Here is a 288,358-nt window from a genome sequence, read left to right as displayed (position 1 = left end):
TTCTAGAACAGATGTATTGGTCACATAATCTGACCAGTGGATGTTTAGGATTGTGCGGAGGCAGCGTTGATGGAAGTGTTCTAGGAGTCGCAGGTGGTGGCGGTAGATGACCCATGATTCAGATCCATATAAGAGAGTAGACAGCACAATGGCTCTGTAAACACTGATCTTGGTGCTTTTCTTCAAGTGTTTACTTCGCCAAACTCTTTTATGAAGCTTTCCAAAAGCACTATATGCCTTTGCTAACCTGTTGTCTGTCTCCCTGTCAATCTTACCGTCCGAGGAGATGAGGCTACCTAGGTAATTAAACTGCTGGACTGATTTGAGCTCTTATTGGCCAATGGTGATGTGGGGATGATGGAAGACTTCCTGAGTTGCAGGTTGATAGAGAACTTCTGTTTTCTTTAAACTGAATTCCAGCCCAAAGAGCTCAGCAGCATCTGCAAAGCAGGATGTTAAACACTGCAGGGCTGCTTCTGTGTGGGCAACAAGGGCGGCGTCATCAGCATAAAGCAGCTCCCGGACAAGATGGTTTAAGGCCTTAGTGTGGGCCTTCAGTCACCTTAGATTGAATAGACTTCCATCAGTACGGTATCAAATGTAGATACCATCCTGATCATTGAGGTCTGTAGTGGCCCTTTGGAGCATCACGCTGAAAAAGACTGTGAATAAGGTTGATGAGAGAACGCAGCCTTATTTCACACCATATGTTATTAGAAAGGGGTCAGAAAGTGCATTGCCATATCTGACTTAGCCATGTTGATCCTCATGGAGTGAGATGATCATTTTAAGGAACTTGGGGGGACAACCTAAACGTTCCAAAATCTGCCATAGACCTTTTCTGCTCACAGTATCAAAAGCCTTGGTGAGGTCGACAAAGGTTACATAGAGACCTTTATTCTGTTCCCTACACTTCTCTTGCAGTTGTCTGAGAACAAATACCACGTCTGTGGTACTTCTGTTGGCTCTGAAACCACATTGGCTTTCAGGTAGAATTCCTCTGCTATAGCAGGTATTAGTCTGTTCAAGAGTATTTTTACCAGGATTTTGCCAGCAATGGAGAACAAAGTAATACCGTGGTAATTTGAACAGTCTGATTTAATTTCTTTCTTCTTATATAGGGTGATGATGACTGCATCGCGAAGGTCTGATGGTAGTTTGCCTAGTTCCCAACAGCGTAGTAAGAACTTGTGAAATTTAGCACGGAGTGCAAGGCCCCCATGTTTCCAGACTTCGGGTGGAATTCCATCAACCCCAACTGCCTTGCCAATTTTCACCTGCTGTATGGCCTTGAGGGTTTCTCCTAAAGTGGGGGCAGTATCCAATTCATACTTCACTGTTTGTTGTGTGATGGACTGAATGGCTGTGTCTTGGACTACAAGGTTGGTACTGAAAAGGGTCTGAAAGTGTTCAGACCATCGATTCAGATATCAGTAAATCAGTGGAAACTTTTGGCTTTGGAGGACTTTATATAAAAATGGGCTAAACCAAGTGAAAACCAGCTCTAGTGTCAAATATTTATCAGCCTAATACTGTGAAAGTGACAACACTGCCAAAATAAAGAGCAGGACCTTAGCACTAGGTATCAAGGTATGCTGTGGGTTTTAGACTTAACCTCAGCTGGAGCTGGTTTATATAACATAGAGTTAAATAGCTTGATATAGAAATAATAATGATTTTTTAATCTTTTTAGGTAGCTTTTTACTGTGGGAAAAATTAGTTTTCAACATAAATGAAGACTGTTCAAGCTTACACAGTTTTTTAAGGTGAATTTTCATGTTAATCTGTTGCCAAGTCAATGCAAATTCTTGGTAAATTCAGCTCTTAGAAGCACTTCTGTCTGTCCCATGAACAGCTGTTGACTAAGTTAATTTTCCACACTTACTTTAAGAGTGTTCTTAATTGTATGTCTGATTTTAACATATACTCTTACTGTGTGGTTAATATATAGATTCTTTAAAAAGTCGCCTTACAACTGTGTTATCTTCTTTGTGTCTACATTTTCTTGCAGAGATCTGTAGACCTTTTACTCCCTTCAGCTGAATCAACTATTGATCCCTGCTTTGGAGCTTATGCTGTCCAAGAAGGGCTTGTAATTTAACCATAATGGGCAAAAGAGAATGAAAGAAGGGGTATGTTTCTCATTTTCTATATATTAGGGGCTGGATGGAAGCACAAATTGTACGAATATTGCTCGTATCTGTAGATTTTTACATATGGTACTATTCAAATTCTATTCAGGATGAAGACTGTTCCAAATTTTATTGATTTTCTAAATGAGTTCTCCTCTCTCTACATGGTATTGAAATCTCCATAAGAACCAGACCAAGCTTTTCTTCTTTCCCAGATCTAGCTCACTTCAGGAGAGATAATCAGTAATACTTTCTTCCAGAAGGAAAATGTGTTCATACCACCATGATGGATTTCAATTTTTTTCACTTCAAGGTTCTGTTCTCCTTTGAGAGAAGTGTGATTTTTCCTGATTTGCTACTAGCAAGCAGTAAGCCTCTTAATTTAATTTGCAATTTAAACAACATTTATCTCTTTCGGGCCTATATGTGGAGACTTATTGTCATATATAGACCACCAAGCAGAACTTACTATTTGGAAAAACAGTTTGCAGAAGAAATCCCTTACCTGTGAAACGGTCTGTTTCCAAGCTACGAAGGTGTAAAATAAGATAGAGAGAACTATCTTTATTTGGGAGAAGTCTGGTATGTGCTGAGCAGGCAATAAACAGAGCATCAGCACACCACCATATATGCTAAGAGGTACCTATGTCCTGCCTGCTCTGCACAGACCTTGTCCTCCTGTGTCAGAAAAAATGCAAAAATGGAGTAGGGTCAGAGAAGGATGTCTGAAAGTGTAGAAGAGTTTCTGTATGAGGAACAGCTTATGTAGACGAGGACTTGTCAAGCTGAAAAAGAGATGACTGAGGGGCTGTAGCTGAAGTGTGTAAAACTGTGAGAAGAAGAGATTAGAAGTAATCTTTTCATCATTTCTAGTACAGGGTCAAATGAAACTAGCAGTTAACAGGTTAAGATTATACAAAAGCAGGCATTTTATATATCGAGTAGTCAAACTAAAAACTACTCACCAAAATTTATTATAGACAGTCCACTAGTGACTGAATCACATATGGTAGGTGAGATATACACCAAGTGGTATAGATGTTAATCCCAACTTGTTAAATTCTAGGTAGAGTGATACTGTTCCTGTGGAGATATATGCCTGCACCTGGAAATCAGCACATATTTACATAATTGTCTGATGCTGGGAACTTGGCTTCCCTAGTTTCTGCACATATGCTTATCTGGCTCTCATAGTGCTATTCAGTTCCTCAGATCTCTGGATGACAAAATTTTAAATAAACTCATTAAAAAATCTTTAAATAGAGGTGGTTTTTGTTGGCTTTTTTGTTTTTGTTTTTGTTTTTGTTTTTTTTTCATTCTACCTTTACTAATTGTCTTTGATAAAAATATTGCTTAAAATGAAACCTTTTCATAAAATGATTGTTTAATCTTATATATAACCAAGTATGTACTAATGTTACAGGTCCAATTTTTAATCACAGTATTTCTTTTAATACTTTCTTTCATCTTCTGCCACTGCTTTATCCAACATATGCCTATGAGTCACTCCTTCTGCATGGATGTAAGAGAATCTCTCTTGCTGATTGACATGAGATCTTCGTTCCTTGCTGGTAAGACGAACTCCTCCCTGAAAGGCAGTATGGATGAAGGTGAAACTCACATTTTTCTTGGTTTTAGTTTTGTTTTGGTTTTGTTTACCCCCCCTTCTTCCCCTACCCCCCCCCGCTCCGAATTCTCTCTCCTTTACAATTAAGATTTTCCTTAAGACCTTCCATTTGAATAAAGAGGATTTGCATATGCAGTTGTAGATCAAAACCACCAGAACAGATTTTATGTTTTGTTGCATTCATGTATATTGGCAGTAGTAAATTGACTAAATAAAACAGTTGTAACTTTTTGCGAATAGCACAAAACCACCTTTTACCACTGGCTCTCAATTTTAGGTATTTTAACAAAGTACCATCTAATCATAGTAAACAATACATTCTGTTAACCTTTCCACATTTGAAGTAGCTTTGTCAGTATATTGAAACCATACTCTGAAGTTGTAGGTAGAGTTGTAAATTATTTTTTGTCTGTCAAACTATTGCAGTGACAAGACAATTACTATGTTCTCTGTGGTGGAAGTTGCTTCCAGAAATTTCAAGTTGTTTGATGACTTACTTGGTTTTCCATGAGCAGCTTTTATTTCTTATGAAAATGAGAGAAGATGGAGAAATTTCTTTTCAAACGAGATCTCCATCAAACCAAAAATTACTTAAAAATCCTTTGTGAATGATGCTTTCTGATGAGCTCTATCAGAGCTTCACAGGAACAGCAGATGAAAATTGATGTGCTAGGATTTATGAAACTGTGACAACTATGAAAGCATTACATCTAGCATGAAGATACAAATGCAATGCTGTCATTAGCATCTGGAGTATTAAATCAATGCTACATGTCTCCTTTTAGTACTTGTCACTGGTATAAATTTGGGAGAGATTACTCAGAGAGACCTGTGGTGAACTAGCTGAGAATTTTCCCTTCCTCCTACTTTGGAATCTCTTTCTTCCCATTGAAATTTTGATTTTCTTGATATCTGCCATACAGAAGGTAGAGCACTTTCTTAGGGTATTCCTCTTGCCACCTGAAGTTGTAGTTGCCATATTGTATGTACACAAAAGTATTTTACTGGACTTTTCTGAAGCATAATTATAACACAAAGTAGGGCTTGGCTCAAAATGTGCTGCATCTAATTTTTACATTTTCTGCACTATTTAACACAGTTAATTGGTGATGTCAATAGATCTAGTGGAGAGTAATGTTAATGCTTTGGACTGCAGCATTGTAAGCTTGTTTTTATGTTTTAGGGTATTTTCCAACTTGTAATGGTATATCGCAAAGAAAAATAGTACAATAAAAATAGATAGTTATTGTAGCCAGCATCAACAAGTAAGTTTCCAATTTTTATGGATGTGTCTATTTAATTTTATCCTAGCCAAATTAATTGCTCCTTCATTCTCCAGATTCTGAGAAGTATAAAGAAATACATGAGAATGAGCTCATTGCGATAATGTACATTACCAGTAGAGATGGCCTAATGTGAGAAAAGTCTGAGCATGTGAAGAAAACATAGGCCAAGTCCAAGACTGAAAGCTTGGATGAGAAAACATTTTCATTAGAAATACAAATATAGTCTCACAGTCTATTAGCTATTTCTCCATTGAAAAATCTGATCCGTATGTAATTTTAGTGAGAACAGCACATCTTCAGCTGCTGTAAATTTGTTGGTAAATTCGATTATTAAATCCAGATGAGGATTTAGTCATGTAACCTGTTCTCTTCAGATGCTCAGAAATTAAATGTCTGTAATAATCATTACGTCTTGCATTTCAGAACTTGGGTGCATTTAGTGCTCAAGAAAGCAGAGTCAAAAGCAGCCCTGGCTGATATTTAGGGCTAGTACAGGTTTTTTGTCATGCAATCTTTACCTTTGTGCCTCTCCAACTCTGACTTTTATTGACCTATTAGTTCAAAATAAATGCTAGGAAATTAAAAGAAGGGTTTGAATGGTGGCAATAGCTAAAGACGATGATACAACTGCATATTCTTTTAGAATATCTTTGGTTTAAAGGTAAGATAAATGGTCTCTTTGTTTCCAGCTAGATATAAAATGCTTGCTGGTCAAAGCAGCTCATAAGCTGATCTCTTCACCAGTGAATGTCTTTTAGCCATTGCTGGATATTATACCCTTCACCTGACTAGGTCAATCCACTTGCTCTGAAGTGGCTCCTGGGATATTCAGGTTTCCTTAGTGAAAATCAGTTATTCTGAATTTTAAACAAGGTCTTAGCAAATAAATATCTGTTTCCAAAAAGAGCATACCAAAATGGTAGTCAGTGAAACAATAGGTACTATTTACAGTAGTCAGACTAATATACTAACCCGGGAAAAACCTTATACTGTAAGTAACTGATAATATCAGTTAAAGTAAATGTATCACTTTTACTTCAATGTTTTTATCCTATTACAACAGACAAATGACAGCATGAGATCATGAACTGTTAAAATTATGACTCTAAAAGTCCAGAATCTGTTTACATAGCTGTAATTGTGAATTCAGTGTGAAAGTAATGCAGAAACGTTAAACAATGTAATATGATTTGTCAACATCCCCGTGAATCCAGACAGGTAGCCCCACTGATGACCATGAGAATACATGAGATTTATTTTCCTTGTCAAGGAGTTAGTCTAAAGTACTGGGGCAAGTTTTTATGTCTACAACATCCCTGTTTCTAGACATAAGCTTTTTGCAATAGAAAATATTTGAATACTGCTCCCAGCTGCTCCGGAAAGCCAAGAGGGTTAATGTACTTTTTTGACTACTACTAATACAAATTTAATATCTATTCTGATTAAGTATGTCTATAGGAATTTTGAATATCGCCATCCCATGAGATTGTCAAGAAGCTGAATAATGAAATGGCTGCAAGAGCATCTCCTTGTAGTCCGAATTAAACACCACACAGCACAGAAGAGGTCTTATGCAGGTGAAAGTTAATTCCAAACAATGTAAGTCACCTGCCTAGAAATGAGGGTGATGATATGAAGTGTAAATCTAATTTTAGTTTTCTATGGTTGCAACTCAGAAATACTGGTAACCTTCTAAGCAAGCTATAGAGTTTCTTAATTCTGAATTATCAAAACAACAACTGTTTGATGTCCCACTGAATTCTAATCCACTGAGATTTTTCCTTACTACCTGAAACTGGTTTTTCCTAAATTTTTGGGTATCATATGCACCCCCTACAGAAAAAAAAATAAGTAAAAATAAAAAAAAAATTAGATCTGTCTGTATTAGGAAACATCAGAAAACACAGATGCCTCTCTAAAAAAGACACACTAAAAGGGAAAGGAAGTAAAATTTCCTTCCGCCAGTCAGACAGAACTAACACTGCTTCTGTGGGATTGGGAATGTCATTTCCCATTCCCTTGTTCATGGAGAGGCCAGAAATAGTGGTCTCATCCCTCCCCACTCCCCAGAAAAATTACTTATTTCTCATCTTACCAGATTTGACTCTACAGGATAGGCCTGCATGTTTCCTACTGTCATGGGTTGTACCAAGGGGATTTTCTTTAGATCCTAATGTCTATGGGTAGTCACCCGACTCTTACTCCAGTGGAGACCCAGCACATTACTAAGCTTTAAGACTCCAGCAGCCCTGCTTAATTCTGTGGTCCCAAAGAGTGATTTAGATTTGCTCTAAGGCTAAATCAAAATCATATAATGGAAACTTAGGTAAGCAACCATCATTATTGCAAGGAACAACAATTTTTTTTCCTAAAATGAGCCAACTTTCCAGTAACACTACAGAAAGAGAACAAAAACCTTAAGAAAACAAGGCTCATACACTTTTTTTTAAAGTCATATCACAACAGAATGCAGCCACCCTTCCTTTTTAACTTTTATTTCTTCTCTCAGATCTTTCCCCAAGCTGTCATTTGAGGGATCAGCTACTTCATCAGCAGTAACAACTTGATCACCAAATTGAACTCTTCGACCACTTCTGTCTGACCCATGTCAAAGATTCCATTTCAGGTGTGCCAACACAATTGTCTAAATCCATGCTGTCAACACAGAAACCAACTGGGTATTGCCTTTTGGTTTTGTTTTAAACAGGAGGGAAGAGCATTTTTAACTATCTTTCTGATAGTAAAATTTAAGCGTAAGTCATTTTGTTGATACTTTTGAGAGAAATGTGTGTTGGCTTGATATAAAAATGAGATTCTCATTTTTATTGAGTGCTTCCTAGTAATACAAAATCAAATGCTGTTTTTATTTTCAGTTGAACCAGGGTTTTACCTCAAGTACAAATCACTGGCACAGAACATTAGGAATTATTTGGAAAATTTGTTTAGATCTGAAACTTCCTGATGAGTATCAGAAGACTGGAGATGGGAAAATGAAATTAAGAAAAAGAGAAAGTGCTATTAGAATTTCAAATATTGGCTATCTCATGAAAATCAAGCTAATGAGATAACTTCGTCCACTTTCTAACAGGCCTTTCATATACTAGAACAAAACTAGATACAGACCAGCAGTTTAATGGAGAGCTGAGTTGCTACAGGATTTTCAGTACAATCTTGAAACTGCTCTGAGCCTCTGAGAGCCAGGGGGTCATTCCCTCAGATTAAGTGACAGTAATAAATGCAAGTCTGGCTTTCAACCTGTCTCAAATAACAAGCAAAATCAAGAAATAGGTCACCTCAAATGCTTTCCAGAACTAAACTGGGGAGATATGCTGTAAATCTACTGCAAATGCAGAAAATGGTAGTTTTATTACTAATGACAGTTTATAAAATGGAATAGTATTGTTATAATAGTACAATATAATAGTTTATGGTTGAAAGATTGCAAACAATATCTTTTCCCCTCATTTTTTACAGTATCACCTAATTTCATTAGAAGCAGATCTATAAGGTTATTTTTATTTGTTGATAACTGCAAAATCAGCTTTTTTTTCCTTAACAACTTAGCCTTTTTGAACTTAATAACTAGAACAAAATATTGTCGAATGAATTTTAAGTATGTGCCTGCAGTTCAATTCACATTCAGATATTTTTTTGCTGTGAGAAGTTTCATTTACTCATTCAGATAGTTACAGAAATTTGGATTTTTAAGAATACCTGAAGAATGTAAATATATAATTTCATAGGATATCTCAAAACCAGTCGATTGTTTAAATGTAGGAGTAAAAAAAGCAGGGCTACAACTCCTTCAAAAACTGTGACGTGGTGTCCCATCAGAACTACTTTGATGAAAGTATTCTGGTTTTAATAATAAGTTCAAGAAAGCTCTGCTGCTCATAGGAAACAATTTTATGCAGAAAACTGAAAATCTTACGATGTTTTCAACCAGTTTGGGTTAGCTCTGTAGATGCTAAAGATTAACAAATGTTTGAATGCCATGGGTTCTGGGTTCTTAAGTATCTGTAATTTTCTGTGTTATAAGGAACAGGGAAAGCAATATCTGATGATTTTGCTTGACTTTCATATCATTCTCCATAACATTTCATAATATACTATTACACAGACATTTTATATAAAATATTCTAAAATATTTTAAGGTAAGAGAGTTTATATAGTGCAGATAACTTAGAGAAAATAACTTAAGATCCTGAACTCAATATTTATTTCTTAACAGGAATATATGGCTTCCACAGTCTGGCAATCAGTGACATGCAGATGGAGAAGAGGCTCTCAAGCTGAGTAAGCAAAATGTAAATTTTTCTGCAGCTCTACCAGTGGTTTTTCACAATCATTTGAAAGGTATGTTCAAAGACTACTATGAATTAAAAGGAGGAAAACATTGTGAGACAAAAAAGTAGATAAGTGGCTTAATTAAAAATTTGTTGCATAAAAAGACCAAATCAGTTTGAAGGACTTACCACTACTAAAAATAATACATAATGAGCTGTTACACATCAAAGGGAAACTGAAGCTACATAAGAAGATAGCATGTTCTTTCTTATCTCCATTATTGTAACCTTACATGTTTCAGATGACATTGGATAGTGTAAAAGTTAATAAATTATTGAATATTATTTTATTTCTTTTCCGATATTTTTATGTTTCTGTTTTAACTGATAAACTGTTATGTCCAGTCCAAATTTTCCAGCTGGGTTTGCAGTAGAGATCTGGGTCACATGTGGCTGGTGATGGCCGTGGGCAAACTGAGTGGCACCCACCTGAGCATGACATACCCTTTGTCTCCCATGACAGCCAATGGTAGCCGAAACAAATTAAATAATCTTTATAAATAAAAAAAAATAATGTAAGGAGGAAGAAAGGAGACAGAATGGCAGCTTTTGGTTTTGCCTTGGACCATGGATGATCTTAGCAAAAAACATTGACCCATGTACTAAGATATAATATAAACATGTGTTTTTGAAATCAATTCTTGTGGAGAGTATTTTAATTTCAATTTTAAGATGGGTTAACATTCAAAAAATACCATTAGTAAAAGGAAACTTTTCCCGTTCTGTGAGTTAGTGCTTTGATACAGGTGAGAGAAAATCGCTTATAATTTTGGACTAAGTTGGGGATACTCTTGAAATCTACCTTTATTATACAGCAAAACTTGAGAAAATATTTCAGCTTGACCAGTTCTCCGTGAAAATGACTGTGTAAATCTACACTTCTGGTTAAGGAGGAGAGTGTTATAAATGAGTTCTGACAATGTGACTTGAACATTGAAACGTCCAGACATGAGTCTGTACATGCTGTTTAATCCCTGAGTTTACAGCATTAGTCTTGGCTGGTAATAAAACAGTTGTCTAATATCCTTCTTGACTGATCAAGGCTTTGTGGTAAATTATGCAGAAATGAGGTTATGCACAAGAACTTCTCGGAATCGTCATGAATCAAATACACTGAAACGAGTTGGGAAGTAGGTAACATGAAGTTTTTTACTATCACCTTTTATTCTGGCTATATTTAATTCAGAATCTCTACATGTCTTGAACAGGCTTAATAAAAGATACTGATCTTTGTGATCATTTGAGAGGAGCAATTTTATTTTTGTTGTGGATAGGCAACCTAATTGAACCAGTGGAAAATAAATGGAAGGAGTGACATTTACCAAGGAAATGTATAAGCAGATTAAAAAATTATTTTAATTTTTTAGATGAAATAAATGTAATTCTAGAAGCCAAATGAGCTGTTTGCCATAGCTGGATGAGGTATCACTGTCAAATTAAAAAGTATAGCTTTTATAAAACTGTTGCTAACAAAGCTCTAAAAAGTTTAAACTGATGTTTGTTTTTTCTGACTATACATTTACCTTCTTTACATTGAATTTTTCTAGTGTTAGGAGACATTGAAATGTATTTTTTTTATTATCTTGGTACTTTCTGGTTTGTATTCACAGACACGGGTTATGCTGTTACATGTCGGGAGTTGTCATCATGAGCTGTACATATCACAGTTGACAGAAACTCTCTGAAGCCCATTAATCCACTTTGATAACCACTGCTGTTCCAGTTACTCCTATTATATCAAATTCAAAACTGTTCACATGAGAAAATTAAGCAGGTTTTAATCATCCCATGGAAAATACTTGGTGGTTCTGACAGAATTACTTCTGTACAATAAAGGATTTGGGGTGATGATTTCAGTGTGCCAGAGACTTCCAGTAAAGTCTGAGGAAAAGAGGCCACCGAAGTCATTAAACTCTGAATTAGAGCCTTTGAATTTGATTCATCCCTTATCCCAAGGGTAAAATAACAGTACTCCAAAATAAATAAGTGGAAATCATCCTTTAAAATAGAATACAGGGTCAGGACAAATTGTCTTTGGTTCTCCTGTAATGATTATATCAAGTTTGCTCAGAGCTTTATTCAAGAATAAAGATTAAAAAACAAAAATTCTGCCTTGCTTGTCCTAAGATACAAGCAAATGTCTGTAGTGATTGTGACCTTCTCCATGCCACCTTTTGGCTTAATTTGTCTAAAATTTATTGGTCTTATGACAGAACTTTTGTATCTATGCAAACAAAGGAGACAGGGGCACCAAAAATGCTGATATATGGAACTGCCTTACATTTTCATATTTCTGTTGCCATCCAGAAAAATATTACTGTGTGCTCAAGAAAATAAATGAGTCTTTAAGGCTGAAGAAAATCAAGAAAAAAAAAAATCTTACCATTCATCTGCTTATTAGTCACCTTCTCTCTTCTGCTGTCACACACAATGGATAACTCAAATTTGCAAACTGCAGTAAGTGAAACATTTTGGGAGCAGATCCAGCCTGGATGGTGAATGGCAGCAGGTTCTTTTGCCCTCTCTTTCAGAACAGGCAGTGGCCGGTCGGCCTTTTCCCATGCTCAGTTGCAACAGGCTCTCCTCCATTCCAGCCTCCTCCTGAGGTGCTGCAGAGGAAGGATATTTCTTCAGACTTCGCTTACCCAGCACCTTCCTTCAGCCTCAAGTGGATGAGAAAGCCCCTATGTCCACATCAACTCAGCACAAGCATTTCCAGGGGATTTATTTGATTGCAGAGCTGAGACATAAGGTAGAAGGGCAAATACCTTGGACTGGGAAGATTGGTATCATATGCCAGAGATGCAGAAAATCAGACCAGACAGGAGGGGTTGTGGGCAGTGGAGGCAGTATCTCAAGGGCTGGGGCATGGGCTTGAAAAGGAATGCAGATCTGGCGCTGTGCAGACTGAGGGGGCACTTTGTGCCTTGAAGAGCAAACTGTGAGCCTGGCAGTTAGTTGCATATGTTGGGTGTGCTTGTAGGTTGGCTATGGAGAGATGGTAGCTTAACTGGCAAATTTCATTTACAGTGCCTTTGTATACAAAAAACAGCTTGAGCCAATTCTTGCAACTCAGCCCTTCTCATGGATTTTCCCTGCTCTTGCCTGCACAGCTCAAGGCCTGACAGAAGTTACTGCCATACTGCTAGTAGCCTCAAGTAGAAACATTTAATTTATATGGACATCTTAAACAATAGAAGGCTTTTAAATTTAATAATTAAATGCAGCTGCATTGACCATGCCAGGAACGAATGCCTGCAGCTTGCAATCAACCTGGATTCTTAGTATATGAACAGTCCTAACTATGGAAACAGTGATTTCTGTAACAAAAGGTCATAAAAGTTGTGACTTCCTATTTGTACAGACATTACCATAATTAACACAAGAAGTTACTTATGTTCAGAGAATATTTAAAAATATATATTTGAATTATTTCTCCTAGAAATCCCCATGAAAAGAATCGATCTTAAATGCTTTAAGCTATCCATCTCGGAGCAGTCAGTCTTCACTATTTTGCAGAGGTCTTGTGCTTCTCACTGGCCAGTAATTGTCTGGTGTTTGTGTATTTAACCATACTAACCTTAATTTGAATATTAAGATGGAAGAGAAAGGGGTCCATGTGTTTGACATTTCTAAGTCTCTCATATCCTTTCTCCACTGCAATGATGGAGTTCTCACCCAATAGAACTCTCTTGGCTGGTTCTAGATTAAACACTCTAGAAGGGAAAATAAAAACCTAAATGCTTGCATTTTGGCAAATTTGATTTATTCTGTCCATGTCAATTTTTATGTGAAATATGTGTGTCCCGATACAACATTTCTGTGGTGGATGTACATGATTTCAGTATTCTTATATATACACATGTGCTATATATTACATATATCTATATATTTATGTAAAGTTCTGTATCACTATTGATAAACTCTATTTGACATGAAAATGGTTGCACGATTCTGTTCTGTTGTCTGTAGAGCTTTTTGATGACAAGAGCACCAATCATCTTGCTGTCTGCAAGTTTTCCATGTGATTTTGATACCACTTTTGACTTCTTGTTCTCTAGATAGTTTGTGCTAACCAATAATTGTTGAGTAACAGATTCCATAGAGATGAAAGATTCGTGTTCACCTATTTATTAATTTGAGATGGATTCTGGTTTTCCATTAACAACATAACTGATTACTTTCCTTTAGTCACCTGGACATGATGGAAGTCATCTAATTGCCACTGTTTTCAAACTCTGCTACAGAAATGCCTTTGATGGTCTGAGGTAGATCACTAGTAATTCAACCATAGTTTAATAGCAAGTTAGTAGGCAGCTAGATACCATTAATACAACTTTAGCGCTGAGCTTCACAATACTCTTTAGAGCTCTTTTTTACACAGAAATATGTCACTTTAAGTCACACATCCTTCTAAGAGTTTTTATCTCTGTTTCTCTAATTTGCTAAATTAATTTCTTTAGTAAAGTTCTACATGTTAAATCTGAAAATGCAAACCCTCAAGCTGGCTTAAGGTTGCAAAGCAAGTCTTAGATTTTCTTATGCTTTAGTGGACACATTTAAAGATGAGAGTACATTAGGAGACCAGAATTTCAGAAGCTGAGTTCGAGTCCATAACTTTGAAATGAGTTTTATAAATAAGTATCTCAGCTTTAATATTCAAAAAGAACATTTCCATGGTTTGTAAAAAACTATGAAAGTGTGACCCGTGTGCTATTCAGAGTTTCAAAACAGTGGAAAACAAATTTAAAAGATTTCAAGTTGTTGGGGGCTTTTATCTATTGAAGTTTGGTGTCTTGATTAGTTATATTTGAATGTCTGCTTTGGCTGGTAGTACTAGAGCATGGCTGAGGCAACATGTCCTTTTGAGGCACGTGTTGGCTTTGGTGTAGTAGAATTCTTACCTAGTTTTGTTTCAGTGTGTGTGGTTTTTAGATGGCTGCAGATGCCTTAGAAAACATGACCTCTATAATTTACAAAGTAAAAAATAAATGAGGTTTTTTTAGGTGTGAATGGTACTTTAAAGATTGTTTTCCAACAATTTAAAATTGAGTTTGTTGGTCAGAGGGTGTCAGAAGTTGAGAAAATTATGTTATTCTATCTAATATATCAACATTTTTCCTTCAATTACAATGTAATTATAGGGCACTGAGAGGTCAGAAAACATGCATGATATGAAAAGCAGTTATTTTGGCTGATAATGCACTAACTTGACAGGGCAATTTTTTCCTGCTTCTTCATTACAATGACTCATCTTCCTTGGTGATGAAAAAAAATGCAACTTTCTATTTTAGTGTTACTGAAGATGATTCTACTCTAACAGGAGTGTCAGGAGTAAATAGCTTTGCCCTTTGGAAAATACATCACTGGCAAAGAATTCCAAGCGAAGGTGTTGATAAATATGTCGCTATTTGGCCTTCTTTCCAACACCTGTCCAGAGATTAAGTAGAATGTAGTTTGTGTTCTGTCACTTACACTACAGATGACTTTGGCCTTCAAGTGTAACTCAATACCTTAAAATACACAGTAGATAAACACTAAATACCAGGCCATCAACAATTTTATTCCTAAATGGATTATGAGATGACAGGATGCCAATATGATAATCAAGCCATCACTAAAGGTAGTTATTTTATATCCAAAGTAAAAACTGGATGTAATTAAAGGTGTGATTTTCTCTCCTGTCATGTCTAGTAATTTTCTTTTATTTCAGTTGAGTAATAGTGCTTCTCACACCTCATCTCCTAGGTAGCTATTAGAAGTTTGCCACTTTCAATTGCCAGATGTTCCTGTCAACAGCCTGACCCTTCAAAAAATTGAAACCGAAAGCTGTCTCTTGTGATTTCTTCATTTTCCTGTACAGTAGAAATGAGAGAAAGTGATGAGTGGTTTATGGGTCAGAACATCTGAAGGCTATCAATTTACAGCTACCACTTTCATTTGAAATTTGCAGCCTGTCATGGAGTTCTTTGGTATGCCTTAATAATTTCCCCCAAACTATGCTTAGATACATCTAAATTCTGCTCCAGCTCAGACTGTAGGAAGTGCTCATGTTTTAATGCATAAACTCAGCCCAGGACCCTTTGCTAGTTGCCAGAGCAGTTTATACTGTCAGAAAAGGGAGGTAAGTGCGGTTACAGAGAGTGCTCCAACCAGCAGCCCAACTTACTGATCCTATTACGAGTGGTTTTGTACCACCAATCTTTGCATTAAAAACTGTTATCAGTCTGAAATAGGCTACCCATGGAAATGGTGGAATCATGATCCCTCGAAGTGTTCAAAAGGTGCTTGGATGTGGCTCTTGGTGATATGGTTTAGATGTGAAAACAGTGGTGCTGGGTTAACAGCTGGACTCGATGATCTTAGAGGTCTTTCCAACCTGAATTCCATGATTCTGAGTTGTGTAAAAGTGACTGAGGTTAAAATCTAGCCCAATCTTCTCTTCATCTGAGTGTTAATAAGGTCAAGAAAAAAAACGATCAGTGGTAACCTGAATGTTTATTTATGTTAGCTAGAGGCTCTCTCTCTCCCTCTCCCTCTTTTTCTCCCCACAATCTACTTTCCTTTCATAGGTAACTGCCACATATATATCTGTGTGTGTATATATGTGTATATATATATGTATATAGGTATATATATTTGTGTGCATATATAAATGGCTATTTCCATATTTGTAGTGGATGGTGCCCCTGCCAATGGCGGGGGGTTGGAACTAGATGGTCTTTAAGGTCCTTCCAACCCAAGCCATTCTATGATTCTATGATTCTGCTTATGAACAGTGTGTCTAGGTCCTTTGAAATCAGCAGAAAACCTGTCTTTAACTATGATATATGTTTGGTCAGATTTCACATGCAATGCTCTCATTTTAGATATCCTGATTCGACATCATTTTCTAGGGTTGTGTGCATCATTGTATTGCTTTCCAGAGGGATTTTTGTGATAATGTTATGAGATTTGCAATCCTATTTCTTGTCTAACGCTGAATAAATTAGCAGATTCAGTTCATTAGACACTCTACTGGTTCAGTTCTGCTTTCTCCATACTCCAGAATGTAGCTCTCAGATATGTTAACACTTCACCTTAATTGGGGGCAGTTGCTTCACTGTAAATTGCAGTTGATGGAACTGTAGCAGCAGAATATGTGCTCTCAGGTATTTTAAAATATAGCTGTAAAAGAATAATTTTATTTGCTTGGAAGCATAAAATTAGTCTGAAAAATTGCCTGGAAAAGAGGAATTTTAAAGGATTACTTTATTTTTGACATCAATACTAGATTTTGGAGTTCAGTTTTAAGAAGTCAGCTTAACTCATGGAGTAGCATAGACCAGGACTGGACATTGCCCAGAAACTTGGCTAACCTCCATAACTGTCAGAGATCTTGTGTTGTTTTTAGAAGAAGTTAGAAGAAAACAGATATTGCCTGCTTTTAGTTACGTGGCTTCATTCTTTTCCATATAGCTTGATGCACATATGCAGACATTTTGATTTCAGAAGATTTTAGTGATAGAAAAAGCACTGCCATTTAAATATATTACAAACCTTTAGACATAATATTAAACTGTGTTTGCATTTTATAGGCTAGAATAGATACACTGGCCACCAGAACAAACCCTCTGTGTAATAAGGATCTTAATATAGAAATAATAATCAAAAGGTAGATGTGGTTCTCAAAATAGCAAAATACCTACAATTTTTTTATTCTTATTTTCTGGTACAGCAACAAAGAATAATGAAAATTCTTTTAAATCAGCATGTGACTTACAAAAATCAACTTCAAAAGATAGTGAAGATCTTCCAGGTAATGTCTTTTAATAGCCTCAGGACTCAGCATGTGATTTTGTATCATGAGAATTTTAAAATTAAGTACAAGGTAAAGAGATATTTTGCATTGTAATTTTACTGCAAAGTGCAGGCGCATGCCCAATAAGCACAAAGTGACACAAAATTCTTCACTTTTTGGAAGAACAAACTAATCTTAGGAAGTATGTTTTTGTGTTAAAAATACTCTTGCTTTTTCTTGAAATGAAAATGAAAAAAAAGGGTAGTAAGTCTAATGCTGAAATGCTTGTGAGGGATGGAGTCCAAGACATTCCAGATCCATCACCACTTCTCTGTACCCACACTTAGATTTTATACTGGTGAAATCTCCATAGCGGCTGTAGCTTCCTTTTTGTGACATTCCTGTAGTTAGATATATAACAGTTATTGACACATAGACAAGCACCAAGTGTCTTTTCTGTCCTTGAATTAGAGGTCTGGAAGCGGTGACAAATATTGAAACACCAACTATTGATAACAGGTATGCGTATGTGATACAGAGATAAAGGGATGTTTTATATCCTGGCTCTTCATGTTGGGCTGATGATTATGATTATTTGCATGCTCAAAGTCTTGGATGTTTCTCAGACTGACAGCTTGAGTGTTTAAGGAATGAACTAAACATTTGTCATCTCATTGCAGGAGTTTCTGAATTTGTGTGAGAGCACCTACATTCCTCCCATAAAATGAGCAAACAATAAACTCTTGATTTTTGTAGCAATGTGCAAAGGGTGACTTCAGCTGGTGTTCAAATAGAGCAGTGGTGAAATGCAGAGAAGTAACTCCTCATGGAACATAGTGGGCATAAGAAAGGTTTAGGGCTTTTAGAAGGCAATGGATATTCTGTTGTGTGCAGGATTTTATTTTCTTTCCTCACTGCAGTATTTATTTTGTATCTGATTATTGCCTTCAGGGCACCTAAAATATTGCATGCAAATAAGAGTATGTGGCATTTTTGAATGAATATATATAGACATAAAAATTGCTCAAGACTGCAAAATTGGACATTTTGCTTGCCTCAGAAAGGGATCTCCATGAAATCTCATAAACCATGAAAAGCAGACAGTCTGCTTTCGTGGCATCCACAGTCCTTTTCCCTAGATTAAGGCACTTCTTTTGAGTACGTAAATCTTCAGTACTTAACTGGCTTCAGATCTGCTAAATTCTTACCATCAACTAACATATTGCTTTTCTTTCTGTACTGATTACTGCCAGATCGACAATTTTTTTTTTTTTTTTGTCTCCTGGAGATGAACTGTTTTGGCTAATTTCTGCAATGATTTTAATTTTTTTTCGGCACCCGCAAACTCATGACTCTCAATCTTACCTTTTCTTACGATATATGTTCTACAGTTGAATAAGGCATTAGTATAGATTTAACTGATGATTACATTATTGTTTCCTTTCTAATTTCAAGTGCAACATTATTGGTCTTGGGATTTTTATTCAAAATATTCAAAATATGTGATTGCAATTTTCAATGAAGTCTTTTAACATCTCCAGTTCAGGTTATCATCTTCTCTTAGGATGACTGTGTACAGATAAAACACAGATGAATATAACTGATCATGTGATTTAGCACAGAGTATTTATATGTTGCCATTACTGCTTTTGTAGCCATTTGATTTTAATCCTGCTGCCTAATCCTCACTTTATCTGGCTTTTTATTATTACTATTTGATGTTTTCCATGCATAACCACTTAAGGAAAAATGTTCTTAAAAAGAAAACCAAGTACTCTCCACAAGCGTAAGAATTGCTACATCTTTGTAAAAAAACGAAAATGCAAGAAATACCTTTTTTTACCCACATTCTCATTTGCAAAGGAACATGGATGTGCCATGTACTACCATTGTTTATTACCAACTAGTTTCAACCTACACAATATACTAGACACAAATTAGACAGCTGGGGAAAAGGAATTAAAATAGATGTTTTCCTACCCTCTGTGTTCAGCTGCTGTTGAGGCTAATACAGTTGGTAGTGCTTCTAGTGGCCATTTTTGTCCATGAAGTAATATGATTTTTGCCATTTGTGCTTTCTCTGAGGTTTACACCCATATTTTTAGCATCTCCATGCCAGTATGAGCTCACCCAGCCTGCAGCATGTCCTGCTCCCAAGGGGCAGGAGGGCAGCTTGTGTCTCACCCTCCTCTCTCCTGCATGCCCTGCACCCCCTCTGCCACCATACAAACCATTGCATCAGCAAGGGTTGAACATTCAACAGTACATGATAAGGAGGTGCCAGGATGAGTGATGGAGGACAGTTATGATCATTACACAAATGTAAAGCTCTTTTCCCCATGTCCCTCCCACTCCTGTACTTTCCATACTCCTCTTAAGTACCAGTTACAGAATAGAGTCCTTTTATAGGTGGTTTAACGCTACTGAAAATAATAGAAGATATAATTCCTGCACAGCAAACATGATGCTGTGTTCCAGACTCACAGTACTTCACAGTGAAACTTCCATTGCCTAATGATATTGTGTCCCTATTTCTGGCACTACAAGTCACTGCCTATCAGATTTTGAAATCTATGGGGATCTCTGTGGTTATGAAACCAGCTCCTACAACAGTACAGATTTCTCCTAACACAATGCTTTGCACTAAGGCAATATTGAAGAGTAGTTTTCACACCTGAAAAGAAGGGAGGGATATAAATTGCCTCTGGCAAACAGGGATTAGTCAACACATTTTAAAGGAGAGGGTTGCAGCGTGACGTAAAAAAACCCCCTGCATGGGTCTGTCATAGGAACTGTCACCCACACTGTCAGCTACAGTTATTTTCAGGGTTATACAAGTGTTGATCCTGCAAATACATCATGAGCAGTAAAGGTGTCAACAGCTTCTTGTGCTTGGTTCTAGATATCACATGGACTAGTGCTGGCTATTTCCTCACTTGTTCAAGTACTGTTGTTTGCTTATATCTATATGCTCAGCAAGACATAAGAGAAGTCTGATCCCAAAAAGGAATGGATCATGACTATCTACTTCAGAAATATTCCTGTAGTAAATTCAGCTCTCCTTCCTTCTTACCAAAGAGTGCTGGAATTCTCTTTGTCATGCTTTAGCTGTTCAGAGATGTTAAGCAGTGAGACTGTCTGTATAATCCAAAATACAACAAAGTGATTCAATGGTTCTTGAGATTGCTGTAACTGGTGTAACTTGTCACATCCTTAAAGATCTTATCACAATTTTTTTGCCATTGCTCTCCTTAGTTTTCCAGTTATCTGGAATCATCCGAATGTCTAAAGGCTCAGTCAGGATTAAGTTTGTAATGTGTTGTACATTCTGTACAGGCACGGAATAATCTGTGTATCTGACTGTTTACATGATCCTAATGCCTCTTGCTGAATTCCTGACCTGGAACACTTTCTTTCTAAAACTAAATATAAAATCCTAAATTTTATGTAAATAAATTAAAAATCCTAGGTCTTCTAATGCCAAACTTCTAAATTTCAAGATTTTGAAATTGTGAGATTGCATTGTGTATCTTCTTTAAAATACCTGGTGACCATTTTATTTGTATGTTTGTATGTTCTCCCTTACTTAATTGTTTCCAGAAGAAAAGTTTTAGGGATTTTTTGTTGGTGGTGGTGCTTTTTTTTTTTAACATTTCAGATCATGTAAGACCTTATTTTTATGTTCTCAACACAGCAACTGTTGAAATAAGATCAAAGGCTTATCTGTAGGATATGTGGAATGTCTTCCTTTTCTAATAGGCCAAGGAGAGCTATTCAGAGAAATGGAAGTACAGAGAAGGGGCTGCCATGGTGTCATGTTTACTGCAGAGGGATCTATAGGTCTCGAATCCTCTTGGGTGTTTGGTGAGGGTGGAGGATAAAACCATCTTAAAGTGAGCTTTGTGGTGGCTGTCATCTCAAATTAAAATGGAGAGGTGGTATCTTTAAACTGTAAAGTATTAGAAAAGGTCATGTTCCGCTGAGATACTGTGGAGTAGGACAGGCAGCAGCTGATGGTGAACACCATGATCAAATAATATTGTCACTACTTGTAAATGAAGCAGGACATTTCCTACAGGTAGCAAATTTCAATTTGAAATTCTATTCTCTTACCCGTCTTTATGTGAATTGATACTAGAGGACCTGATTTTTCAATTTTCAGAGTATATCCCATGCAAGAGAAGGTGCAGATGGACACTGCTGGAATCCCAGAGGAGTCAAGAAAGTTCTTTATACAGATCAGCTGAGGTTCAGAATGCTATTTGACAAGCAGCATCATTCCTTTCAATGGGATGCTTAAGAGTGACATAGTTGAAAATGCAGTATCAAATATTTTTATTTCTTTAGAGCCAACTAATAGTCTAAAATATTGGATCTTCTACTGACATCATTCTACCGTGCTATTGAAAAATGGCAAACTAAACTACCAGCAAGCTCATTTATTTGCATTTTTTCCCAAAACAAACCAGCATCATTTATTTATTTGTAACTTCGTTATATTATTTTTTGTTTTTCTTACATATACAGCTATGATTTATTACCTTTCTTATTAAAAGCAAAGAAACTTTTCCTTGATAATATTTAATTCTCCATTTATCAATAAAACATAAATATATTCTTGACATTTTTATTTTATTTTTAGTGGGATATAGTTTATTGCTTTTAAAAGTTATTCTTCTTGATATTTCTCATTCTTCTTCATCAACAGGGTTTCACTGTGAATTTCAGTGTTTTGTTGTCTATAGTTTGTAATGTGTTTGATTTTACACATTTGTTATCTGTTTAATTTATTTTTTTTCCTTCTCAAATGTTTTATGGGCACTTTACCAATGTTGATCCTGTATTTGTGTTGGCTTAGAAATTCTATGTAACTTAAAATCCCATTGGTAGATCCCTGGGAGGAGACTGCCTTGGGCTTTCACATCCAAGAAATGTAATCCATACTGCCTTTCTGCAGGTTTACTATCTCAGTGATGTATGGCAACTGACAGAACTTCTTTGAAGAGTCTCTGAGAAATTTCTTGGGTTTAGATATATGACATAATTATATTTTTGATTCACTTGTATGTCAGCACTTTTTCTTTTCATTCTACCTTCAGTAGCTCGGATGTCTTACCTGTAACTGTCATCTGTTGCTTAATTTGGAATCAGTCCATAAGTGTCCAGGGTCACTTGAAGGTCCACACTCAGCCTGGATTTTCCAAAAGTGCAAGTGAGCAAGGTGCACTGTTCAGAGAAGCTGTCTAAAGCTGTGAATCTTTTATTTTCCCAGAATCCAGAAGTCTTGTAAAATGTAGGATTGTCTGGATGTTTCTTTTACTTGATGCATTATAGTTAAACAATAGAAAAGGAGTTGCTAATGACTCTTACATTCCTGGCCCACCTTGAGACATTTTCATTGAGTGGCCTGATATGCAAACCTTCTTTATCAAGCATTTGAAATATGGATTTCTTGCATGGTCATTGTTACATCCAGTATACCATAGTGCCTCACAAGTGTATGCATATGGGTAAAATGCCTAAAACCTACTGCCAGTCCAAAGCTTTGGATTTTAAAATATTTTCTATACTTAATCTTCAGAAGTCTATGAGAAAAGCAGACAACCATTGCCTCTGAAAACTAGACATTTAACTTCATATTTGTATCACTGACCTTTAGCAGACATTAAATCTTTAATTTTGGTAGAAAAAATTATGTTAATGGGATGTTGAGTAGTTCAGTGCTATTTTTTTTATGACTATTGACTGCTAGTTTCTCTGTTCACTCTGGGATCTATTCTCTTACTTTTTCTTGCAGAATAAGAGTTAAAATTGTTGGGATCACAATAAAAGCTCTATAAAAACCAAAGTCATCAGTGTATTTCTAGTTTAGGCTTTCCTAAAACATGAACAACATTCACTGTACTCTCTCACCTCATTCTTCCTGCTATTTCCCATTAACTGAAAAAAAAAAAGTAGTTCTCTCTTTTCTCTTACTGTAAATAATTTTCACAAAAATATGTACTTGGTATACAAACCATGCAGAGGGGATCTGTCTCCCTAGCTTTGAAGGTATTTTAGACTGTGTTGCAGCCCAAGAGCAGTTCTTGGGACTTACATCTTTAATAGTGAATAGAGTGATGCCAAATACCGCTCTCAGATACTGAAAGTCCATCATCCATACCCCTACATTCCTGGAGTGGTCTCCAGAACAATCACAGCCATGACCAACAAGTTCCAGGCATAATTTAGGACCCGACACAGGCCAGGAACTATTCTCAGTGGGCAGTTTGGATACAGCCAACCATGTTTTGAAGCGAAACAGAATTTAGTATGGGCAAGGGTTATTCCATGCCAAGTATTGAGATATACTAGAGGCTGTTTCTAATGAAAACCAGGCTTTTTCCTGAGATGTACTTTTTATTACTATTTCAGAGATATTCATATTTTGCAAATGCTCCTTCATGTTCTCTGATATCTAATCTAAGATCTGTGCTCTGTTATGATGATATAATTGCCTCAAAGTCAACAAATAAAGAGCAAATATTCTTACATGCATACCAGTTAACTGTAAGTGAGGTGTTACAGCAGTCAGAGGGCCCAAAATGTGTCTCATGCTTAGAGAAACATTGAAGAAATGAGGAGAAAGACAGGAGGTATCCGCCTTTCTGTAGATATAAAGGAGCCCAGTAAAGCTGAGGTAATTAATAGCTGCACTTCAACCTGTTGCAGTTTTATTTGTGATGCAGAATTGCTTTATTCTTTGTGAAATGGAGGATATCGATAATCATGGGATACTACATGAGAACAATATTTTTACTATGACCTTTTAAATGGACACAACCCTAAGTCAATACACATTGTGCTTTGAAAAATGTTGCTGGTGAACTTTATGACTTTCTGAGAAACAAGCATTATCTGGATGATACTTCGGCTGGGTGGCTGATTCGCTAGCAAAATCCTACTGATGATGTTACTGTATTGTCAATATTTTGAGGTTAGAACAACTTTAATGAATCTTTTGAACAACAAAGTTACTATTTTGCACTTAAAATCTTGTATTCCATGTTCAACTTCTGTGTAGTAACACATGACACTTATATTGAACCAGTTTTAACTGCAAAATTATTTACAGCACCTTCATGAACCTACAGGATTCTCCTGGATCACAGCTGACAAAATATTTTACGACTGTGAAAGCTTAGACTGTAAAATGTTAAGGACGTGATCTTACATTGTCTGGCATTACCTATAGTGATCATTGTTCACGTCTAAGGTAACGTCTTTGGAATAGCACCAATGTAAATAATCACTTAATACAAAACAGGATATGATCATATTTACTTGAGAAACATCTATAAAAATTAGGAGCAGCATCTTTTCAGAGACATTTATGGTAGAGAAAGAGACATTTATGTTGCATGAGCGTCCTGGTTTAGGAATGGTACTCCCCAATTTAGTACTCCCACTAAAAATGAAACCATAAGCCGCTCCCCTTCCTCCTCCAGGGGGAGACATAAAAGGCAGAGATCACAGGACAATGGGACTTGAGTCAACTGGCACCCTCACTCCAAATCCATAATGGCTCTCGGGAAAGCAGAGAATCTGCAAGTGGCGTAGCCCTTCCTGATCTGTGACATTACTGTTATTTCTGTTCCATGAACAATAAATATACGATATCTGATTACTTTTCTTGATTTCTTTTTTATCTTTATCTCATACTCAAATCAGTGGTGACTAAGTAAAGAATTAAATATTTCATGGAAAATAAAGGCAAAGGTAAGACATTGCTCATGATATGGCACCAAGGCATCACCAGAACAAGACATTAAGTTTATAGTACTGGCTAGGATTCATACCAAAGTTGAAATTTTTCTTAATGTTATTTTCCACTCATCATATTATAACAGTGTTTTATGTACTACCATCACCCACTGTCTCTCTTACTCTCATCAGTAGAACTGTAGCTGACACCAGATCAGGCACAGGGGTCACTGCTGTTGCCTGTCACAATGCAAGACTCCTGTGGTCAGTAACCAGAAATAACATTTATAACAAAGGCCATTTCTGCTGCAATAATCATGTTCTTGCCAACAGTTCTCATCCGAGAAAGACATAAAAAATATTATCATTTGAAAACAGGTCATATTTCACCTTACTAGCAAAGGAAATCTTCCTGATAAAGAGAAACAAGTGACGTGGCAGATTGCCAGGGATTTATCCTTAAGGTAATGAGGAAATTGAATTCTTAACAGACACTTACAAATTAGTTATAAATGGGTAAGCTGGGAGGTGAACAGTTGTAACTCTTTACCACACGCTTCCTGTAAGTCTGCAGAGCTAAGTACCATAGAACTGTTCCAAAGCTGATTGCTGAATTACTGACCAGGAAAGGGAGAAATAAAAAACTAAATGATGCTGATGTATAGGTGCCTACAGTGCCAAGATGACATGTACCAACACAAGTGATGGAAAGCCATTAGCCAAACACAAAACACAACCCCCAAAAAACAACTAAAAAATCCAGCCCAAGCAGAAAATAATAAACAAAAAGCCTTATTGTTTTGAAATTTTAAGTGTGGCTCATCAGGAGAATCTGAAAATCTGGAATTCTGCAAAAAGCGGAATCAGTGTTGGAGTTAAGTTTCAAGATATATGGTGAGAAGCTTTTTTACAGACTGATAAAGCAATGGTTTGTTCTTCTGTCCACCAATAGTGGGATGAAATAATTTTGAGAGACTCACAACAATGAAAACATTCACCTCATCTTCTTGACCACAATTTACCCAGCAGCAGATTTTGTTTAACAGGTCTGACAAAGTATGACTCAAATGGATTAGCAATTGTTATACAAAACATAAGATATTTACACAAAACTTTTTAATCTCAACCATAGTTGTCTGTCCCTTTATCAAAGACTACATGCTTTGTGTTTCAAATTAGAAGAGTTTTGCTAACATGGGCAATGTGTCAGAGTGTCTGTGTTCAACAGCAGAGGACACGATGCTGATATTTCATTGTGCTTAACAGAAAGGATTCCTGATTCTGGATCTATGAGGTAGTGCACTGAGCATTGCTGTCTACTGCTAGTAGACTACCTTTTGCTACAGTTCCATTTTTCCTTGCAGGACGGACTTGAATCTAATTTAATCTTTATTTCTTAACTTTACAGAAATGCACCTTCTCAGATGTTCTGGCTTCACATTGCTGCTAGATGTGAAGGAAGGAAAAGGAATATATCTTCTATCCCCCAGCAAGTATTTGTCTTTGCTTCTACTGCTGTGGGAAGTACAAGCAAAGTAGTCTGCGGCATTTTCTGACCGTGCAATGCAAACACTAACTCAAAGTCAATGAAAGATCATTACTACATTATTTCTTGAGAGCTTTTTTTAGGTATAGCTTTGTAATAAGCTCACATGTGTACACCTGGAAGTAAAATTAGTTTTACATGCTAGTTATTTCTGTTCTATTTCTATATTTCATTATTTCTAACACTCATATTTTAATGACAAGAGACCAATTTTAGGCAAATGACCTAAATATATCCTTAAATATTTATTTAATGCAATGAAACAACAGACTTTTTTAGATTCCAGCTACACTGCAAAGGAATCAGAAAGTTTTAAATGGTCACTTTATTGAAAACACCCTTAGAAAGAGAAATCCAATGAGTTTTGACTGTTGAAAGCTAAATTATTTAGAAATTTTAGTTTGAAACAAGGTAGTATTCAGAACACAGAGTTAATTTCACTCTTTTAAGGCTTGAAAGTACTTGAGTATCTAATAAAAAGTTTCTGTGAAATAGGCCAGGTTATAGGTTTTGTGATAGCACAAAATTCTGAAAAAATTACCTAATTTAAAAATTATAAATCAAAGTGGTATTCAGCAGTGTTTGTATATTATGTAGCATTTTCTAAGTTTTAATTTCTTGTCACTAAATTATTTGACACTTGTCTGAATCCAACATAAAAAGGAATACTTAATCCAAATGAAGGTACTATAGCAAATATTAGTAATTTTATTGCATTACAAACATAAAATGAAAGCAACTTGTCTTTCCTAGTTTTCCAGATTTCCTGTTGTGCCTTCTTATTTTATCCTCAGTGGGAATGGCAAGGTCTTTGCTAACGTATCGTGCAGCCCCATTTATTTTGATTCCTTCTCTAGTAATTTTTCCCAATATAGCCTAGTCTGCACCTTCATTCTTTCTCTTATGCCATATCAACTTTCTTCTTTTGAATTTTAAAAGGACGCAGTACATAACCTTGCATGTGGAAACACATTGAGATGTCCTAGCTCTATTTGTACTTAACATCAAGATTCTGTACACTTAATGCAATAATGGCCCAGTATGGATTCAAGGTTGTTCCCAAGTTCTTCAGTGGTCTGAATCTTTCCCATGTCAGAAATATTATTTTCTAATTGTGATTGACAAGAGATTATTTTACATCCTAATAAATAGTATCTTGTGTTCAAGTATATATATTTTTTCCTTCTACTCTTGACCAACCAAAACATCTAGGATCCCAGTAATTCTGCTACTTAAAAGAGCTTGGTGCATAGAAATATGCACAGGGGAGTAAGAGTTGCTCTCTTACATGAAGCAGAAGGGATGTAGGTGTAAACGATAATGGTGAGAATTTTTAAATAGGAAAGAGGTGGTTTGCAAAAGAGCCAAATACAATAAATGTTGAGGCACAAATGTCAAGGTAAAAAATTTATGTAATGGAAAAAGGTATTTCGAAGATATTATTGTTGAAGACCTTGTGGGAAAGACATACTTAGATAGTTTTGTCCTTCAAACTTTTCAGAGGAAATCCTGACAAATATTTCAAATGAAAGTTTTAAGATAGTCTGCAGCTATTCCCCAAAGTCTTATATAAGCCTTACTAGGTTAGGTAAAGAATTAAGACTTATTCAACTGTTGCCAGTTATCATCTGTATAATAGATTCAGTGTGTGAACCAAGTTCATATCTCATCTTATCAATAGCTGAAGTTAACTCCAAGCTGTTCGGCCTTTCCAGTGTCTAAAACACACAATCATTTAATAACTCCTACAACAGCTCTCCGTTAATGCATAACCATTTTCTCCTTAATAACAGAGATTACTGAAAAAGATGCCATTAAAGACAAAGAAAATTTTTGAGGCATGTCAACTTTCAATTGTATGGAAAGAAGAAGAGAATTGATACAGTAGTTGGAATTTTTTCCATGGTAGATCCAATGATGTCTTGAAAAAACTATGTTGATATATATTTGTTATTTATAAATCATTTAATATTGTGTTATTCACTTAATATCATAATAATACCCTTAGGAGGAAATTCATAACTTCAGTTGCTGAAGTTGTTTAGTATAGATGGTAATAGAAAAGAACAAAGCTTTAAAATAATAAATATATGTAAAAAAAGGGAAGAGATTGACAGTAAAAGATATTTTATATATTTTTTTTTCCTATCCTCATGATGTGTCATCTGGCTAGTGCTTGCTATTTTGGAAGGAATTTTCTTCTACTGTATGACAGTACACATCCATTTATTTTTAGATTTTTATCCAAACTAATTTCAGGACTTTACGTAAAGGAAAATGCACTGGTAATAACACTTCTATCACTAAATCTTTTGCTATGTGTTTTTCTGAGTTTTATTTGTTTTAATTAATTAGAGTTTTTTTGTAACGCTCTCCTTTATGCAAATCTCAGTATTCTGTCCTCTCTTAAACTTCAGACCTGTTGTGCACAGCACTAAATATGTATTCTGGTCAGCATGCATTTCAGATGAGCGCAATATGATGAAGTTCAGTTCCCTAAAAAAGTGGTAAAACTCCTACTCAGTTAAGAAGTGAACCTTATGCAATATGTATTTTTTCTACACGAAACTGCATCAGTAAGTTGAGGACGTGTGTCATGGATGCCTGTCCTTAAAAGTTGAAGGTGCTCAAGAAGAATGTATTTGGTGGTCAAGAACCTGGGTTGCTCCCATTTAAATCAAGTAGTTCCTTCATAACAGAATCCACATAAGAGTACCTTAGCTGTGTATAACACAGATCAGTGACAAGATGTTATGACTTTGCATTTTAGTCTACAGTAGTTTCTGAAAACCAGATTCATTCATTTCCAGCTGAGATCCAAGTGATCAAGGCTCAGTCCCAGGATGTGTCACAAACTACATCTGTGATATCAAGTGGTTCAGTCTTTCTGTGTCTCAGTTCTCAACCTATACATGTCATCAGTAAAGATATTTCCATCTATTTTCTGTCCTGCCTGTTAACTCTGAAAGTTGGTGCTTTGGGGGAGTTTTTTGGGTTTTTTTACTTGTTTGTTTGGTTGGTTTGGGTTTTTTTAATCTATTCCTCATTTTACTTAGGAATATTGTAAAGAATAATGTAGGATTGTTGTAGACTGATGCCTCTATATATTGCTTACTCCATAATGCTAACATAAATGCAAATATTTTGTTAGGTTTCCTTTGTCATGCTATCTTCCTAAGGTTTAAAAGTTAGTTTATCACTCAAACCAGTTGTGGTTCAAAGATCCTCACCCTAAAGGCCCACTGGCTAGCAGGAAGATAACTGTAGCCCAGAGGAAAAAAAGAAGAACAAAGAAGCTCGGGAAGCTCTTAGCCTGTATCTTTAAGAAACCCCAGGATAGTATACATTTTTTTCTCAAAAAAGGTCACAATTAATTTTTATTCTTCAGTTAAAAACTGCCACACATATATAAAAATATGCATTCCCATTTCTCAAAACTCCCACATACAGTGATTGTCACATAAGAACAATGGAATTCTGCATAGCACTGTATGCACTAGTCTCCCAGGTTCTATTAGCATAAAATTTCTGGAATTAAGCATATATTAAAGCACACCGGTTGACATTTGTGCAGCTGAATTGAATTCTGTACAAGCATTCAGAAAGTCTGCAAGCCAAGTCCTGTTGATTTAAACATCTCACAACTTTGAAAATTTCAGACATAATTCGTAGAACCTAAGTGGTAAAGAATGAAAGATGAGAGAGAAAGAAACTAACTGCTTTATGATAGAAACACTGGATGCTTAACAAAGTGTCTCCTAATCATCAACTTCAGATGTAGACAATTCAGCCCAGAGGATCAATGATTTTCATACAGAACTTTTTGTCTGCCAATGGCTAGAATTCCCCAGGTGTGCTTAAATTTGGAAATAAGGATCTAGTAATTGTTCATGCTTTGAATAAAGACAATACTTGGTAATAAAATCTTTATAAACATCACTTAATCACTCATAAAATAGGCCAATGACCTAATGCTATAATTTACATTTTAAATTTAAAAATTTGACCAGAAGGTGGTTTTCTATTTAACATATGTTTAGCTTGGGTGGGCAGATGGGGTCCAGTCTTGTTAAACCAAAAATACTATACCTTTGGGTTTACTCAATAGGAAGAAAAGCAGAGCAGAGTATTAAAGTACTGATTGATGAAAGCATTTGACATGAGCTCATGCAATATGACTACTGCTTCTACCGTGGGACTGCGCCCCTCTGCAAAGGGGGGTGTAAAGGCATTATATGAGTGAAGTTATAAGTTGAGCATAAAAATGATGCATTGGTTTTGCGTTGGCTGCCTGCACATGGCTATAAGTAGTACCCACGAGTTACATGTTGCATTTAGTGAATGGATGTAGCAAGGTGATGTTGGAGAGAAATTTCCTTCTCAGCGGTTCAGACACTCTCCAAAGGTGCTTCTTTTGCTTCCCTTCCTCTCCCATTGTCTAACAAGAGGTTCTTGCCTCTAACTTTTGTCACATCCTGTACCAAAAGTCAGAATACAAGGTCACATGGACTAAAATTCCACTTCTGAATTAAAAAAAGACTGAAATCACTTGCAATAATACTTTTCTTTTAGTTTAGGTTGAACTGTTTAAAGCCAGTTTCTTATGGCTCATAAGCCAAATTCCTATTTCATTTCTATTGTTGAGAGGTTAGAGAGGAAAAAATATGAATGACAAGAGTTGGTATTCTGTCAGCAAAACGCAAAAATCACCTTCTTTTCAGAAAGATTCTGTTATTACAATTAGGTGGAAGAGAAGGTAGCCAACTTGTAAGTTTTTTACCAAAGCTTCCTTTCAGCTTTCATTTAAACCCTTACACAACAGATCAAAGCTAAAACTCCCCGTCTCTGGTTGTCGTTGTTGCTGCTGTTTATCATTATTATTATTGTTATTGTTATTATTAATATTGTTGCTGTTGATGTTATTATTATGGGGGGGGGGGGGGAAGTGAATAATAAGGGACAGAGTTGTTTTCCTGGAAGTCAGATCACCTGAAATACTGACTGTAGGCAGAGTCAAGTTCAAGAGCCCTTCATGTTTCCAGTGTTTTGATTCTGAAAGGATGGACATATAATCTGCAGTTAAATAGGGAATTTCCCCGATATCAAGAGATATGTGTATTAGAGAATATGCAAGACCTGTTTAAGAACTTAAATTTCCCATGTATAGGGAGCTTTTACTATCAAACTGAAGTGTTTTAGCAGGGAAGACATACACAATATGGATAGACATGCAATATTTCCTTTGGGAGAACATCTCAAAACATTTCATTCTAGAAAAATTGGAACTGAATTTTTGAAAAACATCTCACTGGAGCTTCATAAACTCTCAAGCTGCAGGGCTCTAACAGAATAAGGCAGCTTTGGGTATCTTCCCAACTTCAGTCTGCAAAGCTGTGGCAAAAGCAGAAGATTTTCAGGCCTTCCTTCATAATCCAGTGAAATTGCTATATTCCTTTTCCAATACGCATTTTCTCACACAGAGGTCTTCAACTGGAAATCTAAGAATTTAGAGGTAGTCAAGTACACTGCAGTCATCTTCTTCACAGCCAGAAAGACATCATCCCAGATTTTAATGTTCTCAAAATAGATACAACTTTACAAATAAATTCTCTTACTTCCACGTCTTTGTCTTCCTCTCTTGTTTTCTGTATATCAGAAAAGTGCTGACATAAATCAACTCATTGTGTATTTTAAAGGAAAATTATCCACTATCAACTTAGCAACAGTAAGAAAAAAATTATCTTTTATAACCTGTCATACTCTAGCAGTTACGACTGCAATTTTATGTGAGTTCACAGTCTGAAGCAGCAGAAGTTTATTATGAAGTATGCTCAACTCCGAAATTTTTTTTTAAATACTTAATGTTAAATTCACTTACTCCTTTGCATGACAGTAGCATCTGGAGAGTTTTTGTCTTTTTTAAGTAGCTAGGATGACTAGTTTTCCACTTCTGGAAAATGTTACTTTCAGGGAGGTAAAGGATTTACAATTAAGGAAAGAAAAAAGCCAAAAATTACAGTACTATGAGCATGACATCTCTGTCTGAGAGTCCTAATTGCCAGACACAGAAATACTGGCTCCCAGACCACATCAAAACAAATGAGAAAATATCATTAAATATAAGCTTGGAACCATCATTTTCCTGTATAATGTTGTATATTTTCACCAATCTGACAACGTGAGGATTTCGTGGAGTGTAAACAGAACTTGCTAGAGTAGGAACAAGTGGTCTCAAATTCAATAGAAAAATAAGAATTCAACAGTCTTACTAAATCTGTATAAATTTAACAAATGTTGAGGGAAAGAAGAAATAATGAATAGGAAAATGCAATAAAAAATCTGTCTGCTGAATGTTTAGTGTCTGGCCCTGGACTCAGACCCACTAGGACATGCCCTCTGCAGGCTGGGGCATGCAGTGGTAAGGTCCTTATCTGATCTCTGGAATGTTTCTGGATTTTATTCAACCATTTTTTAATACCAAATTTGTAAAAAATCCAGGAAATCTCAAGCCATCCATTTCTGAACAATATATGTTTTCATTAAACATAAAGTTGCTAGCCCTGGGCAAATGGGAATAGAAATGTCCAAATGAAAACCAATGCTCTGTGCTGAAGCAAACTGGGATACTGCAAACCTGGCAGTTTCAGTGCTGCTGTACAAAAACCCAAAGTAGCTATTCAGGAAATGAAAACAAACTAAACAAGTAAATAGAAGCAAATGCTTTAGAGCATTTAGAGCAAGTTGCTTTAGAGACACAGGACTTAAAAAATAATAATAAAATGATAAGAGAAACGTTGTTGTGCAAATTTCTCCACTGTCCTGAAAGAGGTCCACCTGCTGCTACAGACATCCTTTGCCAGAGCAATGTAGAAGTCTTTATAGAAATAAAATCCTATAATAAACTTCTCCTTCCTCAAAGTGTGTGTGTGTGGGGTTTCGCTCTCTTAGGACTTGGTTCTGTTACTCAGGTTTTTATCCATGCGAAACAGCCACACAAGACACAGGAGCTAAGAAAATCTCACCTACCTTAAGGAGAGGATGGAGGTCACCTCAGTACATACAACTCAGACATGACAGATATATCTCTCAGATATGAGAGGTATCTATCTATGAGACATGGTTTGAAGCTGGCTCCCTGCCAAGTCTCTGAACCTTACCACAAAAAGTCCGTCCCCACCTTTCCCAAACCTCAGGGAGAAAAGGGAAAAAACAACCAAGAAAACCAAAACGAGAGAGACACAGCTAAAGCAATATATAAAAATATATTTACACTTATATTATAGTTATATACAATTGAAATATATATATATAATTTCACAAGGAAAAAGGAAAGGGAAGGGGGAAGGGAAAAAAGGAACAAAACCAAAATAATATATATATATATTCTGATCAGTAGCCCAAGATCTAGCAACTAAAAGAATTAGCAAAGAATATCTTACTACTCTCCTTGGGACAATGGAGAGTCATGCTGGAACGATCGCTGGCAACCTCCGCCTCCCAAGGTCGACAAGGCCTTACCAGGCCTCGCTCCCCAACACGGCAGACTCAACAGCAGGGAACCTGCACCTCCAAGCCGCCGGAAGGAAAGAGAGGGCGAAGGCCTCTCCTCCTTTCTTCTTATAGTCTGGTTTACGTAAAAATCGTAGGGAATACTGGGTAAATCTGGACCCTTCCTTGGTTACAAACTGGTCACCAAGGAAGGCCTAGACCAAACTACCACAACCAATATGTAGGTAACTGTGTATCTGCTATGTGATTCAGAATTACGGTCTGTGGACATCAGTCAGTGAGAGATACTCATCTGATCAGCCAGGGTTTTCTGATTCTCAGCGCCTTGACTTGCCCAAGACTCTTCTGGCTTGATCCTCATTGATCTGTAGCAATCATCTGTCTCTTGTGGAAATGCTTACATGTAAACATCCGAAGATAGCATCCCTCATTACTGTACAGAAACTACTCTTCTTTTCAGATGCCACTGGATTTCTTTATTCTAGTCTTTTGTGCAAACTTCAAAGGCTTGTGGGTAGCCCTGTAGCTGTGAGTTCCTCAGTGATGGGCTGCTTTCAACTTTACACTTGCCAAGATAAAACAAGGCCAGTGGTGTCAGATTTGAAGGCAAAAGGATCTGACTGCTCAATGGTACAATTCTTCTATTGTACGTATAGTTAAAGGGCCCCACTGCTGTCATGTTGTAGACAGTGGATTAGCTAATGAGGCTGTCCATGATAGCAAAGAGCTCATTCTCAACATACAACTAGTTTTATGGCCTAAGCACAATACATGCTCACATTAATTCCATCAGGTTTTCCCAGAATACAGCTAGCCACAATTTACAAATGTAATCTCTAATTTTATTATTTGATAATAAAATCTGGTAAAACACTTCACCTCCTTTTCCTGGACAATGGCTTTCAGAAGCAGAAAATGCTGTGAAAAATTCAAATTAAAGGTTGGAAATTAATTATAAACATGAGATCAGGACTGAACTGGGTAATCTGAATCGCTTGCTTACAGACCAGTTAATAATCTTCACACACTTTTCATTGAAAACAACCATCTCGTGGCTTCACAGGTTGGTTCAGTAATTCTGCTGTCATGAGTACAATTATTAAATAAACACAAGAGAATAAAGGAGAGAGTAAGGGAATGAATTTGCCAGCTGGAAGCCTTAACAAAATGATATTTGATGACCTCAGGAACCACTCAGTACAATTGAACCCTGTCTATACTTGGCAATATGTTCACAATAAATGTAATTGACTGCTCCTCTCTGAACTTTGGGACTGTATGGAACTGATCTGTCTATGAAGATTAGATGTTCAGTAATGTCTTCGCTTATGTGAGGTCTTTATTACCCTGCGGCTAGTGCATAGGCTACAGTATACTTTAGAAATTATTTACATATTTTGTTATCAAGATTTTCTCTGGTATGGCTATTATGGTGACATTCTCTTTCTTTACCCTCCCTCTTTTTTCTCCTTGTTCTTCTATGTGACTTTTTTTGCACATACTTTTCTTAGTGCATAGTTCTTTCATGCTTTTTTAAATCCTTGTGGGTTTTTTAAAAATTTGTATATTCTGAGGTAAATTGGATGCACTTTGATATCAGCAACTTTACAAAATACAGTACACACCCTCTAGAAGAAAGTTCTTTTTCAAGTTTTCTTTGGATTAAAGCATTTTCAAAGCAGAAATTATGTGACAGACAAGAGGAACAAGAAAATAAATCTTTCTGCATGTAATCCCCTTCCAACTACTGCAAAATATGCACAAAATATTCCCTAAAACAGTACTGAAAATCAAGCCAACAAAGTCAGGTTTCCTTCAGGTGCTGGCAAGCAGACCAAACTGACAACAATGGCTATGCATGCACAAACAAAATAGTCATTGGTCTAGTGAAAAGTGTCTCTGTCCGTGGCAGGAGGGATAAAACTAGTTGGTCTTTAAGGTCCCTTCCAAGCCAAACCACTTTATTATTCTATTATATACTTACGTACGTATACAAACTCAGGGTATTTCAGAAAAAGAGATAGTCTACATCTATTATCATCATGTATTACAAATATATGTGAAAATCCATCAAGGTTTTAATGTAGGCTTTCAATTGGAGTTCTAATAAACTTTACATTTATATGCAATCTTAATTTATAGTGTAACTCTGAGTTGCCTCCATACCCAGGAACTTCCTCCGTCCCATAAGAAGTGAGACAAATCTTATTATATTTCACTTTGATACAAAACCCACTTCTTTTGTTTCAACTTCCCAAATAGGAAAATTAATATTAATATAGGAATTTTCTATACAAGGAATAAGTCCAGGAAGGGACTGAGGTGTGCCTCTCATGAAGCAAAATGGCATAGAAACCACAGTCTAACTTAGGCCTGAGTTCATCTTACCAGCTGTATGACCTGAGTGTCCCAAATAGGCATCACACAGATCCACATGATTTTATTTAACTGGTGAGAAGATGGAGGTCACCTCTAGAGACCAATTTAGATGGTGTGTGGGCTGCAAGTGCAAATCAACATGGTTTGTGACTGAGGGGACTGAGGAAGTGAACTGCTCCTGCATTTGTACCAGCTGCAACTTTCCCAGGGCTGATGCTTTCCAGTTTCAGTAAATTGCATTGCTGTAACCAAAATGGAACATGGTGAAGAAATGAGTTATCATTGTTGGCTCTGAGTCAGAGAAGACCGGATGCTATCCTGAAGCCAGTGGGACACAGTAGTGAACATTTCTTGCAAACTGAAAATATAAGAACATTATCAGTCATAAATCATCTACATTAGCACTTTGTCAGCTAAATATCTACAAAGTAGGTCACACAAACCCAAAGAAAATCCAGAATCATCAATTATCTAGCTAGTATCCCACTGATTTGTTTCTAAAACTTGTCCCCAAGAGTTTACTGAATTTGAGGTGTTTATATTAATCTCTTTTTTTTTTCAATTTAATAAAAGATTTTCCCAGAACTTTTGACTTCCATCTTCGTCATGGCAAAATAGTTCCCCAAAGTTATTTTCAACTTCATCTGAATATAAAGTACTAATACTAGGATGAGTTAGGATCTTCATTTCAGAGCTAGAGGTATCAAAAGAATATGTTCATTTTTTTAGAACTTTTCTATTCTCTGATGCCTTACTATTAATAAAGATGTAGCATTCAGTCTCCTTTCATCTACCTAAAGGGAGGAGGTGAATCACATAGGGCACCTAGCCTTCAACTGCTGTTCCAGAAAAATACAGTTCCCCTGTAGGGCCTGTCACCTGTGACACCTTGTTCAGCTACCTTAGGATGTCTCAAAGGACACCAGAAGCCTTTGTTTGGGCAACTGCGTTGAGTCCTTCATGATACAGTCCTTCCTGTCCTTCAGGGAGAGAAGTAGGACATGTTTGTTCTAGGAATCTTCTTGACTGATCTCAAAATAACTCCTGATAATTAACCTTTTTACCAGAGGTTTCATTTTTCTATGGTGATGTGTCTTGTAAGATCAAACAGCCTTTGAGAAACACAGCCTTGATGAGGGTTCATTTTCTACAGCGCATAACAGCAGGCCGAAAATGGATTGTTTTTATGAGAGGATTAATAAAGACTGTAACAAAGTAGTAGAGAGAACACAGTCAGGTGCAAGAAATATGACACTAATGGTGTGGATGATTATGATTAGATTTATTGCTAATATAATATCTAAATATTGTCAGTGCAGCATATAATATAAACAGGTCTAAAGGATTATAATATAAGCAGGTTTGGCTAGAAATGTCCAAGTTAACAGTCTTTGGTCTTGCAGAATGAACAATTACAAAGTAACAAAGCATCTATATAGATAATTTGGGATATTATCTCTGTAAGTACGAGACCTTAGTGCTTTTACTCACTTGTCCAAAAGTGAGTGTTCCCCATCTTCAGGCTGGATGTACCCTGTAGATGTCCCTGCTGCGGGGTGATCAACCTGGAAACTGCTGGCAACCTCAGGAGACCAGTTTGCACAGTTTGCCCAGTCTCCAGCAGAATTTTATACCCCTTTTCAGACCTATGTGTACCAAAGTCAACCCAGTCATCACAGCTCCCACAACTTGCAATGCATCAATTATGCAAGCATCCACAGAGTTCTTCCCGCAATTAATTCCCACCTGAACTTCTCATCTTAGGACAAATCATGTTGCCCCTTAGAGATAATAAAAAGGGAGGGGGGGGGGAGCAGGATGCACCCAAAGACTTGATTATCTTTCCTTGCTGTCACAATGACCTGATTTCCAAGGCACTGAGGACTAGGACAGTCTTTGGGTGACATTTTTTTAGAATTTGTCTTAAACTTACCAACATATGACTTGTTTAAAAATGACCAACCATGAGTTGCACATTTTCCCATGGAATCCGCCTGCAGTTTTATATACCACAGGTATTGAAGCATCTTGGTATTGGGACTGACTCCAGTTGTTTTCATATCTTTTAGAAGAATGTGAACTCTTCAAAGCAGATCCCAGATGTAAGCTGTCCTTTCAGGTTAGTGTGACTCCAGTGATGTCAATAGAGCTGCCCCAACTTCTGCATCACGCTGACTCAGTTCTCCCAAATGAGGCTTTTGGTAATTGTCTCTATATTCCAGGTTATTTCCAGCTACCACATTACATTGTTTCTAAATATTAGTTTTTATTTTAGGGCTTTTAAAAGGAATATATTTTTATAAATCTTAAGAAACCCTTCAAAACTGTAAAGATTTCCAGAATGCTTAGACTTGTTGCCTAGTCAGTGTCAGTCCTTTGTTTGTCCTGAATTTGACATGGCTGGTGTCTTGCTGGTTCTCTCTTTACTCCATTACAGCCTTTTGCTAGAAAGAAATCAGTACATGAAAAATCTGGAGATGATACTATAATATAGTAGTAAGGATTATTATATAATTTAGTTAAAAATATATGTGAGTTTTTCTAGTGACACTTTAAATTATTCTTGTTATATTCTGTCTGCATTTTTGGTAAAGCTACAAATAGGTTCTTCCAAATCTGTGTTGTAACTTTGTCAATCTGTACTTGAGTGTCCAAAAATTATTTGACTCTTTTGTCAGTTGAACATTTTGGTCCTAATGATGAGGGTATTCTCAAGACACTTCGACTCTCCCAGCTGATGTCAGCCAACAGGCACAGAGGTCAGCCAGAAAGCTGTTTGAAGATACACACAGAAATAAAGCAAAAATGGGGGAAAATTAAACACAGAGAACATCATGGGCCATATGCCTTCCAATTAAAGGAAGATTCCACCTGTGGAAAAAAAAAAGGCTTTAAGTATAAAAATAATTATGCTATCTCTTTTGAGACCACTTTTATAGCAACAAATGCAAAAAAGAGCTGTTGTGACATTGGATTAAAACGCTTTTTTTCACCAAAGTAGTGGTCACCTCAAACAGTTCAAGGAATTATCCTACCTTACGCAGTAGCTCTGAGACAAGAAAGAGATTGTTTTGAACACTTTTATTTACACCACCTTGCCTACAACTCTCACAGCTTCAGTGCTGAGAGAGATTTAAAGGAAATGAAAACCAAAAGAGGCCTTCTTCAGTATGTTGGTTATTGTCTTGCCAAATCAGCCATCTGCGTACAGAGCCAGTCTTTGTGTCACTTGTGGCCTTTCCTTGGCTTCTGCTCAGAGAGCTTAGGAACTGTTTGTTGTTTAATAGAGCCCTCAGAGATTATTCTTGGAGAGAGTTATTTCTGTAAACCAGAATACACTGACTGGAAATTCTTTTCCAAAGCCATGAAAAAGGACCAATTGGATGCACTCTACCCCTACTAAGTTTTCACTGGGAAACAGTAAACTGAACTTGAGGTCCACACCCACAAAATTTTTGTTTCCTATTCATCAGTTTATTACACTCAGGGACACTATCTGATGTATATGCAAAGACTTGTCAAGCAAATCGATGTCGTCACAATACAAAGGTTATTCACTGTCTTGCAGAGTTAGGTCAACGTTAGGGAGCAAATTTCTGTGTCAAAAATAGTAGCTCTGGCAACTTAACAAGAATTTGTGTTTCAGACACTGCATGGACATACATATAAACATGACTATCTACACTTGCTATATATTTGTCTGGAAGTTAAACATTAGAAATTTTTCCTTTTTGTCTATGAAAGGTAGAGGTATGTTGTATAGAATGGAGAAAATAACTGTTTGAGCTAAAAATAAACATGTTTGATGATTTATCTTCGGGAGGAAATTTTTGAATACTTGTAACTTTCAAAATGCAAATTCTTAAAAATTCATGACTGAAATGCATTCCCAAACATCAATTGAAGTTTCCTGAATTTTCTGCTTCTTTGACTGACTTTATTCTCACAGAATTAACTTCAAATCAAGAAATCATTTCCATCTTTGAAATTTAATATTTATAATAAGAAACTTTGTGCTGAATAAAAAATTAAATGCCAGCATTGTTAATCTGCATCCACTGAATCAACAGAAGAGATTTTGGCTTTAGGTCTTGCTCTCAAAAAATAAACACAGGTAAATTATTCCTATTACTTTCATATTTATATTTATATCATTAATTTCATTTATGAAATCTTATTAATGCTTGACACTTTAGTGAGGTGACAGCTAAAGAGAGAGCTGTATCTCCACATCTACAACAGGACATGTCTGCAGAGCTGGCCCTAAGCAAATCAGGTGGGGAATTGCGTAGGTACATTAATTACTCAGTTATATTCACATCCAAGTGTCTGCAGTGCTACTCCACTATCACAGACACAGTGTCCAAAATGGAGATTTTCAAAACCCTGGTCAATTGTTTCTCCTTGTGAAAATGCCAGTAGAAAGCCTATGAGTAAAACACTGCAGTCCCGAGCCTTACTCTTTGTGGAGTCATCCCTTTAAACTGTCATAAGGTGTCCTAAAGTTATGCTAAATTGTCATAGAGAGTCCAAGGTGAGTGATGAAGCAGATAACCCAAAGAGTAAAATGATCAGAGTTGTTGTAAGGAATCAGACTGCTGAATGATGGTAAGTTTTTGTGTCCTTTATCTTTTTGTTTTGCAAGACACTGGGATACAAATGGAATGAAACATGACTTAGAAGAAGCATTGACAACAGAATTGAAACTTCTAAAATTAGTTAAAATTGTGAATCAAAGTATACTTCAGTAGATTAGATTTGTCTGAACTCACATAATAGGAAATGTTTTGTTATTTAGATATAATTTAGGGGTTTTGGGTAATTTTAGCAGACATTAAATCCTCACTGGTAAAAATCAATATTAAGTATTTTTTTAGTGACATTCAAAAACATATTGATGAAATACATGGTCCATAGATCTTTAATTGAATAATTTCCATAAAGTGAATTTAAGCAATCAAATTTCAAAAGTAAATCCTCTACGTATGCCTAAATGAGGTTGGATTTTCACATCTTATTTTCATTCTCAGATACTCCTCTGATCACTCTCAAATATCTCCAAAACACACTTTTGTCACAACCTTATCTTTTCAATGTAAATCCAAGATATACTGCAGTATCTGGCAGGACTTTTTAAGAGTGTTTGATTTTTAATTTAATTCATAATGCTTTATAATTCTGCATTTTTTGCTGATCCATTCTATTTCTAAAATATGCTGCATGAAATATTTATTATTTGACCCAGCCTGAATTTGTCTTGAGTCCTGGAAAATGTTCAGCTGAAGCTACCAGAACACCACAGAACACACTGGAAAAAGAAAACTTTCTTCCCCATAAATGTCAGTAAAGGCATTTCAGAATAACAAAACAAACATGATATAAGTATTCTGGGGTCTTATTTGTTCATATTGCTAAAAAGATTCCTCAGTTGCTCTATTTGTGAAAATATACTAAAACCACTGGGAAAATAGGCATAAATGCCTTCAGAAGCCATGGAACAGATGGAGTGATGCTGGATCAAAGGGATACAAACACTTTCCCTCAATTTCTCACCAGTTGAGACTCTTTCATCTTGCAGCAGACTTACATCTTTTGGGCAGGGTATTGACTTCTTGTCCTTACTATTTGGGGACACACAGGATGGGTCCTAGTCCATTTTTACGAATGTAGACATAACTGCAAAATCCAGGATTTAACATCCTGGTGGTGTGGATCGAATCTGGAAGCAATTGGAAAACTAAGCAGTGTGAAGGAGTGAGGAACCTGAGTGCCCAAGGACATTGCAGCTGAAAGTCTAACAAATCTTCTTCAGGAGGCAAAGAAACATGAGCTGGTGAAATTACAGCTTCTGAGAAGTAAAGGAAGCTGGAGCAGTTAGAGTGAGGTACTCTTTTGTTCCTTCCTCTCTTTTTTCTCCCTGAGTCTTGTGGACTATTTGGTGAAGACAGAGGGTATGAAAGTTGAAGGGGAATCTATTTGAGCTAAAGGTTATTTGACCAACAACCCCTTTCCATGCTCAAGCCTGAATGACTAAGAAACCTAAAATGGCAACTGCAACTTGAAATGTGCTATCAAAAGCCATCCCTGAGCCTCCATCATTGACATCTATCATGCGGTCTACAGGGAGAAACCCTAACAATAACACAGTAGTCCTGTTGGTGGCAAATGCTGAATAAACACAACCCTCTGCCAAGATAATCATTCCCAGTTTTCCTACTACATGGAACCCACCTCCTTTCAGCACCAGCAGTTCTTGTTGCCTCACTGGCACAAGCAAGCTCCTTGTGCCATCTCAAGCTCATTTTCCCATGGGTCTCTTAGGTGGGACTCCCAGGAGAATTAAAACAAACACCTTGTTCACATAGATCTCAGCAGAAACCCTGAATTAGACCATACTTCTGTGGCTTCAGTGCAACATTAATATATTCTAATGATTTATCATGTACTTGCTTTTTCATTTCACATAAATAAAGAAGAACATTTGGGAAGCACACTCGCTCAATGTTAATATAAATCCAGATGTCTGTTTTGCCAGCCTACTGCCTTATACTAGATGCTTGAATATTCTAATTTTCCATCCAGTGGTGAGTTATTTAAGAGAACAACATGTGTGTGCATGAGAGTGTATGCAGCACTGCAGTTACTACAGCATCAGGTTCAAAATACACACAGATGAATAATTTCAAGTCTCAAGAATAAAAAAATAAGCAGCCATGGGCATTGGTATTTCATGGAACTGTGGACATATCAACTTATAATGTGCAAACAGGTGGTCATACATGAATATGCTACTGTTATTTATCTTTAACCCCCTGCATGGGGATTTACTTTCACATTTCATCAAGCACTGCTGCACTGAAATAAAGTGTAAATGAAGTGTAGTCTTTGCAAGCCTTGCCTTTTCTACCAGTCATCTCCAGGCCTTGGGGCAACTCCTGTAACTGCATAAGTTTCATCAGAGTGGTATAAACCTACATTAGACCATTCCAAGTAAGAGTTAGTTTACTCTAAGTCTCCTGTGCCAATGTTAACTTGTACATTTTGTGAGTAAATTGTTACTAATTTTTCATGCAACGGTCCAGTTCTGATGAATTTTTCTTGGACACATTAATGCTTTTTGTGGTTCAAATGACAATTTTCCTGTTGAGTAGGAATGAAAACTATTTACCATGCACTTTCTGAATGATTCATTCTCATGAATGAGGAGTTGCTCTCAAGGGTGCTGCACAGTAGCCACCAAGACCAGTGCCAGTAAGTACAAACATCTCTACTGACTTGGAGGTACCAACTATGGCAACTTAACTTTACATGACAGTTGTATAAGGTGACTGTTCTGACATACTGTTCTTGACACAAACATGTGACCTTCACTCAGAATGTGTTAAGGAAAAGCTGAGTACTGCAGTCCAATGTTCCTCCATTCCCCATTTGGAATTGATGCCAAAGCAACTTGATCTTGGTCTCAGAGAAAGTATTTATTCAGCAGTGCACCATATGAGGAAAGTTATGCAATATCTTATATCTTAAGATACATTGTCAACACACTGCCAAATTCTGATCTTAGATATGTGTGAAAAAACTCATATTCCATCAAGTGAATTAGTCAAAACTAATTGGTAGAAAAGACAGTAGGTTTTAGCACATCAGTGTCAAATAGATTTGCACATATATATCTGAAGAGAGGAATGAATTTGCAAATACAGTGGAAAATTGAAGATTTCCCACTGATTTTTCTGGGCTTACTTCACACTATATAGTAATGTCAGGGTCAAATGACATATACTTAGCAAAGACTGTGTAATGGAGAATACATCCACTGTTCTAGCAAGCATTTTTCAAAGGTAGTTAACAATTTTTTGCTTTTGTCACATAAAAGTTTTTCCTGAAAGAATTTTGCCAAAGTGCTACCTAACTCCAAAGCTATATCCACTCCAATCAAACCAGTACTCACTTAATCCAATTGTTATGTTGGGTTTAGGTCAGTGCTAGTCAGTGCAGATAACGCCTTAAAAAAGCTACTTACATGGGTAAAAGGAGTAGGATTTTTCTCTTTTCTTTAGAGATGGAATTGGAACTTTGATTTTAAAAAGCAAGTAGCTTTCAGTAAAATTTTTATTAAAATTATTCCAGAATCGATCTGAAATAACTTACAAGAAGAGATTATAAATTTTATTTTTAATAGAATGAAAAATGTTGTTACAGACTTTATTTTCTGGCTTTACAAACTTGTATTTAAATTTCGGTTTAAGAGCATTTGAAAAAGTCTGCTCTTTGACTGGATCTGCAATTCTTTTAGTGCTTATGCAAGAGTGGGAGAGAGCCATATTAGAGAAGCTTAGAGTTTACTTTGTTATCTAGTCAGCTCATTGTTCAACAGTAGCCAGAAAAGCAAATCAGGTGTTGGAACGGAACAGAAAAGAAAACAAAACAGGAATGATAAACCTTCTGCCACTATGAGGCTCTTATATCTTGAATTCTGACTGCATTTTTGTTGCCTCCATTAAAAAGAGAATACAATAGCAGCTGAAAGAGGAAGAGGAGGTCAAAAAGAGGAGGACAAGAAGAGTGATTAAAGGTTTGGAGCAATTTCTATACAAGAAATAAGAAGGAATCTCTAATAAGCAAGAGATAAAGGAAGTAATATACAGTTCATTAAAATTATAGATGGTGTAGAACAGCGAATGATTGTTCTCTGTCTTTCCGGCACCAGATGGTGTAAAAATATCTTTAGCTAGGAGCTTTGGAAATATTAAAAATTCAAATGGTTTAAAATACGCATTTTGAAAACTTATTAGGAGAAGTCTACAGTCATTAAATAAAAGATGTTGCCTCTGAACAAAGTTCCTGATCAATATTCATTGAAATCATCCCTACATTCTAGACCTACTTTTATCCCTTTCCTTAGACTTTAATTGCTGCATAGGGGTTCTTCTACAGAAAAAGAGAATACAGGACAGAGTTTGATTTTGCTGCAAATATCAGTTGTCTAGAGGAGGGAGAAGGGCTGCAGTCTTCATGAGAAATGGCACAAAGTGCTAGACTACCATTGCAGTGTCAGTTTAGTTTAAAATGAAAAGTTAAAAGCACAAAAGAAAGACAAGAATAAAACAACACAGAAGGCTTGATAAAACAGACATAGAAATCTTTATTTAAAAGATGGTTTCTTAAAGGATAAAACTTTATCATATTACTCCTCATTTTTCAGTCTCTGCAACAGGACTAAACAGTACATATGGGATTATTGCATGTTTTACTCATAATTCACCAAGCAATAATGCTGTGTCCCAAGTTTGCAATGCTTGCTGATCTCAGAAAAGATTACTTCTTGTAGAATTCGTCTGTGCAATGTTTTGGTCAGTGTGGCTGGATACTCCCTTCTGTGCTGAGAGAACACAAACCACAAGCAAGGTACCACCCACAGCTGCTTATAGCAAACCTCATGGGTTGCAGGTCTTTGACTGTGCCCTCAGTGCACTGAACAGGACAGCTGCCATCACTTGAGTGGAAATTCATGTGGGATTTAAATTGCTGTGGACTTTCAGCTTTTAGTTTCCTTTTCCCATCTGAGGTTCTAAGTCCTGTCCCTTGCTAGCATGATTTTCAAAGGACTGGAGGCTGCTTCAGCTCCAGCAGGACTGTGTGAAATAGTGCTGTGCCTCCTCTGGGGCAATATATGTGAGCAATGCACGTGCTTGAAACAGAATGGCTGCCAACCTGTCAGGTTTGACCCCTTCTAATATCAGATTGTGCACACACCTCAACAAATAACTTTGAAAAATATTAGTTGAGATACATTTGCAAACACAGTCACACAGTTTTTCCAGCTATAGAGATTCAAAGTGCTATACATGATTACAGCATGATTTTTGAGACAATTAAGAACAACTCATATTTATTTTTATATTATTCCTTAAGTTTTCGAACACAGTTGAATCAATCCTTTCATATTCTAATGTAACAGTACTTGTGTCAATGTGATATCTATTTGATAAAATTGTTCTCTCCATTTTGATGAAAAAACAGTGGTTAGTGAACTTTTCTCATCCTTTCATTGGTTATAAACTCAGTATAAATTTAGCCTTTTGACTCCAATTAGAGCTTTGAGAGTTCTTGGGAACAGATGACATATTTACAGCTCAATATGTTTGTCTCATCCATCTGTTCTCTGCTGGCAGGTTGTAAATTAAGACACATACTGCCTTGTGTATATCTTTGTATGTGCAGAAAAGAACCGTGTGGGTACAGGTTCCTCTAATTGGTATTTAGGTTCTTCCATTGTGTGAAAGCTATACAATAATAAAACATGGATGGCTTTTTGATCTTTTCAAAACACACTTATTTCTGTCTCGCTGAGGGTCACCTCAGCAGTATAGAATCACAGTAAAAAGACAACAAGTACTTCAGACTGAAGCAATGTCAGACATAAACTGCCAGACTCAGAAAACTGGCAGATTCCAACCAGTTGTAAAAATGGGAGAAAGTAAAAGACCTGATTAGACATGAAATACATTTAGTGACAGTGATATCTTCATGAAATAATTTAGAGGGAAAATAAATTTTTAAGCTTGTAAAGATAATTCCAATCCCAAACTAAATCCCTATAGGAATAGCCATCAAGCCAAAAAATATATCTTTTTCAGCAAAACAAAATTTGTTTCAGTGTAATGTATGTCACTTTGAACTGCTGTAGTTTATGTGAACTTTCTGCTGGAATCAATTTTCTTTGAGAATTCTCCATTTATCAAGTTTCTTTTACAAACTATAATTACATGGCTGATAGTGTGGACAGTCTGAAGTTTAAAAGCAAACCTGAGGGAATAGCAAAGGTGTAGAATGATTGTGCTGTAAATGCAGTTCTAACTGCAAAAGGCTGAGAAGGCTAAAATAGCCATGCAGGTTTTATGGAAATAAAAAGAAAGTCAAAGAATGCATTAACCACCACAGGAAAGATTATTAAGGAGTCAAGGGATGATATTGTTGACAAGGCACCAAGCCAAACAATATTTGTCCATAACTGATAAGGAAAGAGAGGTTAGAAATTGGAGAAGCTTAAGCAACTATTTTTATGATTTTACTTAGTACAAACAAGATCTCCAAGGACTGGGCCATGGTTAGCATAACCCCATTATTAAAAAAGCGTTCTAGGGATTTACCTAGAAATTGTATATCAATTCATTTAGTCTCATATGGGACAAAAGTGTTTCATGAGATCAAATAAAGATACCCTTGGAAGAATCGACAGCCTGAGAACAGCCACATGCTCTCAGGAAGTGGAGATCATGCTTGAGCTGGTTGGAATTCCTGAAGGATATTATTACTGCAGAGGTGCGGGTTGATTTGCTAGAGTAGCAAACAAAAACCACAGAGTTTGCACTGTGGTTATTCAGATATTTTGATCATATAAACATGCTAGAACTTTAAACTGATAAGGATTAATATTCTTTGCTTCAAGGACAAGTGAATCTGATTAATGAAATTAAAGTTTTTTCTCGAAGTCTTTTGGATGAATGTTTTTTAAACCATTATCAGACTTAAACTTTGCATTTAGGATTCCTTGGACATTGTAGGATTGGACACAATGAAAAAAAATACTTCTGAATACTCCTAGTTCTGCATTATTAAGACCAAGAGAAACACAAAAGAAATAGGAAGCAAAAAGAACTTGAAAACATTTTAGAGTTTCTCTAAGCTGTATTTTGTCAACTGAGAGAACAAGCAGAGCATTTTGTGTCTCTAGTCCACTGCAGTAAATGGACTATTTGGTTTACTTAGTTAGTGAACATGAGCAATGCTTAGTAGAGGCTTAGCAATTCTTTGTAATGCTCTTGTGTAGGTATGTTTAAGGCTAGAATCACTTTGAGATTAATAATTTTGGGTTTGGTTTTGGTTTAGTGCACCAAATTACAGCTGACCTACTGGGATCAACTGGTTTCTTTTTGATTGCCAGTGGTGAAAAGTATTCAGGAAAGATTTAGGCAAGGACACAGAGGATACCAAAGTTTCTATTCCAAGAAGAATTTCTTCAAAACCTGTAAACTTTGCAGCTTGGATGACTGTTGAGGTTTCATGACCACAGTAAAATTCTCAGATTGCGTGGATTAGACAGAAGAGTCAGTTAGCAAAATGAACAGCCGTCAAATGAAAGCTTTCCAACAGGTCTTAAGGAAAGAGCTTTAACAATCAAATCAGATCATGGATAAATTATTTTGAGTAACATAGGATTACAATAAGCTAAAGTAATAGCTAAATTCTCAAAATAAATATATCCCAAGTTATTCTACAAAGTTCGAGACCCTTTATGTATTGACAATACTAGAGATTGTTACTCTAGGAGTGACAAACACATGTAATGGGAAGACTTTAAGCTGTACATCCTAAAATTTTCAGGTTTGAAATGAAAAAAACATAAAAAGAAAATCTACAAATAATGATTGCCTTCAATATTTATTTTAAACTCCTGCAGTGAAGCCTCTACTCATAACAGAAAATTAAGGTTGCTGTTCTCCCTTGAAGAACATGGGAAAACAGGTCACAAAATTTCCCTTGCCTTTACATAAAAAAATAAAATTTGTGTTATAGCATGAAACAAAAGAGAAGACTGAAGATTATTCTCTTTCTTTGACTGCTATCAAGACATCATCAGGAAAATCAATCCTTTTTCTGTCTCCCAGACTTTTGGGCTTCTTTGAATGAATTGTCTCCCAAACATCTCTGTTAAATCACTATTAGTCTTACTAGGGAAAACAAGTGACTGTGAGAGACAAGGAACATTTTTACTCTCTTTTTTGAAGGTGTAGACTGGGTTTGGTGTGTGCCAGCAGTGCCAAATGGGAGCAGCACTATCCCTAAGGTCTTTGTGAAGGTTTCAGATGAGTGCTGCAGCTGCTGTGGAAGTTGTCATAATCATCAGCCTTAGTCTTAGTCATTGTGAAATCTCACTGAAGCTCACTCTCCCTGAAGAGAACACAAAATCTAGGGGTAAACTCCTATGTTCAATAGCTATTTTGCTAAGTTTCAGAGTTGAAATTGTGACTGCTAATGATTCTTATTTCCAATTGAGTTGCTGAAATGTTCCCCAGATTTTCGATTTAGCATAGACTTGTTTTTTTGGCCTTGGATATGTTGAAATAGCTAAGCTTGTTAGAAGTAGATGTTAGTCCAGATGGAATTGAAAACAGATTTCTGAGGCAAGGAGTCTAAAGTAACAAATTATTGACACATTTCATTACTTCTACTGCAGTCTAAAATATTGGACAAATCACTAATATAAATTCACAGTTTAGACAGCTTTTGGAACAGAGAGGCCATGAATTCTTTATGGTCAAACATGATATCTAATCACTCAAATAACACTGCTTTACTTAAAACTGCAGATGTCATTTTTGGATTAGATTTTATATTAGGGTTTTTGCGATGAGCACAATTTGGATTATTTCTTTTGTTATGTGAATTATCCTTTGTTACAATCTGACATCTATTGCTGTGGGGTGGGAATCTACAGAAAACTTGGCTTCATTCATACTGCTCTAATGGCTTAATTGTCATTTAGAGTAGAAAATGTCAATGTCGACAGATCAAAGCCTTCTCAAAACTAAAATGAATTCCTTGGATACTCCAGAGGTTTGTATCCACATTGGATCATATTATCTACAAGTCTTGCAGTAATCATTTTATGCCTGTCTATAAACACAGAGCAGATGCAGATTTCCCCTTTTCTTAATGTCCTTGCTTATCCAGCACCTTGAGAAGCTGGCTTAGCTGCGCAGTCCATTTACATAACTTTCGGTGCCCAGCAGATTTCATGCTGTTTTATTAACCCATTCAAGAGCTGAGCTTATATTTGACCAAAAATGGTGAGAAATTCAGTGTACTGTCAAGACAGCACAGAGCCCCAGATTTTTTTTTTAATGGGTCTCCTTTTTTCGTTGAATAAAGGTGCAGATTTTCAGGAGGCTATAGTGAACGTTGTGCTTTCCTAATTATGAAAAAATTAATTTCCATGTGGACTGCTTGATTGAAGATGTGTTTGGAATCAAGCCACAGGCAAAACCAAAAGGAGATATACAGCAAGAAAGACTTTTTGCACCACCTGGAAGTGGAAGAGAATACCTGCTACTTCTCATAGTTTGCCATGTCATTTTGAGAGCTTCAGGATGAAGAGTAGGAAGTTGGCTTCCAGTTTATGGCTTGCATAAATTTTGATTGCTTTCAAGTCATGTGTTATTTTTGGAGGCACTTGAGGAAAACAGTGTTTTTTCTTTGGATGTTGCTGAAAAAAGATATGTAATCAAAAAATACTCAGTTTTGCCATTAAACTATGTACAAGACACTGGGTCACAGTAAGGAATACTTCCTTTTCTCAGCTTGTCTTTCGGTTTATCACTTCTTCCTTGAGGCAATTGCATTTCTAGAAGAGCTGGACTAGTTGCTATGCTTGTAGTGCAGAGCAACTAAATAGGAGTACACTTTTAGACACTTAATCATGTTCTTATATTACCTAAAATATAGATGGAAGGGGCAGGAATTACAAATTTTCCCACAATTTTATTTTTAGAAAACTAATAATTATTGTTCCTTATTTATATTTAATTGTTGACTTCCTTCATGAAATTTAGGGGTGGAAAGCAGAATTCTTTCACCATCATACCAAAATATGAGGACCTTACATTGGAAACCCTTCATTCTGAAGTTTTCAGTGAAACCACAAATATTTCTAAAAGGAAATCCCCCTCCCCTGAATATTTTTTTTTTAATAGCAAATCTGCAAAAAACCATGTTTTGTAAAATATATCAGCATATTTTTGATATTTTGTTATAGTGGAAAGATTTTTTAGTTATTTTTTTAAGTAGGTCAGTTAATGACATCATTCATCTTTTTAGAGTTAGAAACTTTACAAAAAAAAAATCTAGAATAAGTGTCATCAATCCTTTATAAGCTGATATGTTTCATGATATCATAGAAATTTCATATAAAATTGGCCAAGTCCTGTAAAGTATGAAAATATAACTTTCATCAAAATAAGTATTTTGTAGAAAGGTAATCAGTGTAGATTATTAACATTCTAGAGGTTAGCGTCAAGCAAACTGAGCAACAATAGAACTACCATAGCAAAGAATAAAGGATATGAAGGAATATTTTTCAAAACTTGGTACAAAGCTCCACATGAACATAAAAAATACCTGTGTATTCTGTAGACATACTATTCTTTTCACTGAAATTATTTGCAATACCAGTTACTAGAGACGGAAAAAATAGCATACAAGTTTCAACTACAGGGTATGAATCAATTTTACTTTATGTTCTACTTTATGTATATTCACTGAGTATTGCCAAACCAATAAACAATCAGTTCACAAAAGCTGGATTCTTGTTTCTTCTGTAAGTAATGTGCTGCCCAGAAAAAAATAGGAAAATGACACAACGAAAGGGAATTCTGCTTATATGAGTTCTGACACTCAAGAATTAAAGAAAGCTAATTGCTCTTGCTTCATTTTATCCAGTTTGAGTGGAAATAATTTTCAAAGAGTCATGAATAAAAAATAAGGTTATTCAGCTAAGGTTATTCAGCAGTTAAGAAATAATTTGAGTTAGAATTATTTTGCATTATCTCCTGAGACACAGTTTGTATATTCTGTCACATGTATTTTCTATACACAGAGACATGCATGGGAAATACGTTTGCATGTAAGAGACTGCTGCCTGAATATGGTATTACTTATTGTAGGCCACCCACAACACTGCTGCGTTGAAGTAACTCTTCACTACCAGCAATGATTCAGTTAACCTTTGATTAAACACAGGAATTTAAACTATGAAAAGGTCTGAAACCTGACACAGTCCTTTGACACCTCGATGTCTGTCATTAAAGATAATCCTGCATTAGGTACTGATTTCTGAAAATAGAATTAAACTACTTTGGTTTTCAATCTTAGCCCTTCCATATTACAAATGTAACCCTGCTGTGTTAGGAGACTTCCTGAAATTACTGTTTCTCCTTTCAAGTCCATATGTTTGAGAAGGAGCTTTGCGGGGAGCTCAGGGGACAACAAACACAAACTGGGCAGCTTCATCACTGGCAAATGAAGTGACTGTCTGGGTTGTAGTAATGAGTAGACAACAAAGCCATCCAGGACTTCAGAGTCTGATCATGCCCCCTTTTTCCTTCACTTTTTCTGCTTCATTCAGAATGAGACATTGAGTCAGAAAGACAGACGACATGTTGGTTGTTGGTTTTGTTCTCTTTTTTATTCTTTCTTTGTCTGATCATCATCAATGCCATGCCACTATTTTTAACTTCATCTCTGTGGAGGTTGTGTTCCATCTTTTACCACTGTTTCTAGTCAGTGGATGGAAGCCCTGGGATGATTTGAGAGGCCTGCACCCTCAGATATACTCTTACTCCTTTTCATTGCTGCATTTTTTTCTCCTCTTCCACACGTCTGTTTATCCAAGTTACTAAGAAAACTTCAGTGGGAATCTCTCAGTATTTCCTCAGCCTGCTGTTCTTTTACTCTGTGCAACATTAGATGCTGGCAAGAAGTGACAGGTTCTCATTTTGCAGTGGTTGTCTCTCACCTGGATATACAAAGTAAAATAAAGGAGTCTAAAATAAAATTAAAAAGAAGCAAAACTTAGTAGTAGATTTCCATTGCAAAATAATGTGTGGTGATCCAAAGTTCTTAGCCTGTGAAATATGAGAAAGTCTTGAATTTATACTGTTCTTGAGAAAATGCCCATCAGTTTTTCGGGTAGGTCATGTATTCCAGCCGAGCTGGACTATGCAGGCTGCTGGCTGAGAATAGCCCAGGCACTGACTGTTCTGCAGAGACACCTTTTGGACCCCTAATCACCAGCAATGCTGTTGGTGAGTGGGACATCACCCCACAAAGGGCCTGATCTTGGAAGTATGTCAATAGTCCAACCTGAGCAAAGCAAACCCCAGCCAACAACAGAAGACTTCTCTTGAAGCTGAGCAAGAACAGTCTCCAAACTCCTCAGGTGCCTTCCTCAGCCCTCTCCCAGGTGCCCCTGGATGCTGGAGTGCCCACCAGTCTTTCCAAGCCCCTAGGAAACAATTACATAACTTTTAGAGAGAGAACTTTTTCTTTTTCTCCAGCAGAAGCTTTTCAATGTACCTTGTCAACCTGTACTCTCTTGGTAGTGCACATAGGATGTTCCTAGCCCCTAGCTACTCACAGCAAACTGAAAAAGGGAAATAAGAGGATTTGTGTTGTTTTCTTTTAGCTACATGATACATGAAGCCTGAAAAGGATGACTTGGTCCTTGACAAGTTTTCAAGTGGCACCTACTTAACTTCCCCAGTAATACAGTCGCAGTTTCCTAAAATTAAAGCCTGTCTTGCATCTCTCTCTCTAGCCAAATTTCTGGTTCGTCCTCACAGGTATCATATGAAGGAATAATAAAAAATTTTCAAAATTATTTGTTGCAACATGGCTGCTGAAAATTTCAGTATGAATGGAGCCATTTTAGGAACATTCCCATATTAATGTTTTAAAGCATTTCCACATGCACTTTCTAGAAGGAAAAAAAAAAAAGAAAAAGGAAAAAGAAAGACAACCTAAGGAAACTTCAGTTTAAACGTGATCAGTGCAAACAAGGAAAATCAGCAAGAATTGAAAAGATTACCTCAGGGATGTGGCTTTTATGGAAGAAGGAAGGCGAAATCTTGCACTTTTCAGGGAAGCTCATTTTACAGTACCAAAGAGGGCATTTCACTTTGGCAGGGTTCTGCTGCCTGTGTATTAGAGCTGCTTTTTGTGCAACCATTGTTTCTGATAACAATGTGCAGAGCATTGATGGAAGAGAAATACTTTGGGATGCATAGAGTAACCTGGTATTTCCTGGTGGAATACCAAGTTGATCCCTTCCATGACACTAATCTCATAACTCACTCACTGAGCACTAAAGATTTCTCTTACAAATTAGATATGTTTGATAATCCATTCAGTGTTTTGACATGCTTGGTATGTTGCTGCTCATGTTCCTTCCTGGATAACAGTTTAATATGATGATTTGCGGTGCCAGCAGGAGTCAGACAGGTGCAAGCATGAATGGAGTTTCTCTATGTTGTCATTGATGAGGTAGGAATCTCATGGACTCCAAAATCCTCATTTTCCCTGCCTTGCTATGTTGTATGAAAGCCTCATTGAGTGTTGTTTCTGGAAAAGTGATTACAGAAAGAAATAAAACCAACTAACCTTCCCTGACTTCACTTTTGTTTTTATTTACATTATGTTCCGGATTAAAGGTCACAAATTCAGGATCCATTTTGATAGATTCTGAACCTGCCCTAGAGTTCTAGGAGAAAAAGCATCAAGAGACACATTGTTAAAACCTGAAGAAAAAGTATGAACGGAGGACAATTCAGTCCCAATTGAAGCAGTTTGACTGTCCATGCAATCACAAGTGCTAGTAGTTTGAAAAGCTTTACACTGACTTTATTATCTAGCTTCCCTTGCCTTTAGTAGGAGTAGGACGTTCATCTTCTCTTATTCACTAGGTGTGACATGCTCTGAAAGTGCTGGTTCCTGGATATGCTCTTAAAAGGGTAGACAACTGGAAAATATCCCATTTAAGAAATCTCTGGCAGTAAATACAAAGCTGGGTTCTCCACAACTGGTTGGCGCCAAGGTTTTTTATAAGTCAGTAAACTGATGTGTAGAATCATATCTGCAAAACTTTTCATTGTCTAACTCGTAAGTGGAAATGTCTATCTAGACAAAAGCATGTGAAATAATAATGCTGATTTGGCCCTTTCAGGTATGTAATAGTGATCCCAAGAAGGCTTGTTTGTGTTAGCATGGGATGTGGTGTCTGAGCTCCTTCATGGCCAGAGTTTTGTCTGACCCAAAGAAGGTGGGAGGAAGGACAAGGGACCCATTTTCATCATGGGCCTCGCAGTTTCCAGGTCATGTGCAGGGCAGATGAGAACTGAATCAGAGGCCCAGGGAACAGCTGCCATGAAAAATGACTTTTCAGCCATTAAACTGACATCAAAATGCTACTTTTTCTCAGGACATCTATTCTGCAAGCCTACCTTTCTTAACAGCCAAGGCTCTGAGACTGAAATCTTCACTGCTTGTATAATACAGCACCAGCTCCTCCATGATGTACCACAGGCACCATGCAAACCTGCCTGTGGAGACAGCCCCACCTGGGAAATCACGAAAAGGTTGTTTGTCCATCGTACTTGTGTCTGGTGGGTAACCAAATTGCCTCTGGTTTTGTTTCATCTGCATTCATTTTCATTTGTTCAGAACTGCTAAGTTGGCTGCTTTTGAAACTCAAAGTGAACAAAAGGGCACAAACAACTGGGTTTCTCCAGTTTTTTAAATATTGATTTATTTCTGGTTTCTGTAAGAAATGACATGGAATCCTGCTAATATCTAAGGTTATCTGTGACCTTGTGACCTGTAAATCATAACCTCAGTGTAACTCTGGTTCGAACACTGGAAAGTGAAAGGTCAGAGAAACAAGATAGCTTATGTATGGCAACAGGATTAGCAGTTTGGGCTGCTCTGAAGATATTAATTTGGACCGTCCTATGGTAAATATCACTCAGATGCATTTACAGGGAAAAAAAAAGAATTCTTGAACTCTTGAAAAGACACAGTATTTTTTGGATTGCTGAATATGATTCCAGAGTAAATAAAGGCACCAAAATGAGTAGATTAGTTGGGGAGTTAAAAATATAAAATTATAAGGATGTATTTTCATTTCTCAATGAATAAATCATGAGTAAAAAACCCTATTGCAATGTGATTCTTGGACCATTAGATAAAACCTGCGAGAGAGGAATTAAAGACAGTCAGGATAACGCATTATGCATCAGTTGGTTAAAGTTAGATTCAAAGAAGAAATTGAATTTTTGCATTTACAACTGGTGAGCATTTGCCTTGAAAAGTCTTTTACGTGTTCTTTCTTTCAAAAATAGTTCAGTTCCCATCTAGAACTACAGCTTTCTTTTCTTTGCTTCTTCCTTAGGCCTCCTGATGTCTGTACTCCATATACATATCTGTGGTGTAGTCAAAATGTAGTAAATACAAAATGAATTTTTAGAGTGGTTTTGTGTGGTTCCCCTTTCTCCATCACCTGTGGTTTTGTTAGCAACTTTCAACTCTGTAAATATAATTATTTTCCCTAGGAGAGGTCTAAACTGCTATAAAACCAATGTATTTTTAATCCATTTTGGACAAACTGAAGTCAGTGAGAGTTTGGTACTTTTAAAACTGAAAGTGTGTACCTAAATACAGATTTCGTTTTGACCATCTATGCTGGACATCCTGACCATTTTTATCAGTCTCTTCAATTTCCTTTTCTTAGATCTGTCCTTACGTGTTTAGTTGATTCTGGCGACGAGTTCAGCTTTGGAAAAGCTTCCCTTTGAACCACAGGTGGCAGCAGACAGCAGAAACGTGGGGAATAAGGGCTTCTCTGCACCTCCGAGTGAGCTGTCAGGATAGCTTGCTTTGCTCTAGGATAAACATTCTTTATTGTTTTCTCCACACATCCAGAGGCTACTTAAATTGTATGTTTTATATATTATACCTATTTGCAATGAAAATATAAACATTTTTGATTTTTTTTCTCTCTGAGTACTGACATGTGTAACATCTCAACCTGAACAGATTAGGCACCTTAAAAATCTCTTCAATTTCTGGCATTATCTATTGATTCGCATTTAATCTATTTTAGATTAGATCAAACTGAGGCAGTTTTTCTAATCTAGTCTCTAGGCTGTGGGGTAGCTCACAGTGGCTGGAAAGGAGATTCAGGAGTTGCTGGTGTCAAGTGAATTTGCACAAGCCACACAACTCAAAAGAAGCAGCGAGAGAGATATTGGCCCCTGCTTAAATCTCTGTTCATAAACCTGTAGTCACATTTACAGATGTAAATTCTCTGTCTCTGCATTTTACACTGTTATGAGTAAAATTGCTCTTGCTTATAAACTTATTTTTGCAAAACAAAGTCCGATATATTTGTTATTTTTTCCCAAAGCCTTGAAAACTCCAAACGAGTGCCAAAGATTTTGTAACATGCTAAAAGAAAGGGACATTAGACACAACTCCACCTACATGTTTAGACAACTCTCTGTCTGCTCCTGTAGCAAAATTAGCATTGAATTCTTAATCTAATAGACAGAATAAATTAGTGGAAAAGCCTTTGGCTAATGTGGCTGTAATTCTCAAAAAATATTGACATGTATTTATATCATCTTTGTCTTGTGACCAGGCAGTCTAAAAAGTTCAGCCCCTTCGCTCCAGAGCGTGCACTAGAGGTAGGTGAGCAGAGACATCACCTCATGAGAAAGTGCTAGGCCATGCTTCTCTCCCTCTTGGGACAGGGAGCTATTCCAGAAGAAATAAGTAGGAGGGGAATATGGGGGCTTGATGACACCTCCAGTACTTGGTACAGATAGCCCTGATGTGACTTGTAGCTAGAAAGATTTTGGCAGCTGCTGGTCAGGACACAGGGATGGGTCAGAATTTGTGAGACTCAGGACCTGCACTGATATTACTCCAAGGAGTTCCAGATTTCCTGAATGGACTGAATGAAACCCCTCAAAAAGGACAGTGTTAGTGCCTGGCAGTGTGATACTCCACGTGAAAGCAGAGCAGAAAGTGGCGACAAGAACCACTGCATTAGTTCAGGAGAACTTTGTCTGGGGGTTTTACAGAACAAACAGTGCTATGTGAAGCAATCAAAAAGAGATTAAATAATCATCTCTGGTGGATGAAAGATGAAATCCAAACCAGAGGTGTTTAAATCAAAGAAAGAAAGGAAAAAAGAAAAAAAAAGAAAGAAAAAAAGAAAAAAAAAAGAAAAAAAAAAGAAAAAATGAAAAAAAAGGAAAGAAAAATTTGCTTAGAAAGAAGAGTAAAACATATATTCAGGAGTTAGTCAGAAGAAAACAAACCAGTGATTCAACAATGCAGCTAAATGAGTTCAAGTCTGAGATGCATAATTTCCTTTCAGGCAGACAATGATTCTAAATATAAGCGTGAGAGGGCTGCAAAAGGATGGGGATGCAAATCTTTTAGTGGAAGAGTAAACATTATCCAATGCTGATTTATCTATTGATGGATTTGTGTCTCATGCTAAAAGCACGAACTGTTTCTCAAGCTGCATGCTACCAAAAATTCCTCTAAGAAGGGACTTCTTTTAAAGTATTGCTTTATTTTACCAGATGTCAATGTACCTCTTTTACATTGTAAATAATAATTAAAAGCAGAAAGTAAAAGTGCAATGCTAATTATTTTAGGCTTTGGAAAATTAATTGGATACTAATTATCCTCTAATAAATATGTTAACAGATTCCTCTGCCAAATTATTCTTCATTTTACTTCTTTTCCAATGCTTTCATCTTTGTCATTTCTCCATATTCTTTTTGTCAGACTGACTGTCTTCTTTTGCCCACTTTGCCTTCAGCTTCCTTATCTAATTCCTTTGCATTCTTAGCTGTCTTATTCTATAACACCCATTGCCTCGCTCTTCCTCAACCCATTTCAGTGTAACAAGAATCTCCATTTTTTTCTTTGCTTTCCTTTCAGTTTTTTTCCCCTCTGTTTCCTCCTGTGCTGGAGAAGCTGCCTATGAGTTACTCTTCTGGGGTCTTTTTAGGGTTGACCTGGCAAAGCACCATTTCCTGTTTAAGTTGAAAGAAGGTCCTCTGTGTGCTTATGGGACTGTTTTTCTGTCCGTGGTCTTGCAGAGCAAATGGCAAGCAGTGTTTCTTCCCAGTGGTTTGGTGGGGGACTGACTTTGCTCTTCCCAGAGGTGATGCTGTTGTTGTGAACAAAAATATCTGCAGACCTTCTGTTAAATGTGGTGCTTGCCTCCCGTGACTACTTCCAGGCAGCAGAAGGCAAACGCTGCCAGCAGTCTAAAAGGAGGAACAGGGGCACTATTAAAGTGGGAGAAAGGTGAGAAGCATAATGAGAGAAAGGAAATTTATGATAACACTTCAGGATTCAAGATTCTCTCTACCAAAATACAGAACTGGTGTCTAGGCCTTCATGTACTTTAATATATCATTTGGGGGTCATATTTACAGTATATAACCATTCTTTAGTGTTCTTTAATTGAACTCCCTGGTTCAGAAAACTACACAGACCATTTATACGGAGAATAAGGTCTGATAAAATAGAAGTTTTAGCTAGTGGAAGAATTAAGGCTCTAATTTCACAAGATTTTGGGTGGGTTTAGGTTCTTTTCATCATCAGTACTTAAAGTTCACGCAACAGAATGCAGAATTTTCTAGAGGAACTTTTCTATTTTTACAGGACTTGTCCCACAGTTAACTTGGTATAACCATAAGCATGTCTTTCCAAAGATCCATATTAAATTTCTCCCCGTGTAAAAATTTTAAAAGCACAGAGAAAAACAAACCCCTCAAAGTGTACAAAAGCAAATAATACCCAGAGATTTCTGCTCATATGAGCAAGAGCCAGGAAGAGCGGCTTTGGACACTCCTAGAGGAGAAGGGAGTTCCCACACTGTGCAACAGTTGTGGCACAGTAAATATGAAACTGCTATGTCTCCCAGGTAATCCCCTCCTTTCAACTCCTCCCTGTCTGTCTTTCCCCTCTCCACATTACAGTTCCATATCCCTGTCTTCTCTCCTTTCTGCTCTCGCTCCTTGGCATTTGCATTTTTAATTAATTTCATTGTTGGTGCTTTTTGGATTTTTTTTTTTTTTGCTTGACCTGAGATTACAGGTCCTTTAGAAAAAATTTAGGAGAGGTCATTTTGATTGACTGTGTCAAGTTTTCTTCAGACATATGGATTTGTGTATGTATTTGTATCTTTGTGCACACCAGAGGTCAGAGTCAGGCAACAGCAGCAGCAGCAGCTGTATTCAGGGATTACAAGTTGTCCAGCTCCTGTAAAAGCTGGTAGGTAGGAATGCCTTTTGGCACAACTGTAGCACAGAATGGTTGCAAACTGTGCTTGATCCTACCTAGAGAGGTAGGATCAAGCAACCTCTTGTTGTGGTTGCTGTTTCAGTTTTTTTCTCCACAAAGGAGAAGTGGATACTGCGCCAATCCCAAACAAGGTTATTTGAGGCATGGTCAGAGCTGTGGTTTGAGCTGCAGGTCTGCAGAGAAGAAAGTTGTTATTATAGTTGGAAGAGTTTTTTAAAGAATGGTGTCTTGTGAACCTGTTTTACAGATGACTATAAATGTAGATGACTTACCTACTTAATAGACCAGTACTGGATGTTAGGGCATTTAGAAAAATGTACATTTAAATTACATCTCCAGCCTCAGAAGAGAATAAAAATTAAGGATCTATATCCTATGGAAAACATATCTATTGCTTTGTAAAAATTTTGTGTGTTCTTGTTTTATGAATCAGGAACAAATTATCTGTGAAGGGTAAATATTAAAGTTACTATTTTCACTTAGTATCTTTCAAAGCAAGCAAGATTTTAATATAATGTATATATACAACTTTGTAATACAAATCAGCTCCAGAAAGACCATTTTAATGAATTGCAGCTCTTCAAATCATGCAGTACATATACATTCAACTTAAGGAGCAAAATGTGCTTTTATGTATGTAGATCCTTACAACTTCAGTGTTGATTTGAAAAGCCACGTTGCTCTGAATGAACAAGTCTAATTAAGCAAAAATTCCTGAGAAAATGAGAGTAAATTAGTTACTAAGAGATATTAAAACTGATCACTATAGTGTTAAAAGGTATACAAACGGAGCAAGAGGCATTTCTCAGTAAGGGATCACAGGTGATTTGTCGCTGCCATGCAACATGATTGAACGGATGATAGAAGAACACTTTATAAGGAAAGGAAAACCCCACACTTCAGTTTGTATCTTTGCCTGTGGAAAATCTTTTATTTTAAATTTGAAAGAGAGTTATATGATTTGAAGTGAAATAAAAAATATAGTCGCATGATTTTATCAAGGAAATTGAACAAAAAATTCTGAAATATGTATTGGAAAGGTTAGAAATAATAATCACTGGATAAACTCGAATTAGAGTTCCTCCTTTTCTAAACTTTATCTAAATTTATTAATATTTCTTACAAAGAGTGATGGTGGCTTTTAAAGTGTTACCAACCTGTAACTGGTTGTACTTGAAGCCAAGCAAATCACAGACTCCACATATTTTAAAATGTTTTATTATAAAGGATAGGAAACAAAATCCACATTTTTTTCAAATCCAGATAAATAAACAGTAAATATCATGCTTTTAATTTTAAATGTGTTTTGTCTTTCACAATAGGATCTGCAAAAATGGCATTTTTAACTTGGAGACCTGCAAAAATATATCTTCTGAGAATATGGTGGAAGACAGACCACATATTTTGCATATAAATGAAGACCACTAAAAAAAATCTACTGAAAACTGGAACAAAACAGCTCTGTGAGAAAGTGCTAAGTGAAGAGTAGTTTGGTAACTTATTCAGCAGAAAACTTCAAATTAACTCTTAGTCAAGATTATTTCAAATATATATATAAATATATACAACTACACAAGAAAACATCCCACTTGAAACCAAACATCAAATTGTAAAAAAACCAGAGAACCCTGGGGGGCTTTGTGATCTTTAAGAAGGGATGTTTAAAAAAAATCCAAGTTCTTTTTTCTCTATTCCATAGAAATAAACTACTAAAGGAAAAAAAAAAAAGGTGAAAAAATAAGCAAAAAAAAAAAAAGCACAGTTACTCTGCTATTATCATCTTTTAAAAAAGAATCAGATCTTTGTTGTGCCTGATTTTGGAAACAGTGTATTGAATGAAACAAAGTAACAAACTGATAAGCAAATACCTCACCACATGCAGATTTTGCATGTCACGTTGGTCCCAATTTCGTTGATGAGAATATTAATTTTGATTTCAATGGGAATGGGGTAAACTTTTTCATTTCATATCTAGTAGAAGTTAAATGACTGCAAGCTGCTTTCCCATATGGACTTTATTCCTGTAACTAAATCACAAAGGACTGTAAATAGAGTTGTCTTTATACCCTTACATAGGTGACCCAGCTACTTTGTTGCTTGTTGTTAAAAGAATTTTGTCTTTTCCAATCCCACACTTCTGCAGCATTTTAATAGAACAAAATTACTTGTTAGCAACCTGTAACCAGTAACCTGAAATTCTTTTAATATTTATATCTGTTTGAGGGTTTTCACCCTTTGCATAGGGTCAAGGCTGCCTGTACAAATTAAATGACTGATACAGGAAATATAAACATGCTATTTACAAGTTCACAATTCTTTATTTTTTATACAGTTCTGATGAGTATTTTTTATATTTGTAGCCTAAGCACTGTATAGAACTGACATGCTTCTGATATTCACCAAAAATGTAATAAGAAAGTAAAGTAATTAAGGATAAAATGCTCACATGCAAGGATATGGTAAAATGAATCCATTGCCTTAAGCTATGCATTTATGCATTTTTTATATACCCTAACAATTTGCCTTCCTATGTACTTTTGATGGAAAAATTCCATGCAAAATCTCATATTTTCTTTAAGATAATATTTCACATTCTTTAAACCTTCCATTAATTATTCTACATGACATTCAGACTGCTTTTAATGAAAGAAAGGAAAAGCCTCAAAACACAGCTACTTTTGTTATCACACTATAAATCCTAGCTCAGGGATCATGCCAATTATCTGATTTACCTCTACAGAGCAACTGAAGAATTTATGCTTATTATCCTTACCATTATTCATAAGTTTGACTCAGTTTATTTATGAGAAACATGTCCTTAAAGAATTTAATGAAAAACAATATTCACACAAACAATTTGACTCTAGGATTAACTATTCAAATTCAGTTCATTTAAGAAAAGCAATATTCGGAGTGGTCACCTTGAGTGCTTACAATGAGTTTTAATAAAGGTGTCTCTCTAATCCTTTTTCGTGGGTATAATGTTGGCATTTCAGTGCTGAATAACATTTTACTCAATAGACCATGGCTGATATGCTTCAGTTCTTCAAATTCTGATGCTGTTGTTGATTTAATAAAAAAAAATACATCCACTGAAAAGCACCAAGTTTAGCCAAATCCAGTTCTTTGGAAAACTATTTCAGCCATCTTCTTCTAAACCAACCCTTCCCCAGTCATCAAAACATGGGGTCACTCCTGGGGAGTATTTGTAGGTTATGGAGTAATAACAAAGTGACTTTGCATCATCCTTACATGTTGCTTTCAAGAAGCCCTTCAACTTTTACCTTCCAATTGTGAAGTGTTGCTGCTGAGGGCAGTGCCCTCCTGGCTTGTTCTGGGACCCGCTGTTTAATGTCTTTAGAAGTCCAAGGGCCGAATCATCATGGTGGTGGAGCGCAAGGAGTAGCTGGGGCCTTTGAAGTAATGCCACTTGATGCCATTGAGCTTCCCGTGGTTTTGTCCAGCTGTGTAGAACATCCCATTGAGATTGGAGGGTCCACAGGCATCAAACCACCACCCTGAAATCATTAACAAAAATTAAACTGCAACTGCACCAAGTATTTTTGTTTTATAGGTTTAGCTGATTATCAAATTCTGGTAAATAACTCATAAATAGTCCTGGTGTGGTGAGTGTACTATTTTCATATTTTCCTTTTTTGCTCTTTTGTGCTATTCTGCAGTGCTGTAGAACACACACTTGTATTTACAGAATTGCAAAAGTAATTACATCCCAACTCATTCTAGTTTTATTTGCACTATGTGAAGCCAAAGCAAGAACATCAAAGACAAATAAACTGCTTTGCATATTTAGACAGTATTGCAGTTTTCATTTAAATCTCAGAAAAAGACTATAATTCAAAATTATTTTGCATAATTTCACATTGTTAGGTTATTTTGAATACAAGCATGATTTGATTTTATTTACCAGTCCTTTTCTGTTGCTTTAACTGTGATTGTTCAACTGCTCAGTTGTTTTTGCTCCCAGGTTAGATCTTTTTAGTAACTGGATTGTGAGAATGGTGGTGCTTCCCTGTCATAGTAACTACAATGTTGTAGTAATAGATAATCAGTATTTAAAATTGTGTACAAAGTGAGAGGTAGATACTTTCTTTAAGACTGTGATAAATTTATAAACAAGACAGCAAAAGAATGGAAGGACTGAGTGAAGAAGATAATTACAACACTGTAGGATGCTGACAATCAGAATAACAGTGCGCAGGGGTAGATGATATATCTGATTATTTGAGTGTGCGTGCATTTAGGTGAGAGTGTGGCCCACTTCAGTCAAGGTATATTCATCACATGTACAGTTTGCGACAGGACAATGACATTCAATTCTTAGTCTTATGATTTTGAATGTGAAAATTTATATTAAATCTTGAGCCTTCTAGTCTTGATCTTGAAAAGTGCCAAACACTCCTTATTTAGGTGTCTACAGGTAGACGAAAATTCCTAACTACTGAACTAACACTGATGGCAAAATATATTAAAACTGTTACTGATTTATATCAGTAGAAAAGTAGGCTTAGAAAATTGCTAACTGCCTTTTCTGCCCCCCTACCCTACCTGCTATTTCCCAGCAAGATGCAGCTTTTGAATTCTGTGAAATTGCATATATTTTATTATACTGGAAAGACAGGGCAAGAAATGTCTTGCCCAGATGTTTGTGATTCTAGTTCACTGCTCCAGCAGCTACAATGCAAGACTGTTCTGAAAAGTGAAGTGAGACAGATTTAGAAAAAAACTCAGAACCTTTCTTTGGGAGGGCAAATCAGCAATCTGGTTTACAAAATGACCCTGTGAACAGTTGCATGGGCATAACTGAAGGAGTAGTAAACTGAGAAGTTAGGATAAAAAAGAAGTGTAACAGCTCAGGAACATTTGTGTGACTGAATGTAGAAAATTTAAACTTGCTAGAAGTGCTGGTTTAGTTTCAAAATGTAAGCAAAAAAAGGCATCTCACCTTCAGACTTCTGCAGTGAAAATATGCATGTATGTCTTTAACCAGTGGAGAAAAAGGAGTCAGTGTGAATCTTCAGATCTTTTTTAAACTGTTGCTTTAAGACGAAATTAGTCAGTGAACTCTCTTGTCTCTCTCTACAAGATCTTTTCTTGTTAAGGTGAATTTTAGATTGCCATGGGAGCTAGAGTTTTAAGAAAAACTCCAAATAACATGAAACTTGGCAACATCAAGCTTACAGAACACAAACTGACAAAGATAAACTAGGTGACATGCTAACTCCACTGAAAGTAGTGGGAGTTTTGCTGGATGTCTTGTTGGGAATAGAATTTTCTCTCCAACGCCTTTCAGAGCATCTATGTAATGTAAAATGGAGATGCTTAGTTTAGGCTGAGAAAGGCAGAACGAATTCCCAGACTGCAAAGAGCTAATATTCCCAATGTCAAAAATGTATTTACCTCAGTGGCTAGGAGCTCTATTTGTCAGAAAGACTTCTGTTTGGGTGTTTTTTTCATGTAAGATCTTTGGTTTTTTGAATCTTTAGCACAGGTTTTATGCATCTTTCCATGTAATATTGTACTGAACATTTGTATCATGTATAGAGACAAATAGGAGCATAAAGATCAGGTGGCAACTTTTGCTTTGGTAGTAATGCCATTTTATTTAAAAAAAGTTCTTTTAGCCTGCACATCACAGCATTGTAATCTTCTCGGAACTCTTTGTAAATCATTTTCAAACAGCACTGGTAGCGGCAAACTGATCATCTAATGAGTGCCTACTTAATTCTGCAGCTGTCACTGTGGAATCAAATGGAGAATTTAAAATTTTCAGTGTTTTTCCCACTCTGACTGCTGGAAATGGAATTAAACTGTGAGAAACTCCTTTTAGACAATGTGCACAGTCCTGGGGAATCATCTGATTCCCTCAGTGGTTAGCCTTTTATCTACCTATAATGAATGCATTATATGAAGGTATTTTGAACTGTGGCTTATTATTACAGATATGATATTGATCATGTTTAGCCTTCGAGTCCAGTGTTTACTCTGTCATTTTTATTCAGATCCATGTAATTTATGTTTCTAGTCTTGTATTTCCTTAGACTTTGGATAATACTTAGGGTTTTCTTCTTTTCAGAAGTAGCACCTCATAAGGAAATCTTTAGGGAAGAATCTATATCAGATAAATTCTGACAATCTTCTGTTTTGGTACAGTTGACCTCCCTTTGGTTGCAATGTTATACTTACGGGGCCAATAACCAAAGAAAGGGAAAGCTGTACAGCTGATATTTTACTGTAACCATAGTATAATCTTATAGAAACTTAAGATGAAGTTAAACAGAGAAATCCTAACCCTCGTTTCTCAAAGTTGGAACCCAGATGCACCTGGATTCTGTTTACATTGTTGGGATGAAGAGATGACAAGCTGAGTTAGTTACCATTTCATCCTAAAGGAACAGGAATAGCTCCATAAATTGACTTTTTGAAGGTTTTAGTGATGCCTTACAAAATCTATGTAAAAAATTTGAATGAGCTGAAGAAACATATAATTTTATAAAACATTTTTGAGGACTTGCACAAATATCTCATCACAGATTTCTTCTAAATAAATACTTCTTTCAAAGTGTGTTTGAATGAGCATATTTTTTCCCTACTATACTGTTCTTGTTAGTGAGAATGTATCAATTTTTTAAAGATGTTTCCTACTATTACATTAAAAGTTTTCTATCCTTTTTTTTATAAATCAGGTGGGTTTTTTGTTTTGTTTTCTGGTGTGGTTTTTTTCTCCGTATGGTTATGTCTCTCCATGCTCCCTTGCATCCTCTGATGGGTCTTCTTTCCCCATAAGGCCTCATATTATCACAAGGCTTCCCACTGCATGTCTCAATCTGTGAATGGATGCACAGGAAATGTTTTTTCAGATGCTTTGTATATTAAGGGAAAGAGGAAAGAAGCAGTGATTTCCTTGGTAGCTATGAGGAAGTGGGGGAACATAAAACAGAGGTTTCTGAAAGAGATACCTGCAGCACTGCCACTGCAGAACACACTGAATGAAGAAGCTCCAGAGCTGTGACAGTTTGACCCAAGAAAAGACACTCAGTAACTAGATGTTAGCTTATTGCCTGGAGTTCATAGGATTTTCCTCACATGAAGAATCCTGTTTATTTTTCACTACAAGGTAATGGCTTTCCCAAACAAGTATAAAGTCTTCTCTGAATAGCAGTAAGATTTTAACCTGGAACAAATCTTTTGACAATAATTTCCATTTTAATCAGGCATGAGAATCATGAAAAGTGGGCATTATAAGAAATAATAATAGAAACAAGATTTTAAAGTGACTAATAAAGTAGTAAAGAGAAGGCTTATATGGGAAAGTTAAGAGAGTTTTTATTCAGAAACAGAGGTAGTTTCTTCAAGTTGTTGTGATTACAAAGTCACTAATTGCTTGTTTGAACTGAGGATCAGTTCATGTTTTTTAGGTTAGCCCACCCCTAATAATTTGTGTAGTAACAGCAGCACTACTATCTCTGTTTGCAATAAGAATCCCTAGGTTATAAAATATACTGTCCAGACAAAATAGAAGTTCAATTATTCATTGATAATACACTGATATATATTGATAAGTTGTTTGAAAATTCAGCTATACAAATAAACAGGAATCCTCACTGTAGACAGCTGCTTTTCTGGAGCAGTTAAGGTATGCTCGCTCCTTGAGGACACTTGTGGTTTTGTCTTTAATTAGTGTTGCTGTTACCTATGGGTATTGTGAAATTACATGTCAGGTCTTTTCATTAAATAAATATATTTTGAATTCTTAAGCCAGGTAGTTGACTCCGCTGATCTGCTTGTGCTATATCGTTGGATGAATATGAATGTATATTGAAATAATTTCCACAAATTCTTGCAAAAAATATCTAATAAAGAAGCATTGCTCTCTTATATTGGCTTTCTGAAGCGGTAAGTACAACTTTTGCATGATAGAACCTTCTCTGTCAAAAGCAACACAAAAAAGGCTTTTGGATGCCAAAGTTAACATGCTTTTTTGGCTTGTTGTATAAGTTGTAATTAAACATGTATGCATGTAAAATTCTTTGTTAGTAACCTAATGCGCATCAGCTACATGAAATGAGTGCACTGTAAATTCTGGGAACAGGGTAGTGATCATTCAGGTTTGATGGGAGGTTCTTAGTTGTCTTTTATATAGTAAAAGAATAGGTGTCTAAACACTGTACATTTGATGGCAGACCCTTTCCTCACATACGTCTCTGTTCTCCCTCCTGAGTACACTGAATATCTTCAAATGCAGTAAGATCAATACAGGTCATTCAATAAGATCCAAGTGTGTTTGAATAGTACATTTGTATGGGTTTATGGGATAAATGGATCATATGAAAAGCCAATATTTATTTGTAGCCCTTGGATTTGTCCATAAAATTTAGTACATTTGGCAACAAAGCCAATAAGAACAATTTCTAATGCAAAAACATCAAAATAGTCCTCAATGATCAAAAGACATAACTTATTTTAGGAAAGATTTCAATGTTTCTGACATTCTATACTTAAAGGAATTTAGTTGATATTACTAAGGATCTGCTTGACTTTGCATTGATAACTTCTCAGCTGGAAGACTGGGTGAAGTTTTGGATGACACCTCAAGCTATTTGTGGAGCCACAGGACAGGCTCCAAAAGAGTGAATGTAAGAGGAAAGATTTAGGATTGTTTAGTCCAGAATTCAAAAGAGAGATTGCCGACAATCTCAAATTAATACAAAAACCTTCCAAAGGAATGCAAAGAAATGGTCTATGCTTTCCAATGGTGGAGGATAGAACAAGATAGAAAACATTTAAATTATCATAGAATCAGTTAGTCAACATACAAAGCTTTCTTATATTGTGCAGACAAACTCAGTAACAGATCTTATTATGAGAATGAATATCACTAGAAATCTTGAAGGCAAACAGAAAGATGGAAATAAACAGATAGAGAAGAATCTGTCTTAGAAAGGGACTAAATGACCTCTGGAAGTAACTTCTAGGCCTATGTACTCCTTAGAGTATTGGATTGTCAAGACTACCAGTCTGACTTAATAGATGAGAAATCCATTGGAAAATCCACTGAGGTTTAATAAATACATAGGAGTCTCTGGCTCAGGAAGATCCTGAGATTCAAAAGATACTGGGAAAATACTCAAGGGATGTTTAATTTATCTGCATTTTTCTTAGGCCTGTACTGACTTCTTTCAGAGACAGGAGACTGAAGTTGAATGGATCTCTACTTTCAGTAAAATAAAAAAAAAAACAACAAACCAACCATTTATTTCAGTAATTCTATGCTGGTTCAAACCTGGCAAGATATCTAGAAAGTCTCCCCATCTTTTTGTCAAACTATTTTCGGGATCAGAAGTTTAGCTTCTCACCTGAAGCAAGGTAAATGCCTGTGTGAACATCTCAGATTGCAGCCAATGCCAAACAAGGAAAACCACCTTAAAGCTCTTTCCCTGTGAACCAAGTTAATGCAGTCACTTTCCAGTGATTGAAAGCAATTGCACAAACAGTTTGGGGCTCAGCTGACTGATGAGCAGATGGACGAGAACTTGGCCCAGGAATCTGATCCTGAGATGTTAAACGTTAAGTGTTGTATTGGAAATCTATATGATGCACTTTGGATGTCCACTCATTGCTCCATTCTGGTGACAGTCTGTTGCATTTTTAAAGCTGTTTCTTGCAAAAAGCCATGTAGGTAACTTACTGGGGTACTCTTCCAAGTAAGGCTTGGAATTATAGCCAGACACATATATATATAACCCTGTGATCAGTTTACCGGTCTGAGATATTAAACCACTGAAGAAATTATTTGAATAAATGTAATTTATCTTTAAAGTAAAACAAGTATGCTTAGTTTAAATTTTCAAAGGCACAAAAATCCAGTTAAAACATTTAAATACCTTGAAAGTTTACAGAGACTAAGAATCTAGCTCATGCATGTACTTTTGAAGCCATTCCCTGAAATCAACATTAAGAGAAATTCAAGTAGCATAATATGGGTCTTGAAAGGAGAAGAAAACACAAAACACTGTTGGTGCTTGTGTATTATTCTCCCAGTATTTAATTTCTCATTCTGGGGAAGAAGGAGGAGATAAAGGAGGAGATAGAATAATAGTTATGATATAGACCAAATAAAACTGACAACTAGCAAGATGACAGAGAGAAATATGTGTTTTCCTTACATTTTATTTTCAGCCTTGATTATAACCATATCACAGTCTTGAGCTTCAGCTTATCTCAGCCTTTATTCCTGACATAAATATACTCAGTTCACCTCATAGAGATAACAGGCTCACCCAAACTGTCAAGATAGCTAGAAACCTGCCTGCAGATTTCATATCATTCATCATTAAAGAGTTCTTTGTGATGTTGCCAAAACTAACAGAGTCTGATATTTTTTGCAGAAAAAAAAAACCTGTTATCATTGCTACTTTTATTAATTAGTCTTTGTCTGGTACAAAACTGAAATATACTCACTAAAAAATGTTTTGGTATTTAATTAAATTTCTGATGTTCCTCAAGGAATGAGAAAGTCATTTCGAGGAGCAAAGCATAGCAGAGTGTTTGAGGAGAACACTAACTTGATGTCTTTTTTTTCTTGAAAAACTACAAATTACTCAGTGCTGTACAGCCTAACTCCAAGGGACTGGTACTCAGAGTCTTGTTCACAAGAGTAGATTTATCTGTCTCCAAAGGTCAATTCCATCTCTTTTTACTCTGTAGTGATTTCCTATATTTGTGGTTTCCTCAGCCTTTGGTAATTCTCCCCTTCTTCTTTATTCATTTGTTACCAGTATATTCCAACATGTGGTTTTCTGGTGGATTTGCAGGACTGCTGCAGCAATATATGTGAATCTTGTGGAACGGTTGTTCAATAGCAGACTGACCCTAGCAGGGCATTGACCTGCCATAGAAGTCAGAGCAGGAAGATAAACCACTCTTCTTCCAGAATTAACTGTCTGGGAGAAGAGGTATTTCCAGGCAGCTTAGATACACAAATGAGTCTGCACTTCAACACAGACACAACTCATACTCAGGAGCTTCCCACTAGACTCTGAACCACCCTGGAAATAACACACCTTGATTTAGCATAGATTCTAAAGGGAAAGGTCAACAGTTTTAATTAAAATAAACTGTTGACACTCTTATCCAATGTCTGTCTCCAGAACTATCTGATTAGCTTCTATTTTTTTATAGAAATAAAAAGGTACTTTCTGATCTCCTGTATATGGTAAGAAGTTTCCCAGATGACTTTTCATAAGATATCACTAGAGGAAGTTAAGGAAATTTGAAAAATTGGCTCCTTAAAGATTTTCTCAACTGGGTCATTTCCAGTTAGCAAAAGAGAATGAAGAGCTAGGTTGTGCATTTGATATAAATTCTCAGTGATGGGAAACCATCTTCTGTTAGCAGATGATAGCTTTAGAGGCTCATATATGCCTGAATATGACCTGAACTGGATTCAGAATGCCAGTAACCACAAATAATACTGGTTTAGCAATCAGATCCAAAAGAGTGAAAAATTTACATGCTATAGGATCTTTTCCAGGAAAGTTAGAAATCACTGAGAGTCTCCAAAGAAGATGAGATGTGAAGATAAGAAAGGGCCATTCTTGGTCATACAGTCAATGAACCAAAGAGTCCCAATTTAAGCTTTCTGCTACAATGTGGTATTCTAGAGATAAAAATGAGCTTGCCCACATAGGGACTAGAAATAAGTATAATTTTCCAGAGAAACTTCTCACTCTTGGGTTAAAGCTTTAGGTGTCGGTATGGGGAGATAATCTCATATATTCCTCCTCTGCTCTGGAGGGAGCAAATATCAGTCATATACAGTATACTTGCTGGCAGTCAGATTGAGTTGGTGCTTTAAACTGTCCCAGTATGCCTTGTCTGCGCTCTTCTCCACCTCGACTATTTCTTTCCTTCTGCAGTTTGACTCAGCTCACTAGGATATCAGTTTAAATCTTCCAGATTAAAACAGATGGTTACAAGTCTAGTCTTTCACAGATGAGCGAATTAGTCACTACATTAACTGTGTCTTTATGTATTATGCTCACATAACACAGAAAGTTTAAACATCATAATTATTTCAATAACAGACTCACACCCCTAAGTGAAATAGATAATACATTACAAGCCTTGATGCTGATTGCTTTTAAACTTTACCTTCTCATATCTAATTCTCTGTATTTTTTCTCTTCTTTTTCTCATTGACTGTCCCACTTCTCGCAAATGCCTTCTCTCTTTGCTTCTTTTCTCTTATTTTTCCTTTCTTGTCTAAACAATTACACTAACTTATGCTTTCCCTTTGACATTGTTGCAACAGCTTCAGTGCAGAAATATTCTGATTGTGTCTCTGAATAATCCCTTCTCTGCTGATAGGAATCTTGAGGTATTGGCACTACCACAATACATGCATAGATAAGAATAGAAGTAAAAACAATAAAAGGAATTTTCACTCAGAACTTACACATCCATGAATACAACTTTATCCATGGTTGCTTTAGGAAAACAGTTGATTCCTATCAATGTACCACATATTTTCAGAGCTGTACTCACCTCCAGTCAACATGAGAGCACATTTACACATGCAGTTGTCATTGTCAGCATCTTTTGTACTGAATTCAGCACCGTGTAAGATCAGGCTGCTCTGTTTTCCAGCAGTTCCACTATGACCTTTCAAATAAAGCCTGAAACAGCAAAAGAAAACAATCAGTGCCACCAAAGTAAAAAAAAGAAAAATAAGAGATACAGATATTTTTCCACATCAGATGTGCCTTCAGAAATGTCTTGTGTTTTGGTTCAATCTCTTTGTTGTTTCAGGTGTAAAATGAGGGCAATCAGGACTCTTTATGTATCTGTAGTAGGTCCTTGTCCCAGACTAGAATTGAGCTCAAGGGATCTGAACTGGAAAATGCAGCAAAGGAGAGGGATTGAGAGACAGAGGAGTGAAGAGAAATGCCCAGAGATCTGGAATACATTGACAGAATAATTGAGTACTTGAGAAGCTGGTCTCTTTACTGTGGCACAGAAACAGCACTCCCAGTTAACAGCAGTTCTGTTATTAATCCCCGGGCTCGAAAGAGGATTTTAGCAGTCTCAGAATTTTTAATTCCACCATTTACAGCACAAGCCAGCAATCCAGTGCTGCCAAAGCTGTCTCGGAGTGATGAATGGAGAATAACTTAGAGTTCAAGCCACAAAAGTCTTCATAATTTGCAATGTTAAATTTCCCGTTTCTTAAGGAGGCTTGTCAACTAGTTGAAACCACAACCATGAGCTAGAAGCTCAAGCTCAGATGCCAGTAGCCAAACGTGAGAGGAAAGGGAGAGGAGAGAGAGAGGAGCGGAAGGGAGGGGAGGTGAGGTTAAAAACTATGGTTTCCCTTGCCTCTACTTAAGCAGCTCCGTGAAACAGACTGGGAGATCCCAGTCTGGGATCTGGGACATGGATGCTTACAGAAAAAACCTATTTCCAGTAAATAGCTACCTACATCAGATATATGATCAGTATGTTCTTGGATTTTTTTCAGAAAAGGTTCCTGGAGGAGGAAGATATCCTTTGCCGTAATAGCTTCATACAGAGGAAGGAAGAGACAGGATCTCAATGGAGAAATATGAAGCCATAATCCTTACATCCCAGGAGCAAACCATAGCCATTGGAGCAACGAGAGGGGAAGACACACCCCTCACCTGTCTCAATGAACCCCTACAGGTAGGAATGAATGAGCCCCCGAGGTAACCAAGAATACGATTTTGTATACAGTGGGATAGACTTCTTCTCTGAAGAGAAGCTGAGAAGCATCAGTTCTGTTTCTTCTAGGGTTATTGAAAAGGGGTAAATATATTTTTTAAATATCACATGCAAAATGTATAAGGAGTAATGAGAGCAGAAACAGGACTTAAATGTATAAAGCAGGAGAGACATCTGCTTCTCTCTGTGATTTACAGCTGGAGTGTTATCCTAGAAAATGCTTTCCCAACTTCTCCCACAGACACAGTGAACAAGGAGAGCAGTTAAGAGTCACTGACTGTTGCTACTTCTTCGTTGTTGTACTTTTATCCAAACACTTTTTATGAATAAAAACGTAAATACCATTACCAAAGTTTCATTCATCCATTTGTTTAGATGGAAGACATACTTTATTGCAAAGTGGTCAGAATATTAACAGCAGGAGTAGAGAATATCCCTAACCCATTTTAGCCTGCAGTTGTAGTTAAGTCATTGACATTTTTCTGAGATGAGTCCCCCAGACTGAGATTTAAATAAAACCCAGTTTTCCCACAGAACTTTGGAACTGGGATTCTGCTTATGAGGGCAAAGGTACCATATGAAGGCTTTCCTTAGTCAAATGCATGGCTGCTGTTTTTTGTTGGTTTAGTTTTGAGGGGTTTTTCTGTCTTGCATGCATCTGTGGGTGGATATAAGATCCAAACAAAGCCAATTGGATTAAACTTGTCGTGGAAACTCATTACAGAAAAGCCTTTTCTGTATATCCAGTGAGGTTATTGAGTCCTCTCAAAACATGAAGGCACAGAACCAGCACTTGGCACCTTAGAGAGTTCACACTTGCAGACTGACTTAAACTTCACTTGATTTTTTACAAATTTCTTCCTGTGTGTCCTTTCTCCATCTTTAAAAATGAAGACAGTAGTTGTGAAGCATGAACATTTTAAAGTAAAAAAAATATTAAGAAAAGAGAACTGTCAGGACCATCCTTCTAAAGTAGTTACACTGCCTACCTTAATTTGATTTTAATTTTAAATTACCTGACTGAGACTGATGATTACATACCTTTGGACTTAATCCTTAGAGAAAATTTTGTATATAGATAACTACACACACATAAACATATAAAAATTTTGGATTAAATATGAATACCATGCATAGTCAAATACCATTGGATAGCACAAAAAAGATAAGGCAAAGTGTGAGCCTCAATAAAAGACTGCGAAAGTTCTTAGTATTTTAACAAGGAACAACCTAGGAACAGGAATCCAGGAAGATCATTATCCAATCATAGTGGAAATTAGCCTGTAATGACCATGTTACTCTATCAAAGGATGCTTGTTTTAGAGAAAATTAATCTGAGATCCTTCTTTGCTTATGTTAATTTCTTTGTTTTATACAAGTGAAAGGCTGGAACTGGTCCCATCTTCATCCATTGGACTTTGGCCTTCTTTTGCAAGCTGTGCCTATTTTTTTGCACAACAAAATAAACTCCTCTTAGGTTGTGTTGATAGAAAAATTACTTTGTCACCTGATATCTATGATCTGATTTGAAATGGCCATACAAGCTCATTGTATCTGCAACACTGACACTCACATGAAGTTTCATAAAGTCCATATAAAAAGCAAATGTTGTTTACTTAAATAAGAAAGACAAGGATAGCCAGACCTTTTCATTAGCAAGAACACTATAAAACCCACTTAGTCCGATTAAAAAAAATAAATTGTACAACCTAAGAAAACATAAAAAATAAAGAAATACACAATATTGAATACACAGTATTCAATGTTTTCCCCAAAGGGGTAGGGCATTAGGATTACTTACAAGCTCCTTACTTGCCCTGGTATTTTACAAACATTCCACTCATCACAGATTTAGGTCTTGCCAGTTACCTTTGACTTTCCCTCAACACCATTTGTCTAGTATGTCTCCAGTGACCTTAAAAGGATAAGGCTTATCTTAGCTCAACTCTGAACTCTAGTAGGCTTATTGTACTGAGCAGCATGCAGATGAACCACAGGGTGAAACAGTAATTCTATTTCTTTGGGCTTTTCTCCCCAAATTGGCATTGTCAACAATTAGGAAAAAATGACACTGCTAAGTTGGCACTACTTTACATCAAAATCAGATCTCAGTCAAACCCCAAAACTGGTCCTGAAGCAATCAGTCCTTCTTGTTCTGAGCTTCAGTTCAAGCCATATGGGTCCAAACTAGCCTAGCTTGAGATAGCAATTCTGCATAGCACTAGGGTAATTAATGAGCCTGTTGGCTCCCAGGAGCAGTAGATATCTTACCACTTGGACTCAGCTAATTTTTTAGAATTCTCAGATTAAGATTGGTAAAATTGAACCTTTAAAAGAAACTGTGAATAACTACCAGGACATAATTTCCTTCCCTTAGAAAAGATAGCAATTCAGGGTTGAGTTCATCTTGATTTTTCTTGAAGGAGACAAAGGAAAGGAAATTTAGAGTAAAAAGGGATTTATTCCAATTAAAATTCATAAACCATTTTCAGGACTACATCTCCAGCCTTTCCACTTGTTCACAGCGAAGAAATTCTAAAGATCAAAGAAAGAAGGGGAAAGGCTGCTCAGATTTACACAATAGGCAGGAAAAGTAAATTCATGCTCATATAAACAAGATCAAGTCTACTTTATCTGTATACAGTGGAATTAAAAAAGCAACAAATAAAGAATTAGCAAGTAAATTACGAGTAAATAGGAGTAAGAGAAATAGTACATTTGTATATTAAGTTTTGAGGACTTCTGATGACATCTATATGAAATTCTAAAATCACTATGAGGAACAGAGCAGCGGACAGCATTAATTTAGAAACTAGAAAATTTCTTAGTTGATGTACTTAAGAGGAAACAGCACATTTTAAAAAATATTGTAACTGTTACCTCTTATCTAGTATGGGTGTTAGAAATACCCTCTGAATTTTATACTTGTGATATTATAGCAATGGCAGCTTGGGATTTCACAAATGGTGAGGAAAAACTCTCTTAAGAATGTTTTGCTTTTCACCATTCCTACTCCGTGACACAACTTGACTATCTGCAGTTCCTTGAAATAAAAGTAAGATATAGTGTGTGGAAATAATAGATCTAAGAATATCACATAAACAACTGCAAGGCATCCTGAAAAGCCATTTCAAACTTAAAGTAGAAATTTTTCCATTTGAAGTCATTAGATGACCCAGAATGCTTTCAAATATATACAGCTTAGCTGCTTTCACACCATGGTTAAAGAGTTTAACAGATAAACCTGGGATAATTCTAAATAACTTACCAATAAAAAGTATAGTTCTGCAACATACAGCTATGAAAAGTGCAACATACAGTTATGAAAAGTGCAACATACAGAATAAGAAGTAAATGCAATCATAAATCCATGTGAAAAAATTGTGTGCTAAATCTCATTAAAGTGTAGGAGATAGTTTCTGATGCAATGCTTACAATTAGAACATCTCTCCTTAGAAGTTCTATTTATTTATTTTTTTACTAGAACTAGTGAAATGTTTGTAAGACTTACAAAATTTAATATTAACCATTTTTTTCTCTATTTTTTTTCTGTTAGTCAGCAGAGATCACTCAGTCCTTTATTTAAAGTAGACCCTTATTGAAACAGCTAAGAAGTCCTATGCAGCTTTGTTGGTGACTATTACTTATTTTGTCTGTAAACAAACAAAAAATGCACTAGCTTACTGCAAATATTAACAACTATCATTAAGGGATGTAGAGAACCACCTCAATTATCCCAGTGTGCACGGTCTTTAATATCTTATGAGTTAAGATCCAATTTCACCATTGCTACAGTACTGAAAATCTGAGCACAGATCTTCATGACTAGAATTCATAAATATGAGTAATGACCTAATGTTCTTAAGCATTACATAGAGAGAAACAGAAATATTGAAGTAGGCTTTAAAAGATTCAGCTTGACGAATGGAGAGGGACACATCAAAGCTTGCGTTTGGGAAACACTGAAGAAGGATGTCTCCAAATTTCCACCTCCCTCTTGTCTGTCTCTGCAGGCTAAAATATCCTCTCTCCTGCCTTCTCATTCCATATGGCAGGATGGAATCCCAAATTCTGATTCCTCCTCAAAGGAGGGCTTATTAATTTTGACGGAAAGGGTCATGGAATAAAATGGATACATGCTAATCAGAATCTTATGCCCAGAATTTCCTTTTCAGAATCTTCTCCTCACTGAGTTTCCATATTTTCCTAGCTTCAGTAGGAATGGAGGGCGTCTACATTGCAGCCCTTCTTCTAACCTACTGGTCAGCACTTACACCCGGTGTGTGGGAATACACGTTCACAGATAAGTGTGGACAAATATAAACTCACACTGACTGTCCTTCGTGTTAGGACCGGGAAAGGCATCTTTGTTTTTAAAACTCATGTGACTGCCACTGTTTGGTCCTCTAGTTTGGAAATTTTTGAGGTTGAGGAAGGATTTAACTTGTATCTTCCATCTGGTTCACACTTGCATCTAAATTTTAGATAGTTTCAATTTCTGAAATGAAACCCATTCCTAAAGATGCGTAATTTGGTAGAGTTTTATGAATTATTGGGTTAGTCAAATAATTCCATTTATAATGAAATTTAAATTTAGGAGATTAAGTCCCTCTGTGACTAAAACCCATTGGACTGCAACCATTTAGGAGGACCCAGTATGAGATTATCGTCAGGATACTCTTAATTCTAGACATTAATTGTAATAATACTAAGTAAGAAACAAAAGAAAACAAAAGAACCTAAAACACCCTCAAAACCAGATAGCAGCTTCATTTTAAGTTCAGGTTTTGGGGTTTTTTTCTCAAAAAGGCTTTGATTAATTATTTAGGAATTAAAAATCCTTTTTTATCAATTAATAAAACATAATGTCTGCATTAAATATCACTAACTCCTTATAAAGTTTCCCAATTAGCCTTTTCCTGAACACATTGCAAAATCACATGAAGTCTCCCAATAGTAACAGTTGTCCTTGAATAACAAAAGCACTTCTGTAACAAAGATATCTTTCAAATACTTCATGATAGATAATGTGTTGTGAACAGGAGAAAAATATCTAAATAATCACTCCAGAGAAATACTGCTGTTGCTGAGGTTGAAACTGAAATGTGTGCCAAAATCCTGTTAAACATGGAACTAAATATATTATGATAACTCACTGGGAATCCTAACCCTGGTATTCAACTTTTTCATCATTTAATACTCCCACTAAAGGACAAAGGGAAACATCCCTTGTGCTTGCTAATTTTTAAAACCAGTGGAAAGACCATCTCCTTGTGGGAGATAGAGCATGAGCCATCTGTGGTGAACTGGGAGATTCCTGTGAGTTTGAACTGTGCTCAATTGTAGAGTAGAAGGCATCATAGTTGTTGCTTTCGTCCAGACTACAGCTAGATTGCCTGGGCACCCATTTGGATCTTTTTTTCTTTGTTAGGAAATAAAACTTCTTCTTAAACATAACTTCTTTTTTTTTTTTTTTTTTGAGATAGGAGGGTGAAATATTTAGATTTCATTAGGGCAGTGCATACTCTCCTTATGAAAACAAACAAAATTGAATCAAACCCCAATTTTTTTATCATAAATCAAGATTAACTAACAAACAAGAATGTAACACCAGATAAAGTAAATAATCCTTGGAGGCAAATTAAAAGCAACTCTAAAAGAAAGGAAAATACTTTGGGGAAATTGAAGAAACTAGATATGGTGGAAGAAGTCACCACTACTCACAAAATTTTGAACAGTTTCTAACTTATTTAACTGAGTTGTAAGAAACATTTTCCACCTTTATCACTGCCTGTCTTTGAATGTATGACTGATGTAACAGTACCAAAGAGAAGAAGAAAAAGAATGTTACAGTTTTCTGACTGGAGAAAACCATCAATATCAACCATAAAACCATAACCATATTAAACTTTTCCCACTCCTATCTTTAGTTTAGACTTGAGAAACTGTGTGCATGGTAAATTCATGGACTCTTTATTTAACTTTATTGTATTCCTAATAGAGTTTTAACTGCAAACGGTAGTTCTGCAAACTGTTGAAAACCTGAATAATGCAGTAAGTAGCTCTGACAACTTGAACAGATTTTTAATTTGGTTCTTAATATTCTTGCTGCCTGCACATGAAAATAATATCCTCCCACATTTCCTTTACAAAAATGTAAGACAAAATGACCTCTGTATTTCTCCTCTGCTGCTCTGTAGCAATGACTCACTGCTGTAATTATTGCCTGACATTACTGCAGCTCCTTGCCCATTCTCCCGTTGAGACAAGTGAAATGTGCCAGCCAAGAAAACATTAATTCAATATATCCAGAGTAAGAACACATATCTTCCAATTCTAAAGATAAAATGTTAATATAAAATACAGCAATAAATTGATATGATCGGTTTTGCTTTAGAATGGTTTCAGTGCACCCTGTCTATGGGACAACAAATGCTATATAATAGAGAGATCCTTCTCTGGGATTGCACACTGTTAACAGAAAAACATGTGTTTTCTCTAAGAGCTCATGTTAATTTTAGCTCCTGTTTGAACTGTATACCTCACAGGTCAAAGGAGAAAAATATGTTTATTTTTGGTCAGAGAACAAGTAAAAAAACAAGCCATGACTAAAAAACACATCTACACATTACAGCAAGCTATACAATAGTCTAGTGAGCCGTGATGTTGTACCGAATGTGAGTTTATACAAAGAGGACAACAAATTTGCTTTTTCTATATTAAATTAGATTAATAATTGACTAAGGCACTGTACTCATTGGGAAGAGGTAAATACTGAGTAAGGCTAATTAAAAGACATCAGGATTTACTGTCAGAGGAATTTTTCCTGCCATAAGGCAAATGGCCTGTCATCGTGCTGTATGCAGACAAATGGTGCTTTGTCACAGTTTACAAAAAATATTTAAAAGTATGTTTATTCTGGACAGTGTACAAGCAAACATATGCTTCTACTACTTGAAATACATGCTACAGAAGTCAGAGAAACAATCACTGTGGCAGCGTGAGCTGCTAGGTTTGCAGCTGATGTCAGTAACATTGTGGTGATGGAGAGGAAACATACGGTAAAACTGGATTTTACTGCTAACAGGGACAGAAACATATTTAAGGCTACTATCACAATGATGTGTTGAACAGAAATAATTCCCTCTACTCTAATCTGTCACCAAACACAGCACAGAACAGATACATTAATCTGCTACTACCATTTTCTGTTTAAACTATTTTTCAACACAATACTTATTAAAACAAAATCACCCACCAATGTTTTTTGTCATGGAAATCTGAAATGAAACCTTTCAGTTATTAATTACTTTTTTTTTATTAAATGAAATTTAAAATCTTACTACAATAAAAAAAAAAATCACTCTCTCACTAGCTATATAAATGCTGAGATTTCCTGTTGCTACAGAAACTACCACTTTTGTCCTGATTCATTGCTCTATAAAGCATAATATGTTAATTTAGAAAGTGTAGGGGCTGACTTAATTTCAAGCTTGAAATAACTAGAGATGATCAATGTTTTAGACAGACATATAAACACTGAGCATATCCTAAGTGATAATGCAAATTGTTTTGATATCATTGAAGATGGATGAGCTTCTTAAAAAATAAAATACAAAATTAGAACTTATCTGAACTTTTGCCAGCACACAGACAAAGACAAGGTTAGAGAAATTTGGTTAACTTAAAATGTAACCTAAAATGAAAAAGTGTTTTTCTCTCTACTCAAATACACTTCCTGGATTTGGCTGAAGCCAACAGCAGAAATGCCAAAACTGATTCTTAAGGGATTTTTCAGCATAGAACTACAAGGACTCTCCAGAGAAACTCATGCTTTAAAAGTTTTTAAGGCTTATACAAGTAATCAGACCTTCTGCTGCTCATGTTTACGGCATTGCTGAATCTTGTGATGCTTTTGTATCTTTATTTAAGGATCTGTTTACAGACATTGAAGCTAGTGAAAAAGTTCAGTGAACATTGGTTGGAAATTTGATTTATTTTTAAATTGATTAATCTTCTTCTAAAATCCAGTAAAAGAGACCCATGTAACTCCAGTAAAATTTAACTCAATACTTCTTGAAAATATACTTGGAAGCTCCAAAAATTTCATAAATATAGTTTGTTGAAATCCATGCAGATGTATTGTAATAGTGGATTTCATAAATCCATGCTTTAGTTGTACTGAGGATGATATTAATTACCCACTGTCATCCACATAAGTTATACATTATCCTAATTAACTGTTTTAGATAAAATGGAAATGGAAAACTTCATGTATCAGCGTGCTGTTTGTGCTGACTTTTATCCTGATGACTACTGTAGAGATACTGGATTTTTGTTACCATACAGTGTCATTGAAAAATACCATTTACAAGCCACAGTGAAATATTTATCACATGGTTTGCTTAATTTAAAGTAATTAATCATAAGTAAAAGTTACAAATATAATAGATAGACTTTAGTTAAAACTTTATATAAATCTTACTGATATAAGTTGGTATTTGGAAATTAATGTGTCTAAAGGGTATATAGTCAGTGGGGTTTGGGGGGAGGAATGTCAGGGTTTTGATTTGGGTTTCTTGTGCGGTGTTTGGTTGCTTTTTTATTTCTTTGTAAAGAGTGTGCTGGAATTATGACTAAAATTAGTTATAGTTATGCTCTAAGAAGGTTAAGTATCACAAGTCTATATTTATTGTTGAATTACATTAATTAAAACTTCAATATGTTTCATGTTACTCTTTTCAATTAGAAGAATAAACCTGTGATGATATTTAAAGGTGTTATTTCTTTTCCATTTACAGAGATACAACAGAATATGCATATATGTACGTATCTAGTTCTTGAGTTTCCATTGGGTTTATGTTTATCTTATTTTATCATATTTTATTTTTTAAAGTAATAAACAATAGAAATAGCTTTCAAAATTGACATAGTTTTTCATTTCATCTGGATACTGGACCCTCACTGTTTTCTTAGTTGTGGAGGTTCAGTCAAATGTTTATTCAGTTCTGCAGAGAACTGAAGTCTACCTGAAACAAGTCACTATCCCAAGGACTCAAAGTACATTTCAGGGAAGAAATTGATGTGATAGTTTAACTGATATTGTCCCCTCCTTAATATTAGACTATTTCCCTGAAGTTCCACGGTCATGATAACCTCTCAGGTCACAGATCAGGCAGTGAGATAACTAAGCTTTAAGCACTCCTGCCTGGCAGGAGAAACAGATCGAGACTTGTATATAGTGACACAAAATATTTTCCATGACAGCAAGTGGTAAGAATCAGGTAAGTGAGGAGCAGAAAAGTAAGAGCAAAACTAGGTACCAGCACTGAGATGATGTCTTTAGATCTCAAAGATTTTGAGTAAACCAAAATGAGACAATGTCTTTGAAATAACCAAAATGTCACTGACATTGAATTATCTCCTACAAGGAGTCAGTTCTTGTGATTCACTTTATGGAAATACTTACACTTCTACACAGTGAAAGTAAGAAGCTGTCATTCTGTACAAGAATCATGACTGCTTCACACAGGCTTATATTGCTTGAAGTTGTGTGTAGAATCTAAGGCTGTTGTCTAAAACAGCAGTGAGAGGCACACTACCTGAAAGAATCCCTGGCTTGAAATAGGAGCACTGAACTTTTTTTTTATCAAAGTGAATGCTGAATGTGGTGTAACACGTAATCACCACTAAGGAATTATCTAAATACTAAATTGGTCAGAATATCTAGATTGAATAACATTTGTCCTCATGTTTCCACTAGCACAATAGTTAATTGAAACTGTGTAAGATATCTTTCAAAATAGAATTATAGAAAAGTTTAACTTGGAAAAGACTTTTAAGATCATTGAGTTAAATAATTAACCCAGCATTGCCAGGTCTACCACTAAACCGTGTTCCTAAGCACCACACCCACACATTTTTTAAATACCTGCAGGGATGATGACTCAACCAGTTCCCTGGGCAGCCAGTTCCAAGGCTTGACAACCCTTTCCATGAAAAAATTATTCATAATATCCAATCTAAAACTTCCCTGGTGCAGCTTGTGGCTGTTTCATCTTATCACTTGTCATCTCGGAGAAGAGACCAATCCCCACCCGGCTACATCCTCCTTTCAAGTAGTTGTAGAGAGTGACAAGGTCTCCCTTGAACCTCCTTTTCTCCAGGCTAAACTGCCTCAGCCACTCCCCATGAAACCTGTGCTCGAGACCCTTCAGCAGCTTCACTGCTATTCACTGGACATGCTGTAACAATCTGTGGGGGTTTTGTTGGTTTGTTTGTTTTTTTTTTCTCCTTGCGAAGAGTTTGAACGTAAGGAAATGAATCATTATTGATAAAAGTGGAAATAGCCTGCAATTAATATTTCATCAATTTGACTTGATTATTTATACTTTATTCCTTGCTAGCAGTGCAATCTTCTTTTACAATTGTGCTCCTTTGGGCATTTGCAGATTCTGTTTTTGTATTTTTTCCAGTGTTAATGACATAATGACCCTATCAAATCATACTACAGCATTGCTATAATGTGGATGGAATGGAATGAGTTTGCAGCTGCCAACACACTACAATTTAAAGAAACAGCTTAATGAATAACACATTAAAATAAATATTTTGGGTTCTGCATGAGATTTTCAAGATTTATGTTGGGATTCATGTCAAGAGATGTGTGCTTCCTGCTGCATGACTCCCAGAGGAAAATACAGGGATGTTTTGGGGGATATTATTTTCAAAGCAACACCTGAATCAGGATTTTCATTCACTTACCTATGTTGGAATCTGTTCAATCCTGATGAGTAAGCCAATTCACATTATGAATTTCTACTAATTAGATTAAAGGGCTATTTCTGGTGGCTGTGTACTCATACTCATGACATCAGTAAACAGCAAGGGATCTTGATGAATCACTTTGTGGAGATGACAGGAAATGCAATAAATTCCAAATTAGAAACAATATAAGGTAGTATTAATGACAATGTAATTGTTATGACCTCTTTCTGAACCTAATATTTTTAATTTATTTTTACAGTTTGATGTCATTTTAGAGGGTGTGCAGTCATAATGAAACAAGAGTGATTTGACCTTCGGTGGAAGCTCTGGTGGTTCTGCCTCAACAAAATACTTCTTATGTGCTTAAATTAAAAAAACTGCCTAAGTACATTGCTGAACCAGGGCCTAAGTATGTTTAAAAAAATTAAAAAAATAGAGGAGGGGAAAGAGAAGAAGAAATAGTTGAGGAAGAGAAAGCCAAGGCTTCTCTTATTCATATAGTATCATTTGCACTGGCAATATTAGTTTTTTTGATCAAAGATTTATGATATTGAAAACAGGATGTAGAACAAAAGTACTTATATATGCAAGCATGTCCCACCTTCAGCCCAAATAATATGCAACAGGTCTGGCTTGATCCCTTTAGTCATTAGTGGCTGTATTGTACAACATGCTGCATTCATCCTCTGCCCTTTATCTCCATTATCACACAAAGGTTAAGCTTTCATTATAAGGGCAAGTATCTAGGAAAAGGTAACAAATTTTATAAGTGACTGATGCACAGAGAGTTTCTGTGAAATGTTTATAGCTATTTGAAAAATAAATATTGGCTTTAGTGTTTGCTTGGTTTTCTTAATGCAAAATTAAGTTTAAAAAATGCCAAAATGAGTTATGTGGCACTAAGACCTTGGTAGAAAAATATAAACAGACTGTTAAAACATATTTCAACTCCCTTGGCGTCATTTGTGGCCGATAAACAGTCATATACGAGTGAAAGGTTCACTGACTGTCACCCATTTATGGTCCAAGTTCTTTGCTGGTGCCACACTGGCCAGGCTAACAGGGATCAGCATGTTTTACATGCTTTTTTTCCCCCCTAAGAACCCAGGTCATGACCTCACAAGACCTGTGATTCACAATAATGACTTCTTTGGTTCAAATGGCATTGAGATTGGTGCAAAGAGGTTTTACTTCAGTGCAACTGAATAATAATGCTGAATAAAAGGAAACAAAACACAAACAGTGCACATGCACTTAGGTCAAGTGTGGTGAGAAGTTCCAGCACTGATTTAAAATTGAAAACACTTCAGCCTCTGAGATCTGATGGAACAGAAAACTAGAGACCAAACTCTGTATGGTACCAGGCACTTGTTTTTCTTTTTCTAATTAGGCTTCCATTGTTATTGAATACCTCCTTCTTGCAGATCTTGCAGACCAATCAAACAAAAAATACTACACTGCAGTGGATATTGAAATAATTCTGTGCTCTCATGTTCAAAGTTTTTAAGTGTTTGTAGGTTTATGTAAATTAGTAGCTTCTTAGACATGGTGTATATTTCTACTTTACAGTCTAACTCATCTACTGCGTTGCTGCTGTGAACCAAATAATGAATAATATCACTCTTCATTGACATTAAAGAGAGAGAGAGCAAAATCAAGTATGTTTCCATTTGATAGGGAAAAAACCAAATAAAAACAAAACACAAAACCAAAACAACAAGAAATTCTTAAAGATTGATGCAATGAATGACTATGAAAACTTCTGGGATAATCCCCTTGCCAAATTCTCTACCCCACAGGTACACTTTACTTTTTGACTCATGAAAGAAGCAAACTTACAGAAAATACCACATCACTTTGCTGGTATTATCCTGAAAATATAGTGAATCAGTGCAAAAAGTGTTCTCAGGATCAGGCTCTAGAAACCTTGCCAAGAGAGCTGTTAATGATAAAAGGAGGTGAAAAAAGCCCTGGGGGTTGGTTTTCTGGGATTTTGGTAACAGACTTCAGAGACTTTTAACCATGTACATACTAGATTAAATAAGGGTCACTCTAAGAATTTCTGCATTTGTTTTTCAGGCAGATGAAAGCTTGCTCTGTCAGTTCTCTGAGCAGACATGAGCTCATTCTGCCCACACTCCATCCTGGCTGGAAGCTGTACTGTCGCAATAAGTGTGACACTGAACCTACTCAAGGACAGGATGCTTGGGCTTGATGCCACGTTGACAGGTCTACCCAGCTTCTGTTTAGCTCAGAGCGTGGGCAGAGAGTCAATAGCTAAAAGGGCACAGACAGCACACATCTCTGTGTTAGAAACTGTAAAGGGGCCCTACCAGTCCCACACTTCTGTATCGTGGAGTAATTAAGTTTTGATTTTTGGCTAATGGTGAAAATTGTGGACATTTCTGGAAACTTTCCAAGCAGCACTTTTTTTATTATTATTATTTTTTAATTTTTTAATTTTTTTTTTTAATTTATTCTGGAAATATTGTCACTAATGCTAAATAAGTTCATCATAATCTTGTAAACACTTAGCGGTCAAGTTCACTCTGATGAAGATTTTGGTCATTCACAGGAAGAATATAACTTTTCTGAGTGAAATCAGAGGCACATCTCATTCTTTGTATCCAAATTTCAACCTTTTCTGGACTGAGATTTGAAATGTCAGTTTCTTCAGGTTTGATCAAGGTTACGACAAGAATAATGTCCAAGTGAAGTATTTTGAGCTGGACCTGAATTTGGATCCTGAAAATGTACTCTGCTTTCCAAGTTTCACAGATAATAGCAAGGGGAACAGTGCAATCAGGGAATCTGCATCAAAGAAGCTATTCCAATGCAGAAATATTTTGTAATCGAGAATTTTACTGAGAAATTTTTTATCTCATTCTGCATTTTACTTTTGCCTTAACCTTTCAATTTGCACCCTTAAACTTATAGATGCATTATACTGCAATCCTAAATTGTAAGCATATCATTGATTAGCAAACATTAATGAAACTCTAATTGTTCACACTGTGATGCTGTATTTATCTGATATCCTTACACATATCCCTTACACTTTGTACACAAATTTTCACTATGCTAACCTACATTCTGATAATTATTACAAGTTTCAGAGAGTTTTAACACTTATGTTATACAAGAATTAAGTGAATTTAAAGAGTGAAAAAGTTACAAGAAAATTATTGTAACATTAAACATTAAAACTTAGTTATTATGGTATTTTTTTTATAGAAGTTGAGGCAAATATCACATCACTTATGTCCCTGTGATAAATAGTCTGAATTTAATGCCATAAGTTCTTGGATATATCTGAATATTCTACACATAATAGTTTTGACAAAAAAAAAAATTCCTTGTGCATGGAAAATACCCAGAAGTGTCTTAGCTTCACAGGATCTTTTTTTCAGGAACTCTTTCATATCAAAGCCCAGTGGAGAGGAAGAAACAATATTACTGGATTCTATGCTAAATTCTACACTAATACAAACATCAATAGGTTTAAGCTCTTTGTAAATGCTTTGACAGAATTTAAAGAAACAGCTCTTCTTGCTGAGGAGAGCTGGTAAAAGTGGGAGTTCTTACCTTGGGACAGTGAAGTCCCTTCACAACAGGATCATATAAATTTCTTAAAAATACTTCTTTGGCATTCTTAATGCAAATATAGAGGTAGCATATAGCAACAGAGGCTTAAAAGAGAGCAACACTGTGCAGGAAGACCAGTAATATAGATTAAAGATAATAAAAACAAGATGAGAGTAGTCATTTTAAATTGGAGAATGCAAAATTGGCCAACACCTTATTAAAGTCTGTGCAGCTTTCTCTTAGGTGCCACATCAAGCTCTGTCTCCCCCTCTTAGCTGGGGCACAGCTGGTGAAATTTCCACTGAGCTATAATATGTAACAAATGAGATCACTACCACGTTTCTATTGACAATTTTTCAGCCAATACTTACATACATTAAAGAGTTCTCTCAGACTTATGTGCCTGCGCAGTAGCCCTCAGCAAGGATTTTACTACCTTGTTCTTGTTTGGAATAATATTATTCACACATAAACCTACTAATTTTTTTTCTGTAGAAATCCTCACTAGGTAGTAAGTGGGTGAGCTACTAGCAGCTGATACTCTTCACTTTTTATGTAACAATTTATCAGAGTGACTACCTACCATGTAGGAGCTGTGGGTTTTACTGACTCAGCAACAGAAAGGTTTAAAACCACAAAACTTCCTTCACAGCAATGCCATAACCAGCACATGTGTCCTGCTGCAGTGAAATTGTTCAGGATTCACTGATCCTCAAAGGGAGTACAAACATAAGCCTGTAGCAGAAAAGAACTCACGGCTTCATAACATATCATTTAATAAAAACCTATTTAATTCAAAATGAGACATGGAGAAATCCCTCTCCCACCTCATTGACAAGTGACCTGGTACCTACTCATTCATTGAACAGTGAATTCTTCCTGTCACAGTAACAGTGTCAGAGCTCCATGACCAGCCTGTTTCTCTGCAGCACGGATTGCTGCTTTCTCCTGGGAAGCAACAACTGTGGTCTGGATACCCTCTGGCAAATGGATGCATTAACCCAGGGTCTTTCATTTCTTTTCCAAGACAAGACATTGTCTCCTACCTTCAGGCTGTGAGCTGTGAATTGTCAGTGGATATAAATGGATGCCTTGCTATTTTCAGAATTTCCTAATGGTTAACTCTGGGCAGCTCTCTGTTTTGCATGTTGCCTGATTTGGCTTCTGTCTAAGGCGCTTATCTCTCTCCAGACATGCACAGAGAATCGAGTGTCTCAGATAGGGTCCTGCAGTCTGTTCCTAGGGTTCAACAGTTTTAATGTTAGCAGTGAAAATCTTTATCTTACCTACCTGTAGGAAAACAAGTCTGCCTTGTGATTAATCACTTCAATTCATGAAATCCAGGTTGATGCTTAAGGCTAGAAAATTGTTACAAAATATCTTTTTTGTTGCCTCAAGTAATCAGCAGTTTGAATTGATGTTTATTTTATTGTAGATAAGTTTTATGGGAAATTAAGATACTTTTGTTCTTGCTCATATATTTTGCTTTTCTTAAAAAATTAATCTAGGAGTCTGGAGGAGGAGATAATGACATGCCCACTATGTTCCGTAGGGATAACTGTATTGGAACACATTGGAAAACAAGCTTCTCTCCAGATATGTGGTTGAAAAGCCCTAAAACACCAAAGGAAAGAAAATTTTCTAGAAACATAAAAACACAATCAAATTTAACTATTGAAAGTTTATCAGCAATAGCCTAAAAAAAACTGCTGGAGGGTGGTTTTTGCCGGCACATGAAACTGAATACATGGAGAAGAATTATCCAGTTTTGATGAAGGAAATATATCACTTTGGAGAAGATAACTGAAAATTAACCAGTTGAGGGAAAAGGATAGAGAAAACCAAGACTGAAGACATCACCAATTTGGAGACAGCTTGAAAGATCTGATAATGAAAATAGATAACAGGTATCTGCCTTTTATTGATGAATAAGTAGATACACAAAAATAGTTAGGCCATTGTTACATTAGATAAATCCTGAGTGTGACCTACACTAGAGGCTTTGTTTTCCTCTTTGAAAACAAGGTTGCTATACAAACAACAGTATACACCTTGTAAAGCTTGTATATGAGTACTTTCCTGAAATCTGAAGTAAAGAATTTCCCAGTGTTTATGGAACACCTCTGTTGATTTCCCTCCATATCTTAGATACTGATAAGTTAAGGAGTTAAGCATTATTTGTGTCTAAATAAAACATTTTTAAACAGATATTTTCTGATAAATTGCATTTTTTTCTGGTCTGACCTTGCATATATGAATCCTTTACAATATTCAGTATCATAATGTAATAAAATTGTAGAATCATAACACCACAGAAGTTTGTGTTAGAAGGGATCTTTAAAGGTCATCTAGTCCAAACCCCTCATAGTGAATAGGGACATCTTCAACCAGATAGGGTTGCTCAGAGCCCTGTTCCACCTGACCCTGAATGTTTCCAGGGATGTGGCATCTACCACCATTTTCCTCTGGTATTTCACCACCCTCATTGTAAAAAAATTTGTCCTTATATCTAGCTTAAATCTAGTTTTTTTTAGTTTAAAACCAATGTCTCTTGTCCTATGACAACATGCCCTACTAAAAACTCTGTCTCTGTTTTTCTTAAGTACTGAAAAGCTTTTCTAAGGTCTCCCTGGAGCCTTCTTTTCTCCAGACTGAACAATCCCAACTCCTTCAGTCTGCCTTCATAGGAGAGGGGTTTCAGCTCTGTGATCTTCTTGATGGCCTTCTTCTGGATTTACTCCAACAGGTCTATGTCTTTCCTGTGCTGTGGATCCCCTAGCTGGATGCAGTACTGTAGGTGGGGGTCTCACAAAAACAGAGTAGAGGGGCAGAATTACCTTCTTCAATTGGCTGCCCACACTGCTTTTGATGCAGCCTAGAACACAGTTGACTTTCTGGGCTGCAAGCTCACATTGCCATGTCCAGCCACTCATCCACCAAAACCCCCAAGTCCTTCTCACCAGGGCTGCTCTTGACCTGTTCATCCCCCAACCTGTATAGGTACCAGGAGTTGCCCCAACTCAGGTGTAGCACCCTTCACTTGGTCATATTGAACCTCATGCAATTCCCATAGGCCCACTCCTCGAGCTTGTTCAAGTCCCTCTGGATGGTATTCCATCCTTCAGGTGTGTCATTTTCACTACTCAGCTTGCTATTGTCTGCAAACTTGCTAGGAGTGCACTTTATCCCACTGTGTATGTAATTAGTCAAGATGTTAAACAGTTCTGGTCCATTATGTACCCTTGAGGGACCATTTCCTATTGGATGTAACAATCCAGCCAGTTCCTCATCCACGGAACAGTCTACCCATCAAATATATCTCTCTCAAATTTCGAGATAATAGTGTTGGGGGGGCCCATGTCAAAGACCTTACAGAAATCTAAATGGGACATCTGTAGCCCTTCCCTTGTCCACTGATGGAGTCACTCCATCATAGAAGGCCACTGGGTTGGTCAGGCAAGATTTGCCTTTGGTGCTGTGCTGACTGTCTTGACTCAAATCCTTGTTTTCCATGTTCCTTAGCATAGCTTCTACAAGGGTCTGTTCCATGATCTTCCTAGGAACAGAGGTGAGGCTGGCAGGCCAGTAGTTCCCAGGGTTCTTCTTTTTACCCTTTTTAAAAATGGATAAAATATTTCCCTTTGTCCAAGGGAAAGTTCTTTGACCAAGAACTTCACCTGACTGCCATGACTTTTCAATATCACAGAGTGGCTTGGCAACTACTTCAGCCAATTCCCTCACGACTCTGAGATACATCTCATCAGATCTCATAGACTTATGTATGTTCAGGCTCTTCAGATGGTCACAAACATGATCTTCTCTTACAGTGGGAAGGACTTTACTTCTCCAGTCCCCATCCTGTGGGCCATTCACTGGAAAGTTGTGGGAACAGACATTGTCAGTGAAGACTGAGGAAAAAAAATTTGCTGAGTATCTCAATACTCTTCTTGTCTGTTGTTAGCACTTTGTCAGTCTTGCTCATCAAGGAGGGTACATTTTATTTGACCTTCTCTTTCTGGTTGACATATCTTTAGAAGTCCTTATTATTATTTGTATTTGCCAAGTTCAGCTCCAGCTGCACCTTGGCCTTCCTGAATTCATCCCTACATAACCAGGCAGTGTCCCTACACTTTTTCCAGGATACTTGGCCCTGTTTCCTCTGTCTGTGTGTTTTCTTCTCGGCCTTTAATTTGATCAACAGGTTTGACTCAGCTATGATGCTCTCTAGCCTTCCTTTCATGATTTCTTGCACATGGGGATTGCTAGCTCTTGACCTCTATGGAAAGTGTCCTTAAAGATATACAAATTCTGTTCTGCTCCCTTGTCCCTAAGGACAGTTTCCAGGGGGATCCTACTGGTTAATTTGTTGACCAGCTGGAATTTTGCTTTCCTAAAATTCAGTGTTCCAACATTACTCTTTGCCTGATCCATATCCCTCAGGACTGTGAACTCCACCAGTGCACGAGCAACCTTGTCTAGTGGCAGGTGTCTCTGCCCATGGCAGGAGAGTTAGATCTAGATGATCTTTAAGGTCCCTTTCAACTGAAACCATTCTACCATTCTATGACCACTGTAGTGCAGGTTGCTTCCAATCTTGATGTCACCGATCAGCTCACTTAGGTTGGTGTCCATCAGATCCAGTATTGCATCCACTCTGGTAAGGCTGTCTATTATCTGGCTTAAGAGGTTACCCTCAGTGTACTCCAGGAGTCCCCTGAATTGTCTACAGCTTGCTATGATAATTTTCCAGCAGATATTGTGGTGACAGAAGTTCCCCAGCAAGCCAAGATCCTGCAAGTGTGTGGCCTCCCATAGCTGGTACAAAAAGGCTTCGTCATTAGGCTCCTGCAGTGGCCCGTAGTAGACACCAACCATAACGTTCCCTTTGTTGCCTTATTCTCTGATTCTTACCCATAAGCTTTCAACCTGCTTGTGGTTGTTCTTCAGAAACAACTCTTCACAGTCTATCCATTTACTGATGTAGAGGGCAATGCCTCCAACTTTCCTTCCTTGCCAATCCCTTCTGTAGTCACTGATAGCCACACTCTAGTCAGGGCATTCATCCCAACCAGTTTCAGTAATGGCAACTAGTTCTTAGCTTTCTAGCTGTATAGCTCCTGAAAACATCAAACAACGTCAACAGACTATCAAGAGTGGGCTAGGCAGAGTCTACACAGGAAAAGAGGACAGACTGTGTGTCTTCTAGGATTCTCTTTCAACTCACATTTTTATAGTTGTATGAATAATTCTTAATTAAATTAAGAAACACTTCACTAAATGGGAGATCTGCAAGATCTGGCTCTTCTTACTCTATGTAGATTTTACTTGTCACAGTGTAAGATTCCAAAGAAACTGACAGAGATATTTTCATCATATTTACAGCCTCTGTATAATCATCCTGTGAAGATAGGAAAACTAAGGATGTTCTAAAAGAAATAAATAATTTAGATACTGTTATTGAAACTTTCACATGTGGTGCAACACTGATTTTCCTGTTCAATTGTCATTTATCTTTATGCATTTACTGCTTCAGTGATTCTATGAGGCCTTGAAAACAGCATACTGACCTACATACCAGGTACAAAGCCCTCTACTCAGCGCAGATGGTCAAACGCTTCTGACAGATAAAACCTCCACTTTGAATCAATGGTCTGAACACTTTCAGACTCTTTTCAGTACCAACCATGTAGTTCAAGACTCAGCAATTCAGTCCATCACACAACAATCAGTGAAGAACGAATTGGATATTGCCCCTACTATGGGAGAAAATCTTAAGGCCATACAGCAAGTGAAAATTGGCAAGGCAGCTGGGGTTGATGGAATTCCATCTGAAGTCTGGAAGCATAGGGGCCAAGCACTCCATGCTAAATTTCACAAGTTTGTGGTATGGTTTGTAGTTGGGAACTAGGTGAACTACCATCAGACCTTCATGATGCAATCATCATCACCTTGTATAAGAAGAAAGGAGATAAATCAGACTGCTCAAATTACCGTGGTATTACTCTGTTCTCCATTGCTGGCAAAATCCTGGCAAGAATACTCTTGAACAGACTAATACCCTCTATAGCAGAAGGAATTCTACCTGAAAGCCAATGTGGTTTCAGAGCCAACAGAAGTACCACAGACATGGTATTTGTTCTCAGACAACTGCAAGAGAAGTGTAGGGAACAGAATAAAGGTCCCTGTGTAACCTTTGTTGATCTTACCGAGGCTTTCGATACTGTAAGCAGAAAAGGTCTATGGCAGATTTTGGAACGTTTAGGATGTCCCCTCAAGTTCCTTAAAATGATCATATCACTCCATGAGGATCAGCACGGCCAAGTCAGATATGGCAACACACTTTCTGACCCCTTTCTAATAACTAATGGTGTGAAACAAGGCTGCATTCTTGCACCAACCCTATTCACAGTCTTTTTCAGCATGATGCTCCAAAGGGCCAGGTAGACCTCAATGATGAAGATGGTATCTATATTCGATACTGTACTGATGGAAGCCTATTCAACCTAAGGTGACTGAAGGTCCACACTAAGACCTTAAATCATCTTGTCCAGGAGCTGCTTTATGCTGATGACACCGCTCTCGTCACCCACACAGAAGCAGCTCTGCAGCGTTTAACATCCTGCTTTGCAGACGCTGCTGATCTTTTGGGGCTGGAAGTCAGCTTAAAGAAGACAGAGGTCTTCTATCAACCTGCACCTCAGGAAGTCTTCCATCATCCCCATATCACCATTGACCAATCAGAGCTCAAATCAGTCCAGGAGTTTAATTACCTAGGTAGCCTCATCTCCTCGGACGGTAAGATTGACGGAGAGATAGACAACAGGTTAGCAAAGGCGTATAGAGCTTTCAGAAAACTCCATAAAAGAGTTTGGCGAAATAAACACTTGAAGAAAAGTACAAAGATCAGTGTTTACAGAGCCATAGTGCTGTCTACTCTTTTATATGGGTCCGAATCATGGGTCATCTACCATCACCACCTGCGTCTCCTAGAACACTTCTATCAATGCTGCCTCCATACAATCCTAAACATCCACTGGTCAGATTATCTCTGTTCTAGAACAGGCAGCAGCTACGAGTATCGAGGCCATGTTGCTGAGAACACAGCTGTGTTGGGCAGGACACGTCTCAAGGATGAAGGACCACCGCCTCCCTAAGATCTTGCTTTATGGTGAACTTGCCACTGGCTGCTGCAAGAGAGAAGCCCCGAAGAGAAGATACAAGTACTCCATGGAACAACATCTCAGCCTTGGCCATATTGATCAACAGAACTGGTTGACTCTGGCCTCAAATCAGAAGGTCTGGAGACACACCATCTATAACGCTGCAGATGCTTCCTTTGAGAACACACGAAGGATCACTCTTGAGGAGAAAAGACAACGCAGAAAGAATCATGTCTTGTCAATATCACCTAAGGAGTCCTTCTGCTGTGCCTTTTGCAACCAGACTTGTCTATCTCATATTGGCCTTTTTAGCCACCAGCACGCTTATAGCAAATTTGGGTAAAGCCCTTCCCAAACCTTCGTTCACGAAGCCTAGCCATGATGATCCACCTTCTCATCTCAACCTTCTCCCCAGTCATCATCTGGGATAAATAGATTTTATTTTGTATTCCCAGCAAACCTTTTGGAGCTGTCTCATTTAGAAAGAAACCCGAGTAAATTTGAACTTACATATGTTCAGCATTACTCTTTTTAATCATAGATTCTGTAGGCTAATAAAAAGCAGTAAAGAGAATACAAACAGTTCAGAGAAAAAGCAGAACCCTTCTGAAATCACCAACTGGGAGTTATCCAGACTGAATCTAACTTTGTGTAAGGTAGGGGTTGGATTTTGGAAAAACAGTATGAAAATGATTTTCCCTGTTTTCTCAAGCAAATTTTATCACTTCGTGGTATTTTTTTTAAAAATGTACTGTATTCAAATATGAGACCTGGAACCTTATATTTTTTTCATGTCTTCTAAATGTACACTTCTTGAGCTTTTCCTTTTATTTCAATGCCCTTTCTCCATTTCAGATCTCCTTAATCCCCTGTCCAGACCTGCTTAGAAACTTGTCTCTTTACTGGTTATTATTACTTGGTGAGTTTACATTATTTGAAACTAATGTGAGTTTAGCCAGCCTATAATTACTTATTTTTGCTAACAGAAACAACATTTAATGTGATTCATTATAAGAAAATCCTAAGAGCTTCCAAAATAGGAAAGCACCTAGTTTGTTTGGTAAAATTATTTCAAATAACAGCAACTCAAGTTTTGAAAAGGTATGTAGTTCTGTGTTTGAGGCAAACATGGCAAACACCCGACAATTGTGAAGGAAAGGTACTGAGAGCAGGAGTTTGGGAACTGTGGTTTTCAACTTCAGAGGAATCATTTAAATCCTTCATGGGAGCTCCTCAGATAAAGGGAAAACAGCATTCTCTGAAGGGTGGCCAGCTGTTTAGGACTCAATAATCAGGTTTTTATTCAGCCAGCCTTCTGGAGTTGCTTCTATCACAGATAGTGATGCTGGCAAGCAAAATAAAGACCTTTTATGTCATAGGATGCATTCTTGTAATAATGGATACTCCTTTCTTTATGTAGGAGCTAAACTCTTACTGATTGCTTCTAAATGTAACTTTTGCACTTCTACAGCATGCAGTACTGCGCCGTGAGAAACCCCAGAGGGGCACTGCTTTGTGTCCCACCTGGGCAGAGCCCTGTCAGCAGAAAGAGCAAATTGCTCTCACTTCCAGTTCTCTGGGGCCTTGGGGGAAGGGAGGCAATCAGCATTTCTGAGAATCATGTTACTTGAGTTTAAAGATCTGAATACCAACCTAGTTCCACATGCTATGACTTGAATGTTTGTGTTTACAATATATTTGCTTCTCTCCTAAATCTTATGCTAACTAGATGTGCAGTAATAAATAATTTGGGATATATTTATGGGTTTCATTCTCTTTTTCCAGCATTGTACTGTCTGTTCATATGAAACAATGATTAAAAAAAAATTAAATCAGTTACTTAGATCATCCACACTTCTTGTATCTTCACATTTCTTCTTTTTTTTTTTTTTAAAAAAAATAAGCTGATTTAAGTTTTCTACATTTTTATCTTTAAACAAAATTGAGGAGAAAATATTACTGAAAAAAGTTTTATATATTATTCCCTCATGATAAGATACAGTATTCTGGTTTTCCTCTTTATTTACACTGAATTTTTAGTCTACAAATATCAGATGGTTTGACAGCATTTTTGGTCTTTTATTCCCATGTCCATTGTTTCAGTTTAATGCTTCTGAGGTAGAAATTCTTTATGTTGTAATGCAGAATATAAATATTTTGCTATTCAATCAGTTTTCAATTCTGATGGTAAAAGTTATACAAGTTTTAGCAGTTCTACCAGCCAACATGATCCCTTGTTCTCAGATATGTTAGGTTTGTTCTATCCTTCCATCACTGAGAAAAGTTATTTCTATTTTATTTTTACCCTCTACTCACTTTTGATGAAAGTATCATATTATTGTCCTCTCTCGTATTTAACAAGCGAACAAAGAACAATATTTATCACTCAGCAGAGTCAAAAAAATTTCAACAGATTCTTACCTGTAATTCTGTTTTTCATTTCCTATGTGAAATCTGTCATACTGTGAGTATGCCCGGTTTCCTTCCCAGTCCATTAATTCAATTCTTAGAGAATATTGCCTCTGACTTGTTATTGCAAAGATAAATTCATTTCCCAGCCAATGTTCACCTGATGGGTTACCAAAACCCTAGAAAAAAAGTTGGCAAAATAACTAGATGTAATTATTGTAATTGGTAGAACCTTTATACAATAATAAAACCACCAGTATGTTTTACCTACATATTCTAATTACCGGTCATAGCTTTCTGTGCTCCAGTTAGACTGTCTCTAAAATGACTCTACTAATATGTAAGATGTAGGAATGTCATGAAGTTCAACTGATATTTGAAAGGGTAGTTGAGGTTATAAGTTGAAAATCATTTTCCAGTTACATGATATTAATAGTATGATGCTGTATTTGCACATCCTTCAGTGTGAATATTGGACATAGTTATATTCTATAATACATTTCATATGGTGTCAAATCTAGCTATCATTAGGACAATTAAATCAAAACAGATTTCTATACATTATAAAAGATAAAAAAGAGTTTACATTAGCATAGGTTATACACCAAATTCAAGTGAGTTGTAGGTGATAGCTCATGTCTTAATCTTTAAAGGAGAATGGACAGTACCTTTCCTGTCAAGTATCTGCCACAACTAATGGAGGGAAGTTTGTAGTTTAAAATTCCCTTCTATATGTAAGATCTGCTGGACAGGTCAGTGCCTCTTCCTATACACTATCCTAAAGCACAGGAGAGGGTATTGTAACTCTATTTTCTAAAAATGAAAAATAAACAGCAGCAGAATATTTAAGGTACTTAACTCTCTTCACATTTCATATATTCAGATGATCTTATTTCCAGTTAGGAAAACTATGTAATTTTCAAATAAGGAAAAATAATAATGAAAGAAAAAATATAATCAATTTTCAAAATGTATTCCTAGACCTATATTTTTGTGCATATTCCAGGTTTTAGGTTGTTTAAATTGTAGTGAATATTTTACTACTTTAAGATTAAAGATTTATTTAATGTTATTAATTTATTTACTATATATTAGAATTATTTTTCTTCATAAAATATTAGTTCATACCTGAGAACTCCTAGCTTCATTTCTCATTTTCCTTTTCTTTCTCTTTAAACGGTAGAAATTATTTTAAACCATAATCTTTACTTGTGAAGAACTAGTCCAACATGACTGTTCTTATTCATATTTCTTAAGATAGGAAAAATGGAATGAGAAATCTTCTGATTTGATTACAATGATATTCTAGGAGTGTTTTAGAAGACCTTGTGGAAATTTCCTGAGCAAAGGAAATAAAAGATTGGATTATTTCCAGAAAGTACATATTTTTAAAAGGGTTAAAGAGATTTCCTTGGGACTAAAAGTTAGATAAGGAGAAATGTGGCTGTGAGGCACATTGGCAAGACCTTGGTCTTCTCTATATACTGTTTCAGTCACTCCTATTATGGGATGAAAGCACTGAAAGTAGAATCCCCTCTCTCTTTTTTCATAATTGCATTGCTCTGGCTCCAGATCTGATTCATTGGGTCCACTGAGGATGAAATCCTGCCTCCCCAGAGGCCATGTGGTAGCACAGTTAATACTCACTCGGGCAACGCACAGGTATATTAGCTTCAAACTTCTAAAGAAATTTAATTTAAAAAATTTAGAAGCTTAGAAGTTTGATTGGACCAAAAAATAAATAATGAAGGGATCTTTGTTATTGTTGTTGTTCCTTCAGGGAATTGCATTAGAAAGTACTTTACTCAGGAGTCATTTTTGTTTTCACTGCCGTACCTAAGCTAATAAAAATATTTGGTGACTCACTGATACTAGAGGCTGAGAAGACATGCCCCTTTTGGCTACACTGAGTACATTAGTTTATGTTTTGAATAAGCATCTCTGCTTTTTTGGCTCAAAGACCATCAAGTGATACCTATGGACAAAGTGTGTTTAATCTGCAAGAATTTAAATTCAGTAATCTGTGGCAAGTCTCAGAGAAGTCTCAGACTGAAATATGTGAGGATACTATTAGTTGGCTTTTTCCTTTATGTTATTTCATTATTTCTCCTTTCTCAAGAAGACTATTTCCTACAAAAGCCTCTGTAAATACTGGCTGTAGCTAATACTGGTGATATCTTGCTTTGAACACATCCATCTTCCAGTGTGAGCTCCTGCTCCTCAAGCTTTCCCATTACGATGCTTCTGTTACCTCTCACCTACTGCTTTGATGGCAGTCGCAATCATATTTGGCTTCACACATTGTTCTTAAAATACAAGAGCTGATTCCTCACCTGTATAAACTCTGCCTACAGCTGACATACCCTTCTATAGTTATCACTGTTTTCTATCTGTTCCTTTGATTCTTTCCATCTTCTTGCCTTGTCTCTCTACCCTGTGACTGTCACACATGGTGTCTCCTGTTCTAGCATCTTTGGCAGTGTCATACCACAGCAGTCAGTGGTTTGTCTCTGACATCTTCTGTTACCCCTGGTCACTGCCATTTGTTTCAGAGGAAGGCAAAATGTGCTCTGCATTGACTACCTAATGGGAAGTTTGTTTCTCTAAAATACAGAATGTAGAAGTGGAACACAGTTGTTCATATATCAGTCAAACTGGGTTTCTTTGCAGTCTACATGGGTTTTAGTCACAAAAGATATATAATTATCATCATCATCAGCTGTCTTTCTTTAAAGGAAGATTTTCAGGAAATTATCTCTCCTTTTTTCCCAGTGCTGGAAAGATGAAGAGACTCCCCTTTGAACTGTGGCTTTGTTGAATTATATATGTCTTATCTTATTTGGATTACAGCCTATTCAGAATGTAATACATGTGGCTTTTTTAACATTATGTGTCCCCATATGTATCCTATAGAAACTCCAGACACCATATATAATTATTCTGAAATAACAATTTTTATTCTTCGTATTTACACTTCCATCTCCCTTTTCACACCTGCTATTACACTAAGATGAAAATCTATCACTGGGTGGCTTGCTCTCCTGACCTGAGGAAATGAAGCTTCAGCAATACAGAACAGAAGGAATATACAAAGGAATATTAAAAATTCTGAGGAAAGCCATCACATTAGTTATGAAAAAATGAATCTTACTGTAAGGGGCCACAATATCGAAACTCAGATTAGAAATGCAACCAAGGAAGTAAGTGGGATATAAAAAATAGCTCTGAAGAAAGGAATGTTCCTAAGGAAAAGTAATGTACTTTATTAAACACCTAATATGGCTGGAAATAAATAAACAAACAAACAGGCACTCAAATCTTTCATAGATCTAAACCAGAGAGAAGCAGTACATTTCTGTAAGCACAGAGCTGGCAACAATTTCTTCAGGTATAATTTTATTGTGCCAAACTCAACTTTTTCCAACTTGTATTTAGTCTGCAGTTTACTGCCTATATTTCAGAGCTGAAGAAAGACTTGCATGCATGCTGGTTTTTTCCAGATACTTTGGCTGACTTAATATCAACAGAGCTCTCCTTTTTTATATCTTACTTAGATTGTCTCTACTACAAGAACACTAATACTTTGACAAGATATGTAAGCTTTTGTTTGTGGAACAGAATGATGAAATATTAGCCAACCCTCCTCAAAAAAAATTATTTAATTTTGCATTTCCATTTCCAACACAGAGGGTACCAAAGAAAGTGGTTGTGCTTGGTTCTTCTGATTTACCTTCAAGATCTTTAGCTTTCAAAGTACATTTTAGAATTTTATCTTCAAATACAAAATATTTTTTTCTTTTCTCAGCCAGAAAACTTTTTTGTGCAATACTTTTTGAACACTTTTGAGGTTGGGTTAAAAATCACACAAACCTGAACTTCAACAAGGTTTCAGGAGAACTGGTATTTGTGATGGGAGAAAGGCTGAAGCAGAAGCTCAGCAGTTACCTATTCCAATTGCCTATAAGGACATGCAGAGCAGCTGGCCAAGTGCAGATGCTGAGCATGTATTGCCTCAGAGGATCCTTAGTCATCTGGGAGAGATTTCAGGGACATAAAAGGGGAACTTAAGCTTCTGCCACAGAGAATCTTAGAAAATAATAGGGATTCAGGAGACTATTAGTAATAAGAATGAGAGTTCCATGTGGGACACAGGACAAAAATCCACAGAAAAGCAGACATCATTAATTCTGCTGTTCATGAGAGAATTCAGTAATCGTTCATTAATTACAATTCAGTAATGAAATCCAAGCATTTTAGTTTATACTATACCACTTAAGTTTATACTTCTGCTCAAATTTGTGGGGCCCCAAGTGATATGTCCACAGCCTTGCCTAAGACCATGCTTGTCATCTTCTTTGGACAAGAAGTTTGGTTTTGAGAATGCCTTAGGGCACAGAGTTAAATCGTAAAATTTAACATTAGAAGTCACCTATTGCAGACCCACAGCTGTCATTAAATGTGTTTACTTCCCAGTACACATATACACTGTCAACACACTCATTGGTTTTTGCATCATAACATTATAGTAAATACTTCTAAAATTATTTGTGTTAAAGTTTTGTACCTAAACTCAAAGAAGTACATGAGGTGATCCAAGTTAGCCTCAGCTATCAATCCACTAGGAAAAGGAACATCTGTATTTCATGAATGTGTTTGCTATTAACTCTGAAACCCAGTGGGTTGTAAGCACTGTTCCAAAATTGTATTTCAAATTACTAAGAGACACTATTTTGTCATTATCTTTCTATATTTTGTTCATTATATGTTTCCAAATAGAGAGATTAATTCTTTAAACTTTAGATTTTTTTCCAAAAATGCTTGATTTTACTTTTCCCTAGAAGTTTGCATAATATTTTGGGACGATCGGAAAATCAGAGGCTTTAAGTTCCCAAAAGAGTGTTTAACGTAATAGGGAAAGGTCAGAAATTTCCAGAAGTTCTCAGAATTCTCCTTCATTTTCCTCACTAGCACTCTATGGAAGCTAGGACAATATAACAGGGAAATATGCTTGCATTATAATAATAATATGCTGTCTTAACTGTCCACTACTGGTCACAAATAGAATACACAAATCTTTGTGCTGACCTAACATGGATTATTATAATGTTTCATATTATTCTTCATAAACAGAAAACATTTATATTTTTCCTGCTGAAAATTGCATTAAGATCATATTTTGGCAAATGTTAATCTGAAACAAGATATAAAAATCACCAACAATTAGTAATATTTTTCCCCAGGCTTTTTCATTGAAGAATAATAAGGTGATGTTTCGTACTATATTTAGAGTAGCTTGTTCTTGTAGATGTGATAACATTTATTTTCAGAGGAAAAAAAACCCATAATATAGAGCCTTACTGACAATTTTAAAACTACTTATGTGCTACAATGAAGCAAAGGTGTTTTCTGGTTCTTTATAAATATATAGTAGATTCTGTAAATTCTGACATAGTGCCCAATTTTTGTGAAAAAAAAAAAAGAATAAAATATATAAACGTAATTTGTTATACTTTTGTATGGATTAAAGTACTTCAAACCAGGAACCAAGGACAAAAAAACATGATTGTACAATATTTACTTTAGATGACATCTGAGTTCTACATCAGCTCATTTCCAATTGCATGGTGATTACCAGAATCAAAACTTCTAAAGCAGTCATGAAAAACAAAGAAACAGAATTCAATGCTGGTTTTAAAAATGCTCTTAAGAATTTACAAAGTTGATTCTTATTCAAAAATAATAAGGAGGGTGCAAAAGAATTTTATTAGCTTTGGCAAAATCTGTAAGAGTATTCTGCTTGAATCATACTGTTCCAGATTCATTAAACAATTATCTTTCTTACTTTATTTGTTTTGTCTGATAAAGCTCACAGGAAACTTTGACTTTTTATAGACAAAACAAAATTGAAACCAGACACAGTCAATATATCCTATGGGTTCATCTTCTGTCAGACAATTCACTGAATAAAGCAGATAATAATTCAGTGTTTTACAGTAACAATGACTTTCCAGAAGCCATAAAGAATATTCGGCTCCCTTTGCCTTAGCTGAGAATGTGGAATGGATTTTCTTTAAGACAATTTCTAGAAAAGGTTTGTATACATTTTTGTATACATTTTTGTATACTTGTATAATTTCATTTCCTTCACACTGAAATATTCATTATGTTATTTGAAATAAAGATATGGTCTATAGAAATTATTTCAATTTCCTCAGACAAAAAATGTGTTAAATAATGTTAACTTAAAAGAGTATGGGAAAACAACGCTAAATATTCAGATTTTCTTTTACTAGAAAATGCTAACAAAAGTTTGTTGACAAGTTTTTAAAAAAATGTTTAGATTGAAGCCAGAGGTACCTTCTCAAAAGACTAAAACAAAAACTAAGCTAAACAAAAACTAAGCTATTGTCAGTTTAAATTAAGAGCTAAATGTCTGTCTAATTAGCCCAAGTTCGAAAAGTGCCTTAAAACCTTTTTCATAACCTGCATCAATTCAGGCTGTTGCACTTCATTCTAGACCAAATATATTAGTAGACATACAGAAATTATGTTCACTTTTTACTTTTTTCCTTCTCAAACACACAGACTGTATCAGCAGCAGCAAAATTCCCAATGAAGAAGAATCACAGTGACAGAAAACATGTTTGAAGTGCAAACCTTGCACAAAGGTTACCTCTGGTTAGGCAACGAGCCCAAAAGAGCTCAGTTTTCTCCATACATATCCTACATGTAAAACAACTAGTACATCTGAAAATAGGGGACTTATTGAGACAAGCTTCATTGAGAGTCTCTCTCCCAAACCATCTTTCTCACTCTAGGACAAGTGGATTCTAGGAATGTACAGACACTTAGTGTGGCTCCTAATAAGAGCATGCCAGGGAGATAGATATATTTTAAAGAAAAGGAAACTAATTTTTTCCATATCATAGAAGAAAGAAAAATTTTGAGCTTAAAATTATTTAAGCTTAAGATAACTCTTTTAGTATTTGTAAAGAAATAAACGGTATGTCTTAGGGCTAAAAATTTAAAATGAAATAAAAAAGTCTTTTAAAAGAGTATTTTTGTTTCATTCCATGCAAAAAGAAATACTTTGGAGAGGTAGGACTTAATTCTCTTTTCCCAATACGCTGATTAATCTCAAATAGCAAAGATGAGCATGACTAGGAGCACAGATCCCGAAGGAAAGACCAAGAGCCTGTATGTGAGTTTGAGCAGGGACTTGAATTTAAGTTCCATAATCTGTCTAAATAGAGCAAGCATCAAACTTATGGGTTGCCCTTGAATCTTTTGCTTTGGTTCAGCTGCTACGCTAAACACTTGAACAAGAATAGAAGATGACTGACATCAGAGTCAAAAAGTTACAGTTCTAATTCAACATGAGCCCCAAAGTGAAGAGCTGCTCTGACGGGTTCCAAATGGAGCAGATCAGACAGGAGATGCTCCTCCCTGTGGAGAATGCTCTTACATGATGAGAGCACACAACTCTCATTTTGGAAGACTTCTGCTACAATTCAACTAAATTTTGAAGTCACAAATCTTAAAAACAACCTCACAGAATCTCACCTGGCTCTTCTAAAATAGTGTTTCCATGTTTTGGTTAGAAAGATTCTTTAATGACATTAATCTTTCTCATGGTGCTCTGCTGCTCTACAGGCTGTTAGTATAACTAGGCTAAATCTTGATATCATTACACAAAACTTATTATGTAACAGTCTTTGGAAGACTACATGAGTCTTATCGGCATAAAATTAATGGTGTTAAATTGAAGCATTGGTGGCAAAGTAGGCACAAGTATATAGCCATGTGTCAACCCAACACTTGAAACTGATGTTAATCAGTAATATTTGCATAGGAAAGGCTGTGCTGAGTGTAACACATTTAAAACACAACTGTACTCCAACACAAAATTTTGTTTAATTTTACATCCAAATGTATTCTCCAAAATGAAAAAGATGCTTCCTTGTGTAGTAACATATCTGGTGCCCAGACTAGTGATCCAACCCTCTCTGAACATAATATTGTTTCATTCTTGCTCCGTTAGATAATTCTGTTGAAACACACACTGTAGATTAAGCCTTGGTCAGGACCAGAAGAGTTTCATGAGGATATTTTCATAAAACTGAATATAATCTCTCACCACCTCAATATCATGCCTATCTCTACTGGACATGCTGGATTTAGATCTCAGGAGAAGCAGAGAACGTGTTGACTATTTTTATAGAACTGATGAAAGTGACAATTATCTGAGTAACAGTTTCAGTCAGAAGTGCCTGTTTATTAAACTAGTATGACATGCCATTCTTTATCATGAAGGGGTGGGTCTCTATGAAAGGCTTTACTCACGTAATATCTTAATACACATTCCACTCACCAAAAATCATTTCCTTATATCCAAATAACTTGGTAAATGTGTGAAAGAAACAAATTACTTCCATATCATTTACCCTAGTCCCTTGAAGTAAATGATTTTTTTCAGATGTAAAAAAGTTATGATTTTGAAACATACTATAATAAGAAATGTATTTGTTATTATATGTTATAGAATTACACATGTCTTCAGTGTGGGGTTTTTATCTCCTTGAACTCATAACTCATTCTAATAAGTTATTCGGTCAACACATTAATTCAACACCACCACCATTCCCAGCCTGACTTGTTTGCTTACACTACAGAAGCAATGCAACTTCTGTCTCTTCCAAGGACATGCATTCTCTAGTTTTTACCTTTTTCACAAGTCAATCCTATTTTCAAATCCTTCACTTTTGCGAGAGGGACCATGCTGATATTGCAAGGCACTTTACAGACTACTTCACATTACTTGCAGGGGAAAAAACATGAAGCTGTTCCTGCTGAAGAAACTATGAGATTCATCTTCAGCTACTAGCTAGATGCATGGATGTAGTACTGATAATTTTAGGAAAGGTCTCCCCCTTCCAGAAAACTTTTTGTGTTCCTTTCCTATTTCCAGGTTATCTTCAAAATGTCTCCCCAAGTTCTTTGAACCAATAATCCTTTCTCTGACAAGTGTTTCACTAAGCCACAAGGGGAAGAAGAAGCTGTGAAGAGTGCCCTGAACAACCTTTACTGCTCTGCTAAGCATAAGAAAGCAAACAAGAAAAGCTCCTATGCTAACAGGTCTAAAATCAAAGCAGCCCTGTGCCAACTGCCATTTGAGAATGGCCCATTACCCATCACTGGTTGGGCATTATATGTGGATGTCATTTGGGTCATACCAAAACTCCACTAAAATTTAGGGATGAGGATCTCGTGTCACAAAACTGTTCACGTACACAGGCCATGGGCCTGTTCAATGTGCTAGTACAGGTATGACCTAGTAGTTGAGGAAGAAGGAATGAGTCACATAAGAGAAGGATTCCCATCCACTGGATGGCTCCTGTGCAAATCAGTCAAACACTAAAGCTCTCATTAGAAGGAAGACACGCGTTCTTATTATAAAATATAACTAGCTATCTATGAGGAGCAGCTGCATATGTTTGCACTTGAAGTGATCCTTCACAGCCAAGATATTCGGGACTAATAACAGTGAAAGTGAAAATTTATGTCCATGTGAGATCAATCAACAATAATATTTTAAGGTTTACATATCTGACCATATGTACATTAAGTGTAATATTTTGTTACTTTGCCTTTATTTCTTTCTGTTATTGTTTGTGACCTAAAACTAAATTACTAGAATATAGCTCATTCCAAAATCAATGGAAGAAACCTCTTACTGTCATAAAACCACTACTGGTCTGTTGGCAGTGAGGAATCTCTGTCTAGTATACGTGTGTATATTTTTGTAGAAAGAGATAACAATCTGCATAACCCCCCTGTAATTCAGGAGGAAAAAGTTAGTGACCTGCTGAGCCACTTGGATCCCCACAAGTCTATGGGACCAGATGGAATCCACCCAAGGACGATGATGGAGCTGGTGGAAGAGCTCACCAAGCTGCTCTCCATCATCTGCCAACAGTCCTGGTTCACTGGGGAGGTCCCAGACGATTGGAAGTTGGCAAATGTCACACCCATCCACAAAAAGGGATGGAAGGAGGACCTGGGAAACTACAGACCCATCAGCCTGACCCATCAGCCTGGTAAGGTTATGGAGCAGATCATCCTAAGTGCAATCACACAGCACCCACAGGATGGACAAGGGATCAGACCCAGCCAGCATGGGTTTAGGAAGGGCAGGTCCTATCTGACCAACCTGATCTCCTTTTATGATCAGGTGACCCGCCTGGTGGATGAGGGGAAGGCTGTGGATGTGGTCTTCCTGGTCTTCAGCAAAGCCTTTGACACCATCTCCCACAGCATACTCCTGAGAAAGCTGGCAGTCCATGGCTTTGACAGGGGCACTCTGTGCTGGGTTAGGAACTGGCTGGAGGGTCGGGCCCAGAGAGTGGTGGTGAACGGGGCTGCATCCAGTTGGCGGCCGATCGCTAGTGGTGTCCCCCAGGGATCAGTGTTGGGCCCAGTTCTGTTTAATATCTTTATCGATGATTTAGATGAGTCCATCATCAACAAATTTGCAGATGACACTAAGCTGGGGGGGGAGTGTCAATCAGCTGGAAGGCAGGAGGGCTCTGCAGAGGGACCTTGACAAGCTGGAGAGATGGTCTGATTCCAATGGGATGAGGTTCAACAAGGCCAAGTGTCGGGTCCTCCACTTTGGTCACAACAACCCCATGCACTGCTACAGGCTGGGCACAGAGTGGCTGGAGAGCAGCCAGGTGGAAAGGGACCTGGGAGTTTGGATTGACAGGAAGCTGAACATGAGCCAGCAGTGTGCCCAGGTGGCCAAGAGGGCCAATGGCATCCTGGCCAATGGCATCAGGAACAATGTGGCCAGCAGGACCAGGGAATTGATTCTTCCCCTGTACTCAGTGCTGGTGAGGCCACACCTGGAGTACTGTGTCCAGTTCTGGGCCCCTCAGTTCAGGAAGGATATTGAGGTGCTGGAGCAGGTCCAGAGAAGAGCAACAAGGCTGGTGAAGAGACTTGAGCACAAGTCCTATGAGGAGAGTCTGAGGGAGCTGGGGTTGTTTAGCCTGGAGAAGAGGAGGCTCAGGGGAGACCTCATCACTCTCTACAACTACCTGAAAGGAGGCTGTAGCTAGGTAGTGGTCGGTCTCTTCTCCCAGACTATTATAAGACAAGAGGGCATGGTCTTAAGCTCTGCCAGGGTAGGTTTAGGTTAGATGTTAGGAAGAAATTCTTTACAGAAAGGGTAATCAGGTATTGGAATGGGCTGCCTGGGGAGGTGGTAGATTCTCCGTCCCTGAAGTTTTAAAGATGAGACTGGATGAGGCACTTGGTGCCACGGTTTAGTAACCATAACGGTAGTGGATCAAGGGTTGGACTTGATGATCTCAGAGGTCCCTTCCAACCTGGCTGATTCTCTGATTCTATGACTTTTCACATGATGATAAAAGTTTCCTAATTTTAAATTCCTGTCAAAATTACAAATCATTAACTAAAAATGTTTTAATTCCTGTGAACAACAGCAGCATCTTCTTAAATCTCCTTAACACTAGTTAGGTGAAGCTAGTTCTAGTGGCTATTTCAATGCTTGATATCCTGTGAACCCAGGGAGCTCCATCATATGCTTGCAGTGGAATATACTTTTTATCTCCCAGAAATCTCTTTTCTTTAGTTTTGAGGAAAAAGTTTGGCATAAATAAAGATCCAAAAACCAAACTTTTCACAAATGCATTTAATGTGGAATAGTGGCAGAAAGATTTGTGCTACCACCTTTAGACCTGTTTGATACTATTTGAGTTCTCATTTAAGGAACACAAGAATATGGCTGTCAATGGTTGCCAATGCAGGAAGTGTGAAGATTTTGTGGCCATAACAATGCATAACATACTTTAAAGAGTTATAATACAGAAAAGGATTAAAAAATAATTCAGAATATTTAGCTTTAACAAAACTGAGAATTATGGAAGATATTGCTTCCGCAATATGAGCTTCCAAATTATGAACAAATTTATTTTTTTCTGTCAAGAACATTCTCCTCAGCCAAGTCATATGGTTTATGTAATTTTTGTTTAAAAAAACTCACCCACATCTGAAGTTATTTTGCAGTAAAATAGTGGAACCAGAATCAAGAAGCTTACAGAGAAAATTCTAAAATGTGCCTTGTGCATTTTTACGCAGTCATCCTCTCCCTTCAAAAAGAAAGTGATAAACATCATAATCTAATGACTGAAAGAGGTTGGAGCTCAGTCTATAGTTGTTTGATTCTTCAACTATTTGGGGAGAAAAAAAGAACCTGAACACTATTTTTAAATGGGTAAAACTACAACAGAGAAATATCCATCATCAATTAATGCTCTAAGAGGGAACAGTACAACAGCTCTAGATTTTGTTTCTTTGTTCAAGTCAAACAGAATATTAACTTCACAAAATGGTGAAGACCTGTCTTGAATGAGAAAAATATACAACTTAGTATTGCTACTGAAGCAATTAGGAACAAAAAAACCTGTCAGAGTTTAAAGGCAAGAAAGGTGGGCAGTAAGAATGATAACAAAACTGAAAAATGGACCTTGAAACTGTCACAAGAGAAAATAAAATAAGGCTTACAAGAGATGGAGTAAAAAGAATTAGGAGGCCACATTCTAAAACAGAAGTTGAACACTTTGCAAACAAAAATTAAATATAACATCTGGAAATTTTTGGAATTAACTGAACAATGGCACTAAGAAATAAAATCTTTGTTGGAATGGTAGCTCTTATTATGTATAATTCAGTCATGTAGGACTTCCAAGGACTAGTGGGATAAAAGCATCTGGTCACCAACAGCCTGACTGTCACAAACAAGAAGGTCTTCCAGAAAATGAGTGAGACCTATGTCCAAACTAGAGCTTACTCAGAGAAGTGAACTGAAGGAAATATGTCAAACAGTTCAAAGAGGTTTTCAGCTGTCTTTTAGGTAAGCAGAAGACATGGGTGTCAAAACTTGACATACTAGCTAAAATTTACTGAGGGTCAGAGGAAAGTCAGATTGTTGCAGATAACATGATATAAATACCCACTAGAATTGCATCCAGAAATACTTCCTGAGAAAGTTCTGGTGACTACCTCTGTGGTCTGGCTCTCAGTCTGTGAAGAATTTAAACTATACAAGAGCATTGGTACTATGGAGGTAGCCACCAATTTGACAAAACAGCTTTAAGGAGAATAGAAAAAGAAGAAACCCCACCAGAAAGGGAAGTGGTTTTGTAGCTCTTCTGGATTTTGTGCTCTTCAGGCACACATGAATGCTATTTATGACTTCTGAAACAAGTTGGCAGCAGACTTGTTTTAAGCACTGAACTGTTGTTGGACTCAGATGTTAATCAGGAATATGAAATTAAAAGAATGTGGAATTTACCACTGAATATCATTCTTGCCTCAAAGAAATCAAACGAAAAAACAGCTGCTGATCAGAAAGATAGGAGGCTGTTGCCATAAAGCTTAGAAATTCAGCTAAGAGTCTACTATGTACAAGTGACCCTAATCTAGCTCATGACATTATGAATAACAAAAAAAAAGTGATAGCTTTCCTTTATCAGTGAAAGGAAAATAGCAATACTATAGCAATTAAGACAAGCAGTACAATTAAATACTGACATGCAGGAAAAAAAAAAAAAAACTGGTTAGAAAAAGGATTGTTGTGAGCTGACCAAGGCACGCAATTTCAAATACCTATTGAGAGTTTTTATCCAATGACAGAAAGCAAGAAAGTAATTTTAAAGGTCTGAGGAAGCCCTCAATAGACTTGACCCCTAAAAAGCCCCCCTAAGAAGCTGATAGTGAATGTTGGGCTATCAAGTGTGGAATAAATACTGTGAATTTCATGGGAATTATTAAACTAGACATGCTAAAAGGCTAGAGAATAGGGAATCTAATACTCCATCACCTAATTTGGCAAAAATGGAGACAGTCACTGGGAAAGGTGCATTCATCCAAGAACTGAAAACTGGAAAATTATCAAGAAGATTTGATAGCCAAGTTAGCACATGAACTAACAATCTACTTGGATTTCATTATTGCTAATGACTGCCTAATAAGTGCCAGAAACTCTGTCTTAGAAAGTAAGCTCGTGGAAAACCCCCTTCTAAAAGGGTTTTAGATTTGCAGATGGCAAGCAATAGTTTTTTAAATTATATTCTCCTCTAGAGATCAAAACTCTTAATAGTGTTTTATATTCCCTCCTCATGCAAGGAAATATGAAAAATGGTTGAAACTTGCTTCAGGGTTGAACTTTGCTTCAGTGTGATCTTACCTGCTGTTACAGAAATTATTCATTGTTTCACTTCAATTTTTTTTCAATAAGCAACAAACAGTATAACAGAAAATTCATTGCAAAATGGGGCAGAACAGATGTAGTAGGTACTGATAAGAAAAGGATGGGAGGATGAACTTAAGCGGTTTCCTCTGAATTTATTCCAATTACTGTTGAATGTACAAAACTGAAATGACTCAAGAGATTTCATAGTCAGAAATGAGTTCAAAGGTGCAAAATACACTGCACAGTGAAAGACTAATAACAAAACTGAAGAATACTGGTAAGCACATATACCCCTAAACAAGAAGGTGGCATAACCAATCATGCATAACAGTAAATCTGCAGAAAAGCTTTTGTATTTATTACCTGTTGGTTTAGATACCAAGGAAAGTGTAACTTTGTTTTCCAGAGTGGAGATTGAATGCCAGTGGAAATAGAGCCAAAAGAACAAGGAGGAAAAATTAGTAGCACTATTGCTGTAGTAGCACTGAATTTCTAGCAATTTATGGATGGATGAAGTTGTATACTTCCTCCTTTCAAAAGATTTATGGCTACTTTATCTCTGACTTAACCTATTTCCTGTATTGGTGTCTGGAATAGGAATTGAAGTACTTCCATTTAAGCTGAAAGTACCAGTATGAAATTGCATCAAAGACAATGACTGCCTTGTTTTCAGGTGACTCTTATAATCCAGCATTGCTGTCACTCATCCTTACAGAGAGTATTCCACGTGCACCCTTTCCAAGTAAGCATCTCATCTTAGAGTCAGAGCATATATGAACAGCCTCCTGAAACTGGAACAGTCAATAAATTGTGAGGGCTCCAGCAGTAGAGCTGATTGGTGGCCTGGAATCCTGTCCAGCTCAGAAGCTGGCAATCAGTACTTTCTTTAACTTAAAAAATTCAACAATTTTCCAGTTTCTTTTCCAATAAGAACTAAATGCACTGAAAATAAAAGCAGCCCCAGAGACATATTATTACTGTTATTATATTAAGATGAAATTATTAGATATTAACACAAAGAGATCTTAACAAATCTGGAAAGCTGCATCTGAAGTACAGGCTGAGAGAATGCATATTAAATTCAATCACTTCAAGTAAGATCAAGTACTATTGTGTCCCCCACCACACAAACCACTTTCCATTGGAAGAAACACCAGGAAGGAGATGGGATGTGGTCCAATAGACACCATACACCTTTTCTGAATGATCAAGGAATTAAATCAGTGGTGTTATTGCCTTGAAGCTCAAACACTGTCACATATCCCAGTAATATAGAGAACATCCATCAGCTTCTATCACTCAATATTCAATATTTGGTGTTATATGATAACTACTGAAGGGGGCCTAAGATAGTTACTTGGGTAAATGGTTCATAGAAGTAGAGTAAGTCTAAATCCTATCTTGTTTCATGACTTATAGGATAAGATATCAATAAAAGTCCAAAACAGATCCTTTTTATTTGATAGAAGCAAATGATGCCTTAGAATATTATATCATTCCTAAAGAGAAGCTAAATTAGTTCAGACTGCTTGAACTAGACAAAACCAATATAATCTAATTCTGAACAGGCTCACACTATTGTAGAGGAAAATTAGAGGAAAATCTTTGACTACATGAAGGGATATATATGAAAAAGACCACGTGGGATAACTTTACAAAGAAGGACTGTATTTATATAACTGCTAAGAAAAAGCACAAGAGATAAAACCAGAAAATCTCAATTACTGTGATATATATAAATTAAAAATCCGTATGTAGTGAATTACTTAGGTTGCACATACAAATTCTAATTTCCTCATAACTAAAATTGGTCGGATCTTCAAATTTTGTTTCCCTCAAAATAAATTGATGGTTTATATTTTATTTGATTCTGCACCAAAATCAAGTAAAACAGTTTTTACATTTTCTACATTATGAGTTCTAAAAAAAGTTTCCAATTTGGCAATTCTGTTAAAAAATATCTTGTTGTCATTTTAACATTACTTTTAGTTGACATATACTATGAAACAGATTATATCCTTAAGCTACCCGTAGGAGCAGTGTCTGATCCAAATTATTATTTTTTATAATTTATATCTTCAAGTAATAAAAAAAATATTAAAAGCATCCATAAAATCAAAAATTAGATTTAGCTTCAATAATATATTATGTTTATTTCTGAAATTGTAAGTTCTGTAACAGAACTTTTTCGCATATAAATTTTTACTGAATTAAACTTGCTTTTTTTAAAAAACATTTAAAATGCTCTCTTCATTAAGTGCTTTTTGAAAACTGTAGAAAAAAGACATTTCGCTGCCACACTGATAACACAGTACTGAAAATTTCACTAGGAATGTCATTGTAGTCCAAGCCAGTCCTCAGGGACTCAGAGAAAAAGCTCCATCAGAAAGTGTGAACAGGCAGCAAATGAAAAAAATGACCACTTATTTAGATTGAAGTCAAATTTTTCTGAGTTGGCAAAAGGAAAACAGACTGCTTGAAGTCATGTCATATTTAATTTGGTAACTTATTTATTTTCTCATAATCCTATTTGAAGTATCAATATTTCCAGTACATGAAATTGATTGGCAGAGGTGTTGTATGACTTGGGATAAACCCCAGTAAGAATTTTCATTCCTGTCTGAGGTACTCCAAGTTCTGAAGGAGTTCCCCATAGCTGAAAACATCCAAACATTAGAAACATCGTCACATGCCTGTTAACACTTAACGTCACAGCAAATCAAAACTTCAGAGAGACAGATGGCTGCATTCTGGCCTCACCTTATCTTTTATATCTCAGTTGCTGATCTCAAAGAAACTCTAAGTCATGGGAAATAATACTCCACTAATTGAGTAAAAAGCATTTTCAAAAGTAACAGACATGAAAAAAGGTAGCTCATAAAAACTGCAGGACCACACCACATCACTATAAGCAGAACTATCTACCTAAGACAATAGGAAGTAGTATTTGAAATCTGACATTGTATGAATTGTACAGCTATTGTACATTTTTCACCTTACCATTTTGTATTCTTTCCAGCTTTTCTGAAAATCCACACTCCCATCTTCTCGATGTTGTATAACTGTCCATCCTCCTCCTGCAATTTCCATATTGCAAAAGACCTATGTAGTAAATAAATAAATAAATAAATTGAAACCCCCCCCAGAACAACCAATAAAACAAGCTTATGTAGGAACCCTGTCATCTCAAGGGGGAAAAAAAGTATTTGTGAATAACAGAATTAAGGAAGTATGTTTTCCTATGGATTCATGCCCTATGCCCTCAATGGTATCTTCAGTCACTTGATCACAACCAGCGCTCTTTTTATGTTTAGTATAATTTTCCCAGTAACGTGTCCTTTCAGCACATTACCCAAGAACATCTCCTCATCATTCCCGTCTACATCTTCAGCTTTCCCTTTCCCATTAACTCCATGTTCCTTTTCTATTTTCTCTGCAGTGCCCCTGAAACCACTCTCTTCCTCTTAACAAATGAGTAATTCTTTCAGTGTTAATAACGTTTTCTATAGCTTTTAGCAGAGTGTCATTTGGTCTAAGAAAGAATCTTCAGAATTCCTATAGAAAACACTCATCCAAGGAGTCTGGAATGTAGCACAGATGAGGTTATTCTGTTTTGGTTTGAACTGTAATATTACCTACACTTCCAGGCAGTGTCCCAAAATGGGACAGTTGATCTCAGACTAAGACGCCTTAGCACTCTCACCGCTGCGGCCCGGGTTCGATTCCCGGTCAGGGAAACTCCCCCGGGTAGATGGAGCTCGTCAGCCCTGTAAGGCCATCCATCTAAGAGAAGGTCACTCTAAACAAACCTACGTCCTGAGGACCTCACTGCCACTGTCCGAGCTCGCTCGGCCCCGGCAGATGAACCTTAGGATTAAAGGGTGGGCTCAGCTCAGCGCACACTGTGTCTCACCTAAAAAATCCACTGCACAGGCTCAAAGGGTAAAGACCTTTCCCAAATCTTCGTTCGCGAAGACTGGCCATACATACATACTAATAAGCGCTGTCATAGTAACACTATGCAAGTGCTTTTGTTTTAATTTGCACCAGGCATGCCAAATAAAGTCCTTGTGAAGGTACAGGAAGGAAATAGAACACTGAACAGTCCAAACATGTGAATTTGATTTAGGGTAACCACAAGAAACCCCACAATTTTCTAGACGAACATTGTGGCCCTATTCCTTCTTCAGGGAAGACATTGTGAGTCAAAACATTTATAGACAGGATTTAATTTCTTTAGTTTGATTTACAGTGAGAATTTCTAAATTATGGATTTACTATATTTATAAGCCACTGCAAGCTCCCAGGAATCCACTGCCAATTTTTAAAGCATTAAATCCTCAACTGTATTAAGACTATTCGTTTTAAAGGTGCAGATAAATTATGGGGTTTCGTACTAAAATATAATAAAATACCTATAAAAAGACTTTGACGTTTTCTGAATAATATATGAAATTGAAAGTGAAAACTACACAGTGAAAGAAAGTTTTGCCAGGAGCACATTTTTCACTAGCTATCACCGTGTGGTCTGGCACTTTCCACAGTGGTAGACAGAAACACCTGCTGTATTAACAGGAGTTCCAAGACGATTATAGATGTTCACTGTGCATAGCTCTACATTTGTCTGTCCCAGACAAGGTCAAGGCACTCAGCCATTAAACACCATTTAACATGTTCCAATACTTAACCTTCTATTAAAAAGGGAAAGGATAAAGAAAAGTGACTTTGAATTTACATGTATGTCTAGAATCTGAGTTTATAATTAATAAAATAACCTGATTCAGATTGAAAGACCATCCAAAATATTGCACTCTTGCCCTTCCTTAAATGCATGGGCAAAATTTCTCAAACTCCTAAAAGGCAAATATAGGATTTTTCTACTTATTTTAGCTTTACGAACTAAATTATTAAAAACTTTATAATGATCATTTAGAGATAAGCTAAATTATTAAAAGATTTTAAAGAGAGTAAACAGAAGGTAGAGAATTACAAATTTCATTTTAAGTAAATGCACACTAAGGCATTACAAGTCTACATTGTTGTCATGAAGTAGCAAGCTCAAGACCAGCCATTTGAGATTCAGGGAATGCATTTCTGTTGCGCAAAAACTGAGTCTGATGGTAACCATGTCAGAATGCCAGTTTCCACAGTATAAGGGGCTAGCATACTTTTAGTGGGCTAAAATTCTGTCAGGTATGCTCAGAGAGACCATTGACATCAACTGGGTAGGAAGTCCACAAGCAGAAAGTAGAGGAGGAGGAGTCGAAGGCCTCATTCATGGCAACAGTGGCTGTTGCTTTTGCAGAGTCATAAAGACTCAGAATATATAGACCTCACTAGCAACTGATAACATTTTCAGTGCAGTGCACCCAGAAGTTGTTAAAAGTCATGCTTGCGAGAGCCTTAGAGAAGACAGTGAGAGAGTCAACACATTGATCGTGATCGAAGGGGAGATGTGGAGGTTCCACGTACAGTCAGAGCATCACCCCTGCCCTGCTTCTGCTCCCGAAGGTGACATGATTCCTTCCACTTCAAAGTGGTGGCAACCTCACTCCCACTGCTCCTGTGCTCATCAGAAGCTTCTGCTTCCCCTGTAGCTGACCCCATCTTTGCAGGGGACTGAGAGGACTCTTCTTTCACTATTGCTCAGGAACAATCATTTGTCCACATTATCAGGCATTGCACATACACACATCAAAGTAAACAAACTAATTAGTTTAATAGTTAGTTCTATCTTTTTCTCTTTCCATATAAAAAAAATGGAATATTATTAAGATTCTTTTAAACAGAAATTAATCACTAATTTTTGGTGCAGGGCTGGAAGACTAATAAACTAAATTAATGAACTGTTGAGTCTAGGAACATGAAACAATAATTGTAGTCTAAATTTTTAAGCATATAAAAATGAGATATATAAATGGTAGGGAGCTGTACGCATTAAGGATAGTTTTCTATGAATATATGAATGTAAAATCAACAAAACACTAGAACGACAGTAACATTTTTATATATGACAAGGGTATTTTCTACTGAATATGAGGATTCTGGAAAGCATGCCTTAGGAAATATAAAATGAAATGAAGGTATATTTTTGTGACCTGATGTATAAAATTACTTTGAATGAGTTAGTTGCTGGTGACTGTGAGTATTACAGAAGGTAACAATATATTAGGCCTCTTAAGACATGTCAGGTTTGTGCATTGCATTGTGGTAATCCAGATAACTAATCTGGCTTTAAACAAGCAAGTACGTCTCCATGGAGTACCTATCAGGATGTTAGAGCAATCTAACTGTGTCTGCATGGTGCTACCTCTGGGCTAATTAGTCCTGGCACAGTGCTGAGTTGATACAGTTTTGAAGCTATCTCAGCCAGAGTTAGTTCAGCTATCTGCACAGCACTACCTTGGAGAATGTTAAAACGACCTTAACGTCTGAAAAAAACATCTGCTAAAGCAATCACACTTCTCACTTGACTAACATGAACATGCCTGGGATCAGCTCTTGCTGTGTTATCGGTAGAGCAAGACAGAAACAGGTGGTAGCAGAAAATGCCCTCAATGCGCAGAGACACACACTCCCACATTTTCTTGCTAAAACAGGAACCATCCAGGAAAACATAATGCAATTATATCAGCTGAGTTATGTTATCTGTATTGATTGATAGCAGTGTCTGTAAACAGGGATATAGGGTAAACACAGGATGGCTTCCATTGTGTCACTGTCCTTATATTGACAGTGAAGTGGGTTTAAGGTAAATATACCAAAAGGATCGGTGTCACAGTGCTTTCAGATAACCACTGATTTTAATTGCAATGCAGTTTCTGAGCACGGTATACGAATTTCAGTAAGGCTAGGAAAAGCTACTGCCAATAGGTATATGCAATTTGGGCATAGATGTTACCTCTCTTTTCTGAGTGGAACAGCTTCTGCAGAATTGCTTTTTTTTTCTTATCCTGCTCAGTAACACTTAAAAGGATCTCTGTATTTTATGTCATGTTAATTATTTTTCCATTCATATTCACCAGAATTATATTGATCTTTGCCCATAGAACTCTGCCACCTTCCTTGGTAAACTATAATATCTTGACATTTGCAGGTTTCCAAAGGCCTCCAATAATACCAAATTCAGTTTAGAAACAAGTTTTACGTATCTTAATATGATCATAAACTTACTATAAACAATAACATTGGTAATATTTGTTACAGTCTTTTTCTGTTTGCAGGGTCACCATTTTACTGCAGTAAGAATAAATTCATCAGGTAGAAGTGGTTCCCTCCCTCCTCTTTGACCCACTTTATGGACACCACTGTATTTCACTCTCCCAGGTAATCAGCCCTTAGCTTGTACCTTGTCAGAGGGACAGCCAGCCTTCCTCTGTGGATAACTTAGGTTTAGGTTATCTTCTCATGTTCCTAACTTCAACTGACTCAGGTACCGTAGCAACAAAAGCCTTCCAAAAAACTAGTCTCCTTTACAAATTGGTGTTTCATTTTCCTTGAAAAAACCCTCCCAAGGCTCTTTTTGGAGAAGAACGGGATTATAAATTCTTCATCATTTCAAGCAGTGCTAACACTCAGTACATTGTGCTCTTTACAGACAAAAACATTCTTCTCTGTTCCCTACAACAGAAGCAGGATTTTTGTAAATCCTTATCTTTAAAAACTATTAACTCTGCTATTTCTTTCCCTGTGCTACCAGATACTCCCCCCCCCCATCAGCTTCCTCATTATCACACTTTACAAATTGTCTTCTCAATTTTATCACAGATTTATTTGCAGCCATAGCCCAATTCAACTGAGCTTGCCAAGTGGGAGGAAGCGAGTCAACTACAAGTATATGTTGGAACTTAGGAAGAATTCTCTGTCAGCGGGAAAGAAGAATGTCTGGAATAATACAGTTAATAATTTTTTCAGTCTATTGTATTTTTTTTAAAGATTAAATATAACCCAAGTTATTTATACCAATACAATACTTTGCAGAATGAGAACTTCAATAAAGTCTCTAAATGCTCTTTTAAGTCCAGAGCAACATGATATTAACAAAGAAGAAAATAAACCAAGTCTTTACCTTTTTAGGATCTGACACATTGTTAATATAAATAGTGTAGACCCCAGTTTTGTTAAAACCAGATTGGTATACATCTGCACAGTCTCTGAAAGGCTTTTCTTCTTCCTTTTTTGCATTCTTTAGTAAAACTGCAAAACATAAAACATGATAATATAAGTTACAACAACGGTCTTAAGCATTTCTGTACCTAGGAAGTCCACTTTTGCACACTGTATTCTTTCTCTACACAGTAATAATTGTATTGTGGTCCTTACAAAGTTTGTGCATTTGGTAAATTTTAGTAAAGAACTAGCAAGAAACTTTTGGTAGTAGAGTAGGCACCAGAAGTAAGTCATGATGTAAATAGCTAAACAGAGCATCGCGTCTACTGAGAGGTGAACACAGTCAGTTCCCAGTGCAAAGGTCTGTGCCCCTGCAGGTGCTGCCTCTGACTCAAGCTGTATGTGGGAGGTTGACAAAGAATGTCCCACAGATGGCACATGGAGGTGGAAAACTTGTTCAGTGTTGTGATCTGATACACACCTAAGACAATGCAGACCCTGTAAGGAGAGAGCATGTGCCCTTCATGAAGTAATGCCTTTTAGCAGCATAGGAGGTTACGGCAAGGCAGCTGCTCACTTAAATTTATTCTTTGGAAGAGAATAATTTAATTATTTTCATACCTATGTACATAAAAGTTGCTAGATATAGTTAGTGGAAAAAAAGAAAAATCAGTGCTACTTAAGACAGATGTTTAAAGTCAAGATTTGTAGAATTCATTTTTGGCTCAGCACAGGAAAACAGATAATGGTAGAACACCAGTGTAGGTCCAGGTCCTGTATATTACAGGCAGACCACATATATGAGTCTGGGCTGAGAAATCAGGAGTGTAAAATGTCAAGGATCCCAGTCTTGAACAACCAGGAGATTCCCTGTAGAAGGAGTAAAAACTGAGAGCATTCCTTCACTTTCACAAACAAAAGTCGCATGACCCCACACAATGCTGAAGGATATGATTTCATTCCGAACACATACTGTAAGCACATCAGTATTCCCATGGAAGTCCATCAGTCTGCTCAGATTCTTAAAGTTAAACATGTCTTTAAGCACTGTGCAGGGTTCAGACCAGCACTTCATTAATCCTTATAATAAGGAAACAATATTTAAGTCCTCCAGACACACTCATCGTCTGGTGACAGGCACCTCTTGTTCACTTTTGGCTTGAAAGTGTGAATTATAGGTGAAAAAGGGACTACGCCTTATTCACTCTCAATGAAGTGGCCTGTGCTGCAGAAGTGGTGTTTAATGACACTGATGTGCAACAAAGCAATGGCCCTGCACAGCATGTGTGACTATCCAGGCCCGGTGGTGTGCAATAAGGCCAAGGGTTTGCAGTTTGATGTACTCTCTTCCCTTTGAATACCTCAAAGCACTACTTTAGGATGGCAAATTCCTGCCAGATCAATTAGCATTAATTTAATTTCACAGATGGGGAAACTGAGGAAAAGTAAGGTTAAACGCTTTGCCTCAGTCATTCTGTGAAAAGGTGAAAATAGAAAATAGTGAGAAATCCAATCCTGATAGTAAGACTGTATTTTTCTCTAGGTAGGCATTTTACATACAAATTACATTATTCTTTGCCTTTTATAAGTATTATATTGTTCTTTCAAATTTTATTTTAGCAAACAAAAATCCCTTACTTCTCCCTTTCCTTTTATTTTTTGCATATTTATCATTTTTATTCAAGATCATCAATACAAATAAAACTTGGTTCATATATTCGCATATGAACTTCAACTACAAAATCAATGGCTTTGAAACTTGGCCATATTTTGAAAAGGTAGTGCTGGCAACACAGTAGATGACACATTTCCCTGTGAGATGGCAGGGAGTGAGGTCCTCAGCAAGGTGTACATCAACAATGCACTCTCAAAGGTGCCATTTTTCAGATAAGACATAGAACTGAGGTCTTTGTGATTTGTGTTAGTTATAGACTTCGTGGTACTTTCTGTAAGCAGATTCTGTTAGTATCAGTGGCCAAAGTCCAACCTGAATAATTACTTGGGGCTGGAGCCAAAGCCTAGAGGAGTTAAAGCAAAGCCCCTCATTGATTTCAGAGGGCTTTAGAATAGATCCACTCTTCCTGGCCTGAATTTCTCTAATGCTGTTGTTTCAACTGCAGACATTAGTCTCTCTTGTCTAAAGAATATATTTAGTTGTGCAGAGGCAGCATTCATTTCCTTCAGTCTTAAAGTACTTATATTTTATTAGCTGTATGTAGAGAGGTTATCTTACCTCTATTTAACTGTTATACACACACTGAAAACCACTTGGAAATAACTACCTAGGAGTCAATCAAGGAAACCTGAATTTGGCCTGTTTTTAACTGAAAGTTAGACAAAAGAAATCATGAGTATATTCTAAAGTTCATATTATTAAAATTTCAAACCAGGTAAGATTTTAATATCAGAGCAAATAGCTCTGAAAATAGCTTTCTAAAGAGATGGATCTCTAGGAACCATCCTTAGAAATAAATTATTTCCTCCTGCTTAAAGACTGAAAAAATCACAATAAAAGTGCTGTTTGTGTAAGAGACAAAGGTGAAAATGACAGAAAAATATCTTAGATACGCCCAGTTCTTCCCATCCTTCCTCTTAATATCAGACAGTTGAAGTAGCTGAGATCACAGAGAGCAGACGTGTAATTTCCTAAAATTTAAGCAACCCAATACCTGCTGGTTTTACACCAGTGGTTTTATTCAGGGAACCACTGTAGCCAGAAGATGGCTTTCCTTGGGTGCTTCTCATCCCTCTCTCAGGAGCTGGTGCTCCCAGTGGAAGAAAAGTTCCTTCGCAAGGAGCTGCACTATTACAGGTTGTGACACAGTTTATTAAGCATGACCAGCACAAAGTTTAGTTTTATTTAATACATCACACTGTAATTTGCAAGAACAGCCCAAAGTTGCCAGAAAATTAATACTCAGGAATGTTTCTGGTAATGTTCTTTTAGGATAAAAAATGTTTTCTCTAAGGTTTGCTGTTGTTTTTCTAACTTAATATTCCATACAATTTCCAAACCACTTTTACCTACTATAGCTCCAGACTGTTTTTTCTACAACATTACATAGACCTTGAATCCTTTATACATTAAGTGAAGTCCCTGAATGATGTATTGGCTCACATATGGTAGATGTGTAAGTAAATTTCTGAAAAAGTAAGAAAGTTCAAATAAAGTTCTAAAATAAAATACGTAGCCATTACCTTTCTTTGTCAGCTTCAAGATCTTAATTGACTTTACACAAATTCCTAATGTTAGTTTAACTGTTTTCAAATACAATGCTTATGTCAGAGTTTTATGCACCTGAAGAAAAAGACAAGTCTATGTCAAGCAAAATAATATTATCATTTTTTAAACCTGAAAGCTTAGCCAAAATTTGGAACCCTTGAGAGCTTTTTTTTATTGTCTTTCCTGGATTAATAAACTGGTGATGAAGTCATGATCCTTTGAAGCAATGAAGTCTATGCGGAAATTCCTGCTTTCTTGAAGAGAAGGAAAATTAACAAGAAAAATAATTCCTTTCATTGCATTTCCAAAAGACTTCTGGTCAGTTTTTAGCCCAATAACTTTCTCCTTGGGCTACACTACTTGTGTTACTCCACTTAATGTGAATTGTTTCTTCCAGTTATCAGCCTTTCAGCTGTTTCTTTTCCTCAGTGCCGTGGATGACGACCGGAGTCCATGCAGCACAGCAAGTACCATCCATAACTGCTCAGGGGGCCAAATCAATGAGGTCTCTGCTGACCCACAGGCTGTGAACTGCCAGGGCTGAGCAGCTGTTCTGCTGCACCTGCTTACAGGGCATTAACTTCCAGCAGAAAGCTGGGGTCAGCACCTCAGGCTGTAGCCGCTGAAAAAGACTTACCTGTTCTTGCAAATGTGAGAGCTCAGATATATAAGGCCTTTTCCCACATCAAGAGACAGGCAAATTTAGCTGTTTGTTAGCTACGTGTGCCTCTGTGTATGGTGAGACTATATCTGCTATAAACTGTAAAATCAAGTCAATAGTGAATTAGTTTACTAGTTCCTAACGTATCACAAATGATGTTTGCTTTTCTGCCAAAGTTTTAAAAAAATACAAGCTGACTGCTAAGAATAAATGGCTTCTGAAACATTTAGTAATCTAATGTTCTCTTCTAGAAGTACAAATAGAAAACATACAATATCTATCTTTTTTCCTAGGTGTATGAAAATTATCTAACCTCATCTCAACTAAGAAAAAAATAAAATAATAGACTTGTTTTTTTTTAAATTGAGATTTCTGGTTGTTTTTGAGAAAGTTCAGTGGTTATCTCATTGCTTTTCAAGTCTCCATCAGATATCTGGTGAATGAATAACAGTTTGTCTGTAAGCAATAAAGAATATTAAACTGCAGTTCTTGATGTTGACTGAATCAACAAAATCACCTTCAGATTTACTAAATTATTTGTGATCTGAACTTCCATGTTTCTGAAATCAGTTGAGTAAATCACCAGAGTATTATGTCCTTTAGTGATCCTGCCAGCAAATGAAAGGCAGTTGTTGGTTTTTCTGTGGGATAGTGACTTATTTGGACAGATACGCAGAGCTTGCTTTAGTGTCTTAGTGAAATATTATATTTTAATTGTTTTAATGTTTCATTTACATAAATCTAGTTTTCTTATAGAATTTAATAATCACTATACATACCAAAAGGCACTTAAAAAAATTCTTCACGCTTTTGAGGCAAGAAAGGAAAAGACTTTCTCCATATCTTGTTGGCAAACATAATTGAATAAAATTTTAGCTGCTCTATCAAAAGCATATGAGGTAAAAATTTATGTCCTGAGTTGAATGACTTATAAAAAATCAAAAAGGAGAAGATTGTAGATTGATGGATTTTACCTACAGCTCTAACATTCCAGGACAGGGTCATTTAAGGACTACCAAATGGCAGTTTCTGTCTAGATCCAGACTGCAAATAAATTTTGCCTTGATCTTGTCATGGTTCCAGACGCATGCTGGGGAATCCTACATTTCTGTGGGAGACCCTGTGTCTCTGACCTCTTTCCCAGCCACTTGGGTGCAGCTGCTGTGCACCAACAAAATTCCAGTTATGATCACAAACAGCGCCTGTTTTTTGAAGAATCAAATCCAGAACAGTTTGCTAATGTTATCAAAAGGATGTCAGTCAAATACGCCCAGTGAAGAGGCCTGGAACACTGCCCAAACATGTATATATGTTCCCAGACTTAGCATCAGGAAGCACAAACAGATCTGACAGATTACGGGTGAAGATTATTTTTGCTTTGAGGAGGAAAGATATGCAGACTTACAGTTTTTGCTGACTTACAGCCAGAGGTATAGTCTGTTTTTTCAATGTCCTAGTCTGGCATATACCAACCTCCGCTTGAGAACAAACATTAAACTACAAACTAACAGCTGACTGTGACACCCAGCTATTCCCTCCAACAAGAAAACTCCGTGACAACACTGTTGTGCTGCAAATGTCACAGAAATTACAGGGAACGACAGAAACCAGAAGGCTGATTTCAAGTCAGATATACTCTCCAGATAACTACAGTGATGCCTACAAACTGAAATGACAGCAGTATAAGAGCACATTTGTGCCTTCCAAAAAGGACTTGAAAGCATGTTTTCTGGATTCTATTTTCTGGATTCAAGTACACATTACACACTATCTGTTTTCCCTCTCCAAAACATATTTCTGGATTATTAAAGCCACCATAATCACTCAATACAACCAATGTGAAAAATAAATAAAAAAATTACAATCCACTGATATGTATGAAATTAAAAAAGAATTGAAGTTACTTATTATTGATAAAACATCAGGAACTTTTAACATCTAGCTAGCGAAGCAAGATTTTTGAATGTGAACTTATATGCATTTACTACCCAAATCTAAATAATTGTAAAGACAAGCTACCACCACTGAATTTTAAACTTTCTCTAATGTCAACTTTATTTACTCCTGTACTAATGCTATGTTTTATTTTCATCTCCATAAAGTCTGAATATCATCTTTAGCAAAAAAAAAAAATGGAGGGATATTAATAGGAAAGTTGCTTCTACATGTCTTGGAGTCTAGCAGTCTTCTCAGATAAATTGTTGTGCATGCTTGTGTACTCACATTTCTTTATCAGGGAGGAGAGAGGAAGTTTAGAACTGGGCTTTGGACATGCATTTTCCTTCCAACAGAGTATGCATTCACCAAAATGCTTTTCAAACTAAAATTGCATTTTGAGATTGCTCTGAATACGACAAAAAGAGCTGGCCAATGGCAAATTGGAAAAGTTTATTTTGATATACCGGAACAAAATATTTCTGTTCTGGGAACTATTGTTCCATAATCAAGTTTATAGATTATAAATTTTCAGATTCTAGTTTATAAAACTGTATTGTCAAGGCCCCCATTATTCCCAGATGAAGTAATGAGAGTAGCTATACCAGGATAAACTGCTGCTCCAGCCCCTCCAGTGTCCCATCTCCAGCATCAGGACCCTAGAAGCCATGGGGCTGCCTCACAGGACTTGATCTTTCAACCTATTCTGGTTTTTTTTATTCTTACGCCCTCATAATTACTTATTTTATCATTATTTTCTTTTCCTTTAGGCCTTTCCCTCCTCAGGAGGGCTCTAAGATTTTGCAAGAGTTTGACTAACACCTGGCCCAAAAAAGGTTCTTCAGTAGGAACAGATGTCCAAGGTAGATGACTGGAGAACAGCATAAATGCAGGAAAGCATATCCAGGAATTTGCAGCATAAGCACTTCCTCTGCCAGATGTAATATCTGCATATTCAGTAGGCTTAGAAAAAATTTTATTCCATTCAATTTTCCAGTTGTGTTTTTGAAGCCACATTAATTTTAATCATTCGGTGTCCCATTCCAAGGAACTCCATACACACGCCATGTGGTGGACAATCTCCTACTGATAGCTTTTAACCAGTGTTTCGACTGGTGACTCCGCATTCTTAGAGGAAAGTAAGCACCACCTACAATTTCTACTGCTTTCTCCTTCTATTATCATCTATACTGCCTGAAGTATCCCTCATATCCTTAATTAATGCTATTTCACATATTCAAACATCTCTCATTGTAGCTTTTATTTTTTTTGAGATGTATGTTCCAATACTTTATACAGCGTTTGAGTACATCATGAATTATGTGGTACAAATGTTTTTCTGATTTCCTGTCTGTTCTGTTAACAATTTATAAAATACTATTTTTCTTTTGACCATTAATAAGCAAGTAACACCTCCCATGTCTTTCAGTTAAGATTTCCTTGGGAGCTTACCTTGAACATACATTGATATTTTAAAAGATAGGAGAAAATAAAATTTTAGAATTCCTTCCTCAGGCACATTCATTTGCTGAATGATTAGAATGGAAAATGGAAAATGCTGGCCTTTATTTAGACATTCAGACTATGACAGTATAAGTATATATATATATATGTATACATGAACATTTTTGATGTCTAAGGGAGTACTCAGTCTTAACCCCAGACACAGTGCAATGACAGTGTCACTTACAGGAGCAGTGCTGTTCTTGCTGTATCTGTTGGCTGTAGACTGGTTCCATAGGCACAGAATGCATCAGTTAATAGGAGATCTGGCAGAAAGAATTTGGGTTTGGTAAAGGGGGGAAGCAGGGAGGAAAGCTTGGGGGTTTTGTTTGGTTGCTTGGTTGTTTTGTTGTTGCTTTGTTTCTTTGTTTGTTATACAAGTTTATCATTCTGCTGGAGAAGCTCAACGATCTTGATTTACCCTCTGACCCTACAACCCCTGGACTGAATGGAGAAGTGGAAGGATACTGTTTCAAGGAGAAATGACAAAAGCAAAAATAGTCCCTTTGCCCTCAACCCCTGACCCTTAATGGCTACCCACTGCACGTGGAAGGCCCAAAGAGGTGTGCAAATCTTGCTTAAGTATCCAGCATAACGACCAGGCCACTCTGAAATGCAATTAGTAGGGCTACAATGATTCTACTCAGTCTATGATCTAGTCCAGTAACAGATTTGTTAGGAACACTAAGGTTCATTCCATACAAGAATTTCGGATCAATATTTTAACATGAGGAGGAAAGAGAAAAGTTGTAGCCAATTAGATGTCTCACATTAACATCTATAGAAATGTTTTAGCAGTTAATAGAACATTACTTTACCCTCCCACACACACTCTAAGAGTCTGCAGTAAGAAAGGTAAACAATTGCATAACAAGAGCACTCAAGCTATCCAACTACTTATTAAATAAATCATTTAAAGCAGAATTTCCCTCCTGTAGTGCTGCAGGAATTAACTCCGTCTTGGAAAATGACACTAACATAGTGAGCTTTCACCCTCTCCAGGGCATAATTGTTTAATACCTAATAAATTATCAACAGTTATCAAGTTTGGTTCCCAATAAATCCAGCCTTAGTGACTGGCAAGAACAATAATACTTGGAATCACTGTGCATTTGAAAGACATCACTTAGGAATACCATAAAGTGGTCCTCATTAGTGAGCTGAAATAGAATGCCTTATGGCCCATTTACAAAGAGATAAAGACACTTAATTATCCAGCTGCAATACAGTTCCTTAGGAGTTTCTGCTTGAGACAGCAATTTTGTGAGTAACTACCCATTCACTGAGAGGAGAACTAAGGATGTCTTTCACTAACTGTTACAAGGAGATTAAGTTGCTGGCTTTGTTTAATATTTCTAGTGTCCATATTTCTTTAATTGATTTATATTTTTCCACACAGGCACTCTAATGTGCATTTAATGTTTCCAGCTGAAGGATGGTATGCATACAAAGAAATTTTTCACTAATAAGCCATTTGGGTGACACCAAGAGTGTTGTTAGTAGGTTTATATATGCTGATATTCTCTGTAATATCTTTGGTGTGAGTGAAGAATACTAATTTCAGAAAGCAGGGTGAAGAGGGATTTGGCACTGACCTGTACTGTAGGAAGGAGGGTGGGTAATTGATTGTAATATCAACAATCAAGAATTTAAATGTGACTATATATACTTAAAATATTATGGTTTTCAGTATGAATAAATATTGACCTCCTTCTGTGATCATCAACAAGTTAATAGGGATAAAATATCAGAATCCACAAATTCTATTTTGAAAAATTTAGGTATTTTCCACTGACATAAATTTCAGATGCTGCACATTCAAATTGACTTATTTCAGTATTGAAACTCTGTTAAACTGCAGCCTAGCTTGATACTACCTAATATACTTTGTTGCATTTTATTATAAAACATAACTTTGAAATTAAGGTATTCTGGCCCAAGCAGGGTATGAAAATATTTCTATTTTTAAATCATGATGATTTGGAATTAATATTAATATTATTTTTTCAGGGTTAGAAAAAAACAAAATTAAAATTAATCTGTCCCAACATATATATTGATCACATAAATATCCGCACTAATATAATTACTATTTAGCACATAATATGAAAAAAGGGTATTTGCAGATGGATAAGTCACCTCATTGTAAAACAATTCACTTTACAAAAGTGACGTTTTTGACTTTAAAGGAAGTCCTGACTGAACTCTAAAACTACACTGAAAATGTTAGGTGAGTCAGGTAAGACTGACCCCCCCCAAAAACTCCTACTTGAGCTTTCTGAGCTTCTCCAGGAGAATCAAGAAATCTGTAGTACCTGAACAGAAAAAACCAAGTAACTCACAATAAAGCTGGTGCTGTTTAACTGAACATCCACACAACTCTATGAAGTCAGCCTGGCTCCTGACTGCAGCCCTGCAGTACTTTCCAGTTCAGTGGGTCACTTTCCTCAATAGAATCGAGCTACAGTAAGGATGGGGGGACCTCTCTTCCATGACAATGAGTACAAAATAACGATTCAATTTTTCCACAGCTTTCAAAATATAGATAATAGCAGATTGTATGATGAAATGCATCTTTATAATAGTGAACTTTATGGATGGATGCTTTCTGATAGTGATTTTCTGATTTCTTTTTAAGCTAAAGGTATTTCTGTTACTGCTTTAGTACATCTTAATAAAAATGAAACTTCATATTCATAAAATCTCGAAAGTAGGAAGAAGTAGAGAGACACTGAGCAAATGGATGTTTTCTGTATTCTTGAACACATACTGTCAACCTTAGTTGAAACTATCTGCTTTGACATCCTTGGGGATCAATGTAGGACTTCATGACTGAAAATAATAAGTGTGGAACAACAGATGACTTCAGTGCATTAGACAGGGTTTTGTTTAAAGCTCTGGTGTCACTCTGACTTTGTCAAGTCTGGTTTTTTTTGATTCTTTCTTAATTAAGAAAAAATAAAAAATAATAGATGAAAACCATCATGCTTTGTTATTACATTGCAGTATGTTATAAAATATTGGTAACAAAAATGTAATTTCTGGTATAAGAAAAAATTAGGAGTCACTTCATTCTTGCACTCTTTTCTTAAAACCGTGTTTCAAGCACAATCCTGACCCACATCAAACCTACAGCTTTCAACCAAAGTTGGTAAGAAACTTCTGTACCTATAGCAAAATCTTATTTTGTTTGATTCTATGCTTCGGAAGAAAAATAAAGAAGTGACTGATATGATGTACTCTGGATTTCTGCCTCACCAATTATGTTTCATCATGTTGAAGAAAACCTTAATAACGTCAAGGATGAGGTACAAAGAGGAGGTATGTGCTTAAGAAATTAAGAGGTATTGTTAGGGAAATGTTCCCAGATAAAACACGCTGTCACCTCAGAATACGTCTCAGATGAGTACCAATATTATTCTTTCCATGAACAGAAAAAAAATGATCAAGACCTGTGTCATACAACCTTGGTCTTCTACACTGCTGTCTAAAATCTATTGGATTTAAATATCCTCATTATTGTATTCCAATAAATGGCTGAATAAATATATGATAGAAAATTTGTCTCATTGGACACAGTCTAAATATTAAGATTTAAAACTACTGTTCCATTTTTCTGTCCTGTATTCCCACAAGGATTTCTTTTTTATGTTTGTTTTGTTGTATTTTGTTTTTAAAATACAATTTGTATTATAAAAGGTGTCTTTGAAGTCTGACTAATGAAGTAGGGCAGCATCACTGCTGGGGTAATTCTGCTTCTGTCAATGGAGATTCCCCCATGCCTGTAACCTTCAGGTCATTTCTTTGAAGTTGCCATTCTATTCTCATTCTTTTCACTTCAGCATAAACTTTAACATCAAAATAACTTCAGTCCAAGAAGGGGAATAAACTACTTATTGTTTAATTTTTTGTGGATACATTAATTGCTACACCTTTTAAAATCATGAATTCCATTCAAATAAACTTTTAAACATATTTGCTTGTCCTACTCATAAACCAGGAGATTTGTACTTTTTCTGAAATACCAGACCCACTAACTGTGTTATTTACTTCATGAACTCAATAGGCACTTCAGGGGAGGTAAAATCTTAGCGTATACATGTATCATTTTGAGAATTAAGCTCAGTTTCTTGTCAGCATTCAAGAGGAAGATAATGCTTCATTTCTCTTTTACTAAGAGGTCATAAAACCAGACATTCATAACAAAACTTTCTCTACTGTTCAATTAGTTTTCTGAAGCATATAAGTTTTGGCCAAATGTTTTAACAAGGTGTATTATTATGCAGTCTGACAGACAAAAACAACCAAAAAAAAGTGGAAAAGGAAAATAAGTTTATGGTTAAGTATACTTTCCCATTGAACTTTACATTCCCTTGTTCTGTGGGTAGGAGTACTTGGGCAACCACCATAAGTTATGCAAATTAATATTAACACAATAGAAACTCAATCTATTTTCTTATAGTGGAATAAAAAGACAATGCATTTGAAAATATACATGACTTTTGACTGGGCATCTTTCGTGATATTTGGCTTGAAGCATAATTTCTTACTGGACCAACATACTTTCCAAACTGCTTGGTCTGGACTTGCATACACACCTTTGATGATATTACCTACTGCTTAACAAAATTTGTAGTGTATGCTTTGTTCTGTCATTGAGGGTTTTTTTTAGTAATATTCATGTGACTCTCTACTCAGCACTACGTATCCTTTTCATAAGCAATTTTTCTGATGTGGACGCTTAAAAAGTCCATTACTAAACTATTTACTGTGTTACAGATGTACTGTTTGACAGTGACAGCAGTGTGCTTTATCAATCATAAGACTAATAATATTCAAAGTATATGAGGAATGAACAATAATCACAAAATCTTTTATGACCTTTCCTAAGAATAATGTGATTTCTATCCAGTTCTTATCTGTTACAGGTGAAGGACTTCTATAGTCTTGGAAACTATAGTCATGCAACATCTCTATGGTGATTAATTAGACCTTCACATCAACCATTCTGTTTCTTCATCTTTTGTTGGGGAAAAGTATGAGTTTCATACATTCATCTATATTGCAATTTGGAGATTACTTCATCTTTAAAAAGTTATTTTTAATATTCGCTATGCTGAACAACCATTTCACTTGTAAGTTTAGTTTAGAAATTCTACTATAGAAATTTATCAGCAGCTGCTGCCGAGGTTGTTGCCCCTGCCTAAAATATGCACAGCCAATCTGACAAGTCTATTTAGCCACAGACACAGGCCAAGGCAGAGGCATGTGAGTTCCCAGAGTATTCTGCATTTATTTGACTCTTTGTAGGCTTTGTGACCTATTACAGTGTCTACTTTAAGGCTTTCATGCAACTGAAATTCTAGAATCAGAATTGCTCACACTGGGAGAGAGGTGGGTGGTATTTTGGAAACTGAACTCACAAACAATTCCAAGTTTTACAGGTGGCCCCCATCCCAAAACTGGTTTGTACCAAAACTGACACTAAAAATGGAACCTGAATTTTCTATTTAGGTTCACCTATATTTTAAAAATTTATCTTTTGTATGACTTTTATTTTACTTTTTTTTTTGTGGTAGTGTTTGGTTGTTTGGTTTTGGTTTGGGTTTTTTGGGGTTTTTTGTTTGTTTGTTGGTTGGTTGGTTGGTTTGGGGGTTTTTGTATGTTTTTTTTCCCACTTTCTCATTTGCCTTTGTATCCTTCAGAAATTCTCCTAATATTTGCTTAGACACAGTGGAAGCACTAAAGCAGATTTCTTAGGGTTGTTATCCAGTTCTAGGGACTATGTTAGCAAAGGTCCTTAGAGTGTTAAACTACACAAAAGCAGTTTTTGTTCAGCCCTGTGTCTCTACACTAATCAGCTATATTATTCACAGGCTCCTAGCAAGCAAACTTGTGATAGTTTCCCAAATTATTCAAATCAATCTAAAAATAAGTCTTTTGATATGCTTATGTCATTACTGGAGGAAATGTATCTCATGTTTTGTAGTCAAAAAACAATGGTTATCACCAAATTGTTTTCAAACTAATTTGTTTAGCTGTATTATTACTTTTTTCAGTTTCACAATTTGGAAAATCCAGAATACTATGATTTACGAGAAGAATAAAATAATTTTCCTGTCTGTGACTTATCTTGGGAGAGAATTTTAGGTTTCTTGATATGGCTAATCTTTTTTTAAATATATAGACATACATGTAATATAAAATATATTTACTTACATTTTTATTTTACGGTTGAAAATCCAATAAAGGTACTTAAAATCATTCATCTTTGACAATCTGGCCTTCTAGACTTCATGCCTCACTTAAGTTGTGCTTCCTTTCAAAGACAACTGTCCCTAGTTAAAAACCCAAAGTTCTTAAGGGGACCCATCCTTTTGTAGCTCTGCAGCTTTCTAATAATTAAAAAATCTTTATTGATCTTGATGGTATCTAGTAACCTACACTTAAATGACTTTTATCAATGGAAAATATCTCTTAATGTTACTGACTGTTCCTTTTCTCCCTACCATTAGTTATTTTGTACACTTCCATGACAGTATCCCACATACCTTCTCTCCTCTCTAATAGTTCTACATGTTACAGCTCTCTCTCCTCATATAGAAATTGTTCCAGGTCTCTAATTTATCCATTGTCCTATTCTTTTCTGGTCCATTTCCATTTTTACTATATCACTTAAGAAATTAGATGACTGAGATTTTATGAAGTATAAGAAAGAAGGGGTGCCACTTATCTATGTGTCACATTTTGTTATTCTCCCTCTCCCAAGAAACACCAGTGCTTGCAGAAAGTTTTTTATTTTGAACATTAGTACACACTTCAAGACTTGTGTTAGACTATCTAAGTTTCATATTTTGGTGTGAATTTAGAAGAGTATCTCCAGTGTTACTTCCCAGCATGCATATGGAGATGGAAATCATCTTCAACATATATTTGCACAGACTGAAGTTGGCTTTAATTTTTGGCAAAACCAAATCCTTTTGTATTTAGTCTCCATTAGAATTGTGTTGTGCTTCAGGATAATATTATTATTTTAACTTCAGCTATCTGACTCCTTTTTCAGCTCTGAATGTATCTATCAAAAAATGTTGGTCAGCTAGATTTAATCAGACAATAAGTGGAAACATTTCTGCAATTATTTCTCTTTAAATTATTCTCTTTAAATAAAAACGGTATCCAAGGAAAATTCTGAACATAATACACAAAAGGTAATGGAGTCCAAAATCAAGGGTCTTAGTTAGGCTTTTAATTTATATTTAGGCATATAACTGTGCTAAGCATCCTTTGCTCCACAGTTCCTCAGAAGTTAAAAAGACTGTTGAAAACTCAGATTTTCAGGTACTGAATTAGTACCCAGGAGCCCAATCTAAAACATCCACTTCTGTATTCCTCATTCACAGTTTTTATAAGAAGCAGCTGAGGAAATGAAGTTTAGGAAAAATGTTGGTTTGTTTGTTGTTTTTTTCTTTGAATCAAATTCCAAATTTCCAAATCTTTTTAACCTTAAAAAGAACTTGCAGTATATCTCTGTATGAGAATAATATATCTTTCATTTCGATACTGATTTTAAAATACTCCTGAGCTTTATTAGAACACTCGGGACACAGCCCTGCCAGGTTTCTTTGCCAAAAAAACATAAAACATAATGAAGGCTTTGCATTGCATCACAATGTTTCTCTACTGATATGAGAATAGTCTACTATGAAACATGTTATTTAATTCAAAATGCTAGGGAACGATATAACAAAATGAGCAGAAGGGAACATTTAGAATGAACATGAGAGGGGAAAAATTGGGTTTTTTTTTTAAAAGTAGTCTATCAACATGGGCCCAAGCATGCAACACTTCCAAAGGAAGAGATGTAATCCTCATCACTTGAGCAGTTTAGATTTAAGCCACACAAGTTGCATGGGAATATATAGCAGAGAGAAAACTCACAGTGCCTTGAGTTGAATAGTTTGAGTGATCTAGTACGTCTTCCAACTCTTAGACAGAGCTTTGAATAATGACAGAGGTGACGAATTTTCGATAGGTGGGATGGTGTGATTATTTGATGGGGTTTTTTGTGGGGTTTTTTTGTTTGTTTTTTAGATAATTTATGGCACTTTGAATTACAATGATCAAATTTACTGAAGTCTTTGTACTGCTGGTACTTAACCTCTCATAGACCTCCTTCATCCATGTTTCCACACTCTCTGAATGACTATCACAACTCACACATCTACAGTTTCTCTCTAAGTTTATTCTGTATCCTTTCTCAGAAGGGTTTTTGTATTGTCATTTCTGTATTACTTTGCCTTGTTTTTCATAGTTACTAATTTATTCTTTCCAGTGTCACGTTTCCATTCTTTACAGTGTTCTCCATTCACCCATCTCCCTTGAACAGTTCTGACGAAAGGAATGTCTTTCCCAAGACACTCTGCAATGTCTTTGGCATATGAAAAATGAAATTCTACCTGAATTTCTGTCTCTATTGCTATTAGAAAACTCTTTACTAAGAAAGGCATACTTGAGGAGAATTGTCCTAGAGTCTTTGTCAACACTTTCTCTCAAAGGATGTTATTTCTATCTTTATTCTTTTGAATTTTGAGATCTAACAGAACTAGTACCAGTAGTGCTTGCAATAGAATGTCCCATAGAAAATTACTGTGCCTCAATTTAAAGAAATCAGACAAGCAAAGTGTCTTAAGTGGTATTACACAACCAGGTGCATTGTCTTAAAGGAGTTCATAAAGCAGTCACTTAGAACTTTGGGGTCTCCAGACGGAAAGGACTCCCAGAGACCCTCAGTGAAGCCCTTCAGAGGCCTTATAAGGATACATATATATGCTAATAAGTGTTGGGAATTGTCATGAATATGTAACAGGATGGCGAGAAACACAAATGAATAATCACGGAATGCAAACATGTAAACTGTAGCTGAAATGTCATGGTGTAGACTTTGGCAAAATTATTACCGGTATACTTGGTTCGCAGAATAAATAATGTCTGACTTCTAAACTCATAAACTGAGTCTGAGAGATTTCTTTTAAGTGCCAATTTTGGGCAACAGTTTGGAGTGTGCTTGATACACAAACAAAACACAGCAAGGCAGAAGAAAGAAAAATTATCCCTTATTATAAATAAAATAAAATCTTATTATAAAATCCCTTATTATAAATAAAATCTTCATTCAAGTGAAGATATTCATCTTTTGGATGTCTACCGACAGCACCATAAGTGCCTAAATCTGAGGTCATCAACATTATAATCCACATATATCTAAAAAATTCTGAGTTACTTTGTTTTCTGTCATGTTCTCTCCATTGATTGTACGGGAATACTAGAGTAAATGAAGAATAGGCATCTGTAAAATTAACACCCACAGTTGGTTGTATTACTCCCAACAGAAGGAGACAGATACTCAGAGCAACAAAACAATATGTCTAATGTGAAGTCGATGGAATTATGGCCTAGCTATGGTTGAGGTATGATAACTCAATGACACTAAATTAAAAAAATCAAATATGGCTGTTAGTACAAGGGTCAACCTCAGCAATGTCTAAAATCTATTTGATTTGTGGATTCATATCAGCTCTCTTGTCCTCAACTATAATGTCTTTTTCTTTCTTGGAATAAGCTAATTAAGTTCTGCCTCTCCAAAAATTCAGGACTTACTTCAGAGGAAATTTCCTAGTACTTCTAATGTTTTTTAATGATATATTCTTACCTCCTTCCTTGGAGCAGAGGGTGATCAGAGTGTGAACTGTATCCATCAATTCAAGCTGCTGTTTCTGTAGGACGCTGTTATTGCTTGTTGCCTTGTTTAACTGCTTCTCTAGTTCCTGGATTATGTAGCTTTGTCGTGTGACTAAGCTTTGTAGGTTCTCTTTTTCCTCCTTCAAAGTGGCCAGCTCCTCTTTGTGCCTTTCTTCCATTTCCAAAATTCTGTGCTCAAGAAAGCTAAAATGAAATCAAACAATTAGTAGATATTATTTCAAGCCAAAATAGTTAAGAATACAAAAAAGAGAACTTTTTTTATGGTATAATTCACTACCTAGCTCAATAATTCTAAAAATGTCACATCTAGTAATTCAGCCCACTGATTTTGTCTGTCAAGTAGCCAAATATGACTGATATCTAAGATTCCATTTTGTGATGTTTGCGTACTGTACTGCTTAAAGTGCATGGAACTGCATATGTAGGTGTTACTCTTGTCTAAGGACACGAGCATAAGACCAGTAACACAGAATCACAGAATATGTTGAGTTGGAAGGGACCCACATACTTGTACATAAAACCTCGGGCAGAAAAGCCTAAGGCAGGCAGAGGAGGGAGAAGAGCAGGGCATTGAAGAGCGATATGGGTGGGTCAATATGATACAAGACAAAAATCAGGGGCAAACTGAGAAAGAGCTTGCGAAGGGCCTTGCCACTGAATGGAAGATAAGCATTGGCAGTTATGGAGGACCATCAAGAGATATGGAACCCATGATAAAAGTACCATTTGATGTGGTCTGTGACACTGGGATAAGAATTGCACTCCAGATGAGTGGTAGCTTCTTTCTCATTAAGAATAGTACTGTTTTCCCAAAAGGTAAATAAAAAATTTGCATTTTAATGTAAGATTCCCTTGTTTGCCTTGAGTCTACATACGTATTCCACCACACTCCCCAGTGATGTTTTCTTATTCCACAAAAGGCTCCTCAGACAGAAAACTGTTGGGCATCACACTATGCAACATGCTCACATCAATTTGTATAAATAATTTTACACATATATAGAAACACTTTCTCAGGATAATATTCTTTTTCTACTACCCACTCTGTCCTGTGCTGAAGTGTACAATTTGCAAAGATCAAAGACATATTGAAATATATCTAAAAGAATAGAGGTGGTGTAGACATAAAGGACAGCTAATATCTGTCAACAGTGAACAAGAAGTTTTTTCATGACAGTGCTTTGATGCTGTGGTGGGAGTTTAGCAGAAAGAATTTATTAATATTAGATAAAGAAAGTAATTTAATCTCTCTTCTACTTTCTCTTTAGGGATTCTACTGTATACACCAAAAGAGATGTTTCTCATGCCCACAAACCAACCGGTGGTTACAAACTTGCCAATAAACTGCTTCCTGTTCAAGTCAGTCTTAGGTTTTATTTATTTGCACTCTCCCTCCACCTTTGTTTTTACTTCTGGATAATAGATCAGTGGCAAAATGCCTGCATAATTTCAGGTCATTTAACCTAACTGAAGAATGTAATAAAATCCATATGGAGTTGTTTCTACTCGATATCACAGAGCCTTAATATGAGATATTGCAGATGATAACAATGCAAAGATTAAATTCAGGCCCTGGATTTGCTGTACAAGCTAGAGTGAGATCAAACTTTGTTTGTTTGTTTGCTGAAAAAAAAAAAAAGAAACCAAGTAGTAAATCTTTTTTTTTTCTGAAACTTTATAAATGTGGGACTTACAAAGATACTGAAGAAAACATACTTTGTAATATCAACATATCTAGTTCTGTGAAAATCAGAAGCATCTGGGTAAAGGGAGCAAAAAAAAAGGATGGGAAGGGGATTTATCATGGGGTCCCAAACACAAAGGGGAACATGATATTTCATTTTAAAAGGCTCATTAATTAGTAACAAAAGCATAACAAGATTTGGTGGACTGGAATGAGATGGTAGAAAGTTACAATCTGAAACAAAGTATGGATTTTGAAGCCAAAGACTATAAATTATTTTAACACTTAATCAGACCTGCGGCTGATTTTTTTCATCACTTGAACTCTAACATTAAACACCATGCTCTAGATTCACATTTGAGAATATTTATGTGAAAATTTTGGAGTTTTGTTATGCAGAAGGTCAGATGTAGTTTAGTTAGGAAGAAGTGGACAAAAATGTTTAGATGGATTTGGTTTTAGTCAAAAAGTATTGCTTGAAAAAAAAATGTTCCATTTGATATTTATCAGTTCTATCCACTTTTTTCCACTTTTTTAACAGAAATTATTGAAATCCTCTAGATTTTAACTTTTCTGATAGACTAGTTATGTCAATGTACTTGGCATAGGAACAAAGTGGGTCCTGGGCACAGTCTGTAATAGAATGGGTGCTAGGTGGGGCCACATCCCAGTCTGACAGCTTACAGTCCACTGAAATGTTCTATATTATCAATGTAAGGGAATATACCATTCTGGAAGCTAGAATATAGCTTTAGAGTTAAGTAGTAAGAAAAGACAAAAAAGTTCCTTTTATTTTTGTCCATACCATAGTACAGTACAATGTTTTTCCTTAATTCCACAATATTCTATTTGCATGTCCACAACAAAATGATTTCCATAACTGAATGATTTCATGTGAAAGAAAGAGCCTTTGACAGCCACAATTTATGTATTGGATTATTTGTTTCCCACTGTGGCCTTCCTGAGACCACAGTAAATGAACCCATGGTGAAGCCAGTCTTATTTGCAGCAGCACTGGCCATGTCGAGCAAGAAGGAAGAAGCTGACAATGCGTAGAGCTTCACAGTTTGGCATCTACACAGACAGACAGCAAGCAGATGTTTTACAGCTCTAGTAATAGTACATCCTAACATTTCTGAGTGGTGTGTCAACATGTGGTGGAAAGATGGAAGTGTCACAGCATTTGGTTCCTTTACAACTTGCTATGTAGATTAAAAGTCCTGTTATTATAAACTGCAAAACTAAGCTGTTTTCAGGAATGCATATGCATTTATGCAATGAGCTTTCTATATTCATAAATCTATATCAGATAAGAGTAAGTCCTGAGGATAGGACCACTCCCTGTATTCCTGGAAGAAGTCCAAAATACTCATTTTGTTTCACTAGGAATCAATGAGAAACCTTTTATCAAAGCTCCAAATGAACAAAAGCAAAGTCTTCACATAGATCAGGGATTTCTGAACTGGCCTATTCCAAAAGGAGGAAATCCTTAAACAGCATGAGAAAAGCTGCTCTTATGGCTTTTGTCTCCAACGTGGCCAGAATTTTTCATTGGTATTGTTACATTAATACTTGCTATAACTCATTTAAATAAAAATAATAAAAAAAGAAGTTCTAGGATCTCATAAAAAAAAAAATCTTGGAACAGATAGAAAGTTATTACAAAAAAAAGCTATTCTTTTTAACAGTTGCAAGACCACTATGTTGTCTCTTTTTATGAGATCAGACAACTTCTAATAGACAACTGCCATGAAGAAATAACTTTACTGAGTGCTTGTTAGAGATATTTTCTGAATTCTTTAAAGAAGCATTATGAAAACAGAGTTAAAATGAAACTATTTCTACTAGCTTTCATTAATGACTATTTCTAGCATAAAATATTAAAGTAAAAAAAAAAGAAGGCTGTCTCTATATCAATGAATCCAAAAATCTGTAAAGGCTGACTGAAACATTCTTTTATAGCACTTTTCATAAAATTTTATCATTCTTTTTTGCAGTAAGTATGCCTTTCCTACACATCTGATATTCCTATATGTTTCCAATATGTTTGAAATTTACATATGGTTGAAAATATTACTGATCTAGACAGATGAAACTGTCATGGGAACTACAAAACAATAAAAATAAACCACTAGAAGCATCATATAAATATACATTATATATACATATAAAGACATGCATATATATGTGGGGTTTATATTTGCAGCCTTCAACCTGGGGAAATAAATCAGTCTTTTGGGGAACAGAATGAAATCGTGATGAAAAAAATATTGTTAACACGAGTAAATTCCAATATTATCCATTGGACAATGACTCTTTGGAGTCATTATCTAGAATACAATTAAACTAAAAACAAACATGCACATGCACACCCCAAACCGAGATAAATTTAATTATCCTAAAAAATAACTGTATCTCAATGTCTAATATAGTGATTTTGGTCGGGCAAGGAATCTATTTTCAACCATACAAATGGTGTGTTGACTTTGTCAGTGTATAAGCCAGTGGAATGCCTGGTGCAACGGTGCTCTGTCCAGCTGATTCAGAAAAAGCTCTCTAATAATGCTGGAGAGGGTAGAACACCAAACAGAAGTCTAAGAATGACTTCCAGTGAAAGCTGTTGTCATTTTGAAAGGTGATGAAGTAGAACATATAGGAAGCACTCTGGTAGCTGTCCAGAGAGGAAGGAAAGTCTGGTTTAGACAATTTGCCATATAAGGTAGGTAGTTTATTCGCTAATCCATTCCAGACCACAGGAGTTCAAGAGATATTTTTAATCTTTGTTTTCAGAGGCCTCAGTTTAGACATGTGAGAACAGGATATAGACCAGATCTTAGAGATGGACATCTTTCTCATTAAAATAATCTTTAAAAAAATCAAGATTTATTAAATATACAGATAAAACATATACTTTGTTGAGCTATTCAAGTAAATAAAAACAAATAAATGTCATACTAGAAAAAAATTATTTGGCCATAAATATGTAGGTTTCTTTTATTGTGCATATATGGGAAGACAAACAGGTAGAGGATTTCAGTGGGTTTTTTTGAGTGTAAGAACACTATTCTCTCATTGAGACAGTTTCTTTGTACTTCCTGTTAGATGAGTGAAATTTTCCCTGTATTGTTAGGTGTTGATCACTCATACTTACCTTGGTGGTCTGATATTGTTTGAACAGTTTAAGGAAATATGAAAATACGTGTCCCCATATTTCTCAAGGCAAATGAAGTAACCGGAAAAGTAAAGTAATCCAGAATTCCATTATACTTTTCCTCATTTGTTTTGTTTCAGTAAACAAAAAGGTTTTTTTACACTTGCATATTGAAACAAATGGCATACTATAAGTTAAATGCAGCTGGTACACTCTGGGGGGAAAAATGGAACTCATAACCCACTTAAGCAGGAAAGTCTTTCAAGAATAAATCAAAATAACATTTAGAAAGCTCTTGTGGGAGAAAAAAATGGCAATGGAAGAAACCACCATTTACATTATAGTGGGTGGGAACCCACAAAACTAAATTATTTATGGCATGAGAGCACTCAATAGAGACATGATTCTAGGGCAAATGTGACTACTTATGCCATGGAAAATCTTTCACTTCACTGGATAAAAAGAAAAAAATTGGCCCTTCTTCCCAGTAGAGACAGGAAATAAAGAGAAAGGCCAAGAACAGACATATTTCTAGTGTAAAGAACATGCACTGGTCCCTTGTCGATAGGCAGTGTTCGTTTTATTTAAAGATAATATACAAGTTATTATAGTACCTCACCAATGAATTATTGTTACTATAAGAGTTTGTATTACTTTCATTCAAAATCTACTTCTTAGAAAGTGAATAAAATTGCTATTTTTATTTTATATGGAGGAATTTTAGCACAGAGAAAGAAATTATCAGCTCACAGTACACCACCTGTTTCAATCATTCTTGCAATGACAATAGTTCCTACACTAGTTCCCACTGCAGTATAAATCTGCTGCAAAAGAAAGGCCCTTTCCAAGAAAGCTTACAGTCCATGTAAGTAATGTGGATAAAAGGGGTTTTCTCTCTTTTATTGATATGAAAGTGATATGGAGAGGGATGAAGAGAATTTAACTGCAAATAGCTACTAAACAGCCTGATGGCTAATCTGTAAATACTGTTTAAATTTAAACAAGATAAAATCAATGGCATGTCCGCAAACCTAGTATCTGCTGAGGTCACCAAGATTTGTCCTACAGTGAACCTGACACACAAATAACTGATTTCAAGATCAGAACCTACAAGGCCAAGACTACACAGTTCTTTGTCAGGAGTAGATGATGATACAAGAGCTGATGATCTGTATTTAGTATAATCATAACACTGCCCCCTCCCTAATTTTATCACTCCCAAGGAGAGTATAAAAGAACCTACACAGTGCATGCCAGATTCTTGCTTCATTGCAAGATGAAATTCCACATGCTTTTCCATTTTTCCACATATACCCACACCTCTGAGAGAAACAGTAAGGTGTGCTTTTTAAGATAGTCCTCCTTTTCCTCTGACTTTTCACAGACCATTTCATCATAATGTCAGCCAAGTCAAAGGTCAACTCAAGTAAACCTTATTTGTTTACTGACATGAAGGCTTTACACTCTGATACATTACTAAGGTAAATAAATAAATTCAAATTATTAACTATACAAAATTCAGTCTCTTGAGCAGCCAACAAAATTTTGTTGCTAACCAGATTGCAGCAGATAAAAGTGGAAGTATTTATATACTTAACTAATGCTTGGATTGATCCTAATTTGATATAGATTTGTAAAATATGTAGAATGAACTGCCTCCTGCCCATACCCACTCTCTCTGTGGACTACAGGGAGAGCCCAGATAAATATTTTAGGTGATTACTTAGTTTTGAGATGGCTGAAGGCAAAGTTAATCCTGTGCTAATTTATTGACATTTCCGATTGATTAAGGGACATCTGTGGAGTTCAAGAGTTTTCAGTGTAATCCAAATTGTCCAGAATAATATTTGTTGGAATTACTGATTATAAACAGTTGTTAGATTAAACACATTAAATTGATTTTCATAATCACTAGCAATAGTAATTGCTTTGCTACTAGACACATTTAACAAACACATTTCTTTGTAACAATATTTTCTATTTTTCACAATTACCTGGAATTTGCCTTCTTTACTCTGTAGCTCCTTGCCCACCTTGGTGTTAGTCTGCCTCATGTATAGCCCTGGGCAAGGTTTTCCTGCCTCAGTTGCTGATTCCTGTCCAGCAGCACCAGTGTCACACTGCGCTTTTTGACAAACCAGTTGATCTCAATTGAAACAGTCCTCTAAAACTTGTATCAGATGCTTCAGTATCTGCCTCATGTTTAAAGCTGTATAATTTCTGTCATTGTCGATGTAGACAGTGGAAATAGAAACCACAGTCCTAGTCAGACTGACCTCACAGTTGTTCTTTCTAGAAGGGAGTCGAGAGTGATGCTGTGGAGTGAAAGCACTCCGTGTCCTCCCGTGTCCATTACAGAGGCTGCAGTACAGTGGATCTCTCAAAGGGCAGTCAGGAAGGGGAATGGCTTTTCCCACTGTACTGGTTGCCAATGCCCAGGTGCTGGCAGCAGGGGCTGTGAGGCAGCCTCTGTGAGGAAACGCTGGGGCTGCCTCATATAGGGCACAGCTGGTTCCAGCCAGCTCCAGCTGACCCACCACAGGGTACAGTGTGAGGAGTGAGGGGAAAAGTGAGAGAAACAGTGCTGCAGGCACCAAGATCAGAGAAGAGGAGGAAAGGAGGCACTGGAGCAGATAGAACCCTATGGCCTGTGGGAAAAACCATGGTGGAGCAGATTTTTTCCACAGAGGACCCCATGCTGGAGCAGGTGATGTCCAAAAGTAGGCTGCAGCCTGTGGAGAGCCCACGTGGAGCAGTCTTATCTGCAGCCTGTAGGAAAGAATCATGCTGGAGAAAGAGCATGAGAAAGAAGGACAGGTAAAGAGTTGTGCACTGTCCACAACCCCATTCCTCATTCCCCTGCATGGCATGGGGGGGAGAGAAGAGTCAGGAGTAAAGCTGACCCTGGGAAAAAGGGGAGGTAGGGGTGAAAGGTCTTTTTGGTTTTGTTTCTGTTTCTCACCATCCTATACTGTTATTAATTGGCAGTAAATAAAGCTGGTTTACTCATGACAGTAACTGATGAGTGATCTCCCTGTCTTTATCTTGACCACAAGCTTTTTCATCATATTTTCTCCCCATTCTGATGACGAGGGGCAGTGAGAGAGTGGCTGGGTGGGCGTCTGGCAACCAGACAGGGTCAACCCACCACACACACTCTCTGACATACTGAATTGCCAAGTCCAATGACTTCAGGTGCCACAAAAAGGGAACATTGGAACTGTTTCTTGACTCTCACTTTTCTGCTAAACAGATTTTTCATCAGCTTCAACATAAACCCCAAATGTTTACCATTGACTTATTCCTTAAATGGAACATGGCTCCAAGTATGCTATATATAATTGAGTCCAAAAGGAGAGAGATCCTTCTACATGTCATATATTTGTATTCATTAAAATTAGAGATGAACTACTGAATATTTTCTGTTTCTTATGCACTTTAAGATAGTTGAAAATCTCATCATTTTTTATTAATATTTTTCTACTTGAAAGTGCTCATAAAAGTTATCCCTATCCTTTTGGTAGTAGGAACTGGGTCATATGACCCAGTTGTCATGAAGCAAACTAAGATGTGAACTTACAGTGAACATGAAAAGTGGTTAAAATCTGCTTGCGTTTATCATACAGAAGCTAATATAGTGTAAGTTCACACACCTTAGGTCTTTTAGCCATTTCCTAAACATTACATCTGCTTTCCACTTACCATATTTGCTACTTTCATTCCACTGGTTGCTTAGAAGAAAATATGCACAGACCACCTTGTGATGAACAGAGAAAGAGTGTAAGAGATTCATTCTTACCTGTTTTTCTCGTGAATTTTTAGAATTTCATGTGTCTGTTGTAGCAGTTGTTTTTCTAGCTTGTATGTTGACAGTGAATTTTCCAGTAGCTGAATTTCAAGTCTGGATGTTTGATTTAGCACCTTAGAGATAAATTAAAAACACTGATGTTTATATTGCCCTTGTTGTTTTGTCATAGCAGCATAATACAACCATTTCATTCTGATTCAACGATTTTCAAAAAGTGTTTCTAAATCCTTTTTTAACCTCAGCTGCTCAGCTGGTGCAAATGAACTCAATCAAGCTACACTGATATATACCAGCTGATCTTCTGGCAACCTGTTTACTGTAGAATAATACTAGACCAGCAGAAAAAGGCAAGGTGACTGCCAAACAAGCTTCATTTCAATGGAAAGACCAAGAGGCTTGCCTCAAACATGCATTCCTACAAAGCATGCTTAAACCAAAAAAGTGAAGGAGTACTTGGACTGAAGTCAGTGTTGCCTCTGCTGTTTTGTCAATAGAGCTCCTACTTTAGCTTTCCCCTGAGTTCTCTCTTTTGCAGTGTTGGCAGAAGTCTGGTGTCTGCATATGTGATCACTACTTGTACTCTTGCACAGACTTTTAAAATGAGCACTGCGATCCTAAATATTGCTTTATACAATTCTCTTTCACTTTAATGGTGGTCTGTATCAGCAGCACAAGTTTCAAAAAGTATATCAGACCAAAAGAAGACTTAACCATATGAAAGAGAATAGATTCTAACAAAAATAGTTCAAAAGCAGAAATAGCAGAATGTTTTGAAGAGTGAAAGCAATAATATTAAGTAATGTTAGTTGATTTTTTTTGGTTATTGCCATTCATTACATAGAGTCTGAAGGAGTGTGTAAACAGTTTTTGTGGATGTGTGTGCACACACCACCTGAGATGCAATCACTTCTGAAAAATTATGTCTCTTTAATGGAATTTATCAGACTTTTCTTGGAAGGATATTAATCATCATAGGATTTTAAATAACATTTTCTCATGCATAGATTCATAGAATAGTTTGAGTTGAAAAGGACTTTAAAGGTCATCCAGTCCAATCCCTCTAGAATAAGCAAGGACATCAACTAGATCAGGCTTCTCAGACCCCATTCAATGTGACCTTGAATGTTTCCAGGGATGGAGTACCTACCAGCTCTCTGGGCAACCTGTTCCAGTATTTCATCACCCTCACAGTAAAAACCTTCTTTCTTTAATCTAAATCCACCCTCCTTCAGTTTAAAACCCTTGTTCTGTCACAACAGCTCCTGTTAAATAATTTGTCCCCATCTTTCTTGGAGGCCCCTTAAAGCACTAAAAGTCTGCAGTAAGATCTCCCTAGAGCTTTCTCTTCTCCAGGCTGAACAATCCCAACTCTCTCAGCCTGCCTTCATAGGAGAGATACTCCAGTCCTCTCATCATCTTCACGGCACTCCTCTGGACCCACTCCAAGAGGTCCATGTCTTTCTTTTGCTGAGGACCCCATAGCATTCCTGGCAGCAATTTGTTACACAACATAAAGCAATGAGAATGGCTCTCAAGCTCAGTTCAGTGCCTTATTTTTGTTTGAAATCACTGACACTCACAGAGCAACACGAATTGTCCTTTCTCAAGGGTACAGAGATTGAAAAATTTGAAAATCATCAGTATGGAGCTGTTATGTTTTTCAAGATGGACACAATCCTGGAAGTGCCAAGACACATCACAGAAGGACCTGGCAGAAATTGAAAATGTATTATGAAGATTGGTAAGGGATAACAAGTCCAGAAAGAATAAACAGATTTCCAAAGAAGATATCTCTGTGGAGCAGCCTGCAAAATGTCAGTAGAGCTTCATGTAGAGAAGAAAGCCTAAAGGGAATCTGTGGGTTTTTAGATGGATCAGGGATTGAGAGGGCTTACTGAGAAATAAGGAGATGGAGGCTCTGTCTTCAGTCCTTCAGACTACTCCTTGCTCTGGCATGAACACTGCTTATTACAAGCATGAGAACGAGACATGCCTTTCTCATAATAGCTACAGACCTTGGTCACTCAGCCATGCAGCTGGTTGCCTCCATCACTTCAAGAGCAGTAATTTTTCACTTTCTTGAGCCACCTGCACCACTCTTTCCTGATTGATGATGGAGCCAGGGACTACAGGGACTTTCTAATGCTGCTGAAACAAGGGAGATAGAATATGCCATCACTGAGCTGAAAGTCAGTGCAAGTACTGCAAGAAGGAAGAGCCACAAGCTGGTATCTTGAACATCCTTTAAATTCTCCATCAATAGGGATAAAAGGAGGAAATTATTCACTCCTCCATGCAGTTGTCAGTGATAACTCTACCTTGAAGTGAATCCTCAAAGGAAAAGTGAGACAGAGGCAATGTACATTTTGTCTCTTACCTGCTTAAAGGGGGAAACCATGAATGAGTACTCAACACTCACACCTACGGAGTCCTTTCTGGATATAAGAAGAGTTCCTATGCTTCCTTTACTGAATATATGATACTACAGTTAGTAGGTATTCACCTTTTTTGCTTTTGTAATCAATATACTATGTTTAAGGAACTGTGGTAATTTGAGATCACAGTGCAGTGCTTATAAGTGAATATTCATCTATTATCCAAGATGTAGCAGAAGAGGTGCAGGGAACATGTGTAAGACGTGTGTCTGTTTTTCATAATTACTGTTATTTCTCAGTGTACTTTAATGTGAATGCTTTACAAATTGGTAATGATATTATAAAGATAAGTAAGGACATTAAAACAGAAAATAGGATCTTTCAAGAAGAACATATGCTAGAAGAACAAACAAACAATTGCAATACTTTAATTCCCCTATTCTAAATGAACAGTGAAAGCAGTGCAGCTGATAACACACTATATGCTACAAAAATCATAAGGAAGTCAACAAAAATAAGGACAAAAAATATGCACCTTAAAGCGATAAAAGCATTAAAAAGCAAAAAGTACCTATCTTTGCAATAGTCCCAGAGTTAAACTGTACTCAGTGTTTTGACAGTGATATGCACAACTTCAATCACAACAGTGATTTTAGTGCTAGGAATTATATGGAAATAGTTCTTTAAATTCATGTGATGTTATACAATTTTACAGTAATAAAAAATACACAGTGTTTTATAAAGAAGCTGATGCTTGTCCCTCTCCACAATTTAAAAGCTGCAAACATACTCTACATTTCAAATGGCTGGAAACAACTTGCAGAAAATAAACGAACCCTCTTGGACTAGTAAAGAGACAAACAACAATGAAGATCAAAGGCTCTGACTTAGCCTGAAGGTCATTATTTAGCTTGACACTTGTATCATTCACAGTTGGTAGTTGCACTGTTTATTGAAAGTCTAATGGTGATTTAGTTTCCTGGACAGTCTTGCCTTTCTTACACACACAGAGCTAAATATCACTAACCAAATGAAATCAAAAGAAAAACACATAACAAGGGTCAATCATCACTGCTGTTGCTACCAAGAAACAGAGTGTGTAATGTTTCTTGGAGTCCTGTGTTGAAATGTTTTGTGTGGTGATGCATTAGAAAGGAAAGAGGATGGGAAACCTTCTCTGTAATTAACAGCTTTTACAAAAGCACTCTGGGAACATACCTGGGTTTCAACATCCGTAAGTTTTCTTGTCTGCTCTGCTGTCTGGCTGAGGAGGCTGGTACCTATCTCAAGCATGGTGGCAGTGTGATTCTGCACAGCATTCTGCTGCAGCTGTACCATCTCTGATTTCATGTTTTCCACAATGTAGTTCTCAAGCTGCAAAAAAGAAAAGGTTGTAACTGTAGTATTTTCACCTGTTTAGGTATTCTGGTGATGTCAGGATGCATAGTTGGCATTCTTGTCAAAAGCAGAAATTCTAGTATATTCAAAGAGAGCTCAAGTTTCATTTGACCCCATGACTTTTGGGATAGGGATCTGACTATACTCCTTTCAGTTCCAGAGTCCCAATGTTTTTCTAAGTATCACGGGCTGCTTGCATGAGCTGGAGCACCCTGTGCCTGACTCCATCTGTGTCAAGGTTGCTGTGAGCATTTGTCATGGATATGTCACAGCAACTCCAAAATGAACCCCTAAAAGAGCAAAGCACACCAAGGGAAACACCAAACCCTACCTGTACATCATAACTTACATGTAAGCCCTTCCTAGAAGAGATCCTACCATATCCTACCTCTTCCAGTTTGTTGTACCTGTCTCACAGTCATTCAGTAACATGATTTTTATTTGGTAAGATCATCACAGAGATTTTCACAAAGTCAGCAATGAACACAGCTTAGTTTAACTGTAAAGGAATGGATACACTGTCATGGCAATAAAAGAAATACAGAAAAATTATAGAAAGCTGGTTTGCTCCTTTGCTTTTGTTGTCTTGATATTTGGCTTGTGTTGGCAGCCTGTTGAACGGAATCTGAACCAAGACCCTCTAAATAAACTGAGCATCCCAGAGAGGGACACTTTTTGATATGGTTTGTTTTAGTTAACATAGGCAGGATTGTTGCCTTCTAGCTGATGGGGTTCTTGCCCTGTCACAGCAGACCATAAACCCAGAACTAGTATACAGGAAGATGAAATTATTTCTTACACAAGCACTGTTCTGGCTTGATGTGCTCCAAAAAGTATTAATATAATCAAAGGTGGCCCAGAATATAATTTTCAATACCTCCCACTAAAATCAGCTGGACTCCAGTCAGTTTACACCCAGTGAAGATTTGGTCCTTGGTTGCATTTTGTTGCTGAACATGTTTTTTTGTGGTTAGCTGATTCCAGACTTCAGCAACCACTGTTTTGCCTAACACATTTAATCACATTGGGCCTGCTTCTGTAGCAGTAAATGTATTTTACTGTGAAAGATAAGCTGCACAAATAGTAAGAACCAGATGGAGTTGATTTAAAGACTGAAAAAAGGACCAGGAGTCAGACATACAGTGGATTAATAAGAAGGGCTGCTTTCATCTTATCTATAGTGCCTAGAGGTCACTATTTTTAGATGTTCTAATGAGCAACTTCAGCAGAGCTCACAAAATATTTATTACAAGTTTAATCATTTTTGGGCACCTACTAGTTTTGTAAACACTTTTACAAAGCAAGAACACTGCCACAATGTCAAATATTTTCTGCATAAGATAGTTGTTGATGTTTTATTTGTCTGTTTGTTTGTTTACTCCAGTTTGAAGAAGCAATATCCATGATGGTCAAAACTAAAGTGGATGTCCTACAATTCCAGACAACAAAAAAATTTGATCAAATTGTCAGATAACCAATATGAGATGGAAACCTGCAGAGTGTTTTAAGAGGTTGGTAAAATTTATTTTCAAATACTCTGATAAATATTTCAATGGGATTTAACAGCCAAGGAACTGTCTGTTCCAGAGTAATGTCTCAATGGATGTCACCATTTTCCACTCTCAGTGTAACTTTAGTGCTTTGATTTAGCTAATAACTGTGAGACAAGTGTTATAGATATTGAGCTATTTCAAGGGAGATTTTACATATCTATAGCATTTCTATACCATGCTAAACTATATTCAGAAGTATTTTACCTGTATATCTCTTTGTTATAAGATAATGTATTTTTACACACCCTTTGCTTCTTGTTTTCTAACCAGTAATGATTTTAATTTTTTTTATCCCTCGAATGTAAATAAGCCCTATGAATGAGCCCCAGAAACTGGATGATTGTCCTTTACCATATCCAGGTCCAGAATATGGAAGTTGATTCTGGAACATCTGAACAAGAAGTTTGAATTTCTCCCACAAATTTCACTTCCTAAAGAAACAGGGCTCTCCAGTCATGGCACTGCTCCTGATGAGTTACCGACATACGCATTTCCTCACATCCAATGTCTTTTGCTTGCAGATAGGAACACAGCATGTCTGTGATGTGGCTGTTCCTTGCTTGATTCATTAGTCTGCAGCTTTCTGAAACTGTCTTACTGTACATGGGCCACATTGTACGTGTATGTAATGAATGCCTGTGATAACCCATGCAAAACTGTGGTAACTACATTTATTCCACATCAGAAATCAGAAATTAGATATTTTACGTTATCAATAAAAAAGCCCACATATAGGACATTTATATTTCTAAGTATTTTTTTTTGTCTGTTACTTTGCTCACATTACAGAAGGGATTGCAGTGGAAAAATCTAATTGCAATTGTGTGAAGCTACAGCAGTTTTGACTAGCAAGAACAGGCATAGATTGAGGCATATTGGATAACTCCTTCATTTAATTGTTGCAATCTAACACAGTCTCCATGGTATCCAGTCTTGTGCAATCGACCTTGGTTATTCACCCCTAAAACAGTCTCAGGTTGAATCTGAGACTGACTCATTACAACAACAAAACTGACTTTCCTGTTTCGGAATTAATTAAATGCTTTTGTAAATATTTGGTGTTCAGTATATGGCAACAATAGTTTCTATGAGTTTCTGGAGTATCAAGAGTTATTCATTCAGGCAAAGAAGGGTTGAACAAGGGCTAAAATAATGTAGAGGTGCTGTGACATTAATTCCCCTTACTTTATTCACCCACTTCTTTTAGTTTGCTCAGTAGATTTATTGGTTGCAATATTGGCCCTGGTAAAATAATGGCAAAATTCCCATTGAGTTCAATAGACCAAGATTTCACCTATTATTTTTATTGCAGGAAGCCAACATTTACCAGGTTCATTATGACCAAGCACAGAGTTTCTTCTGAAGCTTTCCCTTCTTTTCAGGTATTATATTAAGTGTACTGAAGTGAGCTTTCTTTGTGGTTAGTTAAGAGCAATAGCATCTATTTAACAGGTGAAAAAAGGATCCTTGCAGGGTGGTCTTAAAGAAAATGTGACAAGCAGAAACCTACTCACAGAGGTAAATTCAAGAACATTTAGGGGTTTAAGCCATTTTTAAGACCCCTTCATCCTATAAGTAAATTAAATTCAGTTTGTTCAGACACTCAGAATTAAACATTAAATTTGTAATGCATGAAAAAATACTCTTTTCAGTGAATCTACTTCTCACATTCGGATTTTCAAATCCTTATATTACTGTACCTACTTATTTCAGTTACTTTTTTTTTTTTTTTTTGCAAAAGCAAAACAAAATTCTTTTCTACATTCTTTTTCCTCCATCTCACCACTCCCACTATAGGGCTTTCAATAGTACATTGACATCCTTGGCTGCATCTGCTTTCAGTAAGACTCATTACGTTGCATGGGAGTTTTGGGTAATGTCGAATTACCAGTGGGATACATAAGAACATTATAACAGTCTCAGAAATAAAACTGTCAGAAGTTTCAGTGTTATTGGTTAATAAACATTCCAGAGGATTATACATTAAAAGTATCTAGCTTTTTTATGGACACTGTTTATTGAATAATCTTCGTAGAAACCACCCAAACACTAATAGAACTATTAAAATGGAAACTGTAACTTAGGGTCTAAGTAAATGATAAGGGTCTGTGGCAGATGGCTGATAAATAAAATATGAGGTTTTTCTTTTACTTTGATCAAATGATGTTGGTCCCAGGTTGTTAAGAACTGCTATGATATCCAGATGATGTGAAGTTTTCATCCAGTCCCTTAGAACAAGAAAGTAAGTAACAACAGACTGTTCTCCCTCTCCTACCATAGGCTGCACATCATTCCAAATTTTGGCAGGACAATGATCAGTGTTATTTTGTAGGAGCATTTTTGTGTAGTCTTGCTTTACATACATGAATATATACTAGTAATGCTATATCACAACACAACCAGTGAAAGTTCAATTCCTCTTTCTTTGTTTTTCTGTTCAAGAGAGGGTCATACCTCTCCACACTGACAAACTGCCCTGGGGAGTGAGATATAAAATTGACATTTGATGTAATTTGTATTTTATACATGAAACAGCCCTATTGGGAATAACACATAGAGTACCACGGAATTTCTTTGATGTTTGTAGAAGCAAAAAGGGGTTAGGAAGGACTTTATCACTGAGAAAAGAGATTTTATTTGTGTATTGAAAAAGCCATCATTGCATTTATTTAAAAATATAACATATTCTACAAACTATTTGTCAATGAGAAAGGCTGATAAAATAAAAATTTACAGTTATGCAACCTTCCCATATTGCAGATCCAATGAGCAGAGAACAAGTAGAATTTATCTTTCCACTATATCTGACTGTATATGATCATTGTGAATCAGGGAAAATCAACATGGATGGCACATAAAGGTAATGGATAATGCATAAAGGTTAAAACACTAATCTGCATCATGTTTGAAACAACCTTACCTGATTACTTACATTAAGATGATACAGGAGGTATACTGATAATTTCAGTATGAAGTTATGAAATCAGCCCTGTTAAACTAAAGTGTAAACTCTAAGTGACTGGGACACAAACTGGACTCACAGAAAGGCATGTTGGGATATGTGGTATATGAGCCTTTCACAAATAAATCTTTGGTTATGAAATATACTAGTTATGAAATATATTGGTTATGAAATATATTTCTGGGTTTCAATTCTAAGAGGAACCAGAAAAGTAATCCAGCAACTGTATATGTAGTCAAACAAACATATTTGAGGAAAGCTGGCTATAGAAACTATGTATTTTCTTTCTTTTGTTTTTTTAATAATTCAATATACCCAGATTTCTAGCCTTAAGTCAGCAAGAAAATAAGCCTGTTAGCTTTTCATTTGCACATTCATAATAGTAATTATTTTCATAATGCCTTATGAATTATTACTCAATAATAATTCTGTACTTGCTTTTTCAGTTTTATAGGTTTCTGTAATATTGCAGGTCACCATTTTGATTTCTTACTTAGATGTCTTTATATCTTAACCCTAAATAACAATACTGTGGTTTTCCAGATTCTGTTCCTGACAGAGAAACAAACAACGACTTGCAGAGTGTGTATATCTTCCCGAACCACATCATACTGAAACAAAGATATGCACTTCTGAACTAAAACATTGGATTGTTTTTTCCAAACCAAATGTTCCAAACACATCAAAGATACTTTTCCTTAAATCCTTGAATCCTTGAAGGTCTGAATCTTTGGCATTTTGTATGTTTACTGTCTGGAAAAGCATAATTAAATAGATGCAATTTCACTGTGACCAGTGAAACCACAACTGCACTGTCCTCACGCAACAGCCAAACACTGATTCAGCCCCAGCTCACTGATACTGAGATTAACAATTCAGTTGACTTCCAATATACTAATGACACTTGTTCTTATGATGGTTGAGCTTGGTTTTACAGCAACCTTCAATGAAATAAAAGTGTGCTATGAATGTAGAAGAATCTTTCAGCTAGTTAAAATAATTAAAGAAAAGAAAACATCTCCCTCTCCTCCAAGAAACCAAAAAGGTTTACCTCTTCAGAGTTTGTCAGAAGAAATCAAGGATAACAGATGTAAGAAATTATTCCAAAACACATGAGGTAATCTTTCTGCTGTACTCAGCACCAATATAGTGTCTGCAGCAGTTTTGTTTCTAATTCTGAATGTTGCAATTCAGGAGAGAGGTACATTATTTGGGAAAGTGTAAGGAAGACAAGGAGTGGTCATAAACCTGGAAAACTGAAAGATTTAGAAATGTTTAGCTTACTAAGAAGACTAGCAAGAAAATAACTTACTAGAAAGACTTAAAACTGCAAAGTGAAAGTGAATAACCTGTTTCCCACATCCATGAAGCTTCATTAAGTGAAGTTTATTTTTACATACTAGGTGAAAAGTTTTCTAACAGTACAGTTAATAAAATACTGATAGGGATTCTTCTTTGGGCAAACTGTGAAAATTCCATTGCTGTGGAGGATGAGTAAAGAATACTTTAGGTAAAGATCAGGCCAATTATATAGTATTTTAGTTCTTTTTAGTTGTATTTTTTTCATTTTTCTCAGAATTTTTTATCACTTTGCTTCAGACCTAAGTTCATGGGCTGAATATTTTGAATCAAACTCTATAGTCAAATCTCCTTTTAGCTGAGTAAAGGCTTAGAAAACTCATCTCCTAATGAAAATTTTAGAAGAAAGTTAATAAAAAAGAGGAGTCTCCTGAATTAAAACCATAAAAATTTAAAAAAAAAAAAAAGCTACCAAGAAAAACCACAAACCACCAAACCACACATAATGATACTAATAAAAGAAACTGTTCTGGATAGACCAAATCAGCAAAATGAGGAAATTCACTGAGGAAGCTTCTGAATGTATGAATGTACTTCCTTAGGGAGGCAGTCTGCAGAACCATGTCAGAAATTACTGCATGAACCAGCTGCACAATTGTAAATTGGCAGCAATTTCTTGAACTCAAATAAATTTTATTAGGCTACTTTAGAAACTACAATATCTGAAAATCAATCAATTTGTGAATATCCAGACTTGTGTCAGTGGTGGCTTCGCATCTCCGTTCCATGTTATGCTATGCAGTAAAATACATAAAATATAATAGGCAATAACAGATAATAACAGTGGAAGAGTATGATGTATGGCATCCCACTGGAACCTTAGGAAACTGGAAGCAAAAATATTTTTTTATTACTTACTGTACTTTATTATGAATAGAAATAATCCTTGCTACACCAGTCAAAACAAGATACAGGCAACACTTAGTTCTTTGTTTCAAGATATTAAAAGCCTTCCCAAGTTAGTTTTGCCCAGTAGCATAATATTCAAATGTGAGTACAATGGGAGCAAGAAGGTTGAATTTCAGTTCCTCATGAAGTATGTGGCAGGAAACCTTTCCAATTTGTTTCTGAAGTTTTACATCATTCTAAAAACTTAGACACTTCTAGATGTGAAATGTACAAAATCTATACAAATTAAATTCATTTGTCATTTCAAATGTAATTAATTACAGTTATTACAAAAGCATAAAAATATTTGTGTAAATTTCAATTACTTTTGCATGAATATTAGATCTCTCTCAGTTTTTCAACCTCAGGGCTTAATAAAGTCAATAAGCAGCATAATAGAGAATCACATCAAATGTGATTAAACAGTCCCATAAGGAAGATACTTATAATGAGTAAATCATAACAATATGTTCTCATTTTCTACTGATTAGTAACATTTCTGGTTCAAAGAATTATTCAGCTTATTGTTAACATTTGCAAATTTTATTACAGTGTGAATCATATTTTCTTTCTGGATGTAACTTTCTAAATCACTTAATTCTATAAACTAAATTCTATTATACAGTTGACTGAAAACATGAACCATCCCCAATATACACTTAAGGGGAAGACATAATTATAGAAAATATTACATCTGTGTTATTACCTTTAACAAATTAACATCTGTGGGGAATTTTTAAAAAATAATTTCCTATTAAAGTGTGGAACTAACAAATTTTCTTTGGCAAAGATATTTTTGGTGAGGATGACTTTTCAGAATCACTAATTTTGGAACAAATTCTGTATAGAAGGATATCTAGACACCTTTTGGCTCATTCCTAAAGAGTGCGTGTATGACTAATAATCAGAATTAGTTCCACTGAAATATCTCCTCACTACATTGCATATAGTTCTTGAAAAATGTAATCTTAAACTGCATAAATAGTTCTGGTTGCTATATTGCTCTGCCAGCTTATATCTAAACTTTCAGTGAACCTGGGAAGTTCTAGTATAGTTTGGAAACTATATGTATTATAGTAGGTAGTATAATGATCTAACATTGTATTACTTAGTCTATTTTAATTCTTCTTTGTTTCTTATACTCAACACAATGACATATGAGCAGAATTTTGGTATTTTTTGCATGAAAACACTTTTCCAAGAAAGGTTGTGAAATTAACAATCAGTGGCATTATGTTCTATTCTTTGCACAAGTTTCTCTTTAAAAATATATATATATATATATATCACAGAAGGTGGATCTCTTTATTCATTGTCATGTGCTCTGCCTTCAGCTCTTAGGTTCTCTATTTTATGATCTCTCTGATGAAGAATTCACAAATTCTTTTTTATTACCATTTGTCTATCTTTCCTGTGTAGGTTGCAGGAAATTACCCTTCTGCCTTTTATTAATGCCTAATACAAAGTCTCAAGGTCATCTGAAGACCCAGGACATTATATTATGGTGTTGACTGCCAATACTCTATAGTCTTAATTTGGAATCTTTTCTGAAAGCATAAATTGGAAGTTTAGATGCACTGAAACCACTGAAAATACTGCAATTTCAGTACATATGGGTCTAAAGGAATTCAAGACCATCCCCTGAGCCATAAAACAACTTCCCCACTGTTCCAGGCAACCACTAATTTTTACCTTGATCCCAGAGAGATCCACAAAACATTCACTCCAGGCATCCCACATATCTTGAAACACTCATTGGAACTCATGACCTGTGCACTATGTATTCACATCCTACGTGTGTGTGCTTCTATCATAAATAATCTAGTCATGGGAAGAACCGAAAGTGATGTCATGTCTTTTCCTAGGTGACAGGGAATAATGAAAGTTTCCTCAAGTTTCATTGTTACTAGAAATGTAAATCCTATTATGTACTCTCTGTCTGTGATGCTTATGATGTTTCACTGGCACCTGGTAAGTACTGAAACAGGGTTCTACCTTGTTCAAGAAACATATACAGTGCAGGAATGGTAATTCTTGTGTCCATAGTTAGTGTTTATGCAGCTAACTTTACCTCAGAACACAGAGAAAAATAGAAACAGAATATATCTGTATGGACAGCATGGTTCATGGTCTGCTCAAGGGCAGAGCATCCTTCTACCAACTTCTGACTCTCAGTGAAGCCCTTGACAAATTAGAGCAGCTGAGCAGGCAAGGTATTTGTAAGCAGATGAGATCCCTCACCTCAAGACATCCTATTTAGGTAAAAATATTTAAAAGAATTCTATTTACACTACACAGAATGCTAATATTTTAATCAAGATCCCAGTCCGTTTCTCCTCCTCTCCCTTGCCTAAAGATGACAAATATTATTTTGTTATGCTTTATGTCTTGTGTTCAGCATTTGGCTACAACACCATGATTCCAGCTTATGTTAAAGAAAGCTGTTCTTGTCCACTGGTACTTAGCAAAGAGCAAAGTCTCTATGTGTTATAAAATCCATTCCCCTGAAGAGCCCAGGAAGGCAGAAATCTGAAATCTGTTGAACTGCTTTAGTCTATGAGGAATTAATATCTAGACAAGAGTTTATATATTCTCACACACAGTATTTATGTTAATAGACTCACATGAGTTTATACATAATAACTGTCTTAAATTATGGATTATAATGTAGGCAGGCAGCAATGTTCATTTATGTCCTATAAAGTTTGGCTATATTTATGATTCTTAACTTTTACTACAATAATCTAAGCACAAGTACTTTAATGATAGATGTTCTGGATATGTGACAGTGTTTACTTTAGTCTTAATATAGACATTAAAAGATTATATTAATACATCTCTACTGGAATCACTTTTAATTTTAAGGCACAAATAAATTATATTTCCAAGAATATCTGTAGTAGTAAACTAAGAATTTCAGTTTCCCACAGCAGTATAAAAATGTTAACTGCTAGTACAAACCCTAACACCTTTTCTTCCCATTCTGTGGAATTCTATGTGTACACATTAATCTCTAAGTGCCTCCAGATATACCTATAATTCTCAGCATTATAATGAATGTGTAACTGCATACTGGGGAGATGGTCCTGCCAAAATATGAGTAGCCCTCAGAAAATTGGTTTCTTCCTTTGCTAATGGATCTGATTGCTTTAATTCATGTCAAACAGTCTATAAAAACGCATAAATAAATGTCTTGCCAAATACTCCCTTCCAAACATTATTAAAATTATAAAAATGCATAAAATTCTCAGATTGAAACTGTCACATATTCAGTACACATGTACAACTATTTAAATATGCACATACATGTATGCATATACAAAATAAGGATGAGCTAATTCCCCTAAATAGATTATAAAACTCTGTTTTCCAAGCAGCAGTGGAAAGAACTGAAGTTCACTAACCATATAATGAAATATCAGGTACTCAGATAAGCCTGCAGAAAAGACTATGAAACTTAATAAGACAAAAGTACCTTGGTTTATCTGAAATGGCATAGAATCATAGGATCAGGCGGGTTGGAAAAGACCTCTGAGATCATCAAGTCCAACTCTTGATCCACTACCACCACCATAGTTCAATATATACATCCTTTTATGGTTTTAATAATTGTATAGAAAGATAAAACCTTTTTTTTATAGGAAACATGAGAGCAGCCAAAGCATATAAAGACAGTTCTGGTCCCTGTTTTCATTACATTCCTCTGGAGACTTTGAAAGGGAGCAATCACATATTCTTTAAGTAAACGTGTTCTGATACAATCTGTTTTGTCCCCAGTTGTTGGAGGGAGATTCAGGTTATGATTATGGGGATCGATTCCTTGCCACGAGTTTACTTTTTGCATACCACCATTGCTGACTAAGAAATGTAGAACTGCATGTTTCTCTAGAGAACTCATATACTGGGAGTAAGTATTATCCTTTCCATTAATTGCTAAAGGAATAAGCATAAATACTGGAGTTGCAATGACGAGTAGCAGAATCTGGCTGCTATGCACTTAGCACTGAGCACAAACTCAGCAGTAATGACAAGAAAATTGGACTGAAAATCTCTTATTTTAATTCTGTAGGAAAATAACATCCTAAAGATGTTTAAATATAGGGAAAATCTGAAAACTTAAATCTTCTGGAGGTATTCCTCACTTAAGTCACTGTAAAGATAAGACAAATTAAATGGAATGATGGAAGAGTCTTCATCCTAAAGCCCTACTTTAGCGACAATATTTTTTCCTGGGTTTTTTTTTTTTCTAGGACCTGGCAAGAGTATTCCCTCCTACTTCAGTTTATCATAATCACAGCTCTTCCTGGAAGTCAATGTTATTATAAGGCATTCCTTTGCAAGTCATGAAATCATGAGCTAAAGTAGAGAAGCTTTCAGTCTTTAATTTCATGTCTGCTAACTCATTGTCAGTAGTCTCTCTTTCTATGGCTAATGCACAGTTCCTATTAGTGTTCTTAACAAAGATAGCACAAATAAATTCATAGATGAACAACCAGTATGTATGTCCATAAGTACACGTGCAAAACAACAGACGTACCACATGATAGAGGAAGAGGGGCATATATTAGAAATGGATTGACAGACAAAGAGATGGATAGTTTTTATGTTGCAATTTGAAAATATATCTGGTTTAAGAAAGGAAAACAGAAGCCACTAGGCATATATTTGCAAATGTTATACTGGGTTAAAATCCAGTTTAAAAACAATTAGATATGAATGGTTTAAGACTCGTGCTTGCTTAATGCAAATTCAAAACATTATACTAATAGTAAAGTGAAATGCTTTTAATTATGGTGTAATAGCAAGAAATTGTTCAGATGTCTTTGATGTGTCCTTCAGACAATGTAAATATGAATTTATTTCTGGTGATCCCAGGTGTACTGGCACCGGTGGCTGCTCCCACATTCCCAGGGAAGCGACAGGGTGGCTGTCACACTCACTCTGTCACTGATTAAGTTGCTACTTTTGTTTGCAAATTTTCACACAGTGTCCCTGTGCCCAAAGTGATAATGATCACAGTCATTTCCGATTCATAATCCAAGCACATGTACAGGCCCCTGCCCTGATGGACCTTCAGAGTTCACAAATATGAAGTGACAGCCCTTCTGGCATGATTAATGTAGTGAAAACACAGAGCAATGAGTCCAAGATGAGACACACCAGTTATACCAAGTCTGTCCTTCACTCAGGTCTTATATGAATTCTTAGCATTTATCACTGGTTTTGCTCTCTTGTTCTTCCTTCTACTATACTTCTAATTTTACAATAAATCCCAAGTAGGTCATGCATAACAATAAGACTAACATTTTCTTGCCAAGTAAAACCACATTCAGAAGGGTGGTTTTGTAATAACTCAGAAGCATTTACAATGTAATAAAAAATACATTGAACAAACCAACATATCAGAATAACAGGACTATTAAATAAAATGAAAATATCCCAGGCCTTTAAAACATGCTGTAACTCTTCAGAACGAGAGATGACCAGGGCTCAAAATCAAATACAGATATTCCTAAACTTTCAAGTATTCAGATTCAGGATTTTAGTTCAATCTCATTTTCATAATGATAGCCATGTGGTACTGTTCTTCTCCCTTGTGGATAAAGAAAAATATCTGTTCTTCTGACTTTGTAGTTGCTGTACATAAATGAAGACTTTCAGGTCATTAGTTTAACCACATGTGCAGAATATATAGGAATTAGGATAACATTTCTCACGACTACAGCTATTTGATCAAAAGAAGAACTGACATCAATAATGCTCATATCTATTACACTTTGTACTATAATAGTAAAGAACAAAGTGTTCATGAATCCTAAGGAAAGTTTGGCAGCTGTTTCACTGAGATGTAGGTCGCAATCATGTTAATAGTAATACCTTCTGCCCATTAGCTGGCAATAATATTCATGTCCTGTAATCAAAACATTACAGCACGGCAGTTTCCTCAGTACTGGAAACAGATGAAAAATCCTGTCAGGCACTAAAGGAATGCTGTGACTGTGACTCTGTCATACTTGTGTCTGTTGCTCCCAGAGGACCCAAGGAAACTATATCGATTACTGCTGAGTACATTTGAACCTCACTCTCACCTGCAAAGCCCTGTGCACAGAGCACAGAAAATGTAAGTCATAAAAAATTCAAGAATAAATGTTATGGGACAGGTGTTCTCTTTTTCGGGACACAGGTTTTCCATCCCTGGTATTGAAACTGATGGAAACAGGTTAACTCTGTGCCACACCTGAAGGTTTGATCTGATAAAGCTTGTGTGTGTGGGACAATAGTGATAGAGCTGACTGAGCCATACAACTAGTAGGCCAGTGTGGGGGGTAACAGGCCAGAAAACTCCTAATTCCCCAATACACCCCTGTCTCATCTGTATCAAATTCACTCCATTCAGGTAATGCTCTGTTTTCATTTCCATGAGGTCAAATAATATGAGCTTAGGACACATAAATTTGGGGGGGTTTGTGGGAAAAAAACCCATATGAATCCCTACTGGGATGACACAGGAAGTTTAGATGAAGTCTAGAATCCAGACATGTTAAAGTCAATGAAGGTTTTAAAGTTACCCACAATTTGGCTAGGATTTCACTCCTGAGACTTTTCTTTTTGACTTTCAGCTCCAAAGCAGGTAAAAATGTCTTCCCAAAGCCAACAGGAAATGCTATTATTTTATTTTTAATTAGCTGTTTGCAATTCTAGTCTGCTCTAAAGCAAAACATTGGGGTTTGTTCTTTTACTGTAAACTTATTAACCTGCTATTCGAGATTATTTTCTTGTGAAAAGTCTGCTGCTAACATTAGTGCAAGTGTGCACATAGGGATTATTAACCATTATTACATTTGGACTAAACTGCTAACTTCTAGACATGAAAAGAAAGCTAAAACAGAAATGCTTCTGTTCCACTTGAAATAAATTACCATGCTACTACAAATTCCCAGCAGGAAAAGGGAAGAAGGGATGTAAATGTGTAGAATGTTTAGTGGATTTGTGTGCGATAACAGTGGAAGTAGTGGTGCTGTTCATGTTGTCAGTGTGATGACAAAAAAGCAGGATAGCAGGATTTCATTCCTTTCTTTGCAAGCGGACTGCAAGGCCACCACAAAGATGTTTTCTTTAAAAGGAAGAATACAGGAAGGATTATGTAAAATGAGCAAAAGCTGCAGAGTTCCAGTTGAGAACTGAACTTCCTGAAAGGTCAGGTGTTGGGGCTTTTTTTGAAGCTTATCTTTTTACTTCTCTGCAGTTCAAGAGCAGATCTTTCACAGCTGGGCAGCAGCAAAATCTCTGCATTCACGGCACCCCAAAGAAGGGGACATTCTAAGCAGACCTGCAGTCAACTGCTACCACATGAGAGAAGGTCATGGCATGAAAGCATCTTCTTCATGATCCACAAACCTGTGTCATGTGGGACTAGAGGGTCAGCTGGAACACTGCAATAACTTGGTTGATCTGAATGACTTTACCAGGTAGGACATCTTCTACTTACCAAAAAAAAAAAAAGAAACAAAACCCAAAAAACTCAAATGTACTACAAAACTCTGCTCTAGATGAACTTTCCTTATCCAAACTTACAGCTGAGTATTTAGAAAATGTGATTTTTCCTCCTCTCCTTCACATTCTTGTTAACACCTGTGTTAGTCTCTGTTACTGCAAGGTACCCCTTTACCTGAGATGGTTGCACAGCTTTTCACTGCTGAACCACCTTCATGAGCAGAAGCAGACTTTTATGAGAAGTATAAAGAAATCCCTCTAACTGTACTACCAAAATTCCCCACAGATTTATTTTTGGACATTGCAATAATGTAAGAGAAAAGTACCCTAGCTTTTTTCTCATCTCAGCTCCCAGAAATTCAGTGCGGATCAGGGATTCCTTTAGCCCTACATGAATGCAATGCATTCATAATTCTGCTTCTATTTATGTAATGCAGAAGGGATAGGGACTCTGGATCATTGGTGGTTGGAGTTGATTATTCCTGAGACGGTTCAAAACAAAGTTTAAGTTATTCCCCACTTTCCTGGTGGTGACAGTGTACTCATGTATGTGGTAGTAAATTCTGTAATGTATAAGAAGTAGCCTCTGTTCCCATCCTGCCAGAAAAGATTGTGTCCAACAGATGGGTGAGTGAATTTATTGATTAAAGAAGAATTTGACACTAATAACTCATCTGCTGCTAAAATTAAGAGTGTGAGTCCCTGATTAATAGTCACGACTATAAAACACATTGAAATACAAGAAGTGTCTAAAATACAGGTGATGTTTGAACATATGGCTTCCTGGCTTCTGTGAACTTTCCACAATGCTGTAGCTTGTCTGACAAGAAGTCTCTGATACATTTGTGAAATAATAAGCTAAAACATGGGCTGTCCCAGTAATTTTCCTTCATATGGCAGCTCTAATTTCCTTTTTTAAATAATATGTTAATACCCCATTTCTGAAGGTAGCTCTGTGTGAACAATCAAAATCACAAAGCTCTACTTATATTTCAAATAATTGTTGATAGAAAGAAGGTTTCCTACCATTTGTTTCTTACTCCAGTGCTGTTTTGTGTTGGTTAGTAAACAAATATTCTCATAAATGTGAATGGAACTCTTCTGTGCATCATTCAAACATGATGCCAGCTTCATTGCCCTCTTACTGACAAAATACTTCAGACAAACTAAGATTAAATTTAAAAGATTAAATTTAAAAGATTGAAGTGACCAGTCACAAATATGAAGAACAGCTCCATGGTGGATGTGTTTCATTGCCATGTTTAAGAAAGGTGGAGTGTCTTGGCACAGACTACACTGTAGATCAGCTGAACCAGCACAAAGAAGAATGTTTGAATCCTTTAGTGCAATGGATCTTCATAATCCCCATTTTTTAGCACATGGTTCACAAAGCTAGAGTTGTAAGAAGGATTTTTAATATAAACTGGCTTTCTGAGGCCTGAAAAGTTAATCAGATTGTTTTTTAATTTTATTTCTTTTATACTTAAAGCCTCTTCTACTCACACATGAACTGTAAAGCTCCTATTGAGAAGAGTGAGATGAATGCTAAAAATGTAATATACAGCATATAATTAACTCTGGTGGACTAGGAATTGGACGGATATACTTTAGGAAATAATGCTGAGCTTTCAATGAAGGACAATGATGATCAGATAGTCGTATTCAATCTGTAATTCCTAGGATACTGTGAATAAATGCCCTTTGATAACTCAGCAAAATGATTGCTTAATAGCAAATCACAGAATCGTAGAATGTTTTGGGTTGGAAGGTACCTTAAAGATCATATAGTTCCAAACCCACTACCATGGACAGGAGCACTTCCCACTAGACCAGGTTGCTTAGAGACCAATCCAACCTGGCCTTGAAGAATTCCAGGGATGGGGTGTCCACGGCTTCTCAGGACAGTTCCAGTGCCTCACCACTCTCACAGTAAAGAATTTCTTCCTAATATCCAATCTAATCCTGCCCTCGTCCAATTTAAAGCCATTCCTCCTCATCCTATCAGTACAGTTCCTGATGAAGAGCCCCTCTGTCTTCCTTGTAGGCCCCCTTCAGGTACTGGAAGGATTAATTATTTAATTATGATTGCTTAATAGAAAATGTAGTGCCTTTAATTGCTGTAAACAGCCTTACATATTAGTTTTCTGTAAAATAAGATATGAACAAAAAACGACACTGTTTATTGTCCCTTACTTGGATGATTTCAAATTATTTAAAAGTTATGGGTTATTTAAAAATAAAACAGTATGGTTTCTGGTCAGAAAATTGTATGAGAGAAATACATTGAAATTCAAAGTGTAGGCCAGTCTTTCTGCTAGAAATAGTTTATTTTACTTAAAAAAAAAAAACATGTAACAAAACATCAGAACTGCTGACAAAACATGACAGCTGTACCTCATTGTTTTTATATTAACATTCAAAATCAGATTAAATTAGATATTTCAACTGTCCTCCTGATTTTATTTAAAACTGCATTTGCTTCTTAAATTTAGTGAAACTTTCATACCATTAAAGGGCAAGTTAGTAAGCTCATTAAATTAAATTTAAATTCATACAGTTTTTCCAACATAAATAAATAATCCAAGTATTTTCGTCCAGATTGAATGTGATGTTCAGTTAAGGGAATAGAACATTCTGTAATAATTTACATCCACACACTGGCTTGAAATATTTTTATAAGATAATGCCAACTTAAAGTCAACCTTCTCTTTAGCCCTTTTTTACCTTATTTACACTCTTTCCAAGTAATACCAACCGTAATATTTAAATGAGTGCTGAGAAAAAGCAGGTATTTTTAGTAATTTCCTTTGGTTCTCATGGTTAATGACATTTTGTCTCTGTTCAATTTTTACTCATTTTACTGTGCCCAAGAAGGGTCATAAATAAAGCCAAGATGATAACATCAGTCTACACGTAAGCCCAGCACTTACCATATCCACTCAACTTGCAGACAAAAAGACAAATTAATATAATTTATTATTTCTATTCTTTGAATAAGAGGCAGGACTTCTTGGTGCCAGCCTTTGCATACATGTATAGACAATATTATCATGTACATATACGAGTGTACTGGTACGTTCTTATAATGGTTGAAATTGTGAGCATTTTTTATACACTCACCTCTTATGGAGATCTCAGTACAAGATCAGGGCATATGAACTGAACTTAAGCCAGTAAACTATTTCTTCAAAGCTCTCTGAAATCTAGTAAATGGAAATACCTTTGACTGTGCTGACCTGTGCTGTATTTTACAAATGAGATGATTATGATGGGATCTCCTGACCATTAATAACTTGCTGAGTCATGCAATTAAACCACAGGAGTCTTTCTTCTTTTTCCTTCTTAGTTACCTGCATAAAAGGTCTAATTGTAATCTCATTAAAGACAAAGGCTCAAGCAGGGTTTTTGTTGTGGTAGTGGTTTTCTTCCGATTGGTGATCTACTTTCTTAAAGGTAGTTAATAGTCCTTTTTTTGACTGTAGAAATCCACATCAACTAACTCTTCAAAGAAACCCTCTACTTACTTAAAATCAGCTTGTCACGGAATTATATTGACTTGAAAAATCATAGCATCTGCTTAGAAAGAAGTCTACTTTGGCTTAGTTTCCACTGCTGGGTTTTCACTGGACTTGTGTCTGCCACTGCAACTCAGTACTAACCTTGTTAGCTTCAACCATAGAAACGTTTTATCACCATGGCTACACGGAATAAAGCACACTGGACACTGTGCTGCAAAGGGCTGGACATTCAGCAAATCCTGAGGGCAACACAGGCTTCATTTTTAAACACAGAGTGTTTCCACAATCACTGGGATGATTCACAGGCACACACATGCGTACATAATCTGGGAGAAGAGGAGCAGAGTTTTCAGAAGGTTGCTGGATCCAATCTCTGGGCTTTATCCCACACATCTCCTTTGTTTCAGAATCATCCTCAGTGTTTTTAATACTGCATAGCATTTCCCTCCTCACATCTCCAGCTTTTTTTCCAGTTTCATTATCCACTTGGAAAACAGAAAGTTAAAGTTTAAAGCCTTACTTTGATCTCAGATGTCATAACATAAACAACAGATGTAAATACTTCTTTGGTGACCACTAATCTGTCTGTAAATCTCCTGATGAATCAGAGCTAAAAATAATTACATTCTGTGTTATTTGGCATAATTTATCTCTTCAGTTTTATACTCTGGGAAAGCAGAAAAATATTGTTAGCTTTAAGGAATATTTATTTTAGATGTCTCATAGATGGTTCATTATATACCTTAGTGCCATGGGACATGTGGACAAGGAGCTCTAAACTCTGTTTTACTGTATTTACAAAGGGTAGAATTTTGTTCTTTTTGCTTTTCTCAACAAGGAAACAGTATGTGTGACTCTAATAAATTTATCAGAAGTAGCCCACTCAGTTCACCTCTTTTAAAAAGATATTCCTTCCGGTTTACAAGTTGAGGGTACAATGTAACTACTGTAGTTTATTATTTCCTTTACTCTGGATGCTAATACAATTCTGTATTAATGGTATTAATACTGTCACTTCACTAATACTTCCCAGTGGACCATGGCAGGGGCCATTATATGATTAATGGGTTTAGAGATAATTGTTGAAATCCTAACTACTATTAGTTCAGCCAACCTAAAACAAAAAAAAGAGTACTTTTCAGCCAAATGTTGCCAAATGCACATAGAATTAATGCCAGACTAAACTGTATACATAGCATGTACCATAGAACTTCCACCTTTATGACAACATGATCCCATATACAGTAAATTTCTTTCTTCCCTCACCAAAATTTAAGATTCCCCAGGAGTTTAAAGGATAAGAGGTGCTGTACAGTGCTTACTCTGTACAGCCTTTTAGCTGTATTTAGCCTTTTAGCTGGTACTTAGTTGGTATTTAGAATTTTAGGAGACTTAGGAGTATTTACAACCCTGCCCTCAAGCTGTGACTGTACATATACTTACTCATCACTTCCAGGTTTTACCTGCAGTGGACTCCACAGCAGCTCAAACACTTTAATGAATTGGCAGATTTTGGATTGAAGTAGTGTGGTTCAACACAAGACGTTCAAGATATTTTCAGCAACTATTTATTTGAAAGAGGGGATAAACATTGCTAAGATGATGTGTAGGTTGCTTCTCCTCTGCTGTTGGCTACCAGGACGTTTTTTTAACAAGTGATGATGACAGTTGACAAGATTATGGAGATTTGCATGAAAAATATGTCCAACCTCATTGATTACTATAGTATTATTTTGCAATCTCTCTGAAGAAAGTAGTCCTGCATAGTTTGCATTCCCTTACAGAATTTTCTTTCCTTCTCACACTCTGTTTAAAGCTTTGCTTTCCTCTGTGGCTGTGTGACTAATTGTGTATCCTATATCTACATGTTTAAGCAAAAGCATTCAGCACCATCTTTCAGCACATCATTATCTTTTTACACAAAAATCTCCTGTCCCTGTCTTAGCAAAACCACAACTTATTTTCTTCCAAACCAGATTACTTTAATGCTGTGAAATTGAGACAGATTGTATTTAATGAAAGAATGACTTTAAGTTGAGAAGCTTTTATTGAAATGCATGGTCACAGAGTATATAGTCTTGACTGTATCTGCCTCCTGGGGGCGATTCAGATTAGATGTTTTCTAGCTGAATTAAGTACTTAACAAAGGAACTATTCTCCCATCTGTGAATACAGCTCTACTGTGCAAATACCATTACTGCCAGTTGAAATTACACAGTTGACATCCACAGGTCACATGCACAATTTCTAGTGATGTTAGAGGGAACACTATATTTGTATGGAAAGAGGCTAATGTACAGTCCTTAAATTTGGAGGGTTGGAAAAGACAAAGATTCAAACACAGCAGAAGAATGAAACTACAGGCCTTATTCTGCTTCCATTACAATCATTTGGATTTGTATTACTTCAGTCCAGCTTACTTCACAAGCAGTTATTAAGATTTCCAAAATCAAGAGGGGCAGTTTATTTCACAGGGAAAAATATTGCCTTTGAAAGCAAGCAACTGATGAAGAAGAAATTTTAAAAATATATAACTTCAATGTTCAACCTATATCCTATTTTTTTTTTTAAATTTCAGGTCTTATCCTCAACAATCTAACTCAGATGGAGATAGTGGAGCTGATTAGTCCTGGATAATGATTTACAATTTAACAATAGTTCATATTCATAAGTCTTTAGCCAGTTGCACTATGGACAACCTTCTCTGGGCAGTCTGTGCAAACAGATCCCAGATCAGTTCCTATAGATTCTTGTTGGAATGCAGTGGTGTAAGCATAAACCAGTTCAATATGTAGCAATTTTTAAAAAGCATTGATTTTCCCCAAAGAGCAATGGAGCATTTATTTTGGTGGAACTGTTTTGCAAACTATAGTCTTGTTACATAGGATGAGAAACTAGTTCAGCAAGATGACTTCCATCTTCTGTTAGACTAAAAAAATCCACTGTGGAAATCTGAGAAAAATTTTATGAAAGAAGTTGACATTTTAGTAACATTTTCTATTGGTTCGTTGTTTTGGGAAATAAGTTTGTGGGTTAAAGGAGAAGATAAGAAACATACTGAGAGACTTTAACACTGGCAATAATAAAAGTATTTTCTTAAGAAATTAAAAATATCAAGAACAAAAAGACATAAAATTCCTATACAGATTTATGACAAAGGTTTATCTCATTCAGAATCTTGTTTCTGACAATGGTCAATCGTAGATGCCTAGGACAATATATTCTCCAAGATATCCACAGCTTAGGACCCTCCTGAGGTAAGTTTTTATGTAGACAGTTGTACTTTATATTCACTGCTCAACCCAACCCTCACACACTCATCTAACATTATTTAAAAAACATTTCTATTTTTGGCCTCCACAACATCCTGTGGCAGAGTTCCATAATTGTATTATGCATTATGAGAAAAAGTACTTTGTTTTGCTTGTTTGTCCCTAAGGGAACCAGGAACAAATGAAAAGGAAGTGTATTTACCCAGTAACTGGTAATGCTGCTGTGGGAGACATTTGCAGAGCTACCCAAGGAAGGTGCTGATTCTGACCAGAGTTCTGCAGACAGGAGAGCAAGGGGAAGTTACAGCACAAAAAAATGAGCTGAAATTTTGCAGTAGGGGAGAGCAGAGAAGCCAGTGCTCGTAATGTGTCATCATTTTCTCATTTTGTCAATGCTCTCTTTTCAGTCAGGGATACCTGTGTGCCACAAACCAGTGCCAGATGTCTATCTGCATGTATCCAGTGAGAAATGTGACTGAAAAAAAGGCTTTATCTCATGTACACTCAACTGAAGAGGCCCAGCCTGCTATGGAAACACATGGAAAGGAAATTGTGTGGATCTTAAGGGCAGACCAGAGTACAGCCTGTGGTGTGGCCAGTGGCATGTTTTCATACGCTGTGGTTTGTCCTTTTTGAAGTGGTCATGTAATGAGTTGAAATATCCACGTGTTTAGATAGTAAACTTGCATGTAAGACTGCTGGTAGAGAATTTCCACTTTAAAGAGTGTGAGTGGCTTAATGGACAGTTACAGCCTGAGACCCTCATGCCTTCCCTTTCTAGAATCGGAAAGCAAAAAACCCAATACTTCTTTCCAGCTTATTCCTACATTTCTTCTATTTGTTAAATACAAAGCAAATGTGTTGTACTTAATTTTACAATGCCCAGATGGTTAAAACTTCACACTATAAAACTGCTAGCCACAGAATTTGAAAATTGTTATTGCTTAACTGGAAAATATTCTAAGTGTTGTCAGAGAGAAAGCATGTCTTCACAGCCAAGGTCTTCACAACTAAGGACTGAAGACAGTTATAACACTTTGAAATATAAGCTATATTCTATAAGCATTGATTTTCAGCAAAAATAATTGGTGTTTACCAAATTACCTGGTGGCTCTATGGGTGAGATTCTCAAGGCTTTTCTCAGGCTCAAAAAATAGGACTACAATACATGGTACCAGGGGAAAAATGCTGGCTTTATAGCTTTTGACTGCAAGTAAAACTTCTGATAAGTAATAGATACAATTACTGCAAATAATTGAGTTATCTATTTTTAACACAATAACTTTATTTAACTGTCACCTTAAGCTGACTTAAAGTAAGTATTTTTTTAAGGTAACTGGATAACAGAAATCTCTTTAGGTGGTATGCAGAGTGTATAAACAAGGAAAGTGGGACACCTTTTAAATTCTCAATCTCTGCAGTATTTCCTCTATTGTATTCAAAGAATGATAGATGATATGTCAGCTTCATGAGCCAGTCTCAAGTTATTAGCATGCAGTAGGATATTGGTATATATGCTTGAACATTAAGGTCAAAAGGAATATGTGACAGATGTGACAAGCTATCTGCAAAGCACAGATCTAGATATCATTCACACCACCTGTCTGAGGCAGCCCATACTGGTGTCTGTAAAGGCTAACTCACAGTATTGCTGATCTGTGTTACTGTTCACAGATTCCTCCTCTCTTCACTGTTTGTGTAAAGTTTCGTCACTCCTCAAATACCCATGCAGCTCAAGTGTCTGGAGGTGAGAAGTAGACATAGCACGGTTCCTTTTCCTACTCTGGATGTCCCATCAAATACTAACACAGCTGAGGTAATTGCAGTTTACTTTTGGCTTGCTTTGTAAACCTTTTCCTCATTTTAAATAGATGTGATTTTAACTAGCTTCTAATTTAAGCTGCTAGAAAATGTGATCCTGTGGTGTTAACTTCGACATGGGGCTGCCCGTGTCAATAGCAATCACTGCATGACACGCTGATCCTTGAAAGGAAACTGAAAAATAACATGTGATTTTCTGAGATGAACAGGCATGATGGAAATGTCCATTTTATACTGCCAAGCTGAATAGACACAGTACAAATTAGAAACTCCTGTGGTCTAGATCTTACTGTGCCACTATCTTCATTTGACATCCTCATGCCTTAGTTTTCTTTGGAAAAAAAGGGGATTAACGCACGTTTACTTTTGAATAAAATAAATCCTGAGCTCTAAGTGTTCCCAATAGCTTTTTTATTCAGCTCTCTTGTTTAAACTAGCCATACTTTTCTAACAACCAGGGACAATGAAGTAAGTATCTAGCAAAACAAGTCTGTAAAAGTAATCGTTACAGAACAAGCTCTCAAAAACTCAATAGATCTAGAAAGCAAAAAGAGATTTTTAAATGGGTCATCAGTTCTCATAAAAAGCTCAAAATATAGTTTTGAGTCATTCATAAAAATGTTCTAAAATCAATGGGGTATATTTTGACTCAAAGAAATGACATTTTTCCAACTACTGAAGGCTGGCAAGTAAGATCATCTTTAAGCCATTTGTTAATTCAGCTCTGTCTATGTCTTACTCCTGGTATTTTCTGAAACATTTAGATTTAGTCTGTAAAGAACACAAACCAGTAATTAAAATTAATTAGATGTTGTGCCAGTGGTCCAGAGACACTTAGATATTACAGCGATGAAAGGACTGGAGGCTCTTGAAGTAGATACATCTCCGCTTTTTGCACCAGAAAATTATTTTTATTTGCTTACTCAGACGGGAGGAATTTCATATCAAATTTAGAGCACTTTTGAGTTCACAGCCTAGTGTTGTAACTCTGATAGTGCCTGAATCACAGTAAAATCTCTCATTCAGAAAAGTAAAGAGAGATACTACTGTAGTGTACTGAGTACATTACAGTTCAGGAGCAGGGGCCACATGTAAAGACTGTTAAAAACATAATCACTTAAACCCCTGGCATTAGAAAGTCATCAAGTGATGATCCTGAGAACTGTTTCTTTCTCTGACTCATATACTGCAAAAGACTTTAGTCTGGATGTGGTTTTCATTCTCATTAGCAGAAAAGCACTCCCAGAGCAATATCACAGTGTTACATTTAATAAGTCACTTCCACAGACAATGGTGCAGAAAACACTTTTAATTTTGAGAGTTTCATTAATTTAAAATTTGATTTGTTTCTTTTTTGTTCACAAACTGAAATAATTCCATTTCTGTGGGATAAAATTAGAGGGCTTAGCCACTGAATATTCTGGATGCAGAACCATACCTCTTGGATATACACTTGAAGATAGCATAAAATCCTTCATTGATGTAGACAAAGCTGGGGTTTTAATGTAAACCTTCCATGGGTAAGTGGGATTATTTATACATTTTTGAAAGACACTAGGATTCTGTGCTGGTATTAGGGAGAGTGCATAAATGTCTTTGTGGAACCAACCACCCTCAAATTTGCATGGTTCTTTTTTGGAAATTTGAAGCAGAGGAAACAAACCAAGGCATTTCTAATTCCCCCAGGCCATGATGCTTGAGCGAGTTTTGCTTCTCACGCGCACAGTATACTGGAACTCCTAGACCGTTAAGCATCATGAGAGAAACACAGAGAGTTCCTAAACTTAATAAGTCAATTAGTTTAAGAAAATTTTAACTGTGCTTCTGTAATATATTAGATGTTATAACAATCTCAACATTAAGAAAATGTTCCATGAAATATCTTTCATTTTAATTCAGCACTGGTTTCATAATAATTTACACACTAGTGTTGGATAAATATGTATGAAAAATTAGGGAAATTAATTTACAGGCCTATTTTGTCTAATCCATTGAGCTAAAATGATAAATTCAGTAATACCTATCTCTTTAAAAGTGATTAAATTGAGCATTTAAAAGTGCACATTAATCTCTGACACTGAGAAAAAACCATGATTAACTATGACAAATCAAGATGTATTCTAGAGGCCTTTAAATGAAAGGTGGTGTAACAAGGTTTTGTTATTAAATTATGAGCTTTCTGAAGCTCAGCATACGTAAAGCATATATGAGAATATATATAGGAATTTTAAATACATATACATGTAAGAACCACCAGCTATGTCTATGTGTTTCGACCCTTGGAAACTTTAAATATGCCCCAACTTTACTTTTTCAGTGCCTGAGGAACACACAGCACTATTCCACAGTGAGTCTGGGGGGCTCAGTGGTGCAGGGCAGCAGTTCTGGTGGCAGAACCCACACGTGGCCGGCTGAGCCTTTCACTTTGCTCAGACAAACTTCCCAATTTTTTCATGGAGCTGTGTCTGAAGGAGGATTGGTACGTAGAAATCTGGTGAAGAGTTCTCCAGGCATGTACTATCTGGGAACACAAGCAGAAGACTGCTGCATGGCATTATGTATGCACTGACAGAGGCAAAGCAAGAGCCCTACCCTAAGGCCTTGGACACAGAACTTAAGTTAGCATCCAACCCTGAGCTGACAGGCTTGGCTGACTCACAAGGGAGACAAGACTTCCATGTCTGCTCAGAACAGAAGGAAGAATCTCCCCCTTGCTACCGATGTGCCCCTACGTAACAGTTATGACATCCTGGGGCTGGTAGGAGAAGACACTTCCTGATAAGTGGTCAAGACTAAGCAAAGAATAATGATACAAACTTGGCACAATAACCCATATTGGAACAATATTGCAAAACATACCTCAGAAAAATGTTGAAGGGGTAGGGAGCACAAGTAGCGTTCTCCTCTAACCTCCCAGTTGGAGGAGAGAGTAGAACATCTTTGAGAAATGTGGAAATGTTCACTGAGAAAAACTTGTCTGGAAATGAAGATAACTGATGCAAAGTTCTGCTTTCTGTTGAACTGACCTTTGAGTGGTGGGCATGGATCACTGCAGAGACTGGCAGGAAGAACAGGAGCCAACACCTCACAGGAGTTCCCGAACATGTCTGCAGTGGCATGAATTAGCATGTGCCATGCAATCATCTCAAGCAACAATCCATGCAAACAAGAAGAAAATGGTTGGTCTACACTACAGATGCTTGAGAGGACCATAAATGGTTCATTTGTGCTACCATGATAGGGAAACAATTAGAAGGAAAGGGAAAGCCTTCTGACCGTTTGCTTTTCATGCCTATGCAGCAATTGCTAGGGTCAAATCCTTTCAATAATTCCACTCTCTCTGGAATGTAAATAAAGGATATCACACTCTCCCTGCCCTGTTTCATCTCCTGAATAATGTATCTGGTCCCTTAAGAACACGCATGGCAAAAATACTATTCATTTCAAGAAAAGCAAAATGTATATCCCAGCTAGTTCAGCTGAGTGGCAAGTCACACAAGGAGAACCCTGCAGAGTAGGATCATTGCATGTACTCTTGCCAAAGTGGGTGGCAGTTTGAGGATGGGTATGAGAATCACATGGAAAAACAAGAAATTCTGCTCAAGACAAAAACTGAAAGTGTAAATAAGGATCCCAGTATTCCGAATCACAGAATCACAGAATATTTTAAGTTGGAAGGGATCTACAAGCATCATATAATCCAACCCTTAGCTCTGCACAGTCACACCATGTGCCTGAGAGTATCATTCAAACACTTCTTGAACTTCAGCAGGCGTGGTGCTGTGACCGCTTCCCTGGGCAGCCTGTTCCAGTGCCCAGCCACTCTCTGGGTGAAGAATCTTTTTCTAATATCCAACCTAAACCTCCTCTGATACAACTTCAGGCCATTCCCTCAGGTAACCACAGAGAAGAGATCAGTGTCTTCCCCTCACGGGAAAGTTGCAGAGTGCAATGAGGTCTCCCCTCAGTCTCCTCTTCTCCAGGATGAGCAGAACAAATGACCCCAGCCACTCCTCATATTACTTCCCCTCAAGGCCCTTTATCATATTTGTTGCCCTCCTTTGGACACTCTCTAATAGCTTAATATCTTTCCTATATTGTGGTGCCCAAAACCGCATACAATATTCAAGGTGAAGCTGCCCCAGTGCAGAGCAGAGCGGGACAATCCCCTCCCTCAACTACTGGTGATATTTTGCCTGATTTCCCCCAGGACACAGTTGTCCCTCCTGGCTGCCAGGGCACTGCTGACTCAAATTCAACTTGTCATCGATCAGGACCCCCAGGTCCCTTTCCGTGGCACTGCTTTCCAGCATCTCATTGCCCAGTCTGCACGCACATCCAGGTTTGCCCCATCCCAGGTGCCAAATCCTGCTCTTCTCCTTCTTGAACTTCACATGGTTGGTGACTGCCCAGTCGTCTAATTTGTTGAGTTCTCTCTACAGGGCCTCCCTGCCTTCAAGGGAGCCAACAACTCCTCTGAATTTTGCATCATTTGCAAACTTGCTCAGTATCTCTTCCAGTCCTGTGTCCAAGTCATTTATGAAGATGTCAAAGAGCACAGGGCCCAAGATTGAGCCCTGTGAAACCCCACTAGTGACAGGTTACCCTTCTAATGTCACCCCATTCACTGTTGCCCCTTTCACTGTTTCCCTCTGTGAAAATCCTCCCTCTCCCTTTCTGTGGAAGGGACAAAGTGTCCTGGCAGAGCTACCCTGGGATAAGGAGCTGAGGTTTCCAACTCAAATATATCTGCCTGACATCCAAATCAGTTCCTAAGGCCAGGCATTGAGCAGATGACTGGCTCCCAGCAACACCATCCCTCATTCTGTGCTCAGCCAAAAGGTCCTTTTGGTTCCACTGGTGATTCTGTCTATATACATGCATAAAGTCAATCCCAACAGCAATAAAAATCCAGGCGCTCTAGGCACTCTGGATCATTTTGGCATTTGCTTTAGCGCCTCCAGATGACACAGTAACCTTCCAAGTCGTAGCCAAAAGGTGACTGTTTGGCTGAAATGCTAATAGCCAATGTTAATCTTAAATTGACCTTTACTTGTTTCCATAGTGAAGAAATCTTCCACTAAAGAAAAGGTGAACTAACAAGAAGAAATATGCAAATTGTTTACTTTTTCAGTCCGTTCATGCCATTTTGCATATTCTTTCATTCTAGCCATTAAAAATCCATGTTGTCTCTATGTAGTCATTGAGCTGAGTGGAAAGGTAAACACTGAAGTCTTTATTCTTCTGGTAGCTGACAGCCTCTCTCCTTGGGGAATGAAAAAAATATTCTATTTTTCTTCTTGTCAAAAACCAATAGAGGTTGCATTAGTCACAGCGAATATGGAAATCTGCCAGGAAAAAAAAAGTAGTACCCCTGTAGAAACCTAATAAAAATGTCTATTAGGCTTTTGGAAATGACCCTTAACTACCAGCCAAAGCATAATGAAATTGGCAAAACACAAAAAGCAAAGTCTCACTTTGCTTTGCAGCTTTCAAATGACCCACAAACCTCATTAAAAGGGATCAGCAGTGGCAAATACAGACTTTGCCAAAATTCTTTGGCAACATGTTCCAAAAAACTGAAAGAGAACAGGTTTACATAGAAGCAACAGGCTTGCTGGTAAGGTTAGCTGCTGTCAACATCTCTCACACTACAAACAGAAAAATCCCTTTTGACTTGTTTTCTTAATGAGTTATCCTGTTGAACTTATTTCATCTGCAGTCCACGGGAGCAGATGCTGCTGTTCTTTACTCAGATAAAATCCAGATGAAACTAATGAAGGGGGCTGGTGCCTGAGAAAGGAGGACATTAGAAGGGAGGACAACATTGGACTTTCTGGAGCAACTGTTTTATGTTAACAGTAAGGAAATATTATTTTTTTAAAGAGGAGTGTTGTGGAGCATTTCACATTTTATTGTGCACATTCATGTTCAGAAACTGTAATTAAGGGTAGATTTTGCCCTGAATTAAACCAAAGCAAACTAAAAATTTGCAGAACTTAATTCTCCACTTCCTGCTAGCTATTTTTTGTCTGTGAGAAGGCAGGATCATGATTTCACCTTAGATTCCTTCTAGAAAATATGGTCCAGCTCGGATGCAGTCTATGGGTTTGTACAGAAGCTGTTTATACTATGAAAGAGTTCTGGCTAGCTGTTCCTCTCAGGTCTTAAAATCTTTTAGCTTTTGAAAAATTTAGCATTCTAGTGTTCAGTTGTGAACAAAGAAATCCTACCCTATTTCTTTACTGAAAAATTGCAAATAATATAATGCAAAACCAGCCTACATGTCCTTTCATATTTTTAATAAAAAAGAAGAGAGTAATATGCATGCTTAACCATAGTGAGACAACAGGGTGAAGGAGGATTGAATAGATATTCTCTGTTTGGACTGGTGGGGGGTTTTGACGAGTCTGCAGAACTGATTCTTCTTTAGACAGTCCCAAAGACTCCATCATGCTATTGAACCCCATAGGAGTACTACCAAAGTAGAGTTTTCAGGACTGAACCATCAGATTATAACAAAGCAATCTGTTTTTTCCCTGAAAGTCCCTGTTTGTAAAGATCTTTATTCACTGTGTGTCCTGCTCTGTTTGTGGACTGTGACTGCAGAATTTCAATGAGCCCCTTGCAGAGCTCTTCTCAGAGCCAGCTTTGCAGATAGACATGTGACACTGAGAAATTACTCATGTGCCACTGTTTTATTGTTTTGCTCACAAGTTAAGGCTACCTTGATTTAACTCCATACATTTCCTTCTTCCTATGGTATAGAGCTGGTAAATTGTGTACCCCTGAAGTTCAGCTTCATGGGGTTGAATGAATGGTTATTCACTCTCACTCATCCTCCCTGTTTTCCTTCCTGCTGAGGCAGGTAAAACAGCTTTAGAAATCTGCAAACCTACATGATTCAAAGACAACACTGAAGATTGAGTTGTTTTGTCCTTTCTTAAGACTGAAGTTCCAAAACACAAAATATTTAGTTATAAAATTAAATCTGAGGTCAGCCAGAAGCCAATGGAAAGGCCTTTTTAAGTAAAAATAAAATAAAAAAACCCCTCAGTACTGTTAGATATTTACTGCTGTAGAGACAAAAGAGGGATGCTACGTACCTTAGTACTTTCACAGTTTTTATTTTTCTTTATATATCTATTGGTCATATTGGGTAAATATGGGCAGTATGGTGCTTAAAAATAATTGTGGCATACAAAGCACCTTTCTAGCCTCTGTATTTCATAGTTACCAAAACCTGTACTCTCCACCCCGACTTTAAAAGCAGCAGGGATTGGGGACATGAGGCCAGGATGGGCACAGAAGAAAGAGAAGATGACAGGGATCAGTGTATGTGCTATGGCTTGGGTGTCTAGTCTAGCACACTCAGGAGTTCAGACGCTGGCTGTGTCTCCCAAGCCCAGTTTCTCAGTGGTCTTCTCAGGGTACAATAAATCCACATGACATTTCTGTGCAGTGCAGACCATAAAGACCGAATATCTTGAGTCATGTTCTCATTACAGAGGAGGTCTTTGTGGCAACCCTAAGATGTGACCAAAGCACTAGGATAAAATCATCTGCTGATAAGCATTACACGCCTAATTAAAAAAGAAAAAGAAGAGAGCGTACACTTGATTTCACTCCAGATTCAGCTTTAACTTTGCACAAATATTCTGGTATTATTCTAGCTTTCTCATTCCCCTGAACTTCCTGCTCAGACTGGAAATGGAAGGGCCAGACAGTTCTCCTCAAGGGATTTTCAGAGCAATTCTGAAGGAAAGAACATTCATGTTTTCAAAGTTGGTGCTGACATTCAACTATAAATCATAAATCATCAGTGATTCTTAACAGTAAGATGTACTGGCCAAAATCCCTATGAATTATCATCAAAGGCAAAAAAATCTTTGTAATCAGCAGAGGGAAAATTATGATCAGATTGCCTGCTTAAGATTTGCATGAGAAAGTCCACAAACTTCTATTATTTTGTTTGAACAGGAACATTTGTTAATAGAAGCGGCTTATTTTATCATTGATAAAATGAGTGAAACTCATCAAAATATAAATGAACGCAGAGGAAACTTAGACAAAGCATAACTTGATTCTTTTTCTCTATGATCCATTTTTGTTTTTACAAGATTTTTCTGCCTTTTTATCTGCACTGAATATATGTTTGGTTCAGAATATACTTATGGCAGTATTTTTAAGGTATATTCAGTTGATTTTTTGGTTCACAGTCTTTGCCTAAGGAACTGGTCAAAAGTGTCAAAGAAAAGTAAGTTTGCTTCATATCAGTACACAAGGACCATCATACGTTGGAACACACTGTGGTTTGCAAACCTCGAAAGTTTAAAATCCTGTTAGGTAAGAGAAAGAAAAGAATGGATTTATAAATGCTTACTCAGTTATAAAATTGATCAGCACAACTCATTACCAGTTAATTATTAAATATACATTACAGTCATTTTTTAGATGAGATATTTGGAAAGCAAATGGCTCCTATCAAGAGAGTTAAAAACAAATAAGAATGTCTTCAGGAACATCTGGTACTGGTGACTGTTGGAAATAATGTGAAGCTTAAAAATTCAAATAAAGCCATGGAATTTGAGGTCTTCTATCCCTATGTGTACGGCTTAAAGGACCAAAGGAAAGATCCAACTATGAAATTTGATCTGGAATCAGATGCCAAAATTTTTCTTCAAGGTATTTACCCATGTTGAGACCAAAGCATTTTTTTCCCTTGGCTTTTGCCTACCACATCTAAGCACTTAAGTACAGCTAAATCTGTCACTTCATATTGTCTCTTGTGACTGAAACTAAAATGTGTAACTTGGGGATTTTATTCTGCTACATTTTAGCAATTGCACTTCACAAAACTTATTTAGCATTTGTCAGGTGACAGTGTTACATGAGTGAGACAAATTTCAGTAAGCTTTTCGACCGTCTCTCTCACTGTGATTTCATCAAACATTTTCTATGGGAAATGGAGCATATTATTTAGCTTGTTGATGTTTGGATTAGTCTAATACATTTCCTAGTAAGGGAGTAAAAACATTGACAAAATGCAATTTAAATGTTCCGGTGTTCTCTAATTCTTTTACCTGTATTTCTTATTATACTGTTGAATTTCACCCTAAAATATATCCACATGGGTAAAATCCTCTCTTTCCAAAGTATATCTCCAATTTAACCACTGATTTTCCTGCTGAATCAGAGTCTCCATTTTGGAGGTTTATTTTCAAAGAAAACAAAACGGGAGAAAAGCAGGGTGTGTGAGGATGGGAATGGGGATGAGAAATGCTTATCAGGGTCCATCTGGAAATGTTCTTGCACTAAAACATTAGTTAGACAAAGGAATTCCAGCATGACACTGCATATATAGGGGACAAGTCTTCCGGGAAAGAAGAAACTGGAGCACTAATGAGGAACTACAGGGCAGATTTTTCCAATTCTTGTTCTGACTTTTCCCAAAATCCACATTAAAAGCTTGCCACAGTGTTGTCCTGGAGATACTATGAAAGTAAACTTTCTAGGGACAGAGATACTGTAATTTGAATTGCATTTAGTACATTGTGGCTTGTGAAATTTTAAAGTGTTTGCCAAATTTGACATTAGAAAATTTCACATATGCAAGAAAATAGGATACTTTAGTGGCTTCTTTTGTATTCTCTGGTAATCTCAGCTATTTACACATTTACAAATGTCATTGAAACATAAATTCCTATCTAAAAAAGAAAAAATATGGGAATTTGAGAGGTCAACTTTCAGTGTTTTTTTTTTAATTTTAGACTTTTTCTTTGTGTTCTCTAGTAAGTGAAGGTAGCATTTCCATACATTTTTTTTCACTCCAAATATGAGTGACTAATTTTAATTTTGATTCTACATGAAAGGAAATATTTTTCTATAATATGGTAATTCTGGGGGAAAGATAAGGATAAAGAAAAAATAATTTTACACTTAGACTAAAACAAGCAGCACTCTGCATGTAAATTCTTATTCATTAATTATGAAGCAACATTGTGAAATAAAAGAACTCTCCATTTAATCAGCGCTAGGATTTCCTAGTATGTTATGAAGAGTGAGCTTACTATTCCTTCACCTCAAGCTTTCTGACAGTTTGATTTCAGCCATTTATTGCACCATTAAATAAATAAAAAAAGACCAACCATAAAACCCCAACCAAAATAACCCCACACAACCTCCAATGCTTATTTTAAGCTTATCCAACATTCATATTAATGGTAACAAATTAGCTGCTGTGATAATTATGAATATACATTAAGTTTCACAGATTTTAAAGCTAAGCATTAATTACATAACTAACCATCGTAAAAGTATGAAATGGATTGACCTTGCCCTGTAAAAATACCTGTGGACACCCTCTTGCTATTTCTCACTTGTCCTGTGATAACTTAGTGGGTCTGAACAGTCTTTACATTTTTTGTCTCCACCTTAAAGGTACTAACCAAGATAACTAGAGGTTTTTCTGTCCTACCCAACCACCCAGTTGTGGTGAGGGGGGTGGGAGGTGCAGTTTGCAGCCACAGGCCCTGCTCAGTGCTGCACTCGGGTGACTCTGTGACTACCGCACTTGTCACTGCTGGAAACCACACAAGACAGCGCTGGTGACTTCTGTGCCTCACACTCCACAACCACACATCCTGCAGGCTATCAAAAAAAGCTGTCTTAGACTTTTAGGTTCATTATTTGTCTTTGTCTCCCCTAGTGGGGTCTGCTAATATCAAGTGCAAGTGCAATTAGAGGGGTTTGCAACCGCTTTTTTCTCATGTGTTCTTCCCTTACTGGCACAGCAACTGTGCTGACAACACACGTGAAAGCTGGCACAGTGTGCAGGGCTGTCCACAAAGTCCTCTCCTTGCTGTCCCTGTCCACACAAGACCATTCCCTGAGGCACCCCTGACTGTGTCTTTCAGAGCATTTGTTTTTGCCATCAGCCAATTTGTAAGTTCCCCCACAGCTCTACTGGGGAATAAAAGAAGGGATGGGAAATCCCACCAGTTTCAATTTGAAACATTTATCTTGACTTTTTTTTTCCTCAGCAGACTGTGCCTGAGGCCTGAGCTTTGGTGGTCTGCTGATTAACAGTGATGTCTAGAGTTTCGTGATACTGGGATTCCTTTTTCTGCTTTACCACAGATTTCCTGTGTCCTTGAGAAAGTCACTTAATCTGTTATTCCCTCCCGCAGAGAAAACAATGCTATCCTTTCTGAGCAAGGGTGTCAGGAGGACAATTCTGTTCCTTCTAAGAGAAGAATGTATGGCATCGTGGCATTTAGATAGGCAGAAAAATGGAACTTTATAAACTCATTGAAAAAGTTGGGTCATCCATTGTAACACAAAGTCATCTGTAGAGGACAGAAAGGATCATTTTATCTGCCAATAGAGGAGATTAAATGAATATAGAATTCATCTCTATGTGGACATTTAATTTCATATTAGCTTTTTTATGTAAAATTCATTAAAAGTTCTGAATATTTCCTTCACCACAGAATAAATCCCTAGTAAAGATACAACACAGTTGCAACTGTACATGTGCAATTGTCTGTGGAAAGTTAAAACAAATCTGTAAGTACCCTTCAGCCATTAACTCAATTACATAAGTTGTGAAAGGGTTTTTTAAGGCAGATCTGTCACACTCTACTTCATCATAATCTGTCACATTTTGTACCCAAAAAGCATCCTGATACTGAGGAAAATCTCAGATGGTAGGACACACAAGTTCTGGCCTGACATCTTCTGAAAGTTGCATTCCTGTCTCCCCAGATTGCCTGTCTACTGGCAGTTTGACTTAGATAAAAATAAAAAAAGTCTTCATTTTTACTCAGTTCCATGATTTTAATGCATTAGATCTTTGGACATACAAGTAAAACAGTACTGAGTTTGGATTTTGTTTCAAGAAGAAATGTTGGATTTTCAGAATTAGAGACTAAAGTGACCTAAGACCTGAGGGATTTTGACAAAGCACTTTATCAAACCTCACATAACAGTTTGAATGAAGCAAAATAGTATCAGTGGCCTGTTGTAGACAGTTGGTGTGCAGCCTACTATTTCCTAAAGCTGAATATTTGCAAAGTGTGTAACGCCCAACATTCAAACACTGCAGTTAACCAATATTCAGACTACCCCAAACTGCAGGGAGCAGTTGATGTGCGAGAGGTCAGGGCTGCTGTTTCAGAGTGACCCCAGCAGGTCAGTGAAATGGGCTGACAGCAAGCTAACAAAGTTCAACATTGGTGGGTACAAACTCATCCACCCTGAGGGGACAGCCCAGTGCATTCATGCAGAGTGGGGGTCAACTGGCTGAGGAGTCCTTGTGCAGAGGAGGCCCTAGGGATGGCTGTGGAGCTATGTGAGAGGGTGTCCTTGTAGCAGTGAGGGCCAGCCACACCACAAACCCATTAAAGGATCACAGTCTGCATGCTGAGAGGCTCTCTCCCTGCTTGGCACTTTACTGCAAATGGCCCTGAACTATTTGGAACCCACAAGATCATATCTGGAGCCCTGCATCTCAGGTTCTCCAGCACAAGAAAGCCATTGACAGACTAGAGCAGTGGTCTTCAAGCAGATCCATGGTAGCAAAGACAATGTAACAGTAATTGAAACTCTTATGCTAATCTACCTTTAATTTCAAGATTTCAATTTCTCCTGAGATGTCTTCAATGTCATAATCTAAATTTTTCCTGCTTCTACAGTTTAGCCACATGCTCCATTTTAGAGAAATACATTATGGTAAGTTTCTAATACATCTCTAGGTGCCTATTTAATGTTCTACAACATATACTCACATATGCTCTGGAGTGAGAGGAAACAACAGATAAAAGGAATACTAAACAAACAAAAAAAATACAGAGAGAGAAGGAAAGAATCCTGAAAATCAGTACTTGGATCCCTGTCAGGTAAATATCTAGTCTAAGAGACTGATATCTTAATTTGGATAAGTCTTCTTCCCCAGGGTCCTTCTTAAAAATAAAAAAACCACTTTCAATACACCTCCTTCACAGAAGGATAATATTTCCTTCAAAAATCTCCCCTTCTTGATCAGATAGTAACCCTCATGTTCTTGAACCATAAATGGTATGTAATCAAATATACTTTTCAATCTTTTATCAAAGTTGATTATCTGAACTATTAAGTGATACAAACCTGTTTGTGAGTTTCCTTTCTCTGTAATGCTTCAGTTTCTCCTTTGGGTGAATAGCATAACATGCTGGGATGCTCATTTTTGGAATAGTTGTAGCGCTGTGTTGTCCTCAAGCAAATGCACTGTATCATTGCACAGCTATGAAATTGTGACATTTAAGGTGGTTTTTAACTGAAAAAAGTCAATTAAAATATTCACTTTTTCTTAAAAATGCAGAACTTCCTTTTGCTTATGCAATATGAATTGTAAGAATTCCCTGGAAGTATTGTGACACTATTTTAACCAAAGCTCATGAAGTATGAAAACTTTTCCTGACCTAGTTTTAAGTTTAGTGAATGGTTATTGTGTACGCAATAAATTTCCTAATATTGCAATCTTACTGTTTGGAATTCAAACAAGAATACTCTGCTTGCCAACAGTTTGGTAAACATGGTACAAATATAATTAGTAGAAATTCTTACAATAAGCTATATTTTTAATACTTGATTCGTCAATCACACACATAGAGCTATCTTGTGTTTTCAATTCCAGTGCAAAGCATTTATTAAGCGTATGAACATGCTCAAAATTCACAGGCCCAGAGAAGTGGTGGAGGAAAATGAGAGAGACATGGAAGATACAACAGGCTGTAGACAGAAAAACTGGAGTTTAAGCTGAACCTAAATTTAAAGGGGAGCACTTAAACTGTCTTTTCTTCAGAACTTCCTCTCACTCTCTTTTCTTTACCACATTTCTCAGCAATTGTATAAAAAACTTAACCTCATTCGAGAGAATGAGATTGAAAATGAAGTTTTCAGTAGTGATAAAGACAGTATGTGAGAAATTTTTAGGGAAAAAAATGTGAAAGATAAATGTTGGAGTATCCTGGCATATTCCAGAAACGTGTCACCACAACTATTTCATTTATATATGCCTACTTCCAAGCCCAAATTTCCTCAAGATTTAGCAGTAGACAAACCTGGAGTTTTGGACCTAATACAATTTAACAAGATACCATGCATGCATAAAATATAATCCATCTTGTCAAACACACACCCTATAAAAGTTAAATTATAGAGGATATGATCTACAGACCATATTTCAAGACTACATATGTAAGATTCACTCCATCATCAGTAGCAGATTTACCTTGGCTTCCTGTAGAGGCTCATGCAAAGTTTGTCTGATCATATCTCACCTGTTTAAGGCTTGATTATCTGGAAAAGCTGAGTATCTCTGCTCTGAAAACCTGTTCTCCTTAAGATGTCTGTTAACCTGTCCTCCTTAACATGCCTGAATTAATCACAGCAGCAGCAGATACAAACAAAACATTAATAGCTTTTCAGAATCTTGACCAGCACTCTTTCTTAGAGTCAGCAGTTACTAAAAAGAGAATCTGTAATTCTTGATATTCTACACACTATTTTTTTTCTAACATTGTATTAATTATCACTTATCAGCTCTATATCTTGTTTCCTTATGTTTCAAAGTTTATTATTGATTTCTTTTACAGAAAAGAAATCAACAGAAAAAAGAGAATAAATTAAAAAAATAATTAAAAAAAAAGAAATCAAGCTAGATACATTTCCCACGTATTTGGTTTGATACAAATATACCATAAGCATCTTATACGTTATCTGAGCAGTTCGAAATGTCTTAAATTTGGAAAAATTTATGTAAATTTTGCAATTTATATATTTTTCTAGTACAAATATTTTCATTTTTTAATTTACATCGATTTTAGTGCATAAATTAGTCTGTATAGCCCAGTTGTTAAGGTCAGTTTTCCTGGGTGTAACAGGTATCTTTACCTAACTACAGTAGATTTTATCTATCTTGCAATGAAAATAACAGGTTAAAGTCTGCCTTTCCAATAAAGGAGGGACAGATGCATGGGATCCTTTCATGCTGTATCCTTCAAAATTTATCCAGTTGGAAGAAACAAATTAGTATAAAAGCACTTACACCACTAGTTTGATGACTAAACCTGATCACTGCTCATCTTCAGGCTCAGCTTTTGGTTCTTTGAAACAGATTCTGTAGATGATGTAAACTAGAAAATCAAATATTTAAAAAATGTGAGTACCCTGCAGTATTTAAATGGCTACAGTTTCATGACAACTACAGTAAGTAGACAAAGCTGTTTGGTGGTTGGGGTTTTTTTATGGCTATGCTTTGGATATCATAAAGTGCTAAATGTGCAAGCAATTATGAACTTGGCACAGTAGCAATATTTATTTTAAGCTCTACTTGTGCTGCTTTGGTGGAGGATGTTTACTTAACCAGACTCTATTAAACATGCTAAAGACTTTGTACTCTAAAACATTTTTAATTGATGAAACACAGAAGCAATCAATCATCACAAATGGTAAAGAAAGGCAGACAGGCCCAGGCAAACAGAATAAGATCTGTAGGTGTCTTTTTATCTTCTAAGGAAAAAAAAAAAAAGAAAGACTATTTGTGCTGCTGAATTAAGTGTTTGTGAAAAGAGAAGACTTGATAGTGGTGGAGACTGAAGTCTTCTATTTATTTACAAGTCGGGCATAGTGGTGGGAACTCTTGCATGGTCTCTTGCCTTTCTTATTCAACCTCTGACCTAATGGACCTGATGAGCTTATCCTCTCTCATGGCAGGAAAAATCCATGCTGAGTATACAACCTGTGAGTCTAACTTACCCAAACAATGCTGAACGGTGATGCTTTTCATGCACCATTTGTAAACATATGAAAGCCATTGCACTGCCCCACATTCCTGCTCCAGGAAGCAAATTCAATATAACCCCGAGCATCAGCAGATGAGAAGCATTTCTCCAGCTACCTTATCGTAAAACCACATCTGTTCTGAGCTTCCCAATATTAATTCTAAATCATGTGCTCATAAATGCTTTTTAAGTGTAAGTTTAAAAAAATAGAATCAGAATATAATTCTGTCAAAACACAGACTTTTTTTGAAATGGGACTGTGGACAGCTATTTCTCAATAAGAAGCTTAAACCTAAACTCTTGCTCAGACTAAACTCCCGATTTCAGTAGGAACTTTACCTAGAAGAGAATGGTAGGACTGTATTCACAGAATACAGAAAAAGATTAGATAGTTAACAACTCACTCAGGGGGGTAGTCCAAAGTGGTGTAGTCACTTGTGCATCTCATAACTGTGAAGTTGAAAGGTAATACACTTGTATTTATTTATTTATTTATTTTTAACTTTACATTAATATATCTATATTAATTATAATGAGTGCTTTAAATTTTCATCTGTACAGACAATGGATTGAAACACAGAAGACATACACATATATAAACACATGCACATATGCTTACATATGTTCATACATATATCAAAACCAGACTTCGTATGAACAAATATTTGGACCCAAAAATAATGAAATATTAGTGGGTATTTTTCAATTTCAAAACACATAATACAGTAAAGACAATCTTCTTAAAATGTATGCAAGTTTTAATATTTCACTGTGAGATTTTTCCTCTATTTCATCTATGTCATTCTAAAAAACCCATAAGCTTTTTATTGTTGTCCATTTATATACCACTGCACAAACAGCTTTCCCCAACCCCTGAGTTTATTTTCCTTAGCAATCATATCTGTTCATAGTTACTCATGTCCTCTTCTGACTTAGTTGCTTATGTGTCATATATATTAAATAATCTCAATTGCTATTTGAATCAGCATGATTATGGAGAATTCTTTTTTACCAATATTATCAGAATAAAAAAAAAAAGTCAGATTTAATTGTCAGACTTTGGTGACTTACTGACCAAAGTTTATAAAGGAACCCCCTCAAATTAATGCTCACCATGTAATGTTTCTTAACATAATGCAGAAAACAGCTGCAGAGAAACATATTTTTTCTAGCTGTTTATTTCAACTGACAGAAAGCAGAACACAAACTTTGTCAATAATGTGAAGAATTCCTAGCCAGGTCCTCTGAAATTGTAAACTTTTCTAAAATCCATTTAATGATAATCTAATAGTTTGACATCTATTAATGTAGACATTCAGCACAAAGTAAACTCTGAGGAATATTTGGATTGTTATTTTGTTTGTATAACTTTTTCTGATTATGTTCTATAAAATAGACAGAAGTGAGATATGAACTGAATAAAATAAGATTTTTATAAGGAAGAACAAATCAACAGTTTTACAAAATGTATTACAAAAGTGATACCATTAATAATTTTTCAAGTCTTTAGTTGGTGCTGCCTATCATTTCCTTTTTTGTTTTCCACTCAGTATTTGTTTTTTCTTCTCTAACTGCCCAATTAACTACTTAAACATGAAGCACACTATTAATTTAGATTCATATCTAATAAGACACTTAGACAGCTGCATCATAAGCAATGAAGGAATAAGGACATAACCTTGAGAATAATGCTTGAACTCAGAGTCTGAGCCTGTGTTCTAGCATTTTATACACAGTACTTATTGTTTATCAGGAAAGAATACAATACAGAAATATTTTTCATTCCTTTGTGGCGTTTACATAGTTGAAATCATGAGTTGAAAAGATGTGCCTTGGTAATAGGAGACTAAATATATTCTTTTCAAATAAGACATATAGAAATATTCTGAAAAGGCTGAGATTAAGCTTTATCTATTCCACTATATGCCAAAGCCTTGTTGACATCTTTTTGACCTGTATTAATTGGCCCAATGAATACAACACTCTAACATGTAGTATGAGACCACAAGTACCTTCTCAGCAGGAGAGCATTTGGTCATCTTCTACCTCACACTTTATATCATCATAGAACTCAGACTGAGTAAGGTTCATAAATAGGTCTTTTTAAATCTTTAGAAAGATTACAAAGTTAGTAGATGTTTTTGATTAGTAAATTGTGAGATATATGATGTTACGTCCATTTAGGAATATTTTTTTCTTAATTAGAAGAATGGAGTTCCCTATTAAAGAGAAACCCAGTAAGAACATTAAGTAACAGTTTAAAAGGAAGAGGAGCTTAATAATATCACTGGTCCTTCCTTTTACTCTTGCATGCAATCCTGGATCCACTACAATCACTGTAGGTTTAGTTGTTGCTTTCGCTAAATACGCCCTTTATGTTAATCCATAGTTCAAGATGTCCTACAATCATGAGTGATTTTAAAATTAACAGCTAATGTCCATAGGCACTTTTGTTTAAAAGATGACTGCAATGAGTCTTAAGCATATTCTTAACATTAAACTTTAATGTTGCTAAACAGAATCTTGACTGAGGAAAAAAATGTAACAAATGTAATAATTTCTCTTTTATCCAAGACACTTCATTTGACTATTTATAATATCTTCTCTTTTCCAAAAAAATATTATTTTGACATTTCCTTTTCATATCTATCTTACTAATTACATCCTGTGACATTCAGTTCTGAAGGTTTCTATTGAGTAGCATATATATCTCTCTTCTTAGTGTTCCAAAATGGACTGTATTGCTTGTTTTTACAGCTAAAAAAGTTAACAATAGAAACTCAACCCCATCACTCTTTTTTTTCACCCTCTACCTTTGTTCTAAATTATCAGGTAGGGGTTTTGAATTGGGTTTTGAATTTCAACATTTTTAACTGTTTCCCTGCTCATTGAATTTTAATAATATGCTGTCCTGGTTCCACCCAGGACAGGGTTAATTTTTGCAGTAGCTGGGAGAGGGCATGGCTAGGACAGAGATGTTATTCTACGCTGTCTCATGTCATTACCAGGGGCAAGGGGAAGGGGAGAAGGGATTCCAGTCGGGGTAAGTAATTGTGGCAGAGGGAGCCTTCTGATATTGTTTATTGTCAGGGGGGTTTCTGTGCAAATCATTCCTTTTCTTGTACCCTCTGTAGTTAGTATTGTTGCTGTTACTGTTCATTTTCTTATCTCATTGCTGTTTCCAGTAAATTGTTCTATCTCAACCTGTGATTTTTGCCCTTTATATCTCCAACTCCCCTCTCCAGCGGAGCACAGGGGATGGAGGAGGGCAGGAAGGGTGAGCTGTACATGGTTTTAGTGGGAGTACTAAATTGGAGAATACCCTTCCTAGACCATGGTACACACCTGAAAACAAAATTTGGAATTCTAAATCTTTTTTCAGAGACTTTTTTTCACTGCACTGTCCTAAAAGAATTAGTTCAGCTAGCGAGGGTTAACTGACATAGTCAGACAAAGGGTCTATCAGAGCCCTGTCCCACTGCAGCAGTTGATGCTTTTAAAGATCAGCGGTCTCTGGTCACACAGAGCTCCTCTACAGGAGCTCTCCCTACTTCACAGAAGACAGCCTCAGAGACCAAGGTTAAGGCATCTCTCTCAATTCAGGATTGGGAGAGCAAGCAGTAGAGTGGGATGATGACTGACTTTCTTCCTAAATAATGAGTGGCAGTGCCATAACTTGCTGGGAGACCTCTGTGTGCTAGCACAGCAACAGGAAATCAGGGCATGCAGGTTTAGAAAAGCAGTCACAGTCTGGCTGATCAGAAGACCCAAGACTCCAAACAGACAGGACTGATTAGGACAATATTGAGCCTTTTTTCCCTTTCATATTAGATCATACACTGGATAGTTTAGAAAATTCTGAGCCTGGTAAAACAACAACAAAGTCTGAGAGAAAGACTGTTTCACAAGGTTTGTGGCTCCTCAGCAAAAAGCACTGGAAATCTTAAAAACAGTTTTTCCTTTGGGTTTTTTTATAGTAAAGAAATTAATAGAGTTCTTAACCAATAAGCATTGAAATATTAAGATACAGTAATTACTGAATTTTTGGAGGCTAATCCAAATTGATCTTGAACTCTGATCTTGTCACTAAAAATGACTTTCACCCCCACAAAATTCTGGTAATCCAAATTGCTAAGGAAGTGCAATATTCTGCATCTGTAGCCAGATACTAAAGATGTATTTCAGTCCTTTAGGGAAAAAATATTAAAAAAACCAGGAAATGTCCACATTACTGGAACCTGAACAACCTTGTCCTTCTTTTTTTGGAATTCATTTTCTGGATTTTTTCATTTTAGTTTAGGTCTCTAAATTACACAAACCCCACTGCAGTTTTTAAAAGCAACAAGCCTCATAATCATTATGAAAAGATACAAGCTCAACATATCAAAAGAATCTGTTTATTTCTGAATGAACATCTAATTTATTTTAACTGAAATCAGTTGCCAAACTCTATCTGATTTTAAGGGAAGAGGAGTTATGATCATTACGGATTTCCAACATAAACACGTGCTATACACACATCTGCATATACCCTTATGTGAAATAACCTCAAAGTCATCAATTATCAAGGACACACCTTTCTCTCTATGTAAAATCTGCAGCAACACTTGCAATCAATTCTGGAGCCATTCCAGAGTACCTCAAATGTTCTTCCACATATGTTTTCTTTCCGAGACCAAAACACTAACAAACAGAGGTCCTTCAAGCTAACAAGCTTAACACTGCTCCAAAAGTGTTTCCTCTTTTAAGAATTTGAAACTATTGTTGTAAGAGTGTTTCATGAAAGGAGTTCAAATACAAAAATTGCAATGGAAACCTACTTTCTAGGCAGGATTTGTTACCTTTGCTACCAGGTTCCTGAGTAGTCCAACACAAAGACATCTCCAGATCCCAGTTCTGCAAAGAGCCACTGAACAGATTCACAGGGACCTGTGACCCAGAAAGTCCCGGGATTGCCAGCTGCAAAGGTCCAGACTCCCAGGTCCTCCAAGGTTAGCAAGCTCTTGGCTGGATTTTATCCTGGACAGCCATAAAGCCAGGAGTTTCAATGCCCATGGGAGCCATAACATTCAAGTGCCAAGGTTTCTGGGTCAGCTTTTTCTTCTAGGCACTCCAGTTCCCCTGCACCCTGGGATCTCAGGAATCCAAGACCTGTGGCACAAAGCCAGCTCACCAGACTGGCCGTTTCTGAGCCAGGATTGCATATCCTTTCACAGATAACTATGGATAATAATTCTCGTTAAAACTGGAACCTGATTTTAAAATCTTTGAAAATTCCTGAAACTACCTGAATAGTAGAGTAAGAAATGGAAAGTTACCTACAACAAGTGACTAAAGGAAAAACATATTAATGAGGAAATAAAATTACACCATAAATAACAGAGACACATGAATAGATCATAAAATGTCAATTTATAATAAATTAAAAGAGAACAAGGAAGAAAGAAACAAGGCAAGTGGGTGGTGATGAAAATGTTGAAAATTAAAGGTAATCCATATATGGCTGTACAAATAAATAAACTTTTGCTGAACTTTTTCTTAAATATTTTTATATGGAGATTGTGGAGGAAGGTGCTTTATTTAGCATCTAGAAATGGAAGTTCCTGCCACCAAATGTCATCTTTAGTGGTTGAAGTTTGGGGAAAAATAAAGAAAAAGCAGAGACAGGAGTGTACAATTCTGGACACCTACTCTCATTATATAAACAAGTGCAGAAAGTGCTACTGTGATGACTGAAACTACAGAGGACTCAACTGATAGCAAACTAAACGTGACCAGCTTATTTTACTTAGGAAAAAAAAAAAAAGAAAAGAAAAAAAAGCAAAGCAAGATTTTTTTCTATTAAATGACCTCCCTTCCTATCTTTAAAGTCTAGTTTTCTATTCATCTTCCAATTTTCAGGATATTCAGCAGGGGTGTTTAGTCTCAGTGAGTCTTCATTTCTTACTGTTATATAACCTCTTGATATGCAGCATAGGAAGTTCAAGATTTAAATCACTCTATTAATTCCACCAAATCTGATAGATTTAGAATAGTATTCAATGACAAGAAAACTATGTTAAAGTAAAATTTGTTACCAAGAGCTATACTTTGCCCTCGAAGCAACAGAGATTAGTATTAGTAAGATGAATACATGTAAAGTGTCACTGCTTACATCAGAAGTATTGTGTTTCAATTTACACTATCACTAGCAAAAAAAAAATACCTATTTTCTAAAAGGATAGTTAAACAGTATACTTTGCCATATTATTTCTAATTACTTTGACATCATACTAACATTCAAACAAACCATCTTGCACTGAAGAGACATTTCCTTTTACATTTGGAATGCAATTAACTAATGTTATTTCTGAAGTCAGTAGAAATAGATTCTGTGACAGTAAATAATAAACAAAATGTGATAAAATTATTATAATGCATATTAAGTCTTTCAAAATTTCAGATGTTTTCAGTTTCATTCAACATCCTTCTTTCACAGCAATTATGAATTCCTTGATGGGACATAATCCTTCAAGACAACATGCTCAACTAACTCAATTTAGATATTTCTGGATCATAACTGGAAGGTGAAAAGGATTGTATACATGTAAAAGGTTCTCTTGTGCTAAAGGGATACTAAAGGCTGCCAAATTTTCTTTGGATCATACATTGAAATAAGAGTAAATATAAATTTTTCTCCTCTTCCTAGCATGATAAGAATCTGAAAGAAAAGGTGGCATCATGAGAAGTTAGACTACCTCCAGATGAAAGCTGATCTGTAGGAACTTTCAAAATCTCCCATGTTAGTAGCAATTGCTAATTCAACCTGTATGTACCACTCCCACATTCACTTGTCATCACAGTCCTTTGTACCAGGGAACTTAATTATCTTTGGATGCTTTAATTAGTGGAGTTTTCTAGCTGCCTTCTTTTAAGTCCTTTAGGGTGTTGCCCAAAGAAAGGGCCTTGCAGCTGGCTATGAATCTCTTGGGTAACAAATGCAAGACATAAAAGTACAATAAAAAATTAAACATAAGCATGTGTTCAAGCTAGTGACAATTTAAGTCAAGAATATGCTTGGAACCATATGTTCAAAATTATGTGTGCAGATACATAAGATGTTCTACCTCTAGTTATATTTTGTTTAACTCAGAGATGCTGTACTAATCTACAGTCAACAGAAACAGAAACAGAAGCAAAGGCAGTGGATATTCCAGCAAGTGTAACAAGAAAGAGAGAATATCTCATGTCACCGACTGAAATAAATGAAAATCAAATTAGTATTAACATTCCATAGCCCTGATAACATAAAGAAAGATATAAAAATAGAGATAATCCCACAAGTCCACACAAAAGCTGCTCTTTCTGTTGCAAAGAGTATTTGAAGTATTGATAATAGACCTTATCATTTGTCTTTAGTTGAAAAGTAATTTACAATTTTTCAGATATAATAACATTATTCCTTGGAATTTTCTTATCATTCCTTCTTCCTACCAAAAACTTGAAGTGCTTCCTACTCAACAGCTCAGCAGTGTCTTCACTGCTGATGTTCCTTGCATTTTTGCCAAATTTACTTGTGCTTATATATTTTAATAGTTCATTCCTTTGCATGCTATGTAACATAGATAACAGTGACTTGACCTAACAAGCTAGAACTTCTAAACTAGAAGACATTTGAAAAAATTGTAAATCAAGCCCAAGTATGTTATTCTAAATATTTATATGAACACAGCTTTTCTAAGACCTTCAGTGAAGACATATGGGCACATATGAAGAGTCAGCTAAAATTGTACACAGAATAGTAAATGTATTAAATTGAGAAATATGCACATAATAGCAATCTATAAAATTCACTGCTTTCCTTGAAGTGTCTGAAAATTCACAAAATGTGAGTTTAGGCAAATATGTGGCAACATCAGATTGACTCATTAAAAAAATCAATTAAATATCCATGTTTTCATAGTTATTCATTTGCATAGTTCTGCAATGAATCACACTTTGCCTGTGAAAAAAAATATGCACCAACAACACAAGAAGAGTGGTGAGAAATTTAGTCCAAAACTCTGTGTGGAGACAAATCCCTTTGAAAATGTTCATATTTTGTAAACATTTTACAACAAACTCATCTCTTTTATTCATAGTAGTAGAATCATGGTATCATTTAGGTTGGAAGAGACCTTTAAGATCGTCAAGTTCAACCACTAACCCAGCACTGCCAAGTCCAATACTAAACCGTGTCCCTAAGAATCACATCTACATTTTTGAAGTACCTCCAGAGATGGAGACTCAACCACTTCCCAAGAACTGGTCTTACTACTGAAGACTGAGGCAAAGAAAGTGTTTAAGTACCTCAGCCTTTTCCTCACCCTTTGTCACTATTTTTTCCTCCACATCCAGTAATGGTTGTATTAATAGAAATATTTTTATTGTCTTTTACAGCAGTAACCAGATTAAGTTCTGTTTGGACTTTGGCCCTGCTAATTTTCTCCCTGCAGAACCTCATGGCATCCTTATAGTCCTTCTGAGTGGCCTGTCTCTTCTTCCAAAGGTCAAAATATCTCCTTTTCTTCCTTGTTTCCAGACAGATCTCTCTGTTTAGCCATGTTGGTCTTCTCTGCTGGCTTGCTTTTCCACATGTGGGGAACAGTCATTTGACAAACAGAAGTAGGTGTTAAATGGTTCGGTGTCTCCGTGCTTGGGTGGTGCTGAGGATTAGCTGCTGCACCACAACACTGTCTCTTTGCACATCAGGTTGTGTGACCGGGGCTGGTCCCTTCAGAAACACAGAAAGCGGCCATTTTAGAAAGTGAGAAAAGGAAATAGCATGGGTGCGTGCAGGAGTTCTGACCAGTTTAGTTTTCATTCCCATAAAGTGGTCAGATTCATCAAGGAGGCATCAAGATGCATTAAGAACGAGGTTTTAATGCAAGCATGAGCATCCAGATGCCTAGCTGATTTAAACCAACACCATTCCACTAACCTAGGCTGAGCAGTGTCAATTTACACCAGCTATGAAATTAGTCCACAAAAATTAAGTTTTTTGGACAGCAGTGAGATGAGTAACTTGAGACGCAGTTGGATAATTACCTATCTGCATTAGTGTGAAGTATTTTGATAGCTATCATATAAAAACTGAAGGTGCCTCAGGTCTTGGTGCTATTGTTGACTGTACTTATATTTTTGAAGTGCCTAAAGGTACATCAGCTTGTACCTTGTATAACCTGGGGTTTCCACTGGATAATGAGAACCAAATTAACACCATTTCCAAGCCTTCTGAGTGCTATGAAGCTTTATTGACTGATGTTTGTAAAATGTTTCAAGATCCTGAACACAAAAGGTTATAGGAGTATATCAGTTGTTGCCATTCCTTAAAATATGAATGCAAGACTGTAAAGCAAGCATGGAGCCTCTGTCACTATTAAAGAGAGCTATAAGAGATATATGCATGGAACTTATGGCATGGACACTACTTCTTTCATAGGGTCAGAAATTTAACAAGCAGAGTTAGATATGCAGTCTTGACTGCACTGAAATTACTTAACTTCTGCCCTTTGACATCACAATAGCGAGGATTTCTATACCTAGGTGATTTACTTATATCAGGAGATGCAAGTAAACTGTTGTCTATAATCTGAAACATAATCACTATAACATTTTCTTCTCAAGTTTGTTAGTAAATTTGTAAACTTTGCTCCACGCTAAATAGCCTCTAAGTGTTTACTGCAATCCTATTTCACTTGTACTAAAAACAGAGGTGTTCCTGGTCCACTACGTGTTGTATGTAATGTACATTATCCATCTGTTACGAATTGTGAAGAACAAGTGATTTACTTCTGATCTTTTTATATATGCTCTGTAATTAAAAGAAATATTGAAAACCTTCATAACTGGCTTCCATGTAGTAATACTGTAGAATAACTTCTGGATTTAAGAATTGGGTAAACTACTTTGTTCCATACACAAAAGATATCCCAAAAAATGCCAATAACGGTCAAATTTTGTTTGGGAACTACAGCTTTAATAAACAAAAGGATCACAGACATTAATTTCCTCAGTTGTTAGCAAAGATAGCAGAAGTTGAAAAATATGAACAGGTTAAAAATTCAAGCAGAGAGATCATTTATGGGGAGGGACACTCAAGCAGCCCTTATAATTTTTGTAAATTTTATCCAATGACCTTCACAGCAAGATTTTTTCCTTAATATGCTGCAGTGTAGAAACACAAAAGTAAAATGCACATGGGCTTGATGACTGGCATACAGTATTAAAAGGCACTGTTGTCATAAGATACCAGAGGGGTGACACATAACTCTATCAACCAAGACATGCAGGCTCCATCAAGTTCAGAAAAAAAGCCCCTGGTTTTCAGAACATCTCTGCCCAGAGAAGTTGTAGCTACTCCATCCCTGCAGTGTTCAAGGCCAGGCTGGATGGGGCTATGAGCAACCTGTTCTAGTGGAAGGTGTTCCTGCCCATGGCTGTGGGGTTGGAACTAGATGGCCTAGGTCCCTAAGGTCCCTTCCAACCCAAACCATTTTGATTCTAACATCCAAATATGCATTTCTAGTTTATCACTGAACAAAACAATGAAATATTATCTTGTGTTCAATTGATAAAATCAGCGGTCTTCTACAAAATGACTGTCTTAGGGTTGACTTGAGTGAAAGTATAATTAAGTTCTGGTATTATCTTGGGATAGGAAGGAGAAGCCTAAGTGTAATATTGATGTACAGGCACAGTACATTTCTAACAAGTACATTTTCTAACAAGAAAAGGGATGCACTGTATTGGTGTCCTCCTGTTTATCTGGAAACAGTTGCTTCTACAGTTCCTTTTTTTCTTGAAAAAGATACAAAGAATATGCATGTGGAATGTTGTTGATGTAGAAAAGATCATGCAAACTGTCCCCACTGAACTAGAGGCATCTGAGTTCAAAGAGAACTATTTGTAACTTTTCTTCCAATGCCCTGGTTTTTGGTTTAATTAAGAAAAATATCTTTTAGCTGACTAATTTAGTTCATGTTAAAGGAAAAAAAAAATCAATCTGCTGATTTTATCAGCAGCAAAAAGTTTTCCAATTACATTTCTTTCATTTCATAAAAAAATCTAATTTTTTTAAAAGGAAGAATAATTTATAAATAAATATATAAATAGATTACCTTATTTAACTAAGAATTCTAACCTTTTTGGCTAAGAATCACAGCATTTTGGTTTGTTATTTGATTGCTCTCTGCCATGAGGCTACTTTTACCTGAGGTCTCAAGCCCTTGCATTCAAAGGTCTCTAACAGGGTTACATCTCCTACATAGCAGTTCTACCACAAAAAGAGCTCATGTAAATGTATAAATTCACTGCAGAAAATGTCAACAAAAAAAGATTTTTCTTTATTAAAACATTTCAGAGAGACCCCCAAAAATATTTCCTGACTGGCATCAGCAAAAGAAATACAAAATCCAACTCAAATGTCCACTGAAAAATAGATGCCAGATAGAATCCATGACTAGTTTTAAGTTAAGATAACCTGCCTGATTTGCTTAAGTGTTTCTGTTTTAACAAATATCTCAGTTCTTCTTCAGTGTTTTAAGGGACTGGAAAGAGGAATAGTGAAAAAAAATAATAGGCAATGTTACAATTATGTTCTTTTTGACACACACAAAAAATGAAAATACTGAAAATGTCTCTATAAAATTGTTCTCCTGAGATGCATGTTCCCCTGTCAGGCCTGGGGAGTGCTGGGAGAAGGCTGTGAGCATAATTAAAACTGAACACAGAATCCTATCTGCTAATAAACAAAAAAATCTGAGTTTGTCTCTTCTTCTCACAGGCTGAGTTTGAGTCTTCTTCTTTAAGCTGAAGCAGATTGACACTGGCATTGTTCCACAGATGCCAGTGACATGATTTCTGACTTCTACTTTTGTTCCAGGGCTTTCTAAAAATGGTTGGGATTTTTTGGAGTTTTGGGGGTTTTTTTCTTTTTTTTTTTTTTTGTATTTTAAAACCACCACTGCACACAGTTCTAGTTGGTATCTTTCTAGGCATGTGGAGGAAAGAACTGGCTGGGTGTAAGGCTGTACTGTCATTTCAGTTCTTGATGTGGTACCTCACAAATTCATGCTGACACAATGAGGCAATTGTAGAGCACATTGTGAGGAAGCACACCATCTGTTTTCTGCCTCTGCTTTGCTATAAATAACAGATTTCAGTCTCCGTGGGTGCCAGGCTAGCGTTTTGCAACAAAACACTCCAGCCCTTTAAAATTCCTCCTGACCATCTGGGAATTTTCTGTTCTGCCAAATAAGTTTGCCTGGACAGAGCTGAGGTCTGTCTGTCTCTTACTGTTAAGAAATCCCTTCATGCTAGGGCAGAAGCATTTTAATGTAGGTGAACCCAGAGAGCCAGTATCAAAAGGTAGACTTGGAATTTCTGCCACTTCTGAAAGCAACAGGGGAAGGAGGGAAGAAGGGGTCAGCTCCAGCTGGCTGGGCCTGAGGCTGGGAAATGCTCTTCCCTGAAGAGAAACTCAGCTTAGTTTTTTCCCACTGATTCACTGCGAGCAGCATTGGGTCAAACTCCACAAAGATTCATTAACATCACACTCCAGGTGAGAGTCAAGAGACTTTTTTTTTAGTTTCTAATCCTCTCGAGACTATTTAATGAGTTTGTGGAATGTGTTGAAAACCTCCTTTGGGTTCATATTCCTATAGGAAATTACTGGTGTTTCTAGCTGTGTTTTTTTGTAAGGGCTCATGATAACAACACCTGGAACATGTAATAGCAATACCAGGCTGAGCCTAAGAGAAGCAAACCCCAACATAATATCCACTTTGATGGAAAAAACAAGGAGTAACACTGACTTAGGATGTGAAACTGTCTCACAATATAAAGCTTGTATTGCATAAAGAGTAGTATTTTAAAAATAATCTTGCTGCAGCTTGTTAATGGCCTTTCTGAAGGATTTTACCATAGAAGTGGAAACATGGCAGCATTCAAAGCCACACTGATATAACTAACACTGAAATGTCATCTTGAAACTAAAGCATAACAAAAATGGGAAATTTACCTTAAAACACATTTTCAGTCTTCCATCATGGAGAGTTACAGGCCAGAGAAACAAACAAACAAACAAAAAAAGCAGGACTAATTCTAGTGACCAAGGACTAGAATTTTGGTCATGAGCTCTCCATGAAATTTGGTCAGGAGCTCTGCATGATTTTGGTTGCAAAATAATTAATAAAAATGATGAAGTAGTCTTTAAAAATGCACATGGAAAAGGATGTCACACTTGGTACATATTTTATGCATCAAGAATTCATGTCTTATCTTCTTGCCCATAACAGTTAAAAAAAAATGTTTTCAGTCTTGCTCAATTCTACTTCTAGGAAATACCCCGGGGGGGTCAGTGGTCAAACTATTAGATGCTTCCAAGATGTGTAGGAGTGCTAAACCTTGGGTCAAGGAAATTTTTTCCTCCTTTTTTTTTTTCATTTTTGGGGTTTATAATTCAGGTTTTCTGTGGGAGGCATTAAGGTAGGAGATAACAAATGCTGTGGGTTTTTTTAATTACTGGTTCAGCATTAAAGAAATACAATCAATATTCCTAGCTTTAAGAATCTGAATTCCAGACAAATTCTTTTATTTCAGTCTGTGTTTAATTTTATAATATTTTTAATGTTCATATATCCATTTCACTTTGAAAGTCAATATATAAATACCTTGAATAAACAATTAAATACAGAACTTGTTCCCTCACTGTACAGTTGTTAGTACAGCATGCGCCATAATGGTTATCAGGGATTGGAAAAAAACCCCATATCTAATGTTCCAGGTAAAATGTGCAAGGAATTCACCTTTTTTTTGTCTTTTTTTTCTTTTGATGCTTTGAATTTTTTGTGACATTGTTCTCTATAGGAAGTCTCAGGACTTCTTTTTCTCATCCATTTCTCCAAAAGAATAAAATATACATACATTTGTTTAGAGTAACAGAGGAATTCCAGCTCATTTCTCCTGTTGAAGTCTACCGAAAAGTAGCTGTGTCCTTGTGCTAACACTCCAATGGTGAAATAAAAACAATTTATTGTAAAGCTTACTTCCTGGAAAATTCAGAATGCCATCAACTCAAAACAGGACACCTCGCACACTGGGGGTCAAGTTCTTAGATCTTGCAAAATTTAAAGTTGGCAAGTTTGGGCAAATGCTGTTCTAGTATTCCTGACCTCTAGCTCATCACAGACTCTCTATGGTGCTTGTTTGTTGCTAGTAAATTGTTTCTTCACTTAATGGTCATAAGCAGCAAACACAAACACTACTTTTGAGATCATCATTGACAGCTGCAAGCACATTCCTGGTGAGAGAGTGACATGTTGGTTACCACCTGCACTGCTCTACATGGCATTCTAGTTCCACTCAGCATTTCAGCTACTTTGATAGCCAGCAGAATTTAGAGAATTCCCAATTTCTTCATTAAAACATGCTGCTGAGCACCTTCTTTGATTCACTCCTATATTTGTCTTAATTTTAAAAAAATAAATTTTCTGTTCTTTAAAAAAAAAAGTGTTATTTTAAATAAAAGTTTCCTCACCTATGATGAGTTTTTTCTGCATCAAACTGCAATACTACTGAAATACACAGTATTATGATCTTTGGATGGCCACACACCAGTAAACAGTTTACAACTAAATTGTTTCAGAGCATTTTACTGAACAGTGCTGTATCCCAGAGTAATTTTTCAGAGTTTTCTGTCACCTCAGAACAAGGTATCTTGTTGTGTATATTTTAGTGCCATGTTGGTACCTTAGGTAGATCTATGGATTACATCAACCTTTACCCTTCCTGTCAGAGTTTTAAAGCTAATCTTTTATCAACATCAAACTGAAAGACTTCTTGCTCTGAAGAACCACTCCCACCTTCCACCTTATATTTAGCCTTTCCAGTCCTTTCTCGAGGTTCCTTACACTTTCTCTGAGCTAACCCTTTCCAAGAGGCAATAGTCTTCAGTTACAAACCCATCTTCAGTTTCCTTGGGATTCACGTCCCATAACTATAAAAGACAGTCCAAAATCCTAAAAAAACCTGGAAAAAGTTACATGTATTCTTACTGCTCTTACAGTACACCCAGTCTACAGACTCATCACAGATATTTCACATAATTTGCCCAAGCATTACATTGTGTCTCTAAACCAGTGTTCGTAAGAATGTAATGAGGTGCAAGCATTTTTGCCAGCGAGGGGAGATGAAGAAACTCAACGCTCTGGTTTCAGGGAAGTCAGTATGTCAGGAAGTATGAAACAAAGCTAGCTTTCTCAGCAAAACTCATGATGCTTCTCAGTTGCAGAGCCACATATTACATCTTTGCGCAGTGACTGACAAAACAGGTCATCAAGCAGATCAAACCATAAAATTTTATCTTTTACCAATGATTATTCAATTCATTTTGCCCTAATCATCCTTTAATGATCACCTTTAATGATAACTCCATGGTGCTTGGTAAACTCATTTTATTTGCTTCTGCAAATAAAGTTGTCTTGCTTATGGTTCCCCCCATAAAACTTTGGGACTATAATAGGTACAAATACTTCTTCTAATAGTTCTTCACTGACATGAAGGCAGAGGCCCTAATGGTTGAGCTATGCCACGTCATGGAGGTCAACAATGTCAGAGGAATATACAAAAGGATATTTATTGCATCAGCCAGAATTCTTGGAAAAGCCAAGAGATCAAACTGGATCATTCAAGAAAAATGTGAAGAGAAACAACCTTAATCATCACCTCTGTAGTTAACAGGCTAAAGTGATAAAGAATTTTGCAGACCATATCTCCTCCACACAAAAATAGTAACACAGAAAACTTTCTAGCAGAGCATTGATGGCCTTTCCCATTAACAGGATAGAAGTGACGCAGGAAAGATAGGTGGCCCTTGACCATTTATCTCTACTATGGTAAATCACACACAAGTATGAAGTTTTAGCCAAGGAACAAAGGGGAATAGTTCATTCAGGAAGAGATTAGGTCATCTCTTTGAGCAATTTCCCTCCAAGCAAATCCTCAAAATTCCAGGCACAGCACCAAGGGCATCATGATTTGGGGACTTCCCATTACTGTGTAGACTTGCTGATGTGGCCTAGAAGGCCACAGGAATTTCCTGATGAATTAAAACTGTGGAGGGTAAATATTTAACTATGACACAAATAAATATACCTAAATATAAAGGCAGTGATCCGAAATCCTCAATTCAGATGCTTTTATCTGCATATGAATGCCCAGCTTTCAAAGGCTGTAACAGTATTCCTTGAGTCCTTTGATGTTGGAGGAGACTTCAGAGAAATATGTTGTATATAAAGTGTTTCTCTGAGATTTCAGACATACCGTGTAACTAGTTAGGAGAACTAGTGCTCTGATAGTGATAGTGAGATAATTATCTGAAGACCCTTGTCTTTTTGGGACACAAATGGATGGCTCAGAAGTGAGAATAGAAAGGCATGTAAATGGCCCTATTATTCACCCTTAGTGTTACCCACACACTGAGCTGATGGGAGAGTTTTAAAAAAAAGATTTATCTAATACAATTCTCTTTTCTGCAAAACTCCCAGAAGATAATTATCGATAAAGCTATTCAAAGGTGAACACAAGAAAATGAAAAATCTACACATTTAAATAGAACCATAAGTGGTTTAATCCAAATTCAAAACTTCTTTCAATACATCGCCTAGACAAAAACCCAAAAAACAAAAAAACCACCCAACCAACCAACCAAAACTCCCAAAACCAAACCAACAAAAAACCCAAACCAAACCAAAATAAAAAATCAAACAAATAAAACAAACCCCAAAATATAATTTAACAACTATGTTATTTTTTTTCTTAAATCTCCATTGTGCAAGACCATTTTTGCAAGCAAGAGATTCAGAAAGAAAAATACACTTTTATAAACATAGGTTGACAATTTTAAAACATTAATAAATAATATGATCCAAAATGCAGGCAAGTCCACCACAACCCTGAAGATAAATGTAAAAGTATCTCTGGAGATTATACTAGGACTGCTCCTTTGATTTTATGAGTATTTAAAATATGTTATGTGGATTTGGAGTATATTAAATTTGAAATATTAAAATAGACGTCAAAATAGTAAATTTACACATTGAGAATCAGATGCTTTAAATCTACAGTCAGGATGTAAAAACTCCACTTTGAATCATGAAGAATCTTTGATAATGACTGAATGTTTGCTGTAATATTTAGAATAGTGGGCACTCAAATGCCACCAGTGCTTTTCTCTTTGAAACCTTGCAAGTACCCTTTGCAGTTCTAGGCTGGTGTGGACCACAGATGAGGAAACTAAAAGTCTGATCTGCTAAACAATGTTATGGCTAATACTAAAGTTTTGTAGCTTAAATAGTATCTTTCAAGAAAACCCTCTTGCATACAGAAAGGTTTTAAGGGAAGTTTAGATATGAAAGAAGACATAATCAGTCTATAAATGACATCTCAGCTTGCAGCAGAAGTAGGTTTTAGATTCAAAATTGATTAACATCAATCTGATTATCTCTGTTCTAGTGTGAAAGAAGCCATGTCGTTAAAAAGAGACAAATTACCTTCTAAGGTCATACTCCCAATTTTCTCCCACAGTTCTCTACTCTTGCCTTAATTTCTTCCTGGTAGGGATGCTCAGAGCTTATCCTATCTCTAAATGAATCTCTCAAGCCTATTTGCCTCCTTGGTACAAAGGGAGGAGAAAGAATACCAGGACCCAAATTCTCAGGCAGAATAGAATCAGAAGGGAATTCTGATAACTAGAAAAAGTGGATTTTGGTTGGTTCCATATATTCCTGTTGCAGAAGGAATGCCTTGTATTTTATTTGCAAAAAGACAACTACAGAAAACATGACAAATGGCAAGAATTTACTCCAACAAACAAAAATTCCCAGAAGAAATTATGAAAAATATAACTATATAGTTATGCAAAGTCCTATTAAAGAAGCAGATGTCATGCATGCACAAAGTACAATCAGGTTTGTCTTGCAACATATGCACATATAAGGACAGAAACATGCCTGGGATGGGAAGTACAAAGCTCTCATATTTTTTTCAGAATATATGAAAATTCTTGCTTCAGATACATTCTGGAAAGAATACAAGCAAATGTGCACTTATAATTTATCAGCAACACAGTATAGGGAATGGTTCACAGAGTTAATGCATGTACAATACACAAGGTTTCATCTTGCTACCAACTTTTCTAGGTTTTTTTGAGTCAACAGGTCAGTTTGAGGAGAATAACAGATTAGCAGCTGGTACCTTGGTATAAAACATGAGAATGGATTTAAGACATAACACTTGGAAACACATTTCCATGTACCTTAATGCCAAAACTCCGAAGATCGAAATGCGCATGCACATATGTGTGCACATACATACACAGAGTGAGGTTTCAAAGGCAGAGGAATTCTACAGACTTGTTACAGAATTTCTCATCAGCTGCTTTTTAGCCATGGGTCTTCTATATAGGTTTTCCAACTTCAAGATTTTACATGGATTTTCAGCCTTCTTCTCTCCTCTTTAAGAAAGAAATAGTGACACATCATGACTGACCATGTACTACCACATAACAGACCTTTAAAGTATCTTTGCTAAAGACAACCTGCTCCACCATGAAATTAGCACAGTTCTCTTACTATTACTCTTTTATTACCTGTTGATTTTTTTTTTTATATTTCTATTCCTAGAAGTTAGTCAAGGAAGTATAAGAAATTTCTTTCAATCATGTAGCTCCATGGCCTAGAATACTGATTTTCCATATGACTTCCTCTGAGGGATTATAACATTTTCTTAAATCATTTTTTTGATTGGTTGCTTTGTTTTAAGCCTAAAAGCAAACTTTTTTTTTTTAGTGCAACTTGGGCATCTTTCCAGCTGGCCCTGTACCTGTCTTGCTTTGACCATCTGTACCATATGCTTGTTCAATGTCGACTGTAGCCCCACTGTTAGGTCTTGTTTAGTGCACTAGTTTGATTCACATCGGTTTTAAACATGGATAATTAAACTGGTTAGAATTCTTATTCCAGTTGGAGAGTGACTTATGCTGTTTCAGGTTAATCTGGTTCCTAACTGAGGCAATGAAAAGTGAATCTTGATATTTGTACAGAAACATTAATGAGAATGTAGTGCAAATGTGCAACAACTTATGGCATTTTTAAGTTATCCTTCCAACCAAATATTCACCACTGTGGTGTTTCATAACACTGTCTAAAATATGCACATGTGGTTACACAAGAATAACCTTGTGTTAAAGTACAACTTGTTTCATAAGAAAAAGAACTCTTCCTATGAAATGTGAAACTATTTCAATTTCCTTTTCCTGATCAAACTTCAACCTCTTAACAAGAGAGGAAATTCTTCTGCTACTGGGAAGACTTTTACGCCAGAGCTGTTTATTCAAGACACTTGAGCTGCTGGTGTTAAAGATGACTTCACAGCACAGTTAAATGCTGATACAGGTTCTAGAAGGTCCTCATTTACTAGCTCTTCCTTGTTTGCAGCTTATTGCAGATACAGAGTAGAAGACTGAACTAAGCTGAACTGTAAATTGAGATGAATACAAGCAAACTGTATCTTTGCCTTTCAGGTTGTGCTTGCAATAGGTCATGTGAATGAGCCCAATTTTGATAACAACAGGTTTATTCAAAATGTTGGTAATGATGGCTCTGAAAAACTAGATATACCTCACTGGTATTCATGAGAATCCATACAAGACTAAGACACACTCCTTTTCATTATAGATGAATACAGGTTGAAGCAGCAGCTGCCGGATGGGTTTTAGGAACACTGCAAGTATGAGGACCATTCTTAATGTGAGCAGGACACATATAATCCTTTACCCAACCCAAATGCTAAGATAATTCTTAGCATTATAGATGTATATTAATTGTATTTATCTGCTTATTTTATATTAAGCACAATATGTATATATTAAAAGCAATTTTCTTTCAAAAATAATTTTTTAATTTCCCATTGTTTTCTGTACATATTGAAAACATTATTATAATACATAAACTGTTAAGAGCACAAAATACCTTCCACCAGAAAAACTTTAAAAGCAGCACAAAAAATAACATACTAAGCCTCCCAATAGCTTTGTGAAATTGAGTAGTAGCGCTATATCTATGTTAAGAAAGGGAAAAAAGGAATACTTTACAATTTCCTTGCAGTCACAAGTGAAGTCTGTGCTACAGACATGGAGAGACGTAAAGCTTAAATCCATCCCACTTAACGGAAGCATTTAAATCAGGATGTGAGCTGCTCAGGATTTCCCTGGGGACAACGAAGAGAAGCAGGGACTTCTGCACTTCTACAAGGCAGTTCAGGTGGCTGAACTCTGGGCTTGCTGCTGTCTCATGGCGCAGCACTAAGAGATTTTCCACAGCAAAAAAAAAACTATCTCGTGTAACACTGGGTTTTGGCCACAGCATTCTCCTGAAGAAGTTGGCAGCTCATGGCTGAGACAGGTGCACTCTTTGCTGGTTTAAAAACTGGCTGGATGGCTGGGCCCAGACAGTGGTGGTGAACGGTGCTGCATCCAATTGGCATCTGGTCACTAGAGAGGTTCCCCAAGGCTCAGTACTGCAGCCAGTCCTGTTTAATGTCTTTACCAATGATCTGGACAAGGGGAATGAGTGCACCATCAGTAAGTTCACAGACAACACAAAGTTGGGCAGGAGTGTTGATCTGCTGGAGGGTAGGAAGGCTCTGCAGAGGGATCTGGACAGGCTGAATCCTGAGGCCAACAGTATGAGGTTCAACAAGGCCAAGTGCCGGCTCCTGCATTTGGATCACAACAATCTCATGCAGTGCTACAGGCTTGGGGTAGAGTGTCTGGAAAGTGGCCCAGTGAAAAAGGCCCTGGGGGTGCTTGTCAATGGACAGCTGAACATGAGCCAGCAGTGTGGCCAGGTGACCAAGAAGGCCAATGGCATCCTGGCCTGTGTTAGAAACAGTGTGGCCAGCAGAATTAGGGAAGTGATTGTCCCTCTGTACTGGACACACCTTGAATCCTGTGTTCAGTTTCGGGCCCTTCAATACCAGAAAGGCATTGAGGAGCTGGAGCAGGTCCAGAGGAGGGCAACAGAGCTGGTGAAAGATCTAAAGTGTAAGTTGTATAAGGAGCTGCTGAAGGAGCTGGGGATGTTTAGTCTGGAGAAAAGGAGGCTGAGGAGGGACCTTGTCAGTCTCTACAATTACCTGAAAGGAGGTTGCAGCAAGAGTGGGTTGGCCTATTCTCTGAAGAAACCAGGGAAAAGACAAGAGGAAATAGCCTCAAGCTGTGCTATGGGAAGTTCAGGTTGGACATCAGGAAAAATTTCTGCACTGAAAGGGTGGTTAATCACTGGAACAGGATGCCCAGGGACCTGGTGGATTCACCATCTGTGGAGGTGTTGAAGAAACAACTGGATGTAGCACTTACTGCTATGATTTAGTTGACACAGTAATGCTTGGTCAAAGGTTGGAACTCAATAATCTTGGAGGTCTTTTCTAACCTTAATGATCTTATGATTATAAGTTTGAGTGGGCTAATGCAGGCCTAACATATCCAACCCTCTTTCTTTTCCCACATTGGCTGTTCTTTTTGTTGTTTGTTGTTTTTTTTTTTTGTTCCAGGGCACACAGCACTGTAGCTTGCTTCCAAATCACAGAAGGGAATGGGAGCTATGAGTTCTCAACACCCTCAAAATGACATGCCATTTTATTGTATATCAGTTTCATTTAGAAAAGCTCTCAGTGCTCCAAGTGAGATCTCCCACTGGGCATGTTGGTTGAACAGTTCTGATGACTAATAAATGTAATATTTTATTGTTACCAGAAAGTTCCTAATTGTGGTTGTCATCACTGAAAATAAACACATTCAGGACCTCCTGAACATTATGATAAAGTCTTCTGTCCAAACATGGGAAATATTTGTTTTTAGTAATTTGCTACCAAATGTGGCAACATGTGAAACCGTCCTTCACTCTACTTCTCTGAGTCTTCTGCTTCATAAAAAAAAAAATTGCCAAATAGGTTATCCTCATATAATATAAAGCTTTCAGATATTTCCACATTTGAAGTCTCACCTCTTTCTTGAGGGTACATCAGAATATCCCAAGGACTTCAGCAATTTTATTAATGAAGTTTTAATATGCAGGCATATTATTGGCCAAGAGATTTTTGGGAGTAAATAAGCAATTTTGGTTTTACACTCAGACATGTATTTTCTTTGAATCAGTTTGTTTCCATGAAGTTATATTTGCTCCTTAAATTTTTCTTTTATATATTTACTTACCCATTGAGTAGAACACATTATATAAGAAATCCCACTAGTTTGAATTTCACCCTTTGTTATACAACTTGTTTGTGGGAATTACACTTCAAATGTCACTAGGGTGAGACTCTACTTTGGATATGAGAATTCATTGACTCCAAAGCAAAAAGAAGCACCTAGGGTAGTAAACAACTACCCCAGGTAGGTTCAAGTTAGATGCCAAATAGAGGACTAGTGCCCAATTTTGGATTAAATTTTCTCACTGATTCCTTTTAGCTCTGGTCTACCCTGAAAGAGGAAAGATTTACCAGAAAGCCATTCTTTACACAGCCATGTTAGTAATGCTCACAGAAGCAGAATAGCAGATTCCAAATCTCATGACCAGCTTTTATTTGTAAGAATTAACCAAAGTTCATCATGCATCTTCCAGTTGCACTTAACATCTGAATATTATGTGAACCTTAAGGTCACATGTTATATTGCAAAATGCCCAGTGAAACATAATCATAAATAAAATGGAACTTTTCACTCAGCTTCACAGCAAGAGTAGCAGGTAAGGAATTTTCCCATCTTCAACAAACCATATAAAATCCAAGGCAAAATCCAGCCACTCCACACACATAAGCATATTTCATTGCAGAAAACGGGACATAAGTCCTGCTGGTAAAGACAGCAGAAAGGGGTAGACTTTCAGTGGAGCCACAGCACTCAATGACAGACACCAGTCTTTCCAAAAGCCACTTTCTTCTATATAATGACTGGCCCCCTCAAAACCTAGATTCCTTACATCTTTAAAAATAAGTGAGCATTTGCATTGTTACTGCTGCAAAATAAGGAATTCAATAAAGGTCACAGAGAATGGCATAGACACTTAATTTATCAAAACCATCATAAGACTAAACTTTAAAGTAGACTATCAAATGGTTGTAGATATCCCAGAAAAAATGTTCTTAATTTCTTTCTTTAATGACTGAGTCCAGATCGTAATTTTATGTTTGTTCTGTTGCAGCTGGTGGCAGAACAGGTACTTTAAAGGGAAACATAGCTTCTTTTATTTTTGGTTTAAGTGTAGTGGTACCATCAATATTTGCAAAGAAAAAAAATAAATCTAAGTTTGAATACTGACTGACCGGAATGACTGTGGTTCACTTTCAACTCAAACTTGTATGTTTGAGTTGGCTTTTTATACTATACTATAATTAAGCATTAATTTTAAATTTTTATGTATTCTGCTTAGGTAACAATCAGGAAAAAAAGAAAGATTGGATCGTGTAAAACTCACTTACTACTGTAATAACAATTATTAATGCTATTTGGAGTGCAGGATAAGTATATGAAACACTCATCTATACAGCTATCTGGAATGTACGCTATGTCCCATTGATACTGTAAGTTCAGCAAGCCAACAGCAAGCTCCTAAGCAAGACAGGATGATAACATTTCATGTAACTCCTCTTTGGCAATACTTAGACACTGCAACTGAATACCAAACAGGGTCATATGTGCCAGTCAGTTACTGCAAGAAAGAATACGTGATGAACTGTTTGTTTTGAACTATCAGTATAAACACATTGCAGAAATGAAACCCAAGCTTAAACAATGGGGAAAGTTATCCGGTATTAAAATAAACAGTTCTAGGAAAATCTCTAAAAATGTTTACCAAGTCATCTTCTTCCGCGTAGTTTCTGCACAGAGCATTTTGCCATGTCCCTGGTTTCTCAACCAACCCCAGTTACACTGACTATAGATATGCAAATACTAATGGACAAGGCTGGGATTTAATTGCCTATAATTGGCACCCCAAGCAAGGGCATTTTTATCTACAGTCAAGCTTGTAGGTCATCAAAGAAGCAATTTGGTTTCAAGCATAAAAAAAATATAGCCTGTTTCACAAAAAAAATATTTGTTTTCCTTCTAGAAATCTGCGAGTTTAGATATGGAAGGGAAAAAAATATTAAATTAAAATACTAGAGATTTAAGCAAACCATGATTCTTACAAACTTTTGTAATAAATATTTTTCTAATATCATAGGATAACAATTCAAAAATAATTTACTTTGCCAAACATTGTCTACATACAGTTTTATTGAAAGTTATTGAAATTTTATTGAAATTTACTACCTGAAGTAATAAATATATTTCCTTTGTGTAAGTTAGACTATATCTCAAATTCTTAAACTTTATATCTGATTATAACTATTCTCTTCGAGTCCTAGACCTATAACCATTAAATATTCTTTACTTCATTCACAGCAGGTGCATTGTAAAATGCTGTTTAGTGTAGCTAATTTAGGGGGAAAAATAAATGCAGAGTATGAAAATGAGATGCGCAATATCTACATAATATATTCATTACACTTAGGCATTATGCATGTTTTGAAAGGAAATGAGTTATGGCTGAGATGCTTTGTAATGGCAACAGCAACAAAGCAAATTCAGTATTCAGAGATGCTATAAAGGGTCTGCATCAGCCTCATTTGTTCAGAGTGAGCCATACTCCATCACACAGAGAAACAGGTCCTTTCATTCCAAGGAAAACTGACACATGGGGATCCGTGCACAAACCTAGTTTTATGCAAACCCCTGGGAGTAGAGGGTTGGGGGCTGGGAGGGAAAGAAGGAGGGGGATAGTTCTTCCTGTAGCCAGTTTTACAATCATTGCAGGAGAAAACAGTCCTCAAATATAAACCCCTTTCACTGGGCTTCCTACCTGTTTAATAACTTCCCTCCAAAGTGTGAAAGGACTAACCCTCAGACATTCACACTCCAGAGACTCATATTTCCTCATGTTCAGTTCACAGTGAAACAGTGATCTTAGTTCAGTCTCTAGTGGACAAACACAGAATAAGTAAAATCTTAGAAGCATGATTCAGCAGGCAATTTGCTCAAGTAAAATCATGTGTGCATAAACACAGAAAACATCTTTCTTCTCTTTAGTGCTTGTCTCAGCCTCTCAAAGCACAGTAAAATAATTTCTTAAGAAATGTTTTCTTCTACAAAAGACGCTCCCTCTTTCCCAGCCTTATACTCCCCAAAGCAGACCAAAATATTAAAAAAAGAGGGAAGTAGTCTAAAAATTAAATGCATGGTAATATTTTCTTTTATAGTCATATGCTTACTGCACAGAATCTTCTCTCTCTAAATCCAGATATTCAAGAGCACAATTAATTTACCAAGTAATCAAGAAATCCTCTGCAAAGATTTTTGTAGAGTTAGGGGAATTGGGGTGACTGTAGGTGCTTTTTAACATACTTCTGTCTTGTATACTGTCAGGATGAAACAAAACTTGTAAATGAGATAGGTAAAAGTAACTGTGCTAATATGAAGTTTCAGCCCACCTAGTAGAGTCTTCATCAGAGTTTTATTGATATTCCTTCTTAATATGAACTTGTTTTGGAGTTAAATCATATGTCTCTCAAATGGGTACATACAGCAATTTTCTTATGCCATATTACACAACTAGTTGCATCACTCAGTGGTGCAATTTTCTAAGTTTTCCCAGGTCAAAATGGCAGCACATGAATGGAAATATCACAGATAACTGCACATGGACTGTTTGTTTATTTATTTTTACTGGTCAGCTATCCCAAAGCATTTTCATTATCAAGGCATGGACAAGATCCTGCAAGGTATGTAGTCTTACACAAGTGAGTAATCCTGTTAAGGTGAATGGGGCTGCTCATATGAGTGAAATTATTCACATATTTAAGTCTTTTCAGACTCAAACTCCACTGCATACATAAAACACTGAAAAGTTCATTAGAGGTTTAGAGCTATTGCACAAGTTCTTAAAAATAATTACTTCTACTAAGGTACTGCAACACCTTGTAACCCATTTTCCCCTTTTTGGAAATAATGCACATATACACACACAAATTGAAACAGGCTGTTTCAAGACCACTGTAATCTACACAGTTAAAAAGGTTTACTGTGATGTTTTGAAGTGAGAACGCCTGTATACTTTCTTCTTTCTTTCTAGCAATTAGCTGGGTAGAATAGTATTACAGGAGCTATTTATGAAGGAGCAATTATATTCTTAATCCAGTGCCCTTAAATGCTGATTTTTTAAAAATGCTCCCTTTTGCTGTCAGAGTAGCAGGTATCCTGCATGACATCTGATCTGAATCTGTGAACTATAAGTAGAGCTTATAAGAATACTTAGTAAATTCTGTCAGTAGAGTCTCTGGAGGATTTTTGTGTTCTTTAGCTCACATGCATAAGCTCTTGAGAAAAAGTTTTAAAAAGTTGCATCTTTCAGTAAAGTGAAAAAAATTCTGCTCCCAAGAGCAATGTCACTAAGAGGGGTGCACTCTGGCTGGAACATTTCTCTCCTACACAGCCATGAGCTAGGTCAGTCCTTACTACCTCTGTTTTCATAGAAACTAATGAAAACTTTTAGCAGCATAAACATGCCCCCAAAAAATCATTTAGTGAGAAAGGAAAAAAAAGAAACACTTACTTTTTGCAGCCACTGAGTGTAATTTTCCATCACATGTTCCAGATGTTGCAGTTTCTGGGAAGAGAAATCCTGTTCCACGTGAGGAGCATCTCTCTGAAGAGCATTTGTGTTGTACTGGTCTGTCGTGCTTTCACGACAGTTCCCGTCCTGTTCTGGCAGGATGAAAGTATAGGTGCACTGCCCATGCTGAATCCGGTTAAATCTTCTGCCACTGGCTTCTGGACCCCGACGCTGATTATTACAGCCTATATGAGCAAGAATCGCTGCCAGGAAAGCAAAGGAAAGGAAAACTGACATGTTATTATTACTTTCTTTTCCTGCTTTAAGAAAAACTTTTTCTTCCTCTTTGTTTAAATTTGTTCTTAATTTCCCTTAAAGTCTTTGGAAAAAGGACTGGAGCAGTGCACTTTAAAAATCAGGCTTGGATGAACTGTTAGGTTTTTTTAATTTCACTGTGAGGATAGCTTCCTTAGTTAAAATTGGGAATATTTATTGCATAGTAGTTAAGATTTATTGTTTCCTTTCTGTTACAGTCCAGCATGTAGCCTGTTTTAGGCAGCTGCATATGCATATCCCAGTCTCTTTCCCCTACACTATCTGCTGCAGAACTGCTATTTTCTCTCAGGCTTCAGTGAGTTTTATTAAGGTTGCACTTTCAAGCCAAGCTGGAAGCAAGCAGCCTTTCACAAGATGACTTGACAGGAATGCGTGTATGAGTGCGCCCCTATGCTAAGGATGGCTGATGGCTCAGTACAGAGGGATCATCTTACAAACTGGCTGGATGCATGACCTCAATCATGCATGTCTTTCCAGCCCCTACTGCATACAACTGCTGAGGGCTTTTGACGAATTCACGTAAGTTTAATAAGTAAGGCAGTCCACCTTAATACTCTTCATATGTTCACACTGACCTATTAAAATGTAGATAAAGTGTAGAAGTTTGTTGTAATCCCTCTGTAAATATACAAAGCACTGAAATTAAAAATACTTTCAGTTCTGCACTGCTCTGTATCTATTAAAGAATTCTAAATCAGGAAAATGACACTTAAGGGGAAAAAAGTTACATTTAACCCTCACATGCTTTAGCTACTTTTCTAAGATAATTGTGTTTCTTTAAAAGAGTTTCCAGAGAATTTTTTTACAGCATAAATTGAAATTAGGGCTGCCAAATAGTAATGGGAAAAGGTAGTTAGAAAGATAATTTTCTGAGTTTGGTGTCTAAACTAAGGTAACTAATTAAAAAACAGTGAGGAATGGCAGCTGAACTAGTCTAGATTGTCTTCTGTACTCCTGCGTAGTTATCACACTTCTTCCAGTTTGCAAGTCTGTGTGGGCTAAAAGGCACCCATCATTATATGCGGTAACTTTCTCTGGGGCAACTTCCTCAGAAAAAGATTGTGCTAACTGCTTAAGAAGCTATCTTATACTTAAATAATGCCTTTGGTATTTGCTAGAGACAAATAAAAATGCACAGATTATAAACAGGATTAGAATATTCATGAAATTTAGAGGAATTTGGATCTGAGTTCCTGTACTAGCATTTGTTGTTGTTCCATAAATATCAGCCAACACTAATGCAGAGAACTTTCCCCTTTTTTTTCCCATGCAAGTAAGTAGTCTTCTAAATAGCAATAGTGCATCACTAAAAAAACAATCTGCAAGGTTTTTGCCTTCAAAGAAACCTACCTGCAAAATTTCTGAGTACCAGCACTCTCAGTACTAATGCAATTGCCACCTGTATCACAACTACAATATCATTCTAAAAGAACTGCCTGGAATATTTCACCCAGGCATCCAACCTGCTCCAAGGGAACCTATTCCTGCTCAAAGCTGGGAGTAGAGGTTTTTCATCTTGCATCTGGAAAGAAACTACTGCATTTGAACCAATAAGTAATATCCCCTACAATAAAATAGAGAAATGAGAAATTCGTATCTTGCTCTAAAATGTTTATATATTCTAGAGAGAGAGAGAAAAAAAAAAGGAAAGAATACAAAGCAAAAAGCAAAACATCAATGCTAGTGTTGCTTTGAGCAAAATAAGAATATCCTTCCGCCTCTGAACTGTTCAGTCCACCTTAGCACTGTTTTCACTTTTTCAGCTTCTGAAAACCAACTTCTTGCAGTTTGCTTTCTTGCTTGCATACAGCACTTCCCATAACTCACCACCATCACCAGAACTAGTTCTGTGGTTTATTACACTGTCTTCACAATTATTGTGAAAGTATTTGCAAGATATTTGCTCATCTAAGATCAGAGATGAAAAGAGAAGAAAATTGTAGGATCAGACACTGAGCTGAAGGGTTAGCACAAAAACAGCTATTCCCTCTGAGGCAAAGCACAAATACCAGAGCACAAACATGGCAACAATACATGCTTTTCTTATAAGTAAAAAGAGTACTTTATGAAAGGGCCTCAGAGAAACTTAAATGGGGGATAGCAAAGGTTGGTGTACAAAGGCTTCCTAGATTTTTAATTCATATTTTCAAATATGAGTACACACACAAATGCCTCATTCATTTTCTGCAGAGTATTTAAGCAACAGATTTATTCACATGCAAATATGGAAAAGTGCGATTGCAAACTTATAATTGATGTTTTTCAGATGAGAAAAGACTTCACAGAAGTGCTGGCTCACTTTGTTGTTTTTACATGGTCCCTTTCCCCATCCTGAAGTGACTTATCCCTCCCCTTCCGCCCCCTTCTTCCTGAAGGGTATCAGCCCTTAAGACCTTCAAGATGCATCCAGAGTTGCCAGGCATCTTTGGCATTTGCTCATTTGTCTCCTGCTTAGTTCCCTACCACAGCACCTGCCTCTCAAAGCCAGCCCCCCAACCCCAGGCCCCAAACTAATGGATCACAGGCAAAACATAATGGTCAGGTGGTACAGCAGGGAGGGAGATGTGGCACAGCCACACAGCAGTCAGAGCATCTCCCACCAACACACTGCACTAAACTCTTCCTTACTAAAAAGAACCAAGTCCCCTCACCCCTGTAATGTTCACATCTGGGTTGTAGGAGTAGTGCATCTGAGACGTGTTGTGTACCCAAACTCATAGGGTCTCACGCAAAGGCAAGAAAGGGATGACAGAAGCCTGGTAGAAGCCCAGGAGCCAGTCTGTTACTCTGAATTTGCAGCCTTTCTAGCCCACAGGGAGGCACAGAAAGGGACTTACAAATTGTGATGGAATGCATTCCAATATTTTCAAGGCTTTGAGTGACTGCTGAAATGGCACCAGCTCTGTTGGCTACATAAAAACTCAGCAAGCTTTGGGGTTGTTCTTGCCGACTCAAGAGTCAGAGCTAGTCACCAGGGTCCCTAACTAGAATCACAGACATTCCCAAACCTAACACAGGGACCAACAAGGTCAGCTTGCTGTTTCCCAAAACATGCAGCAAAGTCATTTTGATAAGCACACTGAACCAACTGGGCTAGGTTCAGTTTACACTCCTCCCTGACACACTCATGGTACGTTGCATACACAGGTAGAAGTGCAACAACCAATACAGAAAAAATCTTATTTCCAGATCTAAGGATTATTCCACTTAATTCCACAGTGCAATTTTATAAGAAATTCCATTTTACCTAAGGAAAACAGGTTCAGAAATAATAAGAGTTTTTATTTACTAAAATTCCCTAATCCTATTAAGGTATTTGGCTTTTTTCTTTTTCAAAAACAAACCAATCAAACAAACAAAAAAACTTACCCAAGAGTTTCAATGGCTTGACATTTTTTACCCAATTTGACAAATGTACAGTTTATTAACCCAGTACCATCTGATCTATGTGACATGTCTCAGCTTTTCACAACCTTAAAATTTCAGTGAGGTGAGGGAAAAAAATAGTTCTCGCAGTTCAGTCAAAGTTACTTTCGGTATTTCTCCAGCATCTTACTTTATATACTACAGATAAAATCTAAATGATTTGCCCAGGATTGCACAGTGGCTCAACCACAAATTGGGGCATAGATGTGTTTAAAAGGCTCTTTATTTTCCTAAGACCACTTCCTCCATCACAATGACTAGTTTTGTATTCCCTGAACTTTTTCTTCTGTGTAACAGTGTAGGGATGGATCTAGAGGTTTCCTTCCCACACCATGAAAAGTCTCATACTCGTTCTTTATTTAGTAGCTATACAAAATACTGTAGCTCACTGTGTAATCAATCCTACAAGACAAAATAAGTGGAAATTCAACATCCAGATAAAGGTTACATTCACATGATATTGGTTCCTACATATCTCACATTAATGTATTTTAGTGGCTTTTGTTACAGAGTTCAAATATAAATTCTAGGAAACCAAAATCTCCTTCTGTTTCTTTAAGTTTCTGCTGCAATGTGTGTTATTGTTGCAGATGAGTTGCAACACTGTTGCATCATGTCACACACTGTACCTGGAGTTACTCCAACTCAGTTTCCTCCATTTATAAGGGAAGCCATTGAAGAATGGCTCCTGACCATAGGTAGAAAAAGCAAGCTTTTCTCTATAAGTAAACCAATGCTATATTAGGATACAAAATATTTATTCTTAATCAGGCATGTTCCAAAGAACCTCATTCTATATATAAATTCTAGAGAATAAAATGGATCTTAAGTCCCATACCTCTGACTGTTTATGTGCTAAGGCTTCTAAGTTATTTTAGTGGAAATGGTCCCATTTAATCATACTGCTCAGACCAGTGCAGGATGAAAGATATTGACTGACCCTACAAAATCCAGATGGTATTGAGAGCAGATGAAGGGGAAGACTTACTTACCATGCAATAACACTTTCTCCTACTACCTGTATGCTTTCTTTTCTTACTCTCCTAGGAATAAGCAAATAGTCTTTTCAGATAAATTACTCCTCAGGACTGAAGTTTTTATATTCACATATACATATTTAAGGTATGACCCACATGGGGTTGCTTGCCAGATCCTTCCTTCAAAGGAACACAATGACGAATACTCAGTCACGCCACAGCCCAGCCCAACCCTCCCAGCATTTGATTTCACACCTGAGAACAAGTAAACAGCTGGGAGCATTAACAGAGCTCGTAGAAGCTGCTAAAGCAGCAGCTCTTAGAAGAACATGGTGGTTTATCACAGAAAATGGGAGCTCCTCGTTGTGCTGTACAATATGTCTAAATTTTGTCTCACACAGAGGCTTTATCGTATTTTTTCCAAATATGTTGGCAGCTGAGACAGTGAGGTATTTTCTGAAAACTTATTTTCATGCTGTGGGAAAATCAAGTTTTTTCTTATATTCATAACAAATCTTTGAGCTTACGCATGTAGGGACAAAGCACCTAGATTAATTCCATTAAATTTGCTCCCATTCCCTAAGGAAGGAGGGAATACCCTCAGCATCTTCTTGATATCTGTCTAGGGTAATTTTTGTCCTTAACTTTCACATTTTCAGGATCCTTGATTTATTTTCAAAAAACAATCTCCAACTCTATCAAACAGAAGAGATACACAGTAATGGAGCACAGTGGGCATGATGATAAAAACCAGATGCCCTAACCTAAAATACCTGATGAGAAGACCAACAGCAGTGATCTTGTGCTGTAAATCCTAGACAAAACCAGACAACTGCCTGATTTTAAAAGAAAGATCATACAACTACAAGCATTTCAGCCCTATCATGTGAATGTGCCTTCTGTTGCAAATTACATTGAAAGTGAAATTTTGTGGAAATTATTTATAGCAGCGATTTTTGTTTGAATGGTTTAGTCATTCTGTGGATTATCTCTGGGTCTTAATGTTCACCAGGGAAAAATGCAGGAGAGAAAAAAACAACCTATTGGCACGTTACCTTCAGTTTCCGACTTAATTTAACATGTATCTCCAAGTACAATACTATATGCACATCTGTTCCTGAGGTCACAAAGGCAAGAAACACAACAGTGTGATTTACCTATGAAAGGAATATTTGCAGTCCCCTAGTCAAGTGTGAATAAAAAAGATTATTCCAAATACTGGTAAAAGATGAATACTTAGCAACAAAAAAACCCACGACGTTTCTTCAGACTCTATGGAGTGGTAAGTTAACATCTTTCCTTTGGAGTCTTAACCCGTAAGTCCTGCAAGATTACAACCTTCTTCCCTAAAGGAAACAAAAATCTTGAATCAGGTGCTTTAAAAGCCTTGTTCACAGGAGCACTAGATACATAATTGTTAGAGACACAGAAGACAAAATATCAGTGACAAAATCCCTTACATTATCCATAGAAGAAATATGAGACCTACCCATCCTTCTGAAGCACAATGCTCCAGCGAGCTCAGTCTTTCTGTCCTATCAGAAAGTCTTTTCCTCATAGACCTCTCTGTACTTCAGACAATCAATTCAGGTGCAGCAAAGAGGGAAGTGATGCCCCTGCCAAGGATGGTCAGAGCATTTGTAGGTGAGCCCCAGATATAAATCCTTTTACTGCCTAATACGAAGAGACGCAAGAATCAGACTTTCATCTTTTTATGGATATATATTCATAGCAAGGTAAGAATTGCAATACATGTTCCTTCTGCTGGTTGAGACACATCAGGCAGACTCCCCATCAACCTGAATGACACTCTAAACCAATGACTGCGAAAGTCAGTCTTTGCTGATCTATGATATAATTGAAAATTAAAATGTAAAACATTCTCCTTCTTTTTCTCCACATAGAAAAGGATGTAAATCCAGGTCAGTTCTCAGTATTTATGTTTTACAAGAACTCAAGTATATGGCTAAAATATACATAGAAAGAATACAGCACTGCTTCTTGAAAAGTAGATACCTTTTTCTAAGTAAGACTTATTTGCCTAGCAAAATCTTTTCCTAGAATAGGCTTAGATAAAATAATACATGGGAAATAAACGTTATTGGACATAATGCTGTGATAGAAGTTATGAACATCAAATTTTTCCCTTGAGTGTCTGTGGAGCTCTGATCAACTTCTACATACCTTTTGAAAAAGAACTGCAAATTAAAGGGACTAGAAAAAACAGCCTTGAAGAGGTATAACCTATACACCAAGAGGCAAAGGAGAAAAAGGAGAGAATGTATACCAAATCTTCATTTTACAAGTTTCTGTGAAAAATCTCGTATTATCACTTTTCTAGACCAATCATAACATACCTTCTGCTTTCAGTCAAAAGAGGGATGAAACCCATTTTTCAATAAGCTAATACTTAATTATGTGGGTGAAATACCTATTTTTGATGTAGCTGTAAACTGGGAAAACATGGAATTAATAGTTTGGATTGCTATTCATATGTGAGTTCTACCTCAAAACCACAGTTTAATCATTTTAGATGTCTGGCTAAAAGGAGTATGTGACAAATGCAATGATATTACTGAAATGTGTTTCATTCCAAATGAGAAATTGAGTCCTAAGAGTGAGTAACATCAATATTTCAGCTTTCTGTATTCACACTCTTGTTGTATTTTCATGAATGGGAACACTCAATTCCGTGTGTTCTCTCAGTGTTCATCCAACTTAGTTTAACTTTTTGGCTAGAGTTCAACTCTAGCAGGAGCAGGAGAAGCCAACAGTAATGATATTACACAACACAAGCAGCCTAGTCTTCCAGCATTCGGATCACCTTGCCGGTGCTTGTTCTGGAAAGGAAAAATAGTAAGAAAGGAAGCAGAGAGCAGAACGTGAAGCATATAGGTATTTTTGACATTGACAATACCAAGATTAATAGCATAGGCAACCTGTCTTGGAAGGTACAGAATTCCAGCTGAATGGAAACACTTAAACAAAATGCAGTAAATGGGAAAACAAGCAAAAACATTGGCAATGTTCTTCTAGAACCTTGTGAAAAACAACATAAAGTTGCATTTAAATTCAAACTACAGGAAATACAAGCTCGCCATTACTATGTGAATGTATCATAGGTCTAACAAGCTCAATTTTTGCCAAAAAGTCCTTAAAATCTTACTTGTTTTCTCTTAAAGAGTCAGAATTTCAAGTTCTTTCTCCAACATTATTAATAGATTATATATCCATATTACAACTTGCATTTTAAGGAATTAAGTCAAATACGAATTGAATACTTTGATAGCAAGACTGGCATACTGGTCTATCCAAAACTTTGCAGTCCCTATGGCCATGGCAGCTTCCTTACACTCAGTCTGTTTATTAAATCATTCCTAGCAGCTAAGAGTTAGGTTCTGGGTGACAGATATAGCAGAGAAAAAGGCAGGAATAAGCTACCAGGAATCTGAGGTATCAGAGGTAAGTAAACAGCAGTGTAGTCATTGAAAGGGAGAAGCACAGAGAGACAGTCTGGAATTAAGAATTGCAAGTATTTCTTATTTAAGAAGGTGGTTTATAAATAAAATATCTCTTATATTTTATAGTGTACTTTTCTTCCCACTCCTATTATTTATTTTTGCAAACAGCTTCTGGTTTCACATTCTTTATGTGTATATGAGGCAGAGACTTGGCTTTCTGTGCACCATTCTGGCAGCATCCCCATAATACCAAAATTCATCATTAACTAATTAGAAACCTCAGTCAACTGCTCAAAATTATTTTAAGAGACCAATCAGCTTCTTCCCAACTGTACATATCATTTTTAACTAGGAAACAAGAAGCCAGACAACACAAATAAATAGCAGTGAGGCAAGAGGCTAGCTATGGTTTGGGAGCAGCTTCCTGTAGAATCACACCAGCAAGGCACGCCAGCTGTACTGTGATAAATAGCCTCACTATATTGACACGTTCACTTCTTGGATGAAATATAGAAGGCGCTCATCCTATACTTAGACATGAAGCTGTCATAATTTTATATGGGAGAAAACATTTATCACAAGTTGGCTCTGATTAATTGGCCTGCCTTTTCCAACAGAGTTGGAAAATAGAGATATGAATCCATGTCCTGGGGACTAGGGTATGCCTAGTACTGAGGCTCAGGCATTGTACCACACAGCTCTAACTAGTCCCATAGCTCAGTCGTCTCCATGTCACGCTGTAGTCGCAGAAAAGGTATATTACCTTCCCCTCAGAGATTCCCTCCAGCACTTTTGTACCACCTGCTCTGGCATAGATGCCCGAAGTTGTATGTAAAACCCACTTCAGAGGATGCTGCCAGGTTGTGGTTCCTTACAGAGAGCAGTTATAGCCACACTGTTTGAGATTTGCATCTATAGGAAGCAGCCAGAATGCAGGTCTCAGGCTTCTAATCACACTGTACATTTCAAAATGCCTAATCAATAATTCATAAAAATGGAGATAATAAATGGAATTACAAATATGTTTGGTTTCCCCTAATGCCAGTGGTCATATTAATGCTGTAGCAACTGTATTGAATCCAAACAATATGTTTATAGGTGTAATGATATTTGCAGTCAATTCTTCAGCCACTTCAATAAACACAGTGCAATGTAGGACCTGTGACAGCCTGGCAGTACTTCTGCTGCTGTATCCCTTGGAAAACCAGCACTGAAAAATTAGTACTGGAGGATGGACTGTGTCCTGAGGAGTATGTGTGCTCAGGCACCAGGTCACTGGAGAACCAGTAGCCTGAGAGCTTTATTTCTGAATATCATGGCTGGGCTTCGCGAACGAAGATTTGGGAAGGGCTCTACCCACATTTCTTGCAAGCGCGTTGGTGGCTGAAAAGGCCAATATGAGACAGGCATGTCCGGTTGCAGAAGGCACAGCAGAAAGACTCCTTAGGTGGTAAATTCTGCAAGGCACGATTCTTTCTGTGTTGCCTTTTCTCCTCAAGGGTGATCCTGTGTGTTTTCTCAAAAGCATCAGCAGCGTTATAGATGGATTGGAGGCCAGAGTATATAAATATAACAGCAAATGGTCTGAAGTACAGTATTTAAAAAAAAACAAAACAACAACACATTTTCTTCTCTGTGTACAGCAGCTACTGTACATATCACATACATTATAACCCAGGGTATTCAAATTACCCAGTGCCTCTAATTGCATGTAACTCAAAGACAGACTCTAAATTCACTTTGATCATCATAAACCCATCAGCACACTTACTAGACATTTAACTTCTGTATGCCAATAAAAAACGTTGTTTAAACTGTTAACTGCCTGTTTAAAGCAGTAATTAATCCCCAAGATCAACACCTTTTAAATTATTGCCACAGGGCATAGATAAATATTAACCTTGGCTCTTGGGGAGTGTTGGGCTTATGACCTGGGAAGGGATCACTCTTGGTAGTTTAGGGCTTTATCCCCTGATCTGCCACTGAGATGTTGTACAGTTTATAGGGGGAAAAAAGTGTAAAAACCACTATTTTGTTTTTAGCATCTTTGATGTAACCATCTAACTCAGAATGTGGAGATAAAGTATTTTCTAACTGCAACTTTCTCTGCATGAAATAAGCAAACCCCATCCTTTGGATCAGGTGAGGATAATCTTGGTGTAATGTTGAAGACTGGGTGGGACAAGGCTTGTGAAAATTTACATTCTTCCTTCTAAAAGGACCAGTGTCCCTGTCCTGTTTGGAGACTGTGCTCAGCGGACGCCCCCTGAACAGTTATCAGCCAGGCATGCCCAGGTAGGTCACAGAGCAAGAGCCAGGTTTGTGGCACTGAGTAAATTTGAGCTGTAACTGCTGGAACAGGAGAGCAGGAGACAGAGAAGAAATATAGAAAGTAGGAGAGTAGGTAGGCCTGTACACAAGTATTACTGTTAGTAAAGTACTTTACATCTCTTGTATAAACAGTAAAAGAAACCTAGGTGTTTATTTAATGTCATTTATTCAGCCAGTGATTTGCAGTAGTTTTTAAAACACTGTTATTTTACTTTATAAAAAGTACCATCTGGACAATAATATTTTTTATATAGAAAAGCACTATTTTAAAACAAGTGGCAAAACAATCACAAGTTTAACTATCAAAATTCTAAGTACAGCTTTCAAGAATGTAAAACACATCCAAGCAAGCCAAGGTCTGTGGAATTTTGTTGCACAATATAATATTGCTCCTTAGATTCTGAAGCGTATAAAAGAAATGTCCTGTACACAGCTTTTTCATGACCCCTTGCTTCATGCACATCCAAGTCTGAAGTGCTGTGAACTCCGGTTCCCTTCATTCCCTACCCCACATGACACTATGTAAGTGACTGGGACCACCTCACTTGGCTGGAAATGCTGGGGGCTTGTGCAGTGACACAAATCCTCTCAACCATATGTGCATGTTAGAATTGGGAACTGAAAAAAACAGCAGTAACATAACAAGACCAAACACAGTCGGGACTCTTTGATAGATGACCCTTAAGGGATGAAGTGCAACACGCAGTGACATCTGATGTGGCTCTGCTTTCTCCGCCCTTAGTTAATCTGCTTCTGCAAGTTCTCTATTGCTCATCTGGTATTTTTAAATAAATGCTTTGATAAATATGGAACTATCACTCTAATTATTGTCATAGGCAATAAGCAAGTATAAACTCACCCTTCCTAAAATACGTGTTAAGGTAGCTGGACGTGCAAAGCAAGGCTGCGCATCTTAAGACACTCGCTGTTGCAGAAAACAGGAAGGGTGTCAGGCTTTGTCTAGTACAGTAGAAGCAGGTAGAGAGGTCTACAGGGACTGAGTAATGCTGTGGAAGTTGTAATGTCATTAGTATGTTGCCAACAAACTGTTTTTCATGCTTTTTGAAATAAATTATATATACTATTTATTGTTTTGTTGGGGCATGTCAATGTGCCAGGTGTAAGCATGAGGACATAACAGGTGCCACTTGTTCCACCTTGTGCTGTTCATGAGAGGAAAAAAAATCATATCATTGTTCCATGATTTCACTAGGACTAGGTCAAAACAAGATGAACCAAAATTTCCGTAGCAGGCACTATCAAAAATGTATGTTTTGAAAGCTGCTTTGTGCCATACTGTTTACATACTACCCATGACAAGTGAGAATTTTTTCTTTTGCAAAAGCATAGGAAAACTCCTGAACAGTTATGGGACCATAACCAAATGCAACACAGAGTAGAAGTGATACTAAGTGCTCTAAAGCAAGGCAATCACTGTATTAATAAAATATGAAGGAAGCAGAATGTTAGCATAGTTATTATTTTCTATTAAAATGTTACTTTAGATTACCCCATTCTCTCTGTTTCTGCAACACCCTGAGTGTTTAAACTTCTTTTCATCAGCCTTTCACAATCTTTTTGCCTCATCATTCACCCTTCACCAGAATTAGGTCCTATGAAGTATATGACTGCTAAAAGTGCAGGATCTAAGAAGACAGGTGGAACCTAAAACATGAAGAAGCACAAGAACATTTTCTTTAAAAACAAAACAAAACAAAACAAAACAAAAACAACCAGCCAACCGAACAAACAAACAAAACCCCCAAGCCATTCCTGCCCGCTCCCTTCCCGCCGGGCGATGGTTCCCCAGCCCGGCTCGGGGCGGATCCGCTCCACAACGGCCCCGCCCGGGCAGCGCGCGGGGCGCGAGCGCCCCCTGCCGGACAGCGCCCGCCGCTCCCGCGGGCGGAAAGGAAAAGGAAAAGGGATCTGTTCCCGTCCTGCGAGCGCTGAACGAGGACCCGGGCACGTTAGAGGCCCGCGAGCGGGAAATTTACATCACTGATGGGGCAAAACCCCGAAGTTTTAAAACAAATTTTTTTTAGTTGGCGGTGTTTTGAGATGCTTCCACAGAATCCACAGTTTTTGTAGTCCGGCTGACCGCGACCGCCGGCTGTAAATGCAGCTGCAATAGCGAAAAAGTAGAACGCGGGGCGCAGGGCAGCCTGGGCACGGGGCGAGAAGGCAGAGGTCCTGTCCTGTACTTACCCCTCCCTTAAGTAAATGCGGTGAATATATTCCTAGGGTCCATGAGGCCAATTCCTGAATAGCTGCTATAGTAGATCACTAGTAAAATATATCCTTATATTGACCTACAGAGTACATAAGAGATTAATCCTTTTTTTTTTTTTTCTGGATATTTTTCCAAATTTGCTGTCATTGTCTAATGAAAGTTAAAAAACAAAGAGATTTATATTCAGGTTGCCAGTGAAACTTACATGTTGGCTTTCAGCTTACTGACATTTTCTATATGTAACTGCCAACTAAGAAATACCATTGATTGAGCTGATTACACTGGAACAAGATGACCAGAGAAGCTGTGGATGCCCCAAAGCTGAAAGTGTTTAAGACCAGTCTGGATGGGGCTTTGAGCAACCTGGTCTAGTGGAAGGTGTCATTGCATGGGGAAGGGGGGTTGGATCTAGAAGACCTTTAAGGTCCCTTTCTCTCAACCCATTCTATGATTTGTGAAATTCTGTAAAAGTAATGTTTCCAACTTCATTTATTTTCATATTACTGCATATTTCATTGTCAAAAGTATTTGAGCTACTGTTCCTGCCACAATGTTCAAAGCAGAAAATATTCTAAAATATCAACATAATCATTATACCAGAATGCGATTTCACCATTACAGGTTGTCCTAACAGACATATTCTTCATAAATGAAAATTAAATTAAGCCTCTCAGTCCAGGCAATATCATATTTCTGGCATTAGCAAAGGCTTTTTTGTTAAAAATGCCCTGTACAAATGATAAATCAGCCTCACAGTAGGGGGGAAATCTTGAAGTCATTAATGTTAATGAAAAATTTGCCATGGAACTACGTTTTTACCTAAAAATATTTATGCTACTTTTTCAGTATCTCACTGGCTGCACAGTCCTAGAACATTCTCTACTGCAGCCTTGGTAAAAGAATCCAGGCTTGAACCCAAGCCTCAGTCCCTTATCAGAATAACTCTACTTCTTGTTTCTGTCAGCTGTAAATAATTGATACCATCACTGAAAAGTGCAAGAAATCTGTTATAAATAATATTATCTGTCCTTGGAGAAATGTCATTCTCCCCTTTACACAAAAGGCTGACCTACATGTAATCTTAAACTCTATGTAGCAGCATTAGCATTTTAGCGTGCTCAAAACTCAGAGCCCACATTACTGTGTGTGGTGTGTGACAAACACAAGCAATCATCTTCTTCCTAAAGAAAGATAGATCTCAAGCTCCAGTTCTGCAATACCATACACCTACACAAGACACAAATAAAGAGACACGAGGTGCAGGATGTTTGCTAACGAGAGCAACTGGCCTAAACGGACTGATTCCTTCAGACTGGCTGAAGGTGGTTGAGCAACAGCAGAGAACTCTTAACATCCTTACAATTTTAGAATGGCAGCATTCATGCACATTTGCACAGGATTCTGCTGTGACTTCTTTATTCTTGTAACTTGCATAAAGATCCAAAAATCCTTTAACTGCAATGGTTTATATTTCATACCAGGTGCAAAATGAAACAAAAATAGTCACTGAGAGCAAAAGTAGAAACAGGGTGAATTATATTTAGATAGTTATGACCTGGTAGCTTTAATACTAACTGAAATGCTAGAGTAAGCAATGGTGCTAGTGCCAATGTAAATTTGCACCACCAAAAACTTTACAAACACAAGTAGAGCAAGAAGGAAAATGTGTGACTGAAGGGTATGATTATGAACCAGCCTATGCCAGTATGATTTTCTATGCAAAGCATTCAAAGTTCCAAAATAGCTGTTTCTTAATAGTGTAGGGAAACAGGACCTATGACCCATGAAAAGTCCACTTGCATAATATGTGCTTTCAAATTTTTCATACTAATTTAGAAGAGCAAGTAAACAACAATTTGCTTATGTGAAGGACTCATAAAGAAGCATGAAATTCTACTTCTACAGTGTAGGCTACAGTACTTCTGACACTTAGTTCTGTGCATTTCTCATAGAATAGGCTGAGTTGGAAGGGACTCATCAGGATCATCGAGTCCAACTCCTGACCCTGCACAGATCACCCCAAGAATCACACCAGGTGTGCGAGAGTATTTTCCAAACACTTCTTGAACTCAGACAGTCTTGGTGCTGTGACCGTGGGAAGCCTATTCCAGTGCTCAAATATCCTTTAGATGAAAAACATTTTCCTGATATCCAGCTTAAACCTCCCCTGACTCAGCCTCATGCCATTTCCTCAAGTCCTGTCACTGACCACCAGAGTGAAGAGTACCTGCCCCTCTGCTTCCCCTCTTGAGGATATTGAAGATCGCAATGAGGTCTCCCTTCAATCTTCTCCAGGCTGAACAGATCAAGTGACCTCACTCACCCCTCCAGACCCTTCACCATCCTCGTGGCCCTCCTTTGGATGCTCTCCAACAGCTTAATGCCTTTTTTATATTGTGGTTCCCAAAACTGCACACAGTACTCAAGGTGAGGCTGCACCAGTGCATTTACTCAACTTTAGTGATAAAATCAGCATATAGAGAGTCTAAAAAGCAGAAATAGAAGATAATTATAATTTAAATTTCTGTTTACATATTGCAGCCTAAAACAGTACAGTCCTCCATATGTGAGAAACATGAACAAATCTACTTTTTAGAAGTTCAAGTAATAATGGAAGCTATTAAAAAACCAAACAAACAAAAAACATAAATCGGAAATGCAGAGAGAAAAAGTGCAAAGGAGACAAGGAATTATTTATTAAATATTTGTTCAATTCCACCCAATTTTTATAAGGTCTCCTGAATCCTCAATATTACCATGTTTACATTGTGTCAAATAGCTCTATTATACATAGAAGCAAGAACTGATTCCTTCATGGTAGTTTTATGTGCAGCCAAAAGAAATTATGGAGAGGTTTTAAAAATCTTTCTTCTCATGAACTGTAAGCCTTGAAAATCACCAATATCTGTATTTAATACTTTAATTTCACATTCAATCTTCCTATTTATATATTTGTGATGCCCAGACTGCATTAAATATGGGCAACATGCTTAACATACTAAGATACTTAAAAAATTGAATCTCTAATGGTTCTATATGAAGAATATTTATAGGAAAATGGAATTATGACTACCTAACATCTATGAAATTGAGGGAGTTTTTGGGTTTGGGGTTTCTTTTTTTTAAATGAAAGAAGATGTTCAGTATTTGAAGATTTAAATTGTAAATTTCTGGTTTTCATGTACTTTTCTAACAGTTATAATGTTTACATGCAGCACTTTGACAGAAGACCACAGAGAAATAGACTATTATGAGATAGCTCTATTAACTTATAGAGTACTCCTGAGAAATTATTGAACAAAAAAAATTCAGTGATAATTTTGCTTTAATTGCCACATTTATGTTTAAATCAGGGACATTTTGTATAATGAATGCTTGAATTACTTAGGAAAAAGTTTTGATTATTTGCATGTGACTGTAGTTATTTTGGGTTTTTGTTTCTCTGTTACGAAGGTATAAGGGATCACCTCAATCAGCACAGAAATTTCTTTATTTGAAAGGAAGGGAAGAAAGTACCATGTGTATTTTTTAAAATATCCAAAACCAAACATCAAAACTGTCTTTAATACATGCTTTCAAACATATTTGGTCTGAGAAGTTACTAATAAACAATCTGGTCATATATATCTCTCTATATAAATGTCTGTCTGTCATTTATGCACACAAATATATATATAAAAATATACACATACTTATACAAACATGTATATAAATAAAATAGGATAAGATATATAATAGTATTTTATACATATAGTTAAACACCTATGTATAATGAAGGTGTAGATACAAGTGCTTTGGCTTTGCATCTCTGAGAAGGCATAGCTTGTTGCTTGTGGTTTCTGTGATTTGTAACTCTTTTTAGAGCACCTCGCTCAGGAGACAGGGGACACCTTTCACATGCATTTAAAAAGTAATCTTCAGTGAAGATTCAAATCCCAAATGGTCCTTCAGAACCCTTTGTCCTCCATCCCCACCTCCTGCTCTCCTCAATAGACCCAATAACACATATAGATGGTACATCTTAAATGAGATAGCACCCAGTTTTAGGCATTTAGATTCCTTCATTTTGGAAACACCAGCAAACACTGTTTTCCCTTTGTGTAGTTCCATTGGAATCCAACAGTTTGTTTCTCTTGTTTTCTGTCTTTATTGAGGCTTTTGGTAAAAGAGGGACACTCCTGCTGTTGGAATTGCAGAACTAGTGTTTAATATCCTGAGGACAGATACATTTTATTCACATAAGGAAAAATTTATTTTAGTATTTTAATTTGTTCAAAATGTTATAGATATAACGTATATACAGTCAATGAAGATATATCTCACTTTCTGTTCCTAACAAGAGCAGTAGCAATAACATCTTAATACATAATTTCAAAGACCTATAGCATTATCTCAAATAATTGCATTAAAATTTTAACTTTTTCTACTCAATTAACAACACATTATTTTAGTGAACAGCACAGTGTATAATAAACAGGTTTTCCAATAAGGTTATATTATCATGCACATGCATTCCGTTTTTAAATAACACAATAAGTTCTAAATGCTTACTAGATTATTTTATATCAAAATACATGCAGAAATTGATGTATGAATTATTTTTAAGGAATAATATGTAGCAGTTGAAAGTATTCCTTAAAGAGATACTTCTGTAAAAGCTTTGGTTTGAGAGAATTACAGTCTGCCCACAAACACTTTGGAGTTAAAGGAAGGCTGTAATTGTTAGCTAAGATATCTGCTGCAAATTGGTTAAGCATTTAGTGATTAAAAGCTCTTTGAGGTCTGCATATAAGTGCTCAGTATGAGTATTGTTCCTCTGAGTTACACAGCCTTGGTATATTTGTGATAACCCTTTACCACAGAGATTTTCACTTTACTAAACCAGGAGACAAATCAATTGAAAACTTTCAAGGCCTGACATATAGTTTAGAAATGTACCAGACCTCTGCCTAATATCTCACTGAAAACATTTTCTCGTGACACATTATTATGATCTTGTGGCCATTCTACAATAATAGCAGCGATGAGGTTCCCTATACCTTTTCTGCCAGGGCCTCAAGAAAGTAAATAATCAGGAAGCTTTTTCTTTGCTTATAATTGTTCCTTATTAGAAGAAAACAGTAAACTCTCTAATAAACCCAGTAGAAATATTTAGAATAGATAACATACATATTTTCAGAAACAAACTTTGCTGTTACTCTGCAGCTAATCGCAGACATAAACCATAGCAGGAACTTCAGCAGGACATAATAGCTATATGCAGTTTCTCTTACCACACCATTGAGTGGCCATACTTTGCTTAAAGGCTTTTGGTTTTAAAACAAAGATAGGTCATGACAAGTTTGAAGTAATTTTAAGTTTATTTTTTAACTTGTTCATAGAAATTCACAGATTCAATTTCTGTCCTTCTCAAATCAGGTGTTGCTTCAGTACTCCAGAGAGGAGTATTTGGGAGGCTGTACTGAATAGAAAAATTTGTCTATGCAGCAGTTTCAGACAGGAATGCTTTTTTAAGGACCAGAAGTACTGTATCAGCATGAATAAAGAGAAGACTTCTCACCAGCTGGATGCCACAAACAACTTAAAATCCAGTCTAGATTTACCAGGAAGAGAAGCCTTGCACTACTCAATTGCTGGTAAACTAGGAAAGGTAATCACAAGCAGTATCTGCTGTTTATATATCTACTTGTGTTAGATTACATGACAACAAAGACAGAAAAACCCCACAGTGTGATAATTGTCAGAGTGCACATTACCCCTCTTTATATGCATGATTGTACGTTCTCATTCCCTACACACTCTAAGGCAGCAGCTCACATTCAGAGATAAACCACCTTGAATCAGTTCTCACATGTCCAGAGCAACAGACATTCAGGAAGTGCTATTCCCCCCCCCCCCCCCCCACAAATCCTATCCTCTTCATTTAGCCTCAACCCCAGGTAAAGAACCATCTTACATGAGAGAACAGCACAGTTCTCTGTTCCTGCAACGTTCCCCAGCTGCTGAGGATATTCTAAGATGGACCCAGAGCAGAAGAGTGAGAGAACCAGCAAAGCAACACCATAGCATGACCCCTCTCTAATCCTATAATGGATACTTTTTCCTCTGGTCCAATTACAAATTGAATCCTTTCCAGTCGGTTGTTCCCCTATGAATTTAGTTCACAAACTCCCTTAGCAGGGATAAGTTCTCTATCATAAAGCTGAAGTTTACCAGCTTACCCTCTGCTGCCTGTGGCTCTCCTTTCAGTGCTAATATTACAGTATTTGGCATAATACTGTCTTGCAAAACTATGTCCAACTTTTAAATTTAGCTTTCCTTGTGATTTCAGACTGACAGCCCATTCATCCTACCCTTTAAAATTTGGGGTTTTTCCATGGTAAAAGTTATGTGGAGTGCAACATCTTCAGAATTTTTGTAATGCAATTTTACAGCTACCTTCCTCTGCTGACAGCAGCCGAAAACCATCAAGATCAAGTGGATGAGAAGAAAGCATTTGTTAGAGAAAACCCTTTTTGCCTCCAATACTGCTTTTGCCCCCAGAACAAAGCAGTGTTTTCTCCACTCACCATCTGCATTTGTGCAATTTTTGGACCCTTCATTTGGATGAATCTTTAATATAAGCTGAAGACCTCATTTGTCTTAGATAATTTATTGCAGCATCAGTTATTGTTCAGCAAGTACTCAAAAGCACAGAAGCTAATAAATACCTACTTCAATCAATGTCAGAATTTTAACTGATCACCATCACACAGAGATTTGAAGTATAAAATACAACACCTTGATCCAATTGTCTCATATCAACCAGTCTTGGACATTTCCTTCTTCAGCCCTTCTAGGCTCCTCTTCAGTTCTTTACTGGTCACTCCCATGCATCTTCCTTCAGTCTTTCAAAAGAACCTTAAGAAAACAGAAAAATCACTGCAGTCTGACTTCAGATTATTACAGAAATCCTGTGGTTTTTTTTTCTCCAGGGTTCATGTAGTCTATCACTAAAAGTGTCAACCTTCTAGGGTTGCTTTTCTGAAAACCTGAACCAGTGCCAACTATAAAAAAAAAATAAAAAATCTAACTCTTCCTCTGTCATTTACTCATAGTCATCTTTTCTTTTGGAAAAGAAAAAAAAATTTTTTTTTTTTTTAGCTGGCTGTCCTCTTCAGCAGAAAGAACAAAAATGCCTACTTTAGCAGGTGTACCAAGGCCACTGGCTGACCACCACCTCTTCTCCCCTGCCCAAATGCAGTTCAGGAAATACACAGCTGCACCTCAAGATTCAGGGAGGACTGATTCCTAACATTTTTGACTGCAGCTATGATGTATAAAATTAAAAGGATAATTTTATGAGTTTAGAACTCTAGTAAAGTCAGATAACCATGTGGGGATATATATTTTATATATTTTGCATTGTTATAATGCAAAAATATTTCTACCCTGTTTCAAACTCTGTTCTGACATACAATGTGGGAACTATACACACAGAATAGACCTTTCCTAATGGAAAACCTTATTTAATGTCTTCTTTCTGCAACAGATGTATATCTTTCCTTTCCACACAATCCCAAGAAATCTGTTAAATACATAACACAAGTATTTTCTTAACTCTGATACTAAGTACCATTTATAGCTATCTGTCTCTGGAGTATGGTTCACTAATAGCATTCTCTAGCCCTCTACCTCACCAGTGCAGTGTCAGATGTGATAGGGTCTAGGCAGTGGGATTCAAAAGAGGCTAGTTACAATTCTGTCATAGTGCCAGATGTATATATAAATCTCTCTAATTATAAGTGTTTGAAATATAGATGGATCCAATGGCTTTATGGTAATGTAAAGCTTAGAAATCGAAAATATTTAGAAATTTGGTTATTGTCTATGGCTTTGTGCCTCCATTTCTTTTAGGAAAGTCAAAGGAACAAAGAACTAATTTCCCAATGGAAAAGTAGCTATTATGAAGTCTTCAGAATGAACTAATTTTCCATTATCTTGCAACACATTAGGAAAACACACTAGCTAGTAATATTTCTGTTAAAAAAGAATCTATTTGAAAATGTTTAAATAACACCTATATATTATAAATAATATAAATAGTATATATAATATAAATAATATATATGTATATAAATAATATCCCTTCTCTGCTGAAGGGGTACATAGAGTTTGCACTGTGCTTGAGGACATATTTATGATTTCAGACAAGTTCAAGTACAGAGGGAAATTAAGTAAATGAACCCTGATTCTGTGTACAAACTGGAATGAATGCATAAATGTACAACTGCGTGTGCATACATCTGTCATAATATTAGCAGTTATAAACTACCTGTATTCTGAGGACAAAGGGCCTCTCCTTCCCCTGTATGACCTTGATACCTAAAGATTTTTAGGCATCAACTTCAGTTTACAGTGAGATAACTCAACTGTCAGTGTATGCCTAAAATTAATGTACCGGCTAGTATGGATGCAAAATAATAATAATAATAAATCCCTTAATTATCCTATGGTAATACACCCTTTTTTAGGTAGTAACTTTTCTTTTTATCTTAAGAGTGTATTTGTGGGTGTTGTCTTTGGAATAATAAATACCAAGCAAGTTGGAGATCAAATAATAATTAGTGAGTAATTAGAAGATAGGTTTGTCTCACTAATCAGTAAATGATACTGGTTTTAAATTGTATTATAAGTGGATTTGCAGCTCACCTACATAGTTCTCTAACAGCTGAGTACAGGGATACCTCTGAGTTTCTTCCTAAGGAACATTTCCCAAGATCTTCCCCATGTAACTTAAGTAAAAAGGATGAGCTGTCAGAGATGAGGTAATTTAGTAAGTTACAGGAAAGGATGGTGCCCTGGACATTGGAGGCTTTTTTTTACTCTTTCTCACACCTCAGCATTGACATAGATATCATTGATTTTATCTGGAGGTATCACAGAGCCCAAGGCTGTTCCAGCCAGTTTTAACTTCAGCATACATCTACAGGTAGTTTAAGCCACAAACATTAAATAGCTATATTATGATAATATTTTTTATATGTGTTTACCAGTCTGGAAGCAGTTGTGATGATGACCGGACAGGCTTACAGAGCACACCTCAGTCTCTCCAACAGTGATGAGTGGTGTTCATCTTATCCCTACCGTCCTCCCAGAAAACCCACTCAAGGTTTTAAATTATTTGGTGGCAACAAGCAGGCACTGTTAGTCTCCCAAGTGTTAACACTGGTCACCTACAAGCCAGTGCAGCACAGCAAGCCTGCCCTGCCTGCTGCACTTCTGCCAGAGCACCCAGGTAGGTGGCTTTGTAGTCAGGAGTTGAAAATGAACTAAACCACTGCAATCATACAGTTGCCATCTGCATATTATTGTAAGCATCATGGCTCCTGTCACTTTTATCTGACACTGTAGAGGTTAGACACAAATTGTATCTGATTTACACTCAGGGCAACAGACAGGTTGGAGATGTTTGGACCAGCCAGTAATTCATGTAGACAAAGTCATTTGATGCTTGTGTCAATAAACATACCAATAACTCAATTAAATTTGGTACTGTTTGTGAGGCAATTTCATCAGGAAAACGTCAGTGTACTCTTGAGGATTGACATCACAATTGAAAATAATTGTGAAAAGTTTCATCTATTAGCTCATTTAGTCCTGTAACAGCAGGTGATTTTCATAGCTGTTTCTATGACAGGAAAAAGTAAATAATGTTTTTCCAGTGCCTAGTCTTACCCTTTTACTGTTTTATGTAATGAAATCTGAATCAAATTTCTCTAGTGAACTTAACAACTCTTGATTCCCTTTCCTAATCCAAAACACTTCAAATAATTATTTAAAACATTTTGCATAAGTCACATTATACAACAATGTGGCTTAGCATGGATATTTTCACATGGAATGTCATGAAACAAAACCATTAAAAATGCTTGTTTGCATGTTTATATTTCGTATGTACTACCTCCCCCTAGAAGAAAGTACCATGTTTCTACAAGTATTCCTTATTTTTACCTTGATTGTTTCCTCTTTCTTTCCACATACTCAGTAATTTATCTGGTATTCTATGTTTAGTATTTTATTTTGGCTTATTTATTAATCATTCAACTATATGCCTTAAACAAACTTATATAGGATAGAAAATTCATGGGTTTTCAGACACACAAATGTTTCTTATGACTGAATAAAAGCAGTCTGTCCAAAGATTTACTTGCCTTTTACAGCTTTGCTGGTTGATCTGGCAGTAAGTATTACAACTCTTTCCAAACTTTGCCTTACTTATGTCTTTAAATCATGACAACTATAACACTAATATCTAATATGTCTTGATTAGAGTATCCAAAAAAATACTATTTCAGATAACTAATTTAAGTTTTTAGATTCTTGAAAGCAGTATATTTTGTTGTGGCTTTATGTTTTTTGTGGGTTTTTTTTGATATAATGTTATTATCTAACAACTAGATATAAATCACTGATATTACTACTGTATAGTCTTCTGTATGACTGTATCTAATTTTTTAAGAGATTTTTAACTGATTTTTTCAGGATAAATTCAAAGTTTGTCATCCCATTGAAACTTTGTTTTCAACTTTTTTTTAAATTGGTGTTGATTTTGCACAGAGTGTTATAGATCTTTATGCAATTCAATTACTCTAGTCCTTGAGCTCGGTTATTTTTCCTGTACAATATGCTTCTCCACACTCATTGACTTTGTGTCATCAGCACTTTCAGTACCTGGAAGGTGGAAACCTTCTCCATATACAACTGTGTCTTCTGCAACATGACCAAGTTTGAGACTACGGCTTACAAATCCTTTGAGTCAATGTTTTCCAAAGAAATTTAATAGATTCACTTTTCTCATATGATCTGAACTTTTTGTGCCAGCTGGGCTACTTGTAGAGGAATTGTCTAAGATATGAAGGAAGGTCAGTCAGTACCAAAGGATTGCGGAGATTATGAATTTCTATTTGTTCTTTCTTTACTGAAAAAGTGTAATATGATGTGCTTTGTCACTAACTCTTTGTTTTCATCTGTCTTACCTGAGTACCAATGTCCCATTCAAGCCAATAGCTTTTAACATGCATTTACGTCAATTAGATGTTTATGGTATGTATCCTTTCTAAAACATGGAGATTGATACAGAATGGACCTTACAGTGAAAGGCCCATTTCACATTGCAATCTGGAAGGGAGTCACCAAACAAGAAGTTCTACCACAATGAAAATGCAGAACCCTTTACTTTCCAGATTACAGGTAGTCTCATAGTCCAAGAAGAGGAAACAATGCTCTGTTTAGCAGACAGACACAATCAAACTATCTCATAACTGAGAAAGGAACACAATGAATATTATGGTGAAATATTTGTCTGAGTCCCTGTAGGAATTTAAAGGCAGTTTGTCTGCAAGCATTTACATTCTCCACACAGCAAAAATCATGGTGTAGTCAGAGATTATCTGAAGATAAATCCTGCAGGAGGGGGCTGAATTCAGGACGTGATGGATGTTTCTGTAGGGAACCTCCTGAAATTGCCTCTCCAAGTGATGTGCAACTGGTATCCAAGGGCTGGAACTGGCACATTCTCAGAAACAGGAGTCACCTGCATAAAGCAGGGACCTTTCTGACATAAATGTAATAAGAGTAGATTAAATAGTTTGCTGGATTTTTGTTTGGTTGGTTGGTTTGGTTTGGGGGTTTTTTTTGCATAAAACTTTATAAACACTGATAACTGCATTGTCTGTCTGGGATGTTATGAATACTGGTAATTTCTACATGCCTTTACCTGTTTTGATTTCAGTGTGGTCTAAGACATCCAAATAACAATAAAATATTTCCTACCTACAGGAAAAATTGGACCTATTAACTGGGGAATGGGACAATTTTCCATGCACTTTCATGTCCAGAATGTCTTTGGAAACATTCAGTTTCCAAAACAGCTAAGGACTCTCAGAGTGGGTCCTCTGCTTAGCTGTATGACCCAGTAATAAGGAAGCAACACTGAAGGAAGGTAGCAGAAAATTCCAATAAAATTAGAAACACTGAAGTTTCCTTGGCCTGCAGGAAATTATTGGTGTGATACATGAACATTACAGATCACAGGGAGCATGTTACAAGCTCATTTGCTGTGTTTTTTACTTGTCTTTCCTACTGTGAAGGCTGTGTATTTCAACTTCCACTGGGCCATTTGCAAAACATTTGTCACAGCATGCTCTGCACTTGATATCCATAGGAATTGTATATGCTGTGTATAGCATCATGCCTCTATAATCCCTTGGTATTTTGGATACTTTTCATTTCTCTGCTCAGCACTTCTATTTGCCAGTTTGCTCCCCCATGTTGTAATGACTTCTTTTTCTCAATTTTTACCATTAGTGCACATATCCATTTTCTTGTTCAGTTACAGCTCTCACTGGCTATGTCTATGGTTTGGCTGTAGATTAAATCCAGATTCTGCTGGAATAGGAACACTCCCACTACATGATGCAGAGTGCTGATAAACTTACACTTGAGCCAGTGAAGTAAGTTTACAGTGCTCCAAAAATGTTGATGAGATGACTTTGTGCCAGCTAACTTTATGCTAAGTAAGGACTGTCTGACCATGCCAGATCTCCCACAGCTAGTGAACCTCATACAGATGGGCTGTGAGCCTTCTCATAGCCCCTTCTTGCTTTGTTTCTGCCTGCTTGCCCAGAGTCATTGTCCTTGGAAGCAGTTTTGCATCTTTTATACGCAGGAACAGGGCCTTTTAATTCCTTTGTCTTTGGTTTCCATCTATAGTCATGGACCTAGCTGTGGATCTGCCATGCATTGCGTCTCTGTGTTGGCCCACTGCCTCAGACTTTGCCACTGCCACATGATTGAATGTTAGCTACAGCACCATGGTTACTGTCACAAAGACAGGGGCAGGATTTGAGCCAGATCAAGGCCATGTGTGCCTCATTTGCACTAGCCCAGATCCCGCTGTGTTTATCCCAAGCCAGGATGAAGGTAGGTAGATCTAAAACAGCTGCTAGGGCTCTTGAGAGAGACTCTTCTCAGGTCTGCTCTTGCCAGCATGTGCAAAGGATCTGAGTGCTGTTATGGCTGTGCATTATGTTTACTTTGCCTCCCAAAGGACCATAGCGTTGCAGAGTCCTGCCCTGCTGTTTAACAGTTAGCACTCTCCTTTACATGGATTTGGTCTCAGCCAGCTGAACTTCTCGCATTGGTTTGAAAAATACCATTGGCCAGGGACTGGCTCAGGGATCACAATCTTTTTCACCTATAGTGGAGGGAAAATTTTAACCATCCAAACCTCCTATGTTCAAGGCCATGGGATAGGCCCTGGCTTTGTTTTGTTTACTGGTATAGGACTAAAAGGACCAGACTGTTTGACTAGAGCTGAAGGCTCTGAAGAAGGGTTAATATGGACTGAGGATAATAATGGCCACGTAGATGATGGGAAGACGTTCTGCAGGTACTATGAAAAGCTTGGCAACTGCCTGACTGCAATGTAGTCAGATGCAGAAGTTTGAGATTTTGAGCCCTCTGTTTGTTGCCCTCTTTGAGGAAACAAGGGAGCATCTGAGGACAAACGCTGGATCATTTTTGAAGGCCTTTGAGAACAATTTCTTTTTTCTTATCATTTTCTAAGCATGCAGCTTGGTCCTAGGCAGTTTTCCAATAGAACCATCTAATGTTGCTGGCAATTCTGTCCCTGCTCTTTTGTCAGTGACTGGGAACTGGCCTTATGCTACCTAAACCCTTCACTCTCAAAAAAAACCTCTCCCAGTCCAAGACCTAGTGTATGTCACATCTGAAGGCTTTGACTTCTTGCTATACTTGTTTCACTCTGACAAGTTGTGAATCACAGCTCCATACCTTTTTCTTTCCATGAAAAGCCCTCTCTGGCTTATTTTACTGGAGTTGCATAGTAAACAATATTAAATTTTAAAAGTTGATACACACGTACCTAAAGAGCAAGAATGATTAATTTTCCAGCTCATAAAGAGTACTTGGAAAGGGAAAAGAGGCTGGACTTCTGCCCATCATTATCATTACTTAATATTCTCACTGCAGCTGATGTGCTAGCAGTTAAACAGCTATACCTTGACTTGAGATAAGTAGTAGTATACCGAGATATTTCCTGGGGTAATAGGCTTCTCCATGAAGGACATTTTTTTCTACCCAATACATTCAGTATTTTGGAGCATTTTGTGCTATATAGGAAGGTTGCATGCTGTTGAAAAAGTATTTGCATAGCCCTGCAGTTACATGAAGCAGAGAGAATTGTTTGCCAGAGGTAACGTCTGCATCTGATGGTCCCCGTGATTCATTATGGGTCTGTCAAAGTCTTTGTTCTCCATGTACTGGACACAGTCATGGAAGAGTCTGGAGAGAGCGTGCAGCAGTTACAAACTCTTCCCTCCTCCATTCTCTCTGGGACACCAGCCAGACACAGGGTTGCATGAACAAAACCTATCATTACCAGAACTGACGCAGAGGACATAGCTGGCATCTATGATAGCCTAGAGCAAAGGTTGCTTATTTGGCTGCGGTATGTACAATGACCATTTTTGTTTTCTGTTTAAGCAGTTTGGGCATCTGTAGTCGAAGTCAGCTGCCTGGGCACATGAACCTTGTCTTTAGCCAAGTGGACAGGTAATCCATGAAATTAAAAGTATGAGAGCAGCAAAGAGATACTCAAGCAACCATGGTTTGGCCCAGAGGAGGCATACTCTTCTGCTATTGTCCTGGGACAGAGCCAAATGACAGCTGCAGCTGCACTCAACTACTTGCATACTAGCTCTGAACAGGACAAAAGACAGAAGACAGAAGTGGTAGGTTATGAGGGACCTGGCACAATGTGTGGGAAGATCTTTACTGATATCTGGTTCTTACTCAAACACCTCGCACACTCTCAATACTGAAGTCACCTACTTCATGAGCACAGTTTCCTTCATACACTTTCCTAAGCAAACAGTCCACTTAATTTCAATTAGCTTCCAAAGATCAAAACCAGTAGAATAAAAACAGGCTGCAAGCGATGCCTACTAGGATTAAGTCTGGTTCTGTCATCCTTGGAGCTATACTCTAAATTTTGCACAGTTTCTCTTATATTATTTTCTAGCATCTGTTTTCCAAAATCCTTTGTTTTAAAGTCTTTCTACTGTTACCCTTGACAAACTCTGAACTGTATTGTTTTTTCTAAAGTTAGAATCCCATAGCCTCCAGGGTTGGGATGGAAAAGCCCATTCATCTGGGATTGAAAAGATGGTGGTAAGAACTATACTGGTAGAATCCGCGGGACAAAAGGGACTGTAGGAAAAAACAAAAGAGAAAAAAAATAAAAAGGAAAAATTACGTTGTTTCATTGTGTCTTATTACTGAGAGGCAGCTGTGGGGCTCTTTCTATGTCATCAAACTGAGCTGCTACTTGAGAACAAGGAGATACACGAAAAAAAATCTTGCAAGTATAAGGCTGACGGGGTGCGTACAGAAGCAAACCTGATATTGTATCTTTTATACCACTTATTAGGATAAGTTTCTGAAGTGATTTTTCCTCAGAGCCAAACCACAGAGGGTCTAGCTAGTTCATCCCAAAAGTCCACTCAGGAATGAATTGGTGTGTACACAGAATGGATGACCATCAGATATCCAATGGAAACGGTTCTGGATCCCTTTCCCCTTATTGCATGGGGCGGCCCAGTTCTAGTTCCATTTCCATCTGAGGAACCATTCCGACGTCTTGAAGGATGGGGAAAGGGAACTCCAGCGTCAGGGATTTCTTCAGGTCCTGAGCCTGGAGGGGAGAGGTGCCCTCCCCTCCTTCCACCACCCACGTGGTTCCATGGCCGGCACAGAGACAGCACATCGGCGTGGAGAGGAGGCAAGAGAGAGTTTATTGTTGGGGGTGTTACATTTATAGGCTTAGGAGGATTCACAGCGTAACCAATTACAGGTTGCAGGAAGGGGTTAACAACCAATAGGAAGGGGTTAAAAGGGACCAATGAGAACACCTCAGGATACCTTCTCAGGACATTCTTGCGTGGGATAACACTTGTCGTGGGGGGTGTTGGGAAGAAGAGGCATGTGTTTGCAAAGAGACCACCAAAAGCCATTTTAAGACATGTTTAAACAACAGTTTTCCCATATAATGCAGATTTACTGCCACAAACGGTACTGGAAGGTTCTACATCTGCCAAAGCAAGACTGAGACGTGTTCAGCAGCCAAAATTTTAACTACTTTATCAGTTGCCCAGGAAGGTGACTGAGACGTTACTTTAATCTTGCAAGGGGAGGTATAAATGCAGCCTGGTTCAGCAAGACTGTCAAATGAGATCATCCCAGAAATGGTGACTGATTTTGCAAACAGAAGCTGAGTTACCTCAAAAAACTGCCCAAGAATTTATCACATTCTACTGAGATTGACAGCCCACAGCTCATAAAATGGGCTAGTGGATGCATTACATGTTGTGATCTTCAGGCATCTAACCCTGATCTCTTATTGGTACAGAATCATTGTTGTGTGGGCTCCCCAAATGATACATGTATTGCTGTGCCTTCAACTGGATCACATCTGTGTTCCAAAACATACTATTGTACATGCAAACCACATGCATTCAGAAAACACACAATAGCCAGTTCGAGTGAACAGGCTATTCCATTATGTAACCCCATACACACCATGACAATTTTGTAAACAAGGGAAAAAACAAAGTTACAGACTTTTGATTTTTAAAATCTATGTGCAAAAATATAAACTTTATTCACATTCTTGGTTCCTGTGCTGCCTTTCAGTCTTACTTCCTTTGCTTTCTCCCTCATCTTTAAGACAGAGTAATACTCTTCTAGTGCAAGTTATCCTTCATTGCTGTTGGTTCTTCACAGCTTGGGCTTCTGAAACATCTACCTGAGTCAACCTTACCCTTGGTCACACAGCTTTGGCAGGTAACAAACTGTTAACACTGTTGGCAATGATTAAAAGCAGAAAGACCTTTTCACCCCTCAAGCTGCAAGATGTTTTTCCTGCTCACAACACACAGTCCCAAACAGACTATGCAAACACAAACTTACAGCCAAACCACAAATCTGACAAACTGCAATCAAACAAACCATTACTCAACAGATAAGCAAACAAATTAATTTGCTCCCAGGGAACAAGGACTTATTCCTTTCACACTAGCAGCTACACGAGAAACTTACTCTTTCATACACTGCAATCTGACTTTACTGAGAAAAATGAAATGTGGGTTAAGAGAGCCCTGAAAATATGTGCATTTTTTCTGACCCTCTCTGATGAGGGCTTAATTACTCCCTGAAAGAGAAATAGCTTCTATAGGTACCTTCTGCGCTCACAAATGTCCTGAGCAGTAAGAAGTTGAAAACTGGGATTTTTGAGAAATATTTTTATAATTCTTATCTGGATATCTGCTTTCAACTTTCACCCGCTACTGAACCAGATGGGCCCAGTGTCATTGCTGGTGTTTATAAATCCTGACAAGGCCCTTCCCATCCCATGTATCTTTTAGCTATAGGATAAAGACCCTTTCCCATAATGCATCTGATGTGGCTTAAAATCAGTTTAGGGAGAACACGAACCTGTAGTCAAGTCTCATGATGGTACATGAATGTTATAATATGAAATATGGAAGAATAATAATATATGGAAACGGTAAGCTACAACTACACTCCTCCTTCGATCTTGATCCCCCCCTCATTCCTTAAGCAAAGGGTCTCAATAGAGGGAATGGCTATGAATCATATATAAAGTGAAATATCTCACTGCAGCAAAGCTAAAATGCCTAAATCTTACCAAGGGATTATGTATAATGTTTCCTGTTGGCTGGCCTAAGTTATTTATTATCTGGTCAGAGTGCTGGCACTCATCTCTTTCCATAATCTCTATTGACAGTCTATATCTAATTTGTGTGTTGTGATATCCCAAGAGATAGCAGGAGCCTAAAACCTGTACACTGCAGTGCCAGGGAACATAAACATTGCATCTCACACTGCAGTATGTTATGGATTATCAGACACATGATAGCTGTGTTAGTGTGGTGTTCCACACAGGCTAATTTGCCCAGCTCTTCAGCAGCTGGATTGCTTATGGTGGCCAAGCTGCAATGTGCAGTACAGATGTATCCTGATCACAAGGTTGCAGTATTCTATGAATTTAGCCCAAAAGCCTGTAATTTCCATTGAACTGAAATGTATGTTGGCAACATCTCTGATAGTCATCACATTTTATGTCTTTAAATACGAAGGTATACATGTGTGATTCTAGAATTAATCTGGTAAACTTAATGTTGCTAACACAAAATTGAATAATCCAGATTATTCTGGAATCCAAGCTTTTTGATATCTCCTTTTGCTTTATAGCTTTTCTTTTGACAGATACCAGCCATCAGCACACAGTCATGGCCATGGTCAATCTTATTCAATAACAACTGGACCAAAAGAGCTTTCTCTTTCAGAAGTTGAAAAGGAAAAATAAGACTTTGGCATAACTGTTGTGTCATGAACATCAGAGGGGTGCTGGATAAAATATTATCTGTGGAACAGAAAGGAAGAAAAGAAATGAAGATTCCTATTTCTATTACAACAACAATTCATCCTAATTTGTTCATACAGAAATCTGCAACTGAAAGGTGAAACTTTGCATCCCAATACTAAAAAAAAAAAATAATGAGTGCTGACAATAGAACAGAACAACTTATATAAAACATCAAAACTATCACAAAACATCTTACATTTTGATATGTGAAAATACAATAGGATTTCTTTTTATCCTCATATCAATTAAAATGCTAAAACTATTCTCTGTAATTTTAAGTATTTGATTAAATAATACTGCAAGAATTATTGGGTTCATTAGAGGAATTACCAAGAGCTTTAGGTGCTCTCCTGGCCTCAAAAAACACTTATTTTTATAATTTATTTCTTTTATCCAAAACCCATTTCTGTTATTTCTTTTTATACAATTCCTAGCTTTAAATAAGTTTTAGTTGTGAAGTAGAAATAATTAATAAATAAATAGCAATTAAATTCTTCAGGGATTAAGTACTACATATCCAGTAATAGTTATTCATTATTTAGAGCTTCTGAAAAAAAATTTCGCTATTCAGTCTTTTGTGGCTGCCCATTCTTAAAACCTTGTTTTTTATTCTGCACCATTCCTGCTGCTGCTTCTTGTATTTCTTTCCCTATTTCTGAAAATATGCTTTTATTATGACTGCTTCTTTTATATTGAAAGTGTTATGCAGGTATAGTCCTTCAATAAAGAGACTTCAGTCTGGAAAGACAGGCAAGAAACCCAAGCTTAGAGAAGAAAACTAACCTAAATTACTTTTGCATTGAATACATACAGCCACGTGTTAAAATGTTGGGGCAGGAGTTAATTAAACTGAGACCAAGCACAAATCTTGACTCTCCTTGGGTCTTGGTAATTCTTTGTGAATGAGCACATGTTGACATCTATGACAATTCAGTGCTGACTGGTGCAACAATGCATACTGAAGAAAAATCACTTGAACTAAGTATAGGTTATGGAACTAATGTTAATTCAGGAGATGAACCTAGGTATTTAGGAGCTACCTCTGTCAATGTGGAAGAGAAATTATACAGACAACTGAGATGATAAAATCTTAAAAAGGCAACATTGGAGAATGCTAAAGAAAAGTTATTCTAACTTTCAGCTGTTGGCTGTTTTACCTTGCCAATGAGGTGCGCTGTACAGCTCATGAAGAGATTGAAGAAGTGCACAGTTCTAAGACTGGGGCTGTGAAAAACTTCCTTGCAGGGAGACTGAACATTTTATTTCTTAGAAAAGAGGCAGATAAGATGAGACATGATAAAAACATGAAATGTAATTAGTGTAATATAGTCTCAGTCTCATAACAGAAAGCAAAACACATCTCTGGAAAATGTCAGCTTTTTGACAAAACTTAGAAAACCATCAGCTGAAAAGTATTGGGAGTTGTCCACAAAGGTTTTGGTTTGGGGGTTGTGGCAAAACGTCAGGTTTTCCGTGGGAAGCAGACACTTGCAGTATGAAAATATTTCTTATAAAATTGAATTTTCTGCTAAAAACAAATTTGATAGAAAACATTTGATTTGGCTACCTAAAGTCCTAAGAGAATATGATGCAGGTATTTGACATGAATGCTAATCAAGGTTAGCAAATTCATACATGATATGAATGTTATTTCATGGTATTTCACCACCACTCAGGAAAAATTCTACTGCCAGCATTTTGTCTACAAATTTCTCTCCTTTTTTAGTCTGACTTCTCTGAATAGCAGCTAACTCGGTTCTGCAAGGAACATCTTCAAGAACTCAATGTTCTTTTAGTAATTATTGAGTGAAAATTTTCAGTCACCTCTAATTTTACAGATGTCTAAATATTTTATCCAGACAAATTGTCGTTCTGTCTTTTGTCAAAAAGAGAGCTACAGGTGGTATCCTGTTTTGTCTTACAGGTAGAAAAGTTATTGCAATTATAAATTTCAATGCAGAAAATGAAGTTATGCAGCCATATCCATGGTTGCTTCTAGCTCAGAAGTTGTAAAAAATGCCTACAACAAAGTATGGGTGCTCTCATTTTTATGTACATAAATCAAGTGATAATGAATTCGCTTTTATTGTAATTTGTAATGCTAAGTTTGCAGTCAGGCAAAACAGCAATCTGTTCCTCTGCAAGATAAAGCATCCCAGTTTTCACATGCTCCTTTTTTTTTTCAAATGCGAAAATGTATATTTAGATTACAAAACATATACTTTGCACTATAGCCACTGCATAATCTTTTTTACTGAGAAACAAATACTCCATCATTTTTTGCAGAATGTTGGCAGGCAGGGGGGTGTCTGCTACTAGTGTTTCCTTGCTTTCTTGGGCACTGTGAAAAAGATCTTATAGATCAGCTTTGGATCCAGATGTTTCTTTTCCCTGATGTGTTGACATACTCGGCCAGATTCTCCTTTCATATCTGCTGAGTGTAAATCTGGAATATTTCTGCATAAGTCAAAGAAAGAACTGAGTATAATTTTTGTATAGAAATGTGCAAAGAGTCTAGCTGAAATTTTTAATATGAACTAAAATTTAAAATATTTGTTTAAATGTCTTTACTATATATGACTGAGAAAACCAGACCATTTCAGACTTTCTCCACCCTCTAGAGCCACTTCTAGTTTCAATATGGGGCAACATTTCAGTGGAAAATAGGTTACTACTGCGGGTGGAAGGTGGGACAAGAGGAAGAAGAAAAAGGAGCAAAGATCTGGTCAGTGTTAAGAATGCCTCTCTTATTCTTCATTGTTGTTGCCTTCAACAAAGTGTGCAGTTGTGCAGTTCATTGCTAAGCACAGTTTTACTGTCTTAATAATACTTCTGTCTGAACTGGGATGAAAGAAGGTGAATGCCGGCCTCCTCTTCCTTTTATCATCCTGAAGAGTTTTGACAGCAAAAACGTAGAGTAGCATCTAGGAATATTTGAAGAGGCTGGGCCAGTATATTTGTTAATCAAGGTTAGAAAACTCATATAAAGTAAAATTTTCCCAGCATTCATGGAAAAAACTCTGCTGTCAGCACTTTCTCGTGAAAGATGCCTCCTTTTTTTGACCAGCTTTTTCTTTAGACCTATCTAATTATATCTAGCTCCACTTTAGGTAAATGAGCTAGTCCAGATGAAAATCAACAAATCTATAATTTATTTCACTCTCATGTTTCCTTGTAGTCAACACTCAGATGAAATCTGCTTCATGGCGTTACTTCAGATTCAGTCGGATGAGAAACACTTTTTGAAAATTCCTTTTCAATCCTGAAATATTCTAGAATTCAGCAAATGGCCTTACTGTAGAATTTAATTTTAATTTATCATCTTACCAAGCTCTCGTGAAAATGACAGTTCAGTGTCTGAGAAAAATAGTTTGTAAATGTTTAAGACAGCTTTAGCAATATAAATAAAAAAGCATCTGTATTTTATATTGCTGTCCAATCAATTTGAAATAACTGGCCATTCCTGTCCATGGATTCCATAGTTTTGTTACTACTCATCTCTTTTAATTTCATTTAGGAGTTGGTATTGATACCTATTTATCATCATGGCCAGGTTTCACAAATGAAGGTTTGGGAAGGCTCTATCCACGTTTGTTACAAGCACACTGGTGGCTTATGAGGCCAATACGAGATAGACATACCCGATTGCAAAAGGTACAGCAGAAAGACTCCTTAGATGGTATATTCAGCAAGATACGATTCTTTCTGTGTTGTCTTTTCTCCTCGAGGGTGATCCTGCGTGCGTTCTCAAAGGAAACAGCAGCGTTATAGATGGTGTGTCTCCAGACCTCCCGACTGGAGGCCAAGTAGACCAGTGATGTTGTTCAATATGGCCAAGGCTGAGATGTTTCAGGGAGTTCTTGTGTCTTCTCTTCGGGGCTCCTCTCTTGTGGCGACTCAGCTCTCCATTGCTGGCAAAATCCTGACAAGAATACTCTTGATTGATACCTATAGGGCATTAGTTACAGCCCACAGGGCAAATCCAGCCTGTAGGGGCTAAACAAGAGGCCACTCCTCCACCTGTGTGTTGTTCTGCAGTAGTGACTATGGAGCCTGAGAAACTTGTTCCAGGCAGTTAGCCTGGATCTGCACAACCCAGATCAAGGAGAGTCAGGAGAGTGAGGACAAGACTCCACCTTGGCTTCAAGTCACCATCCCTTCAAAGTTCTCTCCAAAACCTCTTCCATTCTTCTTCTGTCAAGGGCTTATACTCATTAGAGGGATTCTGGGTTCTGGTTCACAAATGAAAAGGTTTTAACAGAGTTTGGGAGCTGTTCAGTATTTCCTGTTGCCTAGTCATAAAATTTGCTGTTTCTTGCAGGCTGAGTGCCTTAAAGAGATGTTTTGAATCTTATACTTAAATTCCTCTAAGGCATGTTGTTAGTTCTGCAGACTCGCGCAATCCATAACCCACCTTTACCCTTTGAGTGTAGCAATACTTCAGCTCATGGAAATGAAATATAAAGAACAAGAGGGGCAGGTTAATAAGGAGTTTAAGATGATAAAAATTAAGTTGTATAACATTCTTCGAGATCTGAAGTGCTCTAATGTCAGCATATTTTTCTCCCCCTCCCTGACATTATCAATCAGGTTTTTATTCAGTTTTATTCTGTGAAATACCCTGAAAAGTAAAATTGCAAAAAAGCACAGTAACAGATTCTGTATTTTTTTTTAATCTCTTGGGGATGATATTTCTTATCATGACTTTGAAAGTCCTATCCTCTTCACCACAACTGTAATGCACAAGCAACCAAGGGGAGATATGATATTATATAATTATGATTGCAATTATATTACTGTGTAGTGAGATATGCAACAGCATAGAAATAAATAAAATTTGGAAATAATATCACTTCTATCTGTCTTGCATATTATCTTATCCACTTCCATTCTTAAAGAACAATCTGAGTTTCAAGAGTGACTTATTTATGGATCACACTACTCGAGGATACTGACAAGTTTGCTATAGCTGATGCTACATGACAGGAATTTAGCAGGCAAACTTATGCAAAAGATTCGTAGTCAGAAGTATCAAATTGACATATGTTTTTTAAATATGCTTACTCGAAGTATAGCTTTGACTGCTCCATGGTGAAGCAAAACAGTTCATGTAGAAATAAACTAAATATACAAGCCAAAAAAGTCTCTTAATGTGAAGTACGAAGAGGCTGAAAAATTTTAGTGTGAAGTATTTATGCTTGCATGTATCTTCTTTTTCCCTGATGTCCACTTATGAACATTGCTGGTGGCAGAATACTGGCCTAGATGGAGCTTTAGTGAGAACTGATATGGTTATTCTTGTATTCTTAGGCAGCTTTGAGGTCTGATGAATTGACAATGCAATTCTACCTCTAGTAGATAATAGATTATCTACTGTGCTTTTTTTTTTCAAATAGAGATTCTCTGTAGGCTCACAGACCACACTGCTGGCCTGCTTAGTTTTCAAAGCACAAGAAATACTTTGACTTAAAAATAATAGAGACAAAAATGGGATAAAGCAGTAGTGCTTAAGAAACTGCAAACTCTATTTACAAAATCAAATAAAAATCACAGTTTTATATTTTATAATTTGGTATTTATAAATAATAAATTGAAGCATTTATAATGGTCTTATAACATTATTTTTATTATATAAGTTACATTTTATTATTTGTAGAACTATTTTTATGTGAGTTAACACAGTGCTTTCATCTAAAGTTCCACAAAAATAATTTCTGAGTTTTCCATCTTGAATTTTTTTAGTCATAGCTCTATTGCTCTATGTTTTTAATTAGGGAAGTCATATGTTTTACATTACTTGGCTTGTAAGAATAATAGTTGCTTCCATATTCCCATTAAGCTCTAAAAGATTATCTAACTAATTTATTTACAAGGTTGTTTCATTCTATTTCCCTCTAAAGGATTAGAGCTGTTTATCTACTCCTCTTCTAAAAGGATATTTTTTTTCCCATAGAAGGAAAACAAGAAGACATTTCAAGCTCAATATTTAAGATAGTTCTAATTATCTCTGCTTGTCACAATGAAAAACATTGCTGTTAAAATTTAATAATGTCCTAAACTATAAATGATCCCTACCAAATACAAAATGTTTTCCTCTTTAAAACAAACAAATTGTAACTGTGGAGTTTGCCATATTATTCTGCCTATCCTGGTGCCATAATCTTTGCTAATGTAATTTGACACAGCCTCATCAAGTTAAGCACATTCACTTCCACTGGTGATTTGCTCCTATCCACACATAAAAAAATCACTTCTAATTCGTAAGAAATCCCAATGTAATCCTGAAAGTTTGAGTTGCTCTCTTAGCATCAGGTAGCTAATCACCCTCATCTAGAGGGCAACTTGATCCTATCAGTGGCTGTGATACGTGATAAGACATGTTGGCCTTTCATCAAGTTGACAATAATGAAAAATGGTTCAGTCTCGAAAGTACAGTCAATCCATTGTTCTTGAATATTACAAATACCAAACTTTTACTACTTGTTGATAAACTCTACCGGTAAGGACAGTAAAGGAGCATGTCTGGTTAAGCTGGGCTGCAGACAAGTTGCATCTAGGAGACTTGCTAGTCATATTTTCATAACTTTGTGAGATAAGCGGAGTACCCGAATGTGTTCTCAGCAGCAGTGACTGGCATGTTATGGAGGTGCTGTATTGTGCCAGTGACCTTTAGCATGGACATCAGTGAGAGCTCTAACTAGGAATATCTTCATGGTGGACATTTTTCCAATAAACCTGTTTTGAATAAAATGGTTAAGAAAGATCATATGCTAGTAAAGACAATCAGCTAACACCCCAAGCCATCTCACATGGGAGTTTATGTATTTACAGCCAAACTCTCTTACCCCTTAAAACAAAGTGATTGCATCCAAATTTCCCCCTGGAATAGTCTTTGACCTGTCTTAGAGGTCAAAGTCAAGGTTTTTTGAGAGGGTGTTACCAGACCCAGGGCCAGGCAAGTTGCCAGTTGCCAACATCTAAACAGCATAAACAACCCCACACCTCTGCCTAAGTCCACACGTTGACCACCTTTATTTTACTAGTAGAGAAGTTTCTTGTGCAGCTAGCACAGAAAGAATATTTATTTGAAAATGAAATTTAAAACTTTTAGAGCACTTCTATATTATCATAGTCTTGGCTGCTAAGATAGGAAGTTGCAAGGTTACAGCTCACAGCACCCAGCAGCGTGTGGCCCCATGGTCAATGAAACCAAGTCGATCCACTCTGTCTCCAAAACCTGTGAAGGCCTCATCTCTGCATCCAATGTTTTCAGTATTACAATGTCCTTTGGCAACATATCACATAGTATTATATGTATTCCTGTGGAATTGAAAACCTCAGTACATGATTTGCTAACACTTGCAGATTAAAGAGCAGAATTGTGTTATAGGAATGTAGGTAGAATAGGACAGAGATTTCAGAGTCTCAAAGAAAAAAAGTTGCATAAGCTATACAAAAATCAATGATTTTTTCCATCAACAGAGTATTTCACAAGTATTTTGGCTAAAGGTTTCTGCAAGCATTCATTTAAATTTATTCATGGCATGAGAACAAGGATAACCTTTGATCTTTTTCATTTTTCTTGCTGAATAAACACTTTTCAGACATTCTTTTGTGCCTCATGCTACTATTAGAGCAAAGAAGCAGCAGTTATCTCTCTAAAAACCAGAAGAATAATGTTCAGGAACACTTTTGAAAGACTAGAACTTTACTGAAAACAGAATTTCAATAAAATCAACTAGCTTCTCTTTAATTAAACCCTTTGTGTGTAATTGATAAAACAACTATTACAAGAAGTCAGAGCTTTTAGAATGGACCTTGGCCAATCAGATTGCTAATAAAAACATGAAGTTGATCATCATGCTTAGGAATCTTAATATCTTAGAATAAATTAACATTTGTGGATCCTAGCAATGGGAACTTCATGCCCTTCTGAAAACTGATCTTGCAGAGTTTTGTTATTTCCAAGGCTACTGGGTCTAAACAAAGGCATATCTTACAGTACAAAAATCTCTACTATTCTAGAGACTTCATTTCAACAAATGAAATTTCAGGGGAAGGAAAACATATAGACAAGTAGTAAAGAATAAGAACAATCATACTGGAAATACAGAAACAAAACTACTGTCAGAACGGAATTCCATTGCAAGAGTAAAAAAAAGGTCCAGTGGCCTCAGTGACCTTTAAATAAAAGGCAGCGAAGTCCAAATGTGCCTTCAAATGATGAATACAGGTATCTCCATTCAAAATGAAACTCTGTACAGTGCTCTGGCCTGGCTGATACCAATCTCTGAGATTCAAAAGTTTTACTAGTAATGTCACATGGTCCAGATACAGTCAACCTAAAATGAGTTGGATTCATCCAGATGCTGAATGAGTTGGCTGATGCAATTTTAAGTCTGTTTTGAATCATCAGTGAAATTTATGATGCGCAGAAAAATTACTGGGAAAAGACTAATGTCTGTCTTAAGACCATAGAGTGAACTTGGGATGAATGTGTCTGTCAGCTTTGTCTCTATTCCTGGAAAGACAGTGGAACAAGACTCTACTAATTTAATGTCAACATGGATGACAAAGTGGTTAGGACCAGTCAGTGTGCATCCATCAGGTATAAATAATGTTTGATCAGCTTGATAACCTTCTGTGATAAAATGACCATATATGAAAACAGAGGGAAAGCATAAAGTCATTATATGTATATGGATGTATCATAACTTTAATATGGCCTTTGACACCATCTCCCATAACTTTCTCATTTGGAAGTTGAGGAGTTAGGGACTGGATGGATACAGTGTTGGAGGTGCTGAAAAGTGTGTGAAGCTATTGGGCTCAGAAGACAGTAATCTTAACATCCACTTTGTGGATGGTCAGGAGCACCCCCTCCTCCTTATTCCAGCAGCTGATGCCTACGCTGAAGTTGTTCAGTACCTTCACCATTGGGATGAGGAGTCAAAGTGCACCCTCATCGATGTTGTGGACTTAATTAAAGTAAGGGAACAGAATGACATGTCAATCAATAGAGCTTCAATTTACACTTTATTGAGAACTTGAGCACTAGATGAACAGAAACAAACACAAGGTTTTTACACTGACCTGTAACTGTGGGCTGATGTTTTGTCCCAGCTTTTGCCTGCCCGTGTCCCCAGAGAGATGCCTGATGGTCAGGCTGTTCCCATGCCCCCTGGCTATGCTGCTTCTGCCTGCGAGTGGGACAGTCTCAGACTGCCAGACTCTGTCCTGCCATCACTGCAGATCCCTAAAGTCCCAGGCCCCCAGGGAGTCCCTGGCCCATGCTGCACCCTGGCTGTTTTGCACCCAAGATGGGGTAAGCCCACACATCAGTCCAGGAGTGCAAACCATGCTGGAAAACAGCAGTGCTTGAGCTGCTGCCACACAACCTGCCTACACACGACACTGGAACTGGCTTATCTACTGCTGCTATATTTGTCACAGAACTTTCAATAATGTTCCTCCTGAATTTGTGTATCAAATCTGAATGAAATGAATGAGAAAATCAGTGCTTTGGTGAAAAAAAGATCTCAGGAAAATTATCCAGGAGGCTACTATGGAAAGTCAAGTCATTATTATAACCTTGTCTATATTCATGCATAGTAACACCTATTAATCTTTTCTTTAATCAATCACATTTTGTCATAACTTGATGGTCATGGACACAATTTCCCTTGTTTTATAACCTCTCTTAAACCTTTTTTCTGTCCCAAAGTCTAATAGTGTTCTTGAGATGATACACAGTCTTGGCTGTCTACATCTTAATGTATTCTTTAATATATTATTAGGGTCTCTGTAAGGTTATAGCAGGCTCTAAAATTCACAACTCTCTTATTGTTCAGCTATATTTATATATATATGTTTTATATATATATATATGTAAAGATCTTCTGAAATCACCATGCCGGTGAGCGAAATGAAATCATCTTCTACCGAACAGATCGATATACCACAGGGAAGTCACTCAGTCACAGACAAAAGGTGATGGGCAGAACTTTCCTATGTGCTGCTTTCAAAAAAGGGTGCTTTTTATTTTTTTATTCACTGTGGAAAGCAATTGAGGAGAAGTCTCAGCCCAGCACCCAATGCAAGAGGACCGGTCCTGGCACCAGCTGCTTGTCTGCATGCTGCTGGCACAGCAAGGTGAGCGCAGATTAGGTTTGGGACATGAAGTGCAGCAGACTGAGCGTGGACGTGGTGCTGACTGCAGGTCAGCGTCGCCACAGTCAGGGTGGGCCACCTGGCAGTCCCCAGTGATGGGAACGCTGAGGGCAGTCTACACTGATAAATGGGAAGGAAGAGATTAATATTCCTCTTTTATTACTTTCAGATGAAAATATTTGCCTACCTGCAAGAGGTGAAAGACTCTTGCTTTCTAACATGTATTGGTATTACAGGCTGTTAGAGGTTTCTTTCATGATTTGTGAGTAGCAGATGTTATTAAATGGAAACATTAGAAGAAAAGCTAAAAAATTCTTAAAATGCCCCTTTTCTCATTTCACTTTTATTTCAGTGACTGATTCTTAAAAGCTAACCACAGCCTATGCAGAGGCTTTGGTGTTCCAGAACATGATGAGAGAGAGGAAAGTGATGTTGAAAGGATCAATTAAAGTATTCTGAAAGTCATTTACTTTCACAAAATTATGGGAGGATTTTCAGTTTTGGCAACTGGCACAAAGAATTCTTTATTTTTATGTATTTCATCTCAGGAATAGCCCTTCTCTGATTTTTCACATGCTTCTAATAGATCTTTACATAGAAATAAGGAGGGAAGCAAGCCTAACTGTGGCTGTGAAACAAATACTTCTTAGTATTTGCAGAAGGGGTTGCCAGAGACAGGACAATTTAAACTTTTATCATTCTGCTTATTAAAGACTGCAGACTGGCCAGATTATTAATTGCCAGGTGCTACTCATCTCTAGTCTTGGTTTGACTGTTATCAAATCTGAGAGCAGGAGATACTTGCAGCTTACAAACCTAAAATAACTCAAAAGTGTTGGTAAAGATATACTTGCTCTGAAGGTACATAAAGTGCTCTTTGTCAATTTTACTCCACAGTGTGAACTGACATACTGCATGCAGTGCTTGACAGTCCTGTTAAAACTTACTTTAAAAGTAACTAAAAGACTGAGAATTTGGCTGTGTGTTATGTGGGCCACTTCAGCTTTCACAACATAAAAAAAGGAGGCTTCCAGAGGTGCCAGATCAGATCTCTTTATGACAGAGGCAAAGATGATAAAGCATAGCTCCCATTTTAATTTAATATTCCTTTACTCTCTTTACTGGTGACAGGCGTGGAATGCTGAGGGTGAAAGAACAAATAAGTTTGGACGAGAGCTGTGGAAATAAAGATGTTCATAGGGTAATCTCTGACCTGCCAATCAATCCAATAGGAATGAGAAAAACTGTAAACAGGTCTGAATGATTTCATATTGCATGGACCAAGAAATTGCATGTTTTCTGTATTGCTTTTGAGGGAATTGTTGGAAACTGTTCCTTTATAATCAGTTTGAGTTTTGCCATTGTCTTTAATGTAAATAAGTGTATGTGCCTTGGATCTATTTTAATCTTTCCCAATAATGGCTAAATACAAGTTCAGTAATGAAATTTTAAAATCCTGATTTCCTTGACATCAAGGGAGAAGTTTCACTGATCAGGGTGGGGCCATGGTTTCACCCAGCTCTCTCTGATCTCTTCTCCCCTGTAACCTGTGACAGGACTCATGGGAATGGTTAGAGTTGCAAGAGAGGCAGTTCAGACTGGAAATTAGGAAGCATTTCTTTACTGAGAGGGTGCTCAAAAAATGGAATAGTCTTCCTCGAGAGGTCGATGCCTCAAGCATGTCAGTATTTAAGAGGCATTTGGACAATGCCCTTACTAACATGCTTTAACTTCGTGTCAGTCCTGAATTGGTCAGGGAGTTGCACTAGATGATAATTGTAAGCCACTTCCAACTGAAATAATCTGTTCTATAATACAGGAAATATCCAAAAAGTTCCCTTGCATTACATCAATCTGGATTGTTCACTTTACCATATTATGTTTTGTTACCAGTCTTCACTGACTCCTAGATACAGTATTGGATGTGTCACAATGTGTAAATGCATGAGCTGGGATGTACATCATGGGTGTGTGATTTATTATCAAGACCAACTGTCATGCGCAACAACCTTACTCAAAACCACATGTTCCTGATAAATCATTTTATCCTATAATCAGTTGAGACTCTCTTATACTGAAGATGAAAGGCAGCACAAATTCCTGATTTTTTTGTTGTTGTTTGAGCTGCATTATTTCAGGTAGCATATATCAGATGCTATGATATAGCCTGAAATGATATAATGCAATGTTCCCAAATACGGGAAAAGCTGAATGTTATTTCAGCTGCCAGGTATATTTTTGGATAGTAAATTTTATAGGCAGCATTTGTGCAAGAAAAAATAGAGAACAGAAGACAGCTACTTTTGGACTGTGAAATGTTACCAATTTCAGAAAGAGCGGCTGTGGATATTTCTGCTGTACTATGATCTGCAGCGCACACACACATTTTGAAATACCTGTTCTATCTACAGTTGCCAAAAATACAGTGGAATCAAAATAAAATAACTTCATGATTAAAATAAAATTAAGTCAAGGATATAAGGCACTATGAAAAGATCCCTATGTGAATAGCTATGGAAAGTAATAACAGAAGGAGGCGGGAAGTAACAGACTTCATCATCTGCAAGAACTGAAAGAGCGGGGAGTCAAAGTCGACGTGATTATTTTGTGTGGTCAAAGAGGTTACCCTTAGACTGAGTTCTGGGAGTATCTAGTGGCTCTCTGGATATGTTTCCTAAAGCAAGGTCTGTTAAACTGGTATATACTCCTGAGAAAAGAGAGAGATGCCCCTTAATACTCAGGTCATTTATAACTAGATTGCAAACTACAGGGAACAATTTTAGACTGGCAGGGGAGAGTAACATGCGACCTAATACTCAACTTTCCATCTCTAGTTACTCTTGCTCTGTGATTTCACATTTCAGGGGACTCGAAACAAGATACCAGACTTTCACACTGAGGGCACTAGAGATTTATGTGTGGCTTGTTTGCCACTGCTCTGAGAGTAAGGCTTTCTTTCAGTAGAAGTGTATTGACCCTGTAACCATATGTGAATATAGGTTAAAACACCACAAAAATCCTGTTAAAAGGTTGGCAAAGGGAAAAGATATATCACATACACACCTCAGGATCCTCTTTTAAAGTCTGAAGTACTGGATTGTGCTGGGGAATTCTGAGACTGATTACACGTTATAGCCTTCTTCCTGTTTCCACTGAAGTCAAAGGCAAAACTCTCATTGATCCCATGGGAACACATGCTATACTTTCCCACTCCATAGCTCTAATATTTTAATGGATTTAAACAATTTTGCTTTAAAAAAAAATCACACTCACGTTGACAGTTTAGACACCAAATTTCTTGAAGCTCGATGTAATTTGAAATAAGCCAGATATGAAAACCTCTACAAACAAGATTTATAAAGGAAACAAAATTTTAGCCTTAATGTTGACAACTCTTGTGATACCACTAATATCAATAAAGGGAAGAAAAGTTGTTTTTTCCAGCTCTGTGGGGACAAAACCATACAGCTACTCCCATCTGAAAAATAACTCCCCCTAGGACTTCAAAAAATACTGGTCACAACCTCGCATACATGACAATTCATTATGCTTCTCATAGTTCTCTCTAAGCTATTTTTATGCAAAGCTGTGAGTTCAGAGGTCACACTGTACATCATGCTTAGCATATTGGGGACCTTTCAGAAGCAGAGGTACAGCTACAGAGTTATGTCATGACATATTATGTGACTCTAACTGTATGTAAGGAAAGCCATGTGAACGTTTCCGTAAAGAAGCCTTACAAAGACTTAAGCCATTTGTTTTCAAGTAACTTACCCAAAGCAAAGGTTTTCTTTTAAATTTCATTTCATGGAATTCCTGGGGCAACATAAACCTCTCTCTGGACAAATACAGCTCTCTCTTATACTGAAGAAAGCCACCAAATGGCCCAAAGACCAAAGTCAGTCTTGACCTGTTACCCTTGGATGAGAGTCTTGCCCTGTGTTCCTCCTATTTAACAGACCACGTTAAAGTCTTTGTCACTGGCTTTCAAATACTATTCTTTAGTCTTCCATGGCCATTTGAATTTTGTTTTCTGAAATGCCTAATTGTTTTCACACATTTGACTTTTGTTGAGAGTGAAATACCAACCAAATTCAGGAATTACATGTCCCTCTGCACTTTTACCCCAGCAAAAAGGAAAAATCTACCCTGACAGTCACCTCCATTTTAATCTTGTGGTTTTTTTCAGTTAAAGTTTCTGTAAGAAATCTAACAGAAGATGTGAGAAGACACTAAACCAATCCTAATAAAGTCCAGTCCTTTCAGAGACTTTGAGCACATGGGTAGGTGAGTAGGGGACCCTTAGCTTTTGGATCCCACCTCTCAGAAATGGTCTTTCTTTCCTCAGATAATTCTTTTATATTTTACTACTCTTTTCCTCCTGCAATGTCAACATCCCCTGTTTCAGAAAATAGTTTTCTGTAATATTTGTGATAAAGGTAATCTTCTTTGCAACATACCTCACTTAGGGAGGTAAGAAGCAGGTGCTGATCTCTTCTCTCTGGGATCCAGTGACAGGACATGTGGAAATGGTTCAAAACTGCATCAGGGGAAGTTCAGACTTGACATTAGGAAATATTTCTTTACCAAGAGGGTGGTCAAACACTGGAACAGGCTTTCTAGAGAGATGTTCGATGTCCCAGGCCTGTCGGTGTGTTAGAGGCATTTGAACAATGCCCTTACTAATATGTTTTAACTTTTGGTCAGTCTCGAATTGGTCATGCAGTTGGACTAGATGATAATTCTAGATCCTTCTAACTAAACTAGTCTAGTCTAGTCTAATCTAGTCTAGTTTATGCTATGCTGTTCTGTTCTGCTCTATTCAGTTCTATTGTGTTCTGTTCTATATAGTTAGTGGTTATAGCAATAAGTGTCATGTACAAAGAATGAAGAACCATGATCATCAGGAATAGGTGAAAATATGAGGCACAGTTTGAAATCAAACCTTTCTTTCTCTGAGCACAGCTTTTCTTGAAGGAATTAGGCTCTATCAATTAATTCTTTATGTGCATAATAATTCAATAATAGTATGATTATGACATGATAAATATGTAGGCAAATAGTAGGAAACAATAAGTTGGAGACCATTCTAAAAACTCTATTGACAAAGAAAGAATTTCTGTATTTTAAACTCTGCAGGAATTAGACAATTAGCTGCCACTGCATTGTTATGACATTTGAACAACTAATTCCTTTAGATCTCCTAAAAAATGACAGATAGCCATAGTAACAGAAGAAGAAAAAGAGACAATGATTAAAGTTGAACAAATGTTTTTGAAGCAGTGAAATTTTGTTGAAGCAGATGTCTTCCAGAAATGTATCTGTTTCAACATTTTTGAACTTCCAAGGCTTTCTGACTATTCCAGCCAGCAAACAGGAGAAAGTGCAAGATCAATCCTTACGTTACATTGGTTCCAATGTTGTGATGTCAAAGATGCATGTTCAAATTCTTAGTCTGACTCAGACAGAAAAATATCTATTCTAGATTACAAGAGAAAGAAGCAAATACAAACACACAGTGAAGTCAAAAGAACCCTCTCATATAAAACCATTTTTGGTTTTGACTCAAAAACCAATATTTCTTCATCAGTTTATTTTGTAAAGTTTTCAGAAGATTTGGGATTTTTCCCAAATTGCAGTCAAATTTTCAAACCTTGAAACTTGCTGAAAAACAGTGTTTGTTCTCTAGACAGATTTGCATGCAGTATGAATCTACTATTTTTATTACTATTATGTTATTCTTGTCACATGTTCTTTATCCAATGTAAAATTCTATTGTTTTAATTTTATTAGACAAGTTTGATTCCAATCTAGAAGAAGAACAGAAATGTGAAACAGTCTTCACTGCAATTTTAACTAATTCCTACAAAGATATGTTAGACAGGACTCCACATATTTAAAGGTACACAGAGAGTTGCAAGCCCTTAAATGGCCATTGTCTCCCATCATTATCTTCTTTCATGAAAGCATGTGTTCTTCACACAGACTGTCTCTGAAGTGCTGAACTGATTTTAGATGTCTACATTGGCACTGTTTGCTTGCAGGGATTCATTCATTGTCCCGGTAGTCAGTGTAATACACTTTGCTGTGGCAGCTGTAAGTGGCAGCAATTGGGTAACTGTCTCAGCCAATTTCTACTCTAGGTCTGACTTAAACAAACCCAAAGCAGAAGTTTTTCCAATATGTTTCATTCTCCTTTCCTTCCTATCCTTCAGGGTACTTTTTTGTATTGAAGTATTAAATACTTCCTTGAATGAAGATAATGAGGTCTTGTGTTTTCAAAATGGGCACTTCTGTCAAGTGCATCTCAATCTGTTAAAAACATAAAAGACTATTTTGAATTTCTATCTTTCTGGTAAAACCAGAATTTGATTCAGATACTACCAAAGTGAATATGCCTCAACAAATACACTACTGAGTTATACTACACTTCTCACATGCTCTTCTCTTCTCTCACTTTCTTGTCTTCAGGTTTTTCTAAACTTTTGCAAAGAACTGCAATGAAAGCAACACATTTTGCACATGCTGTCATCATGCAATCAATCACGTTGCAAAGAGCTTGAAACATACACCCAGTGTCTGTCCTAAGAACACAGGAACTGTAGATGCCTCAGCCTGTCACTACATCATAACTCAGAGATCATTAACTTTGGCTATAGTGTTTTGGAAATAATGGTAACATCTCTGCAGGGGCTGGGTGTAGCAAATGGGATAACTGCCAGCTCATGGATCTTGGCTCCATTGCATCACCAGCCACAGCCACTTCTGCTTTGGCTTCAGTCCAGCCCTGTAAACCTCACTGCAAATTCCCACTTAGGGCTGCTTCTTCCCTCCTCTCTCCCTGCACCTCTCTCCACAAGGAAAGGACATCGGTATTTCTAGGCCAGAAAATACTGTAATTGTCCTCTTGGTCTCAACTCTTGAAAAGCTGTGACTTACACAGCAGAATGTGTCTGGACAAAATCCTTCCTTATAGACCGTTCCATGCAGCCAAGGCTACCTTGAATCAAACACACAAAACTGCAAGACAAGTATAATCAATCATCCAAACTGTACATAGTCACAAATGACTGAGGTTTGCAATGAGATATTGGAAATCTTTACGATTTCTAAAATAATATTTATTTTTAATATCCTGAACAACATGTATTTCAAGTGTTAGAAATAAAGTGCCTGGGATATATATAGTAGAAAGAGTTGAATTTCAGGCAAAGGTGTCTGGAACAGATGAATCAAAATAGTACAGAGAAATTAAGTGCTGAGAGCTGCAGTAATGTGATACTTCAGGTTTTTCTTCTCTAGACATGTCTTGTAAAGTCTACTAAAACCATGTGCTGGTCTAGTCAGTGTTGTTTTCAGGCCCATACTCTCAGGTGCTTGTCCTAACCCAAGGAAAGAAGAAGTCAGGACTGGTCTTCTTGGTATTCTGGTTTCCACCTGTGCACATGCATGCACATGCAGACATGCGAAATCAAGGCACAGACAGGATTAGAATGAACTCAAAACAGAATTAAAATGACTGATCGATCAGTGGAGAATGAATTTAAATAGATTTAACTTTGTTTGTCTTACCAATGACAAAGAAAACACATCCGAGAACCTAAAAGGGAAAAAATAATAAACACTTATTTGCAGCCTAAAAATGAGCAATATTGCATTCTTTTATTTTTTGTCAACAACCTCATTTTGGAAAGGAGGGAGGAAGGGAGGGAGGGAGGGAGAGAGGGAGGAAAGGAAGGATCCTGAAGCCATACTTCATTTGCTCCTTATTTTATTCTCCTTCCTCCTGAGCCTGAAGAGGCCCAGCCTGGCTCCTGGAAATCTCTCTTCTGGAGATCCCTTTCAATACTCACTGACAAGCTCTAATCCAGCAATATGGCTTGTATCTTCCAAGTGGCTCCTGTTATTTCATCTCCTTTTTCCTGAAACAAGAGCTCATCTGCTTCTTGATGTTCAAATTAAATGAAGGGCCATTACTGTGCCACCACATTCAGTCTCCTACACAGTAGTATTATCCACCATGAAGATGGCTTCCCAAAATTCTGATAAATGTGTGCAGCTACAGCTAGAAACTTGCTTGTCATATCTAATGCTAATAAAGATGTTATATATTGAATATCTCTCCAATTCCAATCCTCCCACTCTCTCCTGTACAGATAAATCACTCTGAAGTGTCACATGTATGTCAAATACCTTCCACCAGGAATAGTATTTAATTCACAGTAAATCCAGAAGTATTTGACAAATGTTAATATAATGTGAACCATGGAATATCCTGGCACAAAGGGTTCATATTTGCTATTAAAAACAGTCAGCAAAATGTACTCCTGCATAGGTATATGTTGCCAGAAGCGAACGGGTCTTACTAAAGGCATAATTATAAACAGAAGTGTGGGTATGCCTTGGTTCATGGGCAGTGGAAAATAATCAAAGATCTCCTCTCCTAAAAAGCCATGTGCATTGCAAACTACACAAAACTTCTAAAGCGCTGAAGACATTGTCACCACCAGCAGGGTGTACATGTTAGCCCGATAAAAAGCATACAATTGCCTGCAGCCCAGTGAAGTGAACAGTGTTGTGAATTTGGCAGGTACCTCTGTGCTGCTGACAAGGATCACAGCCAATGTCTCCCACAGCAGCTCCTGCTGTGCAGTGAAATCAGGAAGAGGATTTGAGCCGAGCCCACCTAGCACTGAACCCCAGGAGGTTGAGGTGTTTGCTTACCATTTCAAGAACCCAAAGTGTCTGATAGACCTGTGGTCTCTGAGCCACATTTCAGTAATCCAATGTACATTTGTCTGTTATCAAACAACTCCGCTATGAAGAATTTATTCCTAAAAACATCTACTCTCAACTGTAGAGAGAAATTAGGAGCTGGCATCTCAGTTCATTTTCTTCAGTCAATTTTACAGAGTTCTGTGCTACTCGAAGTCATGGGCCTTAATGAAACAGTCTTACACAGATGCATCTTTCAACCAAATGACTGAAGAGATGGTGTTTTCCATAGCAAAAGAAGTTTTGGGTCAAGTACAGTAATAAAAGGAGTTAAAAAGTGATCTAATGGTGTGAAAAGAACACCTAATAGAAAACAACACCTTACACTTCCAGAAATTACTGTTCATTTTTATATGCTTGGTTTGTTGAAAGCAATATATATGAAGAGTAAAATTCAGGATAAATTTGCAATAAATCCCACATAAATTTTTCCTGCAAGTAGAATAAAAACTGTCACCTATGAAATAGAATTAGTGCTCAGTTTAACGTATATTCATAATAAGAAGCAGATTTTCATATATTCTTTCCCAGTGTCTGTGGCTTTCACATCACTCCACAGTTTCATGTTTCTACAAAAGTGATAAAAATATGTTCCTTTTTTCTTCCTTATAAGAGATAAGTCTCAAAGTTGTCAATCTCAGGTCATGTCTATATGGCCCAGCCTTAAAATTTTGAGCTTTATCTTGGAGATAAGAGACCATACCACTTTTTTAACCATACATATTTTTTTAACAGTAAGCCTGCAAGGGTGCTATATGACAGCCCAAGGTTAATAATCCAATTCCTTACCCTTTGTGCCTCTACAGGAGATTGAAGACAAGTCTTCCTGATAGTCTTTTGAAAGTAGAAGTGAACAAGCATATGCAGAAGAGCAATTCCTAAGGAAAAATGTGTTGTACATGGATTAATGCAGTGTGAAATCACATTATGTGCAGAAACTTTTCTTCCCTGATGGCCCTGAGTGATTTCAGTTTACAGGGGTTTTATAACAAGAAAAAGTGTTCTTCACAAGCACCATAACACACAGGTTTTAAGAAACTGGAAAACAGTAGCTTTTTAACTGATTGCCTTTCATGTGAACAAAATCTAATCAACATTTGTGTTACAGATACTTTTTTCATTCCTGCTCAGTTGCAGGTTTGGAAAATTTGGATAAGAAATGTTGAGCATGTATTCCCATAAAGTATGCACTGAAACATGAAATTCATGTTGAACGAGAACTAGATTTTTTTTCCCCTTGTAGATGTAGGATATCTTAAAGAACTTTTTTTGACTCAGAGACAAGCTTTGAGTTTTGCACACATAATAGAACATTCATCTCATATCATATATTCACACGGAAAATATATATTGCATAGGAAATAAAACAACTTTGTCCTTAAGTACTTTCTACTTATTGGTTATACTAAATGTTTTTAAAATTACTATTTAACATTCTGTTACTATGATCCATTTTTACAGACACATGATCACCAAATAACTGGAGAAAATCTGATCCACCAGTTGCCTGCAACACTCAATTCATGACTCCAAACCCAAGCCTTAAAGTACACAGCTCCTTAAGATGTGCTTTAAGAAGCAACATGAAACCTGCAATATGGTAGGAAGCACTTTCCTCGTCCCACAGCACTCTGAGATTTCACTTTTCAGTTTCCATTGGGAAGAATCCCTGGAAACTTGCAATAGCATCAGGGAGAAAAACAAAGAGCTGCTGATCCCAGTGTTCCTATTTGCCTGTGTATGTGTGGTGGATTCAGACACAGGCTCTGAACTGTGATGCCTGGATGCAGGACCAACTTGCACAGGGGATAATTCCAACCTCATCTTGAGCACTTGCTATCAGAGCTGATGTACTTTTTCCCAGAAAGTTCTCTGGTATCTGTACATCAAGATTTGGAAGGAAAAAAGCTTGCTTCAAAATTCGGCTATACACCCACTCCCTCTTTGGAAAGTAATCAATAGCAAGTGCTATAGTCAAAGCATTACTCAGAAGAACAGTCTGGGGACTGGGGGTAAGGGTCAGCAAGACAATTCAGATGCTGCCCAGACCTCCATGGGACTCAGTGCATGCATGAGAAAGAGGAGTGCAAGAGTTTGTACAGATCTTTGGGCCCTTCAAAGCAAAAATAAAGCCCAGCTGCCTATTCTGGCTTATATCCATGGTGCCAACATTTCAAAAATATTTTGCAAGGGTTTTTTCAGTTTTCCCACACTAAGAGAAGAAGAGAAATTTTTCAATCTGGTGACTTATTTCTTTTAAAAGGACAAGTAAAAACAGACGAATAAAGTGCATGTGTGTATATGTGTATATGTGTATGTGTGTATATGTGCTATGCCTATGTGAATGTGCAAAAGAGAAACAAAATGGGCACTTGGACCCTTTGGGTTTGAATTAGCAAATCAGACTGAAACTGCCACTTCACAGCTGGGCAGCAAGCAGAATCATCTGCATTTCCTCTGTGCTCAAAGTAACTGATTAGAGAAAGACAAACTGACGGATTTTTTTGATTTTATTTTACTTTTTGCCTTATAAGAACTATAGTAGGGATAACAATTTATGTGAACGAGATATCTGAATTTTTCTAGGTGGCTGACATTTCCAGCAGGAGATGCTACTCCCAAGGGAGAGTGAGTTCTGTATTTTTTTAAGTATATGTTCATGTATGTTTTCTGCATTAGGCAGAAGATAAAAGAAATTATTGCAGTGTCCCAGGCGTACCAGTCATATTTAAAATGTGATGACAATGTTAAGACTGTCTCATGCATGGCATGTTCATTTAAGACATTTTCTCATCCCTTTAAGGCAGTTTAAATGATACCAGCATACTTTTTTAAATTTCACTTAGAAATAGTATGAAATAAGATGAGGTAAAGAGACTGTTCTTCCTACCTTCCCTCCTTTTGATGAAATTCTATTCTGTATTCCTTAATCCTCATGATCTTTTCTTTTCAAGTTTACATTAGTTGTGTTTTAAAAATACTATAACGACATTCCTAGAAAAGTCTTCTGGCTTCCTATAGGATAGATTATAAACTTTTATTTTTAAAAGAGGATAACAAAAGAGTACAGTACACAAAAATGTGAAAACACCTTCTCGAAAAAAACTATCAAAAACTAAGCTGATGTTGTTCAGTAACATTTGCGTAATATATGTTACTATGTTTTTAGGTTTTGTATTCAAGTAAGAGAATCAGCTAAAGGTTTTAGCTAATTTCTAATCTTTCATGCAAACAATCTGAATTACTTTTAACCCCCAAATTTGAAGAAACTCTCTTGAGAGTAGGCTTTTTAAAATGTGGATGACTCAACTCTGATTCCAACTGAAAACCATAATTTCCAGTTGCTTCCAAAGGCCTTCTAAGGAGCAGAAAAGAAGGCAAACATGATCTGAAAGTTAAGATAATGTTTGACCCGGGTGGTTGTGAGTCTAGTTTGAGCAAAGTAATTTTGTGTAGCTTTGGATGTCAATGCAGATTCCTGCTTTGAGCAGGGATGACTCTAACTTGACTCCTAGTGTGGAAGGGTGTTCATTTTATATGAAAACAAAACATGTCATGTCCAAAGCAGTCAGTAACATGCATCCTTGCTTGTAGAAGCAATGCTACTGCAGTTGAAGGAACAGTCTCTTCTGAACCAGAATTTTGACCAAAGTGAAGAAAGATGCAATTTGAATATTTTATACTGATTGTGTCCAAAGTCATCTGAAAATTATTGCAGAAAATTCCCTAATATCTGAAAGGTCAGACATTATTAATCAAATGCACCACAAATCCCTGACTTGCATGCTACAGTCAGCAGAGCAAACAGAGAATGTGATAGGTCTTATTTGACCAGGAAGCCTGACTTGGTACAGGTGGATTCCTGTGTTAACCTGGGCTGATTCACCTTACAGAGACCAATTCAGGTTTAACCGAAAGTAAAATATTTTCAGTTGACTTAATGAAGTCTTTTCATTTTCAACCACATATTTTTTGCCTTTTTCTACACAAAGCCAAATGTTCTGTGAACACAGCAATTTCATTAACTCTTAGTAAATAAAACTGGGCATTTTCCAAAAGCTCTAGTCCATACATTTGTGTGTACATGAAGTAAGTAACTTGTTCAAGATGGGATGTTTTTCTTTCCACTTCATCAACAGCCACATACTTTTTTTTTTAGCACTTGCCATCTGCTCTTAATTAACAAAAGCAAACAATGATTGATAGATAGATACTGTGTCTGGTAATAGCACCAAGATGTCAGCTTACAGGTGTGGTGAAAATTAAGAATAGAGAAAACAGATTCCCCAACTGGGAGAAAGTTCTTTGTAACTTAGTTTGTGTGACTTTAGACCTCCACTGGACTTGTAAGTTTCTTTTCATTTTTAAAGCTAAAAACAGGATTCTACTTCTCCCCTTCCTTAAATAAACAGACTGCTTGGAAAGAAAATAAGTGTAAACTCCCTAAATTCAGATTAAAACTATTAAAAACGATGTTGAACCAAGACAGGGAGCTATGGAAAAGAGCAATGACCTACAATGGAATACATCAAGGAATTTTACTGGAAAAGCAGTAGAAAAGCAAAACACCATAACTTTTACAATTTTCTCAAGGATGTGAAAAACTGTTAACTGGAATGTACCTCTCAGTACAGAAGCATACCTGTAGTCTTAAAATACTGATATACTGCAGTTTACAATGAAAAAAATTGAAACCTAGTTGGGTAATCAGCATAGAAATTCAAGAAGCTATAAAGAACTCCTTACGTGTTATGCAAAAGAGAGGGATTTACCATAGCACTATAATTACACATATAATTACAGTGCATTATAGCAATGTATAATTACAGTACATATTGCAGAACTGTAACTATAAAAGAAAGCTTATACTGGCTGTACAGTTTTTAGGGGAAATGTAGAGAAAAATGTATCAGTGCTCTTCAGCAACAGAGTAGCTGTGGGTTTTGAACTACGCTCCCACTCTTCATGTCATTTGTCACCCACCTGAACAATTACTCTCCAAAGATGGGTACAAGCCTTTATTTGTTTTTACACCACTAATAAAATATTTACTCAAAAAGTGAGGAATTCCAGTATTTTCAAGAAAGAGATAAGGAATTTGGAGCCAATCCTCTTTGCATATACTCATAAAGTAAGCTTTCCTTCACAGATGGACAGAATATTAAGCCTTTTATGATAAACTTCAAGCCTGTGAAATATGTTTTTGCTTTGCACTTGTATAAAAACAAAACCTGTCAGACATGTTGGCAAACAGTGACTTAGTACACAAATTAGTATTTTTAAACCTTAATGTTTCCAGAAAAAAAAGCTGGACCTAAAGATCTATCCATATTGAATTTTTTTAAACTAATACATTCTTCAATGTGCTTTGGATTCAATAGCATAGTTTTTTTAAATGAAAAAAAAGTTTTCCTAGAGATTTTCTGATTAATTCATCCTTCCCAAGACCTTTCCATCAACAATTAAGCTAAAATGAAGAGACACAGCCTCATCTCTGTACAGGGATTTGGGTTTTTGGTTCACTGGAACCAGATATGGTATTTTACTGTAAAACATTTTTACTTTGATGAACACTTTGTCATGGCATGCCAGCAGAGGGGAAAGGACTGTTTTGAGAGGGGTGAGATAAGAAATTTTATTATGTAAATTATATGAAAATGTACCTTTGAGTAATTGGACTACCTCCATGATTTTCATCTGTAAAGAATAAATTCTGATGTGTTCCAGCCATAAAATGTTAGTCAAAATATAACCTAAATAAATTCAAATGAAACACATAAGTATAACTGAGAAGCACTATTCAAAAGTGTTTTGAACTGAGAATTAAAAATAATTAAATGTGACATGTTAACTAGTTCAATCAAAAATCTACTTCTTTAATCCATAGTTAATCAATAAGCTGTTTTAGTCAGCTTTAGGTGTTAAAATATCAAAAGCATTTCTAAAATTTCTGGAAAATATTTCCCTCTCAAAAATTCTGAAAATCATCTAAACAATATAATCCTTGAGATTTTCAAAATTTCTATGAATCCTACCCCACCTCTGCAGAACTGCAGTGTATATGTCAAACTTAATAGATCAAGGAAAAAAGTGGATCTGAAAATTAAACTATGTTTCCAGCTAGCATACTCCCAACATAATTTTTTATTTCCTTATACATCTAGACCATCAAGTGTATGATAAAATTATTCCTACTATATGTTACACTAGTGAAAAACAGCCCCGAAGTCAGTGGGATGAGCTATGTCAGCAAAAGTCACCACGTATATAGTTCACAAAAAAATCAATATCCAAGGGAGCAATGGAAAAAGCTGAAGCAAATATCTCTGAACATATGCAATAGATGTGGGTGGTAAAATACAGTGCTCCTGAATTATACAGATGTATCTTGAAAAGTCTAGGGAGCAGCAGCAATAATTCAAAGCACCTGTTACTGCTGTTTGCCTCCAATTAATGCCACTTTTTTGTAGTCCTCATCAAAATCTGGATCTATTTTCTGCTGGCAGGCCAACCCCATTTCCTTGCCATCAATGCAAATACCCTCATCACTGTGCTAGGAATGGCAGTGCCCTTTGAGAGCATGTGTGCTCTCTGTTCTGTCCTGGGAACTAATTGCAGTAACCTAAGGATAATATCAAACCTGGACAATTCTGACTCATTGAAGATATACATTATTCATGGTGACTCCTGACTAGTATGACTTATGAGTATCCTTTACTTTTTCATCTCAATAATTCTTTCAGAATAGGGGACTGTGAAGGTTTAAGACTAAATCATCTGCTGAAACTACAAGGGAAGTAGTTTTATCCAGATACAACCAGGTTTTTTCCACCTGTGTCAAAAGTCAGAATCAGATGACAGCAGGATTCTGCATTTTGGATTATTCTATGATGATGTGGATCACTGTTACAATTCCCATTATAAATCTCACAGACATTTCTCCTTCAATACCCACCACCACAAGAAAGCACAGGGGTGAATATATCCCTGACTAATCCAATTCTAGTTCTCACACTTCACCTTTACATAGCAGGAGCACTAAGAGCAGCAGAAGAAGCTGTTATTTACATGTTCTAACCATGAATAACTTGACATAATGAAACTAATTCTTCATAATAAAATAACAAATCAAACAGGTAGGTTAAAATTAGATGTTCTTTAATAAGCTTGAGTTCATTAAAAATTTATCATATTCAGTGTTATGCACAAAAGTGTCTTCTGTGGACATTCATATTGATGTATTTCAACAGCATATTGCCTAAATTTGACTGTTACATGGAAGGGCAATGCAGTTTCGTTTAAATCCCAAGTCACTTAAATACAATGCATTTGATGCCTGTGAAGCATCATTACAACTTGCCAGTTCAGAGCAAATCCCTCTCTTTGAACACCTTGTTGTGATGAGAGCTGCCTGCCAAGAAAGCTCTCAACAGTTGGATTGAAGCTCTGAAGAATGTCTTTCTTGACTTAGAGATGTCTTTGACACCACTTCCACAGTAAGACTTGTAAATCCTTCTGTAATTTTAGGGAGGGATAAGAGATGTGTCTGCAAATGCACCTGATCAAAATATAAGCCATTCCAGAGGTATTTCCTAATCTTCCCTCTGTGCTTCCCAAAAGATAAAGAAAGTGCATTTCACTGATGCCTACTTTCTGCCTTAAAGGGTCAGCCACATTGCCCTAAAGCCAGCAAGAGAAAAAATAAGTATCTGCATAAATAAGAGGATATATCAGGCGTTGTACAGATATGTCTGAAAGCAAATTAACAGCTAGGCTTTTGTAATGACTGAGTTTGTTTATCTATCATATCCCAGCAAGTCGTAGCCCCTTCCTGTCCTGTAGACTCGCAAGATTTTTTAAATGGGGACAGTAACTCTAGAGTAGAGACTGTAGAGCCATGGTACAAATTTTATCATTAGCATTTTTTATTTTAAGTCTTTGAGAAGTTTGGCTAAATCTCTGTGTAGAAGATAAGATTGCAGGAGTACAACAATAATTGCTCATGTAACAAAATTTTTTTCCTGAACTCTTAAGTGACCTAAGACTGGTTTTGGACTAACCCTAAATGGTTTATCTAAACAATGAGATCCCCCTTGGGCCTTCAAAACCAAGCTGGCAATCTCAAGAATCGTCTATCTCACAATAATTCTAGTACTTCCTGCTCCACGACTGATATACCGCAACAAGGGCCTTCTTTGTAACGCAAGCTATTTATTTCTACATCGTTCTAGTTGCAAATGGAAGGGCAGTGCACATAAAACTGGACAAAAAAAAAAGTTGGAAAGATATGATTTGAAGAAATTATTTTTAAACAGATGTTTTTCAATAGCAGAGCTGATGAGCAAACATGACAAAATGTGCTTTTCTAAAATATGGGGGTTTTGCCAAAACTGAAATATTTTGTTAAATTACATCACTTTTGATAGTATTTGATAGAAATATTTCTGAAGTCTGGAGTACACTGTTTTTTCAAACAGAATTAAAGAGATAATAAAAATTGTACATCTGATGAAAAAGCACAATCTAAATTCTTATTTTTTCACTAAACATTGAAAGAATTTTGTTTAAATTCAAATGTTGAATGCAGACAAAATTAACAGTATAAACATCCAATGGGGTAGAGAACACCTGTCTTTTAATTCATTCTGTTTCAGTTTATAAGGGAAAAGTCTGAATAAAACATTGTATTTGATCATCTTGAGATTAACTTCATACAACTTACTGATACATAAGATATTCATTAGCACATAAAAGTACTTTTTCATGATATTGCTGAGCAGAATTTTTGTTTTGTTGCTCTTTTCCTCATAAAATTGAAATATTTTGATACATAGAACCACTAAAACTATATAAAATACTTAAGGCCACAAAGTTGTAAAGACTCAATGTTAGGATGTAATAACTTGCAAGCAGCAAGTTATGCCATTGATTCAACGTGAATTAATTTTGAATTAAAGCAAAAATGCATTATTTAATCATGTATTTAAACCTTTACTGATTGTTGTCTGAGAGCAAATGCTATAATACAAAAGAAGGAGTTTTCCTGTACAAGGACACGTAAACATCAACTTAATGTAAATGTGGTATGTCTGGCACAAATACAACAAAAGATTGCCAAGAGATTCTGTTTTCTCATCTTCCAGAATGTACAGTCCAAGAGGATAAGGCAGATTTCTGACATCCTCAAAAATGAACTCTATTCACTTGGGTTCTGTCAACCACAAAAGCTGCATTCCACAGTCTCTTGTGCAGGTTATTCACAAATGAAATGCAAAAATTATTCCAGACGTACATGAAGGTAAAGAGTTTGTAAGGTTCATCTGGTTGCTGGTGACCCTTAAAACTCTGATGAGAGCAAGCTGGTTTTTCTTTTGAGTTTTCTAATACTAGTTCAGTTTTCAGATAAAATCACAATATTTAGCCTTCCTACCATTTGTAAATCATATAGATAAGGTTGCATACAGAGATAAAAAGAGTAAAAGGAGACATATGTATTTTTTTTAATTGTGCTATTTGTTGTCGAAAAAATGAAAGCAATTTTAAACAAATTTTAAAAACATTTTAAATAAATATTCAAATCTACAAGGTGAGATTTGAATCTACAATCACCCATTCCTAACTGAGATGAAAAATAATGGTATTTCTGCCACAGATGTTAAAAACTGACAAAGAGACTAACACCAATTACAATAACAGCAATAATAAATGACCATCTAAAAAAATAATAAATCAAAGTATTCCTCTAAACAGTATGTTTGTCTTGACATCTAGCTTATAACTGATATTCTTAGTTAAGACTGCCAGTCGTTGGTCTTAGTGACTCTAAATTATGTTACATTACTTTTGAAAACTTTAACATGCATTTGTGATAAAATGACATTTACTTTCTATCAGAAATAGTGTATTAAAAGTTACTAATATTTTGCCTCTAACGAAAGTTACTACTATTTTCAATATTCAGCTGTTCATGAATGGCTACATTTATGCAATTAAAAAATGTTAAATAAATACTACCCTATAATTCTCATCAAAATAATACTTTTCAATTTTAAACATTATTTCAAATACAGCTTTAACTACATTCACTTCTTGTGGGGAGTGATGCAGTCAAAATCTAGGTAATGTTATGTGTGTCAGCAATGTAACTGTTGCATAAAACTAATTTATATTTTAACATAAAACCTGTTAGATCAGATGCTTGAACTATGTCAAAAAACTGTATTCTGCAGATAATTAGGAAAATATTCCAATTTGGTTCTTGTAACATAAAATTTCTACTTCAATAACACATTTTCCATCTTATTTTCCATTCTTCGTACTAGTTGTGAGAGACTGGACTATTAATGGTTAATGGCTCAAACAATCAGGGTTCTTTGTTGATGTTGCACAAAGTAACCACCCAGGTGCAGAAGGGGTGCACACACACCACTGGAGGCTGCAAGCCGGGTGTTGAACAGGATGAGGGAGAAAGGAAATCCTGTGAGGTCGGATAGTGTCAAAGTCCTTACAAAAGTGACTGAATTGTGAAAACTGCCCTCTGGGAAAGTACTGGGACATTCACGTCATGGCTAGGCTTCGGGAACGAAGATTTGGGAATTGGGACATTCACATGTAGCCTGAAAGTATTCGTCCTTGCTCATGGGCCATAATTGACTTATGATTGATGTAAGAGGCAGCTGTAACATCTTAGAAGGTGTCATAAACCATCAAAGAGTCTCAAAGTTTCCCAAAGTATTACATCATCCAGTGTAAAACTCCCCATCCCAGGGGAGGTACCTAGGCATTCCCACCTCATCTGAGTGTAGATTAACCCAAAGGACTTCGTGTTTTGTGGATTTCCCCCCACTCCCAACAGATCCAGACTTCAACCAACTCTTTGACAAGACTGCAACCATCACTCTGGCCGACAGACATCAAAATTGCAACATTCAAGTCTCATTGTGGGGTCCAAAGGTAGTGACTGTGAACCTTTCCCTCTCCTTTTTTCTTTCTCTTTCTCTCTCTCTCACTCTTTCTCCTCCTAACTTCTTAAATTTTGCTATGTTTGTGAAGTGCCTTAGTTTGGATATTGTTTTAAAATTTACCAAGTACTTTATTCTACCTTAATGTTCTAAATTTTGCAAGTCAAAGTTTGAACAAAAAAAAGGTCACAACCTAAATTGCCCCATACCATATAGACGTATAGTTCTGATTAACATATATGCCTAAATGCAGAGGCTTCATTCCAGATTCTGTGTAGTTTCTGGGGATTAAATCATGTTTTGAAAATTGAGTTTAAATGTTCTCTTAGATTATATCTGCATTTCCTAGGCCTGGCCCTCTGAGGAGACAAATCAAATCCCGCAAGACATTTGAAAAGTTTTAGCAATTGTCAAATGAGAAAAGCAGAGGACATGTAAGATGAGGTAGATTATATTTCTGTTTTATTTAATTATTAATGAATTTTCAGTACAATGATGTATTACAGCTAATGTCAGTAATATATTCTTTCCTTGTTATGACAAACATCAGGGAGAAAAAGTCAGTGTGTTTAAGTTATTTGTCTAATTGTCCACTTCCAACTCTCCACTACATCAAACTCTAAGAACATTTTTCAAATATTAAAACATATGGGTATATTATATAAATTGACAGGAATACTTTTGAAAAGTTGAGAAACCCTCCATTTTCTGGGTCATTGATTCCTGTTTGTAATCACAAGCAATTGCAGTTCATAATTCCCTATAATATTTATTGTAGCTCCATCTTGAAAGCAGTTATATTTCTTGCCTCCACTGTTTCTGCAGGAGCATTGTTACAAGATTTTGTTGTTCTAATATTAAGAACTCTTCTCTCATTTCCTTCCTATATATATCCATATACTAATTTTTCCCTGTTTCTGCATTGTCCTTTAGTTCAAATAGCCCATTGGATTTGTGGATATATATTCCTCTCAACCTATTACTTAATATCATGGAGAAATTTTCTCCATTCTATATCAAACTAATAGTGTCAGTTCTGTGACATGAGCAATTTTCACTACAAAACTTCTACACACTGTGATCAGGTCAATAACTGAAATATTTAACAAGTTAGTCCTTCAAGAGCTCAACCAAAGTCCCCATTCAGTGTGATACCCTGAAGCCTGCTCTTTGGCAAGACAGAACACATTGTACTAATTTTATGCTATTTCTCATTTTCCTCAGATTTATTAATGACTTTAGATTCTACATTAAAGTCTGCTTTCTGCAGTTTTACATGAGAAATGACTGATTAAATTAGAAAAATTACTATTACTGTAAAATACATTCCCTTCCAATCACATTTCCAGAAGAAAATAAAAAGAATATACCAAGAAACAAAGCTTTTTTAGGGTTTATGTTCATCTATGACCAGAAGCAGAAGTGCTAGAAATCTTAGTAGTATTCATTCTCCTGCAAGCCTTGCAGCCCAACTGTGTAGGCTCCAGAGATTCAGATAAACATCTGAACTTTTAGACACTTGTCCATGGCTTACCCAAATTCCAAGTCTTTGGGGGTCACCCATCATTATGAATTTCCTTATTTTTATGTTTGCCAGACCCTTCTAACCCTAAATTTTCAGAGCTTCATAGAATTTAATTGCTCAACTCCCCCAAAATGCAGAGGTTGTGTGATTAAATTCCACTTAACTCTGAAGAGATACAGTTCACTATTACTTAATGTATAACCCTGTCTAAAAATGTCATTAACATATACAATTCATACAACTGTGGAAACTCTAGTATACCCTTAAGGTGAAGCTGCTCTAGTCTTGCTCTGTGTATGTATATGTAATTTTTTTTCATGTTTATGACTGCATATTTAAAAAAAAAAAAAAAGAAAAAGAAAAGAAAACAAAAAACCAACCACAAAAAAACAGAAAACTAATATTCAGTGTGTTAAAGCTCCTGAACACTATAAAACACAGGTTCTGTAAAATAGCAAAATTTACCAAGTTATTCTATTTTCCTTAACATAATGTGTTATTTATAAACACAAAATTTTAAAAAGTATATACATATATGCATTTTTTATGTTTTATTGTTTAATTGTCCTTAGAGACTAATAATTGTGGTTTTACCAGTTATGTCACACTTATCAGTACTTTTTATGCTTTAAACAAATTTTTGATCACTTTTCAAATATAAAGCCATCTGTGTCAATACATAGATTAGGTAAATAAGGTACCCATTAAAAATGTTTTTGCATCTGACTGCCTGAAAGTAGGACAATAAAATCCTAATAAAAAATCCTAATAAAGGGCCTAAACTACTTCATTTTCAATACCCAGTTTCTATCACCTAGCACTGCATTAATGACCAAGAAAAATATAAATCTTTGCAACACAGACTATTGTTTAATATTTAAACATTATATCTCTCTTTCAAAAAAAGAGCTGAGATGATCACTCTTCAAGTATCCTCTATGGATATTTCAGAAAAGAGCAAGAGGAATTCAGAGTTGCTCCACCAATATTTTGAATTCCTATTTATGGTACTATCTCATTGTGTGGACACATCTTTTTCTGTCTTCTATGTCTTTGCCCTTAACTAGAAATGCTTGTGGAAGATGGGATGGCATATAACAGTTTACATTTTCTCAATAATCAACACTGGTATAAATTTCTCATAAACAAATATAAGACAGATAATGAATAGGAAATCACTATGGAAAACCATTGTGATCACAGTCCTGCAGAGAGTTGCACTTGTTCTGAGCTCTGTGTGCTAGGATTAGTGCCTTCAAAATCAATGTGATTCATAAATGTAGTGCCTCATAGTGTGCATGTTTGAGCATGGAGGTAAGTTATTGCAGGCTTGTCTCAGTGGAACAGAAACCTTCTGAAAATTTCAGGTTTCTCTAGAGAGAACTTCAGAAACTGAAAACAGACTAAACTGAGGAAATAAAATAAGTCTGAAGCATTCTTCCAGTAACTGGGTGTGGGGAACAGGGGCTGAGGGGAGTGTCAGCTTTAAAATACAGAATATAATAATAATAAAAAAGAATCAGTTAAAAAAATTCTCGCAAATTCTTTTTCATTAAAAAAATAATTATGAAAAGTTCTATGAAATCCAGATTTTGGATATATGGAGAATTTGAGATATTGAATGAAATTTAAAACTGTGTTGTCTAGACCTGTTGAGGTCAGAATGCCAAGATTCATAAATGACTCCTAAAAGTGTCTTTAGTCTTTTTGCCAACAACTTTTCTGACCGTGTTATTCAGCATATTAAATGGTAAAACATTAATCACTAAAGTCCAATCCCCACCCTCCCCCCCAAAAAAAACTCAGAGAAACAAAAAGTCCCAAACTGATACAAAAGGCACCTTGATACTTAATGTCTCTATAATAGTTACCATAAAGTCATATACCAGAATAAAACACATCCTTTCAAGAGAGTTACGTGTTTTAAAGACACACCATATTTAATAGTCATTCTAGCTCTATTCCTACAAAAAATTCAGTATGACCTTGACAATATTGCGCTTTTCCTCGATGAGAAGAACATATTACTTTCCCATCAAAGTTTAGTTACAGCAAGAGACAAAATGTTAGTTAGACACTGAAGTGCAGTATTTTTCCTAATTTTGTGGCAAAACAACATTGGTCAGAACTGTAATGTGGAATTTGTCCTAATATGACTATTATCCATTTTATAATACAATTGTTTGCCAAATTGTTATTCTTATTGGTAAATTAAAATTGCAAAATAACCTTAGTCTTTAATTTTGTTTTGAATTCCCAAAACCATATGAAAAGGCAAAATTGACATCCTTAACACAATACAACAAAACTTTGTGTCGTGGCAACAAAAAGCAGGAAATTTGTGTTTGAAATTTGCTATGGTAATTTCAACAGTGGTATCTAGTTAAGTTTTTGCCTGTCTTATGCTGAATATTCTTTCTTAGTTTCAGCCATATTACTGGAGTTAAACACAGTTTCTGTACTGATGTAAGGAATAAAACAGATTGCTTCTAAATGGATGTTTAAATTGGACAATGTGCAAAATCTCTGTCTGAGTGAGACAGCAGAATGATAAATGAGCATGCTTTAGAGTGGGAAACCCTCCAGGTTATATGCTTCTTCAAATCCCTATGAAGAGTGAGAGCACATCATAGACATTCTGTAGTTGTAGGTGTCAACAGTAATCACTTTTCAGCAAAAGGGTTAAGGAAATAAATATTCAGAAAGAAAGACACAACATTAAATAGTTCTGATGTATTAAAGCATTAACTGCTTTGTTCAGAATTTAATTTGAAAGGAAGAAAAATAATTTTCTAAGATGCTGATATAGAGGGGAAATGAAATTTTGTGATTATTGTTGAAACTTTCAACTAAGTACAATCTATATAGCTGTGAATTGCTTAAGATTTGGATCCCGCAAAGCATTATCTGTTTCTGTTAAAATGATGGCATTTTTTCCACTGAAATAAATAGGAGCCACTCACTCTGTGCAGGATGTAGTAGAAGGGCAGTGTCAGGAAGAAAATTACCTTTGCTTTAGTTGTAGTACTTACAGTACTTGTGTACTATACTGCAGTTGTGGTTGTACTGAGATCACTACCAATTCAAAAAAATAAGCAAAAGAATCTGTAAATATAATTATTAGCTTCAGTGTGAAAAACACAAGGTCAGCTCCCAATGCCTTTCGTCATGTTGAGTCACACTCAACCACTCCAAGAGGAATCCCACTGATTTCAGTGAGATTGTTTCTACTGAGTAACTACTGGGGTTGAAACACATTGGAATCTGCTCATAATGTGTGAATGGTCTATATCACAGAGCTTCTATAATCTCTCTATAAACACACAGTAAATAGTTTATACACGCTAAGGTGAAACATCCGTAGTGCAGTATGCAGGTCCAATTTGCAGTACTTGCTCTCTTGATGAAGAGTGGTGGAATTGTCCTGCAGCAAACATTGGGAGTTGAAAGAAAGGTCAACAATAGTTATAAAATAAAGTTCTACCATATGGTATGTTATCGTTTTCATATGCTGTGAAGCATGGATAGGCCATAGAGTGAGTTTCTGAGTAAATCTGAACCTTCTAAAACTAAGCTGAGCCCAAATCATTTCAATCATTAAAAGCTAAGCCAACAACTATAAATTTCATTTTGTTCCCTTTTGAGGTATCTAGCTCATATTTTTCAGAAAGGAATTGTAACAAACTGTGTGAAGAAAAGGTTCTTATCACATTATTGGTTCAAATAAAATTTTATAAGGTATCTAGTCATATATATATATAAACCGCATTGGCAATACTCAAGATACTCAAAACACTAAATTCTACTTCTCTAAATGAAGCTCAAGCTCTGCATCATGGCCTGTATAAACCTACATAACTCCATTCCAGGTGACAGTCCTCACATGTATAACAGATTAACAGAATGGTTGAGGTTGGAAGGAAACTCTGGTGGTCATCTGGTGCAACACCTCTAGGTTTCAAGCTGGTACATCTAGATAAAGTTACCAGGGATAATATCCAGACAGCTTTTGAATATCTCCAAGGAGGAAGATTCCACTGGTCTCTGGGCAACTTGTGTCAGTGCTCAGTCACCTTCACAGTAGAAGGTGTTTCCTGATTTTCAGAGGAATTTTCTGAAATTTTCAGAAAATCTTGTACCTCAGCTTGTGCCCATTGCCTCTGGTTCTGTCACTGTGCACCACTGAAAACATCCTTGTTCCATTCTCTTTATGCTTTCCTTTCAGGTATTTGCACACATTGATGGGATGTCCCCAGAGCTTTCTCTGCTCCAGACAGAACAGTCCCAGCTCTCTCTGTCTTTCCTCATAGAAGTTCCAGACCCTTAACCATCCTTGTGGCACTTCACTGGGCTGTCTCCAGTGGCTCCATGTATCTCTTGTACTGGGGATCATAGAACAGGACACAGGACTCCAGATGTGGCCTTAGTAGTGCTGAAGGAAAGATTCACCTCCCTGAATCTGCTGAAAACATTTCTCTTTATGGAGCTCAGGATACCTTTAACCTTCTTTGCTGTAATGGCACATTGGTAGCTATCCACCATTGCTGTCCACCAGGTCGCTGAGGTCCTTTTCTGCCAAGCTTCTTTCCAGCCAGTTGGGCCTCAAAGATGTAGTTGCTAAAAATGGCTTTTCTCTCCTACTTGAATAATCCAGGAATGCAAAAAAGTTTGTCAGTTGTCACATAAAAATTGTAGTCTTTCAGTGAATTATTAGAAAATCTAAGAGGAACTGTATGAGACCAGTTTTACACCACAATAATTTGGTGTATGGAGCTCTATGGACAAATGACAGCCATTGGAAGAATAAGCCTAATTAACTATTGCTCAATGTACATGTACATTTGAAGGACATATCGAGGAGTTGTTTTAGCAATTCACCTTAAAATTCTCAGGGCAGATTAGTAATGGTGGGCAGAATCCATTAATGCTTTTATATTTGACTGGAATAGAAACACATCTTTACATACATCTGCAAAGGTTGTCAGGGCAGCTATGAGGGACGGTCAGATACAGACAGGGATGATTCAACCCTGTGATAGTGAAAGCAGTGAGGGCAGGCCAACCAGGCAGACTTTAGGGAAATAGCTGGGAATTAAAGAACATGGAAAATCTTGCTCCTCACAAGAACTCCTTTGTGCAGTTCAGCCTAGCCCACTTTGGGAAGCAGCTTGTTTAGGCTTGTCCTCGTGGAGTCTTCACATTATTTTGCAACAGCTTTCCTTGGCAACAGTTCAGATCGATTCGAACAGCCTTTATTGATATGACAGACAATGCAGGCACTGTCAAAAGAAAGAGAGAAAGGGATCCTAGTTGGGACCTGTCTGAAATAGCAACAGTTCATTGCCTTTTAAAGAACTCTTTTTTACCCACTTCAGCGGCCATAAGCTTATCACAAAAGAAATCCTTTCTATGTCCCAGAAAGATGAAAACAGATGACAACTGAAGACAAAGGACAGATCTGACTCTAGTGTCCTCACACAGTTGAACTGAAAAAGACTTATGTTGCCTCTCTTCATTTCTATTTGGGATTAGAAGCTGAAGAGCCAGAGAAACAAAGACAAACTGTTTCTGACTTAATCAAGAGTCCCAGGACAATACCTGTAGTTGCAACATTACCACTGTGATTTCTCAAAATGGAACAGGCCAACGAAACTTCCAACAAACATGCAAAAATTTGGCACTTTTATTTAAATAATTTTCCCTAGCAATTTAAAGTCCTCCCTGTCTTTAAGTCCATGATGGAATTTTAAATTCTTACTGGAAATGGAAGAGAATTATTAACTAAAGTATATATCATTACTTTTCTCAGTGTTGATCTATCCAGGGATCACTGCTAGCTAATTACGAATCGCCTCTGCTGATACTAATATTACTCTATTTCTACTAAAATGTCCATCATTTAGCAGACAATTTTCCTGTAAAAACCCTGGTTTTAATACTGAAATTGACTCTGAAAAGTTGCGTTAACTTAAAAATTACCCGGTGAAAACAAAGTGAAAATAAACCGGCAAATAAAGACAAAATTATAAACAACATGTCACAAATTTCATTGTCACAAATGAAAATATATCCTGTCTTCTGGTCCTTTACACTGAACTTCATTGCTACTCTGCTTTCTGTGGTGCACAAGTACAGGGATATATAGAAACTGAAGGAGATTTTCATACTATGGAGGTAGAACTTCACTAGTACTAAATGTGATGTTATATGTGGTGGAACACCACCTGTTTAGCCACCTGTTTTTAGCCTTTTTCCCTCCTCTTCCTGGTCACTGATAGCTATGAAAACATTTTCCTAATGCAAAAATTCTCTCAATGAGCTCTTGATGCATGAATGAGTCTGGTTTTCCTTGTGGAGCTCATTACAGCCTTGTTCCTTTGCCCAAATGTTCTGCAGCTTTCATACAGTCCTCTGCATTTTACAGTTGAATTATACAAGGAGAATACAAATGTATTGTTGAGTTGCATGTGAATGTTCAATCCCTATTTTAAATAGGGTCTTAGTCTGCTACTAGTTTTGAAAAACTAAAGCCACTAAAAATTCACTGCAATACTAGATGTGGAGTCAGTGGAGAGACTGTTGTGAAGAGACACTGCCTTTTGCATAGTTGTGTCTGTGCTGCTTCCATGTTCCCCACCTGAATGCAGTGATTTATGAGACTTTGTGTTCTTCCATATTCTCACCCCAGTCACAGGAGGAACTTTCAGCTGCAAAGCTCATTTTCCTCTGACAGTGCAATTGTCTCTGGCAGCAATTAATTTCTCCTACAGCAGAGTTGCATTAGTGTTTAGCAAACGCAAAAATTTACTAAGGTCAACTATCAGCTGCACATTAGCAAACAGACTGATTATTTCAAAGTAGGAAGAATCAGTTTTATCACAATATAGAAAACTTAACTGTGAGCAAAAATCAAAATTAATTTTCATTAGTATCGTTCAAACATTCCCAAACACAAATCCCCACATGTTCAGAATTTTATCATAAATCAAACTTAATCCCACTAAACAAATACAATAATTATTCTCAAGAAATAGAAATTGTAAAAAAAAAATTCTTACTATGAAATGAAAAACACTTGCATTCTCTTTTTACAACTATTAATTAAAATAAAATATTGTAACACTGAAATTAAAAGAAGAAATTTTATACTGAAAGACTGAGCTTTTTGCCGAAGGTAATAAACCAGCTTGCAGCTCTCGGTATTCCAAATCTTCCTATACAGACAGTAAACATCCATTTTCAGCAGAATGTTACATCTCCTTTAAACTTTCATTCAGAAATAAAAACACTAAAAAGATTCAAGACAGAATCATGCAGAAGATTATAAAAAGATAAGATTAACATAGAATATATTGTCAGCTTCACATACCTTTAAGATGTTTGGGATGCAACACCCTATAACAATTGTGGATGATGATAAATACGTATAAAATATTTACAGTAAGTGAATTCAACAAACATAAATTCGGAAGATTACTAGATGATCTTTAAGGTCCCTTCCAACCAAACCATTATATGATTATATATTCAATCAAACAGCTGGTTTTACAACTTCTAAATGACCTATGTTTGCATACCTTCTTGGGAAAACTGAAAGATTTGTAGGCTTTCCCTTATTATAGAGCTATGAAAATGAAGTTTTTTAAAGACTCTTGGATAAATTTATTAGATCATATAACTTTCATTACTCCCAGTAAAGTTGAAAAACAGATATTCAAAAATACAGTTGAAGAAATTATGAAAAATATGAACTCAAAAAGAGTGTACCTATACCAGTTGAAAGTAAAATTCATTTTCATTAACATAACAACAATCAGTAGGCAAGTGATTAAATTTTTCCACTTAAACATTTAAATGAGATGGAAAAGAACAAAACACCAAACAATTACTTGCATTGCAGAAATGTGCAGTGGTTTGAGTTTTTAAAATTTAAATTTCATGCTTTTCAGCACGTTCTAACATGACACAGTATCAATAGTAGTTTTTATTATACAGTGTCATTGTAAATTATAAAGTAAAAAGAGAAGACATTAAAAAGTGTCTATCACCCTGTGACTTGGAAAAACTCACAAATACCTATACCATTCTAAATAGGTGTTTGCATGACCTGATTCTGCAGCGTTCCAATAAAAGATCACACAGTATTTTATTCTAAATCTCCTTTACTAGAATTGAATATCTATTTCTATATGCCGAGTTCTTGTGACCTACTGGAAGTTGTTCCTGTTCCCCTCCCTAAATGTTTTGTTTCCTAGATTAAACAAACTCAACTCTTTCAGACTTCTCTATCAGTTCATTATTTCAAAACCTCTTTTCATGCTTGCTTCTCTCCTCTCAATTCATTCTTGTGGATCTTCCTAGAAGTATGGCATGTAGCTGGGCACAGCCATCCAGATGAAACCTTACATTTCCTGGAAAAAAGCAACCTGCTAGTTTCCTGAATGAAAGACACAATCTTCATCCAGGAATGAGACTTGTTCAATTCCTTTCGTAGTCTCCTAAACTTACATACTGTTTAGTTTGTCATCCATTTTAATAGACCAATTTCTGCCATAAGAAAAAACTTGCTATGTATCATGTTTTTTCTTCAAACACCTAAAACACTTTTTACTGTATTGTGCTTTGGTGATTTCAGACTGTCTCCTCAGTTCTTAAGAACCATTTTGAATGGTCTTAAGGAATTACATTACGGATAGGTCTTGTGAGTAGTCCGACTTTAGTGTTATCCTTCCATAAAAAAGATTAATTGGCCCACAAAAAGCCATTAACGTCTCCTACAATAAATAATGGCTTTTATATTTACCCATGGGAGTTTAAAATAGCTATGTTCTCTCTCTTCTTCAAAGTAATAATTGACGACATCATTGAGCTAATAAAGACAACAAACCCCAGCTACCTTACCTACACTGTTTGTTCAAATGACTTCAAAAAAGTTAATGGTCTGAGCAATTCAAATGGAATTTGGCCCCAATGGCATACTGGTCATTTTTATAAGCATTAGGTGGAAATATGTTTTTGTGCGAAGACTGAATTTTATTTGTCAGTTCACTTATGACCAAAATATAGAAGAACTTCAAGAAACTCTGTTCTGTATGCTCACATCATCTCTTGTATTCTAAGAAAAGTTCAGAAAACTAAGAAATTAAAAATTTAAACACTGTACTGGGAAACAAGATAAGGTATTTTCACTGATTAGATGCAGGCTCTTTTCCTGTCGTAACAGGATGAACACTGAAACAACTTCTTGCATATAAACACTAAGCAATGCTTTTTAAGTTTCTTCAAAATATTTCCTGGATATAGGTGGTTTTTTTCTTTTTATCCTTCTTTTTTTCTTCTTTAATTCTGGAGCAAACACACCCCAACTCTCCCCCAAAATTCTAGAGGAGCTCTCTTATCCCGAGCAAGAAAGGTTTTGGGCTTCTTAGCACTGCGTTCCTGGGACAGCTATCCTGGGGTACTCATTTATTTAGCTGACTCCTATAAGGGAAGGAATTTCACAGGACTTGGAGGGAGGAGGACATTATCAAGTCATTGCCACTGAATGTTTTGTTTGTCTGGTCTCTTGATCAAATTCCCTTAATTGCTTTGCATAATCCCACTGTGTCTTAAATGCTACACATCTGGAATGCAGCATAAAGGGTTTATTGTATTGATGCCCCTTATTTCTTTAAAATAAAGTACTGTAGGAAATCTCATTTTTCATTTGAACTGCTCTGAAAAGAACTCTGAGCAGTCAGGGATGAGGGGATTTGCTGTTACAGAAATGTTATGTGTAGTAATTAAAACGCTCTGACTGTTTCACTGAGAGTGACGGACAAGAATATAGCATCTCTTTGATTATTTACAGACCTACCATTTCAGAATCATTTACTTAAGTAAAAAGATTTGGCAGCTTTGTATCCCCTGGAAACCTATATGAGTAGATTTGGATCACAGTTTTATTAAACAGTGAGAAATAGTTTAGAAGTATTTTTCTTCTTGCCCTCTCAATGGGATCTGCAGATATGGCTGAGGGACCTGGGGAAATTCCTTATCTGATCATAGTATTCGTAATAGATAAAGTTCAAGTTTGCTTTGAACGTGCAATAACATGAGACAAAGTCAATATTGTTATTCAGATATGTGCAGTTCTCCAAGAAGAACTAAAGTAATTCACTATGCTTGTTTATATTTTGACAATCAGAATCAATTATTGTGCTAGGAGATGTATGAAGACATCCCACTGTATCTACCATCTTATTTAAGGCAAGATAAAATTGATTTATAAAATATAAAAAAGTGGTAAGAGTATGAATACTTTACCAAATAATCAAATTAAATTACTATGTCAAATTTGTCCACTTTTCTCTTTCAACTGCATCATCATTAAGAT

The 288,358-nt window shown here is 36.6% G+C and overlaps 1 protein-coding gene across 2 annotated transcripts; it reads right to left on the bottom strand.

The window, feature by feature from the left end:
• Positions 1 to 61,584: 61,584 nt before the first annotated feature.
• Positions 61,585 to 215,914, bottom strand: ANGPT1 (angiopoietin 1). 2 transcript variants are annotated; one of them, XM_032713788.1, is made up of 9 exons: positions 215,278 to 215,914; positions 149,678 to 149,833; positions 146,076 to 146,197; positions 137,392 to 137,624; positions 120,320 to 120,447; positions 115,252 to 115,353; positions 97,986 to 98,152; positions 72,859 to 72,989; positions 61,585 to 63,812 (listed from the first exon to the last, which is right to left on the bottom strand). In XM_032713788.1, exons 1-9 carry the CDS (start codon positions 215,572 to 215,574, stop codon positions 63,652 to 63,654), a joined length of 1,497 nt encoding a protein of 498 aa, XP_032569679.1. In that variant the 5' UTR covers positions 215,575 to 215,914; the 3' UTR covers positions 61,585 to 63,651. The 2 variants fall into 2 exon arrangements, with proteins under 2 accessions (XP_032569679.1, XP_032569680.1); XM_032713789.1 differs by lacking the exon at positions 215,278 to 215,914 and adding an exon at positions 212,479 to 212,532.
• Positions 215,915 to 288,358: the final 72,444 nt, after the last annotated feature.

Source organism: Chiroxiphia lanceolata, chromosome 1 (genome assembly GCF_009829145.1).
Source record: "Chiroxiphia lanceolata isolate bChiLan1 chromosome 1, bChiLan1.pri, whole genome shotgun sequence".
Lineage (NCBI taxonomy): Eukaryota > Metazoa > Chordata > Aves > Passeriformes > Pipridae > Chiroxiphia > Chiroxiphia lanceolata.
The sequence above is the reverse complement of the archived record's forward strand: the minus strand, read 5'-3'. Positions and strand labels throughout refer to the sequence as shown.

What these genes read in the sequence shown, in the direction of transcription:
- ANGPT1 (XM_032713788.1), bottom strand. Translation starts at nt 215,574, where the DNA reads ATGTCAGTTTTCCTTTCCTTTGCTTTCCTGGCAGCGATTCTTGCTCAT. An exon ending in AAAATTCACGAGAAAAACAG is followed by an intron (nt 137,625 to 146,075) that starts GTAAGAATGAAT and finishes ATTTCATTTTAG; the next exon opens with CTTTCTTGAGCACAGAATTT. An exon ending in AATGAAAAACAGAATTACAG is followed by an intron (nt 72,990 to 97,985) that starts GTAAGAATCTGT and finishes TTGCTGTTTCAG; the next exon opens with GCTTTATTTGAAAGGTCATA.